At 49.3% G+C, this 258,741-nt stretch overlaps 6 protein-coding genes and 1 long non-coding RNA gene across 20 annotated transcripts; 6 read left to right on the top strand and 1 right to left on the bottom strand.

Moving 5' to 3' along the window:
- Positions 1-40,551: 40,551 nt before the first annotated feature.
- KPNA7 (karyopherin subunit alpha 7) lies at positions 40,552-47,275 on the top strand. Its single transcript, XM_064726221.1, has 10 exons — positions 40,552-40,862; positions 41,625-41,759; positions 42,285-42,370; positions 42,791-43,059; positions 43,555-43,637; positions 44,094-44,357; positions 44,711-44,944; positions 45,271-45,453; positions 45,887-46,036; positions 47,058-47,275. The coding sequence occupies exons 1-10, from the start codon at positions 40,800-40,802 to the stop codon at positions 47,136-47,138; spliced, it is 1,548 nt and encodes a 515-aa protein (XP_064582291.1). The 5' UTR covers positions 40,552-40,799; the 3' UTR covers positions 47,139-47,275.
- Positions 47,276-49,356: 2,081 nt separating this feature from the next.
- Positions 49,357-98,823, top strand: SMURF1 (SMAD specific E3 ubiquitin protein ligase 1). 4 transcript variants are annotated; one of them, XM_064726214.1, is made up of 18 exons: positions 49,357-49,619; positions 76,332-76,370; positions 76,761-76,869; positions 77,680-77,813; positions 77,926-77,991; positions 78,844-78,919; positions 79,241-79,479; positions 83,101-83,185; positions 85,434-85,580; positions 86,647-86,851; positions 87,134-87,237; positions 88,694-88,808; positions 89,749-89,927; positions 90,768-90,905; positions 91,262-91,382; positions 92,830-93,031; positions 93,849-93,924; positions 94,584-98,823. In XM_064726214.1, the coding sequence occupies exons 1-18, from the start codon at positions 49,565-49,567 to the stop codon at positions 94,681-94,683; spliced, it is 2,190 nt and encodes a 729-aa protein (XP_064582284.1). In that variant the 5' UTR covers positions 49,357-49,564; the 3' UTR covers positions 94,684-98,823. The 4 variants fall into 4 exon arrangements, with proteins under 4 accessions (XP_064582284.1, XP_064582283.1, XP_064582282.1 ...); XM_064726213.1 differs by having other exon boundaries at positions 93,840-93,924; XM_064726212.1 differs by having other exon boundaries at positions 79,226-79,479.
- Positions 98,824-99,897: 1,074 nt separating this feature from the next.
- Positions 99,898-177,888, top strand: RNF216 (ring finger protein 216). Of its 4 annotated transcripts, XM_064726207.1 has the most exons (18): positions 99,898-100,088; positions 100,686-100,797; positions 115,493-115,621; positions 116,745-116,881; positions 117,854-118,708; positions 120,212-120,288; positions 124,345-124,447; positions 125,279-125,443; positions 126,419-126,533; positions 126,813-126,952; positions 127,842-127,892; positions 128,864-129,001; positions 130,172-130,320; positions 130,767-130,845; positions 163,301-163,398; positions 165,670-165,892; positions 173,716-173,785; positions 174,591-177,888. In XM_064726207.1, exons 3-18 carry the CDS (start codon positions 115,555-115,557, stop codon positions 174,908-174,910), a joined length of 2,787 nt encoding a protein of 928 aa, XP_064582277.1. In that variant the 5' UTR covers positions 99,898-100,088; positions 100,686-100,797; positions 115,493-115,554; the 3' UTR covers positions 174,911-177,888. The 4 variants fall into 4 exon arrangements, with proteins under 4 accessions (XP_064582277.1, XP_064582279.1, XP_064582278.1 ...); XM_064726209.1 differs by lacking the exons at positions 99,898-100,088; positions 100,686-100,797 and adding an exon at positions 101,837-101,855; XM_064726208.1 differs by lacking the exons at positions 99,898-100,088; positions 100,686-100,797 and adding an exon at positions 107,532-107,550.
- Positions 177,889-180,458: 2,570 nt separating this feature from the next.
- Positions 180,459-189,817, bottom strand: FSCN1 (fascin actin-bundling protein 1). The gene is made up of 5 exons (XM_064725588.1): positions 188,921-189,817; positions 182,574-182,730; positions 181,992-182,113; positions 181,578-181,745; positions 180,459-181,442 (listed from the first exon to the last, which is right to left on the bottom strand). The coding sequence occupies exons 1-5, from the start codon at positions 189,741-189,743 to the stop codon at positions 181,240-181,242; spliced, it is 1,473 nt and encodes a 490-aa protein (XP_064581658.1). The 5' UTR covers positions 189,744-189,817; the 3' UTR covers positions 180,459-181,239.
- Positions 189,818-201,902: 12,085 nt separating this feature from the next.
- On the top strand, positions 201,903-211,188 carry LOC135454338 (uncharacterized). Of its 3 annotated transcripts, XR_010442089.1 has the most exons (6): positions 201,903-202,095; positions 205,193-205,241; positions 205,578-205,769; positions 206,500-206,659; positions 208,331-208,485; positions 208,783-211,188. It is a non-coding gene; the product is annotated as an uncharacterized LOC135454338 (long non-coding RNA). The 3 variants fall into 3 exon arrangements; XR_010442088.1 differs by lacking the exon at positions 208,331-208,485; XR_010442090.1 differs by lacking the exons at positions 205,193-205,241; positions 208,331-208,485.
- Positions 211,189-211,466: 278 nt separating this feature from the next.
- On the top strand, positions 211,467-216,255 carry ACTB (actin beta). Its single transcript, XM_064725696.1, has 6 exons — positions 211,467-211,578; positions 213,042-213,170; positions 213,441-213,680; positions 214,212-214,650; positions 214,966-215,147; positions 215,506-216,255. The coding sequence occupies exons 2-6, from the start codon at positions 213,048-213,050 to the stop codon at positions 215,647-215,649; spliced, it is 1,128 nt and encodes a 375-aa protein (XP_064581766.1). The 5' UTR covers positions 211,467-211,578; positions 213,042-213,047; the 3' UTR covers positions 215,650-216,255.
- A 5,365-nt stretch (positions 216,256-221,620) lies between these two features.
- On the top strand, positions 221,621-244,800 carry FBXL18 (F-box and leucine rich repeat protein 18). 6 transcript variants are annotated; one of them, XR_010442005.1, is made up of 6 exons: positions 222,195-222,214; positions 222,341-222,541; positions 223,383-224,923; positions 227,524-227,742; positions 237,981-238,146; positions 239,148-244,800. XR_010442005.1 is itself a non-coding variant. In XM_064725647.1 (5 exons), the coding sequence occupies exons 1-5, from the start codon at positions 221,705-221,707 to the stop codon at positions 239,302-239,304; spliced, it is 2,136 nt and encodes a 711-aa protein (XP_064581717.1). In that variant the 5' UTR covers positions 221,621-221,704; the 3' UTR covers positions 239,305-244,800. The 6 variants fall into 6 exon arrangements, 5 of the variants coding, with proteins under 5 accessions (XP_064581717.1, XP_064581718.1, XP_064581719.1 ...); XM_064725647.1 differs by lacking the exons at positions 222,195-222,214; positions 237,981-238,146 and adding an exon at positions 221,621-221,722; XM_064725648.1 differs by lacking the exon at positions 239,148-244,800 and having other exon boundaries at positions 222,194-222,214.
- Positions 244,801-258,741: the final 13,941 nt, after the last annotated feature.

The following is a 258,741-nucleotide window of genomic DNA, read 5'->3' as shown; positions in this document are numbered from 1 at the left end:
GGCCCTGGCACAGATTCCCAGAGAAGCTGTGGCTGCCCCTGGATCCCTGGAAGTGTCCAAGGCCAGACTGGATGGGGCTTGGAGCAACCTGGGACAGTGGAAGGGGGGTTGAACTGGATGATCTTTAAGGTCCCTTCCAACCAAAACCATTCCATGATTCTATGATTGAGGGTTGGAATATCAAAATAAGTACATGAGCAATAAATTGCCCTACTCTTAATCCCCTCGAGGAATTGCCTCCTCTTTGGGGTCTCATGGTTTTTCTCCTTCAAACTTGTGAGATTTTGTGAGCTCAAGTAAAACAACAATGAACAAAAAAGTCTGGGAGAATGGGGAGAGATAAATGAGCCCCAGATATACTGAGGAGCAATAGAGTAGTGAGTTTAATTTCAAGTCTGAGAGAAAATAAACAATTTATAAGCATCTCAAAGGAAAAAAAGAAGGTGAATGCTGGCCAGTATGGCTTTGTCAGGAATGAATTGAGCCAATCTAATTTCCTCTTCTGGCAGCATAACAAGGATTGCAGATAAGGGCAAAGCAATGTATGTCATATATCTTGATTTTTAGTAGAGTTTCTGACACTGGCTTGCAGGATATTCTAATAATAAACTGGGAAACCAGTCTAGATGATACTGCTCTAAAGGAGTTGCAAAACTGGTTGAGGGAAGAAGTACTTAATATCAGTGCTTGTACAGGGAATTACCTGTGCATTACTCATCTGTGATGCAATATTGAAATTACTGCATCTGAAGCCGAGATCAATTTCAGAATAAACACAGAGGCAGAACCAGGGTTCAAAATGGGAGTTCTGTGGTAAAAACGGGATGTGGTTGAGCAGCAGGTGCTTTGCTGTTCACTCCAACCCCATCAGATTTACACCACTGGGAACAGGGCAGCTGTGCTGCAGGGAGGGTGGAGGGGCTGCTGAGGGTCAAAAGCTGAACAGGAACAAAAATTATCTTTTTGTAGATGAGGTAAATACCACACAACACTATGTAAGTGTAAGGGTAAGAAAATCTGAGTAACACACACAAAGGGATCCTGCTCTGCTGAGCTGCATTAGAAGAGCATTAGAGTCATGTGCACCAGAGAAATGAGGATGGTTTGGGGAAAAAGGTGGCAATAATGATCAGGGCCTTTGAACATGACAACAGCTGAGCCTGTTGAGAGGACGGAAAACTGAGGGAAGATGTGCATGGTCTTGGAAGAGATGAAAGGCTGCTGCTCTGAGGAAAGGAGCAATTTGTTCTCTTATGGCCACAGGGTAGGGCGAGAAGTCATAAACCGAGATAACAACGAGGCAGATCTGGGTAAAAATTACCAGTGACTGCTTTGAAGTAGTGAAGCCCTGTGTTAGGAACTGATCTGACAGGATGGAGGGCTGCTCTGAGAGGTTTTTAAGAATGAATCTGAAATATTTGTCAGGATGGCAAAAGTGCAATACAAGGTCTTGTGTCCAGGAAGGAGGTGAGGGTGGATGGCCTCTGTCAGTGGTCCTGTGGCTGCAAGATGTGTAATCAGTGCAGCCCTTATTGGTTTTACAATAAACCTGCCCCAGCTGCAGGGATTAAAGGCACACAACTAGGCCGAGCAGAGTTACATAACTGCAACAAAATTACATTTTAAGTACGGTTTTATGTTTACAAAATAACTTTCACCAGATGGAGGGAGGGCATTTAAATGAGGAGCTCTGCAGAGGTTTTAAGCATTAAAAGCTAAGACCCTGTCTCCAATGAAGCTTCCCAAAGAATTTTCCACCACTGCTCCTGCTGTAGTGCTGATACAATTGCTCTATGCTAATCCAGAAGGATGCTGATGTTTTTGAGATTACAGCCTCACAAGCAAGGCTGAACTGATTTTAGTGAAAGGGGTTTAGATGCAATCTGACCTTAAGGTATATATGAAAAAAAGATTTAACCTGGGACATCCTCACTCAGCTACAGGGTAGCAGCTAGTCAAAAAGGGATCTTCTGGAAGCAGGCTGTTAGATGCACAAACAGGTAACTGGTGAATGAAAAGTGCATTCTAGGTGTGCATTGCCACAGGAACTGTTTTTGCCTCTCAGCTTGTTTGAATTTGCCCCTTCTGTGCTCTCTGCCCGCCTGTTGTGATGCCTTACATCTTCAGTTTGAGCAGAAAACAATGTTCTGCTGTCTCACTGTGAAAAATACAAGTTTTCCCCCATACAATAAACATTAAGACTATGAATAAAGGCTATTGATGAGAGGAATTATTTGCAAGAGGTGACCTGGATCACATCTCCCATCCTTGACTTGAAGATTCTTAAATCTCTGTTAGCACAGATCCATCACAAAGTGTTGAATGTGTTCCATCATTCCAGATACACCAGGGATGTATTATTTGCAAAGTTTTGAGTCTGACACAGAGATAATTCTTTTGTCTGCAGATACTTTCACACTTTTTCTGTATTCTATTCTATTCTATTCTATTCTATTCTATTCTATTCTATTCTATTCTATTCTTTTAAGAAAATATTTAGCCCTTGCTGTGCATCTATTTGGGGAGTAGAAGGATGCTGCTCCTTTTCCCTCTCTGGTTTACCATTAGTAAAAACATCTGTACTATCCATTAGCTGTTCCAGGGGTACCTCTGTGCCTAAAGAGACTTGTGGAATATCTGTGTTCCCTTTCTCAGAACTGCATGAGTCAGCTGGTGTAGAGAACACACCTATGCTTTCCTCACTCCATCCCACACCCTTTTCTGCTCTAATAAATTCATGGCAGGTGGATTCAGACACGGGAGCTCCAGCTTCGCTGAGCCACTGGCACAGAGGGAGAGGACAGAGGCCTTGGATAACCTCCCCAGGAAGGAAAGCCTGAGACCTCTTTTTCTTGTGCAGAATTTTAAGTCTCCACACAGCATTTCTGTTCAGTGTCTGGCTGTTTCCAGTTCCTTCATGTGCAGAGGAGCAGAAGGACAGTGGATGTGCCATTTTGAGGGTCAGAAACAGGATAATGGTATCTACCCCAAAAATTTGAAGTTACTTGTGCTCTGGAGTTTTGTTGAAAAATAAAAGTCATGCTGCTGATGACAGCACACCTTCCAAATTCTCCTTTGTGGGTGTACATGAGCTGCTGAGACCAGGGGCTTGTTCCTGCTGCATTCAGGCACCATAAAGATTCTGATGGATGAGTTCTGCATGGGGTGCAAAGTGCTGAAATTCCCTTGTGCTCCAGTGGGTTCAGAGTTCCCACATGCAGCTTTTCTGCCTAGCCTGGATTTCCTTGAATTAGTGCATTCCCTTTGGGACACATTGGTTGTTAAATGAAAATATTCCTTTTCAGGTATTTGTGCTGAATGTGGAAGCTAGGTGCAGGAAAGAGTTTCATAGCTGCTCTGTTGGAATAATCTTTCTAATATATTTATACATGTGTTTTTTACCCTGGGGTTTCATAATGGTGGGGTTTTTTCCCCTCCTCTCAGGACTAACTGTTCTGCCTATTCCTTCTTGACTTACAGGTCTTTTATTGCAATTTAATAGTTGTTCTTAATCTTTTCCAGGTGCACATAATGATCCTGCTCTTGACACAGATCTTTTGCCACACAGGAAGACTGTGAGGAAGGTATGAAACAGATTGGGAGCACAGCTATTTATACAGATCATGGAAAGCTAGGATATGTAGATTTGAAATCTGTGTGTTACCTTCTGAGGAATTTTGCCATATCTTTAATTTTATTGTGTATCACAAGCTGCCTTCTGAAAGCTGGATCCAGAATTCACTGAAATCATTGGAAGTAATCCCTGACATTTTGGACCACTCTGGATCAGACCATAAACCAGGTGGTGGGGTGCTTGTCTTGAACCACTGGACTAGTCAAAGTTGTTATCCCCACCTGTTATTAAATCAATAGTTTTGATTCTAATGACACTTCAGGCTTTTATTTCCGCCCTCCAGTGGAAAGAAGGTGGCTGAGTGTGTGCTGTGGGTGGAGGGTGAAGACATTGTCTGAGCACACAGCAAGCACAAAGGTGGCAGAAGGCTCGGTGTCAGTCTGGGAGGAAATGCTGTGCATTAAATCCCCAGCTAGCTGTGATATTTGTGAAGTGCCAGTTGTCAGCACAGTGCCAAAGGAGCAATCTGCTCAGTGCTGGCAGCTCTGCTCTCCTCTGCCAATTCCAAATGCCACTGACTCGCTGGAGAGGGAACCCAGCCCACTCTTTGTTGGAGGGCTGATAGGTGTGAGGAGTGGAGTTGTGTAATAAGTGAAAGAAAGGACAAATCAAGAGGAAATGGAGGAATTCCTCAGGGTGCCATCTGTGATGCAGATTACCAGGGAGGCAGAGTGAAAGTGAATTTCTTCTTTTGTGGATTAATTCTGCCAGGCTGCAATCAGTGAGCTAACATGCATCCTGCCTTTCAAGATCATAAAAAGCAGTGCAAGTGCTGACATCTATTATTAACACTGCTTTCAAATCAGCACTGGAGAGAAATAATGGAATATATACCTGAAAGTTTCCAGCTACCACCAGAAAGGGCAAAAGGTGGGGAGGTGACTTAGATCAGCCACAGCTTCCTCTGCTCCCTCATCACCTCCTCAGTGCTCGCTGATGATTTCCTTGTGCTCATTAGTGAAGTGTTGAAGGTCAGGCCCCGGCTTTCATTTAATAGTAAACAAACTGATTTTAGAGGGCAGAAAGAAGAGACTCAAAACATCTTTCCTATCTGCTCCTCTCTTCCATTCAGCTGCCAGAGATGATTTATGAATGACACAATGATACACCTCTGAGGCAGAAACAGACCCTGTTGTTTACCAAGTCCTGAAGTCTGCATCCATTTTTCTGAATTTCTGCTGGATTGGAGTTTATATACCAATATTATTTATTTCAAAGCTCTGCTGCAGTAGCAGCAGCTGGCTTTAGACCTGACTGAAGCTGTATTTGATTGCTTTCTCAACAAACACAGTCTCTGCTCCACAGTTTATGATATGGATGTGTCTTTTTATCTCATGGAAAATATGAGCCCCACAGCTCATTTAGTGCTTACTGTTTACTGATATGAATCATTGGAGGACTGTTATTGGTGCTGCTGTAAAAATAATAATAATAATAATAAAAACACACTATGGAAGGAGAGTTCCAAAGGCTTTAATAGAAAAATTGCATTCTGGTAACAAAGGCTGCTCTTCAGCAAAACAACATCATGTAAATGTGCCACAGTGTTCCAGAATGCTGCACAAGTTCAGTGCTATGTGGGTTTTATATAACAAATAAGTTTTAAAACCCCAATTTAGTATGGAGATAGCAGCTCACCTGCTTAAAATGCATCCTTTTATTATCAGTCAATTGGAGGGGAATGTATTGGTTGTATTTTTTATCCTATTCGAATAAAAGCCACATTTATGACTCAGTTTTTATAACCATTGTGCCATAATTGCAGCTGAGAAGTGCTTCTTGGATTATCAGTCCTTTCCAGAAGTTACATTCTCCTCCTTGGAAATGTTATCATGGGTGGTCTTGATGGAAAAGCACTGCAGACTCTAATGGGGAATGTTAAAGTGGCTTCATAAATCTATGCACAAACTGAAGTGGCAGGTATGTTATTTCATTCTGCAGTCTGTAATGCAAGGAGGCTTCAAATTTCACTACAATGGATTTCACTGGGGGCTACAGTCCGTGGAAGAAATCTGAGCACCATGGAAACAACTGTAAAACTCTGGTTTCAATGGAGGCAGAATCTTATGCTGTCCCTTTTAGGCTGGTTTTTCCCTCAGCAGTGTCTTAATTGTTCCACCAAATTTGTTTAAAGTCTCTTCATAAGCCTTGCTAGGAGTAAAGCTGGGCCAAGATGGTGCTTTTGTGAAAATCCTGTTATGAGTATAATATTTTTAAAAACTGAGCTCTTCATATTCCGTAGAATTATCAGACCTGCCTTATAGACCACTGATATTTATCCATTTTTTGTCTAATCCTGGATTCTTTACCCAGAGTTAAGATTTAATGTTAAAGCACACACACACGAGCTCTCTGATGAGGTAGCTGTTGCATAAGTAGTTATATTTTCTCTGTGCATGGACACTGAGCTCATCACGCTTTCTCCATGACCTCTGCCTGCTCCTGGAATTTTTCAGAGTGCTCAGGTCAGCCTGCACATCTTCCACTTCTCTCTGAGGTGGGCAGAGGCAGCACTTACAGCTCCTGCAGCTCCTCATGCTGGTGAGCATCCTCCTCCCTTTGGACCCAAAGGTCCTGAGAGCAGATGAAAGATTAATGTAAATAATGAAGGGAGAGGATGCTGAAAGTTGTTGGAGGTCTCTCTGCAAAGCCGTTCTTTAAGGTGATGCCAGATTTTATTTTTAAAAACCCAAAACTTAAAACCAAACCCCATGAAAACCCCAGCTCTCTCAGCATCATGTTTGCTTCTCATTGTAGCCACACTGACTTTAAGAGAATTGTTTCTGATTGAGGCTGATGTAACTGAGCACAAGTTAGGTTTGAGTATGTGTGTACATATAGATGTGTATGGGGAGATAGAATCTTTGTTGTAAGTCTTTAAGTTACTAGAATTGGATTTTTGGCAGCAGTTGTATAACTTCATTCCAACAAAGAGACAGCTTTTTACTAATTTGCTCACTTTGTTTTATTTTAGCAATGAAGAGCTGAAGGAAGCTCTCTAGTTTTACATCTCTGTTAGTTTCCAGTCCATTTCTTGGCTATCCTATTCAAACAGCAATCTCAACTTCTCTTAAACACAGAACATTTTTGGTTTAATTACATATAAATAGTTCTTGGGTTTTCAGTTTGACAAAAGCTGTTAGTAATGCTTGTCTTGTATAAGATTTGTTGAAACTACTGCAGATTGAAATTGGTGTGAGTGGGAGAACGAGGGATTTTGAATATAAATTCCCAGTGTGTTCAAGATTTCTGTCTAAACAAGAGCTCATAATCTACTGCTTTGTTACTTAAGTATAAAATAGAGCTGGAGTTATTTTCCATCCAGTTTACCTGGCCATGCTGTTGCAGTTTGGTCAGGTCTGGACAAGCTCACTGCTGTTCCTGCTGGCACAATCCAGCTGCATTTCCATTCTGGGCAGGTCAGTGGCCATCATTTCCAGGCAGAGCTCTTCAGCACGCCCCTTCACTTCAGTCTCCAGACTCGCCTGCAGAGACTCAATTGCATGCTGGTGAGTGTTTCTGTGGACTCCAGTGAAGCATATGGTACAGCAGTCTGCTATCTTGAGTCTGATCCAGCCCTTGTATCAAATTATTGCCCACCAAGTAATAAAAATATAGTGACTTTTCAAATCTGTTAAAACTGAGATACCAGGACTTGGTACCAAGCCATTCACAAATACCTCCTTTTAAAACAGGGCTGGAGAGATTTCAAGAGGTCATCCTAAGAATGTGCAGTCTAAAATATGGATCAGCTCCTGCCAAACCAGTCCCACTTGATGTGAGACCAGACTGCATTTAACTTCCAGTAACAGAGACCATAACCTCCAGACAATCTGGTCCAAGCAGTAATTCCCCTTAATGATTATCAAACTTTCCTAATGTCTAACTTAAAATCTCCATGCTGCAACCTTATTATGTACATAATGTAATTATGGTCTCCGTGATTATACATACAAAATCTATTCTGTTTTAAATGGAAAATCCATCTGGTGGTGTGTGGGCAGCAGGCTGGCAGGAGTCTCTCACATCTGCAGCATTGATACCTCCAAGGAAGTCTCTGCTTCCTCCAGTGCCACCTGCAGTTTGTCCTTCTCAATCTCCAGCTTCACTGTTTGCAAATCCTGAGTGTTCTTCCCTCCCTTCCTCAGCTGATTGATTAGATCCTTAATTTCCTCTAGGGAAGAAAACAGATATTTCATGTGATAGGTTTACTTCAGGACCATGAACTCTCCTGAGTGCACCAGACAGATCCTTTGACTGGAAATAGCATGAAATGGTTTCAGTCACTTTTTGTCAGCTGCCCTTTTCTTTCACTGCTAGATATTATCCTGGATTTCTGAATGAGCCCTGCTAGCTGCATGTGTTCACAGAGGTGGAAGAATGAAGCACACTAATAAGGAGATTTTTTTTTTCGCAGTTTTTATCCAGCCTTCCTCTTTCCACCTCTCAGATGGTTGCTTTCACAAAATGGGCACAGGACACCACATCATCTCCCTGCAGCAGAGAGGGGCTCCCTGCCAGCTGATGGAGGCTGGGGGAGAGCCCAGGAAACTCTGGGTGTGTGCCAGGGTGTCCATCACTGGTTTTTCTTGGCCACAAGGACAAGAGACTAACATCTTCTAAATGTTTACAGTGTAAGCTTCCAGAGTCCTGTAAGAGATCAATTTTTGTAATTTACAGAACAGTAAAAAAAAAAGGTGGAGGGTTGGGGAAGGGGGAAGGTGTCACTGAACAGCCAGCAGGGAGAAGGGATGCAAAGAGGGAGATTCAGAGAGTCTGACTGACTTGCTCTGAGCTGATTGCTGGAGATGCTGAATCCTCCCCATGGAGGTTAAAGGGAATATAATCTTCCCAGGGTAAAGCTGGCTGTTGCTGACAGCCCCCCCAAGTGAATTGCTCAGAATTAGAGGATGCTGGTAGCCAGAACTGGCACTGCAGCCTCTCTTTCATGGCACCAAATTAATGTCCTTAGAGACTGAAAGCACTGCTAGGAATAAGGAAAGTGGAATTGGTGCTGGAAGACACCCCAACAGATCATTCAGTAGAAATCAAGGGGCTTATGATGTGCACACTTTTTATGCATCAAACCAGTTCTTAACCTTAAGGGCCTTGTTCTCTTTCTTCATAGATTCCAGGTGCTCCAAGGATTCTTCATAGGCAGCCTCAAGCTCTGCACATTTTCAGTTGTGCACATTTCTGTGAATTTACTTCAACCTGCAGCTCTTTGCCCTTGTTTTGCCATTCCTTTAGCATCTTACCAAAGGCTCTGTGCCTCTTGTCCAGAGCAGCACAAGCAGCATTGGCCTGGAAAAATACAGCCAAGCATTCACTGGACACAAGCTTTCTTCACACTTCACTTCTCTGTATGTCCTGCCAGCCAGTCACAGTTAAATTGGCAGCCATTCTAAAGGCTGGCAGCATTTCTCTTGGTCACTCTGAATGGATGATTAAAATGTTTATGAGGCTGTCTTTCCTCACCATTAGGAATTTAACAAGATCACCCAGTTCCCATCAGTGTGATAGTCATCCTTGCTCCTGTGGTTATAATGATGCTGCTGTGGAGCAAATGTTTTCCACTTCAGATGTTCCTTGTGCAGATGTGCTGCTGGTAATTGCCTGGGTTGATCAGTGTGACTTTTTCTATATTAAAGCAGATTCAGTTACAAACAAGATGTTATTCAAGACTATTTTAGACTGTTTAACTGCTTGTCATGAAGGAAAAGAATAAAGGTACATTTTTCTTTCCTAGGAGCTTTTAATCACAAATATTCTACATATCCTTATGATCCACACATGTGTTCAGATACCATGGTGACAAGCACACCACAGGAACCATAGAATAAAGAACTGCTTCATTACAGAAAGGGATGGGGAAACAGATTCTTTCAGCCCAGTAATGCAATGCTGTATGTGGGATTTTCGGCTCTTGGGATCTGTTCTAAAGCCAACTGCAGGCATTGGCAGGTACCCAAGGACTTCAGTGGATTTGGAGCAGCCTTTGTGCCTATTTTAAGTAACATTTTTATTCAAATATCCTACAGTTGCACTACTATTCATGCTCTTACACTAACATGAGCAAGAGTAGAAATACTAATTTAATGAAGGAGCTGGTGTTTAAACTGTGTTGTTTAGGTCTGCTTTGAGTTTGGTAGTTAATAACCAGTGGCCAACCCACCAGTACTGCAACACTGAAAAGTTCAAAGCAGGATATCATTATCCTTTAAAGGAAGATGAATACTTTGCCTTGCAGTAAAGGAGGGCTTTTGCTTTAGCTGTACTCTTGTTTCTGGAAGTCAGCTAATGAGCTTATGAGAAGCATGCTGTGTGCTCCCAGGAATTAGCTGTGGCTCTCATCTGGGTTTTCTCTTGATGTGAGAAGCCCTTGCCTTGTTTCTCATGGCCATACAGATTGCTCGACACTTAATGGAGAGACCTTAAGAAATAAGGAAATGGATCAAAGCCGACCTGAGTTAACAGAAATGTCCCAGAGCCTCCTGTACCTGGTCTTAGATCTTGGTGGTCAGGCTGAGAACACTCCTGGATTTCTGGCCTTCTCAAGTCAACAGTGAGTGCCTCCACCTCATTCTGAAGCCTCTGCTTAATTTTCTCCATGTTGGCAGCCCAGGCTTGGACTGATCCCACTGTCTCCTCTGCTTTTAGAGCCTCACAGCCAACTTTTTCCTGAAGGAAAGATGGCAGAAATATGCTGGTGATATTTGATTTGAAGAGTGGGGGAATCAGCAGCCCTCACCTACTGAACACCATCACTGTTTTCACCAGGGAAAAGATGGTAACTTGGCAGCAGTCTCAGAAAACAGATTGTAAAAACTTTGGTGTTTGCTTTATCCTTAGGAAATTATAGTGGCTTTTGTAAGGCTAATGGAAGAGTAGTCCTGTTGAAATTTAAAAAGGCTACCCAAATTCAAGCCTTAATCAGAAAGGTTTGTTTTCTGTTGTCAGTGTACCAAAGTTAGGTCTCAATAGTCTCTGTTATTGCAAGTATTATTTTCCTTCTCTTGGCTGGGGCCCTTTGCTTTCTCTCTCTTACCAAATTACATCCCAAGATATCACATCCATGAGCTGTGACTCAGCAGCCAAGCTAAATAATGAAACTGCCCTAAGCCCCAGACTCCCTGAAAGCTGAGTGCTCACTTAGTTTCCTCCAGCTTTTACTTCTATCAATGGCATCAGTCCTCCATTTGGCCCTCCAGACTGTGACTTCAGTGCTGAGTTTAGAGAGCTGAACTGCGGTTCAGCTTTGTTTTTCTCCTCTTCCTCCAGCTGCTCTTTCATCAGGTCCAAATCCTGCTTGGTGTTGTCTGGGCTCCCACTGCAGCCATGCAGGACTCAAGGTAGAACAAATTCCACTTGAACCTCTCAGTCCTGGACTATCTAGAAACATCTCAGCCTTCAAAATATCTTCCTGTTCAGGAGCCAAGGTTTTTTGTGGTTTTTTTTTTTTTTTTCCTTACCTATATTTTGCTGTATTGGAGTGAATTGAATTGAGCTCATACAACTGAAAACAGAACTTGGCATGTCACCATCACTGTTTGCTTTCAGTGTTTCAAAGAATGATGACAGTAAACCCATTTGGTGATTGTTCTGAGCACAGAATCCTTGCCAGACTGGTGATATACAGGTGCAGCACTAGAATTACTCTTTGGAGATAAGCAGACATTTCCAACACACAGGTGTCAGACAGGGAGATGAAATGTTGATATATTTTGAGCCAGGGTTTTGTGATCTCTGCAAATAAACTGCTGCACAATCCACTGAATGGACAGTGGACTGATAATCAGGAGGCTCTCTGTGTTCTGCTCTGCTGGCAGCCCACGGGAGGCTCCATATCTCATTTCCATATCCATACAAGGCTCATGAGCCCCACATCCCCTCCAATACCAGCTGGTGACAAGCCCAGACATTACCTTGGGTGAGGAAGTTCTCCTTTGTGAGGGCTAACACAACACATTTGTTACTCTGAAGTGGACAACGTTCAGAGGAGCAGGCAGTGATGACCCAGGACAGCAGCAGCCTCTGCAGGCAGCTGGTGCTCCCCAGCACCTTGGGCTCCTCACCCAGCTGTCTCCTCAGGCCATCTGCATGCAAGGGGAGAGAAAGCTTTATAGACAGTCTGGGTAAGCCTGCTCTGAGCTTCCTGGAGCTCCCAACTCAGCTGGCTGGTTTTGGCTGTGCAACAACTGTATAAAAAAGGAGAGGAACTAATTCAATGTGACTGGAGTGAGAGAGAAGGATTGGGCAGATCTGTGAGAGGAGACAGGGCAGGGCTGCCAGGGCTGGATGGAATATAGGGGAAGAGAAGGACCTGAGGGAGGTAACATTGCACAAAGCTGTCAAGAATTTACCTTGGAGCCTGATGGCTTTATTTTCAGCTTGGCTCTCCCCCACCACAGCCAGCTGGGCACTGGCCTCAGCCAGGTTATCTTCCAGCCAGTGCACATGAGCATGGGAGTTCAGCTGGAAGAGAGAGGTCAGTCATATGATGCTGAGTAAGGCTTCAAGGGCCAAGATATCCTCCCTCCCTCCCTGCCTGGCAAACTCACTTTATTCCAGTTGGTAGCTGCACTGGGATGACTGCAGCAGCCCGGGGGAGTGCAGAGTGCCCTGGCCTTTGTGAGGGGAATGCCTGCTCCATCAGCCAGGATGGGCAGTGCTCACAGTGCTCAGCATCAGCTGCCAACAGCTGCTTCCTGGCATCAGCAGCTCCCACTGGAGAGCTGGATTCTGCTTTCCACTCATGGCTGCACCTGTGGCTGCATTGATTTGGTGAGGAATTCCCTGCTGGTCTCTCCCCCTGGATTTCTGCAGAGATTCCATGCTTACACTGAGCTTACCAATTTCTGCCTTCATGAGCTGTTTGTCCATCTCCAGCTGTTCTTCCACTTTGGGGCATCTCCATGAGCTCTGCTGTCCCAGCCATGGCAAAACTGTTCTTCCTGTGGCCCTGCTTGAACTGACCTTGCTGCTTTCTGTGCCACTGGACAAGCTCCTCTACCTGTTTTCCCTCATGTCTGACAACATGGACCTACCTCCTGATATGGATGAGAATTAATCAGCTCACATTTCTAAAGCAAATTAAAATGGAAATGTTCCTTATTATTGATGCTATCAATCTGTATTAGTCATTAGAACATGTTCAGAGCATTCTATTCAAATACAGCCTCAGCTTCCAGCTCTTCACTGTCTGGAGTGACTGGAGTACACACAGGGGCACAGCAGTGTCTGTGAGCAGGAGATGTGAGAGAAATTTGTGGGAATATGAACAAGAATCTTAATTTCTTCACTCCCTTCTCTTTATGTTTGTCAGCTCAACTGGATTTTATTCCTTGGGAGAGATCTATGGCTGAGAATACTGAGCCAAGAAAGCAGGAATGTCTGGCCAGGTGTCTCAGCAGACAGCTGATGTTATCTGCAGCATGGTTGGCTTCCTGTATGATTTTGGAATTTGGCCTTCAGGAATATAATCAAGCTTACTTGAGGGAAATAGAGGCTTGTTCATAGAAATAGCTGCAATCTAGGTCTTTGTGTCATGTTTTTGTTGAAATGCTGAGTGTTTAGTTAAATATTTGAACACTGAAATTCTTGGATGAAATAAATATTTGAATTCAGAATGGTAACACTGCATATCCTGTGAACTGTGGCCTCATTTCTTGTTTGATTTACCACCTTTCCTTCCAGAGTGAGAAGGACAGTGCCTTGGAGGGCAGTAGAGTCCATGGAAAAGTCTACCAGACATCTTTGCTGATTTCCTGAGGAGGATCCTGGAACACATCACCTTCCTCCTGGTCAGTGAGCACACAGTTCCCCAGGCTTCACAGTGGAGTTTCCAGTGAGTGGATAATACACAAGACAAGCTGGATTCAGAGCTGGCTGAACTGTTCAGTCACTGGAAACTAAAAGGCAAATGTTTCCAGGCCCAGGGGTTTCACAAGCTCATAAAGAAGTCAGAATCTGCTGTAGAAAAAACATCAGCATCTGCCTGGGGAAAAATAAATACTAGATCTCAGCTGGTTCTGTTATTTAAGGGTTTAAAGAGAGATGGGATCCAGACTCCATTTTAACAGGGTAGGTTTAAAGGGCTGTATTAATCTTTTATGCCAACTCAGTCTTATCAAAAAGTCAAAGCTGCGCAAGCTGCCTGTTGTGGGTGGCAAAGGTAGGACATTACAGCAAATGAATTAAGCCAAATTATATTTTCTGCTTGTAGTGAACAGCTGAGATTTAGTGTCCTGTCTCCTTGATGGGACCAGCAAGGCACTTAAGCCCCTTTTCCCTTTGTGGAAGCTCCTCTTACCCCATCATTAACAGATCTGCACAGAAAGGCTCAAGCAGCCTGGGAAGCTGAGCCTGCTTGCAGCTCTGAAGGACTAAAACACTTAATTTTTCTTCTGTCACTTAAGTGTCCCAGCAGCCTTGCTCTGAAGCACAAGGATCTTGTATTCCCTGTGGAGAATTTGAATTAGCAAAGCTTGCAGTATGTATTAATGATTGTACACATTGCCTTTGCTACTTAGCTCATTAACTAGGTAAATTAGTGGTTTGGATAATATAGAGTTGGATATTTGTATTCCAGGAAGTTAATTTCTAAGGGGAGGTTTCTCAGAGCAGCGCTGGCAGACCATTCACTGAGGTAGTCAATAGTGACACTAAAATAAAGTTCTAATTTGTGATAATATTTTGCAATTCTAAAACAGTTTTTGTCTGAGGATCAGAAGGCCTTACATAAACATGAATCATTTAAGCCTCAAAACTTCCCGGTGATTATACACACTTTATATGTGGGTGAGTGTGGAAGATGAATTACAAATATCAGACAATGAGTCAGAGAAAGACTTAGGAAACAAAATCTTGCATTTCTGATTCTGCCTGCCTCAATTACTGAACTGTACTTGTGCCTGTCATTGGATTAATGCTGATGACATCTGGATTTTCCCAGTGAATTTATGGTCAAGGCACTTTTCAGCTGTAGCTGATGCTGTCAGAGCTGTGACGTAGCACAACTAACTGCACCCAGTAGGATTTTGTACCCTGGGAAATTCCACTCTAACTGACACATTAAGCCATGAAAATTCCTTAGAACATCTTTCAAGCTTTGCTCATTTCATCTCCTTGAGGTTGGCAGTTGTTGTTTTGAGGTCACACTCTGCTTTAGGATGAGCCTTTTCCATCTTGCCATGGATTTTCTTTTCTTCTTCAGAGTTGTCCTCCAGCTAGTTGAAAAAGGGAGAATAAATGTGAAAAAATAATTTGTAACAAGCATAAAAATCATAGGATTATGGAATGATTGGGTTGAAAGGGACTTAAAGACCATCCCATTCCACCCCCTGCCACAGGCAGGGACACCTTCCACTATCCCAGGTTGCTCCAAGCCCCATCCAAACTGGCCTTGAACATTCCAAGGATGGGGCAGCCACTGCAAACATAAAGATGGTGTTTATCAAAAGGGCCCAACATGTTGAAACCAGAGCAAAGAGGGTCATCTAAAATAGAGACCATGGGAACTGCCCTCAGGTATCTGAGTGGCAGATTGGCTGCTGTTCTTGGGCAGGTGGTTCACCTTGTTCTCCTCACCTTGCAGTTTTCCAAGAAGGGAGAAGCCAAAACCAGTGCACAGAGTTGAGTGAGAAGCTAAGCCCTGCCCTGGCTACAGACTGAAACCCCAAAGAATTCATCCAAGGTGCTTCTGGAGAGCAGCCTGAGCTCCATGTGTGGTTTTCAATGGGGCCACAGGAGCTCAGTCCAGCAGTGACACTTCCCAAAGCATCCTGCTCACCCTCAGAATTCACACAGCTCTTTTGGGCTGTGGCACAAGTTGGCAACACTTTACTGTGCTGTCATGAGTTAATACCTAGAAAAACACAGCCCCTTCCTGTTTTTGCAGCATGCTGGATTCTCTCAGCATTGAATCAAGTAGACAATGGGGTTTTTTCCTTCCCCCAGACCAGGAGAATGAGAATAGGAGATAATAAAGAAAAATGAAACAGTTATTTCTGCCTGGTGAACTCCCTCCAAAGCCCTCTTCTCCTTTTGGCATTTAGTGACTGAGTCATTCCGAGCAGAGAGATCTAAGCTTGAACCCCGTGGTCCAATGCCTGCAGACAGGAAAAGGTTTTTGTGGATCACACAAGCCGTTAGCAGCAGCAGGACAAAATGTCACTGGAAACTTGTGCTTCTTTAGAAGGAATCTGAGATTCAGTTAATAAATTCTGAGGCATATGAGGCATCTGTGAGTTTAACATCCTGTGGAAGTTAACACTGACTTCAGAAGAAGCAGCAGACAGCCACATGGCTGCTCTGGTGCAGATTTAAAACTTCTCCAATTACATTAAATAAAAAACAATTCAGGTGCAGGAGAGGGAGAAGCATTCCCCAAGGCTGGGTGGAAAGGAGTTTCATGGCTGCAGAGGGAGATGTGTTATAAGCAGAGGCCTACCAGCATCATTACATAAAAGTGGGTCTAATTAATAAAGAATGTCAAGGAAATACAATGTCTTTATGTAGAGAGATCCCTAAAAATTCCTCTGGAATGACTATTGCTATCAGGTGGGAGGGTGAAGGGAATAATTAAATCCATCCCAGGTTGTATGAGATGCTAGAAGACAATATAAGAAACCGTGGGGGAGATGAGGTGAGTAAATCTGAGCATCCCTAAAGGTGCTCTGAATGGAAGAGCTGTAATGGTTGGCTGGGTTCATTTCCCTGAAGAATAAGGCAGTAAAAGCCCCTGGTTATGTGTCATACCCACTTCTCCTTCTGGGTTTTAGCCAGGGTGTTCTCCAGCCCTTCCAAATGCCATTTCAAATGGCTGAGCTAATCCTGCAGTATCCACTTGCTGGCCCTCCTGTCAGCTCCTTCACACCCAGGAGCTGCCTCAGGAGGCCCATCCTTCATTTTGGATCATTCAACAATTTCCCTTGTTCCTAAGGAAGGGGTGGGAATCCAGTGTTCATCCTGTGAAAGGCTGCTAATAAGATTATTTTAACACTCCTGTGTTGCAGTCGATCTCTGGGACTCAGGCCATAGCTTCTGTAAGTTAAGCATCAAAATCTCTGTTTGTACACACACAGGTTCCTAAAGAAGAGTTTGCACTTCAAAAAGATGCCACCCCAACTTGCTGTGGCTCATACTGAGTATCAGTGGTGGACCAGGGACAGAACTTGTGACAGCAGCTCCTCTGCTTTAACCAGGAGCTTTTCAGTCTTCATTTGAGTTGCAGTCAGGCTGCCTGTGAAGCTCATGCATCATCCCCTTGTGCTCTTTATTCATTCCATGTTCTGAAAAGGAGCCTCTTATGAGTCACCTGAGGGAGCTGCTGCCCAGCCTCGATGAATCCTGAGCCTTTCACCATTCCCTGTGGATAACAGCCTGCAGTGGGTGGAGAGGTGACCCTTCTCCTGGCTGAGGGTGGCTTGTCAGCTCCTCTGCTCTTTCCTGTCTTCTCTGAGCTCCCAAGTCTTTGGGAGAGAATCTTTGACATGATTCTTCTCACCTCCCATCCCTTCAGTTACATTTTCTCCTCCTGCTGAGCCATATTCAGCAGCAGCTTCACCTGGAATTATGGACTCCAAGCAATGAGGCTCCCAAAACAAGCAATTTCTATTCTAATGGCTCCTGAAAGCCCTGAGGTGGTCATTTTATTATCAGATCCTAGAGGGTTTTGCATACCAGTGGGAGGCCTGGTGTTTCCTGAAATGCCTGTTTAGTGCACTTTCATATCTCTGGTGTGAGTAATACAGCTCCTAGAAAAGGTTGTTATGGAGCACTGGAGCAGATCTGTGTGCCAGCACAGAAGTCAGGACTGTATGCCAAATTCTGAACTGATATAAATGCAGAATGATTCTTATCATGATCTAGATTCACACCAGTCCAAATGGGACCAGAACCCTTTGAAAGCTTTTACTTTCTGAGTCCGTGCCTTAGCCTCATTTGGCTCACACTGGATCTGGGAAGGTGTGCACCCAGATAAAAAGGCAGATTTTGGTTCAACCATACGTAGAAAATTTGCTTTAATTTTTCTGTTTGTTTGTTTGTTTCACTTAAACTTGTGTCTCTTGCTCAGCACTTTCTTTCCCCTCTTACCAGAAACCCAACTGATTTATCCATCCTGGGCCTAAGTGAAGAGACTCTGAGCTGGAACTGCCCCTTTGTGATGGCTGTGTGGTCCTGCTTAAGAGAAGTGAACCAAATATCTTTGTTTTAGCTTTTAAATGTTAATGAACAGTGAAATCTTGTATTCCCATGCTCATATCCTCACCCTCCTCTGGTTTGTGCTGGTTTGAGAAGTGGGAAATCCAGGCCTTGAATTTTGAAGACATTCTCTTTCCACTCCCTAGGGGCAGCAGGCATAGACTCAGATTTCAGGATTTTCTCCATTTACTAACTTTTCTGGCATTGATTTGGAAAGAAATTATTCAGGCCCCTTGCCCTATCAATAATTAACAAGAAAGTCACTGACTTTTTCAGTGTCTCTAACTGAACATGGCTGTTATTTTTTCTCCCAGCCCTTATCTTTCCTGCCCAGACATCCCAAGCTTCTCAGTGCCTGTAATTGCCACTGTTTAATTCTGCAGAACAGAACAACCTCAGTTTATTTTCCTCACCCTAATGTTTAATTTCTCCCAGAAAAGCAGCTGCAGAAACTTGTGGCCATTCCTCTGAATTGCCATCAGGCCAAGCCTGTGGCAAACAGAACATGTGGGGCTTAGAAACAACTGAAGGGGTGGAAGTTTTGTCCTTGATAAAACTAAAATACACCTTGTGCCATCCTGTGATAGGAAATGCACTGAATTGTTTTAGTAGTAATGAAAAATAATAGTAGTGATCTTGCAGCTGTTGTCTTTAAAGTAATATTGAGGCAGCGATCTTGATCCATAAGTTGAAATCTAAGGATAGGTTGGATGAAGGATGACTATTGTGTAATTATTATAAAAGTTGAGAAATGCAGATTTTAGGTTCTTGGAAAGAACAGAATGCTCCCTTCTGCGTGGCTGTTACAATAGCTACTTTCATTACGTTATGACAAAAACATATGTGCAAAATTAATGATGCATGCTGCTAATATTAGATGACTACAACAATCTCTCTACATTTTACTTTCCAGTCTTAAATTGGATAAATGATCAGTTAGTGGGATTTTTGCCTGACTAAGGAATAGTAAAAAGCAAGTGAGATTTATCGCATAGCTGAAGGTGCACTTCATTTGCATTTTATTAACTGAACTGTCTGATTAAAAGTCAGTTTCAGGAGTGTGTGTAAGAGAGAATATTATATGCATGAGGAAGTGGGTTGCTGTAGAAACTCAAACTCTGCAGCTCTATCTACACCAAAGGCATCCTGAGTCATAACTGCCATCAGTTTAGTCAGCCCAGTTTGGTTGGAGTAAATGGAACCCTTTTAAATCCAACCTGCACTCCTTTTCCCCCAGGGCAGGAGAGCCAGGCAGCAGCTCTGGTGCCCTCTCATTGTCCACAAACCCTGCAGAGATCAAGCTGGGATTCAGGTTTTGGTATCTAACATGGAAAGACAGGTGTAATGATAGAAAAACTCATCAGCAGTGCAGAATCCTCATCACTGCCTAAGATCTTCTCTGGTGTATCTTCCCAGCCCCACAGGCACTGAAATGTTGCTGTAAGGAAGCCTGTGGATGTTCCTACCTGTGAAAGTTCTTGGAAGAAGCAGAAGCAATGGAAGCAGCCATTTCTAGCCACTCCCTCTGTGATTTCCCATCAGGGACAGGATCCCTGCGCAGGATGCAGAGCTCTGACATCTGCAAGTGGAAGATGTGCATTCAGTAATGGTGTTGGAATTCAAACAGCACGAGTAACTGCCTATTCATAGCACATTTGTTTGCTGTTCACTGCTTTCCATTACTTGCCCTTCCACTTTATTATATATATCATAGGTGAAAACTCATATTGCTCTTCCTCCCCTGCAACTCCCTGCTTCTGTGGTTGTCCTACAAAAAAAAAAAAAAAGAAAAAAAAGAGTCAAAGGAGGCAATATAGGCCAATAAAAAATGGTGCCAATTTGTCTAGTTCCTGCTCATGTATTTCCTAATTCTTTGTGCTTCTCTCACAAAAGGAGAGGTTTATTAGACATCCTGTCTCTGGCCCTGGAGCTTGGAGGTGTCTCTCAGCCTGACATTCCCCTGGGCACAAGGCAACCTGGGAAGGGATGACCAAACTCTTTCATTCCTGCATGAGGATCTGCTCAGCCAGCCCCAGCTTGTGCAGGAGGCATTGTGTGCTTTGCCTGAGGATTGCTGTACACTCTTTGAATCCATTTGGAGCAATGCAATGGGTGAAATGCAGGGACGTGCTGTGCAAAGCAACCCTCAGGTAGTCCAGCTGCTCCTGGAATGAGACAAAGAGGAGTGGAGTGAAAGAGCTAACAGGAGTTACCAAGGCTGGAGAGAGAAAACCTTCTGGTTTATAAAGTTATTTGCATTTCCCAGCTGGAATCATAGCCCCTTAACAACCGGCTTTAGCTTTGGATACACAGAAAAGTAACACAAAACTTCTTCTGTAATGCATTTCCCATCTTCATTTGTAACTTTCAAGGCAAAGTATTAACAGGATTCTCTGGAGCTTTCCTGTCCTGTTTCCAGCACTCCCGAGAGTTACTGGAAGTGCTGTGACAGCAGCCTCAGAAAGAAACATCACATCCTCAAGGTGCTGGATGCATCTCAAGAGTCAATCTCTGTTTTATGCTGGTGCTGTTTATCAGTTTAGCAAAGCCCAAGATGGAGTTCCACAAGCAGGGAGTAGAATAAGATGCAACCCTGTCCATTTGATAGCTCAAAATGTTCAAAGCAGTTTCCCCATCTCTCCTATTACCTCCCAACAGCAGAGTGCTGGGCTGAGCTGATGACAGCCCTGGTAGGCAGCGGGTTTTTCTGGTTGATCGAAACCTGACATTTGTCTGGGCAGCAGAAGGCCACTGAGTGCCAGGGGGAGATTCTGTAGCCTGTCATTAATCCAGGGCTGCACTCAGGCTCCCATCTGTGCAGGAATGTTTCTGGAGCAGCGCTCGTGGTGCCTCCCGAGCGCACGAACGCGCACGCACCGTCTGCCTCTCGTGCTGGAGGGGCAGGAATCTCAAGGTCAGAGCAAGATTGTCTTTCAGCAGGGAAGAGAAGGACACAGGAGCAGACACAGGCTGTTACCTGGATGAAGGGAGTGTTACAGGAACAGGCTTTGTCCTTTCCACAAAAGAGCCATGGGGAAGCGCTGGGCACCAGAGCTGAGGACATTTGCGTGCTGACACATGGAGCTGACAGAATTGATTGTACCCTGATGTTCGCTCTACCTGCAGCCTCCTCTGCTTGAAGGAGGATACAGAGCAGGACACACTGGATTTGTGAAGCAAATCCACCGCTGCTCGCTGGGATCCTTGTTCCTCTGTTACCACCCTGTGATGCTGTGTCACACCTGGAAGGAGCAGGGGAGGAAAGGCATGACCTGTTCAGATACAGCAAGAGAACAGCCTGGTAGTGCATGAGAAAGGAGATTTATGATTGTTAACTTGTGCAGAGAGAGGCAGAAATCCTCCCTGTGGGTACAGGGAAAGGAGATGAGTTAATGCTGGCATGGGAATAGCATTAAAGCAATCCTTAGAGTCTCAGTCCTCACAGGGGGTCCTTTCCATGGAAAACCCATTTGCCCTGAATGAATGATTCTGCAGCACTGCCAAAGGAAAGCATGTTATGGAGAGATTATATTTTTACCTTTTGGGCTCATACTTTGATACACTGACAGAGAGGACAATGTGGCTTATAGGCTGCTATAACCAAGCACAATCAGAACATATTTTGGCACAGTCAAATGCCACTTTCAGAAACCTACTTGCTAGCAAAGAAAAGAAATAGTTGCTGAGTGTAAAAAAGATAGACCAAAGGGCCTGTGATTCATGCTCTGATCGTGTTCTGTCAGTGTGTCTGTGCAGTGGAGTATATGAATAACTGGTGGAGTTTGATAAAATGCTTAAATACTGTTCCTGCTGCTAAGCATTAGCATGGCTGTGTGACAGCACAGCAGAGAGGCGAGGCACAGCCACCAGGAAAGGCAAGACAGGCTGCAGTGAGCTGCAGGGCTCTGGCTCTTCAGTAACATGCAAGCAAGGGAAGCAAACCTTGATTTAATCTTTGGTTGATGTGTCTTTTAGGTAGCTTTCCTACGGTTCTGTGTTACTAGAAACAAGCTGTGAGCTTTTGGGGGTTTGTTCCTTTTCAGATTTTCTGTAAGGATTATATTTTTAATCAAAGCCTGGTGGCGAGTCATGGAACAGCCTTGCTGTTCTTTGTGCTATAAAATGCCCAGCTGTGGCATCAGAGGTCAGACATTTGCATAATCAGTATTTTTAACTAATTGTCATCGGAAAGGATTTCTGAGATGAACATTTCTGTATGGCAGAGCCACCTCTGCCTTTATGGCAACAGGCACATATTAATTTGGTTCAAGCTTGTACTTTCCCCAGTGTTGCTATATGTAAAAAACCCATGGAAGTTTGGGGTGATCTGTTCATGCAGAGGGCTTGGGCTCATCTCTGGCTTTGCTAAGAGCATGTTCCAGCTTACACAGGCTTAGAGAAGGGGCATGGCAGAAACAGAACTGCTCTGCACTGGCTGTGATGATGTTCCTTTCTCCTCCTTGGGCTTGAGGATGTTGGGTGATTGTCCCAGAGGTGTTACAGTGGCAGCCTTTGATGGCCAAATCCTCCATTCTGGCACTCTGATGCTGAGAGGATGCTCTTCCACTCCAGCTTGTTCCCTGCTTTTCCCCTGGGCCTGGTGGTGACCCCACTGGAGCTCTCCAGACTGCAGCTGAGTAACTTTGTCAGCCACTGTTGGAGGGAAGGTGAACATGTTAATCTGAGCACCAGGGAGGAAATCCCTCATTGTCCCCATTCCCTTGCTGCATGCTCACCAAAATGGTTGCAGATCAGCCCCGCTGGGAGCAGACTGGGAAGGACAGAAGGGAAGCAGCTCTCAGCTCCATCCCTTCACACACACACACACTGTTCAGCAGGGCTGCCTGGAACAGAGCAATAATACCTCAAACAAGGTGCTGCTGGCCCTGGGCTCCTGTGAGCTCTGGAGGGTCTGTGCCTGTGCTCCACCAAGGCTCCAAACTCACCAGCAAGGCAGGGCTGTTGGACAAAGCAGGATCAAGTCCTGAGCTGACAGCTCAGCCATCTGCCAGGCCTGCTGCCCTGTGGCAGCTGTGGATGCCAGCTCTGACTCTCAACAGCACATCTGTTCATTTAAAAAAAAAAAATCTGAGTGTTGTTTAAGGTCATTCTATATTCCCCAGAAACAAGAGTCTGGGTTTAGCAGCTTTTCCAATCTCAGTGAACTGGCTGAGCTCACAGCACACTGGCTTTGCCCTGGTTTGTGTCACCAAGTGTGAGATCTCAAGCCAGGTCCATGTTGTCCATCTCTGCCTGCTCCTCCTTGGCTTCTGCTGGAATTTCTCCATGACGTTCCAGGTCAGAATTTTCTTCTTCTGGACCAGAGCCCAGGACATCAAAGGACAGAAAGGACACAGACTCCCACAAGGGAATTCTTAATCTGCACCATAAGCTGGAAGCCAGGCCATGGTGTCAAACATCTAAAACAATTTTCCATCCCACTGAGATTTGAGCAGCCAGGTCCCTTCAGACCAGCCCTGTGCTTTGCTCTCCCACCCTGCCCGGAGCAGGGAGAGTGCCCAGCTCCAAACACACCAGAGGATCTTGCAGTGTGTTACTTGTGAGCCATGATTTGGGACTGCCTGTCTTTGTGGACTATGAAAATCATATCTGCTTTGTACAAAAGGCTTGTTTGCAATGTATAAATCCTGGGAGCTGTAAAATACCAACAGCTGCTGGAAAGGGCACTGGAAGTTCAGCAGCTGGAGACTGTTTGATCTCGCTGTAGCTCAAGTCCTGCTTATAATAATAGTCTCAGAAGCCAGCAGATATTCCCAATAAGCTCTGCTCAGCAACAGATACTCTTCAAAATGATATTAAAAAGGAAAATATGTGTCAAAACTAGACAAAGGGTCAAGTCTTCTCCTCACAAAAGCTGCTCCTTGAGATTACACGTGTATGCGAAATGAGCAGGTTTTAACCTGTGCTCTCTGCCACAGCTTTCAGATCTGTCAGTTTGCAGGCTTCAAACAAACCCTGTTACAGCTCATCTGAAGTCCTGCAAACCCCAGGCCACTGAATGTTAACCAGACACTCCTGCATCACGCTCATTTACTCTGGAGCTGATATTTTATCTTCAGGCTTCAGCTCACAGACAACTGAACAAATCTTCAGCCTGTCCCAGCTGCTCCTCAGTTGCTTATTTATCCTCAGGTTGAAGAAGCTGAATTTTATCCCTACAGGAAGCACAGGCCAGGGGGAGAGCATCCTGTTTGCTGTATTTTCACTTTCACTGATGTTCCTTCAGGCTTCCAGTGAGAAGTGGCTCTTCCCCACCATCTGTGGTTTTTGCTGTGATCACACCTTGATGCAATGCTAAAAATTAGGATTGAACACAAGCAGAAGTTTCTGCAGCAAGAGGTAATTACACATCAGTCCAAACAAGGCATAACAAGCAGGTATTGGACTGGAGGCTGAATGTTCTTCTAGGTTTCAATTCCTGAGCATGTTTTGAGTGTTTCACAAAAAAACCCAAAAACCCTTAGTGGGACAAGTTGCTCAGGCTGCCCAGGAGATTTTGACATAGCAGCTACATTGAAGTAAGTGGGATTGAGCACCCAAACCTTTTCAAGAGTATTGAAAAGCTTGTCCTGGCTGTCTTCTCTGTCCTGAGGAGATTCAAGCAATTAGCATGAAGCAGCTCAACACTTCAGTTTGAAAATTATCATTTTTACCTTCATGGCAGCCCTGCCAGATCAAGGGGGACCTCACCATTCATTGATCAAGATAAGGGAAGACAGCTTTCCTTTCTCACTCTGGCCTGCCTAAGGAAAAGTCACTTGCAATCCTCTTCTTCCTGGATAATTAGTAACAACCCCCCACTGCAGAGAACCTATTTCAATCTCTGACCAAGCTCAGTCCTGGTGAGTAGGTTTTTTATCCTAGAAACAGAGGACTGAGCAGGGATGTGAGCATTAAAGGCAGTGAATAACACACACAAAGTGCTGTAGCAGTAAGTTCAAGGAAGAAATTATAATGTCATTTGGCTCATTCCTGAGAAATGATACATGACTTCTCCAGACGTGGAACACAGAGAGGAACATATATATGTTTGTATCCCAGATGTATCCAGCAGCCAGAGATTGAAAAGTCACAGCCCTCTGGATGTCAGTGACAATTTTGCTTTTGATATCAGTGAAAGCAGCATTCCAATATCCTCCGGAAATCTTGTGAGTGCAGCAAAAACCACAGCATCCTTCAGTGATGCTCCCAGAATATGCCTTTAACCTTCACAATGTTCCCACTGACACAAGTGTTAGTACAGACATTTTAGCAGCAAGTGAAAGAGAGGCAGAAAATGTCAATGCTTGTCCAGTTATGTCATTGTTGGGTTCAGGAGCAGCTGTCCAGAATAACTCATCCTGCTACTGAGCATCCTCTGAAATGCCAGTGCATGGTTTGTAGGGTTGTCCTGTGCATTGTGTCCTTGCACTGCCCTTTGCTTCAGTGAAGAGCTCTGGAGAGGAGAAGGTGGTTTGTACCCTGAAGTCACTCTGTCCATGCTCTAACACAGTTTGGCTTTTGGTCTCTAAACCTCACTGCATCAATTCACTCCAAAATCCCCAAAGGGGTACCAAATCATACCAAACCTCCAGGAGGTTCTGTCTGGGCATTTTCATCCTTCCCTCTCTCCATGTAAGTCTGCTCTGAGCTGCATCGTGTGAGTTCTTCAGGCAAATTTAGGTTAACTCAAATCACCTTTATTGCCAATTTTGTTTAGTCCAAGTAACTCTGGGAGGACTCACAATCCCTCCTGCCCACAGAGCTCCAGCCAAGGTGCAGGAGGACCTTGGACCTGCCCAGCAAAGGTCTGGCCATGCCAGGCAGGAGGAGGCTGAAAGCTGCAGGAAACAACCTCAGCTTGCCTTGGCCTTGAACTGTCCACAGAGGCAAATCCAACATATGGCTCTGGGAGTGATGCAAATCTGGGATGAGTTGAAAGTCAGAGGGATGCAGACAATCCCACATTAAAGAATGGCTGGTCCATATGTTTCCTCTCTCCTTTTTCTGTGTGTTGAAGGGCTTTGGTCAGGAAATGTGGTGGGGTCTTTTCACCTTGAGGGCTGAGATTTGTGGCTCTCAGTTTAGTGTTGGATGCACGTGTGCAAGCACAGAACAATGCACCTTCCCTGCAGAGCTATTTTTAGGGTCTTGGTTGCAAGGCAATTACAGTTTTGTGCTGATGAGTGTTAGTGATGGTTGCAATATAATCATGGGGTGAAAAATGTGCAGCTTTGGGGGAGGCATCGTGTCCTTTTTGTGTGCACAGAGTCTCACAGGCAAGTAAAGAAGGAGGAAATAAATTTGTCATCATCTAAAAGATGTAACTTCGCTGTAGAAGAAGAGACAGAGTTTGGTTTCATTTACAGCAGTGCAGATCCCTCCAGTTCACAGAATTCATTTCAGATTTGCTCGTGTCTGATTTAATCAAAAGAGGGTCCATTCAACACAAGAAAAAACCCAAAGCAAAGTTAATATGGAGAATTATCTGCTTACTTACAACTCCCAGAGTTAGCCCCAGCCAGCCTCCCTGTGCCACCACAGTCAATTCAGATAAATTTGCCTTGGATGAGAAAATAAAAGATGAGTCTGTTAATCAAGATTGCAATATCTGTAGGAAAACAGAAAGTAGCTGAGAGGTTCTGAGTGTTCATCAGGGACAGACAACATTGCCTGTAGGGGCAAATTTGAAAGTCAGTGAGAGGAAATTTAATCTTTTCAAAGATCAGATCTATAAAAAACTGTCTTTCTTCTTAGATTCTGTATTAGAGCTTAAAGAAATCCTCCTTTCTCTGCAGCATATGGCAGAAGTATGTAGCACACAGAAACAGGAGTGAGGCTTCAGTTGAAATTCCCAATGTTTTACGTGTTCACTGAGAACTCCAAAATTAAACTGCAGAAAATCTGCAAAGTAATCTGAAAAAAATCTGTAAAATCAAAAATAATCTGCATTTTGAATCTTTGCAGCAGTGATCAGTTGAAAGGGCATTGATTTGAGGGGTTGTTCAAAACTATTTTTTAATTTGACATATAAAAATAGGAAGGCAAAATGAAAATGACAAACTCAGTTCAATAAAATAGGAACTAATAAATGCTCAGTGTTAGCAAATATAAATTAATGCTTGAGGAAGCATTTTAAGATAGTTTTGGTTTTATTTTTTTCTGAGGGAATGATGTACAGTGACCTACCAGTGAAAGACTGCTACTTAGAAATGGAAGGAATTGTTCTTCCTCCTATTTTTAGCATTATTAAGGGTCTCCAGAAGAGGATTCATCTGGATGATTTGATCTTCCAGGGATTCCTGCAAAAGCCAGCAGGATGCTCAGTGCAGAAGCCTTGGGCTTTGAGCACAATGACCTCTCACCATCCAAACCAACCCGGGCAATGGATTTTCTGTCAGTCAGCTCCCAGGAAAATCTGAATTCCCGCTGTGAGCAGGAATTCCATTCAGGTCCAGCCCTGCCAGAGGCTCTCCATGGGGGTCCAGCCCTGTGGATTTGGGGCAGTCTGGCCAATCCCAGCTCCAATAATGAGCACCAAATGCAAAATGAGCAGCGGGGTTTAGTTCTAGGAAAGAGGGTTTGGGTTACCCCAGGACTGAGACACCCACAGGGAATGGTGGGGCAGCGCTGGGGATCTGCAGGCAGAAAGCTGGGAAAGAGAAATGAGGTTTGGTGCTTGGAGTAGGAGGAAGGTTATTCCAAGGATAGAGGGCAGCATAAGACAGGCTAGGAATGTGTGTGGGATAGGGAGAGCCTGGGGGGAGAAGTTGTGGAGGAGGAAACAGGCGCAGGGACAAGCTGGGACTTGGCAATCCAGAGGTCTGGCGGTGAGGAAGCTGGAAGGAGGAATAGGAAACCACCCGAGGAATCCCACAAGGCTTGAATAACAGGATTTCTGCTGCTTGGCCAAATGTCGCTGCTATTCGTGTCTTTAAATTCAGAATTGTTTTACTGACCCCCCCACAGCAAGGTCTGAGGGGACAGGAAAAAGGAAAATAGGAACAAAGAGGAAAGAAGGAAAAGGAGGAGAGGAGAGGAGAGGAGAGGAGAGGAGAGGAGAGGAGAGGAGAGGAGAGGAGAGGAGAGGAGAGGAGAGGAGAGGAGAGGAGAGGAGAGGAGAGGAGAGGAGAGGAGAGGAGAGGAAGGAGAGGAGAGGAGAGGAGAGGAGAGGAGAGGAGAGGAGAGGAGAGGAGAGGAGAGGAGAGGAGAGGAGAGGAGAGGAGAGGAGAGGAGAGGAGAGGAGAGGAGAGGAGAGGAGAGGAGAGGAGAGGAGAGGAGAGGAGAGGAGCCATCATTATGATGAAATTATTTCTAGTTGATGTCAAGCAACTTTCCTCATTGTTCTCATTATAAAAAAGACTGGGTCTTCCTCTCTGATTATTGATGCTTAAATCTCCTTCTTTATTTGAATAACCTGCTCTTCACAACATTTTACCCAGATAAAACACTTTTTACAATGCTTTGGTTGTGCAGGTGGCAGGAAATGAAGTGCTGGGAAATCCCACATGGCTGAGGATCCCTGAGGCTGCTCCACAACCCTGCTCTCTCAGGAATCTCCATGCTCTCTGCAAACACTGTGATTATTCCTCCCACTGCTATTTATTCCCATTTCAGACCACCTGGGAGCCCCCAGAACTCTGTGTGAGTGTGGATTCATTTCAGCCACAGATCAAGATTCCCCCCTGGTTTATGAATGGGCAAAAAGAAGTGCAGGGAATTAATTTGTAGAGAGGGCAAAGCAAAGCAGAGAACTCAAATATTCTGGTGTTTTGACATTTGCTTTTAAGAAGGAAACCCTTTCTCTTCACCCAGAACAAAAAATCTATCCCAAGGCTCGTTCATGGCCTCTTAGGCAGAGTCAGGAGCTGCATGGGGTCTGTGCCATCCACACCCTCTTCCTCATAACCATCAGTCATTTTGGATTCTCTTTTGGGTAGAAGGTAAAACTAGAAGGAAAAGAGAAGGACAGCAGTGTTTCCTACGTTGTTGAGACGCAGATTGAAGAAACATGGAATTTCCTGTGGTGGTGTCCTTTTGACACCAGTGATACCTTCCAGTTCAGTAGGAACCTACAGCAGAAGGAAGGTCCCAAATATGAGTGGGTAGCTCCTAAGAGGGGTCAGAAACAAGAGATTGACTGGGAGAAAATAGGGAGAATATTCCAACTTTCTCTTTGGCCTTTCTCACTAAGCCCAGGCCACTGGGAACATGCCTATGGCTGAGAACAAGGAGCTTTTCTCCAATCCTTTTTTCCTGAAAACTGTTAAACCAATTCTGGTGAGGGCAGTTTTGGATGGGGGTTCAGAGGAAACCAAAAGCGAGGACCTGGTTCATCAGCTCCTGCCCTCAGCCACCAGAAACTCCCAGGAGAGCCCACAGCACATCCATTTCCCATGGCCCTTGGTGGTTTTCACTCTTGTCACAACCTGAGCTGTGGCAAAGCCATTCCAGGGGAGGGAGCAGGGCAGTTCAAGGGCGTGACTCGTGTCCCAGGGCTTTGCATTTTTTGGGACGTGTTCTGTGCTGGGAGCAGGCTGTGTCCCACACTCCAGGCAGTTTTCCTTCCCCACGCACACATCTGCTCCAGCTGATGGTGAGCTCCGTGTCCAGCAGCCCCTGGGGACCAGCCCTACCTGCTCAGCTGCTGCTCCCTGCAGAGGCCAGGCTGATCTCATCGTGCCATGATTAAAGGGAGCAGGGGCTGTGCTGTGGCTTTCCTTGGCAGCAGGGACACACTGCCCAGGCCCAGGGCTGCTCCTGTCCCACCTCTGCAGCCCCGGGCAATGCTGGGCGCCAGCCTGGTGACTCAGCCAGCTCAGGAGCCAGGATGGGCACAGAGGGAGAAGCCCCTGGGCTGGGCAGGGCACTTGTGGCCACCAGGGGCTGGTTCAGAGGGCACTGCTGGGGCTGCTGTCAGGACAGCTTGGCTCTGGTCGGAGGCAGCAGCGGCCCTGGCTGTCCTGGTGATCTCATTTCCCCACCATCCTCCTGAAAACCTTGATGGGCTAAAAATATCCGTGTGCAAGGACTCCAAGGCAGCAGGGCTGTGCCCTTGGAAACCAGTTTCCCAGCTCTGAAAGGTGCTGGTGTGACACCCTCAGCTGCAATCTGCTGCTCTGGGGTGGATTTCAGCCGCAAAGCAGGAAGGAGAAATTTCCTCCGTCCATTTCCGCTTTGATCAGGCACAGATAAGGAATGTAACAGCTCAGCACTCATTTCCCCTCTCAATCTACACAGCTAAATCTGTAGGCTGGCTGGGCTGAGATGCCTGGATTTGCAATGTATATTTGAGCCCTGGCTCAGGTCTGCACTTAATTCATCACCTCCTTGAAACACAGGGAGTAACATGGTCTGGAACAGATCAATGAAATGTTAGACCAAATGCCTACAGAAAATGTGTATGGCACAACACAGCTCATACTTGCATCAGAGTTTCTTGGGTGTAGGGCTCAGACAGTTCTGGAACTTTAAATTCTTTATACTTCACCCTTACACAGCTGGGGAAACTGAGGCAGGACATGACAACAACTTACACCTTCAGAGTGTCCACCCAGTGCCAGCCCATTTTTTGGCAGACAATCTACCTACAAAAAGTCTGATTTGTTCTGAGCTTTCAGTCTGAAGCCAGGAGTGACTTTTTAAAAGCATAGGTATAAATGCAGACCCAAAAGCCAAGGAAGGGGTAAGGCCATGCCAACAGCTGGGGGTGAGTTGAAACTCTGAGATTTCATTTCCTCAAGATCTTGTGGAATTTAATAAACTTATGGCTAAAATACCTGTGAATTCAAGTCTACCTGAACAAAACAGTGAATATAAACCCAGGTGGGCTCCACACATACCTGCAGATATCATTCTTTTCTTTCTGCCTCCCATTGCTGCCACATGGCCCTTCCTGCTCTCCATCTCACACCTTTTCCCAGCCACCACACACAGCAGGTTAAACCCAAGGTCCTGGAAGGTGTGTGTTTGCAAGGGCTGCCCAGGCTCTTTCAGAGCTGTCCAAAGGGCCTGAACCAGAAATTACATTTTAAAAGAGACAACACATTCCTTATCTCTAAGTCCAGGGGGGTGGTAATGCTGGGAGTCTGATTGGGAGGCTTTGATCCCTCAGGAGACATCAAATAATGCTTTGTTTTGTGGCAATTTCTTCTTGTCTTGCCTTGTAGGGTGTTCTGTAAACTCAGTGCTGGGGGGTAGGGGACAAGAGGCTGAAATAGAAAGATCATCTAAATAAACTTCCGTGCAAAGTCACATCCTTGGCCGTATTTTCTTGCCAAGGTGGAACAGCAGATTTCATCAGAGCTGATCTTTGACAGGCAAACCTCAGGCTGAACCCTTGGCAGGAGCAGCCACGCTGGTGATGGAACTGAAGTTTCATTTTAAAATCATTTCTGTGCCCCATGTTTATGATGAATAAAGCCTGTGTGTTTGCTGCAAGCAGGGAGGATAAAGCTGTTGTTGTGTGAGCATCCTGCATGTTTCAGTCACTCAGTGGTATGAGCTGCCCTGAAAGACATGAAAGACAACAGCTCCTGTATCAGCCCTAAGTATTTCTCTGCTATATTTGCCTCAGCTGGAGCGTTTGGGATGTGGTTACCCTGCCAGGATTGCCATTGTGGGTGTTGTGGGTGAACACGCTTGGGATTGAGTTTCCAAGCAGGAAGATTCAGATAAACAACTGCTTTGAGGTGAAAATTAGAGAGTTCATGTTACACCCACCTCTTGAATTTGTAACTGACTATTCACCCTGAAAATCTGATTCTAGGAACTCAGCATGTCCCGTCAGGAGCAGAATAATACCACAGAAACCATGGCCAGCCAGAGTCCTGAATGCTGAGAACTGTGATTAACTCCTCAGGAATCTCTCTGGAGCAAGTCATATTCTCTGGGCTTTTTTAGGTAATTATTTCAAACCTTGAATCTGTGAATGGAGATTGTAAACAGTTCTCAACCCAACATCTTAGAGAAGAATGTGAAATGCATCAAATAAGTAAAGGGTTCTGACCTGTTTGCTCATGTGTAACTCAAAAAAATAAATATTTTAACCACATAGGAGGAGAGAGCTGCAAAGGCAGCTATTGGATCTCTCCATGCAGTGATCCAAGGCAGAATGGTAAACCTGGAACAGCTGCTGGTCCAGCAGCTCACAGACCCATCAGCAAGAACCAGGACTCAGCCAAGCTGCTTTGTGCTCCCAAGGGTGCCTCTTGCTGAGGTTAATGATGAGTTGTAGCCCTGTCCTGTATCTCACTGGCCATGCTCTGCTCCAGCACCTCACCACACTCCAAACCTGCTGGGACAGCCTGGGCTGGGCTGCAGCTGCTTCCCCAGCCTGTCCCCTTGTGATTGCATTATCTGGGAGGGTTTGGAGGTTCCCTCAGAGAACAGGAGAGATTGTGGAGTGACGTGTCCCGATAGCAGCGCACAGCAAGCCCTGCACACCACGGCTGCTGCAGGGAGTTGTCTGCTGAGCAGGATGTTTGCCTTTGGTGTGGGCTCAGCTTCTTGCCCTGACACAGATTCCTTCATCATGTTAAAGTGAGACTGAGAGTCCAGCCCTCTTGCCTGAAGGGATGTGGAGCATAATTCTATTTTCAGGTTGGAAAATGGCCTTCAGATAAAGGCAGGTCAGTCCATGTAGAATCCCAGGATGGTTTAGGTTGGAAGGAGCTTAAAGGTCCTGTCATTCCAACCCCTGCCATGGACAGGGACACCTTCCACTATCCCAGGTTGCTCCAAGTCCTGTCCTACCCGGCCTTGGACACTTCCAGGGATGGGACAGCCTCAGCTTCTCTGGGAAACCTGTACCAGTGCCTCAGCACCCTCACAGGGAAGGATTTCCTGCATGTTCCTTACCTGCATTCCACCTGTCCAACACAGACCACACACAGGAAAGGCTCTTGTCTCTTCCTCAGTGCTGCCAGGGGTCCCAGGCTAAACACAGCAGCCCAGGTGCCCACAGTGACATTCCCAATTAAAAAGAAGGAGAGTGTAAATGGAGGAGGACAAGATGAGGAACAGGGAGTACAAAACTATTTATGACTGCTTGTTATAGAGCCTCAGCCTTTGTGCTGCTGTGATAAGCTTTGGAATAACAAGGAACTCAGCTTGGATGCTGCATTTTGGGGTTGCATTTCAGCAGCAGGAGCAAACTGATCTCTGGTGGTTTGGGGAGGAATGGAATCCAGACCTGCTGAAGGATCACAGGGTTATATAAAGATCTGCCTCAGGAGACTGCAAGAAGTTTTTGCATTTATTAGTCATTTAGAAAATAATGAAAGCTGCAACCTCATTCTCAGCTGTTGTCTGTGCTTGCTTGGGGAGGATCAGTGTATTCCTGTGAGGGCTGCAGGGATGTTGTCTCTGCAGAGACACGAGCAGGCTCCAACCAAACAAGGGCAGATCACTGCTCGTGGGGCACAGAGGGTCTGATGGGGACAATGCCAAGGCCTTTCAAATCCCACCAGGTGCTCAGTGAGTCACAGACCCTGCAGGAGACAGTCTGTGCATTGTGATCAAAAGCTTCAGGGAAGGGTACACACAGGAAAGCAAAGTTCAAGTCTGTCTTCCTGGTATCCAACTTTTCAGTGTTTCATTTTCATTTGTAGCACTCAATGCAAGGAATTAAAGAATCAGAGGATCATGGAATGGTTTGGTTGGAAGGACACCTAAAATTCATCTATTTCTATCCCCTGTCATGGGCAGGGACACCTTTCACTATCCCAGGTTGCTCCAAGCCCCATCCAGCCTGGCCTTGAACACCTCCAGCTTCTCTGGGCAACCTGTGCCAGGGCCTCCCCACCCTCACAGGGAAAAATTCCTTCCCAACATCCCATCCAACCCTGTCCTCTGTCAGTTTGAAGCCATTCCCTGTGTCCTGTCCATCCATCCCCTGTCTAAAGTCCCTCTCCAGCTCTCTTGGAGCCCCTTTAGGCACTGGAAGGGGCTCTGAGCTCTCCCTGGAGCCTTCTCCTTTCCAGGTGAGCACCCCCAGCTTTCCCAGCCTGGCTCCAGAGCAGCCCTTGGAGCATCTCTGTGGCATCCTCTGAGTTCATTCCAGCAGCTCCTCATCCTTGTGATGAGGGACACCCCAGAGCTGGAAGTACTGTCCCAAGGAGGGTCTCAGAAAATGCAGCTGAGGTGCAGAATCCCCCTCTCTGTGGGATCAGCCCAGGACACTTGGGGTCATGCAGAATTTGTTTTACATTTTTACATACAATTTGTCACATTTCCAGGACAGCAGTGGAGTGGCAGGAAGGAGGTGGCACAAGGAGATGGAATTACCAAGGGGGGTTCCCCAAAAGCTTATTAACAAATCAGTGTGTGTGGGATGTGAAGCAGCTGCAACAGAGAAGAACATCACCTCTGGGCTTAGCAAAAATTACCTGCAGCTCTTGGATCAGGTGAAATATGCATGTCCAATCCTCTTTTTAGCATTTCCTAAGCATGGCTTTGAAAGGAAAGCCCCTAAATACACATTTTAAACAAAGCCACTAATTTCTGTTGAAATGCTGTCCTCAGCTGGGATAATTGGAGGCGCTGGAGCAAGGTGAGCAGCGTCTGGCAGCAGGAAAGCTCATCCCCTCCTCTAATTAAGCTGCACATGGGCTCCCTGACAGCAAAGAGGCATCCAGAGGCTCAAGACTCCATGATTTATATGGATTTCCTGGTGTTTTCATGGAGTTTCTCTTTCCTGCATGATTTACAAGGCACTCCACTCCTTTAGAGAGCACCCTACCCTTTCTCCTCCTTGGTGCTGTGGAGTAAGGCCATGCATGATTTATACAAAATTATGTGGGTTTTTGATCAATCCCAAGGTTACCTCATCACTCCATTGTGCCTCATCCCCAAATGCACTATAGATTTCTCTGTTTCAGTTCCTTGAGTTACAGAGTCAGGGACTAAAGGAATAATTATTGCTGGGCCCTGCTAAGGGAAAAAAAATAAGATTTTGGCCATAGGTGATTATAGTTTCTGTAGCTGAATCAGTGTCCCATAACTGACAGAGGATAATGGATTTAATAAATAACTCTGATTAAGTCTGATGTTATTTTTAAATAATTTCAAAAACTGTTACTCTAATCCCTCCGTGGCTGGCAGAAAGGAGGATGCTCAGAAGTTAAAATTAGTTCCTGCACGTTCAGCCTGGTGTGGAGTTACAGGCTCCAGGGCTGGCCTGGTTTTCTGGGGCATCCATTAGAGGGGAGCCAAATGGACACAGACAGGTGCCTTTGGAAAGTGGGAATGAGCTCCCACAACTCCCTCAGCCCTGCTGCTGTCCCCATTCCCAGTGCTCTGATAGCACAGCAGGAGCTCCCAGCCCAGCTGATGGGACAATCAGTTGGAGTTATCCACAAGCTGTCTTCCGGCACACAAATCCTCTTTCCCCTGATTCACAGGGAATTCCCAACTCTCCCGGGCCTCTTTATCAACAAATATAGATTTCTTCTGTACAATGTCAATGTGATTCATTTCCTTTCTGGGTTTCAGTGCCTACATTTCAGAGTGATCCCATTTCTTGGCTGGGAAGAGGACCTGAAGAACATTTTGCCTTGAAAAGCACCACAGAATCCCACAGCCACAGCAGGAGCTGTTTCAACTGAAATGATGGAAAACCATACTTCTGTCCTCCTCCTCTTTTTCCTCCTCCTTCTTTTCTCTCCCATAGAGATGGGCTGGCAGAGCTGTTCAGCCTGGAGAAGATAAGACTCCAGGGAGAGCTGAGAGACCTTTTCAGTGCCTAAAGGGGCTCCAAGAGAGCTGGAAAGGGACTTGGGACAAGGGATGGATGGACAGTACAAGGGGGAATGGCTTCAAACTGCCAGAGGGCAGGGTTGGATGGGAAATTGGGAAGGATTTTTTCCCTATGAAGGTGATGAGGCCCTGGCACAGGTTGTCCAGAGAAGCTGTGGCTGCCCCTGGATCCCTGGAAGTGTCCAAGGCCAGGTTGGATGGAGCTTGGAGCAACCTGGGATGGTGGAAGTTGTCCCTGCCATGGCAGGGGATTGGAATGAGATGAGCTTTAAGGTCCTTTCCAACCCAAACCATTTCATGATTCTCTGAACTGACACATGCCCATGGCTCCCTGGCTGCAGAGGAACAGGGGCAGAAAAGCAGGACCACATTTTTGGGGCTACTCCACTAAATTAAAGGAAACCACAAACTGAACTTTCAGCCTCAGAAAATCCAGCTGCAGTGCTCAGCTTTGCCTCCAGCTCAGCAGCAAGGCAGAGATAACAATAAACCCCTTCTCCCACCTTCTGCATGTCCTGATTAGGCAGACTGGAGCAGATGGGGGCTGTCATTATTCCGTGCCTGTTCCGTGCCTGGCACAAAGCGGCTCCGAGCGCGGCTCTGCCCGAGGGGGCTGCACCAACAATAGCTCTGACAAGAAGCTGGTGGCTGCTGCTGGGAGGTCACAGGCTGCCCAACTCCTGCCACCCCAGGAGGGACCTGTGGAGTTAGCACTGCCTCCCTCACAGGTTGTGTGCCAGGGGGATGGATCCCAGCTGAACAAGGAGGAATTTCCAGGCTCCATCCCTGCCACACTTAGGAATGCTGCATGAAGGCATGAAGCTGTGTCAGGGAGATTTAGGCTGGATATCAGTGAGAGGCTCTTCCCCCAGAGGGTGGTCAGGCACTGAACAGGCTCCCCAGGGAATGGTCCCAGCCCCAAGGCTGCCACAGCTCCAGGAGCATTTGGCCAATGCTCTCAGACACAGGGTGGGATTGTTGGGGTGTCCAGGAGTTGGACTCTGATCCTTGTGGGTCCCTTCCAGTTCAGGACACATCATGATTTTATAGACCACCAGCAGTTACATCCTCAGCTGTTTCAGGAACCCACATGGATATTTCCTTGGTGTTAGTGCAACTAATAAATGAAATTAACTTGTTGATGTTCATTTAATGGAACTGCTCTGTTGCTGACAGAGAGGACACTGTGTGAGAGCAGCATTCAGGGGCTGGCAGGGACCCCTCCCTCTGCTCCCCTCCACCCAGCTGAGGCTCTCCTCTCTCAGAGGGATTGCTCCCACCAGCTGCTGTGCCTGAGCAGCACCCCGTGATGGACCCCAGGCTGTTCCTGCCACAGAGATGCCACACACCGACAGCTTCCCTGACCAGTACCTTTCTTCACATGCAGTGAGGGTAAATCCACGCAAGAAACATGAAAAACACAGGAGAGGAAATCAGGGCTTTTCTCTCAGGGCTAAAAATGAGTGTTTTCAAATCTGCCCCAGTCAGAGCCTCACTGAGGTGCAGTGTGGGGCGAAGGGTGGCAGAGTGGGGGAGAACAAAAAACCCCTGCACTGGAACCACAGCTTCTCATACCTGTCACAATGTGGATTTTCAGCTTGAGCACACAAAGCTGAGCTCAGGGGACACTGTCATGTAGATTTAGGGTTTTATCTCCTTTCCTCTCCATTAGCTGTGATACTTCCTTATTATGCTGAAACCCAAAACTTTTCTTTCCTCCAGTGGTTTTTCCCTTCCCCATTTGGCAAATATTGATCTCTCTGCGTCCTCAGCACAGGTTCACTCTCACACTCAGCCTGCTCCTGGGGTCAAATGCGTGGCAGTGCCACCTCTCATGACATCAGGGACCAGAGTGAAGGACAAGGAGAGGGATGTTCATCCATTACATGTATTTTCCTCTCCCCATCCTCTCCCTCTGTGTGCTGGAAGTGACAGGGAGCTGAACAGGACGGGGCTGATTGTGCTTGGCAGGGGGAGAGGGAATGGAAGGAGCAGGGAGAAAAGCACAGCCTGGGATAACCACGAACTTCTCCCAGCCTTGTTCCACACTCACATCCTGCAGCACCTTGGGTGAGAGCTCTGCAGGCAGGGCACCAAAAGCTGGGGCTGGCCTGTGCAGGAGGCTGCCCCCACTTACCTTGGGGTGTGATTTTAAGCCAATTTAATTAAATTGCTTGGCAAGGTTGCGAGGACTCATCTATTTCAGCTTGAGCCAGGCCTGTTTTGATTTAGTGTTGGCTGATTAGGAATTAGTGGAAACAAACCACTCAAAAAACAAAATTAGAGGGTGCACGCTAACTTTTGCACCAGATTAAGTTGAATTAAAAAGCAATTGAAATGTAATTTTCCTGTCTCAAGCAGCCAAGAAACAAGATAATGCAACCAGTGGCACTTGAAGCTTAAAATCACAGCAGCCAGGATTAGCACAACTGGCTTTTTAATGCCTACAAACAACACATTTATCTGAAGGTCTTTCCTCAAACCTCCCCATCACCTTCCATATCAGGCTGTGTACAACTCATTTTATTTGCTTTGAAATGCAGAATTGGTGTGACCCCAGGACTTGAATCCAGGGCTTTGAGCAGCCAGGGTATTGCACAGTGTGTCTCCATAGGTATTTCCATGCTGGGCAATAGTAGTTGTTCCCTGAATTGCTATAATTTGGATTGGAATGGCTCTGTGTGCATGGCTGGAAGGTGCATGGTGTGGAGGGTGCAGTTCCCATCTGCATCCCAGCATCACCTTCCCGCAGCTCTGAGAGTCTTTGGTCCCCATTTCCCTCGTACAAAAAGATGTCAAGTAATTTAAAGTCAGGTTTTAATTAAATATTTTAATTGCTGTTTTCCCTACCCATTTGGGAAACACTGCTCCTCCCTTCCCCACCAGCAGGACCAGGCTGGCACCCCTGCCCACACCAAGAGGGGTTTATGAGGCTTTGCTAAAAAGGGTGATGGTGTGGAGGGGGTGCCAAGCCACGATGTCTTCAGCACCTCAGAGTCCCCAGAGGTGCCCACAGTGCTGCAGCCAAGCTTTGCTGCAGTGCTTACCTGGGGGTCAGGGAGCTGCAGTCCCTGTGGGCCAGAGCAGCGAGAGCAGGACTGGGGCAAGGGCTCCATAAATGAAAATGTCTCCTGAGTGATGGAGACTGTCACGGGCACAGAACACAGCGCTCTGTGAGCTGCCCAGCAGCTCCTGGCCAGAACCTAAAGGACTCATGGAGATAATGGGCTCCTGCTGGGTTTCTCTCCTTGCCACCTCCCTGCTGTGCCAGCCAGCAGCTCAGTGCCTGATGATGCTCCAAGTTGCTTAATCCTGTCTTGGCTCACTCGCAACCTCTGTGCAGCTGATTCTGCCTGGCTCCCTGGTCCCCTCTGACTGGAGGAGCTGCTCTCCTGGCCTGCAGCACCACCCCCAAACTACCCAGATAAAAAATGGGGCACCCCAGATTGCCTGTGCCCTGACAGTGATGGGGTGGCAGAGCCCAAACTGTCCCCCAGAGCCCAGGACACTGCCAGGTACAGGCTGGCATCACCCACAAAAGGTCTTGGCCAAAAACAAGGCCAAAGCTGGCAAAGCATAAATGTAGGAAGGAGATCTGGGGGTTGAGTGGTGGCCCAGACAGGAAGACTCCATCCATCCATCCATCCATCCATCCATCCATCCATCCATCCATCCATCCATCCATCCACCCATCCATCCCCAGGTGCATCCAGGTGAGGGAGCAGGTGCAGGTAATGGGGGGCTGTCCTGGGGAGAGCCAATCATGGAGGGGCACTGGGGGGGTGTGTGGCCCCATGGGGGGAATAAAAGAGGCACCTGAGGGCAGTGGGGTATGAGGCCCAGTCAGAGTAAGTGGGATGTTTTTCCTCTTTCCTTCTCCTTTTGGGTGCTGGGTTGTTGTTTATTCTCTCATGCCCCACTATGGGTTCCTGGCAGTTTGGGGCTTGGCTGGGGTCACTGGGTGGGCTGTGCCCTTCTGCTGGCATGGAGTGGAGAAAGTCCCTTCTTTTAGGGGAAGCTTTCTGGAGTGTTTGGCTCTGTTGAGGGGAACAGAAGGGGAGGCTGGAGCAGACCTTGATGTTTGGGTGTTGGGATTAAGGCCATGGGGGATGGTGGATTGAGACAAAGGGTGGCTCAGCCTGGCCCTTCTGGAAGCTGGAGGAGCTCTGCTGGCTGCATGGGAAAGGAGTGATGCTGCTGGTGCCTGGCCTTGGTTACCGGGACAGGAAACAGGGAGACAGAATGAGAAAAACACCAAAACCTTGAACTTGAAAGGGTGGTGTGAGGGAGTCCTTGGAAGCTGCTCTGAGCTGCAGGTGTTGGCTGTAAGCCTGGAGGGGAGGAGAGGAGGCACCATCTGTGTGGGATCAGCCCCTGAGTTGATGCACACCCTGGGTTTAGGGGTCCCATGGTGGTACCTGCTCTGAAAACATCTCCCTTAATGCTGGCTGAAGCCTTGTTTTTCTGACAAAAGCTGTCTGAAGGCCAGGTTTTGGTTTATTTGTGTGTAAACCTCTGGCTTTTGTTAGGAGGTGTTTAGAAATTATTTTGACCTGTCCCTATTTCATGATGTCTCCCTGGCAGCCTGTAATAGTTGCTGGGTCTCCAGAACTTTTTTTTATCAGCTGAACTTGGTCACTTTGTGTCCCTGCATGTGACTGTGGGCCTTTGCTAGCTGGGGTGTAGGTGGAGGAAGCCAGGTTGGGCTCTGTGGTGGAGTGTGAGAGGCTTAGATGGGGCTGTGTGTCCTTACATCAGACCTTGAGCTTCTCCTTTTGGAGGTGAGAGGCTTTGCCAGGCTGGTGTGTCACAGTAAATGTGAAAGCCCCAGGATGAGGGCTGGAGGAAGGGGGTGTTCCTGTCACCATGGGCTGTCTGTGTCTGGCTTCCCCCTGGGATTGCAGCAGCTGTAATTTTTGTAGCCTGATATTAAGTGGTAGTTTGTGCTTCTATTTAGTTCAGTGGCTCAGCTGCAGCGTGTGAGGATCCTTCCAAGCTCTGCTTGGGGCAGGGGACCTCCAGTGTCTCCCTTGCTGGGAGTGTGGGGTGGAAATGTGTGGCCCGGGCTGCTGGTGGGAGTGGAGGGTCCCAGCCCCCTCAGTGGCTGGCAGGGGATGGTTGTGGGCAGCTGTGACCTGACCCTGCTCTGTGCTGACCCCCAAGAGCACGTGAGGGTTCCAGCACCTCTCTCAGCTCTGCCAAGATGCCAGTCAAGAAGCACAGCCAGCACAAGCAGTTGTTCAAGAACAAGGGCAAGGATGAAACTGTGAGTACCCACCTGCCTGTGCCAGCATTTTGGACCCCAGCAGAGCCCACTGCTGGCAGGAGCTGATGGAGGGGCTTCTCAAGGTCCATGGCCCCCAATCTACCTGTGGGAGGGAATGGGGAATGGCTCTGGAAACCTTCAGCTGGGATGCTTGGGTGGCTTTTGGGATGTGGTGTGGGGCTGGCTGGGCTGCAAGGAGTGTGGTGGTGCAGGCAAGGGGGATGCGAGTTCTGAGCGTGGTGGTACAGGCAAGGGGGATGTGAGTTCTGAGCGTGGTGGTGCAGGCAAGGGGGATGGAGTTCTGAGCGTGGTGGTGCAGGCAAGGGGGATGCGAGTTCTGAGCGTGGTGGTACAGGCAAGGGGGATGTGAGTTTTGGGTGTGTGGCTGGGGAAGGGAGATGGCTCAGCCCCAGCCAGCTGAGCTCTCCACAGCAGTTATCCCTGTGCAGCTGGGGCTGGTATGGGATGTCAGATGTAGGATCTGTCAGCTTGATTTAAGCCAGTAGAGATGAGGATTTGCCTTTCAGGTTCAGAAAATCTACTTTTAAAAACACCCACTGGTTGCTGGTGTATCCAGCAGCCCATGTCCTTGGGAGGCACCAAGGGAGAGCCTTCCTCTGTCCCAACTCCTTCATCACCCTCCAGGCCATAGGGAGGAGGTGCTGGCTCCCCTCTCCTCCTGTGGGAAATGTGGGGCGGAGGGATGAACTCCCTGGGGAATGGGGCAGTGCAGGTAGGAGTGGGATGCTGTTCTTCCCCCAGACCCTGCGGAGGCAGAGGGTGGAGGTGAGCGTTGAGCTGAGGAAGGCCAAGAAGGATGAGCAGCTCCTGAAGCGCAGAAACATTTCCATCCATGAGGAGAATCCCTCTCTGGGAGAAGACAGAGCAGCTGAGGTGGTGAGTGCTTGGTGCTCTGCACCTGGGCAGGATCAGTGCAGCAGGAATCATCCCCTACTTGGGCCACTATCAATTCCAGCTGGGGTGACCTGAGTCAAGTGGCTGGTGCCATTCCTGATCTCCATGCCCAGTGCTGGGGAGTGTTTCAGGCTGCCTGGCCTTTGTCTGTGCAGTTTTTCATGGTGATGCTGTCCTCCCTTGATGGCAGGTAGAACAGGCTGGTGCTCTGGCTCTGGGAGCTGCTGCTGTCTGGCTCCCTGCACAGCCAGGGGTAATTACTGAGCTCACAGCCCATTATGGTGTCAGTGACTCTTTCACTGCTTGATTACAAGCATTAGCTGCCTTGAAGGCTTTTGTGGATTGTCTTCCTCTGCCTCATCTCCAAACTGTGTTGCATAAAGAATAGACACTGCTTAGATATGAAGTGGTGACTGAGCTGGGTCTAGACAGCTGATTGACTGCTGAGATTAAACCAGAGGGAGTCCCAGCTCCCTGGCTGGCTCTGAATCATTCCCTGTGACACAGATTATTCAGCCCTCCTTGGAGGAGATCCTGGAAGCCGTCAATGGGGAAGACACCCAGCTGCAGCTGCTCGCCACCCAGGCCGCCAGGTATGTGCCCAGGTGCTGGAGCTGTGCTGGGGCCTGGGGGCTGCAAGTTCCTGTTTGAGGAGCTCTCTAGAGAGATGGCAAAGGGAGACGGAGCCTGGTAACCCAAACTGCCCATGGGAATCTCAGCTGGTGCCTGTTCTGTGGCCTCTGTGCTGTGCTTGGCTCACAGTGCTGCATGAGCCCAATCCAGGGGCTGGCTGTGCTGCCCCGTGCTGTGCCAGGAATTATCTTGGATCCCACAAGAAATCGAGTGCCAGTGCTTGGGCAGGACAAGGACTGGAGAGCCTGGCTCTGTAAAGGGTCAGTGCTGAGCAGGGCTGTCCCCACAAGGGTGGGGGCACAAAGGACCACAGGGCTATGGGCTGTGGTGGCACCACGCAGGGTTCCTCATGGCTGGCTGTGCTGTGTCCTCTCTCACAGGAGAATTCTGTCCAAGCACAAGGACCCCCCCATCGATCAGTTCATCCAGCTGGGGATCATCCCCAGGCTGGTGGAGTTCCTGGGCCGTGCTGACAATACTGCCCTGCAGTTTGAGGCAGCCTGGGCACTGACCAACATTGCCTCTGGCACCTCAGAGCACACCAGGGCCGTGGTGGAGGGAGGAGCCATCTCAGCCTTCATCTCCCTGCTGTCCTCCCCACACATGCACATCAGCGAGCAGTCAGTGTGGGCCCTGGGCAACATTGCAGGTGAGGAGACCTGCAGGGGCATTTGGAGGTCCCTGACTGAGCCAGGGACTTGATGATCCTTGTGAGCCCCTTCCAGCTTGGAATATTCTAGTTCTTCTGGGGAGATGAAGCACTGGAGCTCCTCTCCATGCAGCTGGGTCTCTGAGCTGCTGCCCCTACTGAACCCCATAGCCCTTCATCCCCTTGGTGTTGCCTGGCAGCCTTTGAGATACTGTGTTGGCTCTGCAAGAGGGTTTTGGCCAAAGCCAAGGGCAAGACTCTGTCTTGCTGGGGTGGTTTAACCCATTAATGTCACCATAGGGAGAACAGAATGGGTCCTGCCTGGCTGGCCTGCTGGCACTCCAGGCTGCCCAGTAAATCCTTCCCACCTGGAAATGCCTATGGTGTGTGGCTGGTGGGTCACCCAGCCCTGGCCCTGCAGGTCTGATTGCTGTTTGATGTTGACTGTCCTGTGGCTTGGGCAGATGCAGTGACCAACCTATTTTATCTGTCTAGGGGATGGCCCTATCTACAGGGATGTCCTTATTGCTCGTGATGTGATTCCTCCCTTGCTGGCTCTGGTGTCACCTGCAATTCCAGTAAATAACCTTTCATTTTCTTGATTTAACAGCTCTTAATCCCTTGGGTGATGGGTGAGTCCACTGTCTGCCTTGTACACAGCAAACCGTTTGTGTCATTGAATGAGACCCTGCTCTAAACTGCTTTTATGGCCCTGCCAATGCACAAAGCTGGGGGTGCCAAGCAGACACTCCAAGTCAATGTGATCTCTTCCATCCTGGCCTTTCTTATCCACCTCTGACTATCTCAGGCTAGGAATAAGATGAAACTGGTGCAAGGCAGGCTTGCATATGCATGTGGAAGGGCTGAACTTGCCCTGCAAGCTTCCTGCTGCTGCTCTGTGGTTTGTCTCTGCCCTCTGCAATGGTTCCTGCCCCACTGTTCTGTCTCTGGTGTGTGTGAGAACCTTCACAGGCTAACACAGACTGAGAGGCTCTTGGGGGCAGTGAGCATCTCACACCTGCCTTGTGTTTCAGATTGGGTTCCTGAGGAACATCACCTGGACCCTGTCAAACCTGTGCAGGAACAAGAACCCCTGCCCTCCCTTGGATGCTGTGCAGAAGGTTCTGCCAGTCCTTGTCATGCTCCTGCAGCACGAGGACAAGTATGTCATCGCTGACTCCTGCTGGGCTGTTTCCTTCCTCGCTGACGGCTGCAACGATCGCATCCAACTTGTGCTGGAGACAGGGATTCTCCCAAGGCTTGTGCAGCTCATGGACAGCCCAGATTTGATTACTATGGTAGGGAACGATCAAATCTCCACCCTGTGGTCCCTTAACATAGAAAGGTCTGAGGAGAGGGAGGGCAGGTGCCCTTGATCTGTGTGGCAGCTGTGGTGTGCTGTCCCCTCAGCCCATGGAACTGACTGCCTGTCAAGCCACTGCTTGTTCTGCTGGCTGGGGCTGGAGGCTGGGTAGAGGCTCTAAAGCTGCTTAGAGCAAACAAGGGACGACATGGCTGTAAATAAACAGCCCTCACCCACAATGCTCTCCTTGTGTGAAGGATCAAGCACTTAGGGAGGGATCTTGCTGGGCTTTCTGACATGTATCCCTCGAGGTAAGGACTCTCCTCATCTCTTCTAATCTCTGTCTAGACTCCAGCTCTCCGTGCCATTGGGAATGTGGTCACAGGCACAGACCAGCAGACCCAGGAAGCCATTGATGCTGGTGTCCTGACTGTCCTGCCCCGGCTGCTGAGGCACAGCAAGTCAGGGATCCAGAAGGAAGCAGCATGGACCCTCAGCAACATTGCAGCAGGGCCTTCCTACCAGATCCAGCAGATCATCACCTGTGGGTTATTGCCACCTTTGGTGGAGCTGCTTGACAGGGTGAGAGATGGGCACAGGGCTGCTGAGGGAGGGATGTGGGGTTCAGGAGGCCTGGGATGGATCCTTGTGAGGCATTTGGCCCCAGACCACCTGAGCAGGCTGTTTCAGAGCTGTTGAGGTCCTTGGGACAGCCTGAGCATCCCAATTTGTCAGTACACCTGCATGGAAAGACATCCTGGAGCTGCCCTTGGCACCTGTGCCAGGTGTCCATGCACCACCCAAAGGGGCTGGGAAAGCTGCATATGAGGGAAATGGTTATCCCGGTCTCACACTCCTCCTGGAGGGTACTAAAGCTCGGGAATGCCTTTGCTGTGCTGCTCTTCCAGGGTGATTTCAAGGCTCAGAAGGAGGCTGTGTGGGTGGTGGCCAACTTCACAAAAGGAGCAACAGTGGATCAGGTGGTGGAGCTCGTCCGTTCCGGGGTCCTCAAACCTCTGCTCAACCTGCTTTTGGTCAAAGACAGCAAGACCATCCTGATCATCCTGGACACCATTTCAAATCTCTTCCTGGTGAGATCTGCTCATCCTGGGTGCCATTTTTTAATCTTTTCCTAATATGATCTCATCTTTTGACTTCCTTCTCCCAAAGAGCAGCAAGGAGTGAGCCAAATGCTCACTTTGTGTGGTTAGAACAATGACTGTTGGTTTTTTGATGTAAGACTTCATGTTGTCTAAATTTGTGTTGGATACCCTTGGGTTGTCTAAAGGGCTTGGCAAGATTGAGTTCCCCAAGTGCTGCTCTTCATCCCCTGCTCTCTGGTTTGGCTGACAGCCCCCAGCAGAGACTGGTAATCCACAGGCACATCCCTGGCATCAGGAAGGGGACCATAAATTCAGGGGCTGTGAGCCTTTGACTTGTAGATCAGGGTTGTAATTACAGAAAAGACCATCTCAGACCTGTAACTGATGTTCTGTTTTCCTGCCTGGCTTTCCAATGTTACAGGCAGCAGAGAAGCTGGGAAAGACAGAGAAGTTGTGTCTGCTGGTGGAAGAACTCGATGGTCTGGAGAAAATTGAGGATTTGCAGAACCATGAGAATGACATAGTCTACAGAGCTGCCCTGGACATCATACAGAGATACTTTTCTGATGAGGTATGTGAGCCCTTGCTGTTTCTCAGCTGAAAATGTGAAGTTATTACACACTGGAATGAAACACAGATTTTAAGGATACTGGAAGAGGATTTTAAAGGAGACCTCCACATGACCAGAGTAGTCCTTGCAGCTTCTTCCAGCTGCTTTTAAAGGTCTGTAAAAGCTCTGAGTTGTCAGCCAATGAGCTGGACGACAGACATGGATGTCTTGATAGCATCTTGCTGCTGGAATCTAAACTGGCATCAGCTGGAGTTACTGCAGTTACTGATATGAATACCAAATGTGGAGAAGTTTCCTCCTTCAGAGCTGAGCTGGCTTGTCACTATGAATGGCAGCCTCCTACTCAGCTGATAACAGTGCTCAGGTTGCATTTGGATTACTTGACCCTTCTCATGGTAAGGAATCCATGGAAAAAGAGGATAGGACACCAGCTAGGAGCTGCAAGGGTCCAATGACTGTCACAGATGCCATGTTTGGTCCTGGCCTTAGACTTGCAGATGGCAAAACATCAGGGAAGAGGCTTAGAGGTCTGGCAGGCCTTGGAACTGTGGCTCAGTTTGGGTGAGAGCTGCAGCAGGGGGCCAAGGTTTGGCTTAGAGCTTCACCAGAGCAGGGTCTGTGGGGTGTCCCTGTGAGAGGCTGTGCAGGAAATTCTCCACAGCAGCTCTGGCTGGAGGGGCTGGATGCCAGGGAACATCTCCCTGAGCAGTCCTGGCTTGCTGCTGTTCCAGGCAGGCCATTTAATTTCAGTGAGCTCTACTACTGCAGCCACTTTTATTTCCTTTTGCTTCTGGAGTCTGAGCCCAAAGGTTTGGCTGCTGTTGTGTGTGGGCTGCAGGGACACTGCAGCTTCAGGCTGCTGCAAGGAGCAGGAGGGCTTGGCCTGGTCTCCAGGAGTTCTGCTTCAGTCAAGCTGAGCTTAACAGGATTTTTAAAACCAGACTGAAACGGAGTTGCTGTGAAAAACTTAGGTTTATTCAAATGCAGACTCTGTAAGTGATTTCTATCCTTTTCCTCCTAGGAGAATTTAAACCTGGAGCCCCAGACTGGCCAAGATGGGCTGTATGATTTCTCAGTAGAGAAGCAAGACTTCAACTTCTGAAGATGAGGCATGACACAGCTCTAAACTGGTGGGTGGAAGTACCTTGGAAGAGCTCAGACATCCAAACCATGAGGAGCAGAGATGCTGAGCCTTTTTACTTCTGAAACCAGTCAATAAATTGCACTTTTGGCTTTGTACCTTTTGCCTTTAATTATTTCCCCCCCCTCCCCTCTCTTAAGCTGCTGTTGCAGATGACATAACTTATTTTTTCCCAATAGCATCTCAAGGCCTTGCAGGAGTGTGTTGGAGCCTCTGGGCAAATTTTCTTGGTGGAGTCTTTGTTCTAAGTACATTAAACTGCAGGAGAGCAGCATCCTGCAACCGAATCCTTGAGCTGAAACTCCTAGGCTTGACTTGGAGTGGCTGAAGCAGCCCTGAGAGCACTTTGAGAGGTGTTTCACCTTCTGCAGGCACCATCACTGCTGTGGGGAAGGAGCTGAGCCAGGGCCAGGTGGGTCAGGGGCCTTGCTGTGTTATTTCACCTGGAGAGTTGAGTGTGGATGTGGGAGCTGCTGAGCAGATGCTGCTCCTTTGCTGTTGGAGGCAGTGCAGGGGCAGGGATTCAGCTCTGCTGCAGCTTCCCTGCTGCCATCCATCAGCCTGGAGCCCATCAGCCTCTGCTCTGAAATTCCAAGGACCTGAATTTCAGGTTCCCATGGTGTGTCCCTGGCTCTGGTTCTCTTCTCTCCAAGCCCTCCAAGTGTGGTTCCCAGCAGAAGGTGAGGATGGAATTGAGCCATGAGCTCAAAGGTTTTGTGCTGTGGTTTCTCAGCCAGCTGCTGGCCACTGCTCCAGTGCTGATGGCTCCCAGCAGACCCTGCCCCAATCTTTGCTCCCCAGGGCTTGAAGCACCCCAAAAGCTTTGCTGGAAGCTGCTCCCTCATTCTGCTTTCCCTCCCTGCTTTGGGAGTTTGGCTTTTCAAATTGACCCTGGGTGGGCTCAGGGCTCTGCTGCCTCAGGTGCAGTGGGAGGTGATGGGACAGGCAGCTTAATCTGGGGGGAAAATCTCTTCAGGAAACAGAGACTCTTCCTCTTCCCTGGATCTGCTCATCAGAGGATTTATGCATTTCTCCTGCAGGCCACCCAGGGAAAAGGGAGTTGGTGTTGAATGTGTTCTCTGGGAGGAGCTGGGCAGCCTCAGTGATGGGTAGCAGGGTTGAGTATCACTTATTTAATATTCAAACACTGGGATCTGATGAAATGCAAAGTGGTTCTTACATCCAGAACTATGGACTTAAAAACATGATACAGCAGTGCCTGGACATGCACCTGAACCAGGGCTGGGGCTCTGTGGGCTCCCCACTGCTGCTGGGGCACCTGGGAATGGCCACAGGTCTTGGGTGAAAGGAATGTGAGGAAGCTGAGCTGCCACCAGGGACAGAGAGCTGGGGCCATCCCAGTTGGTTCTTCCCATGGCCAGGCAGGGCTGCCCCTTACAGCTGCTCTTTGCTGCTGCTCTGATAAAAAGAGAAATAGGAAATCTCTTGGATTCTTCTTCCTGCATGTGCTGGACATAAATCTGTGGTGGGTGGTGTTACACAGAGCCAGGGGCCCAGAACTGCTCCTTTCCATCCTTGTGTAACTTAACAAAACACTGTCCTGAAGGCAGGGGCCAGGACAATGTGTCTCTCTTTTTAAGAGTGCTGGGCTGTGCCTGCTGTCTCCCCTGGCAGCTGGAGAGCTGGGCCCGGTGCCTGCAGGATCACCAGGGCTCTGTGTGGGTGTGTGAGCGACCTGCAGGCAGCTGCTTGTCCCTGCCCTCCCCTCCCCTGCCAGCCCCAGGCACAGCCAGCAGGGCAATTTCAGCTCTGGGGCAGTGGATGGGATGGGGCATCCAGGGCCACCAGAGAAGGGGAAGACGGTGCTGTGCTCCCATCCCACTCCTATTCCCCCATCCCATTTCTGTTCCCCCTTCCCATTCTTATTCTCCTATCCCATTCCTTTACCTCCATTCCTATTCCCCTATCCCGTTCCTATTTCCCCCTTTCCCCAGTTCCCCCATTGCCCCCACTCTCTCCCCTCGCCAGGGGGCGCTCCCCCGACACCTTCCCGCGCATGCGCCGCACCCCGACCTTCCCCGCTCCGACCTTCTCCTCATGGCGTCCGGACGCGGCCACACCGCCCTGCGCGCTGACGTCACCGCCCTCCGCCGTGCGCGGGGGCTTGGCGGGGGCGTGGCCACGGTTCTCCGCGGCCGGGCCGGGCCGGGCGGGCGCGTCGGTGGCGGCAGCGGCTGAGGCTGAGGCGGCGGCTGGGGAAGGGGCTGAGGGCGCCGAGCCTGCGGCGGCCGCCGGAACGCGGGCCCGGGCATTCCCGGCATCGTGAGGAGCGGGCGGGCTCGCATGGCGGGGCCGCGCGGAGCCGCCGGTTGAGCTCGGCGCCGCCGCCTCCTCCTCGTTCTCCTCCTCCTCCTCCTCCAGGCGCGATGTCGAATCCCGGTACCCGCCGGAACGGATCCAGCATCAAGATCCGCCTCACAGGTAACGGGGCGGCGGCGGCACCGTGTGTGTGTGGTCGCACATCCCCGGCTGGGCCCGGGGTCCCCTCCCCTCCCCGGCGCCTTCGCCCCCTCCCCGGCCTGGCTGTGAGGGGAGGGGCGGCCGGGCCGAGCTCCAGCCTCGCTTAACTTTTATTCGCCGTTTTTCTGTTCCGCTTCCACCGCTGTGGCCGGCGGAGCCGCTCTGCGCTTTTGTGTATTTATATTTTTTCCCGCCCCTCCGGCGCGGGGTGTCTGAGCCCCCTTAAGGTGACAGAAATGTGAGGAGGGCGGGGGGGTTTGTCACTGTTGTCACTATTTGTCACTGATTTGTCCCCCTTGTTCTCCAGCGGGTCAGGGCACGCTTCTCTTTCCTGGGGGCTTTCCTGCGCTGTCCCCATGGAAGGTGACACTCACCGCCCCCTCCAGCGCCCTGACCCTAACCGGGGTCCCTTCTGCGCTCTTCCCGATATGGGATCCCTGTTGATAATTGTCCCGTGTTCTGCCCGTTGGTGGGGTCTCTCTGCACCCTCCCAGTGTGGGGGTCCCTGTGACACCCCTGCCCCCCTCCCAGCCCCTTTTGGGGTCTCTTCTGCACCTTCCCTGTCTGTGGGCATCCTTGTGACACTTTCCCCCTTCCCAGCCCTTTCCCAGGGGTTCCCCAGTTCCCTCTCCCGTGGGGTTTCCCTGAGCTCTCCCTTCCACCCCTCCAGACCCCGCTGCCCCTCCATGGGGTCTCTCCACCTTTCCCAGCAGGATTCCCAGGGCCACCTCTCCCACAGACTGGCTTTCAGCAAAGCCTTTCATAATTTGCCTCACTTCACTTTAATTAACAACCCCCCCAGCCTCCTGTGTGCCGAGGAGGATAACTCAGTTGCTAATGAGAAAACACCCATTTAGTTGCTTTTAGCTGGGCTTTTTTTAGCGTGGTTTTTTAAATTTTCCCTCCTTCCTCTCAACTTGTTCTCACCTGGCACATCCTGGCATTCAACTTTGGAAGTTCCTTGCCTGTGCAGGGGGTGACACCCAGAGCTGTGTCTGTCCTGCCTCTGTGCAAGGCCTCTGGAGGGTTCATGGGTGGATAAACCAATTTATGTTGGACCCTGAAAGATTTGGATTAAGCCTTTTGGAAGCTGCTCTGCTCGATGCCGAGCCTGCTTCTTTAATGAGAAGAGACACAGTTCCTGCTTGTTGAGACTGCTGTGTGAATTATTAAAAGATAAGGTCCAGTCCATTCTTTAAAAGGCAACAAGTGGGTGCTTGGAGGTCACTTGGGCTGGAGAAGCCACAGTGCAGCTCTGGGTGACCAGAATTGATCCCTGGAGAGGAATCTTCTCTGTGTGGGTGCACAAAACATTGGCAAATAATGAGAAAACGGTGCTGGTGAAGCTGCAGTTACAGGTTAACTTGCTCCTGGCACTCAGAGGCAGATCATCAAAAAATAAAAATCCTGGTGTTCTTTTAATCCTTTGATTCTGCACTGCTTGTGCTTCAGAAGACCAAAGTTTGTGAGGATAATGTAAATCTGAAAATCCTTTTCTTGGATGGGAGAAGGCTGGAAATATTTTTAGGTTGTATGAATGATGTTTGATCTGAAATGAGTTTTGTGGTGATGTATACCAAATGTCAGCTCAGTCCTTAATGTGGCTTATTTTTATGCAAGTCAGTCAATAAAAATGTGAGTTAAGTAACTTAGGCCATGGTCATAGCCCTTCTGAGCTGGAGGAGATCATTTAAATAACAGAGAGAAGCTGTTGGGTTTAATTTTAAAGGCTGAATGCTGCAGCAAAATGCTTTTTTACTTTTAGCATACACTAGTCTTCTCTCTGAGCTGGGAGTGTTTCCTGGAGCAGACTGAAGTTCCAGTTTATTGAGCAACTTGGTAGATTTATTTTTTATTACTCCCCATTTTTTAACTGTATGGAAGAAATCTCCTGCTTGCTCAAACACATCTTCTGTTTTTACAAGCAGGAAACCTGGGTGATGTGACAAAAACTGCTGCATTTAATCAACAAATAAATTGCTCTGGGAGAGGTTTAGCTCTGGAATCGTTGGGCAATGCTGAGTTCTTGGCTGGGACTGGGGTGCTGACTTACCTGTTTCTCATAGCTGCAGCCAGGCTCTTGTTTTCTCATCTCCCTGGCTCTTGGGAGGTTTGAGCACATTTAAACCAAGACAGGGGACCTGGTTTGTTATGATTTACTGCCTGCATTGTGTTTCCTGTGATTAGGCACCATTGAAGTTTTGCAGTAGTGAAAATAGCAGTGTAAATACCACTTAGTGTGCCTGGGAGTGTCACTGGGTGAATGGCAAGGGAGCAGTGGTTGAACCTCCTGGGATTTTTCTAAAGAATTAATTTTTTCCTCATCTGTTGTAAAGGTATTTGTGGTAGCAGAGTGTTGGGGTTATTTATGTGAATATAAGCAAAAGTTCTCAATCTGCTGATGATTAGCAGAAGTGATCTCCCAGCTTATACAGAATGTCAGTCCTAGCCTGATGCAAACTGTAATGGAGTAAAATGGCAAATAATGCACCCTGTGCAGAAATACTGAAATCCTCAATGTAACACTGAGTTGCATGAGAGGTTAAAATGACTTTGTGGCCTGTGGATCTCAAATATGCCAATCTGCTGTCATATCTCAGTTTCCCCTCTCCTTTCCACTGAAGCCTTTACCCCAGTGGGTGATGCAAGAGCCAGAGATACTCTGGCCTTGTCTCTTGTCCCTTGGAACAGTTCTAGGCAGAGTAAGAGAAAACTTCCTGTTAAATCTTTGGTCTCTTCCTATCTGAGCTGTCATCAGCAGTGGGGGAATTGCCAGCACAAGGATGGAGAAATGAAGAGATCCTGTGAGTGCATGTCCTTGCCAAATATGCTCAGGGTCTGTGGGGTCAAGGAGGAGCACAATCCACAGGCCAGGGAACCTTCATGGAGCACGTGTCTCATTTTTACCCTTGTGCTTCCCTGGAACCTTTGTTTGCTGCTGCTCCCTGGGGAGGTTCTGAAGGGTTCATCACCTCCAAGGCTCACCCTTGTATCTGCACAGGCCCTGGTGGAATCTGCAGTCTCGTGGTGCTGGCTGTGGCAGACACCTGGCCCACGTACCTTGTAGGCAAAGGTTGCAGGTGGGACTGGAAAGGCCATGAGGAAATGGACTAAAAATGGAACTTCACCAGAAAAGCTGCAAGTTGGGTTCTGGGTTCATTGGTTCTGGCTTTTTCAGCAGGGCCTCAGCTGAGGTGTTAAATGCTGGCTGGCTTCTGGGGCCATTGTGGAACTGAGGGAAGTTAAACTGTAAGGATCACTTCCTAGCTGGATCTCACATACACAGGCAGATAGCTGTGTTGAGGACTGATGGCAAAACAGTTTCTTTAGCAGAGACACCAGAGCTGGTATAACAGGAGGATCCAAATAATCTTCTCCAAGCACCTCACTTTGCTGTGGTTCAGAGTCCTCAATTCCTCCTTGGAAATCCTGGCCTGGAGAGGTTTGCTGCTTGTGGAAGGCAGGTGTAGGTGAGAATCCTCCCGAGTGTGAGGGGTAAGAAAGTGCAGTGTCAGAAGCATCAGGGAGGAGTGAGCAAGATGATGATGAAGCAGGTGTGAGGTGAGAAAGTCAGAGGGGATTTGTAGATGACAAATCTGATTGCTGTAAGGAAGGTGGTTGTGCTTGGCAGTGGCACAGAAAGGGGAAGAGCTGGCACAGATGAGTGTCCTGCACACACTTCCAGCTCAGTGCAGTCAGCCAGTCCAGGGAAGCCCCAGCCACCGAGTCTGGCCAGTTGGTAGCTGGTAAATGGGTGGCTTTGGGACTTCCTGCATTTGTGATTCCAGGAATCCATAAAAAAATACAGTGACTTCAAGCAGAAGATAAAACATTGTTGTCATTAGAGCAGTGTTCACTTAGGGTTGTTACAAAGGCACAGACTAAAGTGTGTCCCAAATGTCAGGATGTTTTACTTCCCTTTCATGGCTAATGCATCGAGCAGTGCAGCAGAGTGAACTGACTGATCAATAGCAGCACTGATATTGGTGACCTGCACACTTTGTGTCCCGTGTTCAGAGCAGTGCATATCTGTGTGGGGATCTCTCTATCACACATGGTGAATACATCATGGGCTGGCTGTAGTTTTATGTTGGGCATCAGGAGCACTGGTTCCAGGTGAGAGCACTGGGGCAGGAATGCAGCAAGAGCTGGCTGCTCACCCAGCCTCCCTGGCAGCTGGTATTTAATATCGAGCCAGCCTTGTGCCGGGGGAGACACGGTAGGAAGCAGCAGTTGGGTAGCTCCAAATTTATTGAGCGTGGCACTCTGGGAGTGTGTAGAAATCCGTGTTTCATTCTTTTCTGGTGAGGATTTTCTGTTCCCCAGGCTGCTGGGAGCGGGGCCCGGCTGCCATTGGAGCTTGGCCTCACATTTCCTGTGTGGTGCTGAGCGAGGCACTTATCTCCCTCTGCCTCCCTTCCCCATTTGCCTTGGGAAGCAGCAGCAGTGTTTTTGTGAAGGTAAATTCCTGGCTCTTCAGAGCCCTGTGGATAGGGATGGCAAAGAGGCTTGGGGCATGTAACCTGGGGACATGAAGGAAAATAAAATTTTGCTTTCATGGGAGGAAGTGGAGAGCACGGCCTTTGCAGTTGGCCAGCTGACATTTTTGGGCTGCCGAAGTGGGAATCCAAAGAGCAGCCCCTTCCTCTGGGCAGGCTATGGGGAGCAAGTCTCCTTTTTGACTTCTCCCAGTAAGTCAAAGCTGTGCCAGCACCATTGTCCTGGTGGAAGTTAAATCACCAAAAGGAGTTTGTTTGAATATCCCCCTCAGGCGGGGAAAGTAGAAACAATAACTACTTTATTTCTGACTTGAAACTTTCTTTTGTCAAATTGAATGTCTTCATATAAAGAAATGCAATTTGGGATGTAGTTGTGCAGTTCATGATTTCTTTTTTATTCCATACTGCCCACCAGTTTAAGAACAGTTTTCTCATCCATTTCTTGAAACAGCTTTATCACATTTCTAAGATTTTGTAGCATCATCCTTTCTGTTTGTGTTTCAAAATTAATCATCGGTTCCAGGGAAATACAAGCAGTGTTGAATTTCTCAGTGAGGAGGTTGCTCTTATACCACGATTTTCTGTGTGCTGGGTAGAGGAACTTTACTGCCAGCAGCTCCAAGGCTGCTAAAATTGCCACTGTAAATAAAGATCAGCGAGCCCCCTCAGTTTTTCCTGAGCTGGCTGAAGGCTTGCTTGACAGGTCACAGAATGGAGAAGTACATCATGGAAATACCATCCATGTGTGTGGTTTTTGGAGGTTTACCTGGATTACTGCCCACCTTGAAGCCAGTCCTGTTGCCATGCTTAGAACTGGATTAATCTGGTTGGATTACTTGCTGCTATTTATGGTTCTTGAGTCAACTGCTCACTGTCGTGTTGGTTTGGGCTGTCTTGGTGGAGGCAGCGGGATAGAGCAGAATGGTTTGGATGAGATGTGGATAAATCAGTTGGGTGTGAAGTTTAGGTATGTACCCAGCACAGCAATTAATGTGAGACTTGAGTGAGGAAAAAAATTTTAAAAAAAGGCTGGAAGAGGTGTTCCATCAGCCATCTTTTTCCCCAAGTTTGGAATGGAATCTTTGTTGTTGTTGTTACGTTTCTCTATTATTATTCCTCTGGAAATAGTCAAAGTATTACTATGAGAAAGACTGAAGTCTGAAATATCACTGAAAGCTTTGATATTTTTCATGGAAGGAGATGCTGATTTATTCCTGCAGAGTGAAATAAACTGTTGCTGCAAATGGTTTGTTCTTTCCTGTACAGACAGAGGAGTCAATGCAACCTCGAGGCTGACAACCCTTGAGTTGGGATCTGCTCAGCTTTTAGGGAATGTTTCACTGAGCTCCTGCTGTGGTCCTTGATGCTTCACCATCCCTGTGTGAGGGCAGCACTGCAGTTGAGCCCCTTGCAGCTTTTTTCAGCTGGCTATCATCTCTCATTGCCTCCTGTGTGTTGGCAGGCTGCAGTTCAGCCTGCGGGTGGCTGCCATGGAGCCCTTGTACTGTGGCTGCTGCTCTGACACTGTGATGGTTCAGGTGCTTACAAGTGAGTTCCTGCAATTCTGCTGCACCAACTCAAGATGTTATCTCCTTCCTGGTCTGCTGACCCTCATTGCCAAAAATTTGTCACCTGCCATGAGAGGGCTGGCGGAAATAAACCTGTGCTCACACTTCAGCTGCTGCAGTGCAAATTCTGCCTCCCTATGTAAGTCTGGCTCTAGGGTTTAGACTAAGCTGCTGAACGTTGAAAAGCTCAGGTGGGTGCAAGTCATGTGTTGGGAGTTTTTGGGAGAGAAAATCAGAAGAGACATTAGTGATTTCATAAACCACGCAGCAAGTGTGTATATCTCAATTTAAAATTATTTATGTAAGTATTAATGTAATAAAAGAAGAAAGCTGCATATATGTCTGCTAAGTGAGGCAGTAGGTCAATTAGCATTAAGATGCTACATGTTTTTAAACTTTGTTTCACACGTGTTTAAGGGGAAATTCAGTAATTTATGAGAGGGGATCCCTGGGGATATTTTACAGTTTTCCATGTCTGGGAAAGTCATAAAATATAATTGGAGAACATAGCAGAAATGATGGAACTTTTTCTTTGTCATACTCTTTTATGAACTGACAGCTACATGGTGAATATTTGGGGGTGTAGGATGATAAATCTGATGATGCTCTAGTTGAATTGGCAGAGTAAGCATCCATGCTGTTTCAGAGAGAATCTCTCCACAGGGCTGTAATAGCTTGATGCCTTCCTCTTCAGTAAGTCATTTTTGTCAAGTTAAAGGCCAAAATTCAAACTGGCTTGTTGTCAGGGACACTAAGCACAGCAGGCAAAAATCCCCAAGGCTACCCAATTCCCAGCATAGACAGATAAAGCTGGCAGAGCCTGCTTTCCCTGTCTTCCCCTCCCCCGGAAAAATCCTCTTCCCTGGGTTTTTTTTTTGGAGGATATGGGCACTATTCTGCATACTAATACAATTTAACAGAAAGTATTTAAATGGAAGGTTTGTTTGTGGGTAAAACAATCCATTATTGTTTGGGAGTAATGGCAAAATAATGCACAATCCCTGCAGTGAGCTGGCCATGCTGCAGGCAGCTGTTCCAGCTGTGCTCACCTCGCCACAGCTGGAGGGAATTGTCCTTGGCACAGCAGCACGGCCCTGCCCCGGCCCCTGTGTGATGGAGCTGCTCAAATGGGTTAAGCCCATAATCCCAAACTGCAAGAAATGCTGGGAAATCCTGTGGGATTGGACTTTGTTCCAGCTTCCCGTGTTCCACTTGGGGTGCTGATTGCTGAGGGTGGGCAGCACTGTAGGAACAGGGGCAGTGTCAAAGCAACCTCTGACTCCCAGGGTTACTGACCCTGCACTGCCCCTTGTGCTCCAGGAGTGCTCCTGGCCCTGCATCTCCTCACTCATGTGCAGCTTTACCTGTGCTTGGCTTTTTTCAGTGGTGGATGTTTCTTTCCCAACTCATTACGAAGGTTTGTTTCTTTTGCTTTCATAGCTAACCTGCTGTTATCCTTCTCTGGCAGGAGGTTTTGCTTTCATAGGTAACCAGCAGCAGGAAAAGAAATATTTTTGGTAGGATTCAATCTTTTTTTTCTCAAGTTGATGAGATCTTTGTAGATACATTTCATTATTTGGAGTAAAATGGCATTTTGGATGAGTGAATTAGGAAAAAAACCATTTTTGTTGACCTTTTAATATGTTTACAGTTTTGTCTTCCTAAATATCTGCCTATTTCCTCTAATAATTAGACTAAAATAAAATGGTTATGTGTTTATCAATTTAAATTTTCCATATCTTATTTTCATCACAAAATAGCAAATTAAATTTGCATATGTTAAATTCTAGGCTTCCAATTTGTCTTCCTGATGTTTCCAGGACAATATTAAAAGCTCCCATTGTATTTTTCTCCTGAAAATAAAAGTTAAAACACTGAAGATAGTTGCCTTTCTTATTTATACTGGAAAATAACTCCTCACATTGGTCCAGACTTTCTTTTTTCATGACCTTTCCTCTTCATGTGCCAGGTTTGGGCTGTGTTGCACCCCCAAAGCCACCTGGACACTGTGGCAGAAAATTCAGTCCCTGCACATTCTTTAGTACATGGGGGGTGTGACCTGAAAAGTTTATTGGAAAGGAAACATCTTTAGAAATACATGTGCTCTGTTTTCCTGAGGAGCAAAAGGAGAAAAAACCCCCAGAATTCCAGACTGAAAATGAGCTGAGTATATGGATTGTACTGTTGCTTTAACAAATTTTTTTTGGCTACACAAATGCAGAATTTAGAAAAATGAAGGATTTCAATTTGATTCACACTTGCAGTGATTGATGCATTTCCCAGGGAATCTGTGTTCTTTGTCCTTTTAGCTGATGTGTTTTGGTTCCTTTCCCATGTGCAGACATTTTTACAAGCATGTGGGAACTTCACTTTAATTCAGAATGAAAATATCGTATTTTACAAGTGTAAGTCTAATTAGCAGATACCTCTTTGTTGCTCCTTTAATGTTAATGGGGAGAGAATCCATTACATTTGGGAAGCTTTGGGTTAGCAGTTGAGTGGGTGAGCATAAGCTAAAGGTCTGATGTCAGCCTTTGAAAGAGAAATTGGGTGAATTTTCTGGGCTCTTGAAGTGATACTTACTTCAGTGCTTTATATTCCAAGGAATTCCGAGCAATGTCTCTCATCTCTCTTTCTTAAAAACATCTGCAGACAGGTAATGGCCACATGAAGTGCTGCAGTGGGCATGTTCATATCTCATGTGTCTGTAAATACCCTACTGAGCAGATCAGAGACAGCAGAAATGGCTTAGTGAAAAAAAAATGCCTGAAATGTTGTGGCTTTTGGAATTGGCAGGGAATTGCTGTGTATCTGATTTTTCATCTCCCAGCCATCCCTTACGTAAAACATTTTGTGCTGTGATCGGCTGATGCATTTAACCCAGCCCTGAAATTGTTTTTAACCACAGTGAGAATACATCTGCTGAGGTCCCCCTTGCCCAGATGAGAGGTGAAATAAGGTGAGATGAGGTTAAAAGGCAGAAGTGAAGTTAGGGAAGCCAGAAGGTGCCAGAGTGGTTCAGCTGTGAAATTCAGCATGGTCCGTCAGCCTCTGAATGTTCTGGAGTCAGAGAAGGGCTTCAGTGCTGAACTCAGGCTTTAATGGCTTTATACTGCTTGGTAAGTGTGTGATATAACCAAATTCTGTGATGTAACCACACTCAGATTTAAATCTCTGCATCTTTTCCCAGAGATCCCATCATTCATTCAATAATCCAACATTAAATTTACCTCTGGAGAAGCCCAGGGTGTAGGAATAAGTGTCTGGCTCTTTATAGGAGTGACTTCTGCATATTGGACAATAATTAACTAAAAATAGTATGCTATGTGTACAGCTAACATGCCATAATAGGAACTCCTACATCTTTTATTCCTTCTTTCCAAGATTTTTAGGAAATTTAATGTTAATAGACTTCTTTCAAGATTTATTAATTAATGTGTGTGTGCTCATTTATTGAGAGACAGCCGGGCAGCCTGACACTGGTCTGAGGGTGATGGAATCAGCTCCAGTAATTGTGCTGTCACCAGCTCCAGAAGGAGACACTGGCAAACAGAAGAAACATGTACATAGGTGCTTTTCTGTCTTGTGTTCTTCAGTTTAAAATTAAATACCTCCTTAGAGTTCCAGGTCTGTCTGGTAACAGGATAAATGACACTTCAGTACAACCCAGCAGCTTGGCTTGGACCTCTAGTCACAGTCATTTCTTTTGTAATTTTTTTTTTATTTGTGCAATCACAGAAGTAATTTGACTTGTTACAAATAATGTTTTGATAAGCTTCAATAGAAATTAGCAAACCAGCCATCAAATGGGATTTATAAAAAGTTGCTTGGGAAAATATGTTGTAAGTAGTCTGCAATTCAAGGCATTTCCTTTGCAGGATGCTTATCAAGTCTGCATGTGCTACTTCCAAATTGAACTAGAACGTAGATGAGAGCTATTTTTGATAGAAAGGGGTGGGGGGAAAGAAAATAAAGCCCAGTTGGAAAGTAGTAACAGGTTTTTTTCTCATTGCCTTAGGATGTAAATCCTGCAAGTGTGCAGAGAGAAAACAGACTTTGAAACAGCCGAAGAAAACAGATTTATCTGTGATGTTTGAGATGATGCTGGTAGTGTAAACGTGATTGAAATAGTCATTGTAGGAGTGGTGAGTAAATATACCAGAAGCTTGTGGATAAACTGACTTCTCTTTGCTGCTCCATGTGCCAAGTAAAGGCAGAATGTCCTGCTTGTTTCTGGGATGTTCCTTCCCCAGGGAGGCTGGATCAGGAGGAGCAGCCACTGGCTGTCAGGATTGTCATCACTCCCAGATGCCAGTGTAAAACTCTTCTTTCATGCCCTGGATGTGGTTGCTGGCCTCCTCTGGGCTGTTGGAATTAAGATGTTGCAAGACCGAGGGGGAAAAGATCCAGCAAATATTTCTGTGAGGATTTCTTGTAGATTAATCAGTTTTTTAGCCTTTTGGTGTTTCACAAATCAGCAGTGAGATCTGGAATGTGGAAGCTGTCTACACTTTTCAGGACAAAGTGCTGCCTTATTTGACCATCAGGCTGATGGATAAACTTACAGGACAAGCTTAATCTTTTTTTCCAGACTGAAAAATTACCAGGCTGAAAAAGGATCTCACCTGTCATTCTCCTCTAACTAATTTTTGGCTTTTCATCTGGCTTCAGTCAAATTTGATAAAGGCAGAGCCGTTAAGCAGACCAGGGCTCAAGATTCATGGAGATGAGGAGCTTGGGAGAGCAAATCCACCCTCCCATGGTCTGGCAGAGTGGTCCTGGTCCCAGCCCTGTGGAAGGAGCAACCTGGGAAAGTGAGAGGAGCTCTGAGGTAGGAAGGGGAGGGACATTCCTGAATTAAGTCCCACACACCTATAGGTAAACCAAGATTCATGAACTATGCTGAGAGTTTGGGGGTTTTATTGGGTTTTTTCCCCCCCAGAATTTAACACTCTCTGAGACAAGCACCCAGATGACTTGATCAAGCACCTGTAATAACACTCCCTAGAGGTTTGTTTGGATTTAGGGGTTTTGTTTTGCCTTTTCACCCAGCTGAAACTGTGCCTTAATTCCTCACACAAAGCCTCAGCTGCGCCCTGCGAGCACGTCGCTTCCAGCAGCAGCCACTGCATCAACCTCCTACTGGCACTTTTTAATTAAAAGAACAGCACTATCACTTCAAATTAGTGCCACATAGCTTATTGGAGTAAGGAGTGAAATGGTGTTTAAAGGTTTCTCTCTCGTGGAAATTTTTTATTAAAATTTGCTCTCTTTTGGCTTTATCAGCAGTTTGTCATTCAGTGCTTGGACAATATCTGATTCTGAGGTGTGCAAGTCCTCTGTGATATGAATGCAAATAAAAGGCTGCCTTTTAATATCTTGACTATTTGATAAACAAGAAGCACCTTCTTCATAAAAACAAAGCGACCAACATTATATTATTTTATGATTCTCACAAAGCAAGTGTCAGCCTCTTTTTCAAGTGCATTCCCTGTGTGGAGAAGGTAGTGAAGAAATAGATATTTCTGGGAGCTTCTGTGCCATGAACTGTGAAGAGCTGTTTTTGTAATCCTGTTCAGTGAAATTGTTAGGGCTCTGTTATACTAAATTACTGTGAGAGCAAGGAATATATCCAGGGGGAGGTAGCCCTAGTGAGAATTTTCCTCATACAGCATTTCATTTTGTCTGGAATATTAGCACTGTTAACCAGCCATGCGAAATGTAATGTATTCAATCTATTTAATCAATTTCAACTGGAAAGCAAACGTCTTAGGCTTTGAGTGAACCAGCTATCCTCATGTACTGGGTTTTTTAGTTAAGTTCTGGGCTTTGAATGTGCTAATACAGTAGTAGTTTGATAAAGAACTTTTTGTTCAAGAGAACTTCCTTCATATTTTTTTTTGCAGGGTCCTGGAACCAAGTGATGTCACTTGTATAAAATCCTGTGTCTGAATATCTGAATATTAAGATTGTATAGGAAGAGGCATCATATTTTTTCCTTCAAGCTCCAGTTTCTTTATGTAATACCTTTGATCAAAGTATCTCAGAGCAGTAGTGGGATTGTAATTTATTGATGTAATGGACACTGACATTTTGTACAAGGAAAATGGCAAACAGGTGCTGTTGAAAGGCAAAGTGATGAATGTATAATGTTGAAAAAATTGTGACCGAGCATCCTGGTTGGAATAATGCACGAAAACATTTTCACCCAGATCCCAGTCTTTGTGACTGCAGAGTCACTTGGGATTTGAAAGGGAGGTTTCTTTAGTGAGGAGCTTGCAAGTTGTTAATAAAAATTGCCAGTGGGAGGAAGGTCCACATATATTGTTAAGCCACTGTTGGGAAACTGATTTTGCAATGAAAATGTTTATTTGTTTTGAAAGAAAAATCTGTGCTAGAATGCTACGCATGCTCTACTTATCTGTTTTCATTCTAAACTCTATTTTTATTTTGCTCTCTGCAGCCAGTCTGTAACTAAAACATTCCTAGCATCCTTTGGCTGGAGATTCAGTCAAGGACTTTTTTGTCCTGCTTTCAAGAAGACAATTCCAGTCTTTCTTGAAGCTTCTCCAAAGGAAATTTCCTTCTGTAGTGGATAAGGTGACAACGAGGGAAGTCACAGCCTATGGTCCAAAGGCTTAGTGTCACCCTCTTATTGTTGTCATATCCTGCCATGTTTAATCTGACAACAAATGGGAACATTTTAGCATAGCTACACTGGCACACAGAGTTGGAGCCACTGTGATGTTAGTTCTGCTTGAGTTCCCTGAGCTCCCGAGCTGGCTGTTGGCAGGATAATGTGGATAAATGTGTGGGCACAGAGGAGAGGGGTTGTGTGTGTGTCTGTGGGCAAGGCCTCCCTCCCCAGCCCCCATCCAATCCAAGGCTGTTTGCCACCACGGATTGGATTGTCTTGCTCAACCAGGGACTGGCTCTGACCAGTGTGTTTGTTTTGTTCTTCATCCCTGGTGACTGTCAGTAGCACTTGGCTGAATAAACAGAGACTATTGATCAAATTTGAAGTCATTAGCTTGGCAGTTTAAATAGATGCTGGCCTATATGGTTAGAACAAGGGAATAACACAGGCTGATACAGCTTTATTTGGAATAAAAGCCTTCTTTTCACAGAGTCCTGTTTGGTGCCATTCAGCTCCCAGTTTGGTCCCTCCCTTAGGTCATGCAAGAATGAGACATTTTGCTTAAAATACCTAAAGTGAAGAGGATGGCTTTGCTTGTGTAAGGGAGTGGTAAGACAGATACAACAGGGATCCACTGACCTTTGGTACTAATTGGAGATCAGGTTTGGAAGAAGGGGGTGCTGCCATGGGGTTATTGGTTACACATCCAGCCAGGGCATGCCTGGTTGGAATCCTGCTCCATTCCCAGCAGTGTTGGATTGTCCATCTCACTGCTGCTCAGCTGCAGACACGGCTGGGAGATCTGTTTACACCAAACACCACGGGGATGAATCACTCCTGAAGGAAGGAGCTTCCTGTCAGTGGCTGCTGTGCCATGTGCCTGACAGCCTTCTCCATCACTGGAGCATCTTGGAGGAGCATTCTGCTGAGGGATCCCGTTCCAGAGGATGGGTGTTGTAATCTTCGCTGCAGCGTTGTTCTCGCCTCTCTGCTGGGGCTCTTCTCCATTCTCTGCCACACACTCCTTCCTTTCTTCTCAGGGGCTCCTCCTGGGCTCTTGACCCACCCCTATTTATTTCAGTTACCTTCACGAGCTACAGCTGCTGCCCAACTAAGGACCCTGCAGCTGCAGCTCGTTTGGAGCAACTCGGACCCACACAGGTCTTACAATACAACATATATTCAGGCCCCCACATTTCTCCCCTTTTCTTTTAACAATTATACAATAACAATACACATACAGTCCCAGCTCTCAGGCTGCCACAGCTCTCAGCTGTCCTATCTTCTACCACTTCTTGTTGTTACATTTCTAGTGTCCCAGCTCTCTGGCTGATACTCCAAAGTCCCAGCTCTCAGGCTGCCACAGCTCTCAGCTGTCCTATCTTCTATAGTCCCAGCTCTCTGGCTGATATTCCAAAGTCCCAGCTCTCAGGCTGCCACAGCTCTCTGCTGTCCGGGGGATTCCATACCTTCTTTCAATGTTTGGTTGTGTGTTCTTCATCACACGGGGTCACCAGTTGTTGTAATCTTCGCTGCAGTGTTGTTCTTGCCTTGCTGCTGGGGCTCTTCTCCATTCTCTGCAGCACAGTCCTTTCTATCTTCTCAGGGACTCCTCCTCTTGGGCTCTCAACCCACCCCTATTTATTTCAGTTACCTTCATGAGCTACAGCTGCTGCCCAACTAAGGACCCTGCAGCTGCAGCTCGTTTGGAGCAACTCGGACCCACACAGGTCTTACAATACAACATATATTCAGGCCCCCACAGATGGGCAGTGCTGTGTGAGCTCCCCAGCACGGAGCATCACCAACTCCTTCCTGCCAGCCCGGTGCTCCTGAGTCACAGGGCTGTGTGTCTGTGTGTCCCTCGGTGCTCCTGAGTCACAGGGCTGTGTGTCTGTGTGTCTGTCCCTCGAGAGCAGCACGGGGCATACACGGATTGACCCACATTGCCTGGGGCACTGCAGCAGTCACGTGCAGCTCCCTGCCAGGAAATCAGATGAGAACTGATGTAATTCAGTTCATCCAACGTTTGCACAGCCTGGGCCAGAGTGCTTTCAGGGATTTACCACTTGTGTGACTAATAGGTGATTAGGTAGATTGGAAGGAGTGTGTCTACGTGCTTGGTGTAGACAAGACTTATCCTGTAATAATGGCAGCACCAAAAAAAGTGTCTTACACATCATTCTCTCATTGTAGTTTTTAAATGGAACTGGTTGTTAAATGAGATTTTCTTCCTCTACGTAAAAGCTTTCATACTAATTCCTTGGAAAGTTTGTTGCTTGGGGATGTTTTCCCTGTGACAGCTGGACAATTGTCCTGTAGAGGAAAACTATAATTCAGTCCTGGGGTTAATAAAAGAACAAAAGTAGGTGAATGAATGATAAAAATTTGGCTTCACAAAGCTATTAATACCTCTGTAATTGCAGTCTTTTTTTGGAACAAGCCTCGTTTCTGTCCCATTCTCCTTTGCCTCTGCCACAGCTTCCTTATTCCTGCACATCCACTCGCAGTCCCCTCCTTCCCCAGTGCCACCACTGTCACCTCCCCACGTCCCTCCCCAGGCTCAGCAGGGCTGGCACAAGCCCAGGCTCATAAGCCCAGACAAGCTGATTCCCTGGCAGGTGTCCAGGTGGCTGCTCACCTTTTAGCATCAGTGCCCTCCACAAACACGAGTGTTTGGGGCTGCCTTGGGCTTCTCATTTGTAAACAAAGAGAGTTGGAGCTGAATTCTCTGAACAAATGAAAAAATAGACACAAAGACAGCAGAGAGCGATTTGTGGCCTCTTGGGCGGATGTTGGAAGGGATTGTAACGGGCAGAATAATCACAAAACAAGCTACTGGAGATTGAAAAAATTTCCAGGAGTTAAAAACAATATTGTAAAACAGCTAATGAACCTGATTCCAAATGAGAAAGGATGCCAAGAATTTAATTTGGGTGAACACAATTTTCCTTCTCTCTTCCTGTTTTTAAACTTGCTACCTTTATTTTAGCTTTTGTATAGGAAATTAAAGCAATTGTTCCATTTTTTGGCTCAGCACTTTAACAGCCTGAATGATTTTTTTAAATTTTTACCTGGATGGTCAGGGTGTCATTTTTCCCTTTTTTTGCACATGCCTCTTGAATCGTCTGGAATCTGACAGATATAATTTGAATATGGAATGGTAATGAAGACAAAAATAGATGTGTGCAAGAGCTGGTAACAAGGAAACCATCAAGAAGAGAAGTCAGTGGAATGTTTAATTCCATCTAGTGTGGGCAGTTTTCCCCCTAAGACATTAAAAGCATTTATACCTCAGTACTAAGATCCAAGTTAGGATCAAGACTTCATTTATTATGGGCCATTAGGCTCTGCCACTTCTTTCCAGCACCAACTCCATCTTGATGATCCATATGTTTGTTATCCTCAGGTTGATAACGACAGCCCAGGGAGCTCTGGGAAGAAAGAAGTACTTGGGAATGAATTCCAGCTGGTTCAGTTTTTGGCTGGCCACTCTGAGTAGCCTAGAACAAAATGAACTCATGGCTCTGGGCTTTTGTGCTCCCTTAACTCTTCCCTGAATGTGGACTTTGACTGCCCTGATTTTTGAGTCAGAGCTCACTCAGGGTCAGGTCAGAAGGGGCTGCTCCAGCTCATGTGTTTGTTACCGTCCTGCCTGCAAAGCAAACAGCAGGTCTGAGAATAAGGAAGGCAAAAACTGTAAGAGCATGAAAAAGTTTCTTTGGCAGCAAGGCCCATGGCTTTGAAAAGCTTTACATGACAAGACTTGAGGCTTTTTATGTTTCTATCCAAACATGCCAAAAAGCACTCGGCATACCTCAGTTAAAATCCAAGCATGGAAAACAGCAAGATGTGCTGGGAATCAGGGAAAGTTTCTGAGGCATTTGCTAACCTGAGGTATGTGGTGGTAAAGCAGTGATATGGTGCTGATGCTTTACTTGAAAGAAAGAATGCTTTTCATTTACTTTTAAAAAAAATTGGGGTATTGACTGTGCCTCTTGAAAAGTCATCCAGTACCTGCTGGAATTTCTCCTGGTAGCAGTTACTGAAGTTAGCAGTGCCAGAAGAGGTGCTTGGTAAGTGTTATTCTTTGCAATAGATTTTGAGCAACTGCTTGTTACAAGATTTCCAGTTATTAAAGAAATTCAAAATGAGTCTTGGTTACACTGAAATAAGTTGGACCCCATGCATTGTTCTGAGGTTTCTTCTTTCTATATACATAGTAGCCTGGAAGCCAAATTTTCCTGTGGAATTTCTGTATTGAAAATTCTTCATTCACTGTTTCTATATGAATGAAGAAATATGGATTCTTGAACATTGTGACCACAGTGGTCATCAGTGTTTTTATACTTTTATTTATGAACTTCTAAAAACTACTCTGGCAAAATTTGTTGGTTTGTATTTTCTATGTTTTTAAAACAGGGATTTTTTCCCCCCTTCATTTTGCTGGAAGTTAATCTCAACATCAGCAGCTTCCTGGGGCACTGAAGTGATTCTCTTGCCAGCTTCCTGCTCGTGGTTCACAAGGAAGCTTCAGTTCAGCCAAAGCTGCACATTGAGCACTAAGGCAGCGTTCCATGAGGATTGTTTAACTACAGCTCTTCCACTGATGCATTTAAGCCCCATGGGATGGACTAATAGTTTACATAGTTTACAACTTACACAGAACACCATCAATTTTTTGAAGAACAGTGTTCTTGCTTTTGAGCAATCTACTTAGCACTTGATGAAAACCAGACATTAATTTTGTACTGTTTATTATATACCCCAATTGGAAACTTTTGTTCCTGTAAAGTTGATTTTATACCTTATATAATTGCAGTAAGATATCAAAGAAGTCAAATACTGGTTTTGTCTGGAAAAACAAATCTCAGTTTTAAATTGAGATTGAGAATGTGTTAAATTACATTTTTTTCCTCCTTTACAATAGTGCTTAACATTCAAATTGCCTTGTTGAAATACTGACACTACCTGTATGTGATGGAATGTAAATACCAGCCACTCTTTGGAGATACAAAACATATGTTTTAGTTTTAAACTGAGAAATCTGCTTCATTTTAACTTGGAAGTTGTAGACCTTTTGCTGTTTGACAAAAATTCAGTGTTTCTATTGAACTGTTGCTTGGCTGTATCTACTCCAACTTTGCCAAGATTTTCTGTACCGAGGTTTCTTCTTTCACAGGTTTCAGTGTTCTGCAGCAGCAGGTCAGACTCCTTTCTGCATAACAAGCAGCTATTCTGAGGCAAGACAACATTTATATATTGAGCTGCAGATAGTACTGGCTTAGAAAGTACAAAAGTTGTGTGTTGTGTTCCTGACATTTCAAATGTTTTCCTCCGTGGATGGGACCCCAAGGCTGGGTCTGGTTTAATTTCTGTGAGTGCTTGTGAATTCTGCTGCTGGTGGTGCTCAGTTAAGTACCCGCAAATGTGTTGCTTCTGGTTTTGGTCTCTTGTTCTGCACTTTCTCCCCCTTTATAAAGCAGCAGAGAGCAGTTGTGCAGGTTTTCCTCACGGAATTAGGAAATGAATGGCTTGTAAAAGCTCCAAGTCCATTAATTGGAGGGTGTTTTGTGGAGGAAAAAAGCTGCTGTTAGTACAGAAACATACCTGTAACTTGAATCTCACAAGCTGCTTATAAAACATGCAGGGGTAGCCCCAGAGAGAAAATCTGGGAAGAAGGAGAATCTAAATTTCTGTGTTTTATAGTGAACATAATATTTATTGGAAAAGCCTTTTATGTGCTGAGTTAGTAAGCAAATGATCAGCTGCACAGGAGAGTCCTTCTAGGCTTCTTTTTGGTAATGAAAATAAGGTGTTCAAGGCTTTATACCTTGAACTTTTGAAAGTGAAGATCAGAGACACCTTAAATGAAACACACCTCCCTGAAATGCTGAGTGAGCACAGGCGCTGCTCTCTGCTGCAGGAGTGGCAGCTATTTCATACCTCATTTATGCTCAGCAATATCTGAAGCATTCAGTGTTTCTCTTCTGTATTTGATTTTAAATTTAATGTGTTCACCTCACATTTTCCAGAGAAACAGATATCTGAACATTTGGCTAGGATTTCTAGAAAAGACCTTTTGTTACTGGGACTCTGGGATTAGGGCTGGGCTTGAGCTGGGTTCAATCCCCAGCTCTGCCTGGGACCTGTTGTGAGCAATGTTGGGATGAGAACAGGGTCCCTTTAGGTGCTGACATTTTTAGAGATTTGAAAAAGATGCTTTGAAACCTCCTTGGTGTTGAAAGTACAAAAATATTTTTGGCCATCTTAGTAAAATTCGGTTTGGAATCTGAGTTATGAGTGCATGTGGGTGGAGGAACATGTTTTTCATGCTTTAGGAATTTTTTTCCAGATGCTTTTGCGGTGCTTGGGTAACTGTAACAGCAAAGTATTGAGATTTCAGCATGGATGTATTCCTTAGCTCTAATGCAATTTAAGGGAATTGAGCCACATAGTTTCCTGGTGTGTTTTTAGCTTCATTTTGGTGATGATGTTGCACAGCTCACGTTGTGCCTGATCCAAAGTGTGAGCACAAGAAGAATGTGCAGGGCGTGCAGATAAGTCTGTCTGGATAGACACCACTTGCTTGGAAATATGAATTATTCAATGCAAGTGCACGTGGTTAGAGATGCAAAAGATTGAATAAGGGAAGAATTCCAGAGCTGTGTTGATCCCAATAACTGTAACTCGCACAGTGAAGTGTGGAGTAAATGAAAAGTCCATTTTGTATTTCCAGCAGGATTTTTTTCCATTGAAATTGTTTTGTTTAGCTCTCAGCTAAGAAGTTGTATTTGCCCTGAGAACAGCATATGTGTGGTTTTAACAGCAATTTTGAGGCTTTTACAGATTTTCCTGTATCTTACTAGTGTATACAGAAACTGATGCTGTAGCTGAAGCCTGAGCGTATCCTTTGGTTTCAGGCAATCAGGAGACTTTGTGGAATCTTGACTGAATTTGGGAAATCTCTCCTTACAAAATGATTGTCCCACTTGGCTGTGGTCCTGGCAGAATTATTGGTGGGGGTGGATGAGTGAGTTTTAGAAAGCATAGAGTGGGTATAAATTACATGATGTTCTGTTAACATATTTCCTGGTAAAGCTGTGTAAATGATGGGCTGTTCTTGGGAATGGCTGTAAAATGGTGATGGTAATAACTGACTTAGCTCTTAAATTCCAGTTCTCACAGAAACTGGTTGTGCTTTGGACATGTTTGGAGACAGCAAAGAGGAAGTGCCAGGGATGTGAGGGCAGACAGAGCTTCAGGGACATCTTGGGGACAGAGGAGGTGTCACCACTCAGGGTCTTATTGAAGTTGGAGGGGAGATGACCCACCTTGCATTGGTCAGCCATCGACTCCACTTTATTGATCCATCAGGCACTTTTTATAACAGTGTTAATGAAGTTCATGCATATTGCAAAATCTGAGCTCACAATAGGCCAGAGATAACATACCAACTCCACCTTATGTTTCCAATACCAAGATTTGGGCTCTCAAAATTATTCTTGCTTTCCCAAAACAGCCAAAGATAGAACATCCACTTGTTATGAGAAAGCTGCCTGAGAACTCTGATGTGCAAGGCTCTCAAGGCCTTCATGTTTGTCACTTTTACCTGTAATTAAAAACAACCTGAGAACTTCTACTGTTTACAGAAACAGGCTGTGAGAACCTGCTCCTCACAGCTGCCTTCTAGGCCATCTCTGAAAAAATCTCCAACAGGGTCTCACTCTTGCCCCAGCATCTCTGGCTGTGTTTCCCACATCTGAGCAACCACTGCAGGGCCAAGAAGAAGAATTAGCTGATGAAACAGCAGTCTACAAAAGGTTTGCCCTAAAAAATAAAATTTAGAAGAAAAAGCACCCATGGAAGTAGAGTTTGAGTGGCACATGGGCCAGATAAACCCCATGGGCAGGTTCTGCTGTCAGAGCTGAGGGTGTGCCTGTAGGACTCACGCATTCAGGGATATTTGGGGTTTGTGTCTGTCTAGGAAATGGGCAGCTCTGGGTGTGACAATGCTCTTGGCCTGGATTAGAGGGAGGCATTGCAAAGTCATAAGAAAACTGAGGCAATAGCTGAGATTTAATGAAAGATTTAATCTTAGAGGTAACCTTTATCTCAGGTATTTGTTAGGGGTGAGCAAGGAGGAAGAAGAGAGAGAAAAGTTGGTGTGAGAAGTAATTGATAAGCTTATTCCCACTTCTGATATGTGTGCCTTTCTCAGATTCTGTACATCAACATTAATTCAGCTTCCTGTTGATCTCCCTTTCTTATCCCTGCAAAGTTCTTCAGCTGATTCCATAACTCTTCAGTGTTTCTCCAGTTTTACATCTCAGTTAATTTTTAAACTTGCTTTACTGGTCTTGTACTGCACACAGTCTCAGTTAAAAGGGAATTTAATGAGTCTTGTTCTTCCAATAGCCCTGTGCTGGGTTTTTCAATGATTTATATTACTGAGGGTTAAGTCAGCCCTTGCTGGTTGTGTGTGAAGACTTATTGTTGGAGAATTTTTCAGTTTGAGTAATTCTTAGGAGCAGAGATGAAGCTCTTGTGTTTTGTCAACTTGGTTTTTTGTGCAGTAGGAGAACTGCCTCTCATTCGTGACTGCTTTCTGCTTAGGTAGGATGGAATTCTGATTCCTGACTAAGTAGATACTTTAATGACATGTTAATGGACTAATAAAAATGACTTTTTCTGGGTGTGTGGTTTTTTGAAGATCTCTTCAAAGTTGTCTAGTGTTTGCAACTGGCTACACGCAGCCAAGTTCCAGCCCACGAGGAGATCATGCCTTGAAAAGAGGCTTTGATTTTTACTGCAGCCTACACAAAAGGGCCACAAAAAGAGTTCATGTATCAACTCTAGCGACTCTTTGAGAATTGAGGGTTTTATAATGAAGCCTTGCTTTAATCTGGTAGTCAGGGTCTGGTTTAGCCTGAGTTCAGGCACAGCCTTCCAGTGTCAGGGCATGAACGCAGGGCCTGACGTCGGAGGGGTCTCGGGGGTTTTTGGTTGGTTTGTGTCTCACATTGCAAATCTCATTGGCACCACAATGCTGGGATGGTTAGTGAAGGCCACTCAGGGTGCATGTCAGGATGAAATTAGTTCCATACAGCTAATTGGCTTATTTGGCAATGTAAGGAAGGCTGTGGCTTTGTTTATCTCTTTGTGCTCGCGGGCGGTTCGGGTTCGGTTACTGAGAAGTTAAAGCAGTCTGGATTTGTGCATTTCAGTCTCGAGCAGACAAAGAAAAAGACCAAAAGTATTCCTAAAGCAAACAAAAAAATGACTAGAATAGAAACCTTGGCCTTTGTGGTGACAATTTAAAGTGCAATTTGTGAGTAAAGTGGTGTATTTCAGTTCAGTGATGTGGCTGGCTGTAGAGAAGTGCATTTTTACACACTTCAGCCATCTTTCCTTTCCCATAAAATCATTTTTTGTATCCCACCAGATATAAATGATTGTCATCCTTAAAAAAACCAGACATGTGAAACCTTCACGGGTTGTCTGGTAGTAGAAATAATAGCAGACCTTATCTGCAGTGAAGTCTCATTTAAGGTTATGTGCAGAGAACACAACTGTGAGCAGTCATTCCTCAGGGCACTTCAGAAGGGGTGGCTTGTGGTATTCAGAGTATTTTCCACAAAATCCACGGAACTGTTTGGATGAGACGTGATTTCACATAAGAAATTCAGCAAAGATTTTCATTGTGGGCCTTGAGTTTTAGGGTGTTGGAGCAGCATGTGGTGAATAGCTGATGTTTGCTTTTTTCTCCTTTTTTGGGGGAGGCTTTTTTCCACTTCATGTACATTATTTTTGCCATGCAGCCTTCCCAAAACTGTTTTTCAGACTGGGATTTCTGCTGTGGAAACCAGGCTGTGAGCTGGCACACACAGGGGACTGTCCTGCTGGGGCACCTCCAGCACAGGCTACCAAGTTCACAAGTCAAAACCTACACAGACTTTGCATTAGCAGAGATATTTCCATTACTTGGATGTCTCAAATTTGACCTGCTTTGCAACCTTTTTTCATTTTCCAATTGTGTGCAGTAACTTTAGTTTTATTTTATGTCAAGTTCTTTATTGCTTTCTATTCCAAAGCCTCATTGTTCTTCTTTGCTTCTATCTTAGAACAAACCAAGCAGCCTGTGGTGCTTGTAATGATTCTGCTGCATATCTCTATGATTAAAGATGGTCTGGACAGAAGGAAATATTGAGTGAAGTCCTTTCTACGCCACCAGCCTGCTGGCCTGTGTTTATCTTCTGTCACAAAGTAAAACGAATATATCCTGGAATCTGGCTGCCTGTTTGTACAAGCATAAATAATTAACCTGAAATATCCAAGGGAAGGCCAGAGATGGCTGAAAGTGGTGTTTGCCAGCCTGGCTCTCTGTGACCTCTCCCCACCTTTCCTAAGGAAGATGTGGACGTGCTGCTGGTTTGTGTTGGCTCCAGAATTAACTTGGCTACTGAGTTGAAGGCTGTGGTTAGCTCAGATCATATCCACATGGAAAGGTCCTTCATTTGAGCATGGAGGCTCCTGCCTTTAACTTGCAAAGTGTGAGAGAATGCAGTCCCAGGTGCACATTTGCCTGCTGCTTTGCATTGGTACAGGCTGGGCCTATGCAATATTTTCATCCCTTGCCTTATTTACTTTACTTTTCCCCCCAGGAAACTGTGTCCTTGGTGCACTGTGCAGCTGGAAACACTTGTACCATCTCAGCAGTGTGCAGTGGGATGGGGTGTGCTGGGAGTTGGACTCTGTGATCATTATGGGTCCCTTCCAAGCTGAGACATTCTGGGGGTATGGGAATAAATCTGGTGCTGCTGCAGAGTCAGGCTCTGTTTACTTGGGAATGTTTGAAATGATTCCTCTCCCAGACTTTTTCTGTGCCTCCCTGCAAGCGCTGCTCTTGCTGCAGGATGTGTCTCAGGGTGAATTAGCAGCTTTCTGATGCAATTCTCACCCTGGTGCCACTCTGGGCTCTCCTCACTGCACCAGTCCTGCTCCTGCAGCACCTCCTGAACCACAGCAGATGATTCATTTCTGTTTGGAGGCAGGGTGGACAACCAGGGCCTGGCAGAGGAACCTCTCAGCTCACTCAAGTTACATCCCCAGGGTGAATACTGACTTTGTCTAAGGCTCATCCTTTCTTCACCTCCTGCCAAATATGCTTTCACACTAGCACTTCACCCAGCTGGCTAATTTGGCCTTTGAAATTATCTCAATAATGTCAGGTACTTAAAAAAACATTCCCATCCCTTTATAAATATTATAATCTAGATGTAGAGACATTGTTTCGGTGTTGTTTGGGATCTGTTGTATTAAAAAAAAGAAGTTTTTCAGAGCTGTGCAACAATCCTGAGCTGAGCATAAACAAATCCTGTGTCAGGCTGAAACAAGTTGGTTGACTTTGAGGAGGCAGAATGTAAATACCCAAGTCAGGAGAATTAGTACCTTTTGTAGTGTTGCAACAAATGCAGGGAGATCACTCCTGCAGACAAGCCCAGGACTTTTCTTGTTTAAAAGAAAGAAAAAACAATTTGGAAAATGGGCAGAGAGGGGATTTGGGCAAGACCTGGGCAAAGAGCTCAGGGTTTGTCTCATTCTCCTAAACCCTCTCTGAACCAGGGATAAAATTAATAACTTTTTAAACCTTTGTAGCTAAACCTCCCCAAGTCCATGCATTTGGGGCTTGAAGGAGCAGCCATCAGGTTGGAGCTGATGTGTTTGAGGAGGAAATGTGGCCCAGTTGTGGCTTTGCACAGCAGGGAGGGGCTGTCTGCTCTGCTCCTGCCGTGCTTTCACATCCAAGGCTCCCCTTGCTGACCTTTGCCACCTGTTTTTTTACTGGAATTTAGAAATCTGTGGCTTTTAAGTGATACAGCTCTTGCAAATATTTTTTGCTCTAGTGGGTTTAACATGCAAATAGTGGAACAGAGCCAATGGTCCATCTCGGGCAGCCTGATTCTGGAGATTGCTCCATAAAGGTTTATTTCAGCTATTAGCTTTTGTGCCAATATTTTTCTTACAAGAAAGAGTAATAATTTTTGCAACCGAAAATTGAGGGTTTCACAGGCTGTGAGTGGAAAATTGGCAGCTGTGCTCATCTACTGTAGACTGAAAGGCTGGGGCAGAGGGAAAAGAGTTACATGAAAAATATAATTCTTCAATAATAGCTTTAGAAATTTATGCTGCTGTTTTGAAAGCACACCTGAAATATGAAATAAAGGCAATAATTATATGGACAAACCATATGCAGAAAGTTACAGATGTCATCCTTCTCCAGCTCAATAAATAATTCTTAAAACTGGGGATGACAAAGTAGAGTTGATTTTAAAAATCTCACAGAATTCCTTTTGGCTGGTACTAGCATGCTAAAGTTCTTATTTTACTTGTACTTAGTCTCTGTTTCTTGAGTAGTTTTTCCTCTGAAACACTCTCAACAGGAAAAGGAAATTAAAGGTTGCTCTGTCCTTCCACAGGCAGCGGATGGTGATTCTCTGACCCTGTGTTGTTTCAGATTGAATTGCCAGAGTCTGGCACACTTCTCTTTTTGGTCAGTTGTTTAAAAAAAAAATGCAAGAGAAGCTTTCTCTGATTATAGTTTACCAGTGTAAGAAATAAGTAATTTTTAATCTCTTCTAAAAATACTTTCCTAGTGTGGCTGCTTTAATTATTACTAAGAAGGAGGATTTGTGTATTTTTTTCCATGAGCTTCTGGGTTAAATAGTGGATTTCTTTGGTCTGTTTGCTTGACATGTGAGGTGAGGCAGTTTTTTCTCTGCTGCCTGTGTTACGTAGGGAATGTCTCTCTGAGGCTGAGAGGTGGAATTCTAGTAGAAGTATATAAAAATAAATAAATAAAGTATTTGTTCCTTTGCACCTTCCCTTTCCCCAGTGTAGAATTACAGTGAGACTGAGGGTAATTCAGGAAGAAGGGGAGATGGAGATGAGAAGGGGAAATGGTCCATACCTGGGGAATTGCCCATTGATTATCTTCTGAGCCTTCATTCTCATGCTGAAAGATTTCTTTTTTTTCCCACTGGGCAAAGAGACTCCCTCAGCAGTAATTAGGTCTTTTATAGTTACCTTCCTTTCTTGGATCTTAGTTTGAGATAAGTTGAGCTCCAATATTTTCCTCTTTGGCTCTGGAGTTGTTTTTCCTGGCCTGTTAGAGGAGTTTAATGGATACTAAACAACTTGGATTGCTGAGATCCTACTGAGCAGTCCTTATGGAAAAGCAAAATTAGACTTGTAGCTGGTAATAGACCTGGTAGAAATGGAGATTGATGTGAATTTCCTGATGTAATTTTTTTCTTAAACTGCTGTGCTGGTGAGCAGAATTGGAGAGAGAGAAGCGATGTCTCATTTGTGGCCCTTTCAAAGGAAAACATCTTGATGCAGATTTTTTTTTCCAGTATATTTATTTTTCTCCTGAGTGAGGCCCTGCCATGCTTCTCCCCAAACCTTGGTGTATTTACAGATTGCTCCTGCTGTTGCAGAATCCCTGCCATGCTTTGTTTCACCCTGTACCCACCCTGTGTGTGCAAGGAGCAGGAGGTTGCTCTGCCTTTGATGGCACTTAGTGAAGAGGTCTCTTCCAGGAATCCCAGAACTGTTCTTTGTTCAGAAAATGTTTAGCCTTTGTTCTAAAATGGATGGATTCTAAAGCAACAACAAAAATCTGATTTAGTATTTGTGTAAACATGCAGTAAAGAAAATTATGAGGTTTTAATGCAAAGGGATGTTCATTAAATCTTCTGTGTGTTGTAACAATAGAATTAAAGCAACAAATATAAAGCCAAATTTATATGTAAATATTCCAATCCCAGATAAAGAAAACAATGCTCACATTTAATATTTAGGTGGCTTTTTATGAATTATTATCAGGTATTATTTTAGCTGATGTGATTACCAGAAAGCTTTTTTTTTATGGTTTTAAGATTTCTGTATCTGCTTTTTTGTTTTGCAGTATTATGTGCCAAGAATCTCGCAAAGAAAGATTTCTTCAGTAAGTATGTCCCAGTTGTGTGACTTTCTGCTCTGGATTAATCAGATTTATTTGGAGATGGTGCATTACTGTGGAGGCTCATCTGTGTGTGTCAATGCACTGCTTTACTACAGGAGTACACCTTACTCTGGGTTGTAGATTGTGTGCACCTCAGGGCTGGAAACACTGAGGGCTCACAGATTCCAGCTGGAAGTCTGAGTGATGGAAGCACAGGCAGAGCTCACAGCTCTGTGCTGGGGGGTACCAGGAGCATCCTCAAACACAGGATTTACTAAAATATTTTCAGGATAATGGCAACTGTCCTTTCTTGAGAGGGGAGCTTCTAATGGCATTGTCTTGGAAGCAGCAAAACAAAGGACTGTGTTTAACAGCACCTTTTCCTTTCCACAGGACTTCCTGACCCGTTTGCTAAAATAGTTGTGGATGGGTCAGGTCAGTGCCATTCCACTGACACTGTGAAGAACACCTTGGACCCCAAGTGGAACCAGCATTATGATCTGTGAGTTGCTTCTAAGCTCAGAAATAAAGAGTGCCCCAGAGATTTGTCTGGTGAATAAATAGTGCAGGGTTGGCACTGCAACTTCATTTTGTGTTAGCAAGAAGAGTCACATTTCATAGAATCTCAAAACAATTTGGTTGGAAGGGACCCTAAAGATCATCCAGTTCCACCCCCTGGGCAGGGACACCTTCCACTATCCCAGGTTGTTCCCAGCCTGGCCTTGGGCTCTTCCAGGGATGGGGCAGCCACAGCTTCTCTGGACAACCTGTGCCAGGCCCTCCCCACCCTCACAGGGAACAATTTCTTCCCAATATCCCCTCTAACCCTGATTTTTTTCCAAGAAGAAAGTCCTTATTAATAAAGGAGTGGTACTTTGCTTTTAGGTGTTTGAATTTGGAGTTATTTGTGTGGCATGTACACAGCACAAAGGCTTAGTGAGCTCTCCTGGAGCAGTGCCATCCAGTTTTTACAGAAAATTGTCCTTGTTGGAATGATTTATTTTCTTCAAATTATTAGAACCATAAATTCTGCAGTTTTGTACGTTAATCGACTTGTTGTTTAGCTTTTAATGAGGCTGGCTGTAGTTAAATTCATGCTGCAGCAATATCAATTTCCCATGCTGTGTGAAATCACTGTGCAGTAATTCATTAATAACAGCATTTTGGGCATAAGCACTTGTGTACTTCTAATAAAGAGGCATGACCGATGTACTAAAATGTGTCAGAATTTGTACCAATTACAGCATCAGCTCTGTGGAGTAAAAAGAGGTTATTATTTCTAAAATTACTCTTTTAATATGTATCTTTCTAGATACGTTGGGAAAACAGATTCCATAACCATCAGTGTATGGAACCATAAAAAAATCCATAAGAAACAGGGAGCTGGCTTCCTGGGGTGTGTCCGACTCCTCTCCAATGCCATCAGCAGGCTAAAAGATACTGGATGTAAGAGCAATTCCTCCCTGGTGTGCCCAAGAACCCTCCATACCTTGTGCTGAGTAGTGAATGTTCCCACCCAGCCCTTGCCAGGGTTGATTTTTCCAATTCTCCTTTGCAGACCAGCGTTTGGATCTATGCAAACTCAACCCCACAGACACCGATGCTGTCCGAGGCCAAATAGTGGGTAAGAATGATCCCAGCTAAATTCCATCTGCTTGGTAAATATCCATAGGGAAAAACTCCTCTAGTCACTGCTTGTGTGCTGCTTTTTCTTATTTTATTTGGATTAAATTACATAACCTGAAAATTTTCATCACACTCCTATGCAGGAGTTTGTTTCCTCTCGGTTGATGATGGGAAACAGCATTAAAATCAGGGAATGCATCTGGCAAGGCTTCTGCTGCCTCTCTGGATGGGTGAATGTCACTGGGAAATGATGCATTCGGGCAAGGTGACAGGCAGAGGGAATCTTGGGTGTTCAAAAAGGATCTGGAGGAGTTATAAGACATTTTACAAGTTGCTGGTTTGATACCTTTGACTCATGCAAGCCATTTCCAAATTTCAACAAGGCCGTGCTCATTTTACAGCAAATTTACCCCACGTTTTACTGCCCCCAACCAACCCCAGCTTTTCAGTGATATATATTTGGCAAACTCAAATTCTCACCCTAAGATGACATCTAGTGGTGAGCAGTTTTTTTCCAGCTTCCCTTTCTAGATCCTCATGAAACCCAGATGTAGAACTTGACATGTTTGATATTTACAGAAATAAACTAAAGTTTTGAGGGGATGACCCTCTGGTTTCTCTTCTGCTTTTTAAAAAATTGGTAATGCTTTAAAAAAGCATTTTTGAAAATTAGTAATGCTTTTTTTAAGAGAATGGAGGGAATTTTGGTAAGTGACGTGTTCTTGTGCATAGGGTAGAGCTTTCATTAATATTTTTCCCTGTATAAATGTGGATTTTTTTTTTTCTTTTTGCTGTTTTTAAGAATGCAGTTTTTCTTTTATTGACCTGAGCTTGTGTTTTCTTCTTTCAGTCAGTTTACAAACACGGGACAGAATAGGCACAGGAGGTTCTGTAGTAGACTGCAGAGGGCTTTTGGAGAATGAAGGGTAAGGATTGTTTTCTTTACACTTAATTAGAACAATGGTCTGTGTGTGGAAAGACTGTAACTAACATTAGAAACTTAATGTGGCTTAAGTATCAATGTGGCTACTACATTTTCTGGGAATGTATCTGTCAGTTGGGTTATTAGGCTAAACTTGGTAAGGCTTGATTTTTTGGTTACCAGTGCTGAGAAATTTAGGTATAAAAACATTAAGAAAATGGCGCCTCTTGGGTTAAAAGTACTTGAAGCTGTGGGGAGAGAGAACCAGTTATTTCTGCATTCACTTCTGTTGTGATGGAACCTGGTGAAGTTTCCCCATTTTCAGAACGGTTTATGAAGACTCCGGGCCGGGGAGGCCGCTGAGCTGCTTCATGGAGGAGCCGGCGCCGTACACGGACACGACGGGAGCGGCCGGGGGGGGCGGCTGCCGCTTCCTCGAGTCCCCCAGCCAGGAGCAGCGGCTGCAGGCGCAGCGCCTGCGCACCCCCGAGCTCCGAGCCCACGTGCAGACCCCCCAGAACCGGCCCCACGGGCACCAGTCCCCGGAGCTGCCTGAGGGCTACGGTGAGTGCGCCCCAAAGGGTTTCCTTGTGAGTGCCCCCCAAAGGGTTTGCTTGTGAGTGCCCCCCAAAGGGTTTGCTTGTGAGTGCCCCACAGAAGGGTTTGCTTGTGAGTGCCCCACAAAAGGGTTTCCTTGTGAGTGCCCCACAGAAGGGTTTCCTTGTGAGTGCCCCCCAAAGGGTTTCCTTGTGAGTGCCCCCCAAAGGGTTTCCTTGTGAGTGCCCCCCAAAAGGGTTTCCTTGTGAGTGCCCCCCAAAAGGGTTTGCTTGTGAGTGCCCCCTAAAAGGGTTTGCTTGTGAGTGCCCCCCAAAAGGGTTTGCTTGTGAGTGCTCCACAGAAGGGTTGGCTTGTGAGTGCCCCCCTAAAGGGTTTCCTTGTGAGTGCCCCACAAAAGTGTTTGCTTGTGCGTGCCCCACAGAAGGGTTTGTTTGTGAGTGCCCCCAAAAGGGTTTGCTTGTGAGTGCCCCCCAAAGGGTTTGCTTGTGAGTGCCCCACAGAAGGGTTTGCTTGTGAGTGCCCCACAGAAGGGTTTGCTTGTGAGTGCCCCCCAAAAGGGTTTCCTTGTGAGTGTCCCCCAAAGGGCTTCCTTCTGAGTGCTCCACAGAAGGATTTCCTTGTGAGTGCACCCCAAAAGGGTTTGCTTGTGAGTGCCCCCCAAAGGGTTTCCTTGTGAGTGCCCCCCAAAAGGGTTTCCTTGTGAGTGCCCCCAAAAGGGTTTGCTTGTGAGTGCCCCCCAAAAGGGTTTCCTTGTGAGTGCCCCACAGAAGGGTTTGCTTGTGGGTGCCCCCAAAGGGTTTGCTTGTGAGTGCCCCACAAAAGGGTTTGCTTGTGAGTGCCCCCCAAAAGGTTTGCTTGTGAGTGCCCCACAAAAGGGTTTCCTTGTGAGTGCCCCCTAAAAGGGTTTCCTTGTGAGTGCCCCAAAAAAGGGTTTCCTTGTGAGTGCCCCCCAAAGGGTTTCCTTGTGAGTGCCCCCCAAAAGGGTTTGCTTGTGAGTGCCCCACAGAAGGGTTTGCTTGTGAGTGTCCCACAAAAGGGTTTGCTTGTGAGTGCCCCCCAAAAGGGTTTCATTGTGAGTGCCCCAAAAAAGGGTTTCCTTGTGAGTGCCCCACAGAAGGGTTTGCTTGTGAGTGCCCCCCAAAAGTGTTTGCTTGTGGGTGCCCCCCAAAAGAGTTTGCTTGTGAGTGCCCCACAGAAGAGTTTCCTTGTGAGTGCCCCAAAAAAGGGTTTCCTTCTGAGTGCTCCACAGAAGGATTTCCTTCTGAGTGCTCCACAGAAGGGTTTCCTTGTGAGTGCCCCCCTAAAGGGTTTCCTTCTGAGTGCCCCAAAAAGGGTTTCCTTGTGAGTGCCCCCCAAAAGGATTTCCTTGTGAGTGCCCCCCAAAAGGGTTTGCTTGTGAGTGCCCCCCAAAAGGGTTTCCTTGTGAGTGCCCCCCAAAAGGGTTTGCTTGTGAGTGCCCCACAGAAGGGTTTGCTTGTGAGTGCCCCCCAAAAGGGTTTCCTTCTGAGTGCCCCAAAAAAGGGTTTCCTTTATGGAGGAGTAGGATGGTCAGGACAAGCCAGGTCATGGAACTTGTGGTTTATTGCAGAGGGCCTGGGTGCAGGGACCTGCTGGGAGCTGCAGCCACAGCTCAGAGCAGGCCCCAGAGAAGAGAGGGGGAGAGAGGATGAGAGGGTGAGAGAGTAAACGGGTAAGAGTGTAAAGGAGTAAAAAAAGTAAGAGCATAAAAGGATAAAAGAAAGAGGTTCCTGCCGTTACAATACCATAAATCTTCTTCTGTGTTGAATATTATAATTGTCACTAACCAATCTAGTACAATATACAAATCCTAGAGCATTTACATACAACCCCACAAAAGGATTTCCTTTATGTAGGAGTGTTGTGGGATAGGACAGTTGGGATGGACAGAGACAAGAGATCTCTGAAGCCAGCTCATAGAACTTGTGGTTTATTTTACAGAAATAAAATAAAGGTTTATTTTGGCAAAGGGCCTGGGTGCAGGGCCCTGCTTTGAGCTGCCAGCTACAAGTCGGAGCAGACCTGAGAAAAGAGAGGGGTAGAGAGGATGAGAGGGTAAGAGAGTAAAGGAGTAGAAAAAGTAAGAGCGTAAAAGGATAAGAGAGAGAGGTTCCTGTTACAATACAATAAATCTTCTTCTGTGTTGAGTATTTCTAATTCTCACTAACCAATCTAGTACAATATACAAATCCTGTAGCATTTACATCCTGTGGCATTTACATACAACCCTACAAAAGGGTTTCCTTTATGGAGGAGCGATGGAGGTAGGATGGTCAGGATGGATGGAGATGAGAAATCTCTGAAGCCAGGGCTTGGAACTTGTGGTTTATTGCAGCAGGCCAAGTGCAGGGACTTGCTGGGAGCTGCAGCCACAGCTCAGAGCAGGCCTGAGAGAAGAGAGGGGGAGAGAGGATGAGAGAGTAAGAGAGTAAGGGAGTAAAAATGATGAGAGTGTAAAAGGGTAAGAGAGTGAGGTTCCCGTTACAATACAACAAATCTTCTCCTGTGTTGAATATTCTAATTCTCACTAACCAGTCTAGTACAAGATACAAATCCTATAGCATTTACATACAGCCTATAAGAATCATTACATTACCACACTGTCTTACATTTTAAACCCTAAAAACTCCTCTTTGGGCCCCTTCTGCCAGCTGTAGGGTCTGCTCTGACCCTTGGGCCTGTCTGCAAGCAGAGAGAATTGTTCCATCAAAAGGAGATCACCTTCAGTCCAGCCACACCATTGTTTTCCAGTTGTTCAGTAATTAAAGTATCTCAAAGTTTGCTTTCATTTCAATCTCACTTATAGTTTCTATATCCTCAAAATCTTTTGCGAGGCAATCATATTTATAAGGCTTTCCTGGTTCATCTTCCCCAACACCTTTATCCAAAAAGTTACAAAAATTTTCTTCCCTTTGGATGCATCGAGGGGTTTTGCCTGTTGGAACAAGCAGCGTCCACGTGTGTCTCATTCTGCCTTTTGGAAAAGGAACTAAGTGCAGATGGGAGTTTGAGATTGGCTAATTAGCAGTTGGCTACGCCAGGATACACTGAGGGGTTGATGGTAAATTAAACATGAGGTTGTGGTATGATGCTGTTACAGAAAATTCACTGCTAATCTTGGCTGTGTATCTAGGGAGAACGAAGGGAAAGAGCTCTTTAAACTAGAGCAGTAATGCTATTTTTTCCTTCCCCCTTGGCATGTTGTGTAGGTTTGAGCCCACATTTGAGAAAAGACTGGGAAAATATATAAAAGCAACAAAGAAACCAATAGTACAGAAGATTAGTGAGGATGGGATTAAGGAGAATTTAAACCTCAGAAAAGAGCATACCAAATCTAGGAGTAACGAATTCTAGTTTGGGGGTTTGGATTGTCTCAAAATCTAACACTAAAAATACAAACTAAAACATGCTGGTGCATGGATCTGTGAGTTTCAAAAGAATGTTGAAATGTGTAGTCAGAGTAAATTTGTCAAGGACAAACCACTCCATGCTTCAAGAGATCAATGTGATGGCTCCAGTACTTAGGAGGAAAATATTCTAATGTCTTTAAACTATGTAATTTTTTTTTAAGATTTGTAATTTAGAATAATCTTCCTTCCTTTTTTACAGAGCAAAGAACAACGGTACAGGGACAGGTTTATTTTTTGCACACACAGACTGGAGTGAGCACGTGGCACGACCCAAGGATACCAAGGTATGGATTTACAGTTAAAAGTCAGGGGGTTGGTGTGTATTTGTGTGCCAGGATGCTGGATTTACAAAAGCAAAAATCTGTTAAATGGCCTGTCTGAATTTAAAGGGAGAGCTCCCAGCAGAGGAATTGTTTGGGGTGTTTCTAGTTACCTTTTCACCAAACATTAAGGATTACTCTTTTTGAAAGAAAGAATTATTTACTTGTGAATCATGAAAAACAAAAAGTAAAAAAATGTGTAGCCCTTCAGGAATTCCTGTTTGACAAATTCTTCCTAAAATGTTGGTATGGCTGTTTTTGGTGAAGCTGCAAATTTCTGAATATTACCTACAATTTTTTTCTGTATGAAAACAGTTTGGACTTCAAATTGAAGAAAAAACTGACTTCTTTCTTAAAATAATTGTTTCTTGAATATTCAGCTTGTAATTTTTGTTTTATTAGTACTCACTTGTGTATAACTGAAGGAGAGATTACTTATTATCTTTAAACTTGAAATGATTTGAGGTTTTTATGCTTTAGGCCAGTAATTTGCAGCTAGAAAATTTGAATCCTTCACATGATTCATTTAGTAAAGCCTCTTTAAACCTTAACCTGCAGTTAATCCAGGTCTTTGTGAGTGAGGTCTGGTGCTCTTCCTGAGCAGCTCTGGATCTGGGCTGTCCCATGGGCCACCTGCACACCAGATTCCAGAGTGGAGTTTGTAACTCTCAGCTGCTGCACTGCCTGGATAATAGAGGAATGTGGTACAGGATATTAGAAAAATGATACAAAGTAGTGCAGGCAAAAGTGGTGATAAAAGCTCAGTGTATGGAAGGAAATGAAAAACTAAGCTGAGAGAGAGAGAAAATAGCTGATTTTAGATTAGCTGGTATTGTTGGAAGAAGAAATGACAGTGGTTGTTCATTTGTGTCAGTCATGTCAGGCTTGTGTGCCCAAAGCTTTGTGTCTTCTTCAAGTGATGCTGGTCACCTTTATGGAAGGTGCTGCTGCTCCTCTCCCCAAACCCTTGAGCCAGGGTTTCAGGGGCAGCACTGGAAGTGGACACAGCAGTGTCTTGTGAGTCACAGGTCTCACCTATTCTGGTTAAAGGTTGTTGGAGATTTTTTCAGAGATGGCTTAGAAAGCAACTGTGAGGAGCAGGTTCTCACAGCCTGTTTCTGTGAACAGCAGAGGTTCTCAGGTTATTTTTAATTACAAGTAAAGGTGACAAACATGAAGGCCTTGAGAGCCTTGCACATCAGAGTTCTCAGGCAGCTTTCTCATAACAAGTGGATGTTCTATCTTTGGCTGTTTTGGGAAAGCAAGAATAATTTTGAGAACCCAAATCCTGGTATTGGAAACATAAGGAGGGGTTGGTGTGTAATCTCTGACCTATTGTGAGCTCAGATTTTGCAATATGCATGAACTTGATTAACACTGTTATAAAAGGTGATTGATGGTTGAATAAAGTGGAGTCGATGGCTGACCAACGCAAGGTGGGTCGTCTCCCTCCAACTTCAATAAAAGGTGACTTTTGTGCTACCAGCTTGTGGTGCTAAAACCTAACCTTGGCATGGGGCAGAGCTGTAGGTTAAAACTTGCAGTAATCAGATCCCTGCAGGACTTTGAGGTGCACAGCTGATCTCAGCAAATGGTCCCAGCCATAATCTCCTTTAAGGAGCCTAACAGGGGCTTGTCTGTCTGCCTGTGTGTCCCCTTGGCTTATATTCACTGTGACACTAAGGCACCTTCAGTGTGCAAAGCGTTTCTACCTTTCTAAAGCCTCTCAATTAACTCATTTATACAAATATTGCATGGTCAGATTTAGGTGAGGAATTGCACAGAGTGGTGTCTTCAACCCTGGATCCCTGCCTGCTGTCTGAAGAATACTTTACTTAACAATAGGTTTTCTGCCTAAAAATAATCTTCATGTTTCCTTCCTTCCTTTTCTTGCCACTCTTGGTGTTTCCCTCAGTTAGTTGGCTGGAGCTGTAGGTATTTTCAATCTTTATAGATATAAATACATTTCATGACACTGCCTGGAAGTGAGTGACTGCCTTTAGCAGCACTTAGAGTGATACCTGAAATTTATCCAGGATGAAACGGGTGAGTGAATGTGTTAAAAGGCTTACTCTCAGTGGTTTTTCAGTCAAATAGTCAGGATTCTAACATTAACCTAATTAAAGAGGTGATTTAAATTTTTTAAGTGATCTTGGTATTTGGTTGCTTCACTTCAAATCTGCATTAATATTTTGTTTGTTTTTCACTTTAGAGACCTTAACAGTGTGAATTGTGATGAACTGGGACCTTTGCCTCCAGGCTGGGAAGTCAGAAGTACAGTTTCAGGAAGAATATATTTTGTAGATCATAACAACAGAACCACACAATTCACAGATCCACGACTACATCACATCATGAAGTAAGATAAATAATTCACAAGGGGCTGAAACCCTGAATGATAATTGAGGAACAAATATAGCCAGTGCTGTGCTTAGGGTCCAAGCACTGGTTCTCAGTGCTGGTTTTATCTAATTTTTTTGCTGAGACTGTTCAGAAGGGGTTTTACTCTGCTCTGCACAGTTCTGGAATTGCTGGGTTGTGGGGTAGAGAGTCTGCCAGGGGTTCCCAGCAGCTCATGTCTGTCTGGATGAGCAGTTGTAGCTCTGTGCTGGCTGTTCTTGATCTGGACTGACTTCATGCTCCCTTGAGCTCCAGACAATGGGAGTATAAAGCCAGCTGGAGTCTGGTCAGTGGGTGCTTATACAGCCAGTTTGGCTTTAGCAGGGTTTGGTAAGCTCAGGTTCTGCATCATGGAAAGGCAGCTGAGCTGCTGTGGGACTGACCCTGGAAGCAGCCTGGCAGTGCTGCTTGTGCCCAAGGCCAGACTTCTCCTGTGCTTGAAGCCAGCCAGGGAGTCTCTGCATCTGAAAAATAATTGCTCTACAGCCCCAATAAAGCACTGATGGATAAGGATAGTTGAGTGTATGAAGCTGCAACTGTTTGGGACTAGTGTATCTTTCTCTCTTAAAAACCACAGATGCAGTATTTTCACTGAGTCAGGAATCCCCAGTCTCATTCTGCTTGAAGCTTGAAAATCAGTTGCAGTTGTTAGACAGTTCCCTTTCTAAAGCTGCTGTTTGTTCCATTAGAGATCTCTTTCCATGTTGCACTTCTGAAAGTTCTCTCTGTGTGGGAGAAAACCACACAAACTTTAATTACTGCTCAGTCAGCAATCAGTGATCATGCTCCAGAGCCTTCCACAGTGCTTTGCCATATAAAAACAGCTCCAAAATGCTGAAACTCTTTAGGTGTCTGTGTTCCTTACATCCCTGAATTCAATGTAAAGATAGTACAGAAGTATCCAGCTGAACACACATTTCACTCCATGTTCCTTTTAGAGAAGCTTAATCATTTCTTCCATCATTGTTTTACAAATTCCTTATTGTTGTGTGTCCAGACTAAATATTGTCCTTTTTTTCTCCAAGCCATCAATGCCAGCTAAAAGAGCCCAGCCAGCAGCCTCTACCAGCTCCAAATGAGGGGTCACTGGAAGAGGGTGAGGAGTTGCCTGCACAGAGATATGAAAGAGACTTGGTACAAAAGTTGAAAGTTCTTAGACATGAGCTCTCTCTTCAGCAACCTCAGGCTGGTCACTGTCGTATTGAAGTATCCAGAGAGGAAATATTTGAGGTATTTGATTGATTTTTTTTTACTGCTAACAGCAGCTTTTGTCACTGAAGAGTTAAGTAAAACTGATCACTGATTATTACAACTTTGCTTCACAAGCACCCACCACATTACACAGTTGTCATTGAAATTTGCTTCAGGTTAGCACTCAGAGTCATGTTTTCTGTAGTTCAGTAACAACCTGTGTATTACAGAAATGCAGAGATCTTAATTATGGTAATAGAGAAATCTTAATAGACTTAATTATAGGAAGTAAAAGAGCTAATTGTACAAATGCACATACAGGAATCCTATCGTCAGATAATGAAGATGAGGCCAAAGGACTTGAAAAAGAGGCTTATGGTGAAATTCCGAGGAGAGGAGGGCCTGGACTATGGAGGAGTAGCAAGGTGAGATTTTGGGGGTTTTCTGACACCTCTTAACTGTAAGGTTGCCCTTTAAGTGCCCTATGGTTGCTACCATCCCCTTTCAAGTTACCTGTTCATGTCATATGTTAATTATTTGTGGTCTAGTTTATAGACAGTGGCTGTAGCTTCACTCTTTGTGTGGTACACTGGAAAATGGAAGCTTGTGATTTAACAGTTGTCCCACTGCAAGTTATGGAAGTGTGATCAGCTCAGATTGTGAGGTCTCTCAGGGAGTGTATAGACCCTGAAGTGAGACCCAGATCACAGGAATGGTTTTGTTAAACACACCTCTCTGATTTCCCACAAATGGATTGCAGGAGAGTTCCTTTTTGTTATGTCTCAGCTGCATTCAGGAGAGTTCTGTGATCTGATGGAGCAGGAGTGGAGATGAACTAATCCTAAACAAAAGCTAAAATTTCAGCGAGGACTTGCCTCCCTCTTAAAAATGACAATAACTCCCTGCAGGTCACATCAGATCTGAAATTCAGGAGCTGATTTAGCATCACTGAAAAAACGCTCACCTGGTGGCTCAGAGTTGTGTAAATTCACAGAGAAATTTCTCAAATCCACAAAAGCTGCTCACTTAGGTGTCTTTCAGTGATCAATCCCTGGACAAAGGAAAGAAGCTGGAACATTCTGAGCTGCCTTACCCCAGGCAACCTTGGGTGTCTCCACTGTTGACATCCTGTTACCCTGATGCCTTTCATAATTGCCCATTAGTTGCAACTGACTCTTCCAGATCAGTACAGCTCCACTTCTAAGCATTACAATTGATAGTTCTCTCTGAATATTTTGGACCTGGGAAGGGTGTCCAAATTTAACAACAAAGGGGTATTTGTCATGGTCACTTGGGAGGTCAGAAATAGCTTTAGTTCTGCTCCTGTCCTTGTGTGTTACTGAGGTGAGAGAATTTACCCAACCCCTCCTTTTAATGCACTTGGTCTCTGTTCCCTCTGCCCTCTGCTGAAAGCAGTCACCAAGCTGGCAGAAGAACAGCTTTTTTAAAGATCCCCAGCAATTGGACTGATTCTAATCAACAGATTTTTTAAAATATTTCCTTATACTGTACAGGTTGCAGGGAAGCAGATCTCATAGGCTCCAAATAACTGAACTCTGTACAAAGGCAGGATTTTTTTTGGAAGTGTGGCCTGTTCAGACTCAATTAGTTGATGGCATTGTCTAACAGCTTGCTGTAGCTTCTTTAATTGATGTTAATCCCTTCAATGCTTCTAAACTAAAGCAAGTCTGCCCTGAGTGGAGTAGGACATTGTGGGGTTTTAATCACACCCTTTTGGCCTACAAATGGAGGGCAGCAAAAGAGGATCTGATTTTGAAATAAGCATTCCATGACTGATCAGTCACAATAATTGTGCTGTCTAAAACTTAAGTGCAAGCTGTACTCTTCTAAATTTGTTGTTGTTTTTTTTTTTCTTGGCAGAGAGTGGTTGTATTTACTGTGCCATGAAATGTTGAATCCCTACTATGGACTCTTCCAGTACTCCACAGATAATATTTACATGCTGCAAATCAATCCAGACTCTTCTATCAATCCTGTAAGTACTAATTTCTCAGCAGTATTCCTACTTTAGAGATGTCCTCTGCAGTTTCTTACAGCTGCTCTTTCACAGGAAGAGTCTAAACTGCAGGGTAAATTGGAATAAGAAGGTGTTAATGTCATATTTACACAGTAAGAAGCAGAGGGGTTTTGTTCAGAAATTAAAAGCATGACAGCCTTTGATAAATATCTGATTTCTGTGAGACTCCTCAGTACTGATTGGTTTGCACAGTGACTCTGAGAAGACAAAACATGAAATTCATTTTCACTGTGAGCACAGCTGGCTGTGCACACAGCATTGCATTCCCAGCAGTGCCACCCCATGACTTTTAGGGATGTATCCCTTGCTTGCCCTTTCTCACTACTCTCCTGTGCTTGCTTTTTCTCTTACTGGAGGATTTGTGTTGATGCAGACCCTAAAAGGAGCAGCAGTTCTGTATTAGTAGAGGGAATTCTTCCTGACATGACATTTCCTGACATTTGCACTGGAAGATGAGGGAGGTGGGTTGGAAGAATATTAACCATAGGTCTTACACCTCAGCTTTCAAGAGTTAGTTTCAAAGGAACATGAAAGAAATGAAGGGAACAAGCACTCTGCTTCCTCAGGACTAGATACATTTGGATGACTAAATAAAGAATAAACTAATTTGTTTGGAATCCTCATCTTCTTGGATTCTGGAGGTTTCACAGGGATTTTCTTTTTCCAAGTTTTTCCCTTTGAGAGGTCTAGAGATTTGAATCCAATTTATTAATCAGGTAATGCACAGAGACTTCCTCAAGGTTTTTAATCATTAATCCTTTGGTTTTGGTTACGTTGTGAGGAAAAGTGGTGGCTGCTCTTGCCCAGAGGGCTGCAGGTAACTCCCACAGAACAAACCACCGAGGGTGCCACAAGGTGTCAGTGTCTTCCCAAGGCTGATTCTCCTCTCTCCCTGCAGGACCATTTGTCTTATTTCCATTTTGTTGGTCGGATAATGGGTTTGGCTGTGTTCCATGGACACTATATCAACGGGGGGTTCACAGTTCCCTTTTACAAGCAGCTGCTGGGGAAGCCCATCCAGCTCTCAGACCTGGAATCTGTTGACCCAGAATTACACAAAAGTTTAGTCTGGATCTTGTAAGTACTGAATTTAGCAATGTCTCACTGTAGAGAAAATGGGGTAGAGTTTGTTGGCAATAGTGAGATTGCTTTAGACAAAGAGTTTGCAAAAATCTTTTTATGGTGGCTGTCTGTACAAAGTCATTAAACTATTCTTAATATATCAGAGGTACTTGAGGGAAAGTTCTCATTGCAAACTCTCCTTGCAATAAAGTAGATACTAAATCATTAAAGGTTGCATGGGTATGGTAGAATATCACTATCAAAATCCAAACTCAGGACAGAGGTCTGAGAGGAAGTACAGCCTTCTTCAAAAGAAAGCCAACTCTGATTAAAGTGAAAATAAATGGAAGTAATTTGGGCTTCTGTATGCTTGCAGAACAAGATCCAGCATTCAGTGTAGCTTTGGGACTCTTCAGAACTGCTTTGCTTTATCTTAATTTCTTTTCCTAAAAGCTGTTTTGAATTTTGTATTTAAAGAAGTTACTGATGATGAAGTTTTTTATGTATGATCTCTTCTGTGCTTCAGATATGTGACAGCAGAACAGATTCTTGCTGGGTGTATATATATATATATGTGTGTGTGTGTGTGTGTGTGTGTGTGTGTGTGTGTATTTCTGTATACAGGGTTTTATCCAGTGTCCTGAGTTCTGTTAGAATCAGATGATCAGGTTCTTCAACATGCACTAAACCATACAGAAATTGGTGATGGTGGCAATATTCCTCTGGTGTGTGAAATGCAGGTGGTAGCTAAGATTTAGCCTGAGGACTACCTAGGTGCTCAAATAACTGTCAGCATCACCACTGAGAGTTAGCAAAATGCCAGAAATGCTGAGTTTCCCCTCTGTGCATTGGCAGAGAGAACGATATCACACCAGTCCTGGACCACACGTTCTGTGTGGAGCACAACGCCTTCGGGAGGATTTTACAGCATGAACTCAAACCAAATGGCAGGAATATTCCAGTGACAGAAGAGAACAAGAAGGAATATGTCAGGTATTGCCAACAGAAATATGTCCTGCAAATGGAGTGGGAAGAGGGTAGTAAACAGAATTTTTGTATATAGTGAAACTAGGGAAGTAAGGATTTTGGGTGGGAACTCCTGAGTCATAAATGACACGAATGTTTTCACTGGAAGACCTGGGGAGATGAAGTTCTGAATGTATTTTGGTTTTTCCATTGATGGTGCAATAATTGTTGATGGGAAAATGAATGGATAAGCACTTGTTTCATAATACAAAATGTGTGTATTAAAATAAAGTCATCTGTAAAATGAGCATTTTGCAAGTCTGCTGTGAAAACCCCAGTGCTGTCCAGCTGATCCCCCTGACTCCTTCCTTCCTCCCCCTCAGGCTGTATGTCAACTGGCGGTTCATGAGAGGAATAGAGGCACAGTTCCTGGCTCTGCAGAAAGGTTTTAATGAACTTATTCCTCAACATCTTCTTAAGCCTTTTGACCAGAAAGAACTTGAGGTATGTTTTATCCACATGGATTGTTGTTCTGTAATTTGTTTGATCCACAGTCAAGCACTGATTTAAAAAACAAACATAAAACAAACCAACCACAAAACTTACTCCATTCCATATACCAGAAAGCTGAGTATTTGTTTAACCAAACCCTCTTAGGTTTATTCTAGACATTCTTTAAGTTGATATTATTGAGAGGGCTACTTAAAGAGGGAAAGACAAATACTGTGGTTTCTATCCAAGGTCTAATGCTCGAGGCAGGTGGTCTGAGAAGGAGGAAACACTGCAAGCTTGAGGAATTGTTGGCAAGACCAGACATGTTATTTACCCCAGAACCTGTTTTGTCCAGTAACTTTTCATGCATGGCTGTTTCTGTTTGCACACAGGAATTGGTTTGCAGAAGTAGAAGAGTTGAGCATATAGAAAAGAAATTGTTTTCTTATATCAAATCCTGAGGTGCATAAAGCTAATTCTTAAAATAGTTCCTGTTACAGCAATTTTTCCTCTGGTTTTCCTTCCTAGAAAAAATAAGATAACCTGTGGAATATTCATCATTTGTGGTTTAGAAAGCATTTTTTGCTAGTCAGTCATGCATTTTGGTTAATCCCACAAAGTTCTTGCATTCCATTTGCTTAAAAAGGTAGATTAAAAATCCATTAAATATTTCAATACTCTCCACGTCAGAACATTCTCAACTCCCCTAATGATGTGAGCAGGTGTAAGGGGGTGCTGTCTTGGTGGCACAAGGCAGCTGCTCAAGGGCAGCTCTCAGCAATGGGATCCTTACTGTGGAATATTATGGGAAATTTAAAATACAACACATGTTTTGTTTTGAGGGGTGAAGTTTGCTCTGTGCTGTTTATTTGTTGTTGCCAGAGGAGGTGGTTAAATGCACGGCCAGCAGCAACTTCCTTTTTGCAACCTGGTGTCATGTGAAAAAGAGATTGAAGTGATATGTCTGATCTGTGTCAGATTCTCACAAATGGTGTCAAAAAACAGATGAAAAGTTTCTGTAGTTTGTTGTGGAGCAACAAAGCAACTCAGATGTTCCATAAGCTGAGCAGGATGCCTGTGGCACCTCTAGGACAATCCTGCAGCAGGACAATGATGCTGTGCCACAGCCTTATTCCCAATCAGTGCTGTCCCCTCATAAAGACAGGCTGTACCTTCCAGGGAGCACAGATTCAATAAAGCAGATTTTGCATGGGCTTCTGACTCTTAGTTGCTTGAGAAAGTTCCAATGCTGGTAAAGCACTGCTTGGGATCAGTTTCTCTGCAGTCAAACTGGAGAGATTTGCTGCCAGTTCTGTACAGGTTTGGAAGGTTACCTTACACCAAAAAGGTGAGTGAAGCACCTAAACAATGCCAGGCTTGGTGACGTGCTTGGATGTGTTTTATAACCGCAAACCTGAAATTACTCTGGACTTTAAAGCCCTTCCTAATCTTCTAACAGCTGATCATAGGAGGCCTGGATAAGATAGACCTGAATGACTGGAAGTCCAACACACGCCTAAAGCACTGCATGGCTGACAGCAACATTGTCAAGTGGTTCTGGCAAGCAGTGGAAACGTTTGATGAGGAAAGAAGGGCAAGGCTGCTGCAGTTCGTGACGGGCTCGACGCGTGTCCCACTTCAAGGTTTCAAGGCTTTACAAGGTGACTGATGTGGAGGCTGAGTTAATCTGTGCTTGGAGAAAGGGATAAAAGTGGTGTGGCACTTACAGGCCCCTTGTAAAATATCAGCATATGACTGGATAAGTCAAGCACTTGCAGACTTCAGAGCTTGAGAGCTGTTTTACATTTGTCAGCAGCTCAGCTGCTGCTGAACACTTTGGCTGTTGCTGATGGTGATGGAAGCTGGTGGATCTGTTACTGTGCAGTGCTGTGACTGCTGTCAATTTTGGCTCGTCAGTCTCCTGCAGCTCTGTGCTCTGAGGTTCAAATCATTCCGTGCAAATGTGCACAGGGATATATGGCTGACTGAAGAACTTTTCCATGTGAGAATTGTATTCCCCTCAGTTCAGCAACAAACCATTAGGCTTTAAAGCAAATTTCTGAAAATTGCAGGTTTTTATCAAAAATGTGGCAGTGTCCTTGGCTGTTCTGATCTCCTGATCACATTAGTTGGCTGACAGTAAATTGATGTTCAAAATTAAAATACTAGTTCTATTTTACAAGGAAAACCTTCATGCACTTAAGTATTTTCATTTTTGATGGTGCAGCTTCATTAATATCAAATTTAGCAGCTTTCCAAAATACCAGTCTGTAAAATGATTGTCACAAACAGCCCTATCTCTTCTGCCATCCCTTCATCAGCTGCAAATATCTCTACAGATTTAGCCTAGGACATACTTAGGCTTGCAGCTGGAGCTGTAATTTCCTCTCTTGCCTTTTTATACTCAGCAAAATGTGTGTGTGTGAATGATGCTTTGTTGAAGTGCATTAACTAGAATGTCTGTCTAAGGTTCTACAGGCGCTGCAGGACCCAGACTGTTTACCATCCATTTAATAGATGCAAACACAGACAACCTTCCAAAAGCTCACACTTGGTAAGATGGAAACACTCTGCTTCCTCTCCCTTTGTCTTGATTTAAAGGAGTCATCTCTGTCCTGGGCAGGGGTTAGGGATGTGATACACATGGATGACTCCAAGAGTGCTCTGTTAGCTTGGATATATCTGTACTCTGCAGCCAGCAAAATAATTTGCCTTTCTTAAAGCTTGTCTTCTATACTACCTGTGGTTTTCATTTATTCCAGAGGTGATTATTCTGGGTAGTGAGACATTTGTAAGTTTATTTCTTTATTTCTTCATTACAAAGAAGTGTTGTCAGATGTCGAATGTTGCAAGCTCATGCTGTTGCTGCAGTATAGGCATAGCCTGAGCCCTGCACGGAAATCTCACTCCATCAGGGGCAGGAAATGGTGTCAGCAGCAGCAGACTGTCTGCAGGCAGGGCAGGGAGTGGGCTTGCCTGATGTGTTGCTTTTTCTTTGCAAGTCTCCTGCATCTTCCTCTTCCTCCTCCTCATCCCAAACGCTGCCCTATTAAGCTGTGCATTCCTGCTGTAGAAATAGCTGGTTTTCATCTTGTCTCCTTTGGCCACTGAGACAGCTGAGAGTTTTTACAATTTCTATCTGTGTGTAACCTCTTTGCATTTCTCCCCAAGAAGCACCTCAGATCCATCAGTGTTTTGTTCCTTTCCCTGCAGCTTTAACCGGATCGACATTCCGCCTTATGAGTCATACGAGAAGCTTTATGAGAAGCTGTTGACAGCTGTGGAAGAGACGTGTGGCTTTGCTGTGGAATGAAAAAGCAACCAAAGGAAACAGATGCTAGCTCATGGACCACCAAATCAAAAGCTAGAAGAAGCTTGCTGTGAACTTCCTGCTAAGCTGTCTGAAACATCTGAACTCTGACAACTTAGAGATGAGGCTGTTTCCCTTAGGTCGCTGGTGGATTTGGGGGGGAGGGTCGGGGCTTTTCTTGGTGGTTCCCAACTCTATTTTCTCCCCTTTGTTACAATAACCCCTTCCCTCTTCTTCTATCCCCCCTGAAATGCAGCCAAATTCAGCATTTGGCTTTGGTTACACAGGATATTCTGCTAGATTTGTAACACATATTGTGATAGGGTCAGCGACCTGTGGGGCTTTTTTAATAGGAGAATCAAAGTGTATTTGAGAATGAGCTTAATTTGCTGAGGACTTGAAACTGGTATGCACCTGGTTAGTCTGTCTTAAATCAAGGTTGAGCCTTTGTAGAATCCAGCAGGTGCAGAGTGTCTGACTGGCACCAGAATTTGCATTGCACATTTTAAACATCTGTTTAAAAAGTAAACTTCTAGCAGAAAATACCTCCATATGAACACTTAACTGAAAGGTAAAGAAATCCAAGTTCTGCCTTAGCAGGAAGCTCCCAGTGGAAGCTGTGGCTCACCTTAAGAAAAGTGAAGGAATCTGGGACAGCTTAAACGGTATTGTATGATTTCTTTTTGGTTGTCCTGGCTGAAATCTAATTGTTTTGCACGTGAAAACAATTCTTTCCTCCAGCAGAATTACTTTCCATCGTTTGTTCGGATGTGAGTACCTTGCAGAGAAGCCTTGTGAGGAGAAGACAGAGGATGAAGATCCATTCAATCCCAAAGCTGTGATTTCTGTGCCACTGTTTTACCCAAGATGTGTTTGTGTGACTTTAAATTCTAAGACTCACATGGAAATCACTAAAAGTCAAGTTAACAGAACAAACTCCTGCTTCAAATTTTTTGGCCTTGGGAAAGATTTATTTGGAGATTGAGGTGAAAGGGGAACTGCATAGTGAATACATTCTAAATGTTACAGAAAGCTATTGGAACAATTTATGACTTCAGTTATGTAGGGATGAAAATTTCTCCAGAGAGCCATAAGGCTATTTTTTCCAATATCTGAAACTAATATTAAAAGGTTTGTTCTCTAACACAGGGGAAACAAAAGCAAATCCAATACATGAATGTCTTGATTTGAAACACAGGTGTCTGCTGAGGAAGGCAGGAGCCTCCCTTGTAATGGAAAATGTAAACCCCTTCCCTCCAAATTATTACAATTTTAAAATTAAGGGGCTTTCAGACAAAGATATGAGAAATAGGAATAATGGCTCTTTACTAGTATATATAACAAGGCAATAATACAGAAACACTGGCTTAAAGTGACAGAGTCAGGCTGGGAGCTGACACCCTGTTGGCCAGGGTGGTGGTGGCAGCCCCAGTCAGTGGTGGCTGCAGTCCTGATGAAGTGATAGATGTGGTTCTGTTGAAGCAGGGATCCTGTAGAAGGGTCTGGTCCTCCTCTGAAGGTCTCCAGTGGTGGTTATGTAGCTCTTGTCCTCTGGGAATGCAGTAGGTAAGGGCTGTGCTGTTCCCAATCTCAGATTATATCCAGGTAGGAATGTTTGGTTCCTCCCCCTGGGTGGAGCATCTCACCATGGGATAATGTGATTTTGTCAGTCATGCATTGAGGCTCCAAGGCCCTTTAGCAGAAGATAATTCCTCCAGAGGGAGTTATCAGGGATGTGTCATGGAAGAGATAAAGAGCACTGCCCCACTTGTTTTTAACAGATTGTGATAGAGTACATACTTTTGGTTACATCTTACATTGTAACCTAAGACACTGAATCACTAACATTTTTCCAGTTGGCACACCAAGATGAGACAGTATTTTAACAAATAACATGGCTTCAGAGAGACCCAGTTATCTATCAAACATGTCTAAACTTAAGCAGACTTGCTTGTATAGGATTTTTTTTTCTTTGGCAAGCCTGATTTTTAGGGAGATTCATGACTGAACCACTTAACAGATGTTACATTAATGGAATAATGGAATAGTGCATTGAAATTCAGCTGTGGGTAAGAGACTGTCCTTAGGAGATGTCTACTGGAATACTTCTATTTTGTTTTTTTATTTAATTGCATTTGGTAATAGCTTTAAACTGTGATAGGACAGAAAGTAGACACTTGTCAAAACCTGGCATCTTTCTCTGTTTTGTTTGTTTGTGGTTTTCTTTTTGCCATTGACCATAATTCTTGTGATTTGTTGTCGGGAGTCGCATGGGAGGTGTAAAATTGTACCATATTGTGAGATTTGCACAGGGTGGCTAAAGATGCTCATCCTGCAGGACTGTACAGGAGAGGATGTTCAGCCCCCTGTTCTGTGGGGATCTTTTGGCACTTGGAGCCCAGTTTCTGCAGTTCTGGTTGTTGGGATGTGCAGCAGTTGGCAGACAGCATCCCTGCAGTCCCAGGCTGAGTAGCAGAGTCCCCACAACCCTGGATTTTCCAAATTGCTTTGAAGTCAAACCTGTTCATAGAGTGTATTTAATCCTTTCAGTACGTTTGAATGTGCAATAAACCAGTCAGATAGGAAAAATGCAAAATAGATTATTGCCCAAAAGCTTTGCATGCAATCTCATGTGGATTTTTCACTAAAAGAAGTGTAAAAAAAACCCCAAAAACCCAGATACTAAAGCCCACCCCTAATAAAAATCCTGTCACACCTGCAGCACAACTGGCTCAATACAAACCAAGTGAGGTGAAGGGAAAGGCCCCTGATTTGGAGATCTGTAGGTCAAGTAGCTTTATGTCAACAACCCAGTTGACATAAGATAGTTCCTAATGTCTTTGCTAGGTCAGTGTTTTATTGAATGCACAAAATAAGAATAGGCAAGGATTGTTGTTTGGAAAAGTCTCTGTTTTTTGCTGTATTTAAAAGCCCTTGTCAAGGTACCTCCTCCGTGCTGACAGTAACAAGAATAGGGCACTGTCTTTTAAATTATTTCAGTTCTCTTTTCAACAGCTTCACCACCTCTCCCATCGTGTTGTCTTTGCAATTTTGTGCCACTTCAGTGACGACAGAGACATTTTTTGTCTTGTTCTGTACGTGCATTTGAGGCAGGCCTTAAAGCTGGTTGGGTGGATGGAGGAACAGCAAGAAGTGAGGCAGAATGGCTTTGGAACCATGGCCTGTTCTTGCAAGGCCAGGGAAGGACAAAATGCCAGCAGGAGTTAGCTTGGCTTGAGCCAGTGGCTCTCAGAGGTCTGGGATAACCTCAGCTGTCCGAATTTGTGTGTCCATCCCCACTCTCTCTGCCAGCACTTGAACTCGGTTGTTACTCTCAAACTTGCCCAAAGAAAACCATGGAGTCCCGTGTTGGTGTTGCCATTCCACGTTCCAGCGCCGAAACTCTTGGGTGTGACCCGGAGGGAAGATGAGGCACAGCAAGGTGGGTGTCCCTGCTGTGCCACACAAACCCCTCTGCTGCAGCTGGTGCTGCTCCTCAGCCTCTACTCTACGCTCAGGGATGTAGGAAACCACCACTCTGCTCGTGTGCTCCAGCAGGAACCAAGCAGACTGTTGGGTGGATGGGTGTGAGTGTTCTCTTGGGCATTATGTTAGACGAGACCCTGCTCCTAAAAGGCTGCTCCAAGCTCCAGGCGGTGCCATCAGCTCAGCAGTGTGTCCTCAGTTCAAGTGGAGGTGGTTGTAAAATCCAACAGGTTTTGTAAATTACTGATCCAGCCACCAGGCCAGGTTCAGGGCTGTGTGGCACAGCAAATTCCCAGAAACACAGTATGGATCTGGTTTTAATCTGTTAAGGTTTTTTTTTGTTGTTATTGTTGTTGTTGTTCCTCAACCACTTTATAATGTATTTTTTTAATTTATTATTTTGTAATGTCATGTTTAAGTATTGCTGCTATCCTTGTTATTCTTCCCACTGTTTTTATTGCAGATTTATTTTGTGGAAGTTGTACACTAATGTTTCATTTTATGTCTAAATCAAAGTATTTAAGGAAATACTAGTTCTATTTAATGTGGTTATGGAACCAGCTGGAATAAACAGTGATTGTATAGTAGGCTGGACCCAGGAGGTCATGTTCATTTTTGTTACATATGCAATAAACTCACAACTTTAAACTCTTGGTAGCTACTGTTTTGTTTGTTAAAATATTTGTGGGAATCAGAGGAAAAGAGTGGACAAAGTATTGAAATGCAACAGATTTAATAGATCTATAAGGACTGCCCAGATGAAAGTCCTCCTCTGCAGGGAGAATACTTTGTTTCATTAATTCACCTTAATCTTTTCCCCTTCTTATCTCATTATTTGTCCTGATAATTTGCAAAACCTCAGTTTGCAGAAAGAAATTATAATTTCCCCCTTAATGAAAGCTGGAGAAAGATTCACTAATGTTGATGAATCCTTGCTGTCCTGTTTATTTGGTTTTTCCCCCTAATTATGCTGCTTTACAAGTGGAGAAGGACAGGAGAAAGTCCAAGGAGGGTGTTCAGTGTTGGTGTGTGCTGCAGCAGTGCCTTCCCTTCCTGATGCTGAAAGCTGGGGTTTCTTCTGGCCAGAATTTGGTTTAATAAATAAGTAAACAAGGAAGGACTGCAAATAAAATGCTTTTTATTCTTTGAGTAATTTCACAGTATGAACAAATGACGGGGGAGCTGCTGCAGCCCACCCCTCATGTCAGCCAGCAGCAGGGACTGAACGATTTCATTCCCTGGAGCAGGAAATCGTGTCACCCCTTCAGTGCTCTGTCACACACTGACACCACTGTTTCTCTTTAATAACTACTTTCTGTGAAATTTTCCTGATTTCTGCTTTCCTTTTGGTGCTAAGAGAGAAGAGGATCCTTGTAGCCTGCTCCAGAGGAATCCTGTGCAGGTGTCCTGGACCCACTTCCCCATTGCTGAGCCCCCCAAAAGTTCCGTGCTGTCCACCCCCATTGCTGACCCCCCCAAAAGTTCCATTCTGCCCCCCCCCGGCCCCCCTACCCATTGCTGACCCCCCAAAAAGTTCAGTTCTGCCCCCGCGACCCCGAGCCCCCCAAAAAGTTCCGTTCTGTCCCCCCCGGCCCCGCCCCTCACGCACGTGCGGCCCTGGCCACGCCCCCTGGTCCCGCCCCCTCCCCCGGGAGCACCGCCCGCCCGGCAGGGGGCGTCCCGCGCCGCTGCCCGCCCGCCCCCTGTGTCTCTATGGTAGGTTGGCCGGGCCGGGCCCGCTCGCGCCGCCCGTCCCCGCGCGCCGCTCTGTCCCTCCCTGGCCGTGTCTCTATGGTGCGGGGCTGCGCGGTCACGTGGCGCGGGCCGGGCGGAAGCGGCGGGAGCGGCGGTTAAATGAAGCGGGGCCGGAGGGGCGGCGGGGCCGCTGAGTGCCGGGGTGACCCCTCCGTCCCGCGGAGCCGGTGAGTGCCGGGACAGCCCTGCCGCCCCACGGGGCGTCCCTGGGCCTCGCCGGACCCCTCGCTGCGGGGTCGGGCGCTGCTCCCGGCTGGGCCTGTCCTCAGGGACGGGTCGTTCTCCGCCCTCTCCCCGCGTCCCCTCAGGGCCCGGTGTCCGTTCCATCCGTTCCTTTTCCCCCGCGTCCCTTCAGGGCCGGCCCTTCCCCTCTCTTCCCGTCAGGGACGGGTCGTTCCCCCGTAGCGCTTCCCTTCAGGGACGGGTCCCTCGCGTCGCCGTCCCCGTGTCCGTCCTCCCGTTCCCCTCCACGTTCATTTAGGGCCGAGTCCTTTCTCGCTGTCCCTCAGGATCGGGGACACCCCCTACCCCTCTGGCTCCCCTCAGGGCTGGGTCCTTTCCCTCCGCCCTCCATCGCCCCAGGGCCGCTCCTTTCTCTCCCTTCCCGGGGCCAGGGGGTCCCTTCACCGCCCCCGTGTCCCCCGCTGCTCCCGGGGCTCCTCAGGGCTGTGCCGGTACCCTGGGCCGGGGTTTGGAGTCGGGGACAAGCTGGAACTGGTGGGCAGAGGAAGGTAAAAGATATTTCTCTTCTGACCCCTGTTTAGTGTGGGAGCACTCGGTGCTGTTGGGACATCTCGACGTTTCAGGTATCTGCTGTGGGAGCTGCTGCAGGAAAGAAACCCCAAACACAGCTGTCCTCGGAGCTGAGGGATCAGTGTAAGAGATACTCCTCTTCCTCCTCTTCTTTCCCTTCTCTATTGATCCAAGTGCCAGCCAGCCGTGGTGGGGCACAGCCTGGGAGTGTTAATGTACACTGCGTTTATGGAATGAGCTTTTCTGCCCCTGGAGCTGACCTTGTTCCCCCAGATGGCTGCAGGCAGGTTGGGATCCCACCCAAGTCTGAGCTGTGGGGAACTCAGGCATGTGTGTGTGAAGAGAGGGGTGTGAGCTGGCCTGGGGCAGTGCTGTGGGGTGGGCAAAATGCAGATTGGCTTAAAGAGCCATCCCATGGATCCCTGGCTTTGCAGCTGTGCTGGCTGGATCCCCGGGTGGGTAACGGCTGCTTGCACCTGCCAGCCCAGCCTGGGGAGTTTTTCCTTTCATCTCACCTGTGCTTTATGACCTGGAGTGTTGTCTTTGTCTGTCCTCCAACACTTTACTTTAGACTCTTATTGACAGATGCTTATAACAGTTTTCATACAAATAAGTTTAGCTGTTGATGTTTCTGTTCAGTTTCTTACGGTTTGGTCACTGTCCTGAGACCTCTGATGCTTTGAAAGAGAAGAGCTGATATTGCTGCTGTGCACTTTTATTTCCATAATCCAGGCATGGTGCTGAGGGACTAAAGCTTGATGTCCATGAGCTTTTCAGAGTATTCCCTCTTGTGTTTCTTTCCCTGTGGAACAGGCAGCAGTTCTGGAAGGTGCCTTGGTGGCTGAGAGACACAGCCAAAGACCTGTGGGCAGATCTCTGCTTCTCTGTTCTGTCTCTGTGGAGGTTGATTCCTCTTTTTTAACAATTTCTGCTCTCCCACCTGATGCACTTTGGAGCTCTTGCAGGTTTCCAGTGGTAGCAGTGGAGGGCAAGGCAGGTGTCCCCCATCAGACATTCAGACTGGCCTTTGCAGGCTCAGCTAATGTGGCCTCTCCTGCTTTCAGAGAGGATGGCATGAGGGTTTTTCCTCCAGCAACCTGTTTGGAAGGTGAGGCAGGGAATCTGAGACCATCACTCTGCAGATCCAAACCTTGAGCAGCCTCTGGTACATCCCTGAACAGGTACAGGGCCTGTGCTGCTCAAACCATGAGGTAGCACCCACTTTGGTTAGGACTGGGAGGATTCCAGGCACAGCTTTTAATTCCAGAACTCTGGGATTTACAGCTTTAATATGTGCTTTTAATTTTTAGGATGAATACTGTGCAAAAATTCCACTGCCTTACATCAGGCTTTGTGCAATTGTAAACACGTTAATAGATTTCATGTGCTGGGTGTCTTGGTGGTGTGACTGCATGTTAATAAACAATCATCTTGACAGGAGTTTGTGCCTGGAACACCAAGACTTGGGAAGGGACTCAGACAGATTTCCTGAAGCTCTGTAGACATTCAGCCTGCTTGGAGGTGCTGCACTGTGGTGACAGGCTTGCTTCCATCTCTTTTTTTGCTTCCTAGGATGTTTTCCTTCTGGTTGGTCTGGCTGCAGGCAGTCAGGGCAGGAGCAGCAGTTCCTAGAAGGGCACTTGGGGCAGGTGTTCCTGGTGATAAGGTGCAGGATTCCAGGATTCTGGATTCCAGCAGGGTGCTGGCAGCTCGTTCCTGGCCTGGAGTTTCAGGAGCTGCCTCGGAAATCCAAATTCCGGGGCAGACCAGTGCTTTGTCTGCCTGAGAATGCAGTGGGCGTTCCTGCTGCTGCCGAGCCTTGTGCTTTGAAATTGGACACAAATCACTGCAAAGTCCTGTGGCAAGGATAGGTGGGGCAAACACACAATTCCTGCGCAGCTGGAGAGAGGCAGGAAGCATTTCCCAGGGGCCAGGAGCTGATTAACAACCTGGAGTAGCACAAACCCAAGTGCAAGAGACGTGGAGCCCTTCGGGTGTTGTTTAGTGCCTGCTGGAAGAAGCTCCCATTCATTAATTTGGAATGGGTGTCTTATTTTTATTTATATCTTTCTAAAGCCATTGTGAGTGGTTTGCTGTGTCTGAGTGCCAGCAGTGCTGGCTGTTGGGGCTTGCCACTGGCTGCATTCTTTCTGGGACAGTCAGAACTGCACCAGTCATTGAAAGTTTGGAGTTGTTTTCTTTTTTTGTTTTTTGCAGATGGATTTGATCTGGAGATATTTTAAGACTCCCTTTAAATTATTGAATTTGGACATCATTGTAACTGCTTAAAGATGAGGCATTAATGGTCTCCAAAGCCTGTGTGTGCACTGAAGTGATGGTGGGGTTTAGAGCTGCTTCATGTAACTGGGATTACTCCCAGCAGCACCAATCCCAGTGGGACAGGTGCCTTTCTAAACACAGCAGAAGGTGTGAAACACACAGCTGCCTGGGACAGCAGCTGTCTCCCAGGAGATAAGGTCATTTGTGTACAGCCTGGGAGTTCCTGTGTTTGAAATGGAGCTGAAAAATGGGCTGGCCAACATTATTCCAGAGTAGTTTTGTTTTTAAGGAGGTTACTGGAAGTGGGAGATGGGGGAAATTGGGGAGGGGTAGGTAGAGGAAGCAGGAAAAGAGGGGAGAAAAAAGCCACTTAGCAGTGTCCTGGTGGCTGGAGTAAGTTATGTTTGTCAAACATAGTGCTAAGATGAGAGATAATAAGGAGTGTCTCACTGAGCTGGGATAATCTCATTCTCACCAGCCTTTGTGTCACTTTTATAGAATTTCAAGTTTATTTTGGACTATCTTGGGAGTGATGTTTTTCCTCTGGGTCAGTGCTTAAGGGCTTGCAATGGTTCTAAATTCATAACAATCCTTGAGAAAGCTTAATTCCTGAGGATGGGAAATGATATTCCTTCTGAATGACACCTCTCTCCTAATTACCAGCCCTGCTGTGGTTCCCTGCCTGTGTTCATGGGGGGACTGTCAGTGCCTGATTAAGTGGAAAAACCATTGGGCTTTAGGGGAGGATTTCACTGTGGGGCAGCTGCTACCCCGAGCCACGCTGTCACCTCACAGTGCTCCTGACCCAGGTCAGAGGAATTTAAATTAAACATCTGCATTCCTCCCTGGCTTTAGGGTGCCCCACTCCTGTGCTGGTGGTGCCCAGCTGCTCCCAGGGTGAGTTTTGGAGGCTGTGGTTGCCCCTTGGAATGAGAAGTGAAGTTGATGAGCTGAAATAAAACTGGGAGTGTTTGTGGGTGGCAGGGTGGCCTGAAATGCTTTCAGTGGTGTTGCTCCCTCAGCCTGCTCTCCCTGCAAGGAGGCCAAGCTGCTGTTTGCATTATTCAGAGGAACATTTGGATGGGATCTGTAGAGGCACCACGTGATGCTGCTCTGCAGCACAAGGTGGTTGGGATCTGCACTGGCTGGAATCTCTCTTTGGGTGAATATAAGAATGAAAAATGGCCTCAAGTAATATGTTTTGTCCAAAGCACTCCTTGCACAAGGCCTCTGTACTGCTTTATCCAGACTGACATGCTCTTACCAAGCTGTGGGCACTGCTCCTGTTATTCCTTGGAGGAAAGCAAGCAGGGTTTGGCTTTTTACAGCCCTTGCAAAACCAGAGTGAGGAACAGATTTACACTTCCACTTCCAAATCCCGTCCCAGAGACATGATGTGTTTTTGTGTGATGGATGGGGAAGGAAAACCTCTCCCTGGTGCTTCTTGCAGATCATTTCTGCTTGAAGGCCAGTCTTGGAAGGAGCACTGGCCCCTGTACCCCTGGCAAGTACAACTCTGTTGGGCAAACACATTTCAGGGGGTTGGCAGAGGGAAGGGACAGCAGTGCTGACAAGCTGCCTGCAGCACAGCCACGGTGCTGCTGAGGACTTTCCTCCTCTCCCTGCTCTGCTGTCATGTGCTGCAATGCAATTTGAGGGAGATGACAGCAGCAGCATAATGGGGAGGCAGGAAAAGCAGCTCTTTCTTTCCTTTCAGGAAAGCAGCAGGGTAGGGCATTTAATGCCTCCTGTGCTGCTGGGATTTCCAGCTACGGATGAGCAAGAGCTGGGAGCAGTAACTTGGCTAATGTAAATAGTTCCTTGTGGATTGTTAAAGCAGGATCCTTTTGTGGTGGAGCTTCATTGTGTATCAACTGGGAGGTGCCCTTGGATCTGCCAGGGCTAGCACAGAGCAGCTCACAGGCTGGAAGCACCTCTGCCTTGGACACAGTGTCTGGGGAGTGCTCTCAGCTCAATGGGTTGTGTTTATTTAGTAATTTGTGGCTTTTTTACTGTCACTCCAGCCCAGCTAGTTAAATAATCTGTCTGACAGTGCAAACCCAGGAAGGGAATTTCTGTTCTGCTGTGAGGACTCACCCAGTGTTGGACACGGGTGTGTTGACCAAGGGTGGGCACAGATTCACTGCCTGTAACAGGCTGTCCTGAAGTGCTCTGAGTGCAGCCTGTAACCCCCTGGTTTTGTAGTCCTGTGTCTGTGAAATGTTGGTTTGCCTTGGCATTAATGGGTGGTACAGTCTCATTAATCTACAGGACTGTGGACCTGGAGAGTTAACGTGCAGCTCCTCTTTTCTCCCTTTTTAGCTCATCATTCATTCATTTGTGAACTTTAGTAGTCTCAGAAGGGATTCATGCTGCATGTGGAGCATCTCTAAATCCAGCCACCATCTAATTTCACTGTTTTCTGTTCTGATGCAGTGGTATTTACCTCAAATGCAGCCTCTTTGCTTTTCTGCTATTTTAACATGCTCAGACTCCACAGTGGCCACTGCCACGTGACGTGGGTGAGGTCAGGCTGGACAACTGTCATGAGCCTGGAAGGCTGCTCTGGCTTTTCACTGCTGGGAGCTGGGCTGGAATTGGCTGCAAGGCTCCACGTGGCTGTAAACAAAACTAAAACTAAACCCACTTTTACAAAGGCTGTGCTGCCTGTCTGGAAAATCTTTTGACAAGTGGTCATCTGTGGTGCTGGAGCAGTAAGGAGGTAGTTCAGTTCTTCTGTGACAATGCTCCTCCTGCAGCACTTGTTGGGTGCAAGAGGCAGCTTATTTTTTACTCTTTCCAGCAGAAATTGGTGCAGAGCATGGATTTGTAGCTCAGGTGTTGGTGCCTGTCTTACAAGGGTTCTGTTGGTATTTTACTCTGAGAGGTAAGGCCATTTAAGACTTATCACTGTGAGCTTGGCCTGTTGGCCCAGTCTGGCTCTAAACTGGCTTTTGTGTATATTTAAACCCTTAATTGATTGTGTAAAAGCATCTTTGAAAGTGCCTGACCTTGCAGGAGGAGCACATGTAATTTGAGTGGTAGGGATAGGCTGTGGCTGTATCAGCTTAAGCTGCAGTTTGAGATCTTCCTCCTTCTTGCATTTTATTTTACCACCTTAATTCTGTTCTCCCAATTCCACCATGTGTGGAGGGTGTCTGATCTGAATCCCACAAAAATGTTTTCCAGGGCATTTCCTTTCAAAGCTGTAAGAAGTGCTGGAGGAGCACAGTGTGAGGGGAGGAGAGAAGCTGTGGTGTGGGAACATGAGTATCCTGAACAGGTATTGAAGTGAAACCCTTCTGAGCATGAAGCCCCAGCTTCTGGCTGCTGACCTTTGGAGCTGTGGCAAGTGCAGGTGCTTAATGTGGCCCTAAAAAAGGGCATGGCTGTTGTAACCAGAATATGTGACCTGTGAATCATTCTTTTTGGAAGTCCCTCACTCTGGATGTTTGACACCTGGGAGGGTTGGTGGCAGGCTTTTAAGTCAATAGTTCAGAAAGTGCTGTGCAGATTGACAGGGACCTTCTTTTTGCCAAGGTGGGCTGCTGCAGTAACTCAGATTTTTTTCCCTGTGTGCCACCTCAAGGTCAAGTCTCACCTTTTGTGTTGTCAGCAGCTTTGAGAACGAGGTGAGGTGTGCTGTGCTTGAAAGCAAAGTTTTTTGTGATAAGTTCAGGTCACATTTAAAATAAAATAAAATACAAAAATACCCCCTTCCACATTTTTTTCTTGGTGGTGCATTATGCTTGTAATTTTTTCTGGAGCACAGCTTCCCAGTGCAGCTTGGGTGGTTTCCTGAGTGGCATCCAGGATGCCATCAGAGCCTGTCAGTTCCTTGTGGTTTTCAAGTCCTCTGGCTGCCTCTGGAGCTGAACCTGACTCTGTGTTGGGAGTTTGGTTGGCTAGAGACTGGAAAAATACAAAATAGAAAAAAATACAAAATTAGCCACAAATACCGTGGCTAATTCCAAGTCCTGCACCTGTTAGATAGTGTGTCCTTGGGCCTAGCTGTAGTATGATAACAAACAGTGAAAGAGACATGAGAAAAGAGAGATGTAACCCCCAAAGAATGAAGAAGAGTTCATAGTGTAGTTCAACCAATAGATTGCTTAGCTTACAGAATATTCATAAGCTTATTATTTGCTGTATAAGTGTTTGATACTTTCTTCAATAAACTAGACCTGTGATGAACCAGCTAGTGTCCTAGTCCCCTTCCTTCAACCACTCTGCTTTCCAGCCCTTTTGGTTTTGGTCTGCTTGTCCCTCTGTGCTGCTTTGGACAGCAGTTTGCTGCTTGTGTGCAGCCTGGTTCTCCCTGCTCCCAGTGCCCCTGCACACAGGGCTGTGAGCTGAGCAGGCTCCTGGTTGCTCATCAGTGTGAATGTCAGTGCCACTGCCTGTCCCAGCAATCTTAAATCCTTTATTTCTGTTTCCTCTCCAGTGAAAACAGAGCTAGGATGGGAACCTGAATGCTCCTGAAGACATTGATCCAGCTTGTTAAATAACTACTTAAAAGGTTGCACTTGGATTTCTTTGTTCTGTTAAGCTCTTTAAAGTGGCATTCAGGATGCCTTAAAAAAGAAAAGAAAAAAGGTAGGAAAACTACTGAGGATTTGGAGAGGAAATGCTCTGTCCTTTCTCCTGGAGGGATCTGTGAAGTACAAGTAAGAGAGGAGCACTCTGCTGTATATCCTGGGGCTCACAGGGCATTTCTGCTGCTCTTTTCCACGTGGCTGCTGGGTTTATGGAGAAGAGAAGGCAGCTGCAATTAATGCTGTGTGGAGCTGTGGCAGGTGTGTGCAGCACCTGGGGCTTTGTGGCTCCAGCTCTTTAAACCCACAGGTGACTGAATCCTGGTGCTGATCAAAGCAGCCCCTGGCTGGGAGTTCAGGGAAAGGAAACTGGAAGTAAAACTCACTCTGGAAACAGCAGAACTGCAAATCACATGGTTTCACATGCTCTTCCATTCATCCCCACCCTTAGAGCACAAAATCAGAACAAGTGAGTTCTTCTGAATGCTGGTTTGGGAGCCAGGCTGTGAGCAGAGCAAGGCTGGGTTTGTGTGCAGGTCTGTAGCCAAGTGCTGGGCTGCTGTGTCTGAATTGTTGCATCAATGTGAAATGCCAAGCTGGCACCTGTGCTTGTGATGTGGGAGGGAGGTTTTGGATTTAGGGATTACCCTGGATGATCTTGCACATGCCAGAAGTCTGAGGCAGGCAGAGCACAGCCCTTTACAGGAACTAACTCCAGGAACACCTCCTTCTCTCTCAGAACCTTCATTTTTCACTTCACTCTCAAAATGAGCTGCTCAAGGTAAAGGCATTAACTCTCCAACTAGAATTTGTAGATTTAATTTTTTTTCAGACTCAGCTGGGGGAGGGAGAATGACAGATCCAAAGGTTTCTACCTGTTGTGCAGAGGGTGGGTTTTTGCATGCATCAGAATGAGGAGCCTTGTGCTGCTCAGGGAGATGGGATGATGGAGCTCTGTTATTTGCCAGAGGGACTGGTGGGGGTCCTGGGAAGGCACTGAAGTGTCCACAAGTTGACCTTGATGCCAATCACCAGGGAGTAGCTCAAAGGAATGGGAAACTTTCATTTGTGTTGCCCAGTTTTGGAAACTGAATGCAGCCGTTTCAAAACAGGCTTACATTTAAGGGAGTAGCTCACAGAGCAGATATTCTGCTAGGGAAATGCAAATATTTTGCAGGTTTGGGAAGGAAAACTGGTGCCAATGTATGTGGCCAGCTGTTAGTGAATTAGGTAAAACTGGGTACATTTCCTTCCTCTTGTACTTTGTGTTTCAGATAAAAATGGTGATTGGTACTTCAAACAATTATGATTAATAATTGTGATACTGTGACCTTGATGAAATGAACTGCAAGTAAGGTTGATGAGAAGTCCTGTGATGTACAAAGAGCCAAGATATTTCCTGTAAGTCCTGAGTGGGCTTAGAAAATGGGGGAAAAATCTAGTTGGGGATTTGAAGCCAAGTAATCCCTCAATATCTGCTGGTGATTGCCCCTGAGTAAGCAATTTCCATTGGCCTGGAGCAGTGGCACAGGTGTAGCCTGCCCTGTGTTCATCTGCAGCCTCTCCTGGTGGGCTCTTGGTCCCACTCCTGACTCTGCAGTTCCCATGGTGAGCCTGGGAGGAGAGGGCATCACTCCCTTCAGTGCTTTCCTCCTTGGGTAGGACAGGGTGAGGAGCAGGGAACTTTTGGGAGGTAATTGGAAGCTGTGATTGCTGCCAGACTCATTCCTCATTCCCATCTTCATTCATGACCTGTCCTGGAGCTGCTGGAGCCAGTTCCAGGCTGGTGTGGTTTTGGAAACAGTGGCTGCTCTGCTGGGATACTGAGCTGTGGGTGTTGGGTGTCGTGTCTGTCAGGAGGAGGTGAGCATTCAGGTTTCATTTACTTGCCACAAAATACTTCTTGTGTTATATAATATATTTTGGTGTGGTTAAACAAGTTCTGTGGCTTTCTGCCCTAGAAATGTTACCTGGCTCTTTTTATTGTTCATTTCAGTTTCTGTTCCTTGATTTTTCTCACATCTCAGGAATCCTGTCTTCCCCTTCTCAGAGTGTATGTGTTTAAAATCCTGTGGCAAACCAAGCCAGCTGCTAATGTGGGAAACACTTGGGGAATACTTTATAACTCACCAGCCAGTTCTGTTATTAAATGATTTCAGTTTGGTTGTTTCTCTTCAGCACATGCTACAGGTCCATAAATTGGTGGCAGAGCTGTGTGGATGCTCTTGTCCTGTGTCTGCCCCTGGTGTGGCTCCTGACAGGAGCTTTTGGCCAACACCTGTAGCAGACTGTGCTGCTGAAACCAGGGGGTGTTTCCTGTGAGCCTCTGCCCACACCCTCCTGCCCTCAGAGGCCAGGGTGAGGCTTTTGGGCTGGAATCAATGCTTTTTCCACTTTTCCCAGGCTTGGAACTGAGCAAACCTGCTGGCAGAGGCCCTGCTGCAGCCCCACGTGTTGCCCTCTGGCTCTGGCCCTTTGCAGGGTGTGAGGCAGTGGCAGTAGCTGCCCTGTGCATAGCAAATAGGATTTGTTTGTGCCCAGCAGTTCTTGTTGGGCTTGTGATCAGGGGATTTCTCATTTTCAGTTGGGATGATGCTGTTTAACACGATCAACCACTGTTAAACTCTCCCTGCTTTTGCTCAGTGCCTGTTACAAGGAGCAGCCCCCAGCAAATGGTGAACCCTTTGAAATGTTTTGGTGAAATGCTTGACAGTAAGTCAGGCTGGTTTATTTCCCTTCTGTTGTGCTTTCTTTTATTTTTTTTATTTTTAAAGACTGAATTTTTAGCTTTTCATTTTGGTGGTTGTCACAAGCCCTGCATTATTTAAGTAGCTTGTTTTAGCAGCTTGAAATAAGCCAGAAATTCACCTTGCTCGCAGGCTACCAGCAGACACGTTTGCTGCCCGCAGGCACAAAGTAGGAGTTGATGCTCTTCTGTCAGTGGAGGTGAGCCACAGTGGTGTTCTGTGAGGGGGAGAGGCTAAAACACACTGATTTGATGTTGCTGACATCTCTTTCAAGTTGCTCTTTTTTTGTTTTTCCCTCCCCCCTGTTCATTTGGGATCTCAGTTCCTACCTCCCCTGCTTTCTGTCTAGTCCTGTTGCCTTGAGCTGCAGCCAGACAAGAGCACTTTGAGCCCAGTCCCATCTTGGGTATGTGGGAGTTCAAGATTTCAAGTGCTGTAAATGAGGGGGGAAAACACATTACCCTGTGTTGAGAAGGGGGGCTCTCCCCTTGACTGTCAGTTTGAATTCCAGCACCATCTGAAGATGCTCATCACAGCACAAATGTGGGGTGCAGGGAGCAGATTTGAGTTCTGCTCCAGTTACTGCAGTCCAGAAACGCCTTCATCTATCAGGAGATTAAATATATGCACAGCACCAATGGGGGCTATTTTTAGGTTAAGCTAAAAATACATCATGTGGTGTTTAAAAGGATTTTGAATGGGTTTTGGAAATCCTTGTGTAAGCATTCTGTGTGCTCCTGAGACCTGCTTCACCTCGTAGCAGCTGATCCCTTACCTCATAGTGGTGGTTGGAAGCAGTGGTTTTGTGGATGATATTTTTGCATGTTTGAGGAGCTTGTCCAGGAAGTCCCTGTGACCTCAGCTGTCAGTGTGAGGTCTTGTCACTTCAGAGAACTGCTCAGCCCAAGTCCCTGGTGGGCTCTGCTTTTCCCAGTAGCTGTTCTGGTAATGTGTTCTTCTCTGAGTTCACTGTAGGAAGAACCATCATGGGGAGGATTTTATTGTCTGCACAGTGGAACAGCTGGGCTGTGCTGGTCAGAGGGTGCTGGGCACTGCCCAGGCTCCCCAGGGAGTGTTCACAGCCCCAAGGCTGCCACAGCTCCAGGAGGCTTTGGGACAATGCTCTCAGGCACAGGTGGGATTGTTGGGGTGTCTGTGCAAGGCCAGGAGCTGGGCTCTGATCCTTGTGGGATTGTTGGGGTGTCTGTGCAAGGCCAGGAGCTGGGCTCTGATCCTTGTGGGATTTTGGGGTGTGTGTGCAGGGCCAGGAGCTGGGCTCTGATCCTTGTGGGATTGTTGGGGTGTCTGTGCAGGGCCAGGAGCTGGGCTCTGATCCTTGTGGGATTTTGGGGTGTGTGTGCAGGGCCAGGAGCTGGGCTCTGATCCTTGTGGGATTGTTGGGGTGTCTGTGCAGGGCCAGGAGCTGGGCTCTGATCCTTGTGGGATTTGGGTGTGTGTGCGGGCAGAGCTGGCTCTGATCCTTGTGGATTATTGGGGTGTCTGTGCAGGGCCAGGAGAGCTGGGCTCTGATCCTTGTGGATTTGGGGTGTGTGTGCAGGGCCAGGGGAGCTGGGCTCTGATCCTTGTGGGATTTTGGGGTGTGTGTGCAGGGCCAGGAGCTGGGCTCTGATCCTTGTGGGATTTTGGGGTGTGTGTGCAAGGCCAGGAGCTGGGCTCTGATCCTTGTGGGATTGTTGGGGTGTCTGTGCAAGGCCAGGAGCTGGGCTCTGATCCTTGTGGGATTTTGGGGTGTGTGTGCAGGGCCAGGAGCTGGGCTCTGATCCTTGTGGGATTGTTGGGGTGTGTGTGCAGGGCCAGGAGAGCTGGGCTCTGATCCTTGTGGGATTGTTGGGGTGTCTGTGCAAGGCCAGGAGCTGGGCTCTGATCCTTGTGGGATTGTTGGGGTGTCTGTGCAGGGCCAGGAGCTGGGCTCTGATCCTTGTGGGATTGTTGGGGTGTGTGTGCAGGGCCAGGAGCTGGGCTCTGATCCTTGTGGGTCCCTTCAACTCAGGATATTCTGTGACTGAGTTAGGGAGTAATACAGAGGTGAAATTGGGTGGGACCATGTTTTCAGTGTGGTGGGTCCTCCCTGCACAGTCAGTGGGTGTCTTAGAAGTCATGATGAGAATTTTGTGTCACCTGCATACTGCTATAGGGATTCAAGTCTCAAATCCAGCTTGATGTGCTGTGGTGCAGGTGGGAGCCTTTTAAGAAAAGAAGAAAAATGAAAAAGTTTGGAAAGTGTTTACCTGACTGCTTTGCTGTTAAAACAACTCGAGTTTCCTGTCCTTGACTGCATTGCAGGAAAGCTGATGGGCATGTTAGAGCCTGCTTACAGGTAGCCTTATTCTTTGCCTATAAATAGGCTCTGAAATCACTGAGGTAGTGTGGAATAGCTTCTTTCCATCTGTCTTCCTTGCTTTTTTATTATTGTTTATGTAGGGCAAGACCCCAGGGTGGCTTTGATCTTGTTACTTCACATTCTTGGCGGCCTGGTGCTGTAAACATGAATAAACTTCTTATTCATGCCACTAGATGGAACTGGCCCATGCTTATGGATATTTGTTTAAACTTCAGCTCTGTATTGAGTATTGACAAAATGAATTGCTAGCTCTTGGTGGAAGCTTGGCTTTCACTCTCAAAGCAGGGCTTTATTAAGATGCTTGGGGTTTTATTCAGTCTATTTTGAAGTAGGAAGAATTGCCAGTTCTTTCCAGCCTTGGCTTTTTTTTTTGTTGTTGCCTTGACTATGTATTACAGTTAATGCTGTTTATTATATTCCTGCTTTTAAACCATTTTGGTGGTGTGCATACTTTCTTCTATGGAAGTGCAGATAGTTATTTTTATCCCAAATTTAATTTCAGAATATTCCCTGTACCTCTTTCTCACTGCTGAAGGTGGAAGTGTGCAAGTTCCTCTCTACAGGAGCCAGAGAGGCCCATAGAAAATATGACCTTAGTTTTGTGTCTTATCCATCATTCATGGATCTGAACAGCTGGGGCTTAGCCAGCATTGGACAAAGCACCATTTGAGCTATTTGGGAGAAGATTTTTTTGCTTTTTTGGTGGCTGTGCTGAGCATTTGCAGTGTCACCCCCCTGTGAAGCAGCCAGCCCTGCTGATGCACCACAAGTCCCTGGAGGGGAGAAATATCCAAGCCCTCAGCTTTGCTTGGAGCAGATCTGAGCACACACCTGTCCAGCCCCTGATGCTGCAGGGGCTGGTTTGTGGCTCTCACAAATGTCCTTGTTCCTCCCAGGCAGTCTCACAGTGATCCTTTGCTGGGTTTGCTTGGTGCCCTTGGCCACACTGGGCCTGCCCTGCTTCCATTTCTCCACCTTTTAAATGACAAGAAGTGAATTGATTTTGTTTGCTAAAGGAGTCAGGCAGCTAAGGATGGAAAAGTGCTGTGCAGGGCTGGGTGATTGCTGTGCACAAATACCAGGGAAAATACAGCTGTGATAATGTGGATGTGACCTTTTACAAAGGCCAGGTTTGCACTTTGTGTCCCAGCCCCTACCTGGGATGGTGGAACAGCACTTTGATGCCTCTCTGGCAAATAAAGATTTCTCCTTATAAGCCAGGGAATTAAGAATCAAGTGGAAACACCCACAGGTGTTTTCAAAGCACCATGTGCCCCTGATAACCTTGGAGCTGCCTACTGGAATTAGGATGTGCTACTGAGGGATCAGGACTCAGTTGCATATTTATGGTAATGCTGGTTAGAAAGGCCTCTTGCTGTTCCCTCATCCAATTTCCCTCTCAAAATTGGAGCAGCACCAGATCAAGGATCAGGTAAATGTGGATGTTGGTAGGCAAGCCTTGAAATCTTTATGCTGGAGGTTTCCTCTGAAGAAGGTTCCCTCAGGCACTAAGCCTGTGCTGCTGGGCTTTTATAAGTGCTAAATTATACATTTTAATTTTTATTATTGTATCTTGTGCATCTGAATTCATTTCTTCATTTTACTGTCCTAGCTGCAAATCCTGTTCCCTGCAGAGGAAGTTAAGTAGAATTACTGAGGGGGAATTTATTCTGCTCTTGTGTACTAGCAAAAAGGATTTTATAGCAGACCCACCATTTTCTTCCAGCTTCTTATGCATCAGTAAATATTTAATAGTACAGATTCCTCTGTGCTGCAATGAGGAGATGAATACTTTCCAATAAAAGAAAAAAAACTCCTTTCTCCTTTCAGTGATCAAAATGTGCTTGGAGTTCGTGTATGTGATAGTGGGAATGGAGAGCTCTAAGCTGACAGAGCATAAAATGGAAACCTCCTGTTTAGTTTGCAGTGATTCCTCTGGCCCCTAATCCTGTTTGGGAGCCTCTGGCCAATTCCTTGTGCCTCTCTGAGAACAGGTGGGGGTAGCAAAGCTCAGCTTCAAAAAGCCAAGTCCTGTGAGGGAACCTGATTCCTGTCATGCTCTCCTTTTGGTGTGAGAGCAGATGGTGTTTCCTGGAATTTGTACCAAACCCTCGCTGTAAATCAGGGAAATCTCTTCTATAGAATAGCAGATGGTGGTAAGGAAGTGTTCTCTGGAATGTTCCTGTGCTGTTTCACAGTGCAGGCACAAACCACACACTGACACTGCTCTGCCCAGGGTGCAGCTTCCTTCTGCCACACCAGCAATGAGGAGCTGTGGAAATGAGCTTGGAGCATCTCTGGTGGCTCTGAAGTTGTGCCTCACTTGGCAGCACTCGGGGAATTGAGGCTGGGATGGTGCTGCCCTGTTGGCTGCTCCCCTGCAGGCTGTGTGTGACTTCCCTGGCAGAAAGGGTGACAGGGATGGTTGGAGTGACACCATCTGGGGCTGTGAGATGCAGGTGGATGTGGGGCTGCCCTGGGACAGCTCAGGCAAGGGGATTTTGCCCCTCTCACCTGTTGATGGTGGCAGGAGCAGCCCTGTGTGGGTTGGTGCTTTGGATTTTGGTTGGAAACAAGAGAAGGTCAATATGCTGGGAAGGTTTGAGTCCTGCTTGGGTAGAACTGCATCTCTCCTCCTTTTCTGTGATTGCATGGCTCCTCTAGAGGGACTTCTCCGGCCTATTTGCACTCTTCAGTCCACTGTCTTAACTGTTGGAACACAAAATAACAAACATATCTCCTTTCAGGTCCTGAGAGGGGGGCACAGGAAAATACTCATGTGGAGAGACTGCTGGGAGAGCCAGGAGAACCCCTGGCAGCTAAATCTTGGAAAAAAACCCTTAGGCTGAATCTGAGTTTGCCTGACTCCCTTGTGGTTTTCTTTTATCTTCCAGTTCCTCATGTGAGCCTGACTGCCATGCTGGGGCATTGACACTCTGGGGTGCAGCTGTTTAAAATGGCAGAGAGAGGTGGGAATGAAGAAGTGATTAACCTGAACAGCTTCAGCAATCACAGAGGGAAAGGTGAGTACTGATTTGTGCCTGTTCCCAAAACACTCCTGTGAAACTCTGCTGAGCAGCAGGATTCACAGGCACTGAACTTGCAGGGAGCTGCTGGAGGTCTGTTCTGTCACATCACACACTATTCTGTTACACTGACTTAGCCACCTACAGAAACTCTTTCAGATTATGCAGGCATGCAAAATATTTGGCTCTTGTGTTTCTCATGTTGTACTGCCTCAAGGGATATTCTGACTTCTTGGGAACACTGTGTAGAGGTGTTTCAGCAGAACCAAGGAGGATCCATCCTTCTGAGAACCCCACAGGAGACAGGCTGACCCTAAATTTATGCTCTCACAGGGCTGTGTGCATTGGCACCCATTCCCTCAAGGAGGGAATTTAAAGTGAGGCTTTCTCTGTATGCCTGAAAGGTGATAAATGAACACTCATGCTGAAAAATAAACCGAAACATGTGAGATTTTAGGGAAAGCATAGTTGCATGTTCTCTGTGCAGTACAGAAACCCTCTAATTTTGCCTTGAATCTCTCTGCTGTGTTCCAGCAGCTGTTGAGTAGCATCTATATTCCATTCTTGACAAACCTTGAGGCACAAGGTTGTCATTTCTAGCAGGGTGTCTTTGGCAGCACAGCCACAGGCCTTATCTTGGCCCTGCATAAGGTGCTCCTGCAAAGCCTCTCTTTCAGAAGAGGCTCAGTTGCACAAAGACCCTTATCTCTCTGCTAGATTGCACTGCATTTTAACAAAGAAAATGCAATGTCCCTGAGATACTGAAAGTTCAGGATTTCTCTGCAGAAGTATTCCCTACATGCCTTGTTTGTAATAACTTTTGCAGCAGCTTGATTCGTGCTGGAGTTCAGGGTAGAAGATTCTTTGTGGGTGTCAGTGGCTGTCCCTGCAGTGCTGTTGTGATGAGCTGAAGCTGTGCAGGTGTTTTGCTGGAGGCTGAGGGGTGCAGGAGTGGCTGTTACAATGCCTTGCAGAGGAATTGGTGACCTCTGAATGCTTCTTCCTGCAGTGCAAGTGGGAAAATTGCTTCCTCAGATGTTTCAGTGCTACATGTACCTTGTAATTCCATTTATTTACCTTGAGCCAACAGCTGACTTCAACTTTACTTACTGTTCTGCAGACTGGATAAACCACAGAGATGAAAATCTTATCACAATATCAGATTCCTCAGATGAAGATTTGCCTTTGTTGCTGGAGATGCCAGAAAAGCAGCAGACTGAGGAAGATGATGATGATGACATTGTCATCTTAGCAGAGGTAACTTTACAGCACAGCAGCTACAACAATGAATTCATGGCCTGTATTGCCAAGTGTTGTGCCAATACCTGATGCATTCCTCTGAGTCCTGCCTGGCTGTAGCAATCTGCTTAGGATGTCTGAAATATCAGTGAAGTGATGGCATTTTGCTGGCCTAATTTAGTCATATTTTGGGCACAGGAGGGGAGAAGCAGACTGTGGAACTGCGCTGTGTAGTATAAGTTCCTACTTTTTGAAGGTTGTAGCTCCCATAAAGTTGTCTGTTTGAATCCAGCAAGGTGGAGTGTTTTGCAAGAGGACTTGATCTTCCATAAAATGTTTTCAAACCTTGCTTTGATTTATAAATGTACTCTGTATACTTTATATTCCTCTATACTATTTGCATTCATGTTGGGCTGTTGCAGGCACTGATATTTCTACAGCATTTCATATCTGTCTTATATTAAGAATATATTCCACTTTCCTGTTAAATTAACCAGAAGCACTGAGAAAATGGATTGAAAAGCTGACCTTTCTGCTTGGTAGTTGAAAACAGCAGCAGAGAGCACTCAGGCTCTGTTGCCATACAGCAGTCTGCCTGCCAGAGGCAAGAACAAGGCCAGAGATTAATATTTGGAGCTTTGGTTCCTGCCTGTTTAAATAAATTGGTGAGAACACAAATATGTCATCAGTTAGTTCTTCCTTCCCAGACTATTTTACTGGAAGGGAAGTGAGTACTGAGGTGAGCTTAGGAAATTATTCCAATTTGAAAGTCCTGTGCATCCCCAGTTCTGCTGAAGGTTCCCATAGCACCTGGGGACAGGCTGGTGACACAGATGTGTGGGTTGCAGTTCTGTGCTTTATTAAGCATCTTGCTGAACAGACTGTTTATCAGTTTCCCATCAGAAGTTTCTTAGATGCAGAAGTATCTGCAGCAAGGATTCTGACACACAGACAAGAATTCCTCCTTTCTCTTGTTGATGTCCTTTTCAGACCCCAAAGCATCAGCAGCCTCTGCGTGCCAATGTCATCAGACCTGCTGCTCCATGGCAGGGTGCAGACACTGTGGGAGAAGGAGGATCCAAAAGTGCTGGGGAGCCTTTGAGCACAGACCTGCAGCATTCAGCTCTGCCCTGTGAGGGAGATGGGAGCAACCTCGTGGTGGAGAGCAATGCTGGACCAAGCAGGGGGGAGAGTGTGGATGTTGCCCTGCAGCAGCCAGGACCATCTAAGCTGAATGGCCCCAGATCTGAACTTACAGGTAGCCAGGAGCCTGGCCCAATTTTGCTGCCACTGATCAAGGTGCATCCAGAGCCTGCTGATAACACAAAAATCATTAATCTGGAGAATGCAGACCTTCCACCTCAGCAGGAGGAAAGGATGGAAGCTCGGGAATGGCGAGGAAAGAACTTGGAGCCAGAGCAGAAACTTGAAGGAATGGCTGCTAAAACTACCCCGGAGCAGGGGGGGATGCAGGAGCAGGGCCAGCTGGAGCCCCGGCACTTCCCCCCGCAGGAAGAGGAGCCCCGGGCCGTGGCGAACGGCCGCGCTCCTCAGCGGGGGCAGCCAGAGGCAAACCCGGCATCCCTGCAGGCGTACGGAGGGCAGGCTCCAGGGCCCGCCTTCCCCCGGCCCGAGCCGCCCCAGGACGGCATTCCCGGCCCTGCCTCCCCGCAGCCGGCACATCCCCCCGAGGAATCGGCTCAGCCGGCAGGGACCGACAGCAACGAGCAGCCCGGGCCCGCCTTCCCCGCCCAGGGCTCGCAGGAACTCGGCTCGGGGGACGTGCCAGAGCAGGGAGCTGCTGGGCAGGAGCAGGACCTCACTGCACTGCTCATCAGAGAGACAGTAAGTATTCCCAGGGCTCCTCTGCCTCCTGTGTGTGTGATGTTTTCAGACAGGTTTTTCAAGGTGTGTGCAGTCTCACATGCTTGAACGCACAGCTGCAAATCCTCTTTGCTTTGGCTGAGATTCAGCCACGCACCAGGTGAGGTGCATGTGATGAGCTGTCCTGGAAAACTTTTGCTTAACATGAAATAATCTGTGTCTGCTCCCTGAAAGACCCTCTTGGATCTGGTCTGGTTTCATCTGGTTCTTTCCTAACCCAACACTGTAGAGCTGGTTTAGAATTGGATATAAAACTAAATGAGTAAACCTGGAACACTAAACAGTGGCAGAGGGATACAGGGTGGAGTAGAGAAGTTTTAGGGACACTTGGCTGAGAGCCAGGACTGCTTTCAGCTGCCTCTCCTACAGGAGTGTGGTCTGTGCCCACGTTAATGCCACCACGGTGGCCAAGGGTAAGGGCTGCCCTTGCAGTTTGGATTGTCAGGCAGCAGCCCCAAGGAGTAACTGGATAAGCACCACAAGACTTGTGCATGTCAACTCCACATGCTCCATGTGTGAAGCTTAGCATGAGGGACACTGGCTGTGACAGCAGCCACCAAGGAGGACACTCCTTATCCTTTAGTACATCCAGCAGCTTGGGCAGTATGGTTAATATATGATAAATAAAGCTAAATAAAAATGTGGTGATTCGTGTGTGTGATGTTTGCACACCTCTCCCCTTGCTTGCTAGGGAGGGCTTGTTGAATATTTTTTCTTGCAAATAGGCTTATTCTTATGTGTTTGTATCTTCTACCACCACCCCATCCCCTCCAAGTCTTCCCACCACATCCCATGACTAATTCTACTTGAGAAAACTGGAGTTGAGGAATATATTTTTTTAAGTAGCAGTCTAACAAAATTCAGTTCTTTCCAAGACCTCATTGCTCAATGCCTTTGAGCTGGGTAAGAGGCTATTCTTGCAGTGTCAGTCCAGTCTTGCAAAGCAAAATACCACATGGTAGCAGTAGCTGTACAGAAACCCCAGAGAGAGCAGCAAACACTGAGAGAGCCTTCACAGAAATGCCACAGAAAAAGGTTTGTTTTCTGTTCTGGTCTCATTGCTGGTGTGTCTGGGTTCATTGGGTGGGTGTACATGTTGTTGGTTTATTTCCTTTTGTTTTGGAATGTTGTATTTCAGCACATAATCTGGAGCTCCTTGCTGCTCATGCTGAAAGTAAATATTCCCTTGTCTTGGGTTGAAGTTCATTCCTATGGAGCCTGAATCTCTCCTGAGGCAAGATGCCCTTGGCTTTTCACATCCCTGCCCTCAGTCTTCCTTTGAGAAAGGGCTGATAGCAGTCATCCTGTGGAGCAAGGCTGGATGGCTGTCAATGATCTCTTGACCATTTTGCCCTGAGTCTCAGGATTTTGTTGATGAATTACATACAAATCCCTGTCCTGGGTGCTATGTCTGTTACACAGCTTCTCTAAAACCTACATAACCTTTACCTTTTCCTACTGTAGGAAGCAAGATTCCCAGATGTGAAGAAGGAATATATTGAAGAATTAATTCTCATCAAGAACTGTTATGATTTAAATGTGTAAGTATAGAGGCAAGAACCAGAGTGTGTCACACAACTGCAGCACTTCCCCATGTCCCACCTGCCAGGGATGCTGCATTAGAGCATCCAGGCTGGGCCTTCAGCACTGCCTTGCTACTGCCCCAGAGCACAGATTCTTTTTGTTTGTTCTTCTAATTGAGCTGGTTTTAAGTCCTTTCTGTTGTGCTGTAGCTTCTCTGTTTTTAAGATAATTTAGTTAAAGATTCTACCTATAATTTTGTCTTGCCTATTATTAGAGCTCTTAAAAAGAGTGAGTGTCAGGATTAAGGTGTTCAGATGACTGCTATAAAACATAGTATGGAGATGGGTTGGTGAGTTTTGAGTTGGAGGAAATCATTCCCTCCTTCATTTCACTGGTTTTTGGGCTTTTCCAGGTAAAGCTGACACTGGCTTGGAGTCCATTATTTGGTGTCATGATTTTGGCTTTTATCCCATTTACTTGCTCAGGTAGCAGTGGTGCTGTTTGAATTCTCTCACATTGCTTTTTGGGGATAGAACAGAGCAAACACATTTAAGGGCTGGTAGGATTGGTTCTAGAGATCTGATGAGGGACTGATTTTGGTCAAACTAAGCAGAAACCTGGGCAAGAAAATTAAATAAAAAGAGAGGAAAGCTAATGTGAGGACTTGCTTTCCAAATGGCATTAACAGCTCAGGAATACCTTAATGTTAATAATGCTGGAGGTTTCTAGGAGTCAAGTTAGAGTCAAAAGTTAAAAAAAAAAGTGATTCCCCTTCCTGCTGAGTTGCATCATCTCCCTGCCCTGCTGGGGAGTGAAGGATTGCGTGTGCTGGCACCAGCAGCACCCAGGGGAGATGCTTTGAAGTAAATCACTTGTGACTGCTGTCTGATGCTTGGTGGCCTCTCTTTCTCCCTCTGCAACTGTCTCTGCTATCTCCAGCATGTCCAGACTGGTTACTGTGTGATCCAAGAATGAGGAATAGGTGTTGGTTGCCAGAGTGTTCATTTGTGCAAACCCAATGCCCTTTCCAGCTAACTGGGGCACCAATTAAGCAGCATTTAAGTGTGTGAGGCTTAGAATGAGTCACTGGGCCAGAAGTGAGTTAACTGGTGAGGAACTAAGGATGATCCCATCCATTGGGCACAGATTTCCTATTCTGCTGTGCTGTGAAGTTGTGTCTCCCAAGTAAAGCTTCTTGGTTAGAAAGTCAGCAGACTAGAACTTCTTTCTGGTCCTTCAGAAGTGCTTTCCCTGCAGTGGTGGAGCAGCTTTGGGGTGCCCATATTGGAATATGAATCCCAATATAACCAGTTAGATGGTGCCTGGGTCAGTGTGACCCTCGCTGCTGGGCCAAAGGCAGCACTGTGGTGCTTTACCCCAGAGATACCTTGGCTGCTGGAGATTGCAGCAGGGCACTGAACAAGTCCAGGCTTGTCAGGGACTCCGTTTACCTCAGGAGAGAGAGCTTCTGGCGATGGTGAAGAGAAAAAAGGAGAGGATTCTGCTGGAGGGTTATATCCAGATGTTTATTCCATGGTTACAGAGGTCTGAACCGGGGCAACTGCTCCAACCAGAATCGAGGCCGCATGGTCTGATTAACCTTTTAAGCTCGGGGACAGGGGAAGGGGAGGGGACAGGTGAGCCACCAACCAGGTGAAAGGGGCAGGGTCTCAAGGGACGAGGGACACCTATCCAATGTCCCCCAGGCCTGAGGGACCAACCACACGACGCCTTGCTGGAATGTTAAACCTGATTGACAGGGCACACTCAGCAAGGGGCGAGGGGGAAGGGAGAAGGGAATATTGGCACACCTGAGGAAGGGACCCGGAAGCTAAAAACACACCACAACATGCCCACACCATGGACTGGGTGCACCTCAGGCTGGATGGTTGTGGTGGGAGTGTAGAAGGCAAGCAGAGCCATTCCTTGGGGCAGCTGGGCTGTGGAAGGTGTGCATCTGGCTGCAGGACCCTCCCAGATTGTGTGGAAAAAACCTCGGGTTTGTGTCCTGGGGGGATTTAGCGAAGCCTGATGGAATTAAATCCCACTGTTGGCTTCTGTCAGTCTTAATGTGTTCCTTCCCTTTTTGCTCCCGAAATCTCTTCTCTCCCTTTGTGTGCCACAGACCCAGGGAGATGAAAAGGTGCTTCCAGGCTTCCCTGTAGGCCAGCTACAGTGCCTGCTCACTGGTGCATTACCCACTTACTGGATGATAAAGATTTCTTCTCCATATTTTTATTCCTTTAACCAAACCATCTTTTGAGTTGTCACTGCAGCTTTTGTGTGAGAACAAATGGGTCAAAGCACTGGTCAGCCTCGCTGGCAGGGTCTTTTTGATCTCCATGGTGTGTCAAGCTGAATCAGGCTTGAAATATAATAACTAAGGGTGAGTGGTTTTGGGCAGGGGTGAGGCTTTTAACCAGCTCTGTGTCCTGTGGTGCAGATATTAATGAACAGTGCCATGAGTGTGGGTGTGCTGTGCAGCAGGACCCACTTAACTAATTGTCACACACTGGAGGTCAACATCCCCCAAAATCCTCAGCGTTGAAGTGGCAACATGCAGGAGATTCAAATGTACCCTGGCTGTGCCCCAGCTGAAACCCTTTCCTTAGAGCCACGATCTGAGCTCCTTGAAGTTTCTGTTTTGTTGGATTAAAACAGTTATATTTTACCAAAGGGATGGCAGGAGGTGGGAGCTGGAAGCTATTAAATGCTCAATGCTAAGATATTTGTTGTTTTCCTTGAAATGATCTTCTTGAAACTTTCAGCTGATGTGAAAGATAAGATGTGGGAGCTCCTCTTAGCAGGGTATCATCTATTCAGCTTTTGTGTGCAGGAGCATTCACACTCAGTCAAAAGCTTCTGGCTCAATATGTCAATACCTGATTAAACCAAAAGAAATGCCCCTGCTTTGAATGTGAAAGCAGAGCTAAAGTAATCGTGCCTTGATAGTGGGTTAATGCTTCAAGCCAGTTCAGATTTCTTAATTAGGGACTGATTTCTGACATCAGGAATATAAATTAGCTGCAATTATGTCTTTGCTGCAGCCTAGCACCTTCTCATTCCAATAGTTCTACAAATGGTAATTGCTTGTCCTGGCTCTTTTCAGAAGGATCTTATCCTGCAGCTGGGGAAACTGAGGAACAGCTGGTGTTACTGGCCCCAGCCAGCACAGCTGCTTGGTGAGGGCTGAGAAAAAGCTGTGGGAGCCTGAATCAGGCTGCCCTTTCAGAAGGGTGTCTGGAGTATTTGTGGTTCTCCACCTATGGGGCATTTGAAAACCCCTTGCTGAGTCTTTTCTGAGCTAAAATATTCAGTTCAACTACACTTACCTGGCAGTTATGGCTGTTTGTGATAGGATCTCAGATATGCTGCATTTACAGGCTATTAGGCAAATTTTCAGCAATTTTAGTGGTTATTTTCTAAGTGCTGGTCTCACCAGATCAGTTTCTAGTGGAATTTGGGCAATGCTGGTGTGATTGCAAGCTTTGTTACAATGAAACCTGTATTCAGAGTTTGTATTCCACGGAGATATGCATCTTAAACATGATTTTGTCTCTGCTTTAATCATGGAATCACAGAATAGTTTGGGTTGGAAAGGCCATTAAGATCACCGAGTTCCATCCTCTGCTGTGGTCAGGGACACTTTCCACTGAACCAGATTCCTCTGGCTGCTTAAATGTGAAGGCAGACTGAGAATGGAGGCTTTGATTCAAGTTTGAATCTGCAATAGTTTGTTGAGGAAGACATGACTCTTTTATGGGTTTTGTAGGGATTTTTGTGCTGGCTTTTTTCTATATGTGATTAGTAGCTCATCCATACAAGCTTTATGTATGTAAACTTAATTAATGAAAGACAAACCTTTTTGCTTTTCCTTCTGCAGCCACACAGCTGCTTATTTTTCGTTTGATTCTCAGTCATTTTCTTGCAGTTTTCTCTAGTCCAGGACCACCCTTGGTCCTTACATGGCAGGCTTTGACTGTGACCTCATAATTATCCAATACTAAAAACTGGACAAATGAGAAATGAACCTGAGCTCCCCAGCCCTGAAATAACTATCTTTATCTTTTCAGACTTTGTAACTTTCTGCTGGAAAACCCAGATTACCCAAAGAAGGAAGGCAGAGTGGTTTTAAACCCCAGCAGCAGCCTGCTTGCCAGCCAAGATGAGACAAAGGCAAGTGAGAGTATCCCCATCTCGTGCTGCCTCTGGGCAGTCTGTTCAGCCTGAGTGGACCTTGGGGTGTCTGCTTTGATTAGTGTGTGTTTGCAGAGTGCTTGGCTGAGCCTGGCTTTCACAGGAGGCCTCTGGCTATGTGTAAGGCAGCGTTAAATAGCAATAATTAGTTGCTTGCAAGATGACTTCCCAGCCTTTCCTGTTTGGCTGTGCCAGAGCTGCACAGTGGCTGCTCCTCTGCCTCCAGCAAGCCCCTCTGCCCTGCCTGCCTGTCACTGCCCCAGCTCAAGTGTTCATTTTGATAACTGAGACAAGAATTCCACAATCATTCTGTCATTCATCATGAAGTAGCCTTGGCCCTTGGGTCTCTCTTGTGAGGCCTTTAAGCATTGCCTTGCAGCCTCCTAACTGAAAATCTCCCTACAGATGCTTGATTTTGTGCTTTAAAACATCCATTTAACAAGAAATTCTCTCTGAGCTACACTCTGAGGGTTTTGTGTGGCCTGGGAGAGATGTTGAATACCTCTTTCTACTCTTGGAAGCATCTCTCTACCTTGAGCTGATAAAGTTGTTCACTCTTCATCGTGAGCAATTTTCTAAATATTTCTCCTTGCTGTTTCAGGCAGTCACACACCATGGTTTTAAACAACATTTTACCTTGTGCAGGTCACCTGCAGAGGTGCCTGGGCCAGTAGGCTTTGCACCCACACTGTGCTAAGGTGCTCGGAGATTTTGGCTGGTCTTGCAGAATGCCCTGATCACTGAGAGCCATCTGTGACATTCCTGTGTGTATTTACAGCAACCTTTCCATCTTTTTCATTTTCTCCCTAGGTGCCTAAAGTGGACTACTTTGACTTTTCCAAACTCGCCCCCCTTGACCAGCGGTGCTTTTTCCAGGCAGCTGATCTCCTCATGGCAGACTTCAAAATGCTGAGCAGCCAGGACATCAAGTGGGCCCTGCATGAGCTCAAGGGGCACTATGCAATCACACGAAAGGTGCTCCAGTTCAGTTCTGTTTTCTTCCCTGGGCTTATCTCCCATGTCTGCAGAGAGCACTGTGATGGCTTTGGCCTTACTCTGCTGTCTGCTGCTGTGTGGTTATGGGTTTTATAATAATCTTCCTTTCCTTTTAAGAAGTTTTAATCCATTTAGTAGAGATTTTCAAAATTTATTGGCCAGACAGAATGCTGCAGGAAGTTTTTACTTTCCCTAATAGGAGAGCTGGGGAAACATCAGCTGGCTCATGGTGGGTGATGCATTAAACTGGGAAGTGTTCCTGTGTGTCTCCACTGAAGTGCAGCATAATTGCCAATAAAACCCTGGCATTTAGTTAAATCTAAAACATTTAGCTGCTGCTGCTGGTTAACTGGCTGCATGGAATTAAGAAGCAGCCTGAGTATCACTGTCCTGTTTTGTCTTGTGACTTGTGGCATGAGTCCTGTATTCCTTATAAAAGAATTTCACTGTCTTGGAGATGCAAAGACATTTGTTTGAAGTATCAGCAAACTGAATGTCAGTGTGGGTTCAAGTTTTTACTTAGATCTGCTCCTCTGATATGCCCTTGCTTGAGCTTGTTTCCCTCCTGTTCCAGGACTTAACTAAAACAAAACTTGTTGTCTGTTCTCTTGATTGATTGAGCACTGAGTATTTGAACCTCACCTTTTTAAACAAGAAGCCAAACCCAGCAACAAAAAAAGAAGCCAAAGCTCTGTTTAATACAGCTGGTGCCCACTTTGATATTAACAGCTGAGCTGTTATGAAGTATCATTCACCTGCTTTGTTTTTATGGAATAATTACTTTGAGTATATAAAGCAACAAGGTGAGCAGATGAAAGATGAATATTTGCCTCTCTCTGGAGTTTCCTGGTTTTGGATCAGTCCTATGCCCATGTTTGTACTGTGCTTCAGCTTGAATGAAGTGCTCCTGCTTTCTTCCAGGCCCAGGATTTAAGGCTGTGTGTTGTTTTCTAGGCCTTTTCAGATGCTATCAAAAAGTGGCAGGAGCTGTCTCCCGAAACCAGCGGGAAACGAAAAAGGAGGAAAGAAATGAATCAATATTCCTATATAGACTTCAAATTTGAGCAAGGTAAATGCCAAGCTCTGTGTATTGTGCTCTCTGCATCATTATTGTAAGCAGAACTGGCTTGCAGCTGAAAGCAGCTCTTGAAAGGGGATGTGGTCCCAAAAGAGCTGAGTTTCTGTCAGTGGGATGTGTTTTGGAGATGCTCCTCATTAGCACCTCTGCTTGGTAAAGTGCTGTGTGAGCTGCTGAAAGTCTGCAGCTGGTGGTGTATGCAGGAAGAAGGATTTAAGCTTTGTTCTGGCTGCTTTATCCCTTCTTATTGAGCCTTTAACTGTGCTTCAGGGGATGTGAAGATTGAGAAGCGCATGTTCTTCCTGGAGAACAAGAGAAGGCACTGGAGGAGCTATGACAGGCTGTCCCTCCTCCCCCCAGTGCTGCTGGAGCAGGAGTTCTATGAGCAGAAAGTCAAAGAAATGGCAGAGGTGAGTGACAGGAGCTGCTTTGATCATGTGCAAGTCTTCAACAACTGCTGAAGTTTTGGCCCTAAACATGAAAAATCTGTCTCTTACAGAAACTCAAACACTGAACCAAGTATTGAATAACTATGTTTTCCCCTTCCCTACCTGTTACACACATGTCTCTTTGCAAGAAACTCCATTATAAAGGAAAGAAGCCAAGCACAGAATTTCATATTTACTTAAATATGCAGCTGCTGCTTGTGCAAACACCATTCTGGAGTGGGGGCTTTTGCTATGAAGTGGTGAAAACTCTACTAATTAACTCTTTCCTCTAATTGTTAGCAGGCTTCTGTGCTGCTTTAGGGCTTGTAATTGCAGCTCAGTGTTGGTGCCAGGCCTGTGGCCTCCCCAGGCTGGCAGTCCTGTGGCTCCAGAAGGGTTTCTCCTGTGCTGAGAACTGGGTGTTTTGAAGCAGAACCTGCAACCCCCACTGCTGTGTTGTCTTCCTCTCCTAGGCTGAGGAAGGAGTGAAATCTCAGCTCTGCACCCACAGCCCTTTCTAAAGTAGCTCCTTAAAGATCCTTGTCTCTTAGGCAGATGGATAAGGTCTCCTTTGAAACAAAAAGCTCATGTTCTCTGGAGGGGCCCATTGCGTGAGATCATCTCTGCCCATGGAAACCTGAACCCTACAAGACAAAATTTGCTTCTTTGTTCTTGCTGCCTTTGCTTCTCCCATCTGTTTTAGCTGAATCATAAATAGCTTAATGGATTGGAGGGATGGGCTGAGTGATGTTACAAGCAGACAGCGAGCCTTTTATGGTGGTTTGTGAGTCCTGAGATAATGTAAATGAGTGGAGAGTTTGGAAAATTGCTTTATCTAGTCTGTAAATACAGATGCACATGTCTCTTGCAGCATGCAGACTTCCTCCTGGCTCTGCAGATGAACGAGGAGCAGTATCAGAAGGTCAGTATCCATAATGTTATAAGTTGAATTAATTCAGCTTGTGCACAGACAGTGCAGTTCTTCCTTCACAGATACTTTTAGCTCTGGAATGGAGCTTTTCTGAAGCTGCATTTTCACTGTGCTGCTTTTGCTGAGCTGGCAAAACCTGTGTAATGTTTGTTGGCTGGCTTTTAGGAAAGGTAGACAGGAGCTGAGGCCAGCAAGACAGTATTGATGCATGTAATGGTCTGTAGTAATTCAGCTTGTATCTTCACTGCTCAGAACAAACATTGCAACAGAATAGCATCAGGTTTGCTCTCATTCTTGCCATTATGGCTGTTTCAAACAGATCCATTGTTGTTGGAGCTTGGCCAGTGAGAAGACCTTCCTTGTTTGCAGAAGGAATTATTTAAAAACCTGAAAATCAGCTCTTCTGCTTCAGAGAAAATGTAGATAACAGTTCAGCAGCTGTGCATTACATTTTGGTTTCAATGTTCATTTTCCTTTCAAACTTTGGAAAAGTGGGCTATACTTATACTTTCTAGCAGTGGCAAACTTCTCCACCCCCACAGCTAAGAGGCCAAGACAGGGTCTGCCCAGGCAGATGGTAAATGTTCCTTTAGAGGGTAACAGATCTGAATCTTGGTTTTCCCCATGAGAGTAGAGTGGTGTGCACACTCAGGCTGCTTCCCTGTGACTGCAGCTTCCCAAACCCAAAATGCTGCTCTGCCTGTGAGCTAAGAATTATTAATCACTGCATGTTCTTTAGCTCTTTGGAACCTGTCAAGCAGGACATGTAACCACAAAATGACTTAAAACTGAGTTTCTGGTTGCAGTTATGGAATTTGGACCACTAAATAGGATATCTGATGGAATGGTGTATATCTGTAGCTGTTTTTAGCATTAGTGCTGGCAGTTTTTTCTGCCTTGCAGTTGTGTGTGTGTTGCTGTAGCTGTTGATGTTTTGGTGCTGGTTCCTCTGGTGGCTGCAGGACGGGCAGATGATCGAGTGCCGCTGCTGCTACGGGGAGTTTGCCTTCGAGGAGCTGACTCAGTGTGCAGATGGTCACTTGTTCTGCAAGGAGTGCCTAATTAAATATGCTCAGGAGGCAGTTTTTGGCTCTGGGAAGGTAAGGATTTCACAACTGCACAAGGGGGAAATGGGTAATTGCTGTTGGGAGATGACATTGCTGTTTGTGTAGTGTTGTTACTTAAAACAGATGTAACTGCACTTCCCAGGAAATACTTGAATAGAATGGTGTCCTGAGATCCAAGTCAGTCTTGCCATCAAGTGAAGCCAACAACTTCACAATGTGATCTTTGCACAGGATTTCAGGGTTACTAACATTTTTTTTTCTCTATGCTTAGCAATTTGATTGTTAGGAAAACTTTATACAGCACTCATAATAAAACAATAACTTGTTTGGCTTTTATTTTGTACTAAATAAACCAGTGGTATCTGCACAGAGAACAATTATCTCTGAATTGGCCTGTCTCCTTCTACCTAAAAGTGTTTGTCCTTCATAATATCACTGTGATCCCAACTTAATTGGGGGGTTAGTTCCTCTATGGTACTGCTAACCTCCTTGGTCTCTGATTTAGCTAGCAATTATCCTGGTACTTAGCTGAGTTATAAACAAGTCATTAACCTGCTCTGAAGTGTGTCTGCTCCTTTGCCTCAGGATATGATGCTCAAACTGTGGGATGCTGTTGTACTCTGGGATCCATTTCATGTAAATGTATAAACTGGCAGCTATATTTCATATGACTTTATTGAAAAGAATGTAGTGTGTGAGTGTTGGTTCTCAGCAGAGACTGAACAATAATAACAGGCTGATAAATGGTCACAGTGAACTTGGAATGAATTGTGATCCTAGCTGGCAACAGCATCTTCCTGCCCAGTGCTTGTTTGAGGCCTGATTTGTTTAATTAGGCTTGTTCTTTCCGTGGTGAGGCCATTCTCTGGCAGTCAGGTGGATTTAGATGAGATATTGAGAAAAAATTTTTGTTATGGGGCACTGGCACAGGTTACCCAGAGAAGTTGCAGATGCTCCATCACTGGAAGTGTTCAAGCCCAAGCTGGACAGGGCTTGGAGCAAGCTGGGAGCTGTCCCTGTCCATGACAGGGATTTAGAACTGGATGATTTTTAAAGTCCCAAAACCCAAGTCATTCTGAGATCTGCTGACTTCAGCCCTTGCTCTGTCTGAGCAAGGCTCTGTGATTTGCTTGGAAATGTTCTGGGTCCTGAGTTGCTCTTTGCTAATGTCATACTGAACCTGAGCCCTCTTTCCAACCGCAGTCAGAGCTGAGCTGCATGGAGGGCAGCTGCACGTGCTCCTTCCCCACCAGTGAGCTGGAGAAGGTGCTCCCAGAGAACATCCTCTGCAAATACTACGAGCGCAAGGCCGAGGAGGAGGTGGCTGCTGCCTGTGCAGATGAGCTCGTCAGGTGAGTGTCCCACAGAGAGTGCTGCACTTGCTGCTGTGCAAAATTGTTCCCTGGAACTCTACTTTTGTGCTGACTCTGAGATAGGTAGCTTTTAAAGAGCTGGATTATAAATTCAGTCTTCTGCCTTCCCAGGTCTGTTTTTATTCTGCCTTTGACTAGGAGCAGATTAAAATTCAATAGACTTGTCTCCCCCAAGACTTGCTTGCCAGCTCTGTGCTGATCCACTAAATTACATGGTCAAAAGCAGTGCTGAGCATATAATATTTTGATTGCAAACGGGGAAGTGATTGAAGAAATATGAGCAAAAAGGCAATAGTCAGCACATCCTGGCAACAGGCAATGGGTTGGCAGCCTTAGCAACTTCCATGCAGCTATTTGACTAAATCAGCTTTCAGCAAAGCTATGTTTGGCACTCTGCATTAATGGCATCTTGTTTTGGGCTACAGGTGTCCCTTCTGTAACTTCCCAGCTCTGCTGGACAGCGATGTGAAGCGGTTCAGCTGCCCCAATCCCCGCTGCAGAAAGGTAACTGGGGCTTGCTTCACATTTGGTTTCTTCTGAAGTGTTGGACAGGAGTGCTGGGAGGACAACTCACCCTTCCTAGTACAACAGTATCTCATGTGACTGCATAGGGCAGCAAAGTATTTGCTGGATCCTACTGATCTTCTATAAAACTGGGTGCCTGGACAGGTGAATTTCAGGGCACTGTTGATAGAGGAGGAGTCCTGTGTTTTCTTTGAAGGTATTGGCTAAAAAAGCCTAATAGTTAAATTCTGTTGTTTGGAGAAGTTGAAGTTGCCAGCACTGAATTCTCATGTGAAAATTGAACTTACTTTGGGGGAGAAAGCTGTTTATGAAATATACTCAATTCCATTTTAGATCCTGATCTCCAGATAGGTTTTGTTATCATCTGCCCTTCACAATGGGGAAAGCAATGTCCTGTGTTGGGGCAGGGAGGTTTGCTAGGCACTAGGTGGCAATGTTGATTCATGTTTAAATCTCAGGTTTTTTCTAACTGTTTTTGCAAAAGCTGAGCTGTTTTCAAAATGTACAAATGTCAGCACTAAAAAACAGAATTTAGGTTTGAAAAACATGAACCCCTCAATGGGAAAAATGAATTGAAGTCGCTTTTTCCCTAAAATGTGTAATGCAGCAGAGTGATCATGTAAGAGGGATCAGTGCTGAAATGTTCCTTTCCTACTGCTTCACTGTTTCATTTCCTTCCTAGTGTACTGCCTGTTCCCCCCCTCCCTGGGGTTACAGCATTCCAGTGGGCTGGATTTCTGGTTTCCTGGACAGCTTGTGTTGATTCATTAGCTGAAAATCTGCTGAGTGGCTTTGTGCTCTTCTTAGAAGTCTTTAACGACTTCAGGATTTGAAGTCGAGGGTGAGGAATTTGGATGGCAGGATGTGGTGTCTCAGCATCAGCTGCAGTGGTTCTTCATATTCCTGCTATCTCCTCTCTCTCCAGAATGAAGAATTTCAGTTAATGCTCTTGCTTGCAGGAAATGGTTGCCCTAAGGGAGGAAAGGGCTAATCTAGGGAACTCCACAGAGCTTGGAGAGGATGCACTGGCTTTGCTAGCAGTGCCTCTGGTGATGACTGATCCTGGAAGGAGTCCCTCTCTGGTTGGAAGGACTGCACTCACATAGCTGAACCTAAAGCAAGGGGAAGGTCAAAATGTGTCTCTCCCAAAATCTCAGAGTGCTTTGAGGGTGGGGAGAGGAGGACCAGATGGTGGACCTGTTGTATCCCTGTGCTCCATCACCTGGATCCTTCATCTGGCTTTGGGAGTTTGTGTTGATACCCTCGGGGTCTCCATTAAATCTTGCAGGGAGGTTCATTCATATTTGGGCCAGCTATGGATGTGCTGTAAAGCAAGTGATGTGAACCAGCTGCAAGCCCTCTGTGTCTGTGTGCTGGGCTCAACAGTAAGAGCTCTACACATAGCCAGGTCACTGCCTGTGCATCTCACCTGTAGTTCCAGTCATGTGCACCTTACAGGGGCCACAATGTGGCTAATGGTAACTTGAGCAATGGGCAGAGCTGCCCTGCCCCTGTGAGTGCCCAGCTGCACAGGGAGCATGCAGATGAGCTGGCACCATGTGCCAGGGCCACTGTGGCTCCAGCTGTGTGGCATTAAGTTTGGCTCCTGTTAGTGACCAGGGCTTGGATCTTAATATGACAAACAGCAGGGTGGAGGAAAAACTTAGTTAGCCAAGGAAAAAGATCAGTTCTCTCTGAGCCACCCTACAGTGTGTTCTGTGTGTGTGCAGTCTGAGCTGGTGCTGGGGCAGAGGCAGCTTTCACTCAGATTTGGCTGAGTATTGAGGTTTTGCTGAGTGCACATGGAGCCAGGCTTCCTGGTGACAGCAGGGTTTTCCAGGCCTCCATCTTGGAGGGATCCCTGCATGGAAGCAGTGCTCAAATTTCTCATCTCTAAGGATGCACATTCCTCCTCCCAGCACTACAGAGCAACCCAAAACTGGCAGCTGTGGTAAAACAAGGAAAGGCACATGTTGCTGGCTGAGTTGTGCAGCACTGGGAGGTGAGGGTGCACTTCTGCATGGTGGGGGAAGTGCTGTTTTCCCCCAGAAAAGGAAGTCCATCCTCTGTGCTCAGCCTCCCTCCTCCCAGGACCCCACACTGCTGAAGACAAGGCTTTTGTTCCCAGCTGCTGCCGGCCCTGGCGCCGTGTTGTGGGAGAGGGAGATGCTTTCCCTTCTTTGCAGTCTCAGCACAAAGCACTGCAGGGCTTTCAGCCAGCAAGAGATGGGAGCTGAAAGCTGCTGTTGCCATGGAAATAATGCATGCACGGAGCAGCAGAGAGCTTGAAACCCCCAGCACTCCTTTCAGAGCCAGGCCACATTGCAGGGACTTGCATTTCCAAGAGTTTTTCTTAAAACTCTTTTTCACAGCATGGAATTTTTATTGCTTTATGGTACCCAGTTGTCTGGGTCAGTGCTGAGATGATGGCATGTGGCTGCATGGTGTGGGATGGCATTGTCCTTGGCTTGGGCAGCTGCCATTCCTGTGCATCCACAGTGGGTTTGGGGACTGCCTTGAGCATTGATGTGCCTATCTCAGATGGATAAAATTTCTGCTCTTTCATCTTCAGCTTAGGCTCTCTGGCCACCAGCAATCCTCATGTTGTTTTAATTAGCAGGACTGAGACTTTGTGTTTTAGGGCACGCCTTATTGAGCTGTTCCGTGTCTCGGGATTGATTTGGAGGTGCTGCCTAAGAACAGATGCACCCAGCTGCTTTTAGCCTTCATTTTCTGCTGGAAGTGGGACAGGTTTAAACTTGCACAGAGCTCTGCCTGAACACAGCCTCTCTTAGCAGGGCACCACCAGCACCCGTAATGAGCGTGAGTCGTGCTGTGGGGTTTGCATGGCTCTGAGAGGAGGGGGCTTGCTGAAATAAATTACTGCTTGATCAACAAGACCTAAATTTGCAGAGGGAGGTGTGAGGGGGATCCTGTGACACTGTGATCTCTGTACCTGGTACAGCAAGGCACATGCAGCTGCTTGTGGTTCAGAGGTGGGTAACACTGCTTAGGAGTGTTTTATGGAGTGCAGGGGGAACTGTTTGTGTAATCCAGCACCCAGCAGCAGGGGATGTGTTCAGGATGACACAGCTGTCCAAGGATGTCATCCAACACATACCACAGGGCCCATTACTGCTGTGCTAAAGGCTGGGCCATGCTGCCCAGCGTGCCCTGCCCGACTCCAGATGTGCTGTGGATTTAGGCTTAAACTGTATCAGGATTTGTAGCTGGCAGGGTGCGTGTGCAACATGGAAAAAAAGATTGTCCTGGTTGGAGAAATTGAGCTTGTCCAGAATGCCTCAGAGTAGGATATACATATGGAGAATTACTTAATTCTCCTTGTTTTGCAACATGTTTTCCCAGCTGTTGAAGTCTGCTGTCTCATTCAGCTTCCTGACAGCAGCACAAACATTTTGAAAGTCCCGTGGCCCCATCTCATTCTCTGTTCAGACATTCTTATTGCTATTATCCGTATGTTTTTCCTTGGGCCTGTTTCTTTGGATTTGATTGTTACTTGGAGCTTAGCCCCACAGCTTTAGTACAGGGCAGAGCCGAAGGTGGCATTTGCTGTGGCAGACCCCTTGCTAATTTCTTCTTGGTGGCAATGGTCTTAAGTCCCAGCTCCTGTTTAAATTCCCATCCTCCTGTGTCTCCTAAGAAAATTTGCTGGGACAAGGAAGAGAAGGAAGTGTGGTGAGGATGACCTTGTGACAGAATGGTTTGGGTTGAAAGAACCCTTAAACACCATTCATTTTCACACCCCACCCCCCCCACCATGGGCAGGGACATTTTCCACTAGACCAGGTTGCTTAGGGCTCTGTCTTGGCTGTGAACACTTCCAAGGATAGGGCTTGGGAGTGGAGCACTCATGCCTGGGTCTGCTTGGATCTGGAGACCTGTCTCCCACATGTCCATGTCAGCAGAATTCTCTAAGCCATCTCCTCATGGCTCTGCATCCTTGACACCTCCTGCTCTGGATCTCTCCGCTGCGCCCTTTTTAAACTCGCAGCGCGCATGGGAACTCTCTGGGTGCTCTCAGTGCCAAAACCACAACAAATGGCGAGTTTCCGTCTGTCAGCTCGGCTCAGCCCGGCTCAGGCTCTCCACGGCTGGGCAGGCGATTTTCATTTTTCTTCCATAAAAGGACATTGAGGCTCGGCTGCAGCCGCGGGGCCGGGGCCGAGCGCGGGCAGGGCGAGCGCGATGCTATCGGAGCCTCCTTCCCTATCTCCGCACAGGGATGGGCCCGAGGGAGGGAGGGACCAAGGTCCAAGGTGGGGTTGAGGTGATTGTAGGCAGCAGATAACACCCCAGTAGGTTTTATTGCCAGGTTCTAAAGGGAGGTAGATAACAGGAGAGAGTTTGTGGTAGAGCAAACCTTAAAAGTACAGTCCCGTGGAGGGCGGGCACGTGCGCTGAGCCGTGTGGGCTGTGCCATCGAGGTGGGGAGAGTCAGAGTTGCCTGGGGAGTGCTGAGGGTTGGGAGATCTTCTCATCCCCACATTTATGCTGGGCAAGCTGCTTGTCCTGAGAGGAAACTGCAAGGGGAACGAGGGAAGGCAACATGCTGGGGGTACTGTCTTACGCCTTAATTTTTGCTGCGTGCTCGGAATGGGCAGGAGCAGTTGCAAGAATTGAGTTGTAAGCAGTAAGTTGATCCTAAATGCCCCTTTCCAGAGAAGGAGCCCCAAATCACTGCTTGCCAAATTGTCACCCTTTGAGACACATAGGAAAGGGCTGTAGAAGCTCTGAGAATACCCCACCTGGAAAGAGGGTAGGAGTGGGCTGGGTTGATTGCTGTGGTGGGGTGTAGGGGCTCCATCAGTGGGAGCTCAGGTGCTGCTGCTGCTTTAACAAGGTCAAGTCTATTTATGCAGTGGTATGTGGAAATGCTTCACTTGATAAATGAGTCTGACAGGAGAAGAGGGTGAGGCCCAGCCTGGAAATGGACCTGAGGAAAGAGGTCAGATTAAATGGGGTATCTGTCTCTTGCAGAGGAAAAAAAAAAGCCTGCTGAAAGCAGGAACTCAGACTAGTCCCTTTAAAAATGGACTGTGTAAGTCAGTGCAATTTTGAGCAACAAAGCTTACTCCTTGTAAAAATAGCCTGCTTTCTGCCTTGTACAGCAATATCCAGCCAGTGAAAAGCCAATTGAAAAGGCTGTTCACTGACCAGTGAGTGCCTCTGTGTCAGGCCCATATGAGGTAGCAGTGCTGCCTTCCATTCATAGCTTTGTCCTTTGCTGGGGAAAGGTTCAGAAGTAATAAACTGAGTACAACTTCATGTGGAGATGGAAATTTAAGCTTCAGCATCTTGTTTAGCCTTTTGTCCCTGGGCACAGGGAGCCTGCAACTGTTTTGGCAAAGGGAGCACTGAGAGAGACAGCACCTGTGGTGGTCAGTTCTGGTTTATGATGACTGTCTTTGGAGATAGGTGATGGATTCCATGAGGAATTGGATAAGTGGGCTCTCAAGGACTGCTGGCTGCCTTGAATGTGGAGAATTGGTGGAGTGGCCTCATAGCCAAAATCCTGGGGCTGATTTTGGCCTGAAAGCTGTAGTTGTGCTGAGGCTGAGATGAGCTGGCAGCTTTGCCATTTCCTCCTCAATCCCTTTGAAAACGAAAGGGACAAGAGGGTTTTCTTCTGTCTCATGCAGACAAGAGTGGGAGTAATGTAACATAGTCAGCCTAACAACAGGGAGAAACCCTGAATCTCTGTATGGACCAAAGTGCTCAGATTGCTTCACTTGTTTGATTTTTAAACAGTGAAGCAACTTTGCTCAGTCACTTGTGTGCCCCCACAGCAGGGTAGCAGTGCCACCGAGTGTTCTGGGACTGCAGTGAGCTCTGTGCAGGTCCTTTCACAGCAGTTGAAGGTTAAAACCCTGCCTGGTGTATTTCAGAATGTTGGATCAGGGTTATCATTTTGCTACTACAGTGGAAATGGATGTTGGAGGGATGGAAAAAGGCTGTTCCCAAGGCAAATTAAAAACATTGTTCTGACCTTACTCAAGAAGCTGTATCTTCCTTCTCTTTCCTCCCCCTCACATTCCTGTCGTAGTAATCACTGATCTCTAACCTCAGCTTCATTTGCCACAGCTAACCACTTAAAAAATGCACTTAAAAACCCCCATACACCTCATTTTGCTGTACCTTAGTGCTTCCAGGACAGAGTTATCTTTGAAGGGGCGTGAGTCAGCAGCAGAGGTTTGGAATAGCATCGAGGCGGGGCACTGAGGACTCCTTGGGATGGCCTAACCTGGTGCAGGGAGTTTGGGGAGGTATTTTGCTTCTCCCTTCTGTTTGCACATAAACAGATTTCAGCAGATGACACAGTCATCAGACTTCCTGAGCTAACACAAGGCTGCTGCAGATGATGGCCATTCTGGAGGCTGTCAGTGGAGTTTGTTTCCTAATTTGGTCACAGTGTGTTCAGGGCTGGCCTGCTTTCCTTTTTTCTTTTTTCTCTTTTTTTTTTTCTTTTTAAAAACACCCATCCTTTTCTCTCATTGTTGTGGAGGGGAAGCTGTTTGTATCTGAGAACCTCCAGCTTCTCTCACTTCCTCTCCACAGAGGAAGTGATACTTGAAAGGCCAACACCACCATGCAGTTCTGAAGCTGATCTTTCCTTTTTTATTTTTTTTTCCTTCCTTTGCCATTCTTCTATGTGTTAATCCCAGTGCTGGGTGTTTATGCTTTCTGGGTAGTCATCCAAGCCCTTTGTGCTGGAGGACTTTGGAGTAGTTTAAGTGTCAGAATGAGCTGTGCTGCAGTTAAATTATAACATTGATTAGCTTGATTTATTGAAATCTATATTTCAAGAGGGAGTGACGTGTGTGATTTCGGGTAATGGAAAGAAGAGCACATGTGTTGCTTTGTCCATCATCCCTCACAAGAGGCCTGGTACCTTGTAGGAAGCTGTAAATGCCAACCAGGAGAGAAGACCTTTCAGAATGAGTTCAGTTGTCTTACAAATATTCCTGTAGAAGATCCCTGCTGTTCAGTGTTGGAGCAGAGTCAGCCCCAAACCAGCCACCTTCCTGGCATGCAGAGACACTTCAGCCCTTCACTCTTCATGTGAGTTCTCATTCAGCACTAGGAACAGCCAAGGAATCATCACCAAACCTGTAGGCTCCTTTATTGCCTTGGTTCTATGCTGTGCTTAGCAGGAAAAGGAGAACATAAAAGGTAAAAAACCAGGTTCCCAGGTGATGCAGTGAGGCTGCAGCTCCAGTGTCATGGGGAGGATTGTGTGCCTTGGGGGGGTGAAGCTGTTGCTCTCTAGGGAGCTGCTGTCAGTCAGGGCAGATTCCCAAGCCTTGGAAGCCTGGGGAAATGCTGGGTTACCTGTTCAAACCCAGCTCTGTTTTGGGTTCACAGGACATGTCATCAACAGCTCCAGCAGAGCCTGGGGTTAAGGTGTGGCCAGAGCAGATGGATTAGTGGCATTAAAGGTTTGGCTGTAGATGGGCAGGTACAGGCTGGCCTCAACAGAAATTCTCTGCAGAGAGGAAACTTCAGTGTGTGTCATGTGTGAGATCCCAGGTTAGCACTGACCTCTGAAACATGAGTAACGGGGAAATGGGAACACTGAGTGGTGAGGCAGCAGGTCTGGAGGGGCAAAGGGAAGGTGAAACACAAGTTTACTTCTAATTTAGTAAAAATCACCTCTCTGTGTCATTCCTATTTGCATATTATCCTCTAATTAGCCATGACTGATTCACCCACCACTTCCACCTGAAAGGAATGATGTGTTTTGAAGTGTATGGTTTATAATCTCTGTAGGCCAGCAATTCTCCTCCTCTTCTCCTCTCCCCTTTCAATGTCCCCCAAAATGCATTCTCTTATTGCTTTTAACCTTCAAGCCTCTTTTCTTCTGCTCTCTCTGTTACTACTCTTGCATTATTAATGGACTGTAGCAACTCAGCCAGAACACTGACATTACTAATTACTACTTGTACCAGAGGAATGGCGAGCAAGATAGAAACTGGGTCAGGAAATGTTGTCATCATAAAATGATAGCATCAGAACTGGAGAGCAGAACTGTGTGTATGGGCAGGTTTGCATTGGAAATGCCTCCTTCACCCTGGAGCACACCTGGGCACGCTTACCATGCACATCCTCTTTGCTTATTTGCTGTGGGCAGTTGGGAGAAGCATCTCATGCACAGAGAAGGGTTAATGGACCTGTAATTTCCAGCAGCAGAGAATTGGAGTGATGGGTTGTGTTCTGCCTGGCAGCACTTCAGGCATCACAAAACTCACGTGTGCCTTGTTGCTGTAGCAGGAAGCCCCTTCCCCTGCTGGTGTCAAAGGCTGAGGAAGCAAAGTGGCTGCGTTTATTTTTGCATTCAGTGAGAGCCTGTCATGCTCAGTGCGTTCAGATTGTCCTTGGTAGCACCAAGGGCATCCCACAGCAGCAAACAGCTCACTCTGCTCCATGTGAGAGAATACAGCTGCTATTAAACCAGAACATTGTTTTAGGAATGCAGCAATTAACCTGTGAATATTGGGCATGAGGAATTGCTTGCTTCTGGTTAATGGAGCTGTGCCTCTTCACTCAATTGGGCAAAGCATCCTCTTGGGAAATCTGGCATCCCTTGGAGGCCTGGTGTGAACAGTTGTCTGTTGTGTTAGCTTTCCCCTTGAGAGGGGGGACACGTGTGAAGATGGCAGTGTCATTGAGTGTAAAATGTGTCGACTCTTATGGTAAGTGACAGTCAGAGAAGGTCATCTCTAAACACACAGCATTGTCTGTGAACAGTCACAACAGCTAAAATGCATTGGTCAGCAGTAAACTACAAACCCAGAAATGATCAGAGTGTGCTGGCAAATAAGTCCCTCTCCCAAAAACATGCTTACAAAGAAAATGGACAAACTGAAGGCTGCTCCCTCCCAGAGGCATAACTTGGGTTGCTGGTGATGAGAGCACATCTCTGGGTGACATGTCTGGCTCAAGGTGGCACATTCCCCAGAAGTCTCTTGGAGACAGCAAAGGGTCCGTGTGTCTTCCCTCTGTGTGCTGCTGGTCCCAGAATGTGACTGCCTGCCCGTGCACCAGGTGGGGCCCTGCTCTGGGTGGATGTGGGGAAGCACCAAAGCAGTCAGGGCTCGGTCCCTGCCAGGCGTCTCCATGAGCTCCAGTCCTTCACTGACATTGCCAGGGAGGCGGGAGGCCAGCGCAGGAGCAGCGTGACTCCCTCCCAAGTCAGATGCTACCTCACACAAAGCCAGCTCGATATTTAGGCTGGGCAGACTTGACAATATCCCCTTTCAAAGATTATCCCTTAAACTGTCCTCGTCACACACCGCCTTTGGCGCCTGCCTGAGCCTTTTGTAAGGATGAGCAGTATTTAAAAGAGAGGCTGCCTGCTCTAATCTCTGCTCCGTGGGCTGTAAAACCCATCCTGCTGTAGCTCGCCAACTTTATTTCTCTTACTGATGGTAATAAGTGTAGGGCTCTTAAATCCTGGCTCATGTTTTATCCCTGGTGTTGCTTGGGCTCTCTGTTATCTTGAAGCAAGCCCAGAGCAGAGCTTTGCTGGTGCATTTGAGGGAGAGCAGGCATTCCCATGAAGTGGGAGCTGGTGATAGGCAGTAATTTCTACTGTATTTAATAAAGCCATTGTGAAGCTAGAGAGGTCTAGAGTTTACAATCCCAGTGTACTCTTTTTTAAAAAAAAGGCAAGTACTGATTTGCCACTAAAATTGAGCATTGTCAGTGAGGCAAGTACTCTGTCCAAAGTTTCATGTGCACGTATTTAATTAAAAGGCAAGAGGGTTAATGAAGCTTTGAGTGCATAAGGCCTCATTCCCTGAATTTAATTTTCTTTAATTGCTCCAGAGATTGAAATTCCCAGCTGTGGTTGTCCCCTAACATGTGAATTAAAGAACCGGAAAGGGACAATTTGATTTGTCTCATTCAGTGCCAACTTCTTCCCCTTTGACTGAATTTTCATCTTTTTGGTTGAAAGGGGACTAGTAAAAACCCTCAAGTCAGTGTTTCAGCTTTGTGGTAGAATTGGCAAAGCTGTGACCTGCTGATACTTTGGACACTGAGGCTGAGCTGAAGAACAGGGAGTGTTTGTGCAGATTGTGTTACTCTTCCATTATGTATTGCACATCACGAGCAAATACAGTTTTTATTCTTTTCCCTCCCCAATACCTGTCATCTCATTCAGGATTAGTGGGGTTAAGTCAACAGAATTGCATGGCACAGCCCCAGTAAAACCAGCCTTTGTTAGTGTGCAGTTTCAAAATTTAAAAATTTTAAAAGGATGGTTTGGGAGTTTATTGCTTGTTTATAGGGGTATTGGAATAGTGGTCTAAGCCCTGTGTGAGTGTCAGGATCTTTTTGTGTGAGTTCATAGTCCAAGCTCTGTCCAAGGGCAAGGCAAAAATCTAAAGTGCAGCAGATTCATGGACTGTTGAGATAATCAGTGATGGAAAAAATCTGTTCCTGACTTCATTATAACACAGGCTGGTGTCCCTTGCTGAATGCCGTGCATGTTGTGTGCTAGGCCTCTATTGTGGCAGTTGCTGTTGGATATTCCAAGGCTGCTGTTCATTTTTGTGTCCTAATGGGCTTGTTAGCAGCTATAGCCTTCACGGGCTGGTTAATAGTAAAGGATGCTTCCAGCAGCAGCAGAGGACATCAGGGGTTAATTTAATGCACACCTAACACTGGAACAACAGCAGCAGCAAGTGTTTGGGGTTTGCCTTTTGGAGGTCTTAGCTGTCAGAAATCCTTGAGAAAATATGTAGTAACATCCCCCTTGGTCTGGTGGAGACTTGCCCTGAGCCTGCAGCACGTAGCAGTGATAGATGAGCACCCCCTGCCTGAACAGGTATTTCAGAGCTGTTGGGCTCTCCCAGGTGGCTGCAGCTAAGCTGTGTGTTTGTGGTGGTTCCTGCAGTGCTTTTTGGGGATGGTTTTGGATGAAATGTGCTTTGCTCTCAGGAAGATATCCTGTCCCTCCCTGATGCTGTGGGACAAACCACCCTGCCCTGGTCATGGAGCTGGAGGGATGTGAGGGTGGCCATGGAAGTGCACATTTGATTGAGATGGACCATTAACCATCCATATCCATGGAGTCTCTACCTCAGTCTGTAAAACCATTTGGATTTTAAAAATTTAATCATTTCCTGACATTCTTTCACCTATCCTTATTTCCAGTCAGCCTGCTCATCTTCAGCTAGGGTCAGCACGAATTCCCCTCTCAGAATCACACTTCTGCCCTGCAGGAATCCACCACCTTTGCTGCTACCCAGCACCTCTCCCATGGCTGTGCCCTGATGGTGTGAGTGCCCCTGCCCTGCTGAATGAGGAATGGCCAGGTTGTGCTGTGCCCTGATGGTGTGAGTGCCCCTGCCCTGCTGAATGAGGAATGGCCAGGTTGTTCCTGTGCCCTGATGGTGTGAGTGCCCCTGCCCTGCTGAATGAGGAATGGCCAGGTTGTTCCTGTGCCCTGATGGTGTGAGTGCCCCCTGCCCAGGTTGTGCTGTGCCCTGATGGTGTGAGTGCCCCTGCCCTGCTGAATGAGGAATGGCCAGGTTGTGCTGTGCCCTGATGGTGTGAGTGCCCCTGCCCTGCTGAATGAGGAATGGCCAGGTTGTGCTGTGCCCTGATGGTGTGAGTGCCCCTGCCCTGCTGAATGAGCAATGGCCAGGTTGGAGTGCTGGGGTCGGGAGCTCCAGGGCCCGCCCCGTGCGCGGCCGCTCCTCCCGCCGTGGGCTGGGGCAGCAAAGGTGATGCTTTAAGTGGTCTCTGTGCTGCTAGCAGGGTAAACAGAGCAGATGTTTCCTGAGCCAGGGGAGCATTAATGGAATGCCTGGGCCCTGGCTGATGTAAAACATGGCAGCGAGTTTTGGGGATGAGGTCAGCGGCGCTGAAAGCCGATGGGAGTTTAATGTCGAGGCTGCCTCTGCGAGCCCAGGGGTCAACTGAGAGAGCTGTGGCTAATGGAAAGGCAAGTACACTTGTCATAAATCTGTGCCAAAATGCTGAACAGGCATTGCTGTTGCTGGATGCCACAGCCAGGGGTGGTTCTGTAACCACCCATGAGCTCTTGTTCCTCACTGGGTGTCCTTAGTGTCTGTGTTTGATTTTAGAAGGGACAGAGAGGCTAAAAATGGAAGGTTTGGGGAAAGCTTTACCTCCATGCCTCACCTGCTTCACTCTGTTCATGGAATCCTGTGGCTGCTGCATCCCATCCACGTGGGGAATGCCAGGAGGGCAGCCAGGATATTGTTGGGATACCATTTTAAACAAGTTGTCCTCGTGGTCAGAGGAGATGGATCGTGTTTCTGCTGTGAGGTTGCTAGGAAGTCCTGAGGCATCAGGAGGCAAAGCAGGCTTGGCACTGCTTAGGGATCATGTGGTTTTTTTAAAAACAAACAAGTCTTGTAAAAAGTAAAGAGCAGCATTTTCCAAGACAATGAGAAATCAGTTTGCTCTGCGACCAAGCAGCGCATTTCCCGTGAAGCTGGATGCTGTAATGTGCCATTTGCCAACAAGATAAGATGGCTGTATTTGTTCAGTGATTTATCCCCTGTGAAGCCAATCTGAAAGAATGCTTTATTGCTCTATTTATTTTTTCAAAAGAAGCTTCTTTGACCTCATTTTTTTGTGTAGGGAACATGCATGCCTTTAAGCTAAATCTCAAAGCCTGGTCAAAATTGGGGTCTGTCTTTAGGGTTGCAGCTTGAAACGCAACATCCGTGATGCCATTCAGAAGCCAAGAGGTGAGCAGCTCTCCCTCAGGCTTTTTCTGATTGAAAACCTCATACACACCAACAAAGCCAGTCTGCAGCTTAAAGGGTTTGGGTTTTTTTCCTTTCTGGGTCCTCCTTTAAGGGCAGAGGTTGAAACAAAACAGATGCTCTTGGATGCTGTCTCTGCTCTTAGAGGCAGTTGCTGTACGAGGATTTGGCTCCTGACACGTGAGGGGAGGATGCTCCCTCACATTTGTGAGCGGATGTCAGGCTTAATAAAAATCCCCAATCTGAAAGGGCCAGGTGATCCCCCTGAGTGAGAGGTATCAGTGCTGTTACTGCATTACCTCCATCCCTTCATTTGTTTGTGCAATTATCCATCTAAGTAAAACCTGAAAGTGCCTCCTTGCAGCACGTTGTCCCCAAAGAAGGGAAAGGATTGCAGCTATTGGAGTGGCCTGTGGAGAGAGGGATGGATTGTTCAGGTAGCTGGAAGCTGTGCCAGGTTGGGTGTTTGCTGGTAGCCTGCTACTATATTTAGTTTTTCTTGGCCTCCTGGAATGAGGGCATTGAACCTTTCTAGATATGGAGATAGGCACAGCACCAGGCAGCCCTGAGCATGGCTTGCCAACTTCTGAGCTTTGTTGTTTAGAGCCTTGGTCCTTCACTGTTCTGTGTCTGGGGTAGAGGACAATGAGATGAGGTTGTGTGAGCAAGAGCTGGTTTTGTAGCTGTTCCGTGTGCAGCTAACAACTGGGGTGTTCTTTAAGAAAAGCTTCTCTTTTAAAGAGTTTTGTTGTCCTGAAGCTTTAACCCTTTGTGGTGTTTCAGGTGTGCAGAGTGAGGAACAGGTGCTTTGCAGGAGTTATTGGTTCCCTTTTCCAGTTTTGTACCACAAACTAGCATGCAGGTACTCTCAGACACAAATTGCTTATACTCTTATGAGATCCTTTGAGTAATTTTAACCTACCTACTCATGTAGCTTAATGAAACATTTTTTTCTTCTTGGAACTTTATTCTGGTTGCAGCTGTTGTACAAGCTATAGATTTCTGGATTTGTCAGAAAACCATGACTTCAGACCACTGGGATTTTGGTGGGTGGGTGAAAGTGCTAACAGATTAATGTGCCTCACTTAGCATCTCCATCTGCCAGACTAAACTGTGTTCTGCACAGGAGACTTAACACAGCTGGTTTGAGCTGGTCTCTGAGAGCAAAGCATCCTTTACCCAGTGCAGGCTGACCCCTGATATAACAAACCAAGCACTGCAGTGTCCTGGGTATAATTATGTTTGCCCAGAGAAGTTGTGGATTCCCCACCCCTACAAGGCCAGGCTGGGCAGGGCTTGGAGCAGCCTGGGACAGTGGAAGGTGTCCCTGCCCAGGTGTCCCTGCCCATGCAGGGGTGGAACAAGAGGAGCTTTAAGGTCCTTTCCAACCCAAACCATTCTCTGATGTATCTCCTTTCCTTTTCCTGTCCAAGCACTATGGTGAACTCAAGGTGTGCAAATGAGTAAAACCAATGGAAAAATGCAGGGAGTCCCCTGAGGACCAGGCAGAATTCCTGGGTCCTCACCAAACACGTGCATCAGCTCCCTTTTCTGACACTTGAGCTCTCAGGTATTGCTGTGACATTTGCAATGACTTTCCCTGTGCCTTACCTCCATAAGGAGATAAAATAAAACCTGTGCTATAAATTAGGAATCTCCATCCCAGCTAGGGTGGCTCATCCGGGGGAGATGCTTGGGAAGAGCTGTGTGTGCAGCAGTGCTCTCTCACTGCACTTGGCTCCAATCTCTGTCGCTGCAGGGGCAGCCTCAGGGTCCAGCTGTGAGCAGGAATGAGTTGCCCTGATGAGGCAAGAGCTGCTGTGCATTAGCTGTAGCTGTTGGTTTTTCTGTTCCCTCCTGTGAGCTCTGAAAGTTAAATGGGAATGAAGGAGCTGCTGAATAAGAGACATGTTATCCCTCGCCTGCATCCGTTTATAGGTGGCAAGTTGCCATGGCTGAGACACTGATCAATTGTTGCTCTGAAATCTGGGGTTATTCTTCAGCTTTCTTTCCTAGAGAAATGGGATCTCTGCCATCTTCAGTGCCCAGGAAGTATCTGCAGAAGTGAGTGTTGGTATTAGTGTGGGTGCTGTGTGTGCCTGCACATACACACTCTGCTGCTGTTCCTGGACACCCATTGTCTCATTTTTCCCTTGCCTGTGAGACTGGATAAACAGCCCAGAGGCCCTGGGGAGCTCCAGGGTGTGGGGGAAAGGCTGGCCTGGCTGATTTGGTTATGTAAAGCTGAAAGGCATTTACTCAGTGCATTGGGTGGACTGTTCTTGTGTGTAATGAGTTGTGCAACTGTACAGCCATACCAGAGCAGCCTGAGCTCCTCTGACAGTCCTCTGACTTGTCTCCCACATGGAGTCATTACAGCTGCTTGTCAGGAATATGCAAAAGCCCCGTGATCTGCTGGCATGTGTTACTCCAGATTGCTTGCTGCTCAGAGTGCCTTTCTTTGCAGTATCAGTGAACCTTCTTGCTGCTCCCTGTGGGTTTGATGACATGCTAGCCCAAAAATTTGGACTGGATCATTTTTCTGAAGTACCTCATCACTATGGAAAAGTGAAAGCAAGCAGTGCCAATTACCAGGAAAGCTGTTGCAGTCCTTGGGCTTACATGTTGGGCATATGGAGTCAGATCACATTTTCTTTATATTATGACATCAGTGACACCAAGGGTTTTGTTCTGGTTCTTAGTCAGGAATGACAGGAAGGTAGAGGACCCTTAGAAGAAGTTTAAAATTATTCTCTGCAGTCTAGAAATCTGCCATACAGACAGTAAGATGTTAAAGCTAAGTCTCTGAGGAGAAATGTTGAGATCACTTGATGAGTCTGTCAGGGTACACCTCCAGAGATGTGTGTAACATTTTAAATGTAGCAGATAATGAGAAGATAGTATTAAAAGTTAGTATTAAATGTCTAAAAGGCAGAGCTGGCTGAAAACCCGTGCTTTGAGTCATCTTGGAGCTTTTGGATCAAGATGGAGATCCTGACTGAGAAGGGGGAAGGGGAAGACTTTAGACTTAGTTGTAACTGGAATAAAAGGAATAGATGCTTTTATAGGACACCCAATTTAAAGGTCACTTTTGGCTCATTCTGAGTTGAAATCTATTGCTGTAACATCATTAGTCTGCAGCCCCACCATTTCCAGCTGTGATCCAGCAAGATTGGCCAGGCTGAGCCAGCCTAGGTGTGAACATGTGGCTGACTGAGAGCCATGGAGCTGAGGGGCTGCAGGGAATGGGAGCCTGCATTCAGTAGGTAACACCTCTGGGAATCCTGGGGTGTGTTAATTAGTGCTGCCAGGAGAGAGACAGCCTCAGAACATGTGTGATTCAAAGGCAAATTCAAAGAAGAATTTAGAGAGAGCTGTTAGATAAAGTGCAGACTGTCCCTGGCCCGTGGGGAGCAGCGTGAGGAGCAGCATTCCTGCCCTGTCCATAAGGAGCTTCCTCCTTGCCCTCCAAACAGCACAGGTCTAGATGGGCCTCTACTGACCCTACACTAGGGCATGCTAATTATGCTGGTGAAGGAACTAAGCAGCATTTTAATATCCAGGATTAAGAGGTCTCTGTGAAAAGGGCTGTCGGTCATCATTGCATCCAAAATTCTGCTTTTGACCTGAACTCTGCAGAACAGCCTTTGTTTTTGTGTGGTGCTTTGTTAAATGGCTGTTCTTGTGTGTGTGCACTGAGAGAAAGGTTCTGCTGTAAATTGGGGCTCCTGGATTTCTCCTGCTGGACCAATGCATGTGGGTGTGTGGGGAGGTCCTGCTCTGGGCTTTTCTCTGCTCTTTTGTTGGTGATTCTCCACTTAGCACTGAATACAGATGTTTGTGCATATATTTAGAAAAGGCTGGTCTGGAAATAAACTTCTCTTTGCAGCACTCCACCTCCCTCAGCTTCATATTTTAAGACTCTTTGTTCTCTCATAGTAATTTTCCAAGTGGATTAGTGCAGGTCACCAAGGCATCCACATCAGTGAAATACAGCAAGATGTTGCTGTCATCTCCTGAAACACTCCAGCACTCACCCCATTGCTTATCAACCCACACTCCAGTAATCCTAATAGCTATGTCAGAGCAAGATTAACAGAAAATCCAGGCAAATATTTATGGTTCCCTTCAAGGTATGTATTAATCAGAGAATGTGGAGCAGATGCTTTATGAGGAGAGCTTGGAAAACCTTGTTCATGTGGGCTGAGGAGGGATTCTGCCAGGCTGGGTAAGCTGCTGCCAGCTTGGGGAAGAGGCATGGGGCAGACAATGCAGGAAAGGATGCAAGATTCCCAGGTGGAATGGGAGAGAAGCAGCTACAAATGAAAAAGGGAGGATAAGGAGCTGTGTTTGCTCTCCTCTGTGCTGTAGCAGCATTGTGTGGCAGCTCAGCAGTGAGAGAAAGCACAACATAAAGACAAAGAAGAGGAGGAGCAGGTTGAGAAGAAAGAAGCAGAAGAACCACACAGCAGGGTGGCATCTGGGAAAAGCCTGGGGAAGCAGCACTGGTTGGGAGGTGGCAGATTTTAACCATGGTGAAACCTGGATCATTTTTGGGGCTGTGCAGGTTCCTGGAGTTCATGGAATGAATATCAGAGGGCTGGTGAGATGCAGCTTCCTCCTGCAGTGTACAGCCAATTCCAGGAGGATTGGGTGCCTGACTCCAGTCTTGTAAGGGTGAGGACACTTCCCCATTTTAAAACATCTCATAAAAATATCTAAGCTAATACTTTAACACAGGCGTGTCAGTGCTGACCAGAACTATAGGAAAATCTGGTGAGGAGCTGCACTTAAGCTAAAGTCAGGCAGAGATCAATCTCTGAAGGAAGAACTGGGTAGAAAAGAGATCTATTCCTGGCTGTATCTCTAAGCTCTAGGAGATGTCTGTACTGTCCTTAGTGTGCCATAATCAAAGACTGCTTTGTGCCTGGGAAGGGTGGTCACTAATGCTTATAAATATGGCTTTCTCTTTTCCAGAGGGGAAAAAAAAAGCAGGATTCCTTGTAGTTTGTGTGAGTTTAGGGGGTGTTTTGTTCTGGCTCAGCTGCAGAGCTGTGACACCAGAGGGAGTAGGTGAGCCTCGAATAGCTGCTTTCAACAAAAACCAGCAGCAAATAATCACAGCCTTTGCAAGAGGTAAATTAAAACCATCTCCAGCCTGGAAAACATGCACAGCTCAGCATCTTTTCTCCATAAATATTTCCCTGCTGTTGAATCTCAGTAACCCCTTCAGAGCCCAGCAGCTGTGCTCTTCCCAGCTTGACGTGAGCCCCCTCCTCTCCATGTGCTGTGGCTGCTGGGCAGGGATTTTGGAGCTGAGCTCTGTGGCTCTGTCAGAACTTACTGGCTTGGAGAAGTGAGGAAAGTGTTGGTATGAAACCAGTCTGGCCTTCCTGTATGGTGTTAGTCAGCCTGACATCCCCATGGAGCAGTTGTTAGTACTGGAGCATTGAATTTGGTTTTTTCCTTACGTGTTTCTGTTGCTGAAGCAGCATTTTAGCTGTGTAGGAGATTGGTCTCAGTGTCTTCTCTCCCACTTTAAATGTGGGGCTTGTCCAGTCTTTGCACACTTAGCAGCACCACTTAAGGAGCTGGAAATGGGGGATTTTAAAAAACATTTGTGTGCTCAAAGCCAGAAGTTGTTCTTTCCCACCCTGTCTTGATGGCATTGCATCCTTGTCCTTGCAGACACTGCAAGCTGTGTGTGGAATTCTGCTCTGAGGAGCTGAGAGTGAGCTGCCATAAGAGGGCTCCAGAGCCCTGTTCTTGGCTGTGTTCCTTTGTGGAGTGATCTTCCCCTTTTTCTTTATCAGTATGTCCAAGCTGCCTTAGCAAAGCCCTCTTACACCTGCTCTAAATATTCTTTTCCATTGCACTGCTCAGACAGGTTATGAACCTGGGTCTCTTCATTTTAACCAGCAAAACAAAAATGTGCCTACTACAGAAATGCCTTTAGCCAAGCTTATTTCTTTGAATAGAGGAAATTTGAGTTAGGAATGTTCTTTCCCTTCTTGTGGTGCAACCATAGCCCCATAGCAGGAGCTGTGTCAGTCCAGCTGCAGGGAGAGCAGCCCACGGTGAGAGGTTCATCTGTATGCAGGGTGCTGCCTGCCAGGCTGGTAATGAGCACAGTGAGCTGGGGATGGGCTCTGGGCAGGGGAGGGAGTCCTGTTGCCATGGCAATACAAATTGCTATGGATGACTCTTCAGATAAAAGCATCACGTTTTTAAAGGAGAAAAAAAGATAGTGTGAAACAATAGCAGGAAGGGGAAAATTTGTGTTAAATAATAGCAGAAAGATATGGTGTGAGTTCTGGCTTTGAGATGCAGCTTGGCAGAAGAAGATGGGACTGTGGATACTAATTCTGGGAATGTTCTTCCCCTCAGGGTGTGGAGGAGCATTAAGAAAATCAGTCAGGAGCCAGGCCTCCTATGAATAAGCATCTAGCAAGTTTTCCTTGCAAATATTTGGATGTGCAGTAATGAGCTGCAGTGAGAGCTGAGAGCTGCCTGCACCATGGGAGGCTCTGGGGCTGTCAGTGATGGCCTGGCTGCCATCAGGGTCCAGCTGGAATGGCTGGGCATGCTGCAGATGGACAGCTGTCCATATTTCTGTGTGCCTCAAGCAGATTCCTGTGTGTTACCACCCTGGAGCAAAGTCAGTGTGCCCTGGAGGCCAGAGGCAGTGAGGATGTGTTTACAGGAATGACAGAGAAGTCCAGTGACAAGTCCTGCTCTAGGGGCTTTTTAGGAATCTGCCTGCTGATCCTGTTTAGGTGGAACATTTCTAATCCTGCTGTGAATCCTTGTTACAGACAGGTTTTGGTTTTACTCATGGCCAGTGTAAGATCTGTTTCTACTTTGAACTGGCACCTTTTTAACACAGGCTCCAAAGATCACAGTAAAATGGGCTTTTTTAAACTGTCACTCTCTCAAAGCTGTTCACAAGGTGAAGCTAAACTTACCCAGCTGCCTGTAATTCAGGATGTGTTATGATTCCACTGGTGTCACAGCCAGTTGTGTTGAGCACAAATAGACATTCCAAGGAAGGATGGGATAATTAGAAGCAATCCAGTGATTCTTGTGACTGTATAAAAATAACTGGACTTTTTTAAGGATGAGTTATTTTTAGGAGCCTCGTGTCAAAAAGGGCTTGTGGGGTTTTGCCTTCAAGAACAGTAAAGTCAGATGTTACCAGTCAGATGTTATACCTGCTTAGGGCTTTTTTTTTTTTATTTCTTTTTTTTTCCTCTGAGTAAGATCTCTGCTGAGGGTCTTGCTTTATAAAATAAATTGGCACTGGAAGTTGTTGGGATAAGTAACACAGCAAAGGAACATCAGCCTCAGGTTTAGCAGTGGCCCAACAGTAGGTAGTGAAGATCAGATTTAATAAGACTGTTTTAAACAATTCACCCAAAGAAAGCTTGCAGTCTGGAGCTGTCTGAGGCCTTGCTGACCTGAATTTATTTTGGTGGTTTATTGTGACTTGGGGAGGGGGAGCATTCTCCTGTCCTGTAATGAGACTGCTATAGGCCAGGGTGTTTTTCAAGCTACTCCTGAAAAGCTGCTCTTCCAAGGGAGAGGTTCTAAGTTAGTGGTCAGAAACCAAGAAGTGAAGTTTTTATGCTTCTTGTTGTAATATATCCTCTTTGTGCTTCTGGGAAGTCAAGCAATAGTGTTTTTGTATTAAAAAAGGGGAGAGGCTTGGGGGTCTTTCTCTGGCTGCTGGGCAGCATTAACCTGACACACCAAACCCTTTCACAAAGGTACTGGGTTGTAGAAAAAGGTTCAGTTTATGTACCTGAATATGGATAAATGAAATTGAAAATAAATCTTGGAATATGCTCTATGGGACTTCCTGGAGATCAGTGAGAGACTTTGCCCAGAGTGAAGCTCTTTGTTCTAAGGTCTGGTGTGGGACAGAGCAGTATTTTATTCTGTGTAAAGGGGAAGAGGACATCTTGTGTTGCTTGCTTCCTTTCTTACTGGAACTCTTTTTGTTTGAGAGGTTGGTGCTGGGAGTGGGGCAGGCCCCATTCATACATGTGGGCACCTCTGTAAGGAAGAGACTTGGAGCCACTGAAGCAGAGATTCCTTGGCTTACCCTAAAATTATGAAGCTCCAACTCTGAAATAAAAAACCTCCCCCCAGAAAAAACCTACAATAAGCAATGTTTTGGGATTTTAAAATGCCCTGTGAGCATCACGCTGACTTTTCTCCCCATGCACCATTGTGCTGTTAAGACCCGACAAACAAGCTCAGGTTAACTTTTACTTCTGGGCTCATAATCAGTTTTGTGGTTTCCACCCAATACTGCTGCATTGTTTCATGTGATTCTGAAAGTGAAACAAAAATGAAATTGTCCTGTCAGCTTTTCTTGTTAATATATCTGAAATACAAGGTTCAGTGGGTTGCTGGCAAATGATTTTCAGTGCAGGGGCATCTCACCTTCATCTGTGTGTTAAGGGAGTTTAAGTGTGGCTGTGGTTAGTGGTATAAATGTAAAAGAGTGCTTTTTCATTTTTTAAAAAAGCAAGGTTAATGTTTGTGAATGAAATAACTTCTGACTCCCCTTATTTTTGGATTGAGCTTGCCCATAGTTGAGGCTAGGAATTCAGAATAATATCTGATGGAAGAAACACAGAGGTTTGTTAGGCAAACATAAACATGCCACAACTAAAAGGGCAAAAGCATTCTTGATGTAAATGAAATTTTCAGTTTGTTAATTCCAGCAGATCCATCAGTGGGATTGCATGGAAAGGAGCACGTTGGGTCACCAAGGGAAAGGCTGCATCTGGGGAGCCTGGGGCAGAGCTCCCTAATCCCTGCTTGCTGCTGCTTTTTTTCTTTCCCTTCCCCTTTGTCTTCCTTCAGAATGAGGCATCTGTGCTGCTGCTCTGTCTGTGCTGGTGCCCACGTGCATCCCTGGCGGAAATGGGAGAAAAGCCCTTTAATCCTTATAAGGGGCCACGCGGTGGCCGCTGCTGCTTCCGCAGTTTTTAGGAAGTCACTCAAGTTCCTCTTGGTTGACTCCCCTCTGCAGAAATGTGATAGATGGGTCTTTTCCTTTTATGGCCAATAACCCTGGTTTCCCTTTGCAGTAAAATCCTGGGTCAGAAGTGGAAGCGAGAAGTCGGGCAGGAGGAAGGGGCTGGTCTTACCAGAGCCCGATGGGTGGGGATGGAATTTGCAACATAGTAAATTTCTAGACTAAAATAAACCAAGTTACAACATCGACCCTGAGGTGATGGGTTTGTTTGTTTGAAGGATGCCATAGATTTTCAGTCTTGTTGCTTAAGACAGCAATTAGGAGTTGTGACTCCCCTTAATTTCATGGGGAGAGGTTGATCTGGTCCAAACCCACGATGGTTTTCATGTCTGATTGAGTTTAGATAACTTTGATTGAGTCTAGATAAGCATAGGAGAACAATACACACTTCTTCTCTACAATCTCCTTTACATCAAGTGAAATGTCTTGGCTTCTTATGGATGTCTCAGAATAGTTTTCTTCCTGAACCCTGAAGAGCCATTTTCTAGCCCAGTTAATGTCTGTGCCTGATGTTTGGCACTGGTGTCCCTCATTAGCTGAGAACAGGTAATGTCCCTCTGGGTGGTAATTGCTGATGGCTTGGACAGCCAAAAGCCAGCTTTGTCAGCCAATAATATCTTTTACAAATCATCCCTGGCTACAAATGGTTTGATGAATTTGAACCTTAAAAGTATTTTTCTAATAAAGTCAATCTCCTGTTTCTTTCTAAAAGTGCTTCATATCCTGTTTCACGAGGTTAATGCAAATGGCTCATTTGGCACTGGGTTAAACTGCTGCTTTTTTAAGTGGTACAGCTCATGTTTCTTCCATGCAAAACCTATTGGCTGACACTTTATTTTTGGTTCTTATGTGGCACTTGAGCTCTGAAATGAGGATGAAAAAAAGACAGTAGCTAGTTAGGAGAGTCTCTCATGATGCTCCTGGGATTGTTTCATTCCAGCCACCCCTCACTAGATCACAGTGTCTGGTTTCAGGGATACAACTGGGACTTCTCTCTTGGAGAAAGGTGTTTCCATTCCTTGGTGGGTGACAGTGGAGTTTGCTGCCATGGAAAGCCTCTTCCCCAGGGTCACTGACTGGTCAGCAGGAGCTGAACACTTCCCCACGTGCTGGGGAACCACTTTGGAAGTGGTTTGCAGGAGCATCCGCATATTCTTCAACGCTGTTTTAATGGCGGTGTGTTTGTGATTGTGCTTTTTCCTTTTTTCCTTCCTCTCCTTGTCTTCACAATAGACATCCTGGGAAAATGAGAACAGGATCTGGAAGTTGCTCTGGGGCTGGGGAAATGGCTGAGACCGGTCTGTGTGTAAATACCTCACTTGTGCTGCCAAAATGGCTGATTTAATCTGTGGGTATCCCACCCTCTGCGTCCTTGTGTGTGGCTCGTACCCCTGTGAGGGTGTTGGACTTAATCCTTTCAGAGGAACTGCATGTACAGCATAATTTAATAATCCACCCTCTGGATAATGTAACCCCACAACACCAGTTTTGATCCTTAGTTCCTTCCAGCCATGCCAAAGCTCTCTGCACTTGCAGTTCTTTTTCCTTCTCTGTGGGTGTAGGAGGGGGGAGATGGTTTGTGTGTGGTAAAGGTGACCAGTGGACCCCCATCCTGCACCAGGAGCATCATTCCTCTGTGGGTGTTAGGATGGCTTTCCTTCTCCTGACCCAGCCAGGATTCTCCCCTCAAAACCAAATTGTCATCAGCAGTACAACATGAAATATTCCAGTTTGTTTTGCTGTTGTAGTTGGGTCATGGCTGGAATTACTGCTGCTGCTTGGGAATGAGTTGGGTCCCAAACAGATCCCTGGAGATGGGATGAATTGTGCTTTTTGGGGGGTTTGAGGGTTTTCCTGCTTTCACAGATAGCAGGCTTGCAACATCTCTGGTTTGTAGACGAGCCATGCCATGCAAATGACTGAACAGCGTGCTTAATTAAACTCGTGTGCTCATGCAGGGCAAGAGGGGAACCGGTCTTTCCGATGGGTGTTTGTGAGGGTGGCAGAAAGGGAACTCTTCACTTGGGATTTCACAACCCCAGCGTTGCAGGGTGCTGTTCCATTGTGTAGGGCTGTGTCCCACACAGCTCTGGGACCCCACAAACCTTGCAGGGGTTCCAGCTGTTGTTCCTGGCCCCTTTTTCCCCGCTCTCACGTGGCTGTGCGGAACTCAGCTTGTCTTGCTGCATTAGCAGCTGCTGTGGAGAGCTGCTGCAGGTGCAGAGGCTCCCTTTGGAGTTGCTAACTCAGCTTAGCTTCAATGTCTGCACATCTGAGGTGCTTTTCCTCTTACTCCAAAGCGTTTCCAAACCCTGCGTTTTTTCCACGACTAATAAAAAGGTGAATTGAAAGGGATTATATGACTTAGCTGAAAATTAAATTACAGGTTAAACAATTTTTCTTCTTAGAAGACAGAATGTGTCCTGAATTACCCTCGTTTGGCAGGACATTGCAGCCCTGCTCCATTAACCTGCCCGTCCCCCCACAGGAGTTAAGGAGGCTTGATCGGCTTTGGTCGAGATCAGGCTGCACTGGGCTCCGTGGCCTCAAGTGCCTCTGTCCTCTCTGCCCTGCTCCTTGTGGGGCTGCTGGGTCCTTCCCTGTGCTCCCTGCAGCCTTGGGAAGGCACATTGCATCGTGCACGGCCAAATAACCTTAGCACAACTTTAAAAAGTACCCACAAATTGTGGGTTTGAGGGTTTTTTCACCACTTCTGCAGCAAGCAGAAACCCAGGCTCAGCTGGTGGGTGCTTTAAGTACAGGAGGGAATGGGAACATCACTCAGGGGCTCTGGAAGAGGAATCAGTAAGTTGCCAGCACATCTATTTCCCTGATTAGTTTTCTGCTTTGTTTTATACTTGTCTGCTTGATATATTTTGTTATTCTTATCCAGATACCTGTACAAAATAATAGATTTTATGCTGCAGGAGGAAATCCAGTGCATTTCTGCACTGTAGCTCAGGTGTGAATTCTTTCACCACGTGGCACTTCTCAGTTATTTTGGGTTTTTTAGCAGTTCCAGCAGGCTGCTGCAGGGCCATGGATTCTCGTTTCTCCACTGCCTTTTTTAAACCCAGAGAATGAGCTGCAGGTGACTCAGTGTCACAGTGGTGAAGGTGCAAGGTGAGGTTAGCGGTTCACAGGGCCATTTTCATACCTCTGTGGTAAATATTGTTGCTATAAATATTGCAGTTAGAGAGCTGGCTGCCCTGTGCTTCAGTTCAGGGGTGCAAATGTGCCCTGTCTGCACAGTGCTCCTGTGGGGAGCAGCAGGCAAGAAGTAACTGAAGCACACAGGCATTAAAGCAGTAAATCCTCTGAATTTCTGAGTTTTCAATAAGGCCAGTTATCCCTTTGCTTTCTATTTTGTCGATCCTTGCTCATTCCCCAACTTTTTTTTGTTTATTTTTTGTTTAGTCTGGCCTGTTTAAAGCTAGGAACATCTTACTTTGGGAGTTTCCTCTCATTTGGGTTTCATTTCCCAGACAACACAAGCCTGTGGTTGCCCATTTTCTGAGGGTGGATTTGTACCCAGAGCAAAGCTGTTTACCAGCATCAGTTCACCTTCCCCCATCCCTTGCTGCTGTTGTGATGATCTGGAGTGTGAACTTCTATTGTAGGTAGAGATTGCAGTTAAAAATGTTCTAAGTTGAAAACAAGGTGTGTTAATGCTGCTAAATTACCATCAAAATTGCTATATTGCAGAGACTCCTTAAAAAGGGGTGTAGGTGTGTTACATAAACCTGGGTCTCCATGCAATTTTTGATGGAGGAGAGGACATCTCTAACAGAGTTCCTCTTGCTGATATTTTTGTGTTATAATTAAAAAAAATAGATATATATACGGCTATATATAAAATATATCAGGGAAAATGTATAGGGAGAGAAAACCAAGGAACAAAGGGCCTGGAAGAGGCTCTCTCCTGGTTCTGCCACCCAAAGGGTAGGGGTTTGTGTCTGAGGCCTGTGATGGGGGAATTAATTTGTTTATCATGTGGTGGTGTAAGAGGGAAGTTTCAAAATTAACTCCAGTAATTGTTCCTCCTCTCAGTCTCACAATGCATTGTTAGCAGGTACCTCTGTAAATAAGATATCTTCCTTTTGTCAGCCTTTGCCTTCTTGGCATCCTTGGGTGCAGCCCCTGGCGTGACCTTCCGGAATTATCCTTCAAAAATCAAGTTGCTTGTCTTGAACTGTAAATCTGTGCCTCTCCCAAGGTCTCCATTGTTTCCACCAGCTCCACAGTCAGATTTCATCACTTGGTGTTGCAGCTATTGGAAGCAGCATGGCTTTTTCTGTGAGATTGTGCAGAGGATTACATGGATAACCTGCTGGATTGAGTGCAGGAATTCACTGGGGGAGGGCAGGAGGGGCAGCTGCCGAGCCTTTGAACTCCTCTGCTGGTATTTAATTATTTACCTTGGCTGGGAAGGCAGGAGCTGTTATCTGCAATCAGTCCAACAGATCTCAAAGCTGTTCTTGACAGCTACAGATGTGTTTCCAGTAGCTTGTGCTGAGTTTCTCTCAACTTTTTCCCTGGGAAGGAGTGATATGACCTCAGGTACAGTGATTTAGCCAACACAGTTGGTGTGAGGTCCCAGGATGTATTTAACCTCCTTTCTAAAGTGGCCAAGCAGTGTTCTCCTCTGCCTGCACTGCAGGTGGACTCAGGTTGGTGGGTGACCACCTCTGGGTATGTCACAGTCCACCCTGTACCCAGAATTCTCCATGTGCTGGTATCTGGAGAGGGGCTCTGTGTGATACCAACTTGCTCAGGGCTGGGAAATAGCTTTAAAAAAAAAAAAACACATAATTTTGGTGAGGAGAGCTTATCCTTGTGAGAAACACTTGTTCCTCAGCTCAGGGGAAGGCATCCTGGTGTGATGGATACGTGATGCAAATACTCCAGTGCTCTCTTCTGCAGCCAGCCTGCTGCCTGCACCTTTTGATGTGTTTCTCAGAGCCCTGGAGCTTGAGAGAAAGTAGCTTTGAAACAGTCATACTTCTTTATAAACATTCCAGAGAATGAAAAAAAAATAGTTTTGTTCAAGTTCAAATTAAATATGACCTTTCTTCATGAAACAGCTGTTTCTCATACTCAAGTTACCCTGAGTGTGAGATCAAGGAGCAATTTCTTGTGCTGGTGCTGTTTCCACCTCTGGCCAGCCACAGGGTCACTGATGCTGAGCAGCACTTCTTGTGTGAAGCTGCAGATATTTTTGCTTCGTAGGTCTCTAAACCACTTCACCCACACCAGCAGCTGTTCTGGCCTTTTAAAGTCAAACTCTGAGGAGGGAAAAGCTTTTTTTGGTGTGGTCTGTGTGTTTCAGAAATTACAGATATGAGGTTGTCCTACTGACTTAGGCAAGAGGTGGGAGTTACCACACATTTCTGGTTCTGGGATTCTGACACTGACAACCCAAACTTTCATGGGAACTAGCCTGGAAGGAAAAGGGCATTGAGTATTTCCAGTGTCTTAGAGATGGGGTGGGACTAAAAGTGTGCTCAATTTAACAAGAACAGGCAAAACAGAAGACATTGGTTTGGGTCATTATTTTTTGTAATGGGGTTTGATATATGGCTGTATAAAAGCTTTAACCACCCTTCTTAAAGATTGGACTGGATGGAGATCTTTTCCAATCTTAATAATTCTATTATTCTGTTCTATGATTCTTGGTGGGTTTTGGATATAAATGCATGTTTTCCTTATCCAGCTTTTAATTCCCAGTCACTCTTTTGTTAGGTCTCTATTGTTATGCCACAGCACATTCTTACAGCCTATTCCAAGCTTGTACCTTTGCTTTATTTCTCCCTGTGACCTCTCCCCTGGCCGTGCTCAGCAGAGGAGAACTCGGTTTGTTTTTTCAGTTTCCCTTCCTGCTCTCCGTCCCTGCTGTGTGAGCAGCGGCCACTGAGGGGCAGCGCTGCCTGGGGAACAGCCGTGCTCCCGGGGGAGCTCCAAGCCCACCGTGTCCTGTCCTCCCTGCTCCTTGAGCCTTGCTCCATCTCCCATCCAGGCATGGCATTCCTGTCTGCACCCTGCCTGGATTCTGTGTTTGGTACCTGCTGCCCATGGTGTGCAGCTCCAGGACAGAATATTGCCACTGCAATTCATGCTGGAAGGAGCTTTCCCTGCACTGATCTGTGTTGTTATCACCCCTCCTCCCTGTGCTGGGTGTTTGTACATCTCTAAAGAGGGGTCTCTTACCCAAATGGATTGTCTTGGGCTGGATTATAGCCTCTTTATCCCAGCTTAACATATAGGAAATCCCAGGAACAGCCCTGAAGGAGTGTGTTCATGAGAGCTTATCCATGCTTAAAGGTTGTATTCATTCATTTAGCAACTTCTGCATCAATTTTTAGTCAAGGTCAGTGCAGCTTTATGACAGTGAGACTTTGTGGGGAGGAAGACTCTGTGGTTCTTTGTTTTCCCATTAACTCATGTGGTTGGGAATTGCAGCTCTTTAATTAAAGCAGCACGGTACGGACTGGCCCCGAGGTGCTGTTCTGAGGCACTTTCATTCACATCTGCTTTGGGTAAAGCTCAGCTTGTTTGGGGTCAGCCCGTGCTGTTGCATGTCCGAGAGCAGGAGGAAGCAGCAAATCAATCACTGGGGCTCGGTCCCAGGCTGCCTCCCCTCCGTGCTGCCAGCATCCCCCGTGTGCCAGGGCTGGAGCGTGCACCTCGCCCTTCCTGGGGGATGCAGGGAACCACACAAGGATTTCATTACCCAGCATATGGAGGGCTGAGGGGAGCTCAGGGGGCGGTGCCGACAGCCGGGGCTGTTGCCTGTTGTTGTTTAAGTGGAGTTTCCCCCACCCTCTCTGCGTTTTGCTCAGTCAGTAAATGGCTCCGTGTAAACTCCTCCGGCACAAGCGGGCAGGCGGGAATGCCGTGGGCAGCCGGGCTGGGATCTGGGTGGATCATCTGATGTTTTTGTCCATGTGGCATTTGTTTAGGTTGCAATCAGGAAAAGTGACTTCTATTACTCACTGTGGCCAAGAGAATGTGGAGACTGGCAAGGAAAAGTTGATTACTTGGGATTTTTGCCCCCCGTGATGAGTGGGATGGACTTTGGAGAGTTATTTTTAGTTGATGATAGGGTGAGGGGAAAAAACTCTAGGCTGTGTTTAAAACTGTAGCATCCATTGGAAGTACCAGCCGAAGTGCTGAGGAGGGTGGTAAATTAATATAAAACACTCCTTGCCACTTCATTAGGTGCTGAGATAATTAACAATGGTGTTGAAGGGTTGTGCAAAGTGTCCACCCTTGGCCAGGCTGGCCCTGAGCACAGAAAGCTGCACATGCAGCACTGACCCTGGGAACAAAGGATCCTCCTGAACCCAAACATGTTTGTGTTAATCCCGGCTGCTTCCTGGCGGGCAGCGGGAGGAAGTGGAGCCACTGCCTCCAACAGATGTACAGTGAGGAGATTACAGGGTGAGATTAAACACCCTCTCCATCACATCCTCCCTCGGCCAGCACAGCAGTAATGGACTGTCCAGGCTGCCTGCCAAGCTGGGGCAGATGTAACAGGCAGCAGATTCTGCATCTCCTGTCTCCATGCCTGGTTTGGAGCCATTTCCTAATGCCAGGACTTGTTCAGCACCTGAAGCTGCCTTAGCTGTACCTGCCTGTGAGGAGCAGTGGGCTGGGAGAAGGCAGGAGAAAACATGGAGTTCACAGCATCCAGAAATGATGCATTCAGCTGAAGTGCTGTTAAAGCTAAAACACAAGTGCCCCTGCCTGAGTACAGCAGGGTTTGCTAAGGGACCAAGTGCTGAAGGATCTTTATTTTGGTGGACTGAGGTGCTTTTTGGCTACTATGCTTTTAGAGTAGATGATTTCAGGGCAGGGAAGGACTTGTTCCCTCTTTCTGGGTTTAGGTGGTGCCTTATATTGCTGTAGCCAGTCTTGGTGCCTTGTGCTGCTCTTCCCATGGAAATAATCCAGGTTGGTTGCAAAAATCAGCTGTTCCACTGCATGTTTAGGTTAATTAATGTGGTAATGGAGAATATCTTCCATTATCAAACAAACAGATGGTTCTGAAGTAAAAGAACACTTAGAGGAAATTGTAGAGTTCAGAACTGTCAGAATTGTCATTGTGTGAGGTGTGCAAAACCCTCATCAGCCAAGTGGGTTGGGTTTGACTCAGTAGAAGTTTAAAAAGGTCACTTTTCTTGGGCAAGGGCTGTGAGCTCAGTTGTGGTACTGGGGCAGTAGCTGCTGTCTGAACCATGGGCTGTGTGAAGGGGTCAAACAATGTGCCAATTTTGGGTAGAATAAGGGGAAAAATCCCAACGGGTTCTGCCAATGACACGTGTGTGGTGCAGTTCCCAAGCCTCCCGTGGAGAGGACGTTGCTCAGCCAGAGGCAGCACCAGGTGACACTCGGGAGCTGGGAAGCCACAGGGCTGTCCCTTCATGGGGTGCATTGGCACAGGCCCAGCTGCCTGTGGGTTTGCAGCTCCTTGAGGACAGCACAGCTTGGGAGGGATCCCAGAAATGTGCACAGCTGCGGTGGGAGCTGCTGAGCCACACGGGGAACAGGATCCCTCCTGTGGTGCCATCCCAGGAATGCACAGGCCATGCCTCTTCCCTTTCTCCTTGCCTGCACAGAAATCCCTTTTCCTGAGTGCAGGAGACAACTGTTTGGCAAATAAGAGCAGCCTGGGCTCCAGGGAGAGCATTGTTTGCAATAGCCACCGGGCTGGAGGCAGGAGCACAAGGGAATGACTTGGGATGAGGGTCTAAGTGGCACCATCTGCTTCTGAAGGGCATCGTTTGGGCAGCAGAGGAGGCTCCTGGAGTTAAGTAATTGGGAATAGCAGGCTCCTGGCTGGAAAATGTGCCAGCCCTCCTGGCAAAAAGCTGTTAAATCTCTGTTGCTGGCATGTGGAAGCAGTTCTGTGTAACAGGGCTCCAAAGGCTCTTTTTAACCCTTGGTGTACATTTTAAAAAAAGGCAACCTGAGGCACTTTTGATCTTGGAATGGCATGTGGCCAGGTGTTGGGAATAAAGGGGAGGTGGGTCCTCATGGAGGTATGTGAACAGCTCCCAGTCTGATCCTCCTGTGCCGCCAGCAGCCAGATGTGGCCTGCCAAAAATGCACACAAAATGGTGCCTGTTTTAACAGCTTTAGCAGGAAAACACAGGCTGTGATGAATGATTCATGAGAATCAATAGAACCCGAGGCATTTACTGCCCCTTAAAACCAGTGCCTGCCTGCCAAGGGGTGCATTTGCAAGGTGAGTGATCACAGAATGCTCTGCTGGGTTTTGGGATGCAGTCACAGCTCAGTGCAGCCCTCACCCCCTGTCTGCAGCCAGGCCCAGGAGCCTTTCATTCCCCAGATGAAAGCAGGAGCAGTTGGGCATCTCCCAGCGAGCACAGATACAAACAAGGCCCCATTTTGCATCCCCCCCTCCTAGGGTGGCTTCCTTGGAAGCTTTGGCCTTCATCCTGTTTGTCTGATTCACGATCAAAAGAGTGCTGCTGCCTACGTGTGTCTTAAAGCATTTTCTTCTTTCATATCTCACATAAACGGCCAATTTCTTCATTAAAATGAAATGGAGGTAAATGAAATCAAGTAAGATCTGTCTGTGCAGTGGTTGTATTTTGCTGATAGTGAGATCAGGGCTGGGCAAAGCTCTTTTGGGACCTTTTCTGGTGTGCAGGGGAAAAGGATGCTGCATAGCCAGATGGGTTTTCCTGCCAGGGGGAAGGTTGGATCTAAGAGTCCAAGTCCCAGCCATCCTGAAGATGAAACAGTTGGATCATAAAACATGTATTTTTTTCAAGTCTGATCTGGATGTTTTTTAATCTTCCTCAAATTAAAGGAAAATCTCTTGTTTGACCTAAAACAAAATTGTTTTCTTTGGCCAGCCAACTGAAAAAATCAGCTCTGTCCCCAGTGTTGGTCCAAGCTTCTTTCCTAATTGTGCCTCCACAGCAATCCTGCTCCATGCAACTTTACCAGTCCTGGATTAGAGTCTTGTTGCTCAAGAATTTGCAGGAACAAGAGTTCAGCTACTTGCTCTAAGTTTAGTCCAACTCTTCTGGTTAAGTTTGTAAATATTTGTTCATATCCTACCTCGGTTTTATGGATGTTTGTCCAGATTCTATTTTTCAGCTGTTTAATCATTTATTTTGTGACATTTTCCAAAACAATATATATCTGTTTGCTTGTGTGCCTGGTGAAGCTGAGGTTTTGAAGTAACTGCAAAGTTTCCATCAATGGTGGAATTAGAAGCCCTTTATGTGAAGGTGAAGGATTTTGGTCAGGAAACAAGATGAACTTGATGTCCTTTGGCACCACATTTTTACCTTTGCAGCCTCCTCTGGGTTGTGATTGGTGAGCCTGGGAGCTGTCCCATGAGTTTTAGGTGATGAGGATTTATGGGTTTATTTTATTTTTTTTTCTTGTGCCTTGGAAAGACTTTTGGCTCCCATTATCTGTGGCCTTTGGTCTCTTATGGAGGACAAACGTGCAGACCACTGTACCATCCTGCCAGCCCCACCCTCACCTGCAGCTTGATGGGGGATTTTTTACAGTTTTTAAAGCTGTTAGTGATGTGCTGGGTGGTTTTTTTCCTTCCTTTAATGTTTGTTATCCTCCTCAGGAGACGTGTCGGAAGTGCCAGGGGCTGTGGAAGGAGCACATGAATCTCACCTGTGAGCAGCTGGCTGAGAAGGATGACATCAAATACAGGACATCCATGTAAGTGAGAGGGGAAGACAGGGAGGTGGATGAGCTGGCACTCACAGCACTCTGTCCCTCAGTCCTGGCTATGGCAGAGCTGAGGGGTCAGGCAGCTCCCAGGATGGGATTTCTGTCTGTGAAAGACACTTGGCAGCAGCTCCAGCTGGTAATTGGAGAACGTGGGAAAGCTGTCACCAGCCCAGCCTGCTCCTCTGGCTGGCCCAGTGTCTGCAGGCTGGCACCTGGTCCTTCTCCGAGGTGAGAAACCCCCACTGGCATCGCTGGGGGGAGAAGGGAGGTGGAGGCAGAGGAGTGGATTGAGTCACAGTAGGTCATTACTGGCCTTTGAAAATCTGCAGTGGAAACTGCACTGTTTGCTCAGCTGCTGCTTTGTGGGAGAGGATGTGTTTTCCTCCTGAAGCTTTTGCCTGTTTCTAACCAGTTTGTAGGAATTGTTACAAAGTGCAGTCACATTTTCAAATATGCAGATGTAAATCCTGACTGTTACCCTAAAATCTTTTGCAGTTTGATTTCCCTCTTATCTACAGTAAATGACAAAATCCTCTGCCTTCAGGAAACGAGGGAATTTTCATCCATGGAGCTAAATGTCTGGTGCAGCCAAGTGGGACTTGCCCACATTGCCCAATCCCTTCCTCTCTGGTTTAGTCTGTCTGGCTTGAGTAGAGGTTGGAAAGCTCCACCACTGGGATTTGAATGATTCTTGCTTGCTCATCCCACAGTCCCTAATTCAGAAAAAAAATCTTTACAGATTTTATATTACTTTTTTTTCTCTGCTGATCCTTTCCCTGTAGGAAAAAGGGATGAGAGAGAGGAGGAATGAGTTGTCATGTCCCTAATAAGGAAAAAATACCAGTTTCAAAACCTTCAGCAGATTGTGTCTGTGGATAGATGAGTCTAACTGCCTGATACAATAAAAACTTCCTTTTGAAGCCCTGCATAAGGAAAGGGAAGCCCAGCTGGAGTTCAGGCTAAACTTCCTGCCTTGCTCAAAGTTTCCAAAAAAAAATCTGCATTGACAGCATCCTGTTGAGTGGCAGAGGGAAGAGCAGCTGCAGCTCCAAGGAGAGTCACTCTCAAGTTGGCTTTTTGTGCCTATTCTTAGCACATCTCCACAGGCCTGGGTGCAGGTCATGCTGGCTGCTACTCTGTGGGAACCTTGGGTGTCTGCAAGGCTGGGAAGTTCCCACCTCACCATTCCCTGCTCCTCTGGTGGTGCTGATGGAGCAGTTTGTGGGGCTGTGCTGTAGTCCTCAAAAACACCTCCCTGCCATCTCCCAGACATTTGTTAGCTTTGCAGATGCTGAAGCAGCTGGGTGGAGATGCCTGGCTAAGGATGATCCTTCCCCAGTGTCAGAAGAATTGTGCTTCCCTCCATGCAAACACGCCGGCTTTGCTCTGCTGTCATCAAATTTCACTTCTAGGTTGTGAATTAAAGTGTAACATGATCTCCAGCGGTCAGAAAATGGGCCCTCAGGATGATAATTTATATTCTGAAGTCTTTTAATTAAATGACCGAGCCTTTCTTCATTTCTGTGCCAAAACAGTCTTGCTGTGAGCTGAGCCTGTGCTGGAGTGTGTGTCACTGCCAGGAGGTCCCTTGGGAACAGGGATTGAGCTTTGTCCTGGATTCCCACTTGTGCTCTGGTAGATGAAAACCCATTTCTTAAACCTAAAGCAATAACGTCTGCAAAATGTATGTAGGGAATCTTAGAGAAAAGATAACACCTCTATGGGGAATTGTGATTATTTTTCAGTTACTGATTTAAATTTAACAAACACTAAGTGAATCTGGAGCATGGCAGCCAGGCTTGGAAGAGAAATACATGGTCATGGCAACTTTGTAGCCAGAGCAACAGGCAAACATAAAAGCTGGAGGTGACAGCCAAATGTTTGCTTTTCCTGAACTTTATCTCCTTGGCTGTATTTTCCTTCAGCCAGCTCAAGCATCCATGTGCCCTTTGGCTCTTGAACTTGCATCTCAAATTCCTCCCAAGCCAGAGGCTGGTGCTTTGGCTCTCGTGGAAACCAGGATCAGGGCTGCAGCATGCAGCCAGTGATTGACTTTTTTTCACTGATTTTGTTCTTGAGTTGTCATGGGCTGGCTCCAAGTGGAGCTGAGCCCAGACCTCCTTGGAACAGCAGCGGGCTTGGGGATGGAATCAGTGCAGAGAGGAGGGGGTTAAAGCCTTGCTGGGGAGGTGTAAAAGTCATTTTATCACAGGCTGGTGAGTGCAAACACCCCTTTGCTAATTCTCCCTGGTCCTGCAGAGAGGAGAAGATGACAGCTGCCCGCATTAGGAAGTGCCACAAGTGTGGGACAGGCCTGATCAAGTCGGAGGGCTGTAACCGCATGTCGTGCCGCTGCGGCGCCCAGATGTGCTACCTCTGCCGGGCTGCCATCAACGGCTACGACCACTTCTGCCAGCACCCCCGCTCCCCTGGGGCACCCTGCCAGGACTGTGCCAAGTGCTCCCTCTGGACAGACCCCACAGTAAGTAACAAAGGAGTTTTGTCAATGATTCTCACCCCAGTTTCAATCAGCACCCGCACCACGCTTTGCAATACGCACATTCCACTGGGGGGAAATGGTTTTAGTCAGCTCGACTTTTCTCTTTCCCAAGGCAGCTAAAACACCACACTGGGATCCTGCAACAGCACAGAGACACATCTGACCACAGCTTGGGAGAAGCTGGTGTTGCTTTAGGAAAAATCAACTCCTTTCACTTTTCAATCACTTTTTGTGCCTACACTCTATGTTTGAAGGGTAGAGCACTGTTTTTTCATGATTTAATTCTAGTGCAATGATGGGATGGATAACTTAAACAGTGGCATTATGTATGGTAAGCACAAAGGCAGTGGCCACATTAGAAGCAGGACCATAGGTGAAATTTACTATAGTTTACAAGGATTGAAGTGCTGGAAGTGCTGAGTGCTGTTCTGGAGAGTGAGGCTGGTGGGGAGCAATGCTGGCACCAGGCACGGCAGTCAACTTTGGGATTATTGGGACTCACTCCTGCTTTTGCAGCTGAGATCTGTTGGCATGGCTTGGCATTTGGAGACAAGGAGAATTGTGGTTTTGGTGCCCAGATTATCTGACTGCTGGCTGTCGATCCTGTCACAGAGATGGACCCATCAGAAAAGTGCCTGCAAGCCCAGAGTTGTAGTTGGGTCCCTTCTCGGGGCTGTTGTCAACAGCTGCAGAGGGAGAGCTGAAGTGTGGAGTGAGCTGTAGTAATTTAATACAGCTCCTATCTGTGACAGGCTTGGGAAAACTTGCTGCAGCAAGTAAGTCTCTGTAAATAGAGGTCTTCAGTACTGTAAATCCAGGAGTGTTGGAAGGAGCAGGAGTTGAATTTCCTGATTTTAGCAAAGCTGTAGAGAAACATGAACGTGGATCTGCCTTCCCAGGGCTGGCCTGAACTTCCTTTTTCCTAATGGTTCTTTGTCTTGGGTTTCTGCAGCTTTCCAGGCTGTTCCCAGCCCCCCTGTCTGCAGGGAATGTGCACAATCCTGCATCTGCACAGAGTCAGGGAAAATCCACTCTAAATCTCTCCTTTCTACCTCCAGGCTCTTGGGGATCTCCCAGCAATGTCACAACCAGCATAAGCTTCCAAGTCTTTTGCTTGCCTGCTTTTATTCCCTGAATTATCCTGTCAGTGTGAGCTGTTAAACTACACACAGCCTCCTCCTTGCAGGCACCCCTGGAGCGTTTCTGACACCTGGTTCTGAGTTTCTGGGATTGCTGTCCCACTCCTTTTCCAGCAGGATGTGATTTGGGGCTCAGCAGTGCTGGCATCCGTTGTTCCTGCCAGGCTGCTGATTGTGCTGGGGGATGGCATTTGTTCAGAGCCAGAGAAAACATGAGGCCTCTCAAAAAAGCTCGTACTGTACTTCCAAATAAATAAATAAATAAGCAGCACAAAGAGGCCACTGTCACCAGGCCCTTTCCACCTCTCTAATTAACCAATGTTGTGGCAAAGAAAAATTTCCCACTGTCAGCACAGAGCTGGCACTGCCTGCTCTTTTATTATTTAATTCTTTTTGGGATGATGGAGTGCTGGTGGGCTGGGGAGGTGAAGCTGGGTGACTGTCCTTGCTGCAGTGCAATGAGTAACACAAAACTCAACTGCTGGCTTGAAGCTGCAGTGATGGTACCTGTGTGCATGGTCCTGCCTCACAAGGGGCTTAGGGACACCAACCCAACCCCTCCAGGGTGATCTCTGCTCCCATATAGGATGTGCAGACAAGAATTAGATGTAAAGAGATGGTAGATGTAAAGAGGAAAATGGCATTTGAGTCTTGACATGGAGATTTGAAAGAGCAAAAGACCATTGCATCAGTAGTGTTCTGTCCTTTGCCAGGGATAAGGTCCATCCAAGGCATGGCTTTGAAACATCTGGTTTGATTCTAAAATCCCTATTATTTACAGCAAAATTCAGGTTTCTTTAAAATAGGGAACCTTTGTTCTTTTCCAAATGTTTAATGTTTTCCCAGTCTGAAACAATTCTTGTGAAAGTATAAGTAAACCTATTCATTAGCTTGGGTTAAAAACAAATTAAAGGCAGTCCTCTAGGAATGGCAGCATCTGTTAGTCTTTGTCTCAAATGATCTTGAGAGAGTAAAGCAGAGGCTTCAAAATTTCCCATAATTAAAGGTTAGTTAAGATTTTGTCCCTAAGCTGTAATCAGGCTGGAGTCTGATTTAAAAGTATCGGTGCAATATTTGCTGGCTCTGATACAAGCTGCAGTCCTGCTGTGGTGAGCAGCTTCCAGGGGGGCCAGGCAGGAATTGTTGAATCCCTGCATTTCCTCTGGAGCGAACTGGTGCCCTGCACCCCTGCAGGAGGTGCCAGGAGCCCTTCCCAGGGAGCTGCTTGGCCACAATTCCTCGTGTCCCCCAGCCCATGCAGGCTCTGCTCTGCAGGAGAGGCTGATGCAACATTGCCACAGACAAAGCTCAGGAGGGAGCAGTGGGAGTAAAGCTGTTAGAAAGCATCCAGAGAGATGGTGCAGGGCCTTGAGGGGAAGCTGTCTGCAGAGTGGTTGAGGCTATTTGGTTTGTTCTGCTGAGGGGAGATTGATTGGGGGCTGCAGCTCCAATCTCTGCTCCCTGTGAGCAGGGACAGGACCCAAGGGAACACGTGGAGCTGTGCCAGGGAGGTTTAGGTTGGATATCAAGAGAAGGTTCTGTCCCCAGAGGGTGCTGGGGCACTGGAGAGGCTCCCCAGGGAATGGGCACAGCCCCGAGGCTGCCACAGCTCCAGGAGCATTTGGACATCACCAGGCACAGGGAGGGATTGTTGGGTGTCCTGTGCAGAGCCACAAGCTGGGCTTGATGATCTTTGTGGATCCTTCCTAACTCAGGACACTCAGGTTCTACAAACTGGCTCTGGGATGCAGGGGCTGTGTTTGCCCTGATTTCTAAATATCTGTAGCAAACCTAAGGCTGCTTGTGTGCATTTCATCCACTTTTTACAAATCCTGGGATGCAATGGGATTAATGCATTCTGGTAAACCAGGTTCTGCTCTCAAATGTATTATTTTGAATTTAATACTCATCTTTGGGCTCTCAGTAATATTGCACAGAGGCTTTTTTTGGCTTTCAAGTTTTAAGATGTTTTCAGTAAACTCTTAAAACCCTCCCAAAGGCCCATAGTTAAAGTTCAAAGCAGAAGACTAATCATCATGAGGTGTTTGCAATTATCCCCCCTTCTGGTGTTATAAAAAGATGATGTTGAGAGAAGACTCTGTAAAACTTCAAATGCATCAAGGAAATGCATGAAGTGCACAGTGCTGCCTTTAGGATTTGGAAATGAGGAGGGTGGGGGGAAGCTCCCCTAAATTTAGGATGTGGAGTTTGTGGTGGGTTTGGGGTTTTTTTAACTGCTATAAAATGCCTCAATCATAAGCATATGGTTCATCCAGGGGAATTCACACAAAGATATGGAATGCCTGTTGCTAAAATAACTCTGCATTTCTTGAACTCCAGCGTGTGCTTGGTCCCCATGCTGGCCCCCCTTTTCCTGCAGCACTGCGGATGCCCTGTTCCAGTTAGAGCACAGGCTGCTTTTATCCCTGCTTCCTGCTGCATGGAGCAGCACCCAGAGACAGCCCAGGCCTGTTCTTGCTCAGCCTCTCTGCAGCTGATCTGGGAATGATTTGAAACAAAACCCCTCAGTCCTTTGGAAGCCTCCGTCGTGAAAAATCATTTCGAGTTTATTAGGAACGGCTGCGGCCACACGTACGTGGAAAAAAGAAAGCAGTAAAGAGGCAGAAAGGGGGAGGCAGTGGTGCTGAAGCACTTTGTAAAGTAGGGGAGGAGTTGCAGAGCCCAGAAATAGGCACCAGGACTCTTGTTTTCCCTCTTTTCAGGAGGCGGCAGCCGCTTCCCGGTGACACTTAATAATTAAAGATAACGAGAAGCGCAGGAGATAAAAACAGAGCTTTCAAAAGCTCCCTGGCTGGCACTTTTGTTCTGGGCAGAGGAGGTTTTATTTGGGGGGAGGTTGTCTCTGTGTGACTTGCTGAGCTTTTATCTCCTTTGCTGCTGTATTTTCTCATTCCCAAGGGCAGTTTGTTTCTCCAGCAGCTCTCTCTGCCTGTGGCAGGGCCCTGTGTGGATGTGGGTGAGGTGTCTGTGCAGCAGCGTTGTTGGGTCAGGCCTCCCTGCCATGAAAAGGTGCCTCTCTTAGCAACCCAGCCCTGCTCCTCGCTAATCCATCCCCAGACCGAGCCCCCTGTGCTGCTGTGATTGGCTCCGTGCTCGCTGCATTCCCTGGATTCAATGGCAGAGGGCTGAAAGGAAAAGCTTCCTCCATGCCATGCTGAGAGCCTTTCCCAGGTGGGGGATGGCAAGGGCAGGCTCCCACACTGGCCAGGGATCAGATTTGTTTTCCTTGGCTTTTCTTTTTGCTTTCCAGAGCATCCCACTGCTGGGTGTGGGGCAAAGCTTGGTGCTGTTTTGTGCCTTGAAAGCACAGCTCCTGCTAATGGCCACGTCTGCTTTCTGCAGATAAAAAGGGTGAATGCATCTCAGAAATCCTTTGCATTTTCCTCTTGGCCACCTCCCTTCTCCCGTGATGCAGCAGAGTGTGGGGAAGGGCCACATTGTAGCATTGCCCTGCATTTCCTCTCTGGCAGAAAAGCCAAATTACATCTTTGCTCACAAAAGCTGCCCAGTGCTGAGGACCCCCCCCAGGGTTGGGAGGTTGCTTTTTTCCTTTTTTCTTCTTTATTTCTTTTTTTTTTTTTTATGTCTTGCTGTAGGCAAGGCAGCTGACAGGAAGATGACTGTTAACTTGACAAGATAAATGCCTTCAATCCACACAGCCTGTGAACAGGCCATTAAAATTATAATCTAATCCTTTATTAGGGACTTGAACCCGCTCAGGGAAATGGACACAAGAAGCTTTTGAAATCTTTCTGCAGCATCCACCCCATGTGATGTTAAAAGGTTTCTCACCACAAAACCAGCCATAAGTGTGCTAATGAAATCTTAATTTTCGGTGTGGGTGCTTTACCCCTCGATGAATCTGTCATCTTTCTAATTACTGTGGTATTAAAAAACAGCCTTTGCTTCCAAAGAATTAGAAGTGTTTTGCAAGATTCACTAAAATAGCACCAGGACTTGTTTGTTGGTTGTTTTTTTTTTTAATTCTGACCTACACAATATGTATTAGGCAGAACTTGTGGCATCAGCTTTCTTTGAGAACATCCTAAAATTATCTTGCTGTTTACATATCATCAATTCTTTTGTTCCATCTGGGATGTGGATCTTTCCTAATTACTGCAGGTATTGAACAGTGCTGTGTATTCATCACTTGCCAAATTTAATGTCAGCCTCTTAATGTGCAGTGGGGTTTTTTTTGTTCTTGTGATATTAATGGTCTTGCAGAAATACTGGTGCAAAAAAAAAAAATCCAAGCTAAGTCTTGGTATGTGAGATTAAGTGTAAGCACTTCTTAACCTTCCAGTGGGAAAATGCACTTTTATCAGCAGAGAAACAACAGAGCTGATAAGTTCTGTTCTTGGAGAGGGGTTTGTTGTGGCTCTGCTGTGATTTGTGGTTTCAGAGCTCGTCAAGAACTCCTCATCCTGACCCAGCTCTGCTCCTGGCAGGTTTTTGCACCCAGGGAGTGCTGTGGGCTCTTGAAACCCCTGAGGAGATGGAGCTGAGTGGGGTCTGTGGCTGCTGCACTTTGGGGATGTGTTTTATGCTGTGCTGGGGCTCTGGCAGATGGGTTTGCTGCTCCCAGGAGCTCTGGGAGCTGCACTCATCAATCCAGCAGCACCTTGGGCCATGGGCTGCCTGCAGCCCCGGGGCACAGGGATGTGTCCAGCCCAGCACAGGGAGCTCAGCTGCACTTTAATCTGGGAGGCTGGAGCAGCCCTGCCTGCAGAGGGGGCTGGGAAAGTTCTCTTTGTGTCCAGTTTTGTGCAGGACTGACCAGAGCTGCAGCATCAGGGGTGGTGACAGGAAGGGGAAGCAACACTTGACAGGATTAACCATAGATTTTTGTTGGAAAGGATTTCAAAGCTCATCTTGTTCCACCTCCTGCCATGGACAGGGACTCCTTCCACTGTCCCAGGTTGCTCCAAACCCTGTCCAACCTGGCCTTGGGCACTGCCAGGGATCCAGGGGCAGCCACAGCTTCTCTGGGCACCTGTGCCAGGGCCTGCCCACCCTCACAGGGAAGAGTTTACTCTGTAATCACAGACTTAGACTAAAGTAAAAGCATTTTGTTAAGTTAAAGGACACATTTCTAGGCTTTAAGGTAAGGTTTATCCTTTATGTGAGGAAAGGAGATACTGGGTGGATCTTGCTCAGCTGAGCTTAAAATATATTTCTTGTCACATAAACCTTCAGGTGCATCTTCCCCAGTAATAAAATAAAATGGGAGTGGTAGCTGTGTCCATTTTCAACAGCATTGCAAAATATAGTCTGAGAAGGAAAAAATAAAAATCAAGTCTTAAAGCTTGAAACCAAGCTTTGAGAGTGCTGTTGGGGCAGCTAAAGAGCAGGAGATGTTTGGCTGCCTGTGGAGCATGCCCAGGTGGTTTTCCAGCCAGGAATACTGATATTTGGGGGGTAGTTTGACATTCCATATAGGCTCAGAAGAGCCATTCTTCAGCACTTTTGTGGAGATAGATAAGCTGTAATTAACAGCCCATGCAAGCAGCCTGCTAGGGAAAGAAAAAAACAAAAAAAGCATGTCCTGGAAAGTTTTAATTTTTAACCATCGGCTCAGAGAGTAATAAAAGGGAGGGAAGTATTGAGTTTTTGGCTTTCTGCACGTTAAGATAACTTCAGTCTCCCAGGGAAACCTTATCTGCTGGTGGAGGAGGGGATTTCTCCACAGGCTTCCCAGGCTGTGCATGTGCAGGACTGTCAGCTGGGGACTGGGGAGCTTAAAATCATCTCAGTGTAGCTGCATGCACGAAGCACATTTTGGATTTAGTTCCAGAGCACTCTTCAAAATAAGAGATTTTTCACATTAAGAGTGTTCAGGAAGAAATGTATGTGTTTTGGCAGTACTGAAATTAGGGTGACTGAAACAAGCAGAGTCTTGTACTTGGGGCTCAGGGTTCCAAACACTGTCCTGGAGGTTTGGCTGCTCTCCCTGAAATCCCCAGGTTTGGTTTCATCCCCACAGACATGCAGAAACTCACCTGAGGCTTCATTGCATCGTTGGATCTCACTGGTGCTCCTTTAAGAGAGCTTAAGGTGATGAGAGGCAGCAGGACAAATTGAATTTCTGGCTTGTTCTTGCCTTCTCAGTGAGCAGCAGCCCTGAATATTCTTGCTATAACCTCTAGACAGACATTAAAGAAACATATTTCGATTTATGCCCTTCTTAGAGTTACAGATAAGATCTAAATGGCACCATTTAGCTACTAGAGCCAGGATTTAAGTTGTGTTAATTCCAGCTGTTGGGCCAGAAACTCTACAAGTGCTAGGATAATGTAAATATTTAATAGACTATTGCCATTAAAAAGATTAACAGCTCTTCAGAGGGGTGGAGCTGGGTCGCTGTTCTCTGGTTTCCATCAAGTCAATGAATTTTAGTGCTGATCTCCCTGGAAAGCTGATCCAAGCATCTTGGTCATACTCCATAGAGAGCAGGTTATTCGTGCTGCTGCAGTTCCCATCACAGCTTTGCTTTTGGGTAAATCTAGGCCAGTGCCAATGAGGACAATTCAGCCAAATTAATCTATTTTGGTGAAAATGTGCTGAAAAGAAAAGCAGCATTGAGAGAACAGAGAGCTGCTGCAGCAGGAATTCTCCCACTGATTGTTGGTATTCCTTGATTTCCAGGAAGATGATGAGAAGATAATTCATGAGATTCAGAAGGAGGCCGAAGAGGAGCAAAGGAAGAAGAATGGGGGTAAGTCAATGTTGGGATCAGGCTGAGGATGGATGATGGGACAGCACAGGGCTCCCAGCTGCTGATGGGTCTCTGGACCTGCACTGGGCTCTGGTCTCCTGGGAGCTGCTCTGTTTTTAAAGTGCTGTTGCACAGATTTTTGCTGGGATTGTGAGCAAACACAAGATTTGTGTCCAGCTCTCAGTGGCACCAGTGTTGTGGCTGTCTCTGCTTGGCAAAGTAGCTGAGGGGCAGCAAAACCTCTGAGCTGTGGTGTTGGGGGGCACAGGGGCTGCCCCACATCCCACAGCAGGAAATGTTCCCCTTTGTGGGGTGGTGGTGGTGAAAGCAGCCAGGCTGGAGAGCTCAGGGGGCAGCAGTGATGCTGTGGAATGTGCTTGGATGGGGCTGCTGATGGTGGTTGGGTGCCAGGGCGCTCTGTGGGGTGATGAGCTCATGGATGGGGCGCCAGGCCGCTCTGTGGGGTGAGGAGCTGCTCTGTGGGGCACTGAGCTGCTCTGTGGGGTGCTGAGCTCATGGGTGGGACAAGGAGCCGCTCTGTGGGGCGCCGGGCCGCTCTGTGGGGTGAGGAGCTGCTCTGTCAGGCGCCAGGCCGCTCTGTGGGGTGCTGATCTCATGGGTGGGACAGTGAGCCGCTCTGTGGGGTGCTGGGCCGCTCTGTGGGGTGATGAGCTGCTCTGTGAGGTGACAAGCTCATGGGTGGGGCGCCGGGCTGCTCTGTGGGGTGAGGAGCTGCTCTGTGGGGCGCCGGGCCGCTCTGTGTCTGTGGGGTCACTGCTCTTTGCTCTCCCCCCCTCCCGTGCAGAGAACAGCTTCAAGCGCATCGGCCCTCCCGTGGAGAAGCCCGTGGAGAAGATCCAGAGGATGGAGGCCATCCCCAGGCCGGTGCCCCAGAACTTCCACCAGCCCCGGATGCCCCCGTACCCCTTTGTGCACCCCCCGTTCCACCTGCCCCCCGTGCGGCCCCTGTACAACAACATCCCCCTCAACATCGGCCCCATCCCCGCCCCCTACGTGCCCCCCCTGCCCAACATGAGGGTGAACTTTGATTTCCCCCACATGAACATGCAGCTGGAGCACAACCTGCCTATGCACTTTGGGCCTCAGCCCCGGCACCGCTTCTGACCTGCCCCACAGCACAGGGCAAAGCCACCCCTTCATGTCCCCCCTCCCCACTCCATCCCCTCCAGGGTTTAGCCAGCAGCCAGGGGACTCAGTGTCCCTGTGCTGCACCCTCTCTAGGGCTTCTCCAAACCTCTGCAATCCAACATTTCAACCTGTGCTGCGACAGGGTTTGGTGCTACATTTCCCAGGGGTGGAGTTCCCCCCCGAGCTGGGGATCTCCAGATGTTTTGTTTTGACAAAGCCTGTTCAGGCAGCTGTTGGGAGGAAGAGTGAGGCTTTGTAGGACACAGGGATACAGCTGTTCCTTGGGGAATTTCCAGAAATCCTGCCTTCCTGCTGGCCAGAGCAGCAAAGTGAGCCTCGGAGGAAGGGAGGAGACACTTGGCATCTGAGTGAGCATAAAACCTTCAGGAGTGAGGTAACAGGAGGCAGCTGCCCCAGCCTGCTGCCTGTGCTGAGGCTCAGGGCTGGGGTTCCTGTGTTCTCCAGCATCCCTGTATCCTGCTGGCACCTCCCAGCAGAAATAAATTGTTTAAAAGCAAGTCAATGTAGCATTTTTAGTGTGCCTCACTCTCCAAGCAGAGCCAGGGGCTGCAGCAGCTGTCCCACTGCTCAGGGCTTGGTAGGAAGCCCACAGCCGTGTTCTGTTTGGGGGTGTTAGGAAGTGGCAGGAGATTTGGGCACCAAATCTTTGGCTGGACTAAACTTGTTCCTTTGAAGGGCTCAGTTTTCCCCCCTAAAGGTGTGTGCCCCTCAAATGTGGCCTTTGCTGTGCTGTTCTCATCTGGCATCCCAAACCTCCCCCAGCTTCTGGCAGCAGTGCTTGGGCAGCTGTGCAACCACCTGGAGCCAAAGCTGTGCCCTTATTGCTAAAACTGCCTGGGAGACACCCAGACAGACGTGCAGGCAGTGATGTGTCCTGTGGAAGGAAAATTGGGAATGTTCCCTGGAGCTGCCACGAGCTGGGAGCCCCTGTACCCAAACCCTCACACCCAATGGGCAGCTGGGGCCTCATGCTGCAGGAAGCTGGCTGCTTCCACAGCACCAAATAACTCCTGGAAATGTGTGTGTCAGCTTAATTGGCTTTGGAAAAGTGTGTTAAAAGTTAAACCTGAGTATTGCTGGGCTTGGAAAGTGAGGGAAAAGCAAAACTTCCTTGTGAGAGATGGGGGATGCAGTGCTGGGCTGTGGGAGGAGGGTGGCACGAAGCCCTTTCTCCACATCCCTTGGCTGTGCTGCCTGGTGCAGGCCCCATCTAGAAAAGAAAATGGTTGGAGTGGAAAAACCCCTCTTCCCAGGAATGTTGGGCTGGCTTCTAGCAGCCCATTTGTGCCGTTGTTCTCCAAACGTTTTGTTCTGGTCTTCATCCTGTTCTGTCCTGCTGGGAACTCTCTGGGTGCATCTCCCTTCCTGTCATTCCCCCCTGTATTGCAGCACCCAGGTGTTTTTGTGGGTTTCTTTGTTTTTTTTCAGGTGAAATTCCCTGTCTCCACCTCACAGCTTCTGCCAAAGCCCCAGTGCAGCACAGTGAGCCCTGGGGTGTGCAGGGGGCACAGGGTGTCAGTGGGATGCTCCTGGCACAGCATTTGGGGACTGTTCTCCCAGGCTGGAGGATTTCCCTGCCTCTTGGAGCTGAGTGATTTTCCCATTGCCTGTGGAGCTCTCTGGCTCCTCTGTGCCGTGGCCTCTCCAGCATTAATAACCAACTGTTCTTCCCTTGCTGCTGGAATTTTCTATTTTGAATTGGTTTATTCCTGGCAGGAGTGTGGGGGCTGCAGGAGCTCTGTCACTTGCTGCTCAGCTGGGCTTTGACCAGGTTTAAATCCTGCCTTGCACCACTGATTCCTGCAGCAGACAGGAGCAGGAATCCTGTAGGGCTTTGGGAGGGAGAGCTTTGTCACAGCAGCTGCTGAGAAAACACACCCAGGGCAGAGTGGTGCCTTCCCTCGTGCAAAGGGAATCCTGTTTGCTCATTAGCTGAGGTTTGTGGGCTCAAGGGCTGGTTTGGATGAGCCCTCCAGGCTCTCCAAGGCATTTTTCCCTTCCTGGTGGGTGCAGGAGGGATCAGGCAGTGGCCCAAAGTAAGAAGGACATAGGGTGGTCATCCAGCAAAAAATGGAGGTGCAGGGATGTGTGGGCATGGAGAGCTGAGCCTGGGCAGAGGGAAGGATGGCTGTGGAGCAGAGGTGGCACAGGGAGGTTGGTGGCTCTGGTCCATCAGGGTCGCTGCTGCCCTGGTCCTGGCGCAGCCTGGAGGATCCAGAGGGAAGGGAAGGGGGGGTTCCCTGCCAGAGCCAAGGGGTTCTTTGTGTCCAAGAGGGGATCAATCAGTGCCTGGGCTGTGGTGTGCAGGTACACCATGCCCAGCACACCCAGCACTGCCCCTCTCCCCAAGGAAACACCATTGCACCAAAACCTTGCAGCCCAAGCACGTGGCTGCTTCTCCCATCTAACCCAGGAGATCTCAAGTTGTTTCTGAATCTGTGTTGATTTATTAAAAAAAAAATATATATATAAAAAACCCAAAACTTACTGAGCCACCCAATCCAGCCTTGAGCTGGTTTCTAACTCCTGCATCCCACTTCCCCTCTTGTCCCACAGTCTTTGGAACTGTTTAAAGGTTTTGAAGGCAATGAGGAGGTTGCTGTGCCCAGGCTGATCCCATAACAGGTACTTCTTACAGCTAATTGCAGTGTCCCATTTACTTGCCTTAAAGGTGGAGAGAGAAACTTAGTATTTGCACTTAGCAAAACGTTGTATTAAAAGAAAAAAAGACCTGTAAAGATGTGCATGTTCTGCAACTTTGTATAACAATAGCTGAAAATAAATAGGTGGTTTATTACAAAAAAAAAAGGAGAAAAAAACCAAAAAATATTTTTCTTTACATTCTGGTAGTAAACAGTTCTAATATTCTGTGTGTAAAAAGTTCCTGTATTATATTGTAATTTGAATTTTTGTAAATAAATTTGTGCACTCTGGCTTTTCACCTGTGTGCTTTTCTTACAGCCATGACCTTGTCCTCCCATCCTGCCTGTGCCATGGAAACTGCCCAGGTCTAAGGCAAAGCCCCAACTGACCCTCCTGGAGCAGCTGAACGTGCTCCCTGTGCTCCCAGGGAAAAACTGGATGGGATAGAAAATGGTTTCCAGTCACTCCTTTAAATGGAAACCAGGATGGGGGGGAAGGCTGAGGGGATTTCCCCTCTTGCTGGAGTCTGGTGAATGATGGTAAATGCAGAATCCAGCCTGGAGGGGAAAATAAAGGAAATGTGTGCTGGCAGCTGGGGAGAGGGAAGGGGGAGAGTCCTCCTGCAGCTCCAGAGCCCTGCCCTGGGTGGGCACCCCCTGGCAGAGCTGCTGCCCTGGCTGGGGTCACAGCCTGGTGTCACACACAGATGTCACAGTGAGGCCATCAGAGCTGCTCAGCATTTCCTGCACTGCCCTGGTTTCTCCCTGTTTATGGTCAGCACTGCACATCCTTCCTTCCTTCCTTCCTTCCTTCCTTCCTTTGGCCCTTGCAGGGCTCACCCCCCCACTCTGATGGTGAAGGTCCCTCTGGGCAATGCCATCCCCTGAGATGTGTGCCTGGGGGGTGCTGAACAGCCCCCCTATCCCAAACTTTGCTTTTTCCAATCAGTTTTACATTTTCCAAGGCAAACAGGAGCCCGTGGGTGCCCAGCCAGGCTGTGTTGATGGGCAGGGAAGCTCTGGCTGTTCTCAGTGCAGGTGCTGGAGGTGTTGGTTGAGTTTCAGGGCTGCTTTCAGTTGTCCTGGGAGGGCTGGGGGCACATCCTGGCTCCTGGACATGGTTTGGGCTGGGCTCCCCTTCCCTCTTTAGTCCTTTAGCTTGTCCTTTTCCACATCCCTGAGCAGAGGAGGCTGATTGCTGACCCCCACCCAACCACACACCCAAACCCCCGTCCCAGTGCTCTTCCTTCCCATCTGGGCCATCCCAGGAGGTGAAACACCTGAATCAAGACAGGGCTCAGCTTTGCTCCTGGCCCTGACCCATCCATGGGTCACCCATCCCCAGCTGCCCCTGGGCTCAGAGGCTTCAGACTCTGGCTTTGGCTTTGCATCTCTTTGCAGCCTCTTAATCACCATTCCCATCCCACCATCTCTAGAACTCTCTAGAACCAGCTCAGCCCATCAGACAAAGGCTCCACCACCCCAAATCTCCACATTCAGGCTCTTGCCAGCCCCAACAGACCACACACCAGGTTGAATCCGAATGCAGGTTTTATTTTTTAATTCATCTTTCTCCATTTGAAGCTATTTTTTTTTAAGTTATACAAATGGCACTTACAAAAAAATAATAATAATAAAAAAAAAACCAAACCCAAAACTTAAATTTTCAGAGTGAGATGTTTTCAGAGAGTCACGACACCCGATAAGAGGAGACAGGAGAGATGTTTGACCTAATGTCACACGGGGGAGGCCGGAGCAGGGGTGACACGGGTGGGGGCGTGACGGGGTGGGGAGGAGGTGACACAGGGAGGGGTGAAGGCCAGCGAGGGTGTGTGTCACGTCACAGGGTCACACAGGGCTTCAAGACACTCGGTCCTTGGCGGGGCAGCGCGTCCCTGGGGCCGGGGGGCGCGGGCAGCCCCGGTGCGAGCGCAGAGCCGAGGTAGAGTCCCAGCCAGGATCCCCTGCGCCCGCCAGGGACCCCGGCCCGGAGCTGTGCCCTGCCTGGGCACAGCCACTCGCTCTCCCAGCTGAATTTAGCACCAAGCCCCTGGGGAGGGGATCCCTCCTCGTGGCTTTAAGGCTGACGAGCCCCTGCCTGGGAGTAGGGACCGGCCCTGGTTTGGCACGGCAGCGACGCCGAGAGCACCCTTGGTGTGGGGTGGGACCAGCACTCCCCCTCTGCAGAGGGGGCCCACGCGGGAAAAGGCTCCTTGGTGTGTTTGTAGGGAGCAGAAACCGGCCCTGGGAAGGCCCCAAAGGATAAAGTGCCTTTCACCACCCTAAGGAACACGCAGCATCACCCTTACAGACAGCGTTAAACTCTAATGCAGACCTAGTACAGACGACAGCTGGTCACACAGTGCCATGGAGAGCATATATAAATAGAGACTAACAAAAATACTGTTTTGGTCTTTTTTTTTCTTTTTTCCTTTTCCAGTAGGGTTGCAATTCATGAGAGCCCAGCCCAGGTGCCCTGGGGGTGGTGGGACCAGGAGCTGCCCCCTCGGGGTGCCCGCGGGAGCGGGCGCTTCCTAATTCAGCATTAGGTGTTCAGTGATTCGCTTCACTGTTCCAGTATTTTATGAGAGAGAAAAAAACAACATTGAAGGTACTGAGCAAATATCACTGTGCAAAGTTTGCTAAGGAACTTTTCTATTCTGTAAACCAAAATCTGCAGTTTATGCTTCCAGCCACTGCCCCGGGGAGATGATGTTGGCCAGCCCGGCTCCTGCTGGGACCAAAGCCCACTGGGGATGGGCTGGATGAAGCCCCCGCCCTGGCACGGGCTGGCTCTGTGTCCCCCACGCCCTCCCCTCCAGGCACAGCAGCAGGACCAGCCTCGGGGCAGGCTGGACCCACCATCAGGGTCTGGGATGCTCCTCCAGAGCCAGGAGCACAAGGAGGGGTGGAGGGACGGGAGCACGGGGCTCCATGAGATGAAAGGCTGAGGCTTTCCAGACAGGATCGCCCTAAAGAATCATTTCCAGGTGTTTGGGGAGGGGCAGCTTGCTGGCCCTTCCACAGGGATGTGCTGGCACGTGCCAGCCCCATGCCCAGGGATGCTGTGATATGTAAGGTCACCTCTTACAGCTCAGCTGGGGATGAACCTGCCCCACAGTCCAGGAGGGGAGAGAAGCTGCTGGGACCAGCCAGCTGAGCCAGCTGAGCCCAGCACCATCGCTCCACCTCCACTGGAGCAGGGCAGGACAGGATGGAGGCTCCAGGGGACACAGGCAGCACAGCCTGAGGCTGTGCCAGTGCTGATATGGCAGAAGTGAGCACAGAGGTGATCTTATTCCCTTTTTTTAATCGAGGAGAGGAAAATCAACTACCTAAGGTGATGCTCAGGGCCAGGAGGGGGATACGGCCATTTCCAAGCCCAGCAAACCTGGAGGGAGGCAGGGAAGGGGGGATAGAGACAGACCCCTCTACAAAGCTATAGGCAGGCAGCCCCACCACTTTTCCAGTTCTTACAGGGATTTAGGGAGACCCACCTCCCACATAATGCACCAACTCTATGGCAGGAGGGAAGGGCAAGCCAGTCTGAAAATCCTGTTACAGAGAGGAGAAACAGAACCCAAAGGAAAAGAGGACAGGAAGGGAAAGAGAAGTTGGCAACAGGAGGTACCCTAAAGTGCATTAATACTCCCAGAGGGTGGAGGCGTCGATGGTGTCGGCCGATGCCTTGAGCACCCCGGCGTGGTCGCCCTTCAGGTATTTGCCATTGATTTTGATGGCCACTTTGTTATAGTCGCAGAACTCAAAAAAGAAGTCCACGGGGGTGTCGCTGCTGCTGGTGACGGACGACTCGTTCCCCACCATCCAGTACTTGCCAGTGGTATCTGCAGGAGAGGGGACACGGTGGCCTCATGAGCCACCCCAAGGGCCACAACTACCCTGGGCACTCACCCTTGATGAGCCACCACGGGGACCCCAAGGGCCAGCAGGCCCAGCCCTGGGGCACCCTGGGCACTCACCCTTGATGTTGTAGGCACCATCGTTGAACTCCAGCTGGAAGACGTCGTAGGAGGAGCGGTTGGAGTCCAGCGTGCCGGTGACCTTGCGGCAGCCGATGAAGCCGTGCTCGCCGCGCAGCACGATGATGGGCCTGTTGATCAGCTTCATCACGAAATGCTCCGTCTCTCCTGCACCGAGGGGACACCGAGGGGCTGTGAGAGCAGCCAGGGGGGCACAGAGCCACACCCCAAAGCTGGCAGACAGCGGGGAGGAGCCTGCTGTGCCCTCATCCATTTCTCACCCACCCCATCTGTCCCCCTGTCTCACAGCCGGTCACTAGGAGAACTTATTGCCTGAGCATCACTTGGAAGAAGGGCCCGGCTCTGGGGGGGCTTTTTTCACCCCCTGGTGTGGGGTCCCCGAGGGTCCCTTACCTGCTGTCTCCATGGAGGCTGCCAGCTGCCCATTCTTCTTTGCCGTCACGTATTTGCCGTTGGCAGCTTTCAGGGTGATGCGCTTGTCGCACCACTCGATGTCGAAGTAGCAGCTCGCGTTCCTGTGGGGCAGAGAGGACACTCAGGGGGGTGCCATGGAGGGGGCCCCTGCCACCCCCCCCCTGCTGGCTCGGGAAGGGCCAGGCTGGATCAGGAGAGCCTGCTTCGATCTGTTTGTGCAGGATGAGCTGTGTTGTGGTGGCCATCCCGCTGGGAGCCCTCGCCCCGGGGCCAGGAGGCAGGCAGGCAGCCAAAGGCACTTCTGGGCTTTCCGCCTGGCTCTCAGGGTTGAACTGCAGGGCAAACATTTCGACAGCCCCAGCCGGCCAGGAAGGATTATGTGGCCCCAGGGACCTGCAGAGCATCGTGGGCGGCAAGCCCCGACCCATCCGTGGCTTTCCCAAAATGCTCTGCCTCTGCTGGGAAGCGTTTGGGATGAGCACCCAAGCTGGAAAATCCCTTGAATTCCCCTGGGAGGTGCAGAGGGTGCTCTGAAGGCCAGGCAGGGCCCTGAGGACTCACTTGGTGGAGGCTGTGGACTGGATGCCCCCGTTGGAGGTGAGGGTCCAGTACTTCCCGGTGTAGGTGCGGAAGGCGCATTTCTTGGTGTCCTTGTTGATCTCCAGCTGGTAGGTCTCCTGGTCACCCTCCTCGTCCTGGTTGGCTGAAAGGTCCATCCCTACAGACCAGAGACAGAGGGAGTTGGGGGGTGGGACCAGAACCCCCCTCCAGCAGGTCCAGGGGGAGGGCAGCCCAGGAAACCCAACTGAGAGGGGCTCCTGCTCCCTGGGTGAGCTTTGGTGGCTCCCAAATCCCTCCCATGACCTCCCCTCTGGCATTTGGGGTTCAAATCCAAGTTTTCATTTGGTTATTTGGTGGGCAGCCGTGAGCTTCCACTCCTGACCCAGCAGCTCCATCAACACGAAGCAAAGACCAGTGTGGATGTTTTATAAGGGAAGGGCTGCAGTTTTTCCCAAAGGTGACAGCCAGGTTTCTCAGCCCATTAGCAGAGGCCGCTGCAGCACCCATGAATCCCAGCTCGTGGCATGTTTAAGGACCATGACAACGCTTTTCATCCTCAGCTGTCACATCCCACTGGGCACTGAGGTGTGCAGGGACAGGAGGCTCAGGAAAGCCCCAGGACAGCCAAGCCTTTCGCTGACTCCCCAGAATCATCAGCACCAGCCAGCTCTGCAGCCAGGATGGCCCCTCCCTGTGCCCAAGGGGCCAGAGGCAGCATTTCCACACAGAGGAGGATGCAGCTGCTCCTGGGGCCACCAGCCACAGCCCTGGGCCACCGCCAGCCACGTGTGCATCCTCTGAGCCCGAGCAAACCTGCTTAGTCAGGGCTAGCAGGGCCAAAACTGCTCCAGAGCTCTCCAGCTTGGTGGATTTCAGCCTAAAAACACTTTGGGGATGAGAGCCACAAGCTGTGGCCAAAGCCAATGGCCGAGCTCTGTGCTGGGGTGCAGAGCTCAGCCCCACTACAGAGCTCAGTGAAATGGGAGTTCAGTGGAGCTGGATGAATTTTCCAGAGCCAAACACACCTGCATCCCTCCCTGCTGCAAAGGGGTGCACAGGGCTGGAGTGCACATTCTGTCTAGTTCTGGTCCTATCACTAAAGCAGACTTGGAGGTGCTGGAGCAGGTCCAGAGAAGGGAAACGGAGCTGGGGAAGGAGCACAAGGCTGATGAGGAGCAGCTGAGGGAGCTGGAGGTTGGAAACGTGTTCAGCCCCTCACACCTCCATGACGCACCCCAGCCTCTGGGCTGCTGGGATTTCTGTGTCTCCAATCTCCCGCCCAACGCTCAGGAACTTTGTATATCCACCACCCAACTTTGCCAAAGGGATCAGGCTTTGTTCCCAGAGGGATCAGGCTTTGTTCCCAAAGGGATCAGGATTTGAAGGCTCCACTTTCTTGGCCTTAATTTTATCTCCCACACCCAAACTGGCCCACAGCTCCCACCCACTCACAGCACTCCCCTCTCCCCAGGCACCCTCCAGCACCTTTTGCAGCTCCCATCCCTGGAGGTGCTCAGTGTCAGGGTGTGGAACAACAGTTTAGTGGGGGTGTCCCTGCCCATGAACCCAACCCAGCCATTCTGTGATTCCAGGACTCTCCTGATGGACACACAGCCGCCCTGTTTTGCTCCCCAGGGTGTTTGGGCAAGGCAGGGGGTGCTGGTGGCCACCAGCCCAGCCCCATGGCCACGTCCTCAGCTCCCAGAGCCATCCCAGAGCCGCCTCCTCCCAGCACTGCCGGGGGCTGAGCCGGCGGCTCTGGGAAGGAACATTTGGTTTTGATTTTGCATCCCCGGCTCCAGCCCCAACCCAGAGCTGTAAAACGGAGAGAGAGGGGCTCTGCAGGGGCTCACAGAGAGCCTGGGCTGCGGGGAGGTGACCCTGGGGGACACAGCCCATGCCTCAAGGCTGGCAGCACCCCTGGGCCCCCAGCCTGTGAGAGCTGTGGGTGCCTGCGGTTTGTGGGGAGCAGGGGCTGTGGTGCTTCCCCTCAGTGACTTCTCTGGGAAGAACTCCCTGACCTGCAGGGAGCAGGCTGGGCAGGGCCAGGGGAGGCTGAGTGCCACAGACAGGACAGGGAGTGCCAGGAGGCTCCAAACGCTGCTCCCTGTCCCTGAGCCCCCTGGCATGGAGCACAGGGCACACACCAGCCTCCCCCACCCCTCTGCCTGCCCATTTTCCACACTCTGTGCACGGAGCTTTGGGAGCTCTGCCTTTCCCCACTGCCTGGAAGCAGCAGGAGGAGCAGGAGGGTCTCGCACAGCCCCCTCCCCAAAAGCAGCAGTGGGGTTGGGTTACAGCGACTCAGCACAAAGGAATGCGCTGGGCTGGGGCAGGAGGAGGCTCAGAGGGCTGGAGCTGGGCTGGGGGGGCTGCAGGAGGCACGGGCTGTGTGTGAGGCTGCAGCACGGTGGGGTGATGTCCCCGTGTCCCCGTGGGGAGGACAGGCTGTCCCCACAGCCATCCACCCCCCTGCTGTGGCCGCTCCCTCTGCAATCACGGATTAATTAACGCTCCTGGTAAATTCACAGTCTGGAGCTGGCGCTGCTCTTCCTGACCTTGAGGAAGCTGCTAATTACAGCTGGAGGCAGGAGGGGGGGGTGAGCACACGGGGGCTCTGTGGGAGGGGGGCAGCTACGCCTGCACACCCCAAAATTCCCGGTGTGGGATGGCCTCGGGCTCTGTGTGCAGCGGGGATCGTGGGGGGAATGTTGGGGAGAATGAGGCATGTTCTCACCCCAGAGCTTCCCAATGCTGAGTCCCTGGGCTTGGCTCAGGGAGCAGCAAAGGGCTCCCCAAGCCCACCAGATTTCTGGGTTTGCAGGGCTGATGGGGAGCCCTCGCTGCTCTCCAGCCAGGGCTGTGCATGGAGCAGGAGCCCCCAGGCCATCCCAGGGAGGCACAAACCTCCCTGTCCCTCCTGCACAGCCGGGATTCTCTCTGAAGGAGCAGAATTTGTTGTAGCTCGACCTCTACACCATGGGGAACTGAAGAACCAGTGTGGGGCATTCAGGGCAGGCAGAAAAGTTTCCCTGTGCACTCAATTCACACAGAATATCTCCTGTGGGCCATGCTGGGATGCTGCTGAGAGCCAGGGGATGAGCTCCATGGGGAGGAGCCTTTCCCATCCTCCAGCTCTCCTTTCAATAACCCCAAAACCCCAGGGTTACAGCTGAAAACACTGAGCCCAGCTTGCCTGGATTGCTCCACCATCCAGGGCTCAGCGCCCTGCAGAGCCCCCAGGGCAGGATTTCAGGATTTCAGGACGGGGCTGGGATGCTGTGCCCAGCACAGGTCGGGGCTGGGCTCCCTGTGGGCTCTGGCACCTCCACCCAGGGCTGCACCCACACCGTGCCCAGAGCCTGCTCCTGCCCCTCCCTGCCCTTCAGCCACGCTCACACTACAGAAATCCAACAGGTTTTTGTCTAAATCCAGCACCCTGCAGCTCCTCTGCTAAGGGTGCAGCTCTGCTGAGGGGTCACGGGCAGGGGTGAAACATCAATTTCCTGACAACCCACCCCTCCTTCCCTGTGGATTTCCTGTGGCTTTGTGGTGTCCCCCAAGTGTCAACAGGCCACTTGGCATCATCTCCGGATGAAAATCCCCATCCAAGCCTGCGTGCCCCCTGCCCTGGAGCCGCATCTTCCCGCCTTGCTGTGGCACGGAGATGAACTGGAGGGGGAGAATCCGGCTCAGCCCGTGCCGAGAGCGCTCCGGGCCCCGGGGCAGAGCTCTGCACGTCCAGGCTCGCTCGCCCTCCTCCCCATCCCCAGATCCCATTTCCTGGAATTCTGCAATTCCTCACTGCCACCCTCTCCCCCATGGGTGTGGGGGCCAGGGACACCCCTGGGCCGGGCAGGGGCACCGCGGGGAAGAGCAGAGCCCGCTCTGCCCGCGGGACCCCCGCGCCTACAAAGCGCCTTTGTTGCCGCAGCCGGGCGAGAAAGGAGCCATTGAGCGGGAGGAGCCGCTCGCCCTGCTCGCTTTGGGATGCAAACGGGAGATGGGAGCGCTCAGGGAGCCCCGGGATCCTGCTGGGGCTGGAGGCAGGAGAGGGGGACCAGGGACACCCCCAGAGCTGCCCCGGGGTGTTGGTGGGGTGGTTCGGGGGTGCAGGGGGTGCAGGCAATGCCCGGGGTGTTCGTGTCGTGCAGGGGATGCTGGCAATCCCTGGACAGGGAGGAGACGCCAGGCCGGGAGCTGGCTTGGCACGGGTGGGACAGCACCGTTCCAAAGCTGGATCCCAGCCAAGGGAACCGCAGAGGAACCCCATGAACCCATCCCTGTTCCTCCCATGGGGCACAGGGGGGGCGGCCACAGCCATCCCTGCTCCCTCCTTGGCTCCGCACAGGAATAAGCTCCTGTTCCCGCCAGGCCGTGCCGAGCTGCGGTCACTGCCGGCCCGCATCCCCCATGGCCATGGGAGCCTGTGCCAGCAGCACGGCGCTTATCAGAAAAGGGAAAGGCTGTCTGGAAAGGGCTTCCTCCGACCGCTGTTTCTGCCGCCTCCTCGGCATCCCTTGGGACACAATGGGAGGAGGGTGAGCCCCACAAAACGGCGGCTCCCCGCCTTTCACCGCCATCGGGAAGGATAGACCGGGTGGAAACGGCTGCTCCGGCCAAAGCGGACTGGAGCGAGGATGTGCAGCCCCAGCGCGGCCCTTCCCGCTGTATTTTGCTTGGAAAGGGGCCGGGCACAGCCCAGGGCCCTCTGTTGCTGGGGAGATTTGTTCCCCCCTTCCCGCTCCCCCATCCCTTCCGAGGCAGACAAAGCCGGAGGCTCGGCCAGCAGCATTCCCACCATTCCCGCCGCTCCATGGGGTCTCCGCCGCCACCGCTCCGTCCCTCATCTCCCCCCACATCTGCCTTCCCCATCTCTGGTGACAAAGGGCTGCAGCAGCCCTTCCCCCCCGCGCTGCGGCAGCTCCCGCCATCCTCATCCTCATCCTCCCGCCGCCGCCATCCACTCCTGCCCTTCCCCAAATCCCCGTGCCTGGCTCAACAACCCCCGCTGCCCATCCTGGCAGAATTTATTGTTCATTTTTAATGGGTTACTTTGCGGGATTTGCTCCCCGCACGGAGCCGCCCAGGCACGGATCGGGGTTAAGCAGCAACCTTGAAATACAACATATGCACACACCAAGAAAAAAATTCCCCGCTGTTCCTCCAGGCTTTGCTGCATGCTCGCACCCATCCCACGCCCGGCGTGCGCCGGCCTGACCCGGCGCGGCCCGATGAGCCCCGGGGCACCCAGCGCACACACCGGGACCCCCGGGCAGAGCAGAGCGGGGATCCCCCATTTTCCAGCCTCGGGGCTGCGATGCCCGGTGGGCACTCACGGTTGTGAGCGGGTCCCACCCAAGGCGGGCGGGTGGCACCGTGGCCCCTCCGATGGGATGGGGGCTGCGGGTGCGGAGGGACGGCGGCCTTTGTGCGGGGGGATGCGGGATGCGGGAGTTTTGGCAAAGCACTTTATGTAACGCTGCTTCCCAGCCCCCCACCCATGGGATCTCCAGCCCCCCTTGGGGACAACCAGAGCCCCCCGAGGGGAGCCGCAGCCTCCCTGCTCCGCTGGGCTCAGCCGTGCTCGGGGAGGGGGATGGCGGAGGCTTTGTTGGGCGAACAATGAGCTCCGAAGGAAGGAAGGCGAGGGATGCAGCCCTGCCTCCTTCGCGGCGAGGGAAGGCTCCATCCACACCCTGCCAGCCCCCTCCCCGTCCATCCCTACACCCCATGCAGGCCCCTGCCCGCCCCGGGCCCTGCGGGGGCGATGCTGCGGGGATGGGGGTGCGGAGGGAATGGGGGTGCCGCAGGGATGGGGGCCCCGGGCAGGCGATGCCGGAGGGATGCGGGAGGGGGAAGGGGAAGGGATGTGGGAGGGATGCGGGGGGATCGCGATGGGGTTTGGGGGAGGGACCGCGGGCAGCCATGCTGAGGGGCGCAGGGGGTGCAGGGGGAGATGGCGGCTGCAGGGGAGGGGAGTGAGAAGGAGTTTGAGCAGGGGGAAGGCGCCACCAGCGAGGAGGCGATGGCAGAGGGATGCGGGGGGCGGCCTGTGGGGTGGGAGCCGAGGAAGGCAGCGGATGTTGGGGGCCGGGGGGGCTGTGCTGCGGGGGGAGCACTCCGAGGTGCCGATTCTGAGGGGATGCAGGGGAAGCGATGCCGGAGGGATGCAAGGGGCTGCTCAGGGCGGGCGATGCCCGACGGATGCCGATGCCTGAGGGATCCAGGGGCTGCTCGGGCCAGGCGATCCCCAAGGGATGCAGGAGCGCTCCCCGAGGCGGCCACAGCCCGGGCACAGCCGAGGCGTCCCGTTCCCCCCACCCGCAGCCCCCATCCCCTCGTACCTTGCCGGGTGGAGACATTCCTATCGTTGCCGGCTCTCAGCACGACCTGCGGGCAGCTCTGCTCCAGGGCGAAGAGCTCGTCCTTGCCCACCTTGGCGCTCTTGCCCGCCTTGAGGGTGCCGCTGGGCCCCGAGGGGGCCAGGTAGCGGCCCTCCCCGTCTCGGAAGGCCACCTTTCCGCAGCGGAACTCCAGCGTGAAGGCGGTGCCGGGCTCGGCGGCGGGCACCAGGCGGCCGTCGCTGCGGAGCAGGCGGTGGTCGCAGCTCTGCAGGCTGTAGCGCTGATCCACGAACAGGAGGGTGATGAGCGCATCCACGCCCCAGGGCACGTCGCGGTCCACGGCCAGCTCGTCGCGCCGGGGCCCCAGGTGCGCGTAGCGCTTGCGGGCCAGGCTGTACAGGTTGGCCTGGGGGTGCATGGCCAGATGGACGCTCCACTTCTCGGCGGCGGACACGGCGGGGGCGAAGCAGGAGAGGCGATCCTCGGTGCCGCCGAAGAAGCGGCGGTGGGGCTCGGACTGCAGCGACCACCGCCCGTCGCCGTGGGCCAGCACCAGGAACCGGCAGTCGGGGCCCGGCTCCTCGCTGTCGCAGCTCACCCGCCCGTCCTTGTCGGCCGCCAGGTACCGGCCCAGGTGGCTCTTGAGCAGCACGGCGCTGGAGTCCTCCCCGTCCTGCTCCAGCGTCCAGATCTGCTTCTTCTTCATGCTGGCGGCCGAGGCGTTCACCTTGAAGCCGAACGCCTCCGCCGTCAGGTACCGGTTGCTGCAGTTGATCAGCCCGAACTGGATCTGCACCGGCTCCGCCGTCCCGTTCGCCGTCATCCTGCTCCCGCCGCCGACCGACACCGAGCGAACGACACCGAGCGAACGACACCGAGAGCCGCCGCCGCGCCCGCCCCGCCAACGCCGCCTTTATAGCGCGGGCTCGGCGCCGCCTCCCGCACCCCCCGCCCGCCGCCGGGGCCGCCCCGCCGCGACCCCCGCCCGCCCCCGCACCGCCCGGAGCCCCCGGCACGGCCCGAGCCCGCCAGGAGCCCCCGGAGCCCCGGACACCGGCCCCGCTCCCCCTGCCCTGAGTGACAAAGCCCCCACGGATCGCGGAGTCTCCCCACACTGCAGGACCCCCAGGGTTTGCTCCATGCGGTTCGGGAGCCTCCCTGAGCTGCGGGACAGCCCCCAGGGCATGGCAGGAGCCCCACACAATGCCAGTCCGCACCTCATGGCAGGACTGCCCCAAGCACGGCAAGAGCTCCCTTGAAGTGTAAAACCTCCCCATAAAGTGGAAGAGCCCAAGATCTTTCTCTGCATTTCAGGAGCATCCATGAATTGCAGGATCTCCTCCTCCAGCACAAGTTCAGCGTGGAAAGGCCCCTCCAGGAAGGGCCCTTTGAATTGAAGGACCCCCAAAACACATAGCAAGATCCCCACTGTAAAACAAGAGACCCCTCCTTGAACTGCAGGGTCCCACACATTGCAGGGCCCCCTAAGCATTGCAGGACCCTCCCCATAATGAGAACACCCCTTGCACTGCACAACACCCACTCAAACTGCAAGTCTCTGTCCTGCACTGCAAGAATCCCTCTGATTGCACATCCCCATCCCACTGTGAGACCCCCCTGCTCCCCTCTGTCCCTCCTGGGCTGCTGGCCGTGTCACCAGGCTGGGATGGGGAGCAGGGTGACGGATGCTGTGGCCTCCTGCCATCTCTGAGCCATCCCAGCACCCTGTGCCAGGCACCAGCGAGGCTGGAGCACCCTGGCCCTGGGGAGCTGAACTGCCACAGCAAATCCAGAGTAAAACCAGGGGCACTCCTGCACAGGGGAGCATTTTGAGGCCGTTTCTCAGGGGGTGGGTGGGCAGTGTTGCTGTGCACGTCATGGTCTGGTGGCACTTCCAGCAGGGCTGACCTGGAGATGGGAAGAATCCAGCCTGGGGAGGGCTGTCTGTGCTGCCCAAGGGTGCTTGGGCACCTGAGGGACAGGGACATTTCTTGTGTCTCTAACAGGGACACAAACCAGTAAGTGGGAGCACAGCTGCAGGGGTTGATTTGAAGCTGGCTCAGGCACAGCCCTGCACTGACAGGGGGGAGCTGGCTGGAGGGATGTGCAGAACCAGAAAATTGGAGAAAGAGGGAAGGTGGGAAGGACAGATGGAGCATTTTCAGCTGGAGCAGGGAGCTGAACTGCCTGTCCCAGATGAAGCAGGACAAGTGAAGGGCACATTATCAGCTCAGGGCTGGCACAAAGAATTGCCCCAGGCTCATCCATCCCAGGCAGGATGGCATCCATCCCACCCCACCTGCCAGGGCCCTGCAGGCTGCGCTGGTTCTGCACTGGCTGTACTGGTTGGAGCCACTGCTCCAGCCTCGCCCAGGGGTCACTGGCACAACCCCTCCAGGGCAAACCTGCCAGCCTGGGCTGGGATGGGATGGAGTTTGTTTTGTTTTCCTGGAAGCCTTGGCCAGACCTGCTCTGTGCTCATCCCTGCTGCCCAGCCCTGCAAGCCCAGACAGACCATTGCCAGGCAGAGCCAAGCCCAGAGCCTCTTGTCTGGGCTGGAAACAGGTCCCCCCCGAGCTGCAGATCCATGTTTGTCCAGCAAATCCCTTTTGCTGCTCTGGCTCCCAGCCCCCTGCGTTAAGAGCTGGCCGTGAGGCTGAGCAGCTGCCCAGACCCACAGCTGCTGGGCTCTGCCTTCCCCGGCCGCCACGGGCAGATGGTGATGAGGCCAGGGAAGAAACAGCTTTTCTCCTCCTCAAAAAAAAAAAAAAGCAATTATGCAGAGAAAGAAAAACCCACCCTGTTTTCTCTGTTTTCTCCCCACCGCCCAGCACTGTGGCACGGATGGGTGACACTGGTGGGTGGTGGCACTGTGTGGATGGATGGCACTGCCTGGCTCAGCAGATCCTGCCCCTCCAGAGCAGCACCCACCCTGCCCGACCCACCCTGCCCGACCCACCCTGCCTGCACCCCCTGCTCCTGGGGCTGGCACAGCCCTAAACACGGTCTGAGACCCCCCCCACATGTGGCTGTGGTGCCAAAGGGTGCCCAGTGCCCCCGGATCTGGCAGTGCAGCAGCCACAGCCCCGTCCCGAGGGCATCCAGGAGCGGCAGGAAAGGCGCTGGGTTTCCCTCTGTGCTTTGCATTTCCCGTCATCTTTGCGAGGCACCAAACGCTCCTGAGCTCAACCCCCAGCCCTCCCTGTCCCTGCAGGACACCAACCCTGCACACTTTGGCAAGGGCTCTCCGGGGTGAGTCCCCCCGAGGGGCTGTGGGACCTCAAAGAGATCCCAAAAGAGAAACGCCAGGAGAAAAGGAGCCCCGGTGGTGGAGTGACCCCTGTCCCGCCCGCCTCGGGCACAGGAACGCCCCCGGATTTCCATTTCTTGCTTGCCCGGACGGTTCTTGTGGCAGCCCGGCTTGGTTTGGAGCAATCCCGGGATTTCCATTGGAGCTTGGGAGGGCAGAGCTGGGCTCTGCAGGAGGGTGGGATGCACGGAGCCAGGGGCACAGAGGGGACAGAGACAGCAAATGCAGAGCACAGCAGTGGCTGATGAGGAGCAGGGGTTGTTCCAGCCCTGTGTGCCCAGGAGGGCAGTGGGGACATCCCAGGGCACAGAGGGATGTCCTCAGGCAGCAGCCCCAGCCCCAGGGATGGTTTGGGCAGCCAGGGATGGTCTGAGCTGTGTCCAGCCCCGTCCTGCCCTCCAGAGCACACAGACCCTCGGGCACGGCTGTGTCACTGTGTCCAAAGCTGCTGTCACCGTGTCCCTCCCTTGCAGCACATCTCTCCTCTGGATTCAAGGATTCCAGCCTGGCCTGAGCCCTCCCTGCTCCTCTCTGATGGAGCAGTTTTGGGGGCTCACTCTCACTGTGAGGGCGCTGCTGGTTGGTTTTCACCCCAGCACAGTGCACACACGCCAGGAGCTTTCCCTGGCACAGCCACGCACTGTTCAGGGTCTGTGGCACACACAAACCCCTCTTGGGGTGCTGCTGTCCCAGTGGGGGTGGCAGTGGCTGTGACACAGCCAAGGCTGCCCTGGGAAGCCCCCCCACAATGCAGATGTCCCCTCACCCCTGGGGGGGCTCAGCAGAGATTGGGGATGCAGTGCTGGGGGTCACCACTCTCCAGCACCCCCATCCCAGGCAGGATGAGGTGACCTCGTGCAGCCACCAAGCTGTCCCCCAGTGGGATAAAGAACAAGTCCCAGGTGCAGACAAATCCTGGCTGGAGGCTGCATTTCCCCAGGTCCCCGATTGTCCCCTGCTGCTGCTGCTGCTGGGGGCCACAGGGCCACCCCAGGGTGCCCAGCCTCAGTGCCATATGCCACCAGCCAGCCCAGCAGAGGTGCTCTGGTGGCCCTCCCGACAGTTGGCAGGCGCCCCAGCCTCATTAAAATTGTATTAGGCTGTATTAAAAAAAAAAAAAAAAAAGCAGCAGCACCAGGGGGAACAAAGAGCAGCCCTCAGAGAGGGGCTCAGGGAGGCAGATTGAGCTCCAGGGATGTTTTCCCATGGGATGCTGCCCCAAGGGGGTTTGCTCAGGCAGCAAGGGACAGTGGTGGGGTGTGATGGGGGCTCAGCCACGCTCCTGTGTTTCCTGGACATCAGGATCAGGCACAGCACTGGTCATGCGGCTTGCTCAGCTCTATTAGCTGGATTTATCCCCTTAGCTTAATTTAATTGCATCCAGAGAGCAAAAAGGGTGGAAGTGCTTGAAGTGCCTTGTTTTAAACAGTTTGGATGCTGGACACCAGCAAATGGAGGAAGGAAGTGCATGAGTGCACATGGACAGTCTGCACTGGGAATTCGTCCCTCTCTTCCCGCCCCTGCTCATTTTCTGGTGTTTTCTGGTGTGGTTTTTCCATTACCAGGAACTAAAGTGAAAACCTGCTCCTTCCTCCATCTCCCCCAAGGACCCTGCGGAGGTGGGGTGGAGGCTGGGGCTGGTTCTTCCAGCAGGAGAAGGAATTTTACCAGGAAAGCTTAAAGGACCTTTTGTGCAGCAGTGATTAACCTCTGTGTGGGGACGATGCTCTTTGTGCTGCAGCCAGTGCCCTGCCTGGTCCCCGGGGCTCTGAGGGACACCAGGGCTCTTGTAATCCTGTGCAAGTGCCCAGGAGCACGACACGAGAGACACAGGGCGTTCTGTGGGACAAAATAAGCCATTGCCAGGGGAAGATTTCCAGCCTTAAAAAAAGAAAGAAAGAAAAGATGGGAAAAAGGAAAATTTGCCCAGTCTGCAAGCCGAGCAAGGGGGTTTTGCAGCAATGAGACCCCAAGCAGGAGGCCCAGTGAAGATCCAGTGCCAGCCCTGTTGCCTGTCTCCACTTTAATTCCCTGGTGCAGCGCAGAGTCAGCAGAGAGGAGTTTGCAGGGAAGAGCAAAGTGTGTTACAGCGGCTCCCACGCAGCTCCAAAATAGCCCAGCCCGGGCTCTGGCAGCGCTGGGCGGAGCGGGTGACTCAGCAGCGACACAGCGACAGCGGCGACAGCAGCGACAGCAACTCCTCTCTGCTCTGTTTTCCTCCTCTCTGCTCGGGTCTCCTCACCCGGCCGTGCCTCATCCCCGTGTCCCACTGCTCTGTGTCCGATGCTGCCTCTGCTCAGGAACGCTGTGCCCAGGGATGCTGAAGGGTTTGGTGGGCACAGGAGGGGACATCAGGGCAAGGAAGGGACATCAGGGCAGGTTCAGGCATTCACTGCCCGCATTCCCAGGGCACAGCTGCTCTCTGGACCTGCAGCACCCCAAAAGCTGCTCAGGGTAAGGCTGGGATGGAGATCCCCTCCTCTGCAGGACCCAACAGCTGTCCCATCCTCACGCTGAGATGGAGCAGGGTGCATCCATAACAGGGATGGGAGGGCTTGGAAATGAGTCAGAGAGCAGCAGGGGATGTCAGGGATGGGGATGAGCAGACTGACCAAGCCACTGTGGGAGGGGGTGAGGAGGAGGTGACAGCTCCTGGTTTTGTGTTTGCCATCTCCCAGCAATGCAAGGGGACAGGGACATGGCAGGATGCTGGTGCAGCACCCACAGGAGCACAAATCCCCCCTGGGGGGGTCAGGGGGCTGCAGCTCAGCCTGGAGAGAAACAGAGGGACCAGGGAATCCCCCCAACACCTCAGGTCAGGGGGGCATCTCTTCAAGGATGAGGTATTGGTAATAGGAGCAGTAATGGGAGCCAGCTGGGATGTCCCAGGGGAGCCCTATAAAGGGCTGAGAGGGTCAGGGGCCTTTTAGAGCCTGTGCCTTGGAGGGGAGGTGAGGGGGCTGTCTGACTCCTTGGGGGTGGTGTTGGGGCTGTGTGGGGTGGGATGCAGGGGGCAGCAGGGCTGTGCCTTTACCTGCAGGGGGGAAGGAGGGATTTTGGCCAGGGAAGGGCTGGAAGCAGAGGTTTGGGACTGGGGGAGGGGTCAGAGCTCCCTGGCCCCACCAGCTGTGCCTTCCTGGGCCCAGGGATCCCCTTCCAGATGGATAACTCCTTTGTCAATGGTGAAAAGAGTCCATTAGTCAGGATTAGGAACGGGGCCTTTGGGGATTAGCCCTGCACCTCCCACCTGGCCCTCCTTGATTCCTGTGGCACCGGAGTCCCTCTGGGTTTTTTGGCTGCAGAAGGACATGGGACTCTGACCGAACCACTGGGCTGAGAAATGTGGAAATCACTGAAAGGAATTGAGCAGAGTCCCCAGGTGATGTGATGGGATATCCTGCTCCCCATTGCATTTTCTTGTGGAATTGCAAACTCTAACAGGAGCAGAGCCCCTTGGATAGAAGGGGTTAACAGAACCCCATCTCTCCTCAGCGTTTGGCTTCCTGTGCATCCTTGTAGGGGGCTGGTGGAGTTCTGCACATGGGGAAACTGAGGCAGTGGGAGTCCAGCTGCGCTTCCCATCTGGTTTGTGGGAAACCACATCTGGGCTGAAAGCTGAACATGTTCTTCCTGTGGCATCTGCAAGGAGGGAAGGCTGAGGAGGGGGGGAAGTCCCAAAATCTGGAGCCCCTTGATGAGTTGAGGGTAATTCCATTGGGCATGAATTCCATGATTCCCTGTGTCCTCTGCAAGGAGGGGCTGGATCTGACCCCAGCTCAGGAAACCTGGTGGGTGTGAAAGCAGCACCAGTGAGAGTTTGGGGGGTTTTTATTCCCCCATCCCCACAGTCCCACAGCTCCCTCGGCTCCCCAGTGCTGACAGGCTGGCTTTGTCCTGGGCAAATGCCACAAGGAGGGCTCAGGCTGGGGGCTCTGGCCAGGCTGGCTGTGAGAGGCCCCAGAAAGGCAGGAATGCAGGCAGGGGGGCGGCCCTGAAACCCAAAACCTCGGCACAGGGCTCTGCCCCGGGCATCCTGCAGGGGCCCCGGGCTGTGGGCAGCTGTGCTGGGGGCTCTGCAGCCCTCCCTGCAGTGAAGGTGCTGGCAGCCCCCTCCCCAGCCCCTCCTGACACCCCCCAGATGGAGTTACACACAGCCATTCCCAGCTGGAAATGGAGGGGAAGGAGCACACCCCGCTGATGTGAGGCTGGGGTCCTGGGGAGCAGAGCAGCCCCTGGGCCTGGGTGTGTGCACAAAATGGGCTGGACACTGGGCAGGCACTGCAGAGCCACCTGAGGGTCCCTGGGAGGGCAGGGGGGGCTGTGGCTCTGCAGGGTGAGGGAAGGCCCTTGGTGGGGAGCTTTGGCCAGTGGACAATCCACTGCACCCTGTGACTGCTTGTGCTGTGTGTGTTGGCAGCAGCAATCCGTGTGCAGGCTGTGTGTACTGCCATGTGCAATGTGCATGTTGGTGTGTGCAGTCCCACATGCCTGGAATTCCTTGTGTTACACACGTTGCTGTACCAGGCCTTGCACAGCTGCACTTTGCTGTGTTCAGTGCCACAGGCAGGGTCACCCAGGTGTGCCCTGTCCCATGTGGGGTGTGCACGTGTGTGCAATCCCACAGGCTGTGTGTGTGTTGGCGTGTGCAATCCCACGTGTCGTTCATGCAATTCCTCGCGCAGCAGGCATGCTACTGCCTGCAATCCCCAGCAGTGTGTGTGTGTGTTGGGCTGTGATTCCAGGTGTGTTGGGATCACCCTGGAGTGCCTGTGTGCAGTCTGCACCCTCTGTGTGTGTGTGTGTGATTACATGTGAACCACGTGCATCTCAGCATGCGTGATCCCACACCCAGCACGGATCCTGGTGTGCATGAACCTGCATGCAGCAGTGTGTGCGATCCCAGTGTGTGGCTCATCCATGGCCCCACACACAGCCTGTGCACCTCACCGTGCATGGCCTTGTGTGCCACGAGCATGATCCTGTATGGAGCATGTGGATCTTGGCATGGTGACCCCACATGCATCAATGTGCACCTCCATGAACATGTTCTCATGTGCAGCATGCACAATCCTGCGTGCAACACATGCATCGGTGTGCACGGTCCTGTATGCAGCATATGCTTTTGTGTGCACGATCCCAAGTGCAGGATGCATCTCCATGTGCACAATCCCACATGAAGGGTGTGTCTTGGTGTGCATGCTCCTGTGTGTGGTGTGCATGATCCCATGCACTCTGTGCATCCTGGCATTTATGATCCCGTGAATTCTGTGCCTCTTGGCATGCATGACTCCATGTGCAACATGCATACTGGTGTGCACGATCCTGTGTGCAGCACATGCATTGGTGTGCATGTTCCTGTGTGTAGTGCATGATCCCGTGTGCTCTGTGCATCCCGGCATGCATGACTCCACTACATCATGCATCTCGGTGTGCACGATCCTTTGTGCCCTGCGTGTCCCGGTGCGCGCTCCGTTGCCCTGTGCGCGGTCCCGGTGCGCGCTCCGTTGCCCGGTGCGCGCTCCCGGCCGGCAGTGCGCATCCCAACAGCACCACCCAGCTGCGGCGGGACGGGCGGCGCCGGCGATGCGAGCAGGGACGGGCAGCGTGGAGAGGAACAAAGCGCTCAGGGAGCGGGGTGGGGGCTTGAGCCGGCTCCGGCCGCCCCCGAGTGCGGCTGAGCCCCTCCGGGATGTTCTGGCTGTGGCTTCTTTTCGGACATTGCTTGGAACACGAGCCCGAGCTCTGTCTGGCAGTGGGTGCTGCGGGGTTTGAGCTTAGGGTGGGAGTGGGCATCACAGCACGGGGAAATTGGTGCCCCGGTGCCACCGGATCCCTGCTGGGGAAGCCACGGGCTCGGTGCTGCTCACAGCAGACTCCACTTGTCCCCTCAGGCTGGTTCACCTTGCACTGAGCTGACAAAGTGCTGGTGTAACCAGTCCCTCCATCACAGCCTGACCCACACCGTGGTGCCCACCACAGGGACAAGAGACCCCACATGACCCTCTCAGCATCACCCCCCTCAACCTTCCTTTGTGACTTGGAGAGCACCTGGTCCCCACACAGACCTGTCACTCCCTTCAGCCACGGGGACACTGCACTCCCCAGGCCCTGCACATGCCTTTGGTGCTGTGAGATGTCACCAGAGCATTTCCAGTCTTTTATTGCTGGGGTGAATCATTTACTGGGGCAGCCAGCCTGTCTGCAAAGCCCCGGTGCCAGCTGGTGCCAGCTGAGCACAGCCTCCCAAGAGTGTTTTGAGGAGTTTACAGTGGGGGTGCTGCCAGTCTGATTCCCCTCCTTGCTCCAGAGAAGGCTCCAAACCTCATAGTGATGCCGTGGTGAGGTGACATGGTGACACAGCCACCTGGAGCAACACCCGGGCTGTCTCCTGGGGCAATAGCAGAGGATGTCACTTCCTCATGCCCCAGGGCGTTTCTGCCTGTGACACAATCCCGGGTGAGTGTGCCATGCTGTGGGCGCTCCTGCAGGGGTGAGGAGCCCTGGTCACTCCTCTCAGGCTCAGTAAAGCACCCCGGGGCAGAGCAGGCAGTCAGCCCTGCTTCCTCTGCGGGGAAACTGAGGCAGAGCCAGGGCTGGAGGAGGTGGCATGGAGGGAACTCAGGGATGTCCCATGTCCTGCTCACGGGTCACCCTTGGAGCCGTCAAGGATGGGACCAGCACCCAGAGCCTGTGTTCTGGAGGGGCTGGAGATCCCTTAGATCAGTGATGGGAGGTGTGGTACCTGTCCCGTGGGCTCTGTGATCCCTCTGTGGTCCCTGTCCCGTGGGTCTGTGATCCCTATTCCATGAGCTCTGTGATCCTTGTCCCATGGGCACCAAACAGGCTTTGCCCACCCAATTCCAGGTACTTCAAGGCGCTCCCAGGTACATCCATACACCTGAGCTCAGGAGCAAATTCTTTGCAGAAAATGAGATTTTGCTGCCTGACCAACAGTGGCACCACTTGCACGGGGTGCCAAATTTTCTTTTTCCCAGAGCGTGCATCTCCCCCCCGGCTCTTGGCCGGGATCAGGCAGCATCTGCCGTGTCCGGCAGCAGCCGCGGAGCTCTGGGCACGGTCCGGGCCGAGGCAGGGCCGCTCCTCCCCGTCCCCCCCGCGCACAGAGGAAATTGCTGCTGACGGAGCTGCGAGGCTGCCGGACTGGGGATGACTAAGTTTGGCAGTGCTACCTGCTGGCTGTTTTTCCTTTTATGGAGGATTTGAGCGAGCCGCTGGAGCAATTCTGCGAGAGGAGCCGAAGGGATCCACCCTGACCTTGGGGATGGGCACTGCCGGGCTGGGCAAGGGCGGCTGGCGAGCAGGGTGGGTCGTGGGGAGTTTGGGGCGGTGCTCGGCTGGTAGAGGCGGGGATCGGCCCCCCTCGCCCATCCGGACGGGGCACCCGAATGTTTTCACTTTCTATTTTAAGGCGCTGGGCTCTGGCTCCGAGCGGTGCCAGCCGGGGGGCGCGTGGCTGCTGCCACCCTCCGTGCCACCCTCCGTGCCACCCGCTCTGGGGCCACCCTGCGCCTCACATCCCTCCCCGTGTGGCTTTCCCACAGGTGATGGGGTGAGGAGAGAGGTGAAAGGGGATGTGTCCCCACAGGGGGACACCTCGCTGGAAGGGGACACTGCTGCAGGGGTGGGGACATTGCTGCAAAGGGACACTCCTGGGGTCTGCACCCCGGGGCTGCTCCATGGTGCTGGGATGGAAACGGGGCAGCCCAGCCTTGGAAAGTCCCCAGCTGGTGAGAAAAGCAGAGAGAAACAAAAATAGCACCTTTGCAGTGACTGCAGTGGGGTGTGTGCAGGGACGGGACTGGCTGTGGCCAGGCTGGCTGTCCCACAGCCCCCAGCCCGTGTCGAGGGGCTGGGACGGGGCTCCTCAGCTGTGTCCTGCATTCTTGGCATTATTCTCCTTTTTTCTCCTCCTCTTCCACCCCGGGGACAGCTCTCAAACCTCTCCATTTATGGACAGGAGGGTAGGTCAAGTGGGAGGGTGAGGGGACAGCGGGTCCCTGGGGAGGGACGGGGTCCCACGCGGTGCTGGGAGCTGTGGGCACCCCTGGAGGTCACAGCAACCATGGTGTGTGGAATGTCCAGGGTCACCTGGGCATTGCCCTGGCATCCCCATGGTGATGCCCAGTGCCACTGGGACCCCCAGCCAGGATGGTGGTTGGGGTCACCCCAAGATGCTGGAGCACCCTGAGCTGCTGCAAGCAGAAAACAGGCCCTGCAGCTCGGCAGATTTTTTTGTGGTTTTTTCCCCTCTTGTTTTATCATTTTATTTTGAAGCCAAAAAGTGCCAGTTTGGGGGTGAGGCTGCAGCAGCTGCACCCCACCCTGGGGTGGCTGGAGGATGTGTCCCTAGCCCCAGGCTCTGAGGAGTCACTGGGGCAGGGTGAGATGACTCCGAAGCCACTCCAGATGACGAAACATCCTGACTCACTCTAATCATTAATATTATTAAAAAAAAAAAAAAAGAAGAAGAAGGGATTACTCAGACATCAGTACTCTGCCATTGGGTGGTGACAAAGTGGCTGCTTGGGGTTAGGTTTTTGGGGTGGATTTTCCCCCAGTCTGTAATAACACCTCGGGGTGTTGCTGACAGCAGTGAGCCGAGGGAGAGGCAAACACCCGAGGAAATGCTGCTGGGGATCCTCCCACTCTGCCATGCCTCACAGGGCAGAACATGCAAGCCCCCCTGAGCCTGGCATGTCCCAGGCTGTCCCCTGGCTGGGGAGGGACAGTGGCACCTTGTGGGGAAGGCTGAGATGAATGAATATCAGATGGGTTTTGGTGTTTTAACCAGGCCTGCAGCTCCCTGGCCAAAACTCTGTCCCCATGGGCTGGGGTCCGAGGGAGGGACCCTGGGGCCTCATCCCTGCACCCTTTGGGGGCTCATCGACCCCTCCCCTGCTCCTGGCTGACTCAGCCGTGCGGGATTCCCACAGTTTCCGTCAGATGCTGCCTGGAGTGAATGGGGAAGAGGTTTCACAAGCCCTGGTAATTAATGCTAATTACAGAGCAGCGACATGGGAAACATTTCTTCCCCAGGTGTCCTTCCAAAAATGGTTTTGTGCAGGTGTGGCAGCATCCTTCACTTGTCATTAGCGCCGCTGTGCCTGGAGAAGGTGAAACCTCCTTCGAAGGCAGGGCTGTGGGAACGGCAGGGACGGGGATGGGGCCGGTCCCCGCAGCCCCCGGGCACTCGGCTGCGGCTGCTGGCAGCTGGGCTTGGCTGCAGGGCAGGGCTCATGCAACCCTGGGTCAAGGCAATCCATGGGGAAAAAATACCCTCTGACCTCCTAGAGCAGCATGACTCCTCCTGGCAGCTGCTGGCAGAAAAATAAAACCATGGAGAAGGGGCTTGGAGTCCTTTATTTTCTTTTTTTTTTCTTTTTTTTTTTCTTTTTTTTTTTTCTTTTTTTCCTTGTGGCTTGGTTCTGCTGCCTGCATTGGAGGGACAATGACATCCCCCTAGGACCAAGGGCTCATGCTGAGGGAGGCTGAGCTTCTTTGAGGCTTGAAAAAGGCTGGAGTGGTTTAAAACCCCTTTTCATCTTTGTTTTTCTTCTCCTCACTGAGCTGCTCGTGCTCAGCCCCCACAGGTGTGAGGTATTATAAATAAGATGGGGTGAAGGTGGGCAGGGAGACCTGAGCTGCAGAGCCTCCCCTGCCCCAGGACATGCTGAGCATCTGCACTGCTTGGGTTGTAGGAAATCTCTACTTCCCTTTATCTGGCTGGAGAAAGGAAGTTACAGGAGACACAGTTGGGCAAGGTGTGGAGGAAGGGACCACTTTGTCCTTTGTGGGCAATGGCAGAAATCCTGGGCTGGGCTGACAGTGGCAAAGTGGTGTAGAGGTGAGGAAACTCTTTCCATGCAGACTGTGGTGTCTCAGTCCCTGGACCCTGATTTTATGTGATTTTTATGGAAGTTTGAGCAGTGGGAGGCAGCTTGGAAGTGATGCAGTGATGCCAGGTGGTGGTGGTAGCACTTTAACGGTGACAATCAACCACCCTGGATGGTTGCAGGGAGTGACAGCTCTGTTGGTGTCCCACAGCCCCATTTTGTTATTTAAAATTGGTCTTTGAATTGTGGGATTTACATCTCCACCCAAGGATGGTTGTGCCCTTTTTGCCTTAAGCTTGAGGCTTTTGGAGCAGAGGGAGATGGAGAGGTTGGTCCTCCCCTGTTTGATGAAGAGGATATCCCAGGCTGCAAACATATTTATTTAGGAGTGGAAACAATGTCAGAAGACTTGGAAAAAGCTCACAGAAGAGGAAATCAGGTGGGATTAAATCCACCCAGAGTGTTTCCAGGCCATTTCCATGCTTCTCCCAGTCCAGGGGCTGTGGGTGCTGCTACTCCCTGTCCCCTGGCCAGCCAGGGTGGGGACCTTGTGACAGAGCGGGGCTGGCAGGCACAGCCTCATTCCCACTGGGCTGGAGAGCTGGGAAACCGGTCCTGGCACAGGAGAAAGCCTCCTCCTCCTCCTCCCCAGGCTCCATGGGAGCTCTGGCTGTCTCTGGGGTTCTTAAATAACTGTGACTTTGCTGATTCCTTTTTGATGTGTGCAGACTTCTCCCTCTGACTTTCCCTTTGCAGTTTCCCCTGGCAGCCAGGGCAGCTGCTGTGAGTATCCCAATGGATGGGGCTTCTCCCAGTGCTCCATCCTCTCTCCTGACTGAAGGTGGGGAGGAAAAGAGCCATGCCAATCCTGTGTGTGAGCCAATTCCCCCAAGGATGGTTGCTGTAATGAGATGTCCCAGCTAATGAGGCTGCTGGCAGAGTGCTCCTGAAGAAACGTGCTGGGAAATGGTAACACAGCAAGTCTCAGCTTTCCGGGCTCTGTCCCATCCCAGAGATGGGAATCCATGGCAGCAGCAGCTGGGTGAAGGACCTTGTGCCCCAGCCCAGCTTCAGCCAGGAGCAGCTTGCTGACAGCCCACTGTCTGCTTGCTATCAGGATGTGATTGAGCCAAGGGAAAGGAATAAATTCATCCTAAAAAAGTGGGGTGGCCAACAACCCAGCCAAAGGAAATATTGGGAGCTCCCAATGCACCAGGCACCAGTGCAGGGTTCATTAAGTGGGACTGGTGATTTATGGGAAGAAATTTATGCTACTGGTGGGCTCATCCTGCACTGTGAGACCCTCCTTGCCCACAGCCCAAAAAAGAACATCAGGCAGATCTGAGGCTCTCCTTTACAGCAGCTGGGCCTGAGAGGGACCTCTAAATCCCCCAAGGAGTGAGCATCCAAGTTCCCTCTATCCCAGCACATGGAGACTGGGGGAGCTCAGCAATGTTTACACTGCTGAGCACAGAGAGTTCTCTTGGAAGGAATTTGTGCCCTGGAATCTGCTGGGAGTTAACCCACAAAAGTAACAATGGAGCTTGGGGAGGGGGCTCCTGTCCCTCATTGTTCCTTGAGCTGATGCACAAGGGAGAGGGAATACAGAGAGCTTTTCTCTCCCTGTGCTGCCTCAGGAGCAGGGTGCAGCATGAGCAGGGTGCAGGATGATCCGGGGCGCCCATCCCACAGGAGGGCACCCCCAGCACTTGGGCAGGGCAGAGTAGGGAGATCATTTCTGAGGTATATTCCTGGTGAATTTAGGTTTACAAAGCCGTGGAAGGGGGGAGGGCCTCAGCTGCTCTCTGGTTTCCGGTTTCTCTGCCTCTTGCTCCAGCTGGTTACCGCAGACAGGGCCAGGTTTTGCCATTTAAGGCTGATTTCCCCAGGCTGGGCTGTGCCGAGAGCTGCCTGGGACGGTCTCTGGGCGACTCTCTGCTCATTAAAATGTGTAAATGTGTGCCCAGGGAGATGTGGCTCCTCTGGGCGGCAGGGAGAACCCTCACCATCTCCCCATCCCTTTGTGCCATGTCTCCTTTCCCTGGTCTCCATGGCAGAGGGAAGAGCCAAGGGAAGGGGTGTGGGCTCATCTGTGGAGCGATGTGCCCACTCTTGGGTGGGCAGGACAAAACCTCTCCTGGTCCCAGAGGTGACAGGGCCCAAGCAGAAGGCTCTGGTCCCACTGATCCAGCCCTGAGTGAGGGACCCAAGCTGAGCAGTGCCAGGGTGGAGCTGGGACACCCTTTGCCCTGCCAGGACTGAGCCCAGGCTGTGCTGGGGCTGGAGCTGCCCCACAGTCTGGGCTTCCTCATTCCTGTCACCACAGCTGGCTGCTTTTTTTCTTCCTCTTGCTTGTCCCCATCTGCTCCAAGCTCTTGCAAAACACGAGCAAGGGTTCCCTGTGCTGTGCAGCTCTCTCACAGCCTTAGGCAGTGATTTGGGAACCAAAAGGGTTCTTGCAAAGCCCCATAGGAAAATCACTCCCTGTTTTTTCTGTATGCTGCCTTGCCTCTTCTTTGGGCTGAGAAACCATAAAGACAATGGTCCCTCTTTGTGTCCATCTGAGCTCCACCAGGCCCTGGTGGCCTCTGTACCCACTTGGCTGCTCTGTGCTCCAGCAGAGGAGGAGCTCTGGAAGCCACCTCTGCAGCCCCACAGCTCTGCGGCTCTGGCATGGGGAAGGGAAGGGAGCAGGAATGGGGAAGATTTAACCCCATTTATTGTTAAAGGCTGGAGGAGGGAGAGGTGTGTTCATACCCCACCCTGCTCATTCCAGCAAAGGGTGCCTTGGGGACACCTGGGCCAGGCAGTCCCCAGGGCTGTGCCATTGCTTCAGTAAGTGCCACCTGCAGGTACTTGAGGTTCTAATGGCATTCAAGTGCATTTTTCAAATATTCTCAGAGCTGATAACACCTCTGCCGCTCCAGAGGGGCTCAGTGCCTACCCAGGCACACATCACCCACATGGGACAGCAGAGTGGGCATCCCGGGGTGGCACAGGCACCTGAGAGAGCAGAACTCTGTGCTGCTCCTCAGGAGCAGCAGGGAACCTGACACTCAGCCACCTGAGTACCACCACGATTTCTCTTTCTGGACCTTCACCCCACAGCCCACCTGCGGTGGAATGAGGATGGATGTGAGCTCCCAGATCAGAGCAGGTGAGGAGGGAGCAGGGTACCTTAATGAGCCAGGGGAGTGACAGCCAGTGCCTGGCACCCAGGGCTCTGGTTTGCCTTTCTCCTGAGATCTTATCGCCTGCCAGCAGGAATGTGTGAAATGTGCCAAACAAAGCACATGTGGAAATATTGTCTCGAGTGAGGAATGGAAACTTTGGGGGCAACGGGCTGGGAGGGAAATGAAATACAGGGGGGCTTGGTGCCTCTGCATCTGGGCTTTGTGGTGGCGCTTTCCTCCCACACCCAGTCTGTGTGCGAGTGGATTCAGGATGATATCAGAGGGATGATATATTTGCAAACTTGCTGGCTTGTTCCCAGGTTTGCTGCAGATTTCAGTGTGAGCTGGACCAGAGGGGCTGGCTGGGAGGAGAACCACCCTGCAGAAAGCCTGTGCTCCCTCCTTCCCCACTGCCAGCCCATGTGAGTGGCATCACCCCACTGTGGCCCACAAACAAGCCTGGCACCGGACAAAACCCACCTGGCTCTCCTCCCATGCACCTGCTCTCCAAGGTGGGGGCAGAGGGACGTCACTGAACTTTGGTTCTGGTGGCTCTGTGGAAGGGCTGAGTGCTGTCTAAGTGCTGAATCACCCCTGAGGGTTTATTTAAACCCGGAGGAGTGGATGGGGCATTGACTAGAGCAGGTCCCACTCCTCCCGCTTGCGTCACGGCTCGGCACCGGCTGTGCAAACAGAGCCGGGGGCCAGCCCGGGCAGGGATGGGGCTGGGACAGGGCCCAGAGCAGTTCCTGGGTTCCTCTGCATCCCTCCTTCTAGGAATGGGCAAACCCTGCCTCGCCCATTCATTGCCTGAGCATCCCTGTGCCTGCAGGGACAGGAGCTGCTGCAGCTCTGGGTCACTGGAGGATGGGGGGATCCCCACCTTTGGGTGCACCCACAGCAGCACCAGCACAGGGCCAGACCCCCGTGACTTGCTGCTGGAGTAAAAGGGGGCTTATACCCCAAACCCAAGCCAGAATTATCTGCAGAGTTATGAGTGTTTACATCACCTGGCACAGGCAGGAGAGTCACCCTGGCTGAGGGCAATGGCCATCCCTGCTCTCCTTGCCTCTGTTTTTCTGACAGAAAACAAAGGCAGCATTATTGCCACTCTGCAAGGTAGGAGAGGTCACCTCTGTCAAAGGCTCAAAGCCCCTAGATGGAAAGTGCCATTAGCCTGGCAAAGATCAAAGCGAATTTCCCGGCATGCTTGGGTAGCCCAGGATCTGTTTCATTTCCTAGGTACTGTATGAGCAGAAAACTCCATCCAGCTGCTCCCCTGCCTTTGTCATCAGAGACCAAGAAAAATCAATTCTCAAAGTAATTAAGAAGCAGTTGAAAATGCACCGTATGGCTCGGCACAGTGCCATGTAACACCTGCAGGAGGCTTTTGCCAGGACAGGTAACTGAACCCCAGGGAGCATCCTTGGGGGAAAGACCCCCTTGGAGGTGCATCAGAGCCAAGGGGTCACTCAGTAGTATGGGGGTGGCGTGAGTGAGGCCAGAGAGCTGAGACAGGCAGAAAAAACCCAGGGAGAATCAGCTTTTTCTCTTCCCCTTCTGTTTTTAGCTGGAGGAAATATCCCCTGAAACTGATGCCAAGCCTGGCTGGAGGGGAGGGCTGCTCCACCATTCTCTGTCTCTGCAGGGAAGCTCCAGCACAGGATTTAGCTTACACCTGTCCTGTTTCTGGGGAAGAAGTGCACTCCAGAGATGCCCAGGGCAGGGCTGAGCTGGGAGCCCGGCATGGCCCCAGGCTCTGGCTGTGCCGGGGTAATCGCTCTGTGCTGCAGAATGACCTTGGGCTGAAAACAATTCCACGCTCTGGCCTCAAAGGCTGTTGCTATCAAGGTCAACCAAAACAGCCCTGGCAGCACGTTTAAGCAGTGGGGGAAGGGAGGGCTTTGCTCTGCTCTGGCCAGGCCAGCAGAGCCCAGGGAGGGTGAGAGGGTGGCAGGGCTGTGGGGCACCAGGATGGGGCTGGGCACAGGGTGCCAGCCTGGGCACCAGCTGATGGATGCTGCTCACGAGGCTGGGAATGGCACCTTGGCCTCCTGCTGCCTGGGTGAGCTGGGGAACCCTGGGGTCAGTGTCAGGATCTGGGAATGCTGGCACAGGGATCAATGAAAGGGCTGGGGAAGGCATGGGGGCACAGAGAGAAGTCTGGGGGCAGCAAGGACAGGCAGGGCTGGAGAGATAGCTGGAGAAAAATCTTCAACCCCTCCAGCAAAGTCCACTTGTCAGGGACAGCAGGCTGTAAACCAGGCACGTGTGCCCTGCCAGCACCTTGGCTACCTGGGCAGGGCTGGGCCCTTTCAATAGCCTCGGCAAACCCTGGCACAGGTTGTTTGTCTGTGCCTTGAAAACAGAAAATGGGGGATTGATACAGTTTTGCAGCATGATACAAAGTGATGATTTTCATTCCTGGTGAATGGGAGGGACGCTCGATGCATTGTTAGCCCGTCTGTGCGGATGCAGCAGATCGGGGAGAACACCCTTGCACATGGAGGGCTGTGAAGGGAAAGGCTGTCTCTCTGGAAAAGGACTGATAGATCAGAGAGAGCTCAAGGATCAATACAAAGGAGCAGAAACCTCGGGGAGGGGTGTATGGGAGTGGAGAATGATGCTTAAAGGGGGAGAGTCGAGTCTGCAGCTTGTCAGGGATGAGCTGGCATCAGGGATGCAACGCAGCGAGCCAGGAAAATGTCAGGGGCTGTTTTGCTTCAGGTTTAATGCTGAATATGTTCCCATAAAGGGAGAGGTGGGGGCTGCACTGAGGCCCCCAAGCATCCCCAAAGGGAGTGAAGGGCCTGGGGCTCCTGCTTAGATTTTACCTCCTGCAAATTCCCGTTACAGCTGATGCTGCAAGGAGAAAATTGAAAGAGGAAGGTGCTGAGATGGTCCCTGTGCCTGTGAAACAGGGGATGTGGTCAGCACCTTTCCTTCTTCCCCTTGGGGAGCGGGAAGGGAAAGGCAGTGCTTCAAAAAACATCCATGATTTTTGTGCGAGGGTGATTCAAAGAGATTGTGATGGTTTCAGAAGTTTCTACCTCTCTTCTCATTGTCACAACAGCAGGAGGGAGAGAAGGGAGGTCTGAGCACATGACAGAGTGAGAGATGGAAGAGCTGGCGCTGAAGGGAATGTGCAGAAATCCAAGCTAAAACTCCAAGTCCAAAAATTCGCAGGAATATTTCTCCCTCTTTGACCCTCCTCTCCCCAAAAGCATGGTAGGTGCCATCCCTGCATGGGCACAGGGCTGCTGCAGTAGGGGAGCAGAGAGGGAAAGCAGAGCTCACACATTGTCCCACAAGTGCAGCAATTCAAGCCCAGCCATATCAGCTGGTGAAGGGCAGGAGGATCCTCCCTCAGATAGTTTTGTCCAGAGTCGGTGTGAGCCAGGCACCAAGGACGAGCAGGGAGAGATGAAGCAAAACATGGGAACTTGGGAGCTTGTGATGTCTGCCCCAAGGTAACACGACAGCCAGGGAGCTTTTTTTGCTCAGTTCCCCTTTCTTTCCTCTCAGCTCTTGCAACATCCCAGAAGAGATGGGAAGAGAGCCCCAGCCACGGGCAGGGAGGTGGCCTGGCCCCTCACACGGTGGTGAATATGGTGACTGGCTGGTGGCTTTGCTGTCAAGGTGTCTTCAGCCTGGAAGGAAGTGGTGGCACCCAGCCACGTGCTGGAGGCCACATCCTGCCATCCCACCGAGGCCAGACCTCGCTGCCCCTGAAGCCGGGAGACACGAGGCCGTGCTGCTGCCCTCCGGATGCTGGCAGATTGATTGCCTTCTGATTCAGTCCAATAATCAAGAGTAATTGCCTGGCAGTTCCCTCCCTGCCTAATGGGCTGTCTCCCATCGTGGCTCCCCAGCCTGGCTCCACCCAGCCTGCTCACAGGGATGCAGCAGAGCACAGCATCCCCCACAACTCATGCATGCCCCATCCATCTGCCCAAGATCCTCACGAGCCCTGGTGGCCTCTCCACCTGGCCCTGACCTGATATTCTCCTTCCCAAACCCAGTGTTGGGCTTTTCCTGCTTTATCAGCACATTGGTGGACCACACTTGCCAGCTGCAAGGGCCATCAGCTCTACCCATGCCTTGTGGCTCCCCTTATTTGACGTATAATCTTCTAATTAATAATCAGCCTTTTCAAAGTGGAATGCAAACATTAATTAATTCCCCATGAGGCAGGTAATTAACAGCCATGACTCCCATTTTACTGCCAGGGAATCTGCAAGAGAGAGATTTGCACGATCCACATCGAGGTGACAGAGGAATGACCGGGCAAAGGCAGCTCTGCTCCAACCTGGCCCTGCAGGAACCCGAGGCTGGGTCCCCTTCCACTCAGGGCTTCCTGGGGGGACCCTCCTGGGCTATCTCTTCTTTATCACTGTGGCCATCTCCACATGGAGGGGATGGCACAATCCCAAAGTGGCCTGGCAGGACACATCCATCACTGTGGCCATCTCCACATGGTGGGGATGGCCTGGTCCCAAAGTGGCCTGGCAGGACACCATGGCCACCTCTGCCATGGCCCTGGGGTGGCCCAGAAAATCCCACAGGTCTCCTCTCCCTCTGTACCACTCCCTCCAAAGCACCCACCTGGGTGCAGCTGTGATGCTGAATTTTGGGGACCTTCACCAGGACAAGGCACTCGTGGGGAAGGGGATGCCATCCAAAGGGAAAGAGTTTCTCGTGTATTCCCATCCCTGCCTGGTGTCCCATTGCCTCCCATCCCCCCAGGTAATTGCAAATCTCCATCTCAACAAGCTTTTGCAGGTTCCTCCTGCTGCTCTCCTCCTTTGTTCATCCCACAGCAGGAGTAATGAAGGGGGGGGAATAATGCCTGGGTCCCCTTCAGTGAGACCCATATGGGCAGTTTGGGGAGGGAGCTTCATCCTCATCCTCAGTGTGATCTCTGCAGCTCCCTGATGACAAAGAGCTTGCTGGTGTGGCCTGCAAGACCTTGACTGCAGGCCTGGCTCCTGTCTCTATGATGCTGGACAAGGGGTTCTCCATGGAGAACAGGAATTTTGAGCCTTTTTTCCCCCCGAGATGTTTTTTTTAACCTGTCACTACAGTTTTTAAACGGCTGAGATTACACATCCAAGGTCCCCACGCTCAAGTCTCTGTGCTTCCAGCCGGCAACAGATTGCGAGTGGCTGCTGCTACTTTACTTACAGGACTGCTTAATTAACTTGATTAATCAGCCCGTGTTCGCACAACACTCTGGAGACGCAGAGCCCTCTGGTTGCTGCTGCCTGCTGCTCTGCGGCCGCTGCCCTCCCCTTTATTCCCGACCACTGTCGGATGGTCACAGGCAAGAAGGGAATCGCAGAAAGGCAGCCTGGGCTGGAGCAGCCACGTCTCCTACTCCAGCAAGGTTTGGAGCAGAGAATAGAAACAAATATTGCTCAAATCTGACCAAACCACTGCTCCCGTGGTGTGCCCTGCCAGCACGGGGCAGGATGGAGAGCAGGGACCAGGCTCCCCTGCTTGACTCGATGAGCCAGAGCCAGCGGAGCGTTCCCGTCTCCCCGGTCCCGTTGCCACCGTAGACACACGGGCTTTAACAGTGCCCGGTGGCGCCGGCGGCGTTCCCGGTTGCCCGGGCGGGTCCAAGGGCCGAGGGCCTGGTGGCGGCCGGCAGGAGCCTGTCGCCGCCGCTTGCTGACATCAGCAGTGAACTTGGCCCCGCGTCCCGCTGCTCCCGCTCCCGGCCGGGGTCACCGGTGCCCGCCCGGCCCAGGGGTGCAGGTGACGGGCGCTCCACGTGCCCCGCGCCGGGCAGCGCCACGGGCGGGCCGAGCAGCACCCCCGGGACCCCGCACCGCGCCCGCGTACCCCCTTCCCTCAGGGGGCTGCATCCGCCCGGCTCCCACAGACACGGGGGGCGAGCGGGCCGGGACCCCCACCCGCGGGGCTTTGTGTGAGGGCTGGCATGGGGGGGCTGCACGGGGGCAGCGCGGAGCGCGGCGGGCACGGGCAGGGCCCGGTCCCCGGAGCAGCGCAGGGACTGGGGGGCCGCACCCCCGCCTCAGCCCCGCTCGCTTCCCCCCCACCCCAATATTTTCCCCCTTGTCGGGGCGGCAGGGCGGGGCGAGGCCTGGGGGGCGTGGTCAGGCGTGGCCAATCGGAGCGGCGCACTCCGAAAGTTTCCTTTTATGGCGAGACGGCGGCGGCGGCGGCCTGATATAAAGCGCGCGCGGGCGGCAGGCGGGAGCCGCCGCGAGCTCTGCCTGCCCTCACCGCGCGCGCGCCCCGCTCCCGCCGCCGCCTCGCGCCCGCCCCGGCTCCGACCGCGCCAACTCCCCAAAGGTGAGAGCGGCACCGCGACAACGGGGGATAGGACAGTAATAATATTAACGGGAACAGTGATGAGCCGGTGGTGTTATGGATCTCGGTGTGACCGGGGTTGTTGGGACACGGCGCGCCCTTTGTGCGCTGGCGGGGTGGCGGCCCCGTAGCGCGCTGCCGCGTTGTAAGGAATAGAGACGCACCTCGCGGTTTAAGGCCGGTTTCGGGGGTGATGCTTGCGGAGGGGGGTCGCGCCCCTGCCACCCGTGGGGCTAATCCGCCCCGTAAGAGGATTGCTGGTGCGGACGGGGGGAGCGGGCGGCTCGGCTGCTGTGTCCCGGCAGCGGCGGCGCGGACGGGGGGCGCGGGGCTTTGTCTGTTCCGCGGAGCCGCCCGTGCCGGGGTCGGGGCCCGGGGGCGTTGTCCCCCGTGAGGAGGGGCGCATCGCCCCCGCCTCGCATATAGGAATAATCGTAGTGGCTGTGGCTTGCGGGGAGGGGGCGGCACCCCTACATGGGGCGAGGCTTTGGATGGGAACAATGCGGGGTTGGGGGACGCAGGGGGGACCCCCCGTGTGCCCGGAGCGCAGGTGCAGGCGCGCTGCCCGCTCCGGCTCCGACTACACTTCCCAGGCTGCCCGTGCGGGGCGGCACATGTGCGGCAGCTGCTGCCGCCCCCCCGCCACCGGATTACACCGGAGCCGCCGGCGCTGAGCCTGGGCGGGCGGCAATTGCATAAGGCGCTGGCTGTAATCCCGCGCATGGTGCCGCCGGTCGATGGGGCAGAGCCCCGGTCACGCTTGGCTGGTGAACTGGGCGTGGTGGCCAGCGCTTGTCGTTGTAGAGGGTGGCTGAGGCTTTGGGGGCTGTGCAGAGGGGGCGAATCCCGCTGGCTGTGCCTGGCTCACGGCGGGCACCGGGCGTTACCCCCTAGGCTGGGTGGGCGCGCCAAGCCGCGCTGACTGGCACATGGCGGGGCTCTGAGGAGAGCACCGGGCGTGCCCGGCGGGGCCGTGCGGAGGTGTTGAGCCCCGGCGGCCGGCTCAAGGTGGGGCACCGGGCGTGACCGGCGGGGCTGTGCGGAGGCATCGAGCCCCGCTGGGCGGGACGCGGCGGGGCGCTGGGGTGTGGCGGCCACGCCCGCCCGCTCCGGGGAGTGGCCGCCGCCGCCGTCCCCCCGACAGCCGGTGGCGGGCGCGGCGCGGCGCGCTCCATCCATTGCCTTTTATGGTAATAATGCGAGAGGGCGCAGGGACTTCCTTTGTCCCAAATCCGCGCAGTGCCGAAATCTGGGAGGCGTCGCCCCCTCTAGCGGGCGCCGGGCGAAGCGGAGCGGCGCCGGCAGGAAGGAAATGGGTGGGGAAGGCCTTGGCGGCATCGCCTGCGCTTCCCGCCATCGCCTCCCCTGCCCGCCTGCCGCCGCGGGACGGGGCTCGCCGTGTCAGCGGGGATGCTCATGTCTCCTTCTCTCCTCTCCTCCCGCAGCCAGCCATGGATGACGATATTGCTGCGCTCGTTGTTGACAATGGTTCCGGTATGTGCAAGGCCGGTTTCGCCGGGGACGATGCCCCCCGTGCTGTCTTCCCATCCATCGTGGGTCGCCCCAGACATCAGGTATGTGGTTATTGTCTAACAAAAGAGAGGAGTTTAGGTGGCAAGAAGCCCTTTTATTTGGCTTTGTACCTTGGGAGGCCTGTGCACTGAAGCACAGCTGGTGGGTAATCCAGCCTCCTGCAGAGCCTTTGTGCAGTGTGTGTCAGAGCAGCTGACTGCATGCCTTTCCTGATATGTGACAGTAGAGGGACAATAACTGGAGACTTAGCTTTGAATGAAGGGAGTTATCCACTCTTCAGCTGTACTTACCACATGGTCTTTGTCCTGCAGGGTGTGATGGTTGGTATGGGTCAGAAAGACAGCTACGTTGGTGATGAAGCCCAGAGCAAAAGAGGTATCCTGACCCTGAAGTACCCCATTGAACACGGTATTGTCACCAACTGGGATGACATGGAGAAGATCTGGCATCACACTTTCTACAACGAGCTGAGAGTAGCCCCTGAGGAGCACCCTGTACTGCTCACAGAGGCTCCCCTGAACCCCAAAGCCAACAGAGAGAAGATGACACAGGTGTGTAGAACTCTGCAGCTTGGAGCTACAGCAGATAATTGCTGCAGGCCAGCTCTCCTCTTCCATGTTGTCCTCTCTCCTTCTTCACCACTATTCTCCCTTTTTGCCATCTTTACAGGGTTTTCCTTTCCTGACCTGAGTCTCCTCTTTGCTGGACCTTGACAGGTTTTGTTTGCTCTTCTAAGCTGGCTTTCTCTGAGACTGAACTAGCAACTTGTCTAACTGCTGTTTCTGACTAGGCACACTAATCCATTTACAGCCCCTGAGTGACTGTACTGTAGATTACTTGGCATTTGTTTGTTCCTTGCTGTGATATGTGGATGGGTCTGTAGCAGTGGTGTCCCTGCCCAGGCTCTGACCTGGCAGGTGTGGGTGGAGACCAGGTGAGATAAGCATGGACTTTGAGGGGAGGTGTAGAGATGCTTCTTATCTAGGGGCAAAAGTAAAGACCATTTGCATGGACTTGGTATGGGTGTGTAGGAAGAACCCTGTGTTTTGCTGTTGACTCAACCCCTCCTTTTCTCTCCCTAGATCATGTTTGAGACCTTCAACACCCCAGCCATGTATGTAGCCATCCAGGCTGTGCTGTCCCTGTATGCCTCTGGTCGCACCACTGGTATCGTGATGGACTCTGGTGATGGTGTTACCCACACTGTGCCCATCTACGAAGGCTATGCCCTCCCCCATGCCATCCTCCGTCTGGATCTGGCTGGCCGTGACCTGACGGACTACCTCATGAAGATCCTGACAGAGAGAGGCTACAGCTTCACCACCACGGCCGAGAGGGAAATCGTGCGTGACATCAAGGAGAAGCTGTGCTATGTCGCCCTGGATTTCGAGCAGGAGATGGCCACAGCTGCCTCTAGCTCTTCCCTGGAGAAGAGCTATGAACTCCCTGATGGCCAGGTCATCACCATTGGCAATGAGAGGTTCAGGTGCCCTGAGGCCCTGTTCCAGCCATCTTTCCTGGGTAAGTCAAGCTTTTCTAGGACACTCTGTTGCCCCTTAATGTTCCTTCTGTGAAGGGTGACCTGGAGGCCATGACAGTGATGTACCATGTTTTACTGCTGGTCTGTAGCAAGGCTTGTGCTGCCCACCAGTCAATCTTACTTCTTACACAGCTTAAAGCTGTTTGAAGGACTTGGGTCAGTAGAGCCAGAGGTTGAGTCTGTCCCAGCCATGACTCTGTAGTTCCTTCCTGCTGGTCTCTTGGTTGCCTGTAGTATCCTCTTAAGCTTCCTTGACTTTGAGCCCTTGTTGACTTGCAACTTCTGTTTCCTCACAGGTATGGAGTCCTGTGGTATCCATGAAACTACCTTCAACTCCATCATGAAGTGTGATGTGGATATCCGTAAGGACCTGTATGCCAACACAGTGCTGTCTGGTGGTACCACAATGTACCCTGGCATTGCTGACAGGATGCAGAAGGAGATCACAGCCCTGGCACCCAGCACAATGAAAATCAAGGTAGGGTGGAGTTGGGGGAACATCTCACCACCACTGTTGGGCTGAAATACGCAACATCAGTGGAGGGTGGAATGCTGGAGTTGTGCTCCAAGAGATACAAACCATGTCTGTCTGGCAGTGCCTTAATGGCCTTGGGCTGGACAGGGTGGCACCCACCCAACTGCGTGAATAATGGGATTAAAGACTGCAGAGGAGGGAGGTGGGTGTGTGAGAGGTTGTGTCTTGATCCTGTTTGGACTCCATGGTATCTTGGCCAAGGTTAGATAAGGGAATTAGGCAGCTCCATCTTGCAGGGCTGTGCGTGGGCTGTGAGCGTAGCGTGATGCTGTGTCTGACTGGTTCCTCCTCTTCCCTGCAGATCATTGCCCCACCTGAGCGCAAATACTCTGTCTGGATCGGGGGCTCCATCCTGGCCTCCCTGTCCACCTTCCAGCAGATGTGGATCAGCAAGCAGGAGTACGATGAATCCGGACCCTCCATTGTCCACCGCAAATGCTTCTAAACCGGACTGTTTCCAACACCCACACCCTTGTGATGAAACGAAACCCATAAATGCGCATAAAACAAGACGAGATTGGCATGGCTTTATTTGTTTTTTTTTTGGCGCTTGACTCAGGATTAAAAAACTGGAACGGTGAAGGTGTCAGCAACAGTCTTAAAATGAAACATGTCGGAGCGAACGCCCCCAAAGTTCTACAATGCATCTGAGGACTTTGATTGTACATTTTTTTTTGGTTTTTTTAATAGTCATTCCAAATATTATAATGCATTGTTACAGGAAGTTACTCGCCTCTGTGAAGGCAAAGCCCAGCTCGGAGGGAGTCCACCAGTTACAGCTGGTGTTAGGTTATAATTGCTTGTCTGTAAATTATGTAACCCGACAAGTGTCTTTTTGTATCTTTCCGCCTTAAACACAAGATACACTTGATCCTTTTTCTCTTCGATTTGTCAAGCAAGCAGCCTGTGTTCCCCAGTGATAGATGTGAATGAAGGCTTTACAGTCCCCCCACAGGGTCTAGAAGTGGTGCCAGTATGTGGGGGAGGGAGGGGCTACCTGTACACTGACTTAAGACCAGTTGAAATAAAAGTGCACACCATAGAGGCTTGACTGGTGTTTGTTGTTCATTTTCTTTCTTCTCATGCCATTTTTTGACAGTTGCTCCCTGCTGGGATCTCGCCCTGCCAGGCTGCACAGCTCTGCTATCGGGCTGGGGGGGTGCTGGTGCTTCGGGGCACAAGGCAGATGGCTCTGGGTGATATGGGAGGGGTAGAACTGAGCCTGCCAAACCTGTGGGTCCCCAGGGTTGCTGTGGGCTGGAGTTCTCCAGATACTACCAGTGTGTGCAACAGCTGCTGGAGGTGCTCGGCTTAATGGGGAATTCACCTACACCTTCCCAAATGTTGCTCTGTGTGTCTCCCTCCTCAGTGTTTTATGGCTCATGCTGCACTGATGGAAGCAAGTGGGGTGTGCTGATCCCATAACAAAGCCAAAGCAGCTGCCTTGTCCCTCCACCAAGGCTCCTTTGGCTGGTCTCAGCTCTACATGGGGCAGTGCCCCTGCTTCTCCCTGCTCCAGGTATCAGAGCTTGCCTGTCCTGCTCCCAGTTTGCCCTGGGAGGGAGGCCTGGGTTCAGGTGGGGAGACTCATACCCTGGCAGTGTGCTGGCTGGGTGTGGAGCAGCTTCCAGGTGAAAGCAAGAGAAAGTCCTGTGAAGTGCAAAAAATTGACTTCAGAGAGCGGAGCTCTGGAGTGTTAGATGGGTGGGGCTGGGAAAAGGTGCAGGAGGAAGGAGGAAGCTTTGGCAGGGTGAGTGACACAGCTCCAGTGCTGGCACCTGCCTCCAGCCCAGCCTTTGCCAGGAAGGTTTTGGCCTTACTGACACTCAACCCATCCTTTGAGCTTCCAAACCCTCTGTGAAGCTTCAGCCTTGTTTGATCAACTTTGCTGGTTTTGTGGGAAAGAGAGGGGTGACCCACACAAAGCTGGGACCCTGTTGGGTACAGCGATGTCCCCGAGTCCCCAGAGCTGGAGTCACATCCGTGGAAAGGAAATAAGATTGAAGCTACTGGGTCAGGAACAGGAAAAGCTGAGCCAGGTAACTCTGTTGCCAGCTCTGGGAGACGAGACCTGGGAGCGTATTCAGGAGTGCAGCTTCCCAAGGCTCTGCCACCCTCGCCTGCCTTTGAAGAGCTAATGTCTGTGATTGTGTCATGCTCGAAGCACATGAAAGGCAGGGAACAGGCTCTAGTTCCTCTTTAATCCTCTGCCTGGCTGCTGCTGCTCTGGCATCGTACCCTGCTCAGGGTGGACCTGCCGGTTTCTGCCCTTCATCTCCCCAGGCTTCCTCCTGGGTGCAGTGGGAGCCTGGCAGGGCTGGAGGTGCAGACACTGGGCTGAGCTGGTGAGTACTGGAAGCACCAGTTTGCAAGAGAGGAGGTGAAACTGGTTGGAGTAAGGCCCAAACTGGGCTTATAACCTGGGGAAATGGGGTGAGGAAGAGGCAGTGGCAGCTCCTGGGGAGGGAGTTGGTGGGAGCGGGGTAGGAAAAAGGCCAGCAGCCAAGAAGAGATGACAGCAATAGGGAAATGGGGTGCCTTTCTTCAGCCTCTTCTGAAATGGTCACTGATGGCTGTGGGAAAATGTACTGAGACAAAGAATAGAAGAAACTGGAGGTGGTGAGAAACCAGTAAGCAGCAAAATGCTTGGGGCTGAGGGCAGCTCAGGTGAGCAGAGGTGTGGGCACAGGGAGACTGGTGCAGAGCTGCTGGACACAGGACAATCAGGATGATTTTCATATTCCACAGCCAATGGAGGTTGTGCTGTTAATTAACACTTGACAGGGCTTTTTCTCCATTCTTCCCATTTCATTTGCTGTTTGGGGTAACCAGCCCCTCAGTAAAATGAGGCTGAGCCTTCCACAGCCCTTCCCAATGCCTGTCCAGCGTGAGGCCATGGTGTGCACAGCCACAGTGCAGGCTGCTCCAGCAATCTCCATTTATCCCTCCTCTGGGCCATTACATGCTGGAGAAAAGAATGTGGTGCCGGGCAGGGACAACTGCAAGCATTACTCACTGCTCCCAACTCCAGCGAGCACGGGGGAGCCCAGAGTGGTTTCTCTCAAAAATATTGAGTGCTGAAAGAAAGGGGGTTTTTTAAGCACAGTTTTTCTGCCATGGAGTTTCACAGGGCTCAATTCATCCCTCACAGTTTCACAGAGGTGGGGGAATGCCAAGAGGCCTGTCAGGGAGGGCAGTAGATGAGCCATGTCCTGGCTTTGTTAGACTCAAAAGAGAAGCTGTGTAGGGAATAATCAGTGATCTATCTAGCACACAAATAGCCAGGGGTCGTGGGGAGACCAGAAGCTTTAATAAGTCCACCCACGGGTCAGGCTGAGTGTGTCCCCCTGTCTGGCTCAGCCATGGTGATGTTCCAGGATTCCTCAGGCTGCAGAGACAGCGGGACTTGGCTCTAGATCTCTTCCAAGGCACCCAGCCCTTTCCTACCTCCTTGTAGCTGCCCCAGGAGAGATGGCTCAGCTCAAGAGAGCTGAGCAAACATGTTTTACACCCTTTCCTCCCTCAGAGTTCCCAACTTTCCCTCCTGCTGGAGACAGTCTCTGGCACTTCACCTGCAATTAGCTGATGACCTGGAAAGTCACCTCACTGAGCTGCTTATGGAATCAAGCCACCGCCGGGAATTAGTGATGTCCTTGGCAAAGGAGATGGTGGCAGCTCTCGGGATTTAGCCCTGAAGGGCCTCATTGTCTCTCAGCTGTGTCGGGGACAGTTGACCAGAAACGGTCCCTGGCTGGGGAGGGTCCTGTTCTCTCGTTAGTGAGCATGTGCTCCTCCAGGAGAGGTGCCAGCTGGCCGTGTGGAAAAATCCCAGGAAATCTCACAGCATTCAAACGAAACTGGCCTCTTTGCAGAAGTCCCCTTGGAGGATGCAAAGCACCAGCTTTGGAAAATGGCCATTCCAAGGTACCCATTCAGGGATGGGTCTGTGGTGTTGGCTGTGCTCAGAGGAGGAGCAGCCTTGGTCCCTGAAGTCGTTCTTTGCAGGACTGCTGACCTGGAGCCTACCCTGACTTGCATTATACCCATCTGTAATCCACTTTAGCAGGCCTTACAGTATTAAACCATATCAGGGATTGAGAATCACTTCCAGCAGTGGAACGAGCAATCCACCCAAGCATACCAAGTGCTGTGCTGCTACAGCCCAGCTGGGCTTTAGTCAAGCTGACAAAAGGATGTTCAGGCTGTATCAATCTTAAGAAGAATCAGAGGAGAGAACTGAGACAAGACTTTCCAGAGAAAAAAAACCATAAAATCCCCAGGACAGACTGGCCTTGAACATTAAGATATTTTGTTTTAAAATACCTTGATAGTGGTATTAATTTGTTTGCCCTTCTGGACTGGGACAGCATGATATGTGCCTTGCCTTGTTTGGGCTAGGAAAATGTGTATTTGTTGTGAGACGACCAAAAGTCTACCCACATGAAGAGCATTCCTGAAGTGAGGCACAGCAAGGAGGGTTTCCTCTATCACTGTCTGGCCACCTCCCAGGGCCATGAAGAGAAATGCCAGAATTCAGTGTAGATGTTCAACTCCTTCCTCCTTTACTGCCCACTTCTGCCTCATGTTCAACCTCCGTGTCTGATCTGCACCGACACACTGCTCATTTATTTGATGGATCACAAGTCCAAATGCAGCTCCTCTTACAAAGTCTTGTTTCTCAAGTTCCTTATTCAGGGTTCTTGTTCCCAGTCCTTATTCAGGGCTGTCAGCTGCTCTGTGGTCGCTGTACACCCCAGGGCTGGAGGGAGCCCATGGCCACTCTAAACTCCAGCTGCTCCAGCCACCCTGGCTCTCTGGGCAGGGCCTTCCCTCTGCCTTTGGGACTCACTGATGGTTTTATCATTTGCATTGGAAATGCAGGTCTCCTCCACCCTGGTCTCTGCTTCCCTGGTGACTGCAAATATGGTAGGTTGGTGTTTTTCCCAGATGTCAAACAAGTTGGTCTTGACTGAAAGGCCTCCGGATTTAATTTGTGATTACCTTTTATTTAAGTGAAACACATGACAAACAAAGCAGGTACAGATCCTCTGCAGAGGCTCTCTCTCATCTAAGAGCTAAAAATGGTTTTCCTGTTTGACTCCAGCCTAGAAGCAAAATACATAATCAAGACTTGAGGCACTTGCTATTTCTAAGTGAAACCCCCAATTTACCCTTAATGTAATTCACGGCCTTAAATGGCAACAATCAAGCAGGAAGAAAATAGCAACTTATTCATCTTCCTTTATGGGTCATCTTTAAAACACATTTTCTATGAACAAAATTCCTGAAGCATACACGTAACTGGAAATTCCAGCGCTCTGGTCCTGTCTGTACTTGAGGTTTGGGGTAGGAGCTGTGTTCAGCTACACTGCTGGAGCCAGCTGCTCCCCTTGGACATGGCTGTGTGCGATGGCTCTGGTCACAGCAGCAGGCATAGCAGCCCTGGTTGATTCTGCATGGCTGTCTGCATATCAGTGAAGGGAAAGATGGTGATATTGGGAAGAAATTCTTCCCTGTGAAGGTTGTGAGGCCCTGGCACAGGGTGCCCAGAGAAGCTGTGGTTGCCCCATCCCTGGAAATGTCCAAGGCCAGGTTGGACGGGGCTTGGAGCAAGCTGGGATAGTGGAAGGTGCTCCTGTCCATGGCAGAGGGTGGAACAAGATGATCTTTTAAATTCCAATCCAAACCATTCTAGTATCCTACAGTGTGTCCCACAGCAGTGATTCTACCCCTGTACTCACAAGTGGAGAGGTCACACCTCGAGTGCCCTGTCCAGTTCCAGGTGCCTCAATCCCAGAAGGCCATTGAGGCACTGAACCGTGTCCAGAGAAGGGAGTGGGGCTGAGGAAGGGTCTGGAGCACCAGGAGCAGCTGAGGAAGCTGGAAGGGGCTCAGCCTGGAGGACAGGAGGAGCAGTGGGGACATTCTGGCTCTGCACAACTCCTGACAGGAACGAGACGGGGGTCGAGCTCTGCTTCCAGGGAGCAATGGGCAGGATGAGAGGAAATGGTGTTAAATTGTACCAGAGGAGGGTCAGGTTGGACATCAGGAAGCATTTATTCACAGAAAGGGCTGTCACATACTGCAAGGGGGTGCCCGGGTGGGTGGTGGAGTCACCATCCCTGGAGGTGCTTAAGGAAACCCTGGACATGGCACTCAGTGCTCTGCTCTAGTTAACACGGTGGTGTTCGGTGACAGATTAGACTCGATGAGCTCGGAGCCGTTTCCAGCTTGAACGATCCCGGTGCTCTCCGACTCCACGGCCCCGCCACTCCCACCATGGCGGCGGCGCCGCCCTCAAGATGGCGCCGCGCTGCGGCCGCGCCGCGCTCAAGATGGCGGCGCGGGGCGGGCGCTGCCGCGGAACCGGGTCATGGCCGCGCCGGAAGCGCCGTGAGGCGGCCGGGCCGGCGGGAGCGAGCCCGGGACGCGGCCGCTGCGAGCGGGGCCCGGCCAGGCGGCGGCGGCGGCGGCGGCGGCAGGACCGTGCGGCCGCCGCCATGTCGCGCTGCGGAGAGGTGAGTCGGGGCTTGTGGGGCTCAGCTCGCCCCGCGCTTCCCCTCCGCGGCGGCCCCTCGGGGCGCCGGTAACGGCGGCTGCGGCGGGGCTGCGGGAGCCCGGAGCCCTCAGGGCGGCAGCCGGGCTCGGGGGCGCGGAGGGCGCCGGGATCGCCCTCGCCGGGTGTGTGCGGGTGTCTCAGGGGGCTGTGGGGCGGAGCAGCCCCGCTGCCCTCATCAAGGAGCTGCCCTGGCGTTAGTGCCGGTTTGGGCTCTGGGTTCGCCGTTAAGGTGTGAGAGAGGCACAAGAGCTGGCGGTGATGATGGGCTGCAGTGTCGGTGTGTGTCTGTATGTGTAAACAGATAAATATAGCCGTATCTGTATGTATATATGCATGGTTATGTAACTCTAAAGGTTATTGAAACGGGTGGCGCTTGGAGGAAGGATGTAGAAAGAGATCGCTGTGTTATATTTAGGAAAAGATCATGGACAGTCGCCTTTCCAGTTGCACTGTAAGTAGAATGAATGGAAACGTTCACCAATGGTGAAAGATCAAGTGAAAGTACCATGATTTCATGTGAAGTTTTGTGCTACCTCCATATTCTCCTTTTCTTTTTCCTCTTTTTCTTTTCCACCAGGAGGTCGTAAGTGAGGAGAGTGAAGAGGAAAGCAATGGAGTCAACTTGATGGAGTTCTCAGATGAGATCCTTCTGCACATCCTCAGCTATGTCCCTTGCACAGACTTGGTCCTCAATGTCAGGAGAACCTGCAGGAAGCTTGCAACACTTTGCCTTGACAAGAGTCTAACACATACAGTGCTGCTTCAGAAGGACTATAAGGTGAGGAGAGTAGCTTGCTTCTTCTCTTAGCTGCGAAGACAAATCTCACTTTGTAAAACAATGCCAAGAAGTAGAACTTTCCAGTGTGTACACCTAAATAGACTGCTCCTGAACTGTGAAATCAAATACACAGTAAGCTGTTTCATAAAAGCATTTATTTTCCAGGATGCTTTGTTAGCACAGCTCTGTGCTTCCTTAGTTATATAAAATACTGTCAGTGAAAACTTAACTTCTCCATATTTCTGGAAGCTAAAAAGAAAGTAAACATGACCTTAAAGTTAGCATTTTCCCAAAATATGTTTTCCGTGTTGTTGTGCAAAAAAATCTTATGCATGTTGCTCTCAGGCATGCAGTCAGTGAAGCCAGAAATTGTGTGCATGTTATAACAAAAATAAAGCTTGGGAAGGAGGGGTGATATATTCAATGAGAACTGTATCAGCCAGTGCAGGCAGGGGAAAGTCCCCTATGCTCTTTTCCAAAAGAGGAAGCTGAATGAAGAAGAATTCTTCTTTCAATTTGAGTTTCAGCACATAGCCAGTTCTGCTGAAATAGCTTTGCTGGTGGAAAACTGAGGTGGTTTTCCTTTCCACACTCAGCTGCTGAGCAGTCTGTAATGCAGAACTGCAGAAGCAAAAGGAAGTGTAATCCCAAGGGTCCAAAGCATGGCAGACTGAGCTGCCAGCAGTGTGGTGATTCTTAGGCTGTGCTGCCATCCCCAAACCTTTGGATGAGCCACATAATCCAAGTACCAGCCACTCTTATCCCCACCTCCAGCTGGGCAACTGAGTCAGCGCCCACCTTTGCCATATCCCTCACTGAACGTGCTTTTGTTTGGGTGCAGGTGAACAAAGACAAAGTGAAGCAGCTGATGAGGGACATTGGGAAGGAGATCTACCAGCTGAACATGGCCGGGTGCTACTGGCTGCCCAGCTCCACCATCGACCACGTAACACGGTGCAAGAACCTGGTGAAGCTGAACCTGTCGGGGTGCTCCGTCACCTCGCCGCGCCTCTCCAAGATGCTCTCCTCGCTGCAGCACCTGCGCTCCCTGGCCATCGACGTGAACCCCGGCTTTAACGCCAGCAAGCTGAGCAGTGAGTGCAAAGCCACCCTGAGCCGCGTCTCTGAGCTGAAGCAAACCCTCTACACACCCTCCTACGGTGTCGTGCCGTGCTGCACCAGCCTTGAGAAACTGCTGCTCTACTTTGAGATCCTCGACCGCTCGCGGGAGGGGTTCATGCTCTCTGGGCAGCTGATGGTGGGCGAGAGCAACGTGCCCCATTACCAGAACCTCCGCATCTTCTACGCCAGGCTGGCTCCTGGCTACGTCAACCAGGAGGTGGTGAGGCTGTACTTGGCAGTGCTGAGTGATCGGACACCGGAGAACCTCCACGCCTTCCTCATCTCTGCCCCCGGCAGCTTTGCAGAGACGGGAGCCACCAAAAACCTCCTGGACTCCATGGCCCGAAATGTTCGTCTGGATGCTTTACAACTGCCCAAATCCTGGATTAACGGCTCCGGGCTCCTGCAACACTTGAAGTTCAACAACCCTTTCTACTTCAGCTTTAGCCGATGCACCTTATCTGGTGGGCACCTGATCCAGAGGGTCATTAATGGTGGCAAGGATCTTAAAAGCCTGACCAGTCTGAACCTCAGTGGCTGCGTTCACTGCCTGGCCCCGGAGTCCGTGTTTCGGAAAGCAGAAGATGACATCGACAGCAGCATTTTGGAAAGCTTGGTAGTGTCTTGCTGCAACCTCAGACACCTGAACCTCTCTGCAGCTCACCATCACAGCTCTGAAAGCTTAGGGAACCACCTGTGCCAGCTCCTGTCCAGGCTAAAGCACCTGCTCTCATTAGCACTACCAGTTTGCTCCATCACCGATGTTGGTGCAAGCGTGGAGAAGCCTCCCAGCACACCTAACCTGGTGCCCCAGACATTTGGAAGGAAAGTTCGGATTGGGGTACAGACATATCCAAGTAACTTAGGGGACCAGACAAATCAGAAGATCGAGTCCTCAGTGTTTTGGGCTCTGATGGGAAGCCTCAGATTTTTGGAAACCTTGGAGATAATTGGGTCCAGTTTCTCCTCTGCCATGCCGCGCAACGAGCCAGCGATTCGGAACTCGCTGCCTCCCTGTGTCCGGGCACAGAGCGTGGGGGACTCAGAGGTGGCTGCCATTAGCCAATTGACTTACCTGCAGAGCCTCACCTTAGCACAGCTGCCAAATATCCTCACGGGCTCTGGGCTCGTCAACATCGGGCTGCAGTGCCAGCACCTGCGGACTCTTTCCTTGGCCAACCTGGGCATGATGGGCAAGGTGGTCTATATGTCTGCTCTCATGGACATGCTGAAACACTGCAAGTGTTTGAGAGATCTCAGGTGAGGGGCTGCCCTTGAACGTCTCCTGTTTTGTTTGTGGATCTCCAGAAATGTGATGTGTGGTTTGTTGTGGCTGCTATTAAAAGCGTTCCGGTCCAGAGTACATGAAATGCCTTGAAAGCTGAGTATTTTCCTTCCTGGCTTGTGGAGAATGGGAAGGCATTGCATGTTGTCCTTGAGGGCTCAGGATATGCCCTTTAACCAGTGTTTTAGGAGCAAAAAGTGCTGTGACTGCCTTCCTTTTAGATAAGGAAAAGTGCATGCTGCTTATTTGGGAGCTAGCAGCTTGTCAGGGCTGGTTAAATACTACTGCCTTTGCTGACTTTTTACTTTGTGTACATGCACACTTCTTAAATTTCCAGGAAGGAAGAGACTCCTACACTGTCTAGATAATGTAGAGTTTTCTTGAGTTTTCTTTGGGTTTCCCAATGAGATATTTGTCTGCCTTGGGTTTGTATGAAAATATTGCCTCTTTATTTTTTTTATTTCTTTTCTTTGTCATGTACTGAAAACATTCCAGATTTAGAGTTTGTCCTGTTGGTGTTCCTCTCCTGATAGGCTTTAAAGGATCCTACCAAGGTCTGATCCTAAAGAGTGCACAAAGGAGCTTCATGGTTGCCAGAATGTGCTTGTGAAAGGAAGCTGATGGTTTCCTTGCACTAGTCCATATGAACACAAACATTATCACTTTAGGGAGGTGGGTTTATTCTTTTTTTTCTCCAAAATCAGCCTCTTTCAGTAAATCTGCAGAACCCGTCAGTCCCATTGCCCCCCTTGGTTCACCAAGCTCCAAAGTGCTGTGCAGTTGAGACAAGGTCACAGTTACTGTGTGTGAAATTACTGCTCCTCACCTGAGACTGGTGCTTGTGTGCCTGTCCCTGATCCACTGCAATACTGAGGGGAGCCAGGGGGGCTGAAACACCTCAGGAGGGTTCTCATTTTCCACCACTTCCCATTTATAATGGGGGAGGAATGTTCTGGTCTCATCTGAGGGGTGGCAGCTGTTGGGAATTGAGCTGCTCAAGGTCTTGGGTTATGTGAATGTGTCCTTAACCTTGAGGAGAGTAAATAGCCATGGAGGAACTGAGGGCTGGGGAAGGAACTTGGTGTGTGCAGTGCTGCTTTGCTCATTCTGCGCTCTGTGGCTTCCTGAGGCTTTGAAATGGAGGCCAGGAGTGATGGAGATGGGAGGCAGCACAGAGCCTGGAATGAAGGCTGCAGCACGGCTCTCCTTGGACTGATTTGGGTGGAAACTGTCACTCTTCTTCCCTGAGTAACGTCTAAGGTTTTATATTGGCTTAAGATGGTTTTAGAAATTAGCACTTCCTCCTGATAACGTAGTTTCCTTTTGATGTGACCGATTCCCTGCTGTTTCCACCCTTTTTCCCTTCCCAGTTTTCCATGCTCAGGAACGCGTTTAAGGGGCTATTCCAAAGCAACATTGCCATCTAGCGAGGGCAGGGCGGCACTGCAGGTGTGGCTGCTGCATCCCTGAGGTTCACCTGGAAACCTGGATCCTGGAGATTCCCTGCTTTTTGTCCTACATTTACAGTGCCCCAGTAATGGTGCTGAAAAATTGAAGAGGCTGCCCGTTCTCTTGATATGAATTTTAATTTATTACCCAAAGCGTAGATATGCTCTTAGGATCTCTTCAGGCAGTGCCACCTGACAGCACTTGTAAGCTGAGACTGAAACAGAATTTATCAATTAACAAGATTAGGTTGCTGAGATACCCCTGCATACTGCAAAGCCTGTGCAGAGATTACACAGATCAGGCTGGGCTGGCAGCTTGTTATCACCTCATGGATTAACCTTCCTGCAGCTCTCGGCTTTCCTGACCCAATGACTGAGATTCCCAAGTGCTCTGAAGCCTGGTGGTAAATCTGCACTGAGCAGATGAACTGTCCTGGTGGCACAGGCCTCAGACAGGTTCAGGGTGGCTTCTGTGAGGGAGTTTTACCCACTTATTCTGCTGGGTAAAACACAAGACCCCTTGTTGGCCAGGTATAATCACTGTCATTTCATTGTCCTCCTGGATCACTGTGATAGAGGATCCTGTCTCTGTTCCCTGAGCCAGGTGTTTCAGGTAAAGGTGGGTTGATGATATTTGTTCTTCCTGTGGGAGAGCAGCAGCTCTCATCCTTTGCCAGGGCTGGTTGTGGTCACTCTGCTGGCCCCAGTTCTGCATCAGCCTCTGTGCTCTGTGTGTTTTTCATGGCAGGAAGCTGAAGATATGACCAGTTTGGGCAGTGTTTGTACTGTGGAGCAGAAGGTCCCTAAATCCACACCACCTGCTTGGTGGGTGTCAGGCACAGAAGCCAGGCTGTGCTTTTAAGACCAGAATGGATCTGCTGCTTGTCTTACCCACCATACTTTGTGGGAAACTTGCAAAACCAGGGTTACTCCAAGGTCACTCCCCGTTGGGCGCCAGAATTCTGCATTTGGGGCTTTCCTGCCTGTTTGTGCCCTTGTCCTTCAGGGCTGGAGGCACTGCTCGCTCCATTTGCCAGCCCGCCATGAATGTGCCTCGTCTTTCCCTCTTGTGTGAGAGCATCCCAGGCATGAATTGCCCATTGAGCTGTTTCTGTTGATTCCTGCAGGCTGGAACAGCCCTACTTCTGTGCGGGCGCGCAGTTCTTCCAGGCACTGAGTCACTGCTCCGCTCTCCAGCGCCTTTGCATCGTCTCCCGGAGCGGGACTCTGCAGTCTGACGCAGTGATGTCATTCATGGCCAGCTGCCTCGAGGTCATCATGTGCCACATGTTCATGGGAGAGTCTCTCACCGTTTGCAAAAACCTCCAGCAGTCCATTGTCCGGAGGTGAGTGCGGAAAAGGGTGGATGTGGGGTTTCTGGAGCTGTTGGAGATTTATCTCCCTTCCTCTGGCTTGCCAAGGTTTATATGGCTTGGAGGTCTTGTTCCAAGGAGCTAATAGGTAACGTGTAACTGTTTGGCACATAAACCAGCCTCTTACTTTAATAAGAGTGAATCAGTGAAATGTTTGAAGGTATTGTGTGAATTCTTGATTCCATTCCCACCCATGTTCTCTGCAGTTCTGCTGGCCGGAGTTGAAGTTCGGGATGCAAAGCTCCATCATAAATCAAATGACACTTTTTGTGTAAACAAAACATCTGCCGACATTTAAGTACTGAGAGGTTTGACCTTGAAGCTTTCCTCCTTTCCCACAAGTGACTAAGATAATTCTCTGTCCTCTAATCACTTGTAAATGTCACTTACTGATAATCCCCTGGCAGCGCAATTCAAAGCCTTTAAAGGGTTGTTGTGAAGGGTTTTTTCTTCGGAGGGTGCTGGAGGGGGGGAGAATCGGTACAAACTGCTTTTGCACGTTTGGCAGTTCTTAAATGCATTTTGCTTGGCCCCTTGCAGCGTTCTGAGGCTCACGTGGTGGGAAACGTTTGTGTGCGAGCCGTGAACTGCATTTGAAAAGAGAGCTTTTAATTACGCTTGGCATTTGGAAATCTTCTAATAATGGCAGTCATCTTACAAAATATTTCCCATGCAGCAGACTTGCCATTATTATCTTTTTTTTTTTCTATGAGGCTGTTTCCCCACCTTCAGCCTGTTTTCTTTGTCACCTACTGTTGCTGTGCCCTGCTAAGCTCTAATAAAAATTTCAAATCACACGGCGTTATTAGTGCATCCTAAAGGATGCTCCTCCCTCCCCAGCCTTCCTCCAACTTCAAACTAACTTATTACGCTTGGCTTCTTTCCGTGGATCAAATCCAGAGCAGGCTGGGACTGTAATAGCTCCCTACCAAAGTGCTCCTGAGATTGCTGCTGCCTCTGAAAGCCTCTGTGTCCTTCTGGGATGGGGATTGTTGGAAACATCTGAGTCAATTCCTTGTGATGTGACAAGGATTCTTTGAGTTTGTTTTACACAGGGCTTCGTATCTGTAAAAACATTGCTGGGTTGGTTTCAGTTGTGCTTTGGGGGTCCTTGGAAAGAACCAGAAATCTGCAGTTCCCGTTTTTTCTTTTCCCTCCCTTCTGTGGCACTGCCCAAAATTTTAATGTCCACTTACTGAGCAGAAATACACCAAAATGTCCACTTACTGCCCAAAATTTTAATGTCCACTTACTGAGCAGAAATACACCACTCTGCAGTCTTTTCTCCCTCTTTTTCTCTGTCATGGACTGATTCTCACTACATTCTCTACCTCTTTATGATCTAAACCCTGGGAACTTTCTAAAGAGCAGCTGATGCCTGGTGGAAATGTTAAAAGCTATTTTCTATTTTTATATTTAGCTACAGTTCTGGCTGTCAAGCTTATTTTCTTCTTTTGTATTTTATTAATAGAGACACTTGTATGAAAAGAGGGTTTTTTGAAGGTTGGGTTTTGGGTTATTTTTTTGCTGAAGAGAGCATCTGCTCCTTCTGCAAATTCTACACCTGAAGTCATAATCCTCTGTGACATTGTAATTGGTGGCTCTGGAAACGATTTTGATGTCATGTAAGATTATGACTTCAGGAGGAGGATAAGCAGTGGGAGCAGATGCTCTCCTAAGCAACAAAGATCCTGTTCTCATGCAACTGTCTCTAGTAATCAAATGGAAGAAACAAAATACAGAAAATGATGTGTAAGCAAAGCCTGGAGTCTTCCATGAGCCATCAGCCAGCCTTTAACCACGTGGCTTCTCCAGCAATTCCATTCTCATCCTTGCACAAATGTGCCTTGGGATGGGCTCAGGAATTGACTTGCTCTTGACTGCATTTTGCCTGCTCCTCCAAGGCAGAGGGATGTGCAGTAAAATCTGTGTGTGAGCTTAGACCTGTGGGTATGGCTCCAATTCACACAGCATGGCTTCCTCTGAGAGTGTGCAGCTGGTGTCTCTTGAATCCAAGTTTTACACCAGGCAGCAAGTTGGAAGTTATCTATCCTTGTGCCAGAACGAAACAAGGGGATTTATGCTTGTGTTTTCCCATTTGTTTGGAATGTGTGTGGATGCTGTGTGTGAAACAAGGGGAGGAGGTGAGAGCAGGGACCTCGAGCCTTTGTTTGCTCCCTTGCTTGAGCTGGGGCAATTGATCCATGTTCTTCAGGTCCTACTGAGGGTCAGAGTTCCTGTTTTAGGGCTGTGGTGATGGTGTTGTTTAGGATGAGAGAGAGTTTTGAACAGCAAAATGGAGCCAAAGTGGTTCACATTCTCCCAATGCCTCTAAAGCAGAGAAGAAATGTGAGTGGGAATGGGAAGGACCCAGGGCTGGCTGTGTATCAGGAGTTTGCTGCAGGAGGTAGAGCTTGAAAATGAATATAGTGCAGGGCAGTCCTTTTTCAAGCGTGGATGCACAGGAGGGTTTGGGTAACAGAGCCTCTCTGGGGAGAACAGACTGGTTTCAGCTGTGGAATTGTTCTGGAAGATGGTGAATATACAGGGTGTGGTGATGGGAGCTTGGGAATTAAATCTGCTGCATCGCAGCAGTGGCTTAAAGCCTGAGCTGCTTCTCAACTGTCCCTTTTTTCTGTAAAAGGAGGTTAGTGTTATGTATTTCTGTTCCACTGGCCTGAAAAGAGAGGTTGTTCTCATGTCTCTCAGTCTTGTGACAGCTTTGAACCAGACCCTGTGGTGTCCAGCTTTTGGTGAGCAGCTTCTGCTTGAAGTTTGCTGCTATTTGGGACAAACTAATTCGTGTATTTGAGTCATTAAAAGCCTCTGATTCAGTTCTGGCTCTTTTGCAATGAAACACAATGAGCAGAGCAGGGCTCATCTGGAGCCTCATCAGCAAACAGGAGGCTTGCAAGGGCAAGGTCTCCTCTGAGCTGTAGAGAAGACTGTAAAGATTGTTTCCCTCTGGGCAGATAAATCATTGCAGTGTTTTTCTTTATTCTTTTCCCTTCAGTGTGGATGGGAGGGGGGAGCTCCTTTATGGTTCAGGGAGATGCTCTGCACATAAGAAGGGTGTAGTGGTTACAGTGGGAGATGTGGCTCGAGTGATCCAGATCCACTGCCCTGATCTTCCTCAGGTTTCACATGTGACGTGGGTCTGGTCTCAGTTTCTGTGTAAATTGACATTTTTTTCCCCCATCACATGGTGCTCAGCTGCTGCCACACTTCAGATCCAATGAACACAATGTTTTCCATTTTATGCTTGGACCCAAACTCTGCTGGAGCGCTCAGCTCCAAGCACGTGTTATCCCTGTTTAAATAACTCTTCTGTTCAAACCACTGCAGCACCAATTCCACAAACACCAAAATGCCACAATTTGAGGCCCTGTGGTTGGAGGTTCAGGTGTGACCCCACACTTGCTGCTGTGCCAAGACTTCTTTGCAGAAAAGGTAAATTTGCTTTGCCATTTTGGGCTGAGCTGCCGTGCTGGGATTGTTTCTAAATTCCTGCACAGACCCGCGTGTCCAAAGGCAGTTCCAAGGGATTGAGCCTCCCAGGAGCTTTCCCGATCTTTTCCACAATGTTATTTTGTGGAAGAGTCAGTAGATGGAGCTGTGACCCACGGAAGGTCCCACCATTTACCAGTGGGCTGCATGCTAAATAATCGTATTTATATGCCGGTGTGTCTCTGCCCCAAAAATCCTGCGGGCAAGGAATTTGGATGACTTCAGGCTTGCACAGCTTCATGGGGTGAGCAGGCACTTCACAATTGTGCAGGAGAAGTTGCTTTCCTGGTGCTTTCCTTGCCATCAGAAAACAGGCTGGAAGAGGGGATGGGAAATGCTTCAGCAAATATCCCCTTGGCTTCAAGGACAGATTTTTATTTTCCACTGTGTGCCTTTAGAATTTTGTCGGTTTTAGCTGAAGTGTTTAGATAGCTCCTGTCATTGTAGTGATTTCAAGGACTCTACAACACCAGACAATACAAGCCAGTGAAAAGTCCTTGGAAAAACACCTTGAAAAAAGATCAAGAAAGCTACAATAAAATAAAAACAAACAAACAAATTTTAAAAAACCCCAAAGCAAAACAAAAAACCTCAGAGAACACGGCATCATTAGGGATTCTTCATAAAGAAGGGGGAAAGTGTCGAGGTGTAGAGGTGAGCTGTGATTTATAGAAATGAATCCAAGGGAAAAACTGTAGTGCAGCTGGAGTGTGTTTTGGGATGCTGGATGAGCACCCCAAAACACACAGTATTTTTGGTTTTTTGTGTCTTTCCATAACTCCCTGGCAGGAGGTGCAGCCAGGGGGATGTTGGGCTCTGCTGTCAGGGAATGAGGGACAGGACAAGAGGAAATGGCCTCAAGGTGTGCCAGGGAAGGTTCAGGTTGGATACTAGGGACAATTTCTTCACCAGAAGGGTTCTCAAGCCCTGGCAAAATCTGCCCAGGGCAGTGGTGGAATCTCCATCCCTGGAGGGATTTAGAAGCCATGAGGATGTGGCACCTGGGGATGGGTTCTGTGGTGACCATGGTGGTGCTGGGGAAGGTTGGGCTTGGTCTCAGAGGGCTTTTCCACCCTAAACAATTCTGAGATTCTGTGACTCTGGTCACTCTTGGGTGCTGGGAAGTGCAGAGAATTTTTCTCATTTAGGAGAATTTCACTGTTCTGGGGATCCAAACTCAGAGGAAGAGAAACACAAACTTACCCAGCCTGTGTCAGGTATGAGCACTGCTTGGTTTGAAGTGACTTTCATGATAAGATTCCTGCCACTTTCTAGGAAGAGCTTTCAGCCTAAATTAGATCTTCTTGTTCAGTCTTCTGTAGCATTACCTAAATTTCCCTGTGCTTGTTATTGTCCTTTTTTAGTGTGAAACCCTTGGCTGGATCTTCCCTTTTTCTTAAACTGCTGATTCCAGTGGCCCTGTGTGGCTGTGAGCTTGCTGAGGGGATGAAGCAGCCTCCTGGGATTCAGTTGCAGGAACAGGGCTTCCAGGTGGGAGCACAGGGCTGAAATGGAGTGTTGGGAAGTGCTGAGTGAGCCAAATGCTCTCCTGGCATTTAGCACAGGGCTGAGTTATCACAGATGAGTTTTTGCTCACCTCAGGGCTCAGTATTCCCCCTTGCCCTGGATATCCCTGCAGCATTCTGCTCACCTGGATTCTCATTGTGGTCTCAGGCACATGAAATCCCTTTTGGGGATCCCTTTTACTCTTAGAGGGGGCTCTGGGGGCAGTGAGTGATTACAAGATGATCTTTGAATTCTGCTGATCCTGTGCTGCCCACCCGACTGCTGCAGTCCTGCTGCCACTGCACAAAGCTGCTGGGAGCACCTGGGGCTTATTCAAGATTTCCAAGCTGGTTTTACATCCCTTCAGCACCTTCTCTTCCTTCTGACCTTGAAGAAGGGCTGGCTTTTGAGGTCCCAGAGCTGCTGATCCCACCCTGCCAGCCCCAGCGTGCCGAGGGCTCCAGCCCTGCACAAGTGGGATTGCAGAGGACTTAATGTATCACCAGGCTGGTGTAGTGAATCATTAGCATCCTGCTCAAGCTTTCATTGTCTGTTTCATTTCCTGCTCTTGGAAACCCCTGAATCATTCTGTCACAGACTGAATAACAAACTGCATCCTTGTCAGATTGCGTTGCCCAAGGATTCCTTGGCGGGCTTGGCGAGGGTTGAATGCATGAGGTGTGGCCCAGACACCTTTGCTTCTACCAGGGATGTTGTTTATGGGTGGGTTTAAATACTTTACAAGCCAGCAGGGCTTGTGGGACCATCCCCAGTTTGCCATATTAATTTATCTTCTTTTGGGGGTACTCACAAACCCCCTTCTTTAAATGCATTCCTGTGGCTGACCCAAATGGCTCGTTCTGACTGCCAGCTCTTGTGTTTTGAAAGGAATTCAGTTCTGAAACCTTCCTCAGCGGGCAGATTGGTCTGTGCATGAAATAACTTTCAAGGATTGTCCTCTCTCTCTTGGCTGAGAACTAATATTGGAATAGCACTGTCGTGCTTTCTCTTCATGAGGGTGTAAAAGGCTGAACGGAAGCATTAACTGCAGCTTTAAAGCATTTCCATAGTAAAATAAATCTAATTGAGCAGTTATTGCAGTAGCTTTTTAATTTGTGGAAGAGATTAGGAAATAACTTTCAGCTTGCTCTGGCAGAGCACTCCCCTAGGACGTGTCCTGGGCGCTCTGGCATCGCTCTTTGGGCTCTTATTCCCTCCCCCTCTAATTGTCCGGTCACATTTGAGTGATGCAGAGTTCAGCTGGCAAAATAACACGAAAACCTCAGTCTGCAGGCGTGTTTGATACAAACCTCAGCTCACAGGAGAAGCAGCAGAGTGCCATTCATGCCTTACAGGGAAACCACAGCAGAGAGATGTAATTTGCCTCGGCTCGGGATGAGTCTGATGTGTTATTGCTCCTTCCCTGTGGCTCAGCACAGTGGCAAATGAAGAAGCTGCACTGAGGATAATGGGAGAGTTGGCAGTGATGTGTGTGAGTGATTTCCAGAGTCCCATCTACACCCCTTGGTCTCAGGTTGGAGACTGCAGTGATGGGACTTCAGTGTGGAAAAATCAGCAGCTGTGGGAGAATGTTGGTTTGTCTCCATAGACATGAAGGGATGGAAGATACCCCTAGAGGAAAACGCTTTATAGCAAAGATATCTCATTGTGTGGAGTTAAGAGCAACCAGAGGAATCTGAACATCTTTCCTTGGGAACTTTTCAAGTCCATTTCTGAGGTTTGGAAATAAAGTCTGCTTAGCACTGGCATCTGGAAGGGAGAATGGCACTAGAGAATGGATCTGCTGTAGAGTCACTGTGGGGAGGGTTTGGACTCCCTGAGAGGCTTCTGGGGGATGAATGGGAAGCAAAGGTTTTCCCTGCTCCCAGGGGAAGGGGCTGGGAGAATCCCACCTACAGTTTCTTTGGTGAGACCAAATCCTCTTTGGAAGATGCTCCTGCAGAATTCTTTGGCAGTCCCTGTGTGCAGGGAGAGATTTTCAGCTCCTCGGTACCGAGGTCAGGGCACGGCCAGTGGAACAAATCTGGAGTGTTTGCCTGGCCTTCCCTGGAAGATGAGAAAAGTGTGAGTGTGTGTGTTGGGTCATGCTGCTGCCAGCTGCTGCAGCTTGCCCTGGCACTTCCTCCATTCCACCGTGCCATGCTGCAGGAAGGGAGTTTCCAGGCTGGCTCAGGTGTGCTGGCTGAAGCTTTCAAGACAGATGCCACGCTTGAACTTGGGGGTGTGAGCAAGTCTTCCAGTAAAAACAGGCTGTGCCTGGCAGAGGATTAACAGGGCTTTGTGCATGTAGGTGAGAAAGCTGCATACAGGGCAGAAAGTGAGTTGGTCTCAAACTTCTGCTCTTGAGAAAGCTGTGGCTCTCCAAAAACAGCTCAGCAGCCTGTGGGGAAGGTCAGAACAGAGAGGGGAGAAGGAGTGTGACTGCAGCAGAGACTGGTTTGCATTTGTGAGAGTGGTGCCAACCAGAGTCCACGTCTGCTCTGTGCCCCCAAATCAAACTTCTCCTCATTTCCTCCCTTCCTCTTCTTCTCTGGAGCTTCTTTTTCCATAAGCTCAGCCTGGTTTGTGGAGGTCAGAGATCTGCCCTTGATCCATTCCTGATACTCTGTATTTCCTCACTTCATCTGCTGTGTGCTGCTTTTGTTGGCAGTGTTTAATTATCCCTCCTTGCTTGCCAGCCTCTGGGAAGTGGGATGTGCTGAAATGTCTCATTTGGCTTAGGACTTTCCTTGGGTTTCTGTGGAAATCTCAAGGGGAGGAACATTCTTCAGCCCCAAACACTGCCTTATCCTTTCCTTGTAAGTAGAGGAGGTTTGAGCAGCCCCTGATGCAGAGAGCTGTCACATCCAGGGTCTGTGGTGCAGAGCTTGCAGGGGGGTGGTGTGATCCATCTTTTCCAGGCTGGCTGGGGACATTCCCCGTGGCTTTGGGCCACCCTTTGGATCTATCAGCAGGTGGGATCTCCTGGGGACTCACTGTCCTCTCAGGGAGGCATGTCGGTGTTTGCCAGAGATAACTGCATTCCTGGGAGGGTCTCTTTTGTCTTGCTAAAATCGAGGAAATCTGATCAAAGTGCAGCCTTGCTTTAGACTTTTTTCTCTTTCTTTTTGACTTTGTCCCTGACCTACATATTGGATCCTGCCACAGTGGTTGGAGGTAATTGAGAGTGTAGTGTTAGGCTATTTACCAAGCTGTTCACTTGAAAATAACCTTACTGAGTCCAGTCCACACCTGTTCTGGGAGAATCCTGGAGACAAATAGCAAAGCATCATTAACCCTTTCATCCACACACAACCAGTTCAAGAGCTGAGAGCCGAGAGATGCTGATGCCAGGAGGAATTTGTGACACAGGGTGTGCTGCATCATTTGTTTCCCAGCTCTGTGGATGATTCCAACCAGCTGCTGTGGCCAGGTCTGCTCTGTGTCCACATCCACGTGAGGACACCTCAGAAACCTCCTTGTGGAAATTCCTGCTGGGTGGTTGTTGCTTTGGTGTTGATTCTGCTGGAGCAGAGGTTATGCTGGAAAATGTACATGGTGGGGGGTGAGAGGAGGGAGGTGTTTTCTTTGTTATCCCAGTGGTTGTTGCTGATTAAAGGATCTGTTTTGAAAGGGCTGCTAGTCAGTTGCCTAGAAAACTTGCTTTCATTTAATTAATCATGATGAGTTTAGTCTGGAGGTTTTGTAGGAGAGAGCAGGCAAGCATATCCTTGGCTTTTTTCCCTTGAAAAAAAAAAACAACCAAAACCCAAACCAAAAAAAAAACAAACCAGGGTTTCATGTCTGAAACTGCAGCTCTTTTGTCTCCCTGGGTCAACATCCTTCTCTGTCCTTCGGGTTTTAATTTTACAAGCCCTGCGTTTGCAGAGGTGGATGGAGTTTGAAGTCCATCCAGGTGTGGAATGAGGAAAGAACCCTCAAGAAGATTACAGGAGCTGTTCTGCAACTCATTAACTCACTCTCTTCCCCTTCTTGTTATCTCCTCCCCATGCCTGGGGCCTTTCGAAGCAGTGCTCTAAGTGCCTCTCACTTAATCTAGCCCACCTGGACAGGTGGATGAAGAAAGGAATTGCCTTCCGGGGGAGGACTAAAGGAGCACGGATTGCAGAGGGAGCTGCTTTTGGGAACTGCTAATCCCAGTTTAACATTATGACAGCTGCTCGTTAAAATCGGGGTGTTTTTTAACAGGCAGTTAAAGGAGAGGCTTTGCACGCACATTTAGCTGAGAATAATAGTGAACCATGTGCATTTGATTTTTTTTTTTTCCTTAAATCACGCAAATTGTACATGGAAAGAATTCTCCGGCGTCAACTTGCTGGGGTATGGAATTTACAAGGTTTGCAGTAACATACAGTTTCCTGTTGAGGGGGGGGAGAAAATCACAAAGCTTTCCTTTTTTTCTCTTATTTTAAGATCAAGTTCAAACCCCTGGTATAAACCCAGCCTCTTTAGGAGGGACACTTAACTGCGTTGGGGTTTTTCACTTGTCTCGGTGGCAGTTCATCATGTAAACTTGTCTGGGTTCTTGTTTTTATAGCTGCATGTAAAGGCTGCTTATAAACTACAATTTTGTACGTGGTGAGAAGGCAGCACTCAGGTCCAATTTGGGAGAGTCTGTATACAGAGGAGGAAGCAGTTTCTTTCCCTTGGGAAGATGGCAGTTTCTTCCTTTGCTGGACTTCAGTAAACTTGGTCCATTAACATGATTTTCTCTGCAGGACTGTGGTGTTGGATCAGAAACACGAAGAGCTGAGGCAGAGCAGGGACTATCAAAGAGACATTTGGCTGTATTTTATGTGATTTCACTGCAGACTTTACCAGCTGCCTCCCAGATCAGCAGTTATTTGCTGGTTGATTTCTTGAGGGCAGTGCTGTGGAAGTAAGAAGCTGCACAGCCCTGACACAAGTCCCCAGATCTGCTCAGGGAGCCGTGTCCTTTTCTGCCAGCCCTCAGGCATGAGGCATGAAGGGCAGGTCTGTGATGCAGAGAGATAGAAAATTGCCCCAGGTAGTTCTGTTGCTGGAAATTCTTATTCCTGCAGCTACTTAGGTTCAGGCAAATTAATTCAACCCACCAAGGCTGAGCAGCCAGCCTGGGAATGGAAGTTTCTCTGCTGTGTTTTTGGCAGCTCTACTCCAGATCGTTTGTGGATGGGAATGTCCTTTGTGTCTCCCAGGAAATGCCAGTCTCTCGTGATGCTTTCTTCAGCTGGCTGCATTGCTACCTGGGATTTTCATGCCTGTTTCCAGCAGCTGGATCTCCAACCTTTCCTCAGTGTTTGACAGAAATCTGGCCATTTCAGAGCTGGAGATGAGCTGGGAATCTTCCAGGCACACACCTGTGTAAGTTTGTGGAGAGAGAGCTTCTCTTTGTGCCCAGCACAGCTCGGTTCAGCCTCCAGGGATGGCGCTGCCAATGTGACTCTGCCTCCTCGTGAGTGATAATGAACTGGTCCTTGTCACCCCCTTCAGAGGAAACACCTTGGTGGCACAGGATTAAGAGTCACTGATCTTTTTCATTTTAAGGTGTAACTCACTCTTAAGGGTAATTATTCTACGGTTTTTACCCTCCCAGCTTTAAAAGACTGAACTCTTGTTACACTGCACTGAATAACACCATTTCTCTTCCTCACAGGTTGCTGTCGTGTAAAGTACTTGCTGGTGGGCACCTGGGCTTTTTCTGTACGGTTCTTTCTGCATTGTTTAATGGCTTTACCTTGTGCAAATCTCTTCCTTTGCTCTGCAGCCTGGATTGAAAAGAAGGCTGCAGTGTGTGAGTGTGAGCACACTTCAATGCTTATCTGCACATCTGAGCTTTCTAAACTTGCCTATGCTCTAATTGCAGAGTGTAGACTCTGCATGCAGAACAACCCAGCCTGAAGTGATAATCCCAGGCTCAGCCCCGAGGGAATGCCTGACATTGCTCTGGCCTGATTTTCCTAATGGCTCTGCAACTTGCCTCTGGTTTGCAGGTGGTGTAAATTGTTACCGCTGAGCACCTTGCCCAGCTTGGGCACAGCTCTTGGGATCTCTGATCCTCTCAGAATACCTACCCGTCTTAATTTATTTTTTATTCATTTTTTTAAAAACTTCTTCCTCCCTCCCGATTTCAGGTGCAATTTGGGCTTGTGGCAGCTTGGCAGACTCACTGCAGAGGGGTGCAAACCCAGCCTGAGCTCCCTGCTGACACAGAGAGGGAAGAGTGGGAGGCCTGGAGCTCCAGCTGCCCCTCCTGCCTCCTCCTTCCTTGCCCCCATCCTGCATGATGGATGCCCAGGCCATCCCCTTCCCTTGCACTGCAGAACTGGTATTTTTCCTTGGCTAATCACCTGTGTCTGATTTAGTTTCCAGGCAGAGCGCCCTGCATTAAACGTCGTCATTTTCCCTCTGCTGCACGAGGACTTGACAGAGGTCATCAGAGATGTCCCCATGAGGCACTTGGATGAAATTACCTTGTTTAAAAGCAGAGTGGCTGAGGAACCTCCCAATTTGTGGTGGTGACTGTCACAGCATGGAAAGGACAAGTCAGTGTGAACCCCTGGAGCAGCTTCTTGTTGGCCTGGATTTCCCATCCTTGACTCCTGGCCCCTCACTGGATGCTGTACAATCACTTCAACCAGGTGCAATTGCAAAATAAAAAAAGCTGATTCTTTACAGTGGGGAAACATCTTTTGGATATTGCTTGCATCTGAAAAAATCGTGTCTCAAAGCCTTGTGGAATCTGATGAGTATTTCCTTGCGGTTGATATGAATTGTTTCTGTTATTTTATTGAAGTTAAAGGTAAGAGAAACTGACTTAACAATGCTCTGTCCCCTGTGTCCCCTGGTGTCTGTCCCAAGGGCCCCTGTGTACGTTGGCAGTGTGCTTTGTGGTTTTGGTGAATATCATTCTTTGCTTCAGTCTGTTTTTGGCAAAGTAGAGAGCCTAGGCCAGCTCAGAGGCACAAAAATGTGTTGCTCAATTGAAGTGCATCACATCTTTTCTATGTTACAAATAGGCATTTGCAGTCACACATGTGCAGTCACAGATATTTAAAGGGGTTTTTCTTTTGACTGAGAAGTACCACAAAGACTCTTTATTTTTTAATAACAAATCAAGGTCATTAACACCTTGACCATGGTGTGTTCCTGCTGGTGCTGTTTCCATTGGTCTGGTGGAAGAAGTTCTCAGCTCTTTTGGAAATCCTTGTCCTAGGGTAGATGGTGCCTACAGTGAATAAGTTGAGGCTCAGATCTGATTTATATGCAGTCTGTCTTGCAGTATAGATGGGAATGTAGTGTTCCAGTTCTGTCCTTATATCCCATGCCTTGAGCTCCTGCTAATTTTAGAGATGTTATGAAGTATTTTCACAGTGTGATTTCAGTCAGCTTCTCTGCTCCACAGAACTTCCTCAGGCATCAGTAGTGGTCTGGATCACTTTCATATTGCCTTATTTACTGAGCACTTTTAAAAGCATCAGACAGCTGTACCAAAAGCCAAGTTACAAATTCCTGGAGCTGCAAGTCTGGGTGGCAGAATTTTCCTTGGTAGCACACCAGGTCTGTCTTCTGCAAAGCAGCTGCTGACCAGAGCTGTCTGACTTCACCCAAATCCCGAATGTGTTGAGCTCTGCTCTTCTGGGGAGGCCCAGAGTCGTCCAAAGATGATGTGCCCATCTCCTTGTCAGCATTTCCTACCCAAGATGCCCTCTCCCAAATGCTCTTCTGCCCTCAGTGTTCAGAGGAAGCCTGGTCTGATGGGATAGATTTGAGAGCAAAATGCATCTCCCAGCCTTGGAGGACTTTCTGTCCTTGCTTTCCAATCAGCCACGTGTGAGCCTGCCCGGAATTGTGTCCCCCAGGTGTAAATCTTGAGCCAGGCTGTGACAGCCCCCGTGCTCAGAGAGGTCACAGTGAGGAGCAGGTGAGTGTCAGGCTCTGCTAGCACAGGTCTGTGCCTTGCTCAGACCAGCCCTGCTGGTTTGCTGTCCTTCCCGAGGCTCTCATCCTTCCCCTGTGAGGGCAGGGAGCCAGCACAGCCTCTGGAGAGCAGCAGGAATGTGAGGGCAGCTCCCCTGGGAGTGCTGCAGCTGAGCTGGGAGCACTCCTGAGCGTTGGAGGCTCTGCCTCAGCTCCCTGCAGCTGAGTGTGGGGAGCTGCCGCTGTTTCCCCTCCAACTGTCCCCCCTGAGGTTCTTTCTGCCTCTTGTCACATTACTCCCATTTGGATCCCCTTCTTGCCCTCTTCTCTCCCTCTCTTGAGCACATCAGATGTGCTTTTTGGCAGGAGCACGAGCTGCTGTTCTGTCCAGCTCAGGCCACTTCAGCTCTGCCTGGTTTTTGTCCGTGTTTTTTTCCCGGGATGACCAGCAGGACTGGGCAGAGGGTGTTTGCAAAGCTGCTTTCTCCTCCTGGTTGGAAGCACTGGCCTTGTCCTGCCTGTGCCACTGGCCTCAGGGCAGAGGGAAGGTGCAGGGTGTGGCAGGAGCTCTCTGGTGCCTTAGGGAGCCTGTTCAGTCCTGTGTAGGAATCCTGATGTTGGTTGAGTGGCCATTGCCACCCTCAGCGGGCATTTCCCTGCACAAACAGCTGTGGTGGCATCAGCAGGAGCTGGGCAGTGCTGCCAGCTCACCTCTCCTGTTGCTCTGGGGGACAGTGCTGTGCAGACCCAGCTGCTGCCTGGTTCTGGTGTGAAACCTTTGCTCTTGGGCTTGCAGTCACCTGGTGGAACATGCTGTGCACTTGGCTTGGTACATCCATGTCCACCTGCCTGGTGTGCTGCTGCTGGATGGGAGCAGCAGCCAGGGATGTTTAATGTGCTGTTATTCTCTTGCCAGGGATGTGATGTTTGGGCATCTGTATTCGTGCAAGTGGGTCACAAGTCCTGATGATGCTGCCAGTTGTAAGCAGGGCTAGGAAAGGTCACCCACAGGTGATAAAGGCAGCATCCCAAACAGTAATAAAAACTAAAATCTCCTTCCACCCCCAGCTCCCCAACTCTGGGCCAGTGCTTGATATCTCTACTACAAATCCTCTTATGGAGAGTGAGAATTTCCGCTGCTTTTGCACTCCAGGCAGGATTCACCAGATGTTAATAATGTGCTTATTTTCTCTAAGTGCTATTTTGGCATCGGTGTTAATTACAATTTATATTCTGCAACATTTACACTGGGAAAAGAACCCACCCTAATGGTACCCAATTGGCAGAGCTGGGCTATTAAACACAGCTCCATATGTTCTGAGCAGAGCAGTGCATGGGACTCAGAGCCCACTCAGCACTCAGGCAGCTGCAGAGGAAGAGAGGGGAGCAGGGAGAGGGGTGTTCTGCTCCTGGATTTTATTTAATATGAAATCCCCCCTCCTTTTCTCTGTCCCCATCTCTCCAGAAATCTCCCTCCTGCTATCTGGGAGCATTTAAGGAGGTGATCTCTGAGCCTGCTGATGCTGCTGTCCATAGTCTGAAACAAATGAATTCAATTCCAGAAGGTGCCCTTCTCACAGGGAGTGCCTCTGCAGGATCCCAGTCCCCGCTGCCTTCCAAAGCAGACCTCCAATCTTTGGGAACTGCAGCAGAAATCTTTGCTCTGACCACCCCCAAAGTGTCCATGGTTCTGTGGGAGAAGAATGTTCTGGGACAGGTCAGTTCTTGTGTAAAACTTGGTGTAGATTGCTGCTCTGCTCATGTCCAAAGTCTTGTTTGGCTGGGAGGGTCTGGAGTGACCCTGGTGTGGGGAATTCAGAGGGGCTGAGTCATCTGTGTTCCCGTGGGTTTCTTGGGAGTGTGGGTTAAAGGATTGCTTCCTCAGCTGTTGGCAAAGCTGATTTCATGGTCTCTTTAGAAATGGCAGTGAATGCACTGCTGTGTTAGGAGAAGGGGCTGTGTGGTGACAGCCTCTCCCTTCAGGAGAGCTCTGACCGTGGTCCCTGCTCTGTCAGGGAGGATAAGATGGGAGTGAGAGGAGGCAGGGCAGGATGGAGGCATGGATCTCCCTCTGGAATCCAAACACACATCCTGAGCTTGGCCTGTTGTGGGAGGGGAGGAGGCTCCCCGGGTGCTGAACCCTCCCCTCCAGGTTGGGTGTTGCTCACAGAGGGCACACCTGGGGCTGGGCTGCCCTGAGAGCAGCAAAGCCACATTCCCCCTCACTGGGCTTTAATTCCCATCACTGCCTCCTCTGCAGGACCTGTCCCCTCACAGGGATGTTCAGAGCTGTGGGACAGTGGGCAGGAGTGTGGGACCATCCCTGTGAGGTGCTGGGTGCCTCCTTCCAGCAGTGCTGCTTTAGGATAGGGCTGTAGAAATTTGGGGCTTTCCCCCTGGTGGAGTGAAGCAGTGCAGAAGGGTTGTTTCACCTGTCTAAGGGGGATGCAATTCCCACTTGGCTGGTCCCAGCAGAGTGTCCAAAGCTGGGAGAGCAGTGCAGGAGCTGTGCTGGGTGCTGCAGAGCCCAATCTCCTTCCTCTGCAGCTCTCCTGCCTCTTTGAGATGCACAGGCAGCCAGGGTACTCCAGCAGGAGAATCATTTCCATAGAAACCAATTGGGATGTTGTACAGGGAATAATGATTAATAGTGAAGGGATGTTGCCTCAGGCACTTTTCATTTTTTAGGGGGCAGTGAGGGACAAACTGGGGCACAGGTAGGGGGACAGGGAGACTTGAAAACTAATGGAAACCATCTCTTCCATTAATTTCCAGGGCAGCTTCCCCTCTTCTCCTCCTACCCAGCCCCCCACTGCTGCTCCCAGCTTTCGTCAAATTTTCAAAATGGCTAACCTGGTTAGAAATAATCATAATAATAAAAAAGGATGGATGAGGTCTGACTACTAACATTGTTGCTGTTAGCAGCAGGATTTCAGCCATAAAACATGAAGCAAGGGAGGCATTGACCTTTCCGCTGTTTGAAATGAATGGAGACATCAATATCTATTGTTTTGTGGCATTGACCTCTGACGCTCTCAGCTCGCCCTCCCCTTTCTTTTTTTTTAATTTCCCCCTGACACTGGAGGAAAGGGGTCAGTCTGTACCATCTATTGATCCCCATCTTACTTGGTGATAGGGAAATAATTAGAATTTTAAAGATCCCTGCTGCACGCTGGTGAAATACACACACAGAGGCACAGGCTAAGCCCCCGCTTGCCATGTTGTGTTCTCCCCCCTTCCTTGCAGAGATCCAAAGCTCTGAGATCTGAAGGAAGGCAGATCAATATAGGTTTAATCATGATGGGGGTTTTATTTCGGTTTTTTAAATAGTAAAGTGTAACATTTTATGTTAATGTTGTCGGAGCCTGGCTGCCTGGTGCCTTGTTTTATTTATTCTTTTAAGTAGCCCCTTCTTTTGTGAACTTCATCTATGTACAGAGAATGTGAAATCAGGCATTGCTAATTAGCTGTATGACAATTAAGTAATGTAGCACAAAACCATTAGGACACTGGATTTGTTTTTGAAGTTTGTCCTTTGAAGTGGAAGCTGCAACTCCCTGCCCAAGGCTGCTGGGGAAAATGTTTTTCTATCAAAACTTTCTTTGAAAATAAAATGTCAGTGTAAGAGTCCCTATTTCTGTCGTCTCTCCCTCTGAGCAGCGGGTGGAAATTGTTTCTCCTTGTAAAAACTGCTGGCATTGATAGAAAGGGGGATTCAGGAAAGCATTAAATGGGCAGTTGGTCTCCAAACACCCTCAATTCTGGTAGAGATATGACCAAAAATTCTTCTTTAGCTCCTTGAAAGGGAACGGTGCCGCGCTAGGAGAGAAGACCCAGCTCCCAGCTCTGGAGATGGCAAAGGGAGGTGGTGCTAAAACTGGGGGTCCATCTCTGACCCCCCAGGTGCCCCCAGGGTGGCAGCCTGGTCACAGATCCCTGCAGGCTCCTGGGCTCGGGCTCCTCCATCGTGTGCTGGTTTGACACTTGTGTTTGCATCTGGCCCTTTGTCCTCGTAGTGAGTCCAGTTCTGAATGTGCAACTTTCATGTACGCTGGTGGCATGTAAAACTTCAAATAAAGAGTGGAACATTTGGAACCAGCCCTGCCTCTTTGCCTCCTGCTTCCCTGTCCGTGTGGAGCCCAAAGCCACCCTCTGGTGGGCAGTGCCAGGTAAGGGGTGTGTGTATGGGCAGGGTGCACTGGGGGCTGTGGAGTGGCACTGGGGGTGCTGGCATGAGCACTTTGGGGTTGCAGCCCTGATCTCCTGGGTTTGGGGATGCTGTTCTGTGGTGTTTGAGGCTGAAGAAGGAGCTACTCTGTGTTTAGGAGATGTTTCTCCTCCTTGGATCTCTGCACATCCGACTGCAGAGCTGTGCTGAGGTGGGACAGAGCATTCAGCACCAGGCTGGGTGGGCCTGGAGCAGCCTGGTCCAGTGGAAGATTCCACTGGTTGGAATGAGATGAGCTTTGAGGTCCCTTCCAACCTGAGCTTTTCTGGCATTCTGTAACCATTATCCCTGAGTAAGTGACTCACAGTGGCTCGAGGAAAATCCATTTATCTGAGCACCCCAGGCCACCTCCCACCCCTTGCTCTGACAGCTGCAGCCCCTGGACAGCAGACAGGAGCTGCACCACTGCTCTGTGTGAAGCCAAGGGCTAAAATCAGGTGCCTGGTGAAATGTGAACTGGGATGGCCATAATGCCATCAATGGCACCATGGCTGTGTGGGTTTAGCTGTTCTGGGCTGGCTGAGGCTGCAGGAGGGGGAGCTGGGGTGTGGGAGTGGGCAGGATGGGCTGCTCATGGTGAAGGAAACTCCTCAGGCATTAACCTGCCCTGGCAGCAGCACTTCTGCCCTGGATGGATCCTGGAGCTGTGCAGTGGTGGCTGAAAGGGCACTGCCACCCACACTGAGGGTTGGGGGGAGTGGGATGGATGTGCTGGGGCTGCACAGTCCTGGGCTCATCTCTGTGATCAGTGCTCAAGAAAATGTGCACCGTGTTGGGCTGGCTGTGTGTTGCTGTTCCCAGGGATGGTGGTACACAGAGAAGCCAGGCTTCAGCACCTTCTTTGAGTTAAAATCCACAAAATAAACACACAGGAGGAGCAGCTTGGTGGAAAATGGTGCAGCTCATGTGCTTAAGCCAACTCACCCCAGGTAGGTGAAGCAGAGAAAAGCCTCAGGACTGGGGTGTGATCAGTTTTAAAAGGTGAATGAGTCTGTGCAGGACTTGTGGGACTGTCAGGACCTCTGTGCTGGGATCTCTGCCTGCAGTGACCCAAGGTTTAATTCCCAGAGGGGATCATGGGCTCTCCTCTGTTTTTCTGTTCTGGCAGATCTGCTCACCCAGGCCCTCCTTCCATCCCTCCTGTGCTTAAGTTATAGATTTTACTGTTCCAATAACATTTATCTAAATGTGCTTTGGGGGGAGGGAGGAAGGAGATAAGGAGGGAGGAGGCTGAGGAAAGAATGTGCTTTTGGACTCTGCTAAGCCTCCATCTTATTGCTGGGACTTGTGTGGGGTTTTGGAATTCGTGATCCCAGGGGAGGACTCAGGGGAAATGGCTGGAAGAGCTGTGGCCAGTCTGAAACACTGGTGGGAGGAAACCCAGGGATTTCAGTGCAGAGCATCCCTCTTCCCCTTTGGTACTGATCTCCTGTGCTCTGCCAGCTTATCTCTTGGCAGGGAGGGACCTGACTCAGTTTCCAGGCAGGAGAGCTGGAGTGGAGGTGTGGGAATGCTGAGGGTGCAGAGCTCAGCTTGGCACAGGGAGGGATTTTCTGCTCTGGTGTCTCAGGGTGTTTCTGGGCTTGCCCTCCCCTGGGCACATGGAGCAGGGGTGCCAGGGAAAGGGGCAGAAGGCCCTGGTTCTTCACTGCTGGGACATTGTCTGGGAGGGCTCCAGGGATGGGATGGCAGGAGGAGATTCCTCAGGGTCTGTGCTCCAAGTGCAGTTTGGGAGCAGTTGGTGCTGACAGGGAGGCAGGGCAGGAGGGAGTGTGGAGCACAGAGGCCAGATTGCTTCAGCTCCCAGAGGTGAGAGATGTCTGTGTGGCCACAGGAGGCACCTGACCATTCCCAAGGTGCCAATTTTGGGCTTGGTGCTTCCCCCAGGGCTGACAGATGAGGCAGAGCTGGAGGATTCCTGCCCTGCACAAGGGAGATCCAGTGTGTGAGTGAGGTTCTGACCTTGGGGAGAGGTGGAAAGCCTTGGGGAGGATCAGGAGAGGAGGAGTGCTGGTGTCAGGGCAGGGATGAGCTGTGGCCCTGTGATTCAGCCCTTTCTGTGCCTTTTGGTTGCCACCAGAGTGGACTCCATGGTCCCATTCCCATTTCACTGTGCTTGAATTTGGTTTTTGGCGTGGTGGTGAAGGCTTGCATGGTGAGAGAGAGCCATGGCAAGTGGAGAAGAGAAGGAAAAGGATGAGCTTTCTTTTTCCTAGGAAGCACAAATGGATGGAGCAGTATTTCTGAACAAACAACTCTCTCCCCCCTGTCTCCTGGAAGCTGCATTATCAGAGCACCATTACTGTCCTCTCTTCTCCTTCCCCCCACCAATGAACAGGAATTAAAAATACAACTAATAAAACCCTTTTACTTTCTCCAGCAGGAGGAAAAAAAGAAAAAAAAGCAAAGCAGCCTTGAAAATGCTAAAGGACATAAAGGGCATTCATGAAAGGGTTGGATGGTGGTTATTGCAGCAGGGGGAAAAACATTATTTCACTGTGCAGATAAAAGGAAGTGGAAAAGCAGCATATTTATAGCTGGGGAGCCTGGATTCCTTGTTAAGCTGCTATTATCAAATTAATGTCAAAATGCATCAAACAGGCACGAGTGTTCTGGGCCCCTTATGCAAAGTGCTTGCAAATTGGTTACAAATACATTTGTTTACAGGGGACGAGGCAGGAGCGAGCTAATTAGTCATTGTAGCAGGGCTGTTTTGTGTCTTTTTTTTTCTTTTTTTTTTACATTTTTTTGGCAATTACACAAACAAGCTGTTTTGAAGTATAAATACACGCTGCATTAGAGCCCCTTTAAAGGGGAATCAAATGGGAATTGTGGGATGCAGAGGGCTTGGTGTGGAGCATCGTGTGGAGCATGGTTCTCTCCTCCTGGATGCAGCAGGAGTGCCACGCTGGGCACTCAGCTCTGGGATGTGCTGTGGAAAGGGGACAGCTCCCATCCCTGGGAATTGGGATATGGGTAGAAAGGGAATAACTGGGGTTTGGATCCTCTGAGAGGCCTGAACCCCCTCATATGGGGCACAATGCTGTTTTCATACAGGACCCGTTAAGGTTTCAGTTGCCCACCTCTATCATGGGAATTCCCTTTGGGCCTGGGGTGTTTTGGGGTGGTTTTGGTGCCAGCAGCAGCTGCCAGCTCAGGGTGTGAAGCTCCTCATGCCCACCTGGTGGGTGCTGAGATGGTTTTGGATGAGGAGAGCATCCCATGGATGTGTGAAGAAAGGAATCTGGTGCGGGCTCTCCCAGGTGAACGTGTCCTCAAGGCTTCTTTAACAAAACCACAGGCTGCACCTCCCAACCCCATTAATGAGGAAGGGAAACAGGTGAGCTTATCTGATCCTCACTGTGGGAATGGCTGGGGAATTTGGTTGGGGGGCAAATGGAAACTTCCTGCTGCCCTGCATCTTAATGCATCCCATTCTGGGAGTCAATCACAGCTCTGCCACTCAGGGAAGCTGCTAATTGAATCTGCTCTGGTGGGAGAGGATAAAGCCAAGAGGCATCTACCACCATTATTTTTAATTTCCTAAGAAAGAGAAAAGAGGGAGGAAGGAACAAGTTGTGCCCCTCTCATCCCTGACATTTCTTGGCAGAAGGTGCAAAAACCCCACGGCTGCTTCTCCATTTGGATTTGTTTGTGGTAAATCTGCCCTTCAGGCTGGAATAACCCTTCTGAGCAGGTCCTGCACTCCCAGAGGTGCTGGGAACATTGAGTTTGAGGCCATCATAAAACCCTGCTGTGGGTGGGAACAGGAGAGGAGAAAATCTCAGAGGACCAAGAGCAGTGAGAGGGCAGGGCTTCCCCCAGCCTCCTGCAGGAGCTCTGGTGTTTGCACCAGGTTTAATCATTTCTAACTCAGGGTAACATTTCCCTGCACCTTGGGCCTGCTTTTCAGTGCTACCTTCAAACTCCAAACCTCTCATTTTGCCTGGTTGGCTTTGGTGGGCTCATTTGCCATGGGGAGGGTGACCCACTCCGTTGGGATCAGGGGCTGTGATTTTGAGGAATGTTCCCATTTCCAGCATAATCCCACCCCTGCCCCACAGGGTGTGCAGGAGCACAGCCCAGGAGCAGCTCGTTGTAATCAGGCTGTGCTCGTGCCCAGTTGTTCAATCAGGACCTGTCTCTGCTCATTTGCAGCAGGGCTCTGGTGTCACTGTCACCTCCTGTGATTGTTGGTGACCATGCCATGGGATCCTGCTCTGGTTTGAGCTGTTGGTGTTTCACATCTGCTCCTCTTATCCAGGGGTGTTCCAGCATTTCCTGGGAGCAGAGCTGGAATCTCCACTCTCTGTAAGTCCCTCTGGTCACCCTTTTCCTTGGAGCCCAATGGCTTTGCCTTGGTGGAAATGGATGATGGGGCACAGACCTGTGCTTGATTTCCTTCTCCACTGTTAATTAACATAATGAGGGAGCAGCTTTTCCTGGAGTTGTGTTGGCAGTGACTTCCAGGCTGCTTGGTGAACCCTCAGTGTCCAAATGTGCCCAAAGTACCCAAGGACCTTCCTTGGTGTGTCCTGGGATTTGTTCCTCAATATCCTCAATATCCATGTCCAGAGGGGTGGAAGCACTGCCCTCAGTCCTGCCTCCTGTATTCTCTGGGAAATACAGGACACCTTGGACACCTCAGTCCTCTGGGAATATCCTGTTCTCTGGGATGTTCCCAGAGGATTGACGTGTCCAAGGTTTCAGAGGAAACATCCCAGTTGTCCTGCCCTCGTGCTTGTTGAGCTAGAGGGAAAGGATGAAGGTGTTTCCTCGAGGCTGAGGAACAGGAATGGGGTCCTTGGCATGGAGGTGCTGATCCCTGGGTGTGGGAGTGCTGTGGGTGCAGAGCCCAGCAGGGATGATGATGATGATGAGGGTGCAGAGCCCAGCAGGGATGATGAGGATGAGGGTGCAGAGCCCAGCAGGGATGATGATGATGATGAGGGTGCAGAGCCCAGCAGGGATGATGATGAGGATGAGGGTGCAGAGCCCAGCAGGGATGATGATGATGATGAGGATGAGGGTGCAGAGCCCAGCAGGGATGATGAGGAGGATGAGGGTGCAGAGCCCAGCAGGGATGATGATGATGATGATGATGAGGGTGCAGAGCCCAGCAGGGATGATGAGGATGATGAGGGTGCAGAGCCCAGCAGGGATGATGATGATGTGGGTGCAGAGCCCAGCAGGGATGATGATGATGATGATGATGAGGGTGCAGAGCCCACAGGGATGATGATGATGATGATGAGGGTGCAGAGCCCAGCAGGGATGATGAGGATGAGGGTGCAGAGCCCAGCAGGGATGATGATGATGATGATGAGGGTGCAGAGCCCACAGGGATGATGATGATGATGAGGATGGTGCAGAGCCCAGCAGGGTCAGGGTGCCCGATAAGGCTGCGGGTTCAGGGGTAAGCCAGCATCCTCTTCCTCTCCTGGAACCCCACGTGGGCAGCACGAGGGCTGAGCTGGGCTGGAGGGATGTGGCCTCTCCTGATAAGAGGCTCTGGTTCCTGCTGCTGCAGATTTACAGCCTGGGAGCGGGCAGTGGGTGCTGTGCTTGTGCCAGGGTGATTTATCACGGCTTCCCTCTGTGGCCAGAGCAGTTTCAGTGCCTGACTCAGCCAGGGGGAGGCAAAGGCTCAGCTGACACAGGTGGGAGCAGGTCTCTGTCATCTGTGTCCTGGAGAATGTCCCCATCCCAGCATGGGGACCATCAGGCTGTGTCCCATGGCAGCAGGGATGTCCCCAGCCTTCCAGTCCCCAATCCCACATGGAGCCCACCCAGCTCACACCCAGCAGCACCACCAACCCCACGGAGCAATGCCTGCACTGCCCTGTTGTTTCCCATGTGTCCCTGTGATACAGACAGTGCCAGGAGGGATGAGCTGCAGTGGGCAAGGAGGGGAGGATGATGAGGAAGGAAAGGTCAGATGCCATCACTGCATCCCTTCCATGTCCCAGCCCCTGCCTGGGTGAGCTTCCCAGCTCCTCTGGTTTGTTTTAGAGGCAGCATGGGGGCCCCAGATCCCTGCAAACCCTCCTCACTCTGGGTTTTATTGGCATGTGGAAATGGTTTTGTCTGGTTTCAGATCTGGCTGATCACTGACTTTGCTGCTGCCCTCCCCCCGACAGCCACGGGGACCCAACCGCACTCATCTTCCTCCCTCTTTCTTCTTCCTCCCCACATTGTTCTCTGAAACCCCAGCTGCTGCTTTCCCCCCTCCCTTTCCTATCCTCTCACATCAGCTGGGATGGATCTATCTGTGTTTTGTATAAAATCTCTTTATTGTTGTCTGTACTTCTCCCCCTCCTTGGGGCCCTGCAGGGGCTCTGGGCACCCTCGTTGTCACCCCAGGCTGGCAGTGGCACAGCCTTGGCAGGGCTGAGGGCATCAGCATCTCCTGAGTCCTCATTTCACTTCTCTGACAGAGAAACTTGGCAGATTTGGGGCCAGAGCCACCACATTCCTCCCTTACTTCTCACTGGTGGAGCACTGATGTGGGGGATTCCTGGTGGGATGGGATGGGGCAGGATGGGGCAGGGCAGGTCTCTTCATGTCCCTGGGCTGCTCCCTGACCCACACAGGCTCAGGGTATTTATTTTATGGGGTATTTATGTGCCAGTGCCTGGCTGCAGCTCCCACCGGCCCAGCCCAGCAGATCCCAGGGGATCTGATCTCCTCTGGCATCAGCAGGAGCCTCCACCCTCCTTGTGGGGACCCCAGCCCTGGGAAGGGGCTGAGCTGGGCTGTCCCTGGCTCTGTGGTGGGGTGGATGCTGAGGTTCCTTCTGTGGTTCCTTGTCCCCAACCCTGGGAAAGGGGGTTCAGCCAAGGCAGTGCACAGAGACCAAGCAAGGGCTGGAGAGCCATTGGTGCCTGAAGGGAGGCTTGGTGTGAGCTGTCAGGGAGTCCCCAGTGTCCCCATCACCATTCCTGGCTCCCTTCCCTGTGCTCAATGGCCTTTTCCACCTCCACTCTCCCCACCCAGCAGGATGGAGACCCCTGGGCAGCCTTGGAAGGGAGCAGAAACTCTCCTGGACCTCTGAACCCTGGGGCTGTTCCCTGGGGCTGGTCCCAAACTTCTGCCAGGGACACTGGCTGTCCCCTGCCAGTCTGCAGCCTGTAATCAACCACTCCCTCATCAAATCTGGGTGAAATACCATGGATAACTCACCAGGAGTGCACAGGCTGTCCCAGCTGGGATGGCTGCATGCTGAGGATCATCCTGGGATGCTCCTGGGGACCAGCTGAGGGTGAGGAGCAGCTGGAGGAAGGTGAGGCACCCACGAGCGAGTCCCTTCCAGCCAGTGGGGGAAATGTGTGGTTTCCATCCTGCTTTGGGTGGGCTCTGCAGCCTGGGGAGCAGCTGGGGGGGTCTGGATGCTCCTCCTTCCCCTCCGAGCCAGCATCTCCCCAGGTTCTCACCTCCCTCCTCTCTCTGCTTAAGGATAATTTTAAATGCATGACTGGCAATTCCAGGGAAGGCAGAGGAGCAGTTGGTGCTGCTGAGGAGCTCAGCCCAGCCAGAGGAGACGTGTTCCTTTTGTGGAATCAAACACCCGTCAGGGAGCACTCATGCAAATTTATTTCGCTTTTTCTTCTTTGTTACCTGTTCCATTGATCTGGAGCCTGTAGCAGTTGGCTCGTGGAGAGGCAGGTTTGTTACTTCAGGAGCCTTGCAAAGCCTCACTGGGTGAGGAGGGGACTTGGCCACAGCTCCTGGCTCTGGGGACACTTTGTGCTGTGTGTGGGGATTGTGGCACTGGGGCACATCCCTGCAAAGGAGAGGGGAAAGGGCTTTGCTGTGTCCCTGTGCAGACCTGGCAAGGCAGGAGAGTGGTGCCACCTCTGCCAGAGCTGCCTCAGGAAGGGACAAGGACACTTGGTCACACTGCTGGGACAGTGAATGTGAGTTAAACCCTTAAAATCACAAGGTGGGCTTTAAAATATCCAGCTGTGAGATTGCATTTGGTTTTATCACTATTATTAGACTCTTCAGTCCATCTGGATGTTGTCAGGAATGTGCTCCTGTGGGAGGTTTGGGGTCCTGTGGTGTGTTCATGTGGAGGGGAGGTGACTCCAGCCCGACTGCTGGAATCCATGGCTGTGCCAAGGTGCCAGCCTGCCCTGCATGGTCTGACTCTGCAGAGCATCCCAGGTGCTTGGGGCTGGAAGGGACCTCAAAGCTCATCCCTGTCACAGCCCCAGGTTGCTCCAAGCCCTGTCCAGCCTGCCCTTGAGCCCCTCCTGCAGCAGTTCCATCTCCTGGGGATGCAGAGCAGATGGAGCTGCCTGGGGCTCTCACTGCTGCAGGGATCCTCTGCTCCAGGCAAGGGAAAGGCCAAAACCCCTTTGGAGCAGGGGCAGCTCCAGTGTCTGCAGGGAGAAACCTCTCTGTGACATTCCCTGTGTCCCTGCACTGCTGCTGCTCTCATTTCCTGCTGGGAGCATTGCTTTGTCCTTCAAGAAATGACTTTTTTTTTGCTTGAATTGACTGTTTTGGTATTTTTTTCCCTGCAAAGCCCATCTCTGTGTGTCTTCACTGCAGGCAGTGGGGCCAAGCCCTTGGCTGCTGACTCCAGATGAGCTCAGACACCTGTGGTGTCCCCACCACGTGGGTTTGTGTGGCTGTGCAGGAGCCTGCAGCTGGGACAAGCAGGAGATTCCTCATTAAAGCAATTTGGGAGATGCTCATCCACAAAAAAACCTGAATTTATTCTGCTGGAGGTGCCTCTCCTCCATCTCCTCTTCCCTGAGCAGAGGAATTGGCTGGCAGGGAGCAGAAGCACAGCGATGTCCAGGGGCTCCTGGCTGGCCAGGGAATGGATGGAAACCCAACCCTGACCCCACAGATGGGAAATAATCCCAGCCACCCCCTCCTCCTGACCAGGATTTCTCCTGTCATTTCAGGTATTGCCTCCTCTCCCCAGGCCTTTCCTCAGCCCAGCAATGCCTCGTCTGAATAATTCACCTAAAAATCCAGAATGGCGAATAAATTCGGGATAATTGCCGAGGGCTCGCAGGCAATCCTCAGCCAGAGCAGGGCTCAGCTCCTGCTGAATTATTTATCTGCCAGGAATTATTTGCCTGGCCCTGCTAGGGAGGAAAATCTCTTCCCAACCTTTGCCTGACGAATGGCCTGGCTGGGGGCGACTCTGGGTGCTGACTCAGCCCTTTCCCAGCTCCTGCTGGATGCCTGGGTGCTTCCTGAAGCTTTGGGGGATTCCTGAAGCTTTGGGTGATTCCTGAAGTTTTGGGTGATTCCTGAAGCTTTGGGGTGATTCCTGAAGCTTTGGGGTGATTCCTGAAGCTTTGGGGGATTCCTGAAGCTTTGGGTGATTCCTGAAGCTTTGGGGTGATTCCTGAAAGTTTGGGTAATTCCTGAAGCTTTGGGTGATTCCTGAAGCTTTGGGTGATTCCTGAAAGTTTGGGGGATTCCTGAAGCTTTGGATAATTCCTGAAGCTTTGGGTGATTCCTAAAGTTTTGGGGGGGTCCTTCAGGGTGGGTACAAGAGTCTCTTATTCCCAAACCATCCTTACTCTCTTCAGGGTGGGTGTGAGGTTCTTACTGCCCAACCATCCTGTGCCTGCAGAATTCCATCTCTCAGAGCTCATCAGGCTCTGCCTCCCCCTCTTGTGAGATGGAGAATTTTTGCTTTGGGGAGATGGAAAAGGCTCCTTGCTGACCTTCTAACCAGAAAGAGCTGCTGATGCAGGGATGCAGGCTCGATTTAATGTCACCTCTCTGTGAGGTGATCCCTGGTGGTGTCCTTCACCCCTCTCCATCCATAGGATGTTCCTCATCCTCATCCTCACACTGCTGTGAGCAGCTCTGGGCTGAGCCAGGGGCTTGGAGCTCCCTCCTGCCCATGGATGAGGGGGTGATGCCCTCTGTGGGATCCCACTGGCCACTCCTCCCCTGGGAAACACAGAGAAATGACCCTGGCCTCATCAATCTCCATTTGCATCCAAAGAAGAAAGGAAAAAAAAAAAAAAAGAGAGAGATTTAGGAGCAAGATCAATATTGAAAGAGCCTGGGGTTTTTTTTGGTTTTTCTTTGTTTTTTTTTGCTTTTCCCTGTGCTCTTCTAGGGGTGGGAACCTCAAGGCAGGTACAGGGAGTAAATCCTCCTGGCTACCTGGGTGTAAATCAGGAGGGAGCTGATGGATTTATGGCATCCAGCCTGATTTACACTCCCGGGTCTGGTGCCTGCAGGTGAGTGCTGGGAGAAGGGGATGGAGCCACCACCACCTCCTGCTGCAGCCAGGGTGGGGCTGGGGGTGACTTTTCTGAGCTTTCTCACCCCAAAATTTCGGACATTTTGCTTTTCCTCTTTCTGCTGGAGCTCAGCAAAGGACATCCATGTGCCAAGGCAAAGCAATGCCCTGCTGGGGGCTGGCTTGGTGAGGAAAAAGTCTTTGGGGTGATGCTCTCCCCTTTCCCCCTCCATCCCTGCTCCTCTCACATGCCAAGAGCTGGTGAGGCTTGCTGGTGGCAGGGCTGGTGTATCCATGGAAAAGGAGAACACCTTTTGGAAAATCTTACTCTGAGAGCTTGGGGAGGCCTGGGGGTGATGATGGGCTTTCTGTCCCAGCCCTGGGGCTCCTTTTTCCATCCCTCCCATGTCCCTGGCAGGGCTGGATGTGGTGATGGAGGATCTGTCCCCCATAAACTGGGGTGCTGTGGGCTCTGTCCCAGCCCTGGGTCCCCTCTCCATCCCTCCGTGTCCCCCCGGCCGTGGCAGGGCCGTGGCAGGCTCGGGGGGCTCTCGTTGTTATTCCTCTCACGCCGCAGGAAGGATTTCTGCGAGTGCCATAAACCATCACGTGGGCAGAGCCTGGGTGAGCTCTAATTGCTTCTATTTGCATAACGAGGCGAGGCTCAGCATCCTGCTGATATTTGAAAGGGGAAAATCAAAATCAGCTCTAGATAAACAACTCCCCCCACCGCCCCCTTCCCCAGTCCCTGCCCCCCGCTCCTAATTTGTGCATTTTCTCCCTTAATGCAGGTTTGTCGGGTTTTGGGTCTCCTCAGGACCCCTCCCATTGGGGCTGGGGGTGCTGCCCCCTCCCCTGGCCGAGGCTTTCCATGGAGGTGACGGTCAGGGATGGGGTGTGGAGGGGCTGAACGGGAGCTGGGGGAGGATCAGGATGGGATTGGGGCTGGAGAAGTGGAGTCAGGGCTGGAGAGCCTGGGCTGAACACGGGAGTGGGTCCTGACCAGGGCACGAGGGGCTGGGGGGCATCGAGTGGGGGCCCAGCAGATGTCACCAGAGCCCGGTGTCACCTCAGGCCGGTGTCACCTCAGCCTGGCCCTGCCAGCCCCTGGGAACTGCCTAAGACTGCTTGGGATGGGATGGGGTGGGTTGGGACAGGACCTTTCCTCACCTGCCATCCCCAGCATGGAAGGAAGGGCTCTGTTTGCAGCCCAGGTATTGCTCCTGCTCTGGGGCTGTGGGAATCTGTAAGAAGGTCCAGAAGGACCTGGAAAAAGGAGGTGACATCCCCTGGTGTGACACCAGCCATGTCCCCAGGTGCGCTGTCCCTCTCTCAGCTGTTTCCCCAACACTCCCACAGCCCAGGGGACCAGGAGCATCCCTGCTCCTCCTGTCCCCTCAGGGTCCCTCAGCCAAAGCTGGCTGTCCCCTGGCCCTGGGAGGCCCCTGGGCATTGCCAACACTTGCTTGGCCCCCCTGGCTCTCCTGGCTGGGGTTCCAGGGGGTTTTTACACTTCTCTCTGGCAGGGGGTGGTGCCAGGTCACACACACCAAGCACAAATATGTTGTGTCCCCTCCTTGGGGGATGAGGAAAATGGGCTCCTTCCTCCTCCTCTTCCTCCCGAGCACGAGGGCTGCTGTCCTCTGAACCCTTTGCTGCCCTTTGGGGGAGAAGTGCTGACTCCAGATGTTTCCCTAAATGAGAACCTTCTGCTAACAGTGCTGAGTTAGATCAGATTTTAAGCAGAAATTCTTCCCTGGGAGGGTGGGGAGGCCCTGGCACAGCGTACCCAGAGCAGCTGTGGCTGCCCCTGGATCCCTGGAAGTGTCCAAGGCCAGGTTGGATGGGGCTTGGAGCAACCTGGGACAGTGGGAGGTGTCCCTGCCATGGATGGGGGTGGAATGACGTGATCTTTGGGGTCTCTTCTTTCTGGGACTCAATGATTTTTGCTTTTTTGGCCCATTCAGGGACCTGGGGCAGACCTGGCTGCCAGCATTCACTGCTGCCTCTGCTCTCTCGCCTGTGCCCAGCACGGGGCTGGGGCTGCTCCTGCATCCCTGTCCTGGACCATGAAAATTCCCTTTCCTTGTCCCCCGTGGTGTATGAAAACCCCTGGCCATGCCAGTGGGGCAGCAACATTTCCCCCAGCCCCTCCTCATCCTCCAGACCCCACAGGAGCTGCCTGGGGCAGGATGGAGAAAAGGAGAAGGACCCTCAGAGGTGGAAAGAAATCTCTGCTGCAGCTCTGAAAGGTGGGGGGAGAAAAGGAACCAGGGGGGCAGGAGGTGTCTGGTGCTGCACGTGGGGGCTCTGTGCACACACCCATTTTCCATCAGGCCGATAAAAGAACCAGGAGCTCTTGAAGCTGAAGCCAAGGAGAGGAACCTGTGGCTGTCCCAGGGGGGATGAGCTGTTTGCTCAGGAGCAGCAGGGATGCTGTGCCAGGAGCTGGGGCATTCTGTGCCAGGAGGGGCTGGGTTTCAGCATCCCAGCTTTGCTGTGAGCAGGGATGCTCAGGCACCTCCACCCTCATCCCCACACTGGATGGAGAGGGTTTCCCTCCTTGCTGGGTCTCTCTGGCTGTGCTGGGGCTGGTCCTGCCCTGGTGGGGCTCCCCAGGGTTCAGTGGAGCACACACAGCCCAAACTCCAGCTGGGAATTCTGTGCCTTTGAGCTGGTTCCCCATCCCAGCCAAAGGTTTCCTGCCCCAGCAGCAGGAGGATTTTTCCTGCTCCCATCTCCCAGTGCCACCACAGCCCTGCCTGGGTCTCTCCTGCATCTCCAAATTTCCAAAGGCTTCCTGGGCTCTCTGTTCCCCCCCTCCATGCTGCGCTGGGGATTTGTATTTCGTTCTTATTTATCTCTCTGTAGGTTTGTCCCTGTCATTGCTGCTGTTCCTGGCTTTCCAGCAGGTTTGCTCTGCAGAGAGCTGCAGGTTGGCTATGAAATATGACAAAGCGTTCATTTAAATGCACACCATGATGTCGGGGAGTCCATTAGGGGAATTAATTTGAATGGTTGGCGTTTAATAAACAGCTCTGTCCCTCCTCTCCATGCACAGCCCCCAGCTCAGCCCTGCTGGCAGCTTTGAAGGGTTAAAAACCCCCACATGTGGAATTTGGAGGGAGAGGGGAGCAGGTATCGGGGTCTGGAGTAGGGAGCAGGGAGGGGGGGGGAATAATAAAAGAGATGTGGTGTTGTAAGAGGAATTGCAGTTTGTTTTGTTCCCAGTGAAAAATAAAGCACATGTGGAAGGGGTTTGGGCTCGCAGGGTGTTTGGGGCATGCAGAGAGCGGGGAGGGGGCACAGGGGGACAGGGCTGGAGGGTCCCAGGCTGGCCCTGAGAAGGGCTGGGGGAGGAGAGGGGGCTCCAAGGACGCTGCTCCCCATATGGTGTGTATTACAAGCTCCTTTCTAGTTGTAAAGATTAATTTAAAGCCTTTCTCACCTCCCCCCCATCCCTCTTCCATTGACAAATGAACATCTGGGCTGAATGCTGCCCAGATCCTAATCAAAGCATTTTTCCAGGGCCGTTGTCTGCCTTTATGGCTATCTGCTCCTCGGATGCTCTGCAGCTCCAATGCAC

This window comes from Zonotrichia leucophrys, chromosome 14 (assembly GCF_028769735.1).
Source record: "Zonotrichia leucophrys gambelii isolate GWCS_2022_RI chromosome 14, RI_Zleu_2.0, whole genome shotgun sequence".
Classification (NCBI taxonomy): domain Eukaryota; kingdom Metazoa; phylum Chordata; class Aves; order Passeriformes; family Passerellidae; genus Zonotrichia; species Zonotrichia leucophrys.
This window is presented reverse-complemented; position numbering and strand designations above follow the sequence as displayed.

What these genes read in the sequence shown, in the direction of transcription:
- KPNA7 (XM_064726221.1), top strand. Translation starts at nt 40,800, where the DNA reads ATGCCAGTCAAGAAGCACAGCCAGCACAAGCAGTTGTTCAAGAACAAG. An exon ending in CTCGCCACCCAGGCCGCCAG is followed by an intron (nt 42,371 to 42,790) that starts GTATGTGCCCAG and finishes CCTCTCTCACAG; the next exon opens with GAGAATTCTGTCCAAGCACA. An exon ending in GGCCCTGGGCAACATTGCAG is followed by an intron (nt 43,060 to 43,554) that starts GTGAGGAGACCT and finishes TTATCTGTCTAG; the next exon opens with GGGATGGCCCTATCTACAGG.
- SMURF1 (XM_064726211.1), top strand. Translation starts at nt 49,565, where the DNA reads ATGTCGAATCCCGGTACCCGCCGGAACGGATCCAGCATCAAGATCCGC. An exon ending in GGGCTTTTGGAGAATGAAGG is followed by an intron (nt 78,920 to 79,225) that starts GTAAGGATTGTT and finishes AACCTGGTGAAG; the next exon opens with TTTCCCCATTTTCAGAACGG. An exon ending in CACGACCCAAGGATACCAAG is followed by an intron (nt 83,186 to 85,433) that starts GTATGGATTTAC and finishes TTTTCACTTTAG; the next exon opens with AGACCTTAACAGTGTGAATT.
- RNF216 (XM_064726207.1), top strand. Translation starts at nt 115,555, where the DNA reads ATGGCAGAGAGAGGTGGGAATGAAGAAGTGATTAACCTGAACAGCTTC. An exon ending in CAGCAATCACAGAGGGAAAG is followed by an intron (nt 115,622 to 116,744) that starts GTGAGTACTGAT and finishes ACTGTTCTGCAG; the next exon opens with ACTGGATAAACCACAGAGAT. An exon ending in TGTGCAGATGAGCTCGTCAG is followed by an intron (nt 130,321 to 130,766) that starts GTGAGTGTCCCA and finishes TTTGGGCTACAG; the next exon opens with GTGTCCCTTCTGTAACTTCC.
- FSCN1 (XM_064725588.1), bottom strand. Translation starts at nt 189,743, where the DNA reads ATGACGGCGAACGGGACGGCGGAGCCGGTGCAGATCCAGTTCGGGCTG. An exon ending in GAATGTCTCCACCCGGCAAG is followed by an intron (nt 182,731 to 188,920) that starts GTACGAGGGGAT and finishes TCTGGTCTGTAG; the next exon opens with GGATGGACCTTTCAGCCAAC. An exon ending in TGGTGCCTACAACATCAAGG is followed by an intron (nt 181,443 to 181,577) that starts GTGAGTGCCCAG and finishes CCTCTCCTGCAG; the next exon opens with ATACCACTGGCAAGTACTGG.
- ACTB (XM_064725696.1), top strand. Translation starts at nt 213,048, where the DNA reads ATGGATGACGATATTGCTGCGCTCGTTGTTGACAATGGTTCCGGTATG. An exon ending in TGGGTCGCCCCAGACATCAG is followed by an intron (nt 213,171 to 213,440) that starts GTATGTGGTTAT and finishes TTTGTCCTGCAG; the next exon opens with GGTGTGATGGTTGGTATGGG. An exon ending in ACAGAGAGAAGATGACACAG is followed by an intron (nt 213,681 to 214,211) that starts GTGTGTAGAACT and finishes TTCTCTCCCTAG; the next exon opens with ATCATGTTTGAGACCTTCAA.
- FBXL18 (XM_064725647.1), top strand. An exon ending in TGCTTCAGAAGGACTATAAG is followed by an intron (nt 222,542 to 223,382) that starts GTGAGGAGAGTA and finishes GTTTGGGTGCAG; the next exon opens with GTGAACAAAGACAAAGTGAA. An exon ending in CAGCAGTCCATTGTCCGGAG is followed by an intron (nt 227,743 to 239,147) that starts GTGAGTGCGGAA and finishes TGTCTGATTTAG; the next exon opens with TTTCCAGGCAGAGCGCCCTG.